Source organism: Schistocerca americana, chromosome 5 (genome assembly GCF_021461395.2).
Source record: "Schistocerca americana isolate TAMUIC-IGC-003095 chromosome 5, iqSchAmer2.1, whole genome shotgun sequence".
Lineage (NCBI taxonomy): Eukaryota > Metazoa > Arthropoda > Insecta > Orthoptera > Acrididae > Schistocerca > Schistocerca americana.
In genome coordinates this window covers 171,134,921-171,423,278 of record NC_060123.1, presented here as the reverse complement: position 1 = coordinate 171,423,278, position 288,358 = coordinate 171,134,921, and the positions used below count along the sequence as shown (strand labels likewise).

General features: G+C 41.7%; 1 protein-coding gene across 1 annotated transcript; it reads right to left on the bottom strand.

Annotated features, from left to right (window-relative positions):
• Window positions 1-162,468: 162,468 nt before the first annotated feature.
• LOC124615479 (protein bicaudal D) lies at window positions 162,469-283,584 on the bottom strand. The gene is made up of 13 exons (XM_047143403.1): window positions 283,153-283,584; window positions 282,253-282,393; window positions 273,348-273,572; window positions 273,127-273,264; window positions 272,919-273,018; window positions 269,640-269,824; window positions 256,898-257,074; window positions 247,311-247,484; window positions 235,918-236,137; window positions 228,030-228,272; window positions 227,542-227,799; window positions 196,432-196,598; window positions 162,469-163,502 (listed from the first exon to the last, which is right to left on the bottom strand). Exons 1-13 carry the CDS (start codon window positions 283,372-283,374, stop codon window positions 163,353-163,355), a joined length of 2,400 nt encoding a protein of 799 aa, XP_046999359.1. The 5' UTR covers window positions 283,375-283,584; the 3' UTR covers window positions 162,469-163,352.
• Between the last annotated feature and the right edge of the window lie 4,774 nt (window positions 283,585-288,358).

Here is a 288,358-nt window from a genome sequence, read left to right as displayed (position 1 = left end):
CTAATTTATCGTGATTGCTTTGTTGCCTGATTATTCACCGTAACTAAAGCTTGAATCACTTGCACATAGATATACCAAGTTATTAAACAATCAGATATAAAGGCAGATACTTGATTTATCATAAACGAAATACTTATTGCTCATCGACACACTGAAGCCAGGTCAGCGCCCAAACCTTCCAGCTTCGCTAACGGAGGGCGGTAATGTTCGACGCGAAGAAATGGTACTCAGAAATTTCAGTTTCCCATATTTAGCCGATAGAGGGAGAAGAGCTACTGGCGTGAAATCCCAGATTTGCTACGGTGTCATGGGTTAAGTCCCACACATCTCTGCACCGTGTTATGGAATGAGTGCTTGTGTCTGTGCAGATGTTGATCAGTCCCTCGGAAGGAGACGCCAAGCTCACTGCATTCTTTCGTGCCTCCGATAGGCTATAGGTAAAGTAGTGGAACAGTAAAAGTAACTAGAAAAATCTTTAAGCGACAGCGCTGTATTAATTATGCACATAGTCACTATTTTTGAAATCGTTTAATGTGTTGACAAATTCCTGCCGCTTAAAATTCTGCCGGCTAAAGTTGCCGCCAACCAGTGACAGCGTCTGCATGTTCATCGTCAGACTCTAGCCACGTACATGTGCATTAGGAGGAGGAAGACTGTAGGGTGAACGTTCAGAACGTCCCACTTGAATTGATGCAACACTTCTCATGCGTGGTACAGCATTATCGGGTAAAGGCATAGCAGTAGTCAAGAGCAGACGTCGCTCGTTTTGAATGGCCCTTCTGTATTTCCTTAATGCCTTCATATTTGATTGTCCACCATGTTCAATAAATTCACAAAGAAGATTCATTTAGTATCCCTAAAACCAGTAGCGATAACCTTTCTGGTTGACAGAGTTCGGAAATTGGAAATTTATGGAAAGTTCCTATGGGACCAAATTGCTGAGTTCATCGGTCCCTAGGCTTACACACTACTTAATCTAACTTAAACTAACTTGCGCTAAGGACAAAACACACACACACGCGCGCGCGCACGCACGCGCCCTCACCTTCCACATCCTTACGACAAAGATACTGTCGACAAGCTTCTCACACGAAATTTTGGAAGCGAACGCCCACAAAATTTGGGCTACCCTTATTCTTTACTGACGATCTCATAGAAAGCACGCCGATTGATCAGTGGAAAATTGCACTTAGTGTTGAATTATCGTGAAACTCGAATTTCTACGATTTTTTTCAATAATTGTCTGTATCAGTACCAGATCAGTGCTAACTGCATATACCGGGTGATCAAAAGGTCAGTATAAATTCGAAAACTGAATAAATCACGGAATAATGTAGATAGATAGGTACAAATTGACACACATGCTTGGAATGACATGGGGTTTTATTGGAACCAAAAAAATTCAAAAGTTCAAAAAATGTCCGACAGGTGGCGCTTCATCTGATCAGAAAAGCAATAATTAGCATAACAAAGTAAGACAAAGCAAAGATGATGTTCTTTACAGGAAATGCTCAATATGGCCACAATCATTCTACAACAATAGCTGTACTCGAGGAATAATGTTTTGAACAGCACTGTAAAGCATGTACGGAGTTATGGTGAGGCATTGGCGTCGGATGTTGTCTTTCAGCATCTCTAGAGATGTCGGTCGATCACGATACACTTGCGACTTCAGGTAACCCCAAAGTCAATAATCGCACGGACTGAGGTCTGGGGACCTGGGAGGCCAAGCACGACGAAAGTGGCAGCTGAGCACACACGATCATCACCAAACGACGCGCGCAAGAGATCTTTCACCCATCTAGCAATATGGTTTTTTTTTTTGTTCTAATAAAACCCCATGTCATTCCAAGCATGTGTGTCAATTTTTACCTCTCTATCTACATTATTCCGTGGTTTTCAAATTTATACTGACTTTTTGATCACCCGGTACATAAATACTTCTATCATGAACATTCATTCTCCCACTCTAAACCAAACGGCATCACTGAGCTCAGCACCTTCACTCACCACATACGCTTCGAACAGGGCAAAAACCTCGCGATGAGTATCAACAGCTTTTTTCCCACTAAAATCCGTATTACAGAACAGATTTCACATTTGGCACGGTTTCAAGTTCAATGGCTATTTTTAACGACCGCTGTACGCAGAAGAGTAGCAATGCGGCTTTCTCTCTACTACATCTCTAAGCAATTACTACGTTCCTGGGTGTAGGAACTGGCCCACGACCCACTCCCCCACCCCTGCGCCTCCCTCTACTACTTCCGGTGCTACTTGAAAACTGAAGTAGCTTTGCAGATAAGCCCACTATTTGGAATGATAATGAGGCACTATTTCCCACAAACTCTGCATAGTAGCAAAGAGGGGAAATGGGAATGCTACGTCACGAGACGGATGAGATGCAACAAGCAGGGTGCAGTGCACGGGCACCGGCGTACCTGCAGCGGCCAAATCCAGCCACGTCACTCGTCAGCCGGCAGGCTGGCAACGCCGCCATAGGCTATAATTATTTCACTCTAGAGGCGTCGGTGCGCACTAGGCTGCAGGCCTGATCAATCGGCTGCCCGCACACACGGCCGCGTTGCGCGCTGCCTAGGCACAGGCGCGGCGCAGCGCGGCGCACACAAGATGCTATTACCGCCCCCGCGATACACCTTTGTTGTCCCGGCGGTCGAAGCTCTGGCCAGCGCCCTCCCACCGGACCACAATAACGTGCGCTGCACAAGCGTATTGTTTCCACCCGCGCGGCAGAACCCCCCGAATCGCAACGAGAACGCCGCTACAGTGCGTGCAGATTAATCGCTACAATAGCGCCCCATAAACTGTCAACGAGATTATACTAATTCTCACTGAAATACACTGTTGACTAGGATATATTGTTACAGACACATGGAGTATTAGTTATTAAATGTTTTTGATAGCATTAGGAAAGTAGGAAAACGATATTACAATGAAATTTCTCCACTATCAAAAATTGCTCTGCAAAGCTTACATCTGCAATTTGTTCCAAAGGAAGCAGGTGCTGACAGTTCTGTAACTGAAGCAACTGTTTAATGAGTTACGGTTGCAAAATATTGGCACGAATTATTAACAGAATAATGTGAAAACCCATAAATGCCATCCTCGGGAATGATCAAGTGGGTTCCACAGAAATGTAGTGATGCGTCAGCCAGTACTACCTCTACGAGATACCTCAGAAGACTGACAGAAAAACAGTCTAGACTGCAATTTTTATTATATTTTCGGTAACCCGTTTTAGCCATCATACACTATCGTCAGATCCAAAAATTCGCCGCACGACATGTTGATCATTATGGTGTGTCCAAGACAGCAGAGTGCTCTCTTTTAGTAGAATGGAGGAAGGGCAAATCTATGTTTATAGTATTGGTAAGTGTAGACACTGATCAAGCTTTGAAGGAAATCAAGTAGAAATTTTGAAAGGAATTACAGTTCTGGGAGAACAAATGTAGTCCTTGGTATTCGCTTATCACAAGGCAAAGTCTGTATATGAGTTCAAAATGGCTCTGAGCACCATGGGACTTAACATCTGAGGCCATCAGTCTCCTAGAACTTAGAACTACTTAAACCTGACTAACCTAAGGACATCACACACATCCATGCCCGAGGTAGTATTCGAAGGTGCGGCCGTAGCGGTCGCGCGGTGCCAGACTGCAGTGCCTAGAACCGCTCGGTCACACCGGCCGGGTGTATATGAGTCCCCGATAATTTTATTTTTAGCACATTTATTTTTACAAGTCCGTCTTGATCACTTAGGTTTCTTTACACTTTATGACCGGTTTCGGCTTATCGCCATCTTCAGATCTGAAGATGACGATAAGCCAAAACCGGTCACAAAGTGTAAAGAAAACAATGTGATAAAGACGGACTTGTGAAAATAAAAGAGCTAAAAACACACTGTAATTCTCTCTGAGACGGCAAAGAAATTGGAAGACCAGTTTAAAGAAATGGGTAATGTCTTGAAAAAGAGGTTGCAAGATAAATGTCAACAGTAAAGGGGTGGTAATGCAGTGTACTAAAATTAAATGCTGGTGAGACAATTAGATCAAGAAATGAGACTAAAATTATTGGACGTTATTCTATTTGGCAGCTAAGAGAGAATGGCCGAAGTAGGAATGATATAAAATGTCTGTAGCAACAAATGCATTTCTGGAAAAGAGAAACGCGTCAGACTGGATATAAATTTAAATGATGGCGTCTCGTTTCTGGAGTTATTCGTGTGGAGCGAGTCTTGTACGAAAGTGAAAGTAGTCGCTATACAGTTCATACAGAAGAGAATGAAAATGCAGTGCTGAAGAAGAACGCTGAAAATTAGATGGGCAGATTGAGTAACTAATGACAAAGTTTTTAAGCGCACCGGGAAGCAAAAACATTTATGGCACTACTAGCCTAAACGAAGGGATGAGGCATCACGATACTTCCTGAAGCATCAAGAATAGATGTAGTTATGCAGGGATGAAGAGGCTTGCACAGGATACAACAGTGAAGAGAGCTGATCAAATCACTCTTTGAAGGGCAGACCGCGAGAACAAGGCAATACATTGCAGTACACAGTCTCAGCTTCAATACCTACGAAATACTAATAACTGTTTCAGTATTGATGACAAACAGATACTCGTCGGACTAAAACTCGTACGACGTCCTTGTCGGTTACCTAGCTCCTTGGCCCAAGTACAAGATGTTATGTTGAGGGAGGTCGCAATCGGCTCATACCCGAAGGACGTTCTCAGGGGACGGGCAGTCAACCAGTGGCCCAAACTCGCTGTCCAGCACTCAAGCCTCCTCGCCCCTCTTCCTCCCACCCACGACCCCCCCCCCACCCCCTCCCCTCCTCATACTTCGCTGTGACGCTGTCGGTCTGGCAGCGATACTGTCGCGGGAGAGGATTGTGCATCTGAAATGTTGCTCTCTCAAGTCAGGGAGTACACAACGGCTGGCTAAAGGACAGTTATGTTCCTCTTTTCAAATACAGTGCTGGTCTTTATACTGCAACGCAATGAATGAGGGATGCAGCAACAAATTGGCATGGAGTACACAACACATCTAAAGTTACAAGTATCGCCATTTACATTCTGTATACTTAGATCAACAAAATTCTTGCATCACCCCCCCCCCCCCAAATTTATAAATTCGTCGTACAGAAAACAAAAACTGGCACAGAGGCACGTGTGTATAATCATTTGCAATGTGACATCACCAAATTAAAAAAAAAAGTGTAACGACCAAATCGTCTGTTTCACATGGGGAATTTTTCACAGCACACTCGAGCAATGTCAATACGTATTGCTCGTATACAGGCTTGAATCAGTCGTGGCATACCATCGATGTCATTAAGTTGTCCCGTTCTCTAACGGCGAGTATGTGTTAAGTTGCGCTGAGTACGTAGTCGTTCCCGTTATCCAAAAAGATCTCGTTTCGGTCGATCCGACAAATGCTCCATTGGATGTATGGACTGGGAACAAGCAAGCCACTCCATTCTGGTCATCTAGCACACCGAAGGAAAGTGCCCACGAGAACAGCACGATGAGCAATCGAGTTGTCATCCGCCAAAATTAAATTGTCACCAAAATGTTGGTTCAAAACCTCGTCCCTGTACCATAAAGCAAATGACATTACCCTCAACAACCATGACAGATGCAGTGTGGATCATGTAATGCCACCCCAGAACATCTCTTCACCACCGCCTTCGTGCAAATGTGTGGGACACTGTTGAAGGTATTCAGTGTTATCAGTGTGTCTCCAAACACGTTGTCTATGATTTTTTTTAGTCATCAGCCTCCTAAATAGTTTGAGTTGGCCCACCACGAATTTCTATTCGTTACAAATCTCTAGATCAGAGTAGCAGCTGCAACCTATGTCTCAATCCTCTGCTGGATGTATTCCAATCTCTGTCTTCTTCTACAGTTTTTGCCCTCTACACCTCCCTCTAGGATATGGAAGTTATTCTCTGACGTCTTAACAGATGTCCCACGAACCTCTCCCTTCTTCTTGTCAATGTTTTCCATATGTTCTTTTCCTCGTAGATTCTCCCGAGAACCTCCTCATGCCACTTTTCAAAGGCTTCGCTTCTCTTTTGTTCCGGCTTCCGCACAATCCATGTTTCATTACCATACAATGCTATGCTCCAATCGTACATTCCCGGAAATTTCTTCCTCAAATTAAGACCTGTCTTTGATACTAGTACACTTCTCTTGGCCAAGAATGCCGTTTTGCCAATCCCAGTATGCTCTTTATGTCCTCCTTGCTCCATTCGTCATGGTATATTTTGGTACCGACTTAGCAGAATTTCTTAACTTCATCTACTTCGTAATCACACATCCTGATGTCGCTGTTCTCACTTCTGCTACTTCTGATTACTTTCGTCTCTCTTCGATTTACTCTCAGTCCGCATTGTGTATTCATCAGACTTCATTCCATTCAACAGACTCTGTAATTTTTCCTCACTTCCACTTCAGATGGCAATGTCATCAGGGAATCTTATCATTTACATCCTTTCACCTCATAGATTGAACAGTAACGGCGAAAGACTACTTCCCTGCCTTACACCCTTTCTAATTCGCGCAATTCGTTTTTGGTCTTATTGTTCCTTAGAGTTTCTCTTATATATTGTATATTACCCGTCTTCTCTTATAGCTTGCCCTGATTCTTCTCAGGATTTCCATTATCTTGCACCATTTTACATTGTCGAACGTTTTCTCCAGGTCGACAAATTCTATGATCGTGTCTTGATTTTTCTTCAGTATTGCTTCCATTATCAACTTTAATGTCAGAACTGCCCCTCAGATGCCTTTAACTTTCACAAAGCCAACTGACTAAAGCAGATACTTAATTGTCTTCGATTATCACGACGCAAACAAATCGGTATTTCGTTCGTAAGTAACACTCGACACCAATACTGCGGCGTCCATTCGCCGTGATTTCTCGCCCATTTGTAATAGAGAACGTGGTGGTGTGTATGACGTAGTGCTCGCCATGGTGGTCGTGAATGGAAACTCGTATCACGCAACTGGCTCCTCACAGTTTTATGAGTTATAGCCACGTCGAAAGCCGAATTCTATTTTAGAGCACTCAGCTCACCGTTCCCTTGACACAAAAATCGTCGACATCGATCATGCTGTGAGCCTGTCGAACGTGTGCGGCCTGTGCAGTGTGAAGTCCTCAGCAGAGCCTATCAGCTGGAACGGATCTGCGCCCACATCATGTCAGCTTGAGTCCGATGTACACGGGCGACAACTTCCCTGAGTGACAAGCCTTCTGCACGCACATAACGATGCGGACCTGATCACTGATCCCAACTGTCCGTATCATGATGGTGCTTTACTTTAAACTGAAATTCCGAAGTCCATTCGAGTGCGGCGCTCTACCCGAGAGTAGTGTTCTGGCTACAGCATTTATCTTTACAATCAAGGGTGACATTCCATTGCTACAGGAAAAGTCACTATAGCAACATGCCTGCATGACATATTGTGGCGACGCAAACCTGCTGTTGATGTGTGAACAAAGAATGAATATGTGGCGAATTTCTCATTAAGAATTCATACTGCGATGCTGGATGTTTGTGAGGAGGAGGAACGCCAAGTAGCACTTGCCGGCATTCGACAATGGCAGGAATGTAGCCATTCACGACTGTGGTACGTCGTCCCACGACATCGCTTCTAGCGTTGGTCGGGATCCCACGACTGTGTTGCGAGCATCTAGGGCCTGCTTAACGACGTGCAGGGTCTTAACGGATCCAAGCGACTAGCGCCCGAGAGGACAAAAAATTTGATCGCTCAGCGGTGTAGGGTAATACAGCCACGTCAAGTAGCTTGAGTCCGTCTGCAACAAGTCAGGTAGGCACACTGACAATGCCACAACGTCTGGAGCATCGCGACGTAATGGGATAGGGTGCCACTTGGGTCTCAACACAATCACTTCTGCTTCGCACAGCCGGTAATCCAGACAGCAAGCACTTCATTTCTAACGTCGTAAGGCCGGTGGCTGTACCCTATACTATATGATCAAAAGTATCCGGATAACTGGCTGAAAATGACTTACAATTTCGTGGAGTCCTCCATCGTTAATGCTGGAATTCAGTATGGTGTTGGCCCACCCTTAGCCTTGATGACAGCTTCCGCTCTCGCAGGCATACATTCTATCAGGTGCTGGAAGGTTTCATGGGGAATGGCAGCCCATCCTTCACGGAGTGCTGCACTGAGGAAATATATTGGTGTCTATCGGTGACGCCTGGCACGAAGTTAGCGTTTCAAAACATCCCGAAGGTGTTCTATAGGATTCAAGTTAGGACTCTGTGCAGGCCAGTCCATTACAGGGATGTTACTGTCGTGTAACCACTCCGCCACAGGCCGTGCATTATGAACAGGTGCTCGATCGTGTTGAAAGATGCAATTGCCTCCTCGAACTGCTCTCAAACAGTGGGAAGCAGGAAAACATTAGTGTTGGCCAGTGCTGTGATAGTGCCACGCAAAACAAGGGGTGCAAGCCCCCTCCATGAAAAACATGACCACACCACAATACCAGTGCCTCCGAATTTTACTGTTGGCACTACACACGCTGGAAATGACGTTCACCGGGCATTCGCCATATCCGCACCCTGCAATCGGATCGCCACATTGTATACCGTTATTCATCACTCCACACAATATTTTTCCACGGTTCTATCGTCCAATGTTTACGCTCCTTACAGCACGCGAGGCGTCGTTTGGCATTTACAGGCGTGATGTGTGGCGTATGAGCAGCCGCTCGACCATGAAATCCAAGTTTTCTCACCTCCCCCCTGTCATAGTACTTGCAGTTGATCCTGATACAGTTTGGAATAGGTGTGATGGTCTGATAGATGTCTGCCTATTACACATTACGACCCTCTTCAACTGTCGGCGGTCTCTGTCAGTCAACAGTCGAGATCGGCCTGTACGGTTTTGTACTGTGTCTCTTCATGTTTCCACCTCACTGTCACATCGGAAACAGTTGACCTATGGATGTTTAGGAGTCTGGAAATCTCGCGTGCAGACGTATGACACAAGTGACACCCAATCACCTGACCACGTTCGAAGTCCGTGAGTTCCGCAGAGCGCCCCATTCTGCTCTCTCACGATGTCTAGTAACTACTGAGGTGTCTGAAATGGAGTACCTGGCAGTAGGTGGCAGCACAATGCACCTAATATGATAAAACGTATGTTTTTGGGGGTGACCGGATACGTCTTCGAGGTCTGTGGCATTTTTCAACAAAATAACGCCTCACATTTTGGTTGTGCTGCCCAGACCCACCTAGAAAGAAGACGATGCTCGACTATTAACATGGCCTCCAAGTTCTTCAGATATCTCAACGACTGAAAAAAATCAGTTTGTGCATTGCAGACACACTGACACCACCAATCTGTATCCAATACAGTTGATGAACTCTGTCACAGATTTGAAGCAGCATGTAATGACGTACCCGTGTATGTTAATCAAGCTCAGTTCCACGCCACACCCATCCAGGCTGTTGCTGTCAGTGGCGGCAACTCTGTGCCCTGGATTTCACATCGTGCACACCCCTAGATCACCTAAAAATTTCATCATGTATTCCTCTCACCATACTATATGTATATTTTAAATTTCTTTGTCATCGTTCCTGATGTTACGATGATAATGGTCAGCAGCGTTTGAAAACACAGCTTAAAAAGGAGGGTGTAACGGGTATTAGTGCATATATTTCTGTCAATGACTGAGGACAGTGTACTTAACAACATTAAGATCAGTATTTACATCATCTACAGACTAATAATTATAAACATTACAAGTCATATGTTTTTGGATTGGTTAGTACATCCAACTACGTTTGGCAAGAGCAAACCATTAATGCTCATTTTCCTATGAGCGGCACGTCAGGTGTTGACGCATGGACGCAAAACGGTTACTCTATATCGACAGGAGTAGTCCAATCAGTGGTGCACTTAAAACTGTGCAGAAAACATCAGGCAGTAAAGTATGTGACGTGTTTATGGCAAGATTGTTCGGCACAGAAAAAAAAACATACACTGAAGTGGGTACATATTAAGGTACCACCCTGTTAAACACTCGCGGCTAATTTACCGCATCAACAAATTCGGGTAAGAAAGCAGGTGCTGACAAATGTGAATAGTATCAGTCTATCAATTTATCTAGTCACGGTAGCCACTTTGTGAAACAATTTTTTGCAGAAGAATGGAGAAACAGGTAAATGCCGACGTCAGGAAAGTTCAGTTTGTGTTAAGGAGAAGCGTAGGGTCATGGTGGACGTTACTGATCGTACGATTTGTGTCAGTAGATAGGTTGAAGGAAAGCAACTCTACATTTACAGCATTGTAGGTTTAGCAAAAGCTTTTGACGGTGTTGACTGGAATACACTCTTTGAAATTTTGAAGGTAGCAGGGATAGAATATAGAGAGCGAAAGATTATTTACAACTTGTACAGAAAGCAGGAAATGAGACATTAAAAGCAGTATACTTATTTGCTATTTGCTCGAAATAGATGGGATATAAAGCGCAGACTGGCAACAGCAAGAAAAGCTTTTCTGAAAAAAGGAATTCATTAACCTTGTCTAGAAATTTTAATGATAGTGAGTCTTTTCTGTGTGCCACTGTCTGGAATGTAACCTTGTACAGAACTTAAATATGAGTGATAAATAGTTCAGACATGAAGAGAATAGAAGTTTATGGAATGCGGTGCTAGAGAAGAATGCTGCAGATTACAAGGGCAGTCAGTTCATAAGACACATCCTGAGGCAACAAGGAATCATCAGATTGGTTAACTGAGAGAACTGGGGGGAAGGGGGGGGGCTAAGTTATGGAGGGACATCCACACTTGACTGCAGTAAGTTCAAATGGATGTAGATTGCAGTAGTTACCCAGAAATGAAGAGCCTTTCGCAGAATGGACCACTGTGCAGATAAATATCAAACCAGTCTTCAGGTTGAAGACCACAACGCAAAAACAACAACTACTACTACAACAAAGAAAATAGAAATACTACTGAATACAAGGAGACACAGGACAGTATACATACAGACCTCATATTCAAAATTGACACCAACTACCTCAGCATTTGAAAATAAGAATAAATGTTTGGTTTTCATTGTGCTACACATGGAAACATGTAGCTGGTGCACTAAATTTATTATTTAAAACATAGTTGTCAAGGTTGCAGACTTTCCTTAAAAAATAGTTTGTTATGGATGAAATTAAGGCAATTCTGCTGCTTGCATCACGTATATCGTGTTGGGATTGTAATAATATAAGTGAGACTGGTGCGCGTACTGAGATATACAGGTAGTCCTCTTTCCAACGCCCCTTACTCTGATGCAGTAGTTCGGAACATCGGTAATACTGTTATGAAGATCACCTCTACATGCACTATACAGTGGGGTTTGCGCAGTACCCATGGAGTTTAATGTGTCTAGGATAACAGTCAGAAAGTTAAATGGCGGTGGTGGTGCGAGGAACGACTAACGCCACCATCTAAATGGTGCGCCCTGGGAAGTTGACTGATAAGGGCCACAGAGCTCTGTGCGACGTCTTTCTCAACTACACGACGGATCTTATGCTGAGACTCAGCTGTAGTTCTTTGCGGAAGAGCAGTTCATATGAACCACTTCTCACGATGATGCCCAGAAGACACTGATAGCCTGAATGAATACGTGAGGGCACTTTGAGTTACTTGATCTCTGGGCCAGTGAAACGCGATTTTACAGAGCTGTATGTCGCGATACATTACGTGTCATTCAAAAGGGCGTCTTGTGAATCGGGCGGGTGCCTGGTTGGTTAGTTTGTTTAAAAGACGGGGGAAGGGACCAAACTGCTAGGTCATCGGTCCCTTGTTCTGAATAAAACAGTACCATAACGGCGAGAATAAAACAAGCGAGACTGACAACACAAAACGCTGAGAAAGGTAAAACCACAAGAACAACGGAAGGGAAACAAACACTTAAATGGACAAAACTGGAAAACAAAACACAGAAACGCAAGAAACAGGTAGAAGAGATTAAAACGACAAAACAGATTAGCATGGCTGGCTGACCATGAGAATAAAAAGGAGAAGCCAGCCACTGTGCAACGTATTGAAACCTCCACCCTAAAAGCACTAGGGTGGAGGACACAGAGAGACAAAGGACATGCGCTAAAACTTAGATCAAATGATAAAACCCACCCTCTCGAATAAAACGTAAAACTAAATCAGCCGATGAGGCGTTGTCAGATAAAATTAGCGGCAACGAGTCCGGTAACCGAAGATTTCGTCACAGGGCATTCAAAGTGGGACAGTGCACCATATGGGCCAATGTCAACCGGGCGCCGCATCGACGCTGAGGAGTGCGTTCACGGCGCAGGAGGTAGCTGTGGGTCGTCCAAGCGTGACCAATGAGGAGCCGGCAGAGAACCACAGAGTCCCTGCGAGAGGCCCGCATGGAGGACTGCACATATTCGTAGTCTCCTTAATGGCCTCGGACATGAATGTGTGTGATGTCCTTAGGTTAGTTAGCTTTGAGTATTTCTAAGTACTAGGGGACTGATGACCTCAGATATTAAGTATCATAGTGTTCAGAGCCATTTGAACCATTTGAAACACCACTGAACGACCGGACCGTTCCAGGGCATAGATGGACTGATGGCTGGTCGCTGCCAAAGGATGACGAGGGTAGCACTGGTCGATAGCTTGTAGGTTGCTCAAGGAGTCAGTACACCGAAGAAACGACTGCCCATGACATGAACGGATGTGCTCAAGAGCATGAGATATAGCCACCAGCTCTGCAGTGGAAACATTGCAGCCATCGGGCAAGGAGTGCTGTTCAATATGTCCTCCATGGCCATACGCGAAGCCGACGTGACCGTCAGCCATCAAACCGTCCGTGTAAACCACTTCCTGGCCTCGGTACATGTTAAAAATCGAGAGGAAGTGGCAGTGCAGAGTCACGGAGTTAACATTTGGACCATGGTCCTTTGGACCATGTGAAAGGTCCAGGTGAAGCCGCGTCCAGGTTTTCACCATGGAGGTATATGCGAATGGAGCTGGAGTGTAGGTGGTAAAGACAAGGACTCCAGATAGAAGATATCGGGCGTGAACTGCAATTGTAAGACCAGACCTGGGCCGCCGATGCGGGAGATGAACCGCCGTTGGTGGGAAAAGGAGACGGTAATGTGGATGCGCAGGAGAACTACGAACGTGTGCAACGTAACTGGCCCGCAGTTGTGCACGCCTAACCTTCAATGGAGGGAGTCCGGCCTCCACCAGGACACTGGTCACCGGACTCGTCCTGAAGGCTCCCGTCACTAGTCGAACGCCTCAGTGGTGCACTGTGTCGAGTAAATGCAACGCTGAGGGCGGCGGAGAAACATAAACCAGACTCCCATAGTCAAGGCGAGATTGAACAAGGGCTCTGTAGAGCTGCAGCAGCTTAGAGCGATCTTCACCTCAGTTGGTGCTGCTCAGGCAATGGAGGGCATTGAAGTGCTGCCAGCACTTCCGCTTAAGCTGATGAAGGTGAGGTAGCCAAGTCAATCGGGCGTCGAAATCCAGTCCTAAAAATCGATTTGTCTCCACTACAGTGAGCGTATCGTCATTCAGGGAAAGTTCTGGTTCTGGATTAACGGTGCGACTCCGACAGTCATGCATGACACACGACTTCGCGGCTGAAAACTGGAAGCTATGGGCTACAGTCAATGACTGCGACTTGTGGATGGCTCCCTGTAGGCACCGCTTAACAACAACAGTACTGGTGGAGTAGTACGAAATGCGGAAGTCGTCTGCAGACAGAGAGAGAGTGAGATGGACGGCCCTACAGCTGCTGCTAGAAAGTTAATAGCCACTAAAAATAGATATACACTCAATACAGAGCCCTGCGGGACACCATTCTGCTGGACATGGGGGAACTATGGGAGGCACCAACTTGGACACAGGAAGTACGAAGCGACAGGAAATTCTGGATAAAAATCGGGTGCGGGCCTCGGAGACCCCACTCGTATAATGTGGCAAGGACATGATGTCGTCGCCAGGTGGTGTCATACGCTTTTCGTAAATCAAAAAAGGACGGTAACAAGGTGTTGCCACCTGGAAAAGGCTGTTCGGATGGCAGAATCGAGGGACACAAGATTATCAGTGGTAGAGCGACCCAGGTGGAAACTACCTGGCACAGAGCCAGTAGGTCATGTGAGTCCAGGACCCAAGCCAACTGCCGATACACCGTATGTTAGAGCAGCTTACAAAGAAAGTTAGTGAGGCTAATGGGCCGGTAGTTATCTGCATCAAGTGGGTTTTGACTGGGTTTGAGCACCGGAATGATGGTGCTCTCCCGCCATTGCGATGAAAGACGCCATCGCATCAGATCCGGTTAAAGACTGCGCCGTTTCTCATTCTTGACAGTGCTATCATTTCTCCGAACTTATCCTCAAGGTGTTCAACGAAAAACTGAAGATTCGTAGGTAGAATGGAGTCCCTATCAGTTCAGCTACAGACTAAAAACCTTGGCGAATATGGCTCTCTTCGTTCTGTAGCTCTACGTTCTTCCCATGGTGTAGCGAGGGAGCGAAACGATTTAGGGTCATACCTGTCTGCATTGTATTCTGTCTTGCCCTTCTTAAAGACTGCTGGTGCCACACGGTCACCAGCAAGAGATGACTTACTCCGCTTCATTGCGGGTCATCCGCCCTGATGCCACTCACTCCGATCAGGGACTCTCCCAACGGGCGCCACTCAGCCACAGCAAAGGCCAACTGGCATGATGGCCGTTGCCAGAAGTCCTGATGCCCCAGGAAGACAGGCATCTACTCCTTGGCATACGTGGGGAGTTTACAGTTCAGGCATCAGCAGTGCGATCCCTGTGTTGTCACAGGGCTACCACCAAATGGATACATGACTGGTTACCGTGCTCGATATTGGGCGCAGAGAAATTCAGTATTGTCATGGGGGCGAAAGAGGACAGGAGACAACGGAAGAAGATGACATAACCTGAAAAGTGCCATCACCCAAACAGTTGAATTGCAGATGGAGATTCGAAACCATGGCAAGAGGTTCATATCGAATCTAAGAGCACTATGGATATCTCATGCGTCCTTCTCCATACATCCCGCACTTCTGTAGAATTTTGAAAGTATCAAGTCAAACCATAGAATGGGACTGAACTCATAGGGCCGAAAAGTGTGAGACTCCTTTTAGTCGCCTCTTACAACAGTTAGGTATACCTCGGGCCTATTCTAACCTGCGGACCTGCAGGGGGAGGCGGGTGCCTGGTAAACGGTATTTGCCGAAATGTCTTGTGACAAGCACGTAATTCGGTTAAGGTGGTATGGTAGACTGGGTACAGACCAGCACTTTTGGTGCATTGCAAACTGAATGAAGGCAGTCCTGCAAACCCAAGGCTTGCTTCCGACATTGCGGAAACAGATTGAATGAGACGTTCTCTGCATCAGAATGATAATGCTCCAGTACAATAACTAGGGCCAGCTGCAACGTACTCCCAATAAAATGACATGGGCAGGTCAAAGCAGTAATGTGGCACACCCTAGGGATGAAATACAGAATCGGCTGTCTACCAGGTCAGTACGAGCAAGAGACAAACCAGTAACGACTATACATCATTCCAGACGGAATTAAGCTCGGCTACGTCAAAATTTAGACAGAAGCCTCTGCCGAGGATTCAACGCAGAGATATTTTTTAAAAAAAGGAGGCTACACGCACTGTTACTTACATGTTGGATATCTTTGAAAAAAATCGTTTCTGGATGTTTTCGATTACACAGTTTAAGTTGAAAACAATCTTGTCAATTTTCTTAAGAGACGTATTCGACTTTCGATCGAAATGAACTAGTCGCAAGCCCAAAATCTTAACCGGAGTTGTTCGTCATTACCTTTCTGTCGTACAGGGGTTTCCTGCTGGAAGCAGCGTCACTTTGTTCACTTGTATTTCGATGAGTTACTGACTGCATATGCAAAGAGAAAAGTCTATTAAGAAAACCAGTTTTCTTCTATGGGGTTATAATGGGTGCAATGAACGAAAAATCCATAAGAGAAAAATAATTTTCTCTTACTGTGTTGTAGTGCCATAGTAATTAAGATTTTGTGTGTCTTAGATCATTCCTGAGCTAAGGTTCTCCTTGAAAGGTGAATCGATGGATGTAGGAAAGTATTTCAATCGTCATGGGATTAGTTATAACGTAAAATAAAAGACATGTCTGATCTCAATATCTCTTCCATTTGGAGCGATGCTGACTATGAGAGACTGCATTCCGAAAGTACTACCGGAAGATGCAGCGAAAACAATGCAGAGCCTGGAAAGAAAAAGAAAGGTCTAAAAATGATGGAATGATTCTAGTCACGATAGAAACAGGGAGACAAGGAGTGAGAGCGAAATTTATACTGTATCGCACAGGATGTCTGCGTACAATGGCGACAGCAAATAGTGGAAAGAACGGCCTCAGAGATTTAATTCGGAAGAAATGGAGCATGGAAGATTAATAGGCCCAATAGCCTTTTACCAGTAGTATACAAGATTTTTCACCAACATCCTTATAAACAGGCTGGAAAAAAACTTTATGCTTCAACCAGGGAAAAGCACAAACTGACTTTAGGAGTGGATACAGAATCTTGGACCATCTACAGGTTGTCAACGAAACTACAGAAACGAGCAACAAAAATTAAATACCACTTTATGTGGGATTTATAGAACACGATAAAGCGTTTCGCTCTGAAAATAAAATTTGTGTAGGCAGCACCTGAGTACCATGGGAGAGAATCTGTCTACATTAGATCGTTAAATAATACGTACAGCTACCATATGGTTGCATCACGAAAAGGAAAAATTCAAAACTGAGAAAGCAGTCAAACAAGGGCACTCCATTTTTATCAAAAATAATTTCTGCAGCCTTGGAAGAAATGTTCAATACATTGCACCACTACCAAAACTGAATTCGATTAAATGGATCGTATTGTTGCGCGGCAGCTTATTCCTAAACTGTCACAAAACATGTTTCATAATGACATACGCACATACCCATGTAGTCTGTCCATTGATGCTGCATCACAACTCCACACAATATTCAATACTACTAGCGACTGCTCAGCTAATTACTTCTCCTCTGCTCTTCTTTTTATTACGGTGAGGAACCTTATTTTCTGCAGCTTTGCAAGCCTCCTAGCTGGTTCGAATGACGCCCAAGTTTACTTAAGAGGACTACGAGAGTCTAGAAACATGTTCAGAAGAGAGAGGGGTCCTCCAGAGTAAGCAGACAACGCAGAATGCGCTTCGGCCCATCTGTGCACACCGGGCAGCCCAAGGGGCAACCTGTCTGACATAAATTTCCATTGCCTGTCGCCTAACGAAATCCTTCAGGATACAAAATGTGTGTGGCCAGGTGCACACGCCAGAATGGGACTAGCGTGGGATCCGCTGTCACTCTGCGGTCTCGCCACGAAAGACTGTTGGTGTAAAATCCTTGCCACAAGCTCTTTGATTGGCTCACAATAATAATTTCTGTAGACCATCTGCTTTTCCAAGTGTGCCTATGTGTACGCCGTTCCATAGGCCAGGATTACAAACCTTTCATGCAGTGGGAGAGAATTTCTGCCTTCTCCCTCCCCCCCCCCCCCCACTCCCACCTAACAGACCACCATTGGTTGATCATGACAAAATCCGCGAGAAAAGGAGTATTTTAGTTTACAAAATTAGTACTGGGCGGAAGTCACAAGGTCTGCTGCAATTACCGGCGAGCTTTCTACACTGGCAGAAACAGCTGCGTAGTACAAGTTCATATGCCAACTAGCTCCGCAGACGACGAAGAGATTTATGAAATGTATGATGAGATAAAAGAAATTATTCACGCAGTGAAGGGAGACGAAAATCTAAAAGTCATGGAGGACTGTAATTCGACAGTAGGAAAAGGAAGAGAATGAAACGCAGTAGGTGGATATGGACTACGGAAAAGGATTGGTAGAATTTTGCACATAGCTTAATTTAATCATAGCTGGCACTTGGTTTATGAATCGTGAAAGAATGTTGTGTAAGTGTAAGAGACCTGGAGACACCGGAAGGTTCAAGAGTCATTACTTAATGGTTACACAGAGATTTAGTAACTATATTTTAAACTGTAAGACATTTTCAAGGGCAGATGTGTATTCTGACCACAATTTACTGTTCATGACCTGCAGATTAAAACTGAAGGATATGCAAAATGTAGGATTTTACGGAAATGGGATCTCGATAAACTGAAAAGACCAGAGGTTGTAGAGAGTTTCAGAGGAAGCATTAGGGAACGATTGATAAGAACAGGGCTAAGGAATACAGTAGAAGAAGAATGGGTAGCTTTGAGAGATGGAACAGTGAAGTAGATAAAAAGACGAGGGCTACTAGAAATCCTTGGGTAACAGAGGAGATTTAATCTATGAAAAGAGAAAATATAAAAATTCAATAAATGAAGGAGGCAAAAGGGGGTACAAACGTCTCAAAAATGAGATCTATATTTAGGTAGCACAGAACGGTTAGAGGAATCGCTAGAGGCAAAATTTAAGAATGTAGAGGCATATACCACTATGGGTAAGATAGATACTGCCTACAGGAAAATTAAAGAGACCTTTTGTAGAAATGAGAACCACTTGTATGAATATCAAGAGCTCAGATGGAAACCCAGTTCTAAGCAAAGAAGGGAAAGCAGAAAGGTGGAAGGAGTATATAGATGGTCTATACAAGGGAGATGTAGCCTACTTGAGGGCGATATTATGGAAATGGAAAAGGACATAGAAGATGACGAAATGGGGGATATGATACTGCTTGAAGAATTTGACGGAGCATTGTTAGACAAAAGTCGAAACAAGGCCACAAGAGTAGACAACATTCCACTAGAACTACTGATAGCCTTGGGAGAGCCAGCCATGACAAAACTCTACCATCTGGTGAGCAAGATGTATGAGACAGGCGAAATATCCTCAGGCTTAAAGAAGAATATAATATTTCCAACCCCAAAGAAAGCAGGTGTTGACAGATGTGAAAATCTCCGAACTGTCAGTTTAATAAGTAACGCCTGCTAAATACTAACACGAATTCTTTACAGACGAATGGAAAAACTGGTAGATGCCGACCTCGGGGAAGATAAGTTTAGATTCCGTAAAAATGTTGGAACACGTGAGACAATACTGACCCTACGACTTATCTTAGAAGAGAGATTAAGGAAAAGTAAACCTGCAATTCTAGCATTTCTAGACTTAGAGAAAGCATTTGAAAATTTTGACTACAATGCTATCTTTCAAATTCTAGAGGTGGCAGGGATAAAATACAGGGATCAAAAGGCTATGTGTAGTTTGTACAAAAACCAGATGGCAGTTACAAGAGTCAAGGGGCACGAATACGAAGCAGTGGTTGAGAAGAGACTGAGACAGACAGAGTTGTAGCCTATCTCCGATGTTATTCAATCTGTATATTGAGCAAGCAGTAAAGGAAACAAAAGAAAAACTGGAGCAGGAATCAAAGTCCAGGGAGAAGAAATAAAAACTTCAAGGTCTGCCGTCGACATTGTAATTCCGTCAGAGGCAGCAAAGGACCTGGAAGAGCTGTTAAACGGAATGGACAGTGTCTTGAAAGGAGGATATAAGATGAACACCTACAAAAATAAAACGAGGATAATGGAATGTAGTCGAATTAAACCGGGTGATGCTGAGGAATTAGATTAGGATTGGTTGGTTGGTTTGGGGAAGGAGACCAGACAGCGTGGTCATCGGTCTCATCGGATTAGGGAAGGATGGGGAAGGAAGTCGGCCGTGCCCTTTCAGAGGATTAGATTAGGAAATGACACAAAGTAGATGAGTTTTGCCATTTGGGGAGCAAAACAACTGATGATGGTCGAAGTAGAGAGGATATAAAATGTAGGCTAGCAGGATATCCATTCTGAAAGTATTTGTATGGAGAGTAGCCATGTATGGAAGTGAAACATGGACAATAAACAGTTTATACAAGAAGAGAATAGATAGTTTTGAAATGTGGTGCTGCAGAAAAACGCTCAAGTTTAGATGGGTAGACCAAGTAAATTATGAGGAGGTACTGAATAGAATTGAGGAGAAGAGAAATCTGTTACACAGTCTGACTAGAAGGAGGTATCGGTTAGTGGGACACATTCAGAGGCATCAAGGGCTCGCCAATTTAGTACTGGAGGAAAGAGTGGGAGATAAAAACATTAGAGGGAGGCCAAGAGATGAATGTAGTTAGCAGATTCAGAAGGATGTAGGTTGGAGCAGTTATTCGGAGATGAAGAGTCTTGCACAGGATAGAGTAGCGTGGACAGCTGCGTCAAACCAGCCTCTGGACTGAAGACCAACAACAACAACAACAACAACAACAACAGGTGTTCATACTTATTTTTCCAGGTTCGTTCTTTAAACCACTAACCATACTTGCAGTCACTGGCTGTATCCGCTATTTAGTTCGTGATTATGTTTATACTGTGTTCATCCACCTGTGCCAATGTTAGGTTGCACAATTACAATCCCTTACCCATTTAACAAATGTTCGCGTAATTATTTCAGTAGGCAGTTCATATATTGATGCTTTACGCTAATAAACCAAATTTTTACTCTGGTAGTTTGTTTCTGTTGAAAACAGATGACCTCCTTTGTTAATATGCCGATGTGCGATTTGGTACCCGTATTTTAATGTTTGATTGGGCTATCTCTAGTAATTATTCAGGAAAATGTTTCTGTTCCACAACATTGCATTTTTCTTCAATTTGCATCATCCCTGCCCTTCTCTGAAGATCACCAGGGTTTGAAGTCTTGGTGGCATGCTGAACAGCTCAAGCGGCGCCTTCATTATCTTCAGCAGCTTAGATTTATAGGGGGTATTGTTTTCCTTGATTCTTACCCAGAAGAATTTCAGCAATAGTTTTAAGAACGCAACAGACCATGTAAGAAAGTAGGCCTTATTATCAATTACAGTGAGATGAGAAGACTGTACAGTCATTACGCTGACAGGACAATAGCAAAGTTTAATGATGAAGTTGTGCAAACAATTGACGAATTTGTGAACTGAAAACAACAATCGAATAGACACTTAATAAATAGGAGGGTAAAAATGGCTTAAGATTGATTTGTAAAACTGAATGTTGCATTCAGAAGTAAATTCCCAATATGTCTTGGACGAAAAATTTAGAACTAGCTTACACTGTAAGTATTAACTTGTGGAATCGAAACATTGACATTTAATGCCACAATACTTGAAAAATTGACGTTAGTCCCACGATAAACAGAAATATACATGTTGAGCATAACTAGAAGGGACAGGAAAACAAATCATTTGGTGAAAGACGACAGTTGAAAGCTCTGATAAGGATTATCAGGAAACTGAAAATGCGATCGATCGGGCTTGCAGTGAAAAGAAATGCAGACGGACGAAGGAGATTCCGCGTTGGACTCTTCGAGATAAGAGAATATCTAGAAGACAATCTAATGGAGGGTAGTTTGTCGACGTAAAGCAACGAAGAGGGAAAACTTGGACACAGAAAGCTGAAGATTGTTATGTATGGAGAAGACTGGTAGCAGCTTGTATCCGGCAGTGATTTATCAATGATGACTGTTCTTCATGAAGATAAAAGGGAACGTGTGTGCTGTAATCGTAAAATAATTTGTCAATTTATAAAGAATTAACTAAGTAATATCTCTTTCTTCAAGTCAGATTTCAAGTATACAATCTTACACCTCATAACTCGAGACGATGTTAAGTAATTACGACGATTTGCTTCACACGTCCTTCCTCACGAAATTTAATAAAACCAGTCTTAGAAACACTGTTACAGTTTACTCCCACGTGCGATCAACCTGATAAGGAATTTTGCTGACATTCACGGCAAGGTTCATTAGTTTGAAAAGGAGTGTTAGTTGCATCTACGCGAGCTGTTCGAACTGACATAAAAAGGTAACCACATACAGGTCGCTATCTTCCTTCACGCCGTGACAGTTTTTTGGGAACCAAATAGTTGAATAATATTCGTGAATAAGTCGAAGCATATGGTTTCATTACGTTTCAACGACCTAAGAACGATGATATCGAAATCTAGTTTTTGACAATACGAGTCACAGCCTCCATTCAAAGTAATCACTTTTAAGATGTTAGCAATTTAAACACAGACTGTATTTTAAAAAGTAGTAAGCTAGCAAACGTACACTCCGTGGTAGGCGGATGTTATGAGGTGCTTTGTTGTAGCTGCCATGAATACTGTAATAGAACTGTAACCAAAGAGGAAAATATGAACTTTCACTGCCGGAAATGTCACGCTTCCAGGCTGCTATACCGTTATCGGAAGAATTTCTTGTTGAAACTCAGCACTTCGAACCCATGTGTGGAGGATATCTTCAGTACATGAAATACAAAACACTTGCGAATGTGGACAACCATCAGCTGTGTAATGGAATGACGGCAGTAAAAATTTGTGAGAGTTCTTGCTTTTCCGAAGATCCGATACACACGCCGGTTCGCTACTGATTGATGTGGAATTTCTTTTCCTGCGTGATCCCGCGCAGAGGCGCGACGTCACGTTTTGAACACTCGAGCGCAATTGGCTGTCGTCGGTTAGTGTCGTTCGCTATTGTCATCACTCCACCGTTAAAGACTACTACGCATCTCCTTCAGCATCAGAACTGACGGCGTGTTTAGTGATCTATATCGCTTCTCTGTATAGCCTTTCTTAGTTTCCGCTTGTAACTGCCAGTACCCGAGTCTTCTCAAATCGAATCTGGTGGGCTCCTGGCTCCAAAGTATGTTTCGCACAAGCTGATCTGTTTATCCCCTTCTACAGCTGCCCTTGTGGTCTTTTAGTTTTTCGAACACTCTCTTCGTAGTGACCACGTACACCATAACTACACGGTATCCTGTAAGTTGCTTTTCCATTGTTTTGCGAGCTCCTTGCCGGAAATCAGGTGTTCCTTCATCTTTTGAGTGGGTTTGTAGATTACAACGACATTCCGTTTCACTAAGTTCTTTCCTAAGCAGTCAGTAACGTCTTTAATGAATCTCTGAAAAACCTAGGATTTCGCAGACTCCTTTATATGAGCATGACCTTTTCGTGGCTGTCTTAGCGCTCTGGTTATCTCAGGGGACGAATACCTATTCTTCGTCAATACAATTGTGAGATATTCCAATTTCGCGTCCACGAGCTACAGTTCCCGCATGTTCCTCGCACTGTGCGCTAAAGTTCTTATAACACTTTTGTCCCGGTCTGGTAAAATAAATGACATAGTGGTCCATCAATTTGAAATCATTCACGAGTTTTTTTTTTAATGTGTCATTCATAGTAACTAGAGCAGTTAAAATTAAGGAAGAAAGGAGTGTGCCTGTTTAAAGAAACACTCGAGAGGTTGTATATTGAAAACCGTGCCACCAATGTGAACAATAATAATGCCGATAGATATAATTGTAGATAACTGTTACGGGCTGATAATTATGAGCGCACTCGTGAAAGACATTATTTCCATTATCATTATTTGTGACAGTAGCAGTTATAGAAGTACTGATAGTATATTAACTTTATTAGTTCAAGAATTATTTCCTCACATTGTCTCTATACACACACAAATCATTTTAATACTATTTGTCAGATAAAAATTGTTATTTGTTAGGTACGTATGATGTAGGAGAGGTACCGTACGCGTGAAACTGTGGTCCAATGTAAGAGGACTGATGGCCGTAAACAGATCACATTAAAGAGAGAGAGAGAGAGAGAGAGAGAGAGAGAGAGAGAGAGAGAGAGAACCACTATTTCACACTACAGTACCTTTCCTGCATCATAGATACCTTACAAATAGCATTTTTAAAATGACAAACCATATTAAAATGATTTGTATGTGTGTGTATAGAGATAATCTGGGTGAATAATACTATGAACTAATGAAGTTAATATACCATCAGTTTACACGCTAGTCTGGATAAGAATGAAGGCGGCTTTTTTTTTTTTAACAGAATGTCCCCAATTTTTATTGGGTCTAATTATAGCATGTTGACGATATTAATTTAGCCGAAAATTTAGTCAGAACGACCACGGAACAGCTCTAATCCGCTCCTTTCTCTTGCGAGTCCAGTTGTCCAGTGCCCAAACTTACAATAATGACTGTTGTTTGGACTAATCTAAAATGTTACTCATGACGTAACCAGCCTTGACGTCTTCTTACAGAAAGTTTTTTCTTCCTAGAATTAAACTCCAACTAGAATAAAAGACAAGAGCCTTATGGACAGAGATCGAATATTCTCTTTGTAATAAACCGTGAAAGACGCTACTCCTCAGGCCAATTGCCTACCACTTGCTTGTCGCAGGCAAAAAATAAAAAAAAAACTAACGCGCTGTTTCATGTCTTTACATCTCTGTCGACACGCCGAATACCACATACGGCACTGCTAATATCAACTGAATTTCGATGTTGACATTCTGTTTATTTTATCCGATCTTCTGTAACAGTAGAATGTAGTCAAATTGGAGGGACATTCCAGCAGTTAGCGAAGGAAAAACAGAAAAGCCAGCAGAAATATCCAGAAATATTCATCTTTTCTATGCCAGTCTGCCCTGCCATGCTCAACTTTCTGTCCAACCTGTGCCACAGTTTCCTGCCTTCAAACGCTGAAAGTTTTCACCTCTAGTCTCTCTAATTTGCAGCAGTGTATAGTCCAGGAAGTCTACGCACTTGTTCAATTAACTGTTTCCACATTTTAGCAAGTTCCCCCATACATCTCTATCCTCGCTTACTCCAATCCTTAACACACACCTTTCTTTATCAGCCTACTGAATTTTTTGCATCCCGTTGTGCCTGTGCGTTTTAGACGGCTCCAGTATCTTGTCTGGGTTTTGTGATTGAACACCTTTCAGTTCTAATCTCAGCAGAAGTCGTCCAGACGTAGCATCAGAAGCTTCTTTCTCGATTTGACCTACTTTATGCTGCTGGAAATCTTCACGCCCTGAATCCATCTGCTTCTACGACTGTGTTCCGACCAGCTTGTGAAATCTCTACGCTCAGATTTTCTCCACTACCCGTATTTTGTGAAACCGTCCACATTTTGATTCTTACAGATTTTATTCTCATATTATGTTCCGTTATTTTTACGTTTAACTATTTTTAAACCGATTTCTATCTTACCCAAATCATGTAATATTCTTCCTCGATCTCACTCCACCCTTTTAAATCCTTTTGATCTTTTCCCATTGCATCTTCGGCTTGAAAACCTGTCCCTCAACTTTCGCATCACTTGTACGACGTCGTGGTTTCCCTTTGTTATCCATACAAACTGTAAATAACTGTTCTAGATTATATTTAATCCCTATTATCCTCACCATTCAAAATCAGTTTACACACCTGATATATTGAAACCTTCCTCAGAATCCATAAACGCAATGAGCGTATAACAGTTCAAGATCCCCACTAACTCGATATAAATGAGAACTACTTGTTGGAGTAACTGATTTGTACGAAACATAAATGTCCATTGTTCAGTACCACGAAAAAAATAAGGGGACGGCAGCAGTAAAAGTCACTGCCGAACCGAAAGTCGCACTCGCGAACTCTATCAGCAGCAAAACAACACGAATGGAGCTCCACAAGTAGGGAACTGCAGGGCGAACTGGAATTACAAAACCACCCATCACCAATGCAAATGCCCGTAGCAGGAAAAGATGGTACCGAAACCAAGAGACCTGGTCTATGGAGACATGGAAGAAAATCGTTTGGTCGTATGATTGGAAGGTCTCATTACTACGAAGGATTATGCGACCATTTTGGCTCACCAGCTGCGTCCCACCCCAACGGTGATGCTGTGTTCCAAGTCGTCTTCGTTCACACAGTTTGCATCTTCTAGGATTGTTTCTGTGAGTAAGAAGATGAAGTGTCCCATCTCCCCGAGCCACCAGATCTCACTATCAATGAGCCTTTGCGGTATAGTTTGGAGAGAAGAGTGTGTGGTTGCTATCCGTGTCAATCATAATTATCCGAACTTGCAATTATTTTGCACAAAGTAAGGAGTAAGAATAGCTTCCGAGACGACTGGAAGCTGTTTTGGATGCCAACGCGTTTCCTACAGCGTATTGGCTATGGTAATGTGTTGTATTTCTGATGTCCCCAAAATTTTATCCATATCCTGCATGCCGTAATTTGAGGAAGGAATTTTTGAAACTGTACGTTTGTATCACAAATTTATGTGGAAATAAATTATGGACTGGGGAAACCGGTACACGTCTAAAATAGGATGTTGAAAATTAAGTGTACTGATGCGTTTTTCCACAGAATTGGCAAGGAAAGGAATATCTGGAGAACACTGATTAGAGGATGGGTGAGGATGGGACATGAGATACGGGGGAAAGACTTGCATGGTACTAGAGGGAGAAATGGAGGTCCAGAATTGTTGGGGAAGCCATTTAACTTAGAACGTTGGGTGTAACCGCTGAAGAGGAATTCGTGGCAGGCTGCATCAAAACAAAAGACTGATGACAAATATGGGAAACAGCCAACTATGTACAAAATCAGTGCTGCTCTAGTATTCTCTCTCTTTCGCTAGGTATGAAGGTGTGTTCACGCGAAACAAGTTGCGGCTCTGGTTTTAATCATTTTCATATCATAACCGTTTCAGTACCGCTAAGTTCGTATACTTCGCTTATTTCCTTCATGCTGTAGGAATTACACACGCTAGTGTACGTATGGTGTCACTTTATATCTAAACATCACGGTAGAAACCATTCCCCATCTTCAAGGCAGTATTCTACCACAGCAGAGAGATAGGTCTTCACATTACAGAAGTGTCTGTTAAGGCCCGCGTTATTGAGCCTATGTTTTAAATTCATGGTGGGCGAATTTCAAAATTGAAATAGATGTAACGCAAGGAAATGCCACTTAAAAATTATTCTCAGCTGTGCTATTGTGTATTTTCATATCTATTAACGCTTTCAAATCGCGTAACGGGAAAGAAAGAATAAGAGTTAATGGAACACTTGCGGACGATCATGGTTTTGCTGCGGCACCATACCCTTCGCCTTTGGTGCACATACGTCAGGACCTTAACACGAAGTTTGAAAGTAATTGTATGGGCAATTAAAATAAAGTAAAATATTGTACATTGAACACACTGAAGAAAAAATTGTACGAAATGAAGAAGACATAAAACCAGTAGATGAGTTTGCCCATAAAGCAGTTTAAGACAATGACTGAAGGAACAGATAAAGAAACAGAGGAGTAAATAGCGCCTGAGTGCTTTTGGTGGACTACATACGTAAGGTTTTGTAAACGAAAGTTTACAATTAATGTGCCTTAGAAATTTAGAATTAGGGCAATGAAACACGAATTTTTACTTTGAAAACCGTTATAAAGCCAAGACTTACTCAGCTATAAGAGCAAGATGGGATTTGCTGAGACACGGAAACAAAAAAGTGGGCCAGGGTAAAAATTAACAAAAGACGTAATAATGATTATGATAATCTGAGAGCTGGTTGGTAGATGTGTCAAAGAAATTATTTACTGGGTTTCAGGACGTAACAAAAGACCCGGCCGAGGACCTAACAGAGGAAGAAAACAATGTATCGTACGTTTTATATCCATACAACGTAGCATCAGATATTACTTAAAAAATACCCAACATTCAGTATTTTCAAGCTAATGAGCTCTAGTGTTTTAAAGTTCCCTATGCAACAGCCAGCTCCGAAATTTTCACAATTTACAGCAAATTTCAGTATTCAGTATTGTTTTATCTACTTCTTGAAAGAGAGAACACCAGATGGAACGTGATTCCCACCTACACAAATGAGAAATAATGTGGATTTAATAACGTACACTTAAATAGCTGCAAGAGCACAACAGTTTTTGAAGAGTTTGCAGCAAAATTTATATTGAAGGTATTTCCGGTGCGTCTATTAATGGTATCTGTTCGCTAAATGCAATGCCCAGCGGATTACGGCTGTGTTAGCCTTATGACCTGAGAATTTTATATCACTTCGTGCGGATCGAAAACAGACATTTCATCCTGTATTAGTCCTACTTTGAATTAATTATTTGCACCATTTTCGTGTTAATGTGCGTCCGTGTGATTTCTTGCGGGTACTTCATCAGCCTTCCCACAGTAATATAAATATCGCGCACCATTTCACCGTTGCTAAGATGAAAATGCGACAATCTCCGAGCAAAATTAAAAAGTTGACTTTGTATCAAGTTCCACTGAAACGGGAACATTATAGCAAATGACCTAAATGTTTCGTAAGCGTTGAAAGATGAGTGGCTGTTTTAAAATTCTCATGAAGACGTTAAAAATAATTAGTCAGGATGGCTGATATCGTGTAAAAGTGGGATGTGAGGTGATATTCACATCGTCATTGTAACATAAGTGACAGATATATTATGGAGAATGCATAACAGACGGAGAAATTGACTGCCAAACAAATAGCTTATTTGTCTTTCTATTACCCCCGGAGAGTGACGTGACAGCAGGTAATTAACAATGTGCCACGCCGGAAGAAAGGAGCGGGAGGTACCGTAGACGGTGTTCAGGGCGTATCCGTTTTGCACAGATGTAGCAGGTAGCTGACTGGGTATGATGTCAATATTTCCTGGGGGCTACTTGTACGGCTCAATGCAACATCGGCAACGTGCGCCACAGTCAAATGACCCGCACAGTTATTCCGAAAGCAAACAGAAATCTCTCTCTGTGGAAAGATTACAAGTATTAAGCTGCGAGCTGAAAGAGAAGCGACTAATTACCAGCCAGACAACATATACTGCAAACTGCACAGACCAATTTGTATATTGTCAGGGAATTCACTAGAAAAACGCACTCTATGTTTGGTGCACAGATCGAAGCCTCTTGGTGAATGTGGTCAATGGCAAGACGACTATTTAAGTGAGCTTTTGAGAAGGTAAAAAGTGAATGAAAGATGTATTTATCATTAGATACCTCGCCACTTGCGATGTGACATGTGCACTTCAAACACTGTACAATTTGCAATTATCGACAGGCCATCCAGCAAAAAACTTGTATTTATCCGTTAATTCTTGCCGTTCCCCCGTATGCTACACACTATTGTAAACTATTTGTTTTGTCGTAGGTTGTTTTCTCTCGGAACTGAACGTCAGTATTAAACACAAACGGAAACACATATTGGCCGGCCAAAAGCGTAGGTGACACTTGGAGACTCACTCACCTAGAGACATGAGCCCGCTGTTGAGCATGGAGAGCTTGATGGTGTTGGGTATGGAGACGAGCGAGTTTGTGGCTGCGGAGGTGTTGTGCTTCTTCTTGCGCGGCTTGTCGGGGGCGGCGGACCGCGAGCGGTGGCGGCGGTGCGCCGACCCCGCCCCCGAGACGGCCACGCTGGAGGCGGCGCCGCCCCCCGCCGTTGTGCTCGTGCGCGCCGACAGCTTGCTGGCTGGCCTCGCGTCTCGTCTCAGGTTGCGACCGCCGGCCGACGGTCCTCGTCTGTCCGCTCTTCGAGTTCGCAAAGGGCAGGCGCGCGCGGCTTCGCCACCTGGAGCACCCTTCGCCCGAACTGGACTGACCAAACGCACCGACCGGAGGCTGGCTCGCTACTGCCGGAGCGCCGAGTTCGCCTGGGCCCGCCTGGCCAGACCGTACCGAGCCGGCCCGAGCGGCAGCGGAAGCGGCCGAACGCGGCCGAGGACCGGCCGTACCGAGCGCTGCTCAAAGGGGCGCGGCAGCGCGGAAAAGCGGCCAGAGGCGGCCGCTGAGGGCGCAAACGCAGCGCGCGGCGAACGCGGACTCGCGCGACAGATCGCCGCGGAAAACGCGTGGAAATCTAGTCAGAACTACCGTACTCTCGAATTTCCAGTTCTCATCATCTCCAAATAATGTCCGGAACCTTTCTAAGTCATCAATTAGGAAACAAATTCTCCTAATGCATGCGGTTCTACAGATAAATGACGAAAAAGTGCCGCCGCGTAATTATGTCCCAGAAAATCGGTTACTTTTACAGACAGTCTTGACGCTGATAACGCCTTCCTGTTAGCAGTACCGTAACGGCGGTATCGGTTGTACCGAAGCCTGACTGCCTGCTTCGCCTGATTTTGTGAGCTGAAGAATGGACATGATGTCACAGCCGGGACCGTCTTAGAGCAGCAGTTGTCAGGCGGCCCGATAAAGTATTCGCATGGTCAGTTGTTCGCAGCCGTATTTTACGATAATATTCGCCTGACCACTATCAACCGAATCCAGAAACGCCAAATAACGTTAAGAGCCCCCTAAGAGTGTAGTTTTCATGCTCAGTAACAAACAATACTTATAGAGACAGTAATCGATTTGTATATACAATGATCAGCTAGATAATAATGACCATCTACCTAATACCCGGTATTTCCACCTTTAGCATGGGTAAAAGCAGCGACGCGTCGTGTCATGGAAGCACTGAGACCTTGGTAGGTCGCTGGAGGGAGTTGACACCACATCTACACACGTAAGTCACCTCATTCCTGTAAATTCCGGGGAGGGAAGCCATCAGCTCTGACGCCACGTTCAATCATATCCCAGATGTGTTCGAACGGGTTCAGATCTGGCGTACTGGGGACGGGGAGAGGGGGTGGGGGGGTGGGGGTTGTAAAGACATTACTTTCCCCCAAAAGTCGATAATACACTCCTGGAAATGGAAAAAAGAACACATTGACACCGGTGTGTCAGACCCACCATACTTGCTCCGGACACTGCGAGAGGGCTGTACAAGCAATGATCACACGCACGGCACAGCGGACACACCAGGAACCGCGGTGTTGGCCGTCGAATGGCGCTAGCTGCGCAGCATTTGTGCACCGCCGCCGTCAGTGTCAGCCAGTTTGCCGTGGCATACGGAGCTCCATCGCAGTCTTTAACACTGGTAGCATGCCGCGACAGCGTGGACGTGAACCGTATGTGCAGTTGACGGACTTTGAGCGAGGGCGTATAGTGGGCATGCGGGAGGCCGGGTGGACGTACCGCCGAATTGCTCAACACGTGGGGCGTGAGGTCTCCACAGTACATCGATGTTGTCGCCAGTGGTCGGCGGAAGGTGCACGTGCCCGTCGACCTGGGACCGGACCGCAGCGACGCACGGATGCACGCCAAGACCGTAGGATCCTACGCAGTGCCGTAGGGGACCGCACCGCCACTTCCCAGCAAATTAGGGACACTGTTGCTCCTGGGGTATCGGCGAGGACCATTCGCAACCGTCTCCATGAAGCTGGGCTACGGTCCCGCACACCGTTAGGCCGTCTTCCGCTCACGCCACAACATCGTGCAGCCCGCCTCCAGTGGTGTCGCGACAGGCGTGAATGGAGGGACAAATGGAGACGTGTCGTCTTCAGCGATGAGAGTCGCTTCTGCCTTGGTGCCAATGATGGTCGTATGCGTGTTTGGCGCCGTGCAGGTGAGCGCCACAATCAGGACTGCATACGACCGAGGCACACAGGGCCAACACCCGGCATCATGGTGTGGGGAGCGATCTCCTACACTGGCCGTACACCACTGGTGATCGTCGAGGGGACACTGAATAGTGCACGGTACATCCAAACCGTCATCGAACCCATCGTTCTACCATTCCTAGACCGGCAAGGGAACTTGCTGTTCCAACAGGACAATGCACGTCCGCATGTATCCCGTGCCACCCAACGTGCTCTAGAAGGTGTGAGTCAACTACCCTGGCCAGCAAGATCTCCGGATCTGTCCCCCATTGAGCATGTTTGGGACTGGATGAAGCGTCGTCTCACGCGGTCTGCACGTCCAGCACGAACGCTGGTCCAACTGAGGCGCCAGGTGGAAATGGCATGGCAAGCCGTTCCACAGGACTACATCCAGCATCTCTACGATCGTCTCCATGGGAGAATAGCAGCCTGCATTGCTGCGAAAGGTGGATATACACTGTACTAGTGCCGACATTGTGCATGCTCTGTTGCCTGTGTCTATGTGCCTGTGGTTCTGTCAGTGTGATCATGTGATGTATCTGACCCCAGGAATGTGTCAATAAAGTTTCCCCTTCCTGGGACAATGAATTCACGGTGTTCTTATTTCAATTTCCAGGAGTGTATTTTTTTTCTTTTGTGCATTACCTTGTCATAGTACGTATGAATCATTTATTTCAATTATTCTTTATTTGTTAATACGTCACATTGTTTCTTCATTCATTTTGCTGCTGTTTTATATTTTATATTGTACGAATATGAAGGTTCTGGTTTTATATGCTTTGTAAATCTTTGGTTAGGCTAGGAGAAGTACTGTGTCAGAGAGAGAGAGAGCGAACGACTATCGATAGAGAGCGAGCGAGTTGTTGCGGTGTCGTGGTCGGTTCGCGGGTGGAGAACCGTAGTAAAGTTCGGCGTGAAAGACGGTGATACGCGGAGGAACAATTAATTACAGTGCGTCCGCTGTGTTAATAGGAGATCGTTCATTATTAAGTGAACAGTAAAACCTGAAATTCATATCGAGTGTTTGCGGTGACGATTTTACATACTGTGTGAACTTGTGACAATTAGCCGTGAAACAGACACCATTGTCGTGTGGAGACGCTAACTGTTAGAATTGCGTGAAAGTGGAACAAACCAAAATGTTAAGTAAAAGAACAGTACTGTGATTTGATCAAGAAACATTTATTATATCATCCAAACTGTCTTAAAGACGACGACGTAAATTGAACTGATGTTTAACGGACTGTTACAGTGATAAACACATGTGACTGTTTTCCTGTGGCAACACGGTGAAAGAACTGCGCTAAGTATTGGCATTAACCGGCTACATATCGTAAATGCTAAAGACAATGCATAATTCCGACCTACCCGCGCTGCGTAATTAATAAATTTTTAATAATAAAACGTTGCGCGCGTAACGACAACGCACACACTGGAACTATTGTTATCGAGCCAGTGCTGCCAGCTGATTCAACTACAACGGAGACGTGGACCAACGCCGTAACTGGAATATTAATGAAACAGGAGGATCCATCATTATCTTCACGCCACGAACCAGGATTAACTTCACACATCGTCCATGCGGACCACCGCTGACGTCATCGCACTGCCTGCAGCAACAGTTAAGACATTAAAAGAAAATTATTACGCTCTCTCTCATTTCGAAATTAAAGACAATTGCAGTTAAATTATCTGTTCTAAAAATACTGTCACAATATCAAGGTTCAATTTTGTTTAGTTCCAATAAATATTCTTTCCATTATTTCATCTTGTTGACAGTGTTGAAAACACGCCAGATTAAAGTTCAATTAATAATTTGCTTTAAAAATTCTTCTCAGAAAATTTTGCTGCTCATCATAATTTTATTTTAATGTTTGTGGGTAGCTTCTTTTGGAGGGAGTACATATTTTATTTTTCGTGCAGTAAAATTTGCTACCATAAAATTACGTATATTACCAGCTGATGCTGTCCGCCATTACTGCTTGAAAACTGACCAATAGTATTTTTTCACCTATTTTCTCATTGGCTGTCAGCTTCAAAACAAAAATACGTATTTCGTGGGCATCTAGCAGATGTGAAATGTCTACGTAAGCCCTACAATATTTTTTTTTTTTTTTTTTTTTTTTTTTTTTTTTTTTGCTTTTGCAGGTTCACTGGAATTATATTGACTTTAATTATTCATTTGGTCCCCGTTAAAGTGATTTATCGCATCTATGTAATAATTTACCGAATTACCTAATTTATTTTTTTATTATGTAAACATTGGCATACCATATTTAGATTAAAATTGACGTCTTATTGGCCTCACATAAGATTCTGCACATTCTGACAAAGAGTATGCCAATTTTTGGTTCGTCCATGACCGACACGGTTACTCAGATTCCTTGTATAGGTCATGTTTTATTATTTAAAAGGTTTTTTTTTCGGAAGTAGAGAACCAGTTTCTTTACAGGGGGAGGCAGCGCCTCAACTTTAATTCGCCCCTGTATTCCTCGAGCCACTCCATCACACTTTTGGCCTTGTGAAATGGCGAATTATCTTGCTGAAAAATGCCACTGCCGTCGGGAAACATGACCGTCGTGAAGGGATGTACGTGGTCTGCATTCAGTGTATGATTCTCTTCGGCCATCATGATGCCTTGCGCGAGCTCTACTGGACCCATGGATGCTGACGTGAATGTGGCCATGTGAATGGAGCAGCCGCCAGGTTGTCTTCGTCCCGCAGTACATGTATCAAGGAGCTGTTCCCTCCCATCGACATGATGAAGGTATCACCATCCATCCGACATCCAACGCTCAGGCGACGGTTTCACGCCATCCCATCGGCATGATGAAGGTATCTGGGCGCATCAGACATGCAACGCTCTGCAACTGCGCCAGGGTCCATCGCCGATGGTCTCAATATTGATGAGCTAACATTGGAACATGCACAGGTCGTTGACTGCGGAGGCCCATCGTTGGGAGCGTTAAGTATTGTGTGTTAAGACACACTTGTACTCTGCCCAGCACCAAAGTCCGATGTTAGTTCCACAACAGTTCGCCGCCTGTCCTGTTTTACCAATATGCCCAGGCTACGACATCCGACATCTGTAATGAGGGGTGATCGCCCAATCCCACGACGTCTGGACGTTTCGTTACGTGTTGAATACACTCACCACAGCGCTCCTCGAATACTCGACAAGTCGCACGGTTTCCGCAGTGCTAGTGCCGAGTCTCCGGGGCTTCTGCCCTCGGTCAGACTCCGACCGCACGCCTTCCCTATTCTGACCACGGACAGCACGCTCACTGATACCACACGCACCGCACGTGTGTCTGACTAGCCGTCATTCCCCGCCAGGTGAAGCTGCTATTGCCTGGACGGGTTTATGTCGATAGTAGGTCTGGCTTATCAGTGTATGAAGAAGAGTGTCCTTCTCTTTGTTTGTGCGTTTATCAACAATGTGGGAAAAATTGCTACTTTCCGTAAATTGTATTCCTGTCTGGAGTTCCATTGTTTGATTTATTTGTGTGTGTGTGTGTGTGTGTGTGTAATTCATATAAATCGATAGTTCACCGAGCGAGGTGACGCAGTGGTTAGCACACTGGACTCTCATTCGGGAGGACGACGGTTCAAAATCCTCATTTAGGTTTTCCGTGATTTCCCTAGTTGAGTCAGATCTTGACGGAATTTTGCACACTTTACCTCCAAGACAAGAGGATGATCACTGTCTACATAAGATTTCGCAGTCTGACTTGAAACACATACGTATGTAATACATAAAGGCGAAAGGTTGCTGTTAGAAACCTCTAAAAGTTTTTGCTTGATTTACTTCAAATTCCTACACGCTCCCCTAATGAATATTTGGGCGGGCATAAGCTATATTTTTTAAATACACGCAATATATGAATAAGGATATATATAAAATATGTAAAGGAGGAACGTTGTTACCAAACATCTCAAAAAACACTTGACCGATTTACATCAAAGTTATTGGCCGATTTTCTTCAAATTTCTGCATCCAGATGAAACAATGAAGAAAATTATTCAAAAATTAAATGAGTAACAAACGAAATATATCGTGGTAACTTGACTTTAATTCCTATCGCAAGAATAAATTAGAGCGGCTATCCCCATCTTTGAGATAGTACCGTCAGACGCCGCTAGATCGCGGGACGAGCTCGAGAATTTGTCAGAAACGTGATTACAAACTCTTGTTTATTTTACTGGTTGCCATTGTTATACATGACATACATCCCAGGAGGTACCTCGTGTTTCACACTTATTTTAATACTAAAATACATAGTGCCATATAGGGTCAATCGTTTCATGCGGCACGTATTAAACATCCCGCGCAGTGTAGCGTAGCCACGGCGGGGTTAGACGTGACAGGAGGAATGTTTAAAAGCACGGGCGTGCGCGACTAGTAGCGATTGGCTGCTGTGGTATTAATTTTGACGAAGATGTAACGTAGATCCGCGAATGCTCATTATAGGGGCGGTCATCTTCAAATGCTGTGCATATCTGTAGCAAAGAAAATGAAATGAATTTAAGGCTATTTTGTACATATTATTTTGAATTGCAAGCAACCGCAGCCAAATGTCCACATCTTTATAAGTAGACAAAAAAACACCGCTCTGCCTGTAAAATAGTTTATTATTGAAACAACGACTGGTTTCACGCCAATTTAGTCGCTTCTCCAGGCGATATAAATAGTGTTTACAACATTATTTTTAGCTGTCGTGAAGCTTCTCCCCGTCTTTCAATGGCGTTTGTAACACCCCCAAATATGGAATCCCTAATGAAAGCCTTTTGGTAGTAAAAGAAATAGCAAAATTAGTTATCCTGACATTGACGGGAGCTACTGACAACAAAATTAACACTATTGCAGGTTTGACTAACAGGAATACTATGTAACTAATAACATTTATTATAAAGAAAGGACTAAATGAAGGACTATCCGATGATACGAAGCCTGAAATTTTAAATAAATAATTCAAGATATATTCTTTACGAACGTTAAAGCCCAGCCATAAACAGATCAGAGATAACATTTATCCAAGAAGAGAGATGTAGCCGCAGTGAGGTGTAAGTTCTCTGTGACTACAATGTAACACTGCAATGGAGATGTTAATTCAGTCTCCCTTGTAGACGTCGCAATAGTAGTAAGCCTATTGAACGCTACTAGATTGTTTCAAACTGATCTGAAGTTTTAAAAGTTTTCCGGTATAGACTTGACGTACTGGTCAGAATTTCGAACTGAAGTAAAATAACATTTACGGTTTAGCCAGACAACAGAGCAGTTATTATATGTGAAAGAAAAGTATATCGTGTGATCCTGATTGACGCTGGGTCTTAGCCTTCGTGATCTGTGGTTGTCTCGAACATCAAAAGACACAGCAATATACCAACCGCCGACATAAACTGTATTATTGAGTAGGAAACAGCTACAGGCGATCACGAAGAGCTTACAGTTACGCTGTGTTGTCGGAAGCTGTAGTCAGTGCCAGAATCGCTGATGCAAATAGATTCAAGACCCTGAATGACAAATCGGTGTGTTTTCAGTGCAGGTTTAAATAATTACGAAGTTCAATAAACTCCAATATAACCTTAATGCTTCGTATCGGCTACGCCATTTGATGGAAATTTACTGTGTAGTTGCGAAATTAACTATTTCTTGAGAGAACAGAAGTTAAAGGTGATTTAGTGATTTTATTAACAGTGAACAGCAAGATTACACCGAAATACGACGCTTTTTGTACGTTGTCAGAAGAATATCTTATCTCTGGAATTACATCGTATTAGTTGTTGAATCAACACCGTAGCGACGCCTTGACGACGTTATATTAATTAATAAATCAACATCCTCGCAAAACTATGATGTGGCATCGGCTTGAGTGATGGACTTTATAATTCAAGATATCCTATTATCTGCGTTTGGACACTCATCCGCAAACCGGGCATAAGAACTACAGTTATAAAGTTCGCGAAAGCTTTTCAGCCTGTCGTGAACACGCGAAGCATATTTGGTTGTTTCAGATGAAGGGAGTTGTTGCGGTACCGAGTGGTATAGTCCCTGTGGGTTAGAAGTAAAGAAGGCCGACAGACTTCGAACACCAGTATTTCAATTTTAAACAAGGGCTTCTTACACATTCCGGCGTGCTGCTACATCGATACGCTGATATCAGTGTAAGGGAGATAGTGTCTGAAACTAATCGCCCAAGCTAGGAGTGTGTTTTTAACAGTTACAGATCGGAGTTGTGGCGATCGACGGACGCTGTTCCATGTCAACCAGACTGGGACAACCATCACCATCGACACGACACAAATAAAACGCCACACGTTTCACGCTCATTTCGGCGCATCATCAAGTGATATAAATTGTGTCTACAACATTATTTTGCGTTGTCTCCATGTTCGGAGAACTGGCCCCACCACATAGCCACGAACCTGAACGCCAGGTGCCCGGCTGAAAGTAGAGCAACTGCTTGCATTGCCACCCCCATTCAAGCTTCCTATAGGGACCTTTTTCTGTCCCAGATAACTAAACTACGGAGAGCTGCCCTTCCAGTCGCATTTCGCTGCTGTTCCTGGTCCGCTTCACTTCGCTATTAGTAGTAGTGCGACAGTCGTCGCCATTTTTTTGAATAAGGCGCCCATCACTTTAAAAGTCACAATTTGTAGAGTCAGTCAACTGTAATCAAAATGTTTCGCGGTAGAACGCTCGTGACACCGTCGGACGCGATTGAGATGCAAATGCGCTATTTGCACTGCGAGCAACTGACATTACGATTTCACAGATGCTAGGGCGGTAAACGTTATCGAGTTGCCCGTGTCCTCATGGCTAACTACCTTGTTTCGTGTTTCTCAGTTCTCAAAATTTGTCTCCGTTTTGTTTCTGTTATCAGTCTCTAAGGGGACTTGATGAGCTATCGTTATTTCTCATTTCGTTCTCAATGTTTTTCACGCGTGTGTATGTCCTATAAGCCGGCAGTTCGCATCATAGTGCAGAATTTTGGGTTGGTTGAATTCCATTCTTTGTGACAAGGCAACCTCGCATGTATATGTTTTTATCGTGGACATATCTGATTTAATTTGAATTCATTGTCTGGTTTCCCCATGTCCCCTTCAACAATTAAGTCATTTATCCAGACAGTTGAATCGCGTGCTGTAGGTAATGAAGGCCGATGTGTCTCCGATCCAGGGGACAAGGATTAGTACATGAGATTGTATTTATTTGCTTATCGGAAACAGCGCACGTGATCTAGGGCGCCGGCCCGGTAGCTCAGCGGCTAGTTGCCCTCTGGAATAAAAAGAGCTGGATGAAGTATTCAACGGCCAACTTAAAGGGATGTCATTTGAGAGGCCTTCTACACCCGACAGCGATCCCCTTCCAAAAGGTTCCCTCACTGGACGCATTGGGAGTGCATTTCTCCAGCACAGTTCGCCGAACTGCGAGAGCCACATATCGCCGGCTACTATAATGGACATGTGGTAGCTGATTCCGCAATACGGCTATGATTCTCTGATCGCATTACGTCAGTACTTACCTAGCGTCCAAACGTAATTATTTTGACCGAGCGAGTTGGCGCAGTGGTTAGCACACTGGACTCGCATTCGGGAGGACGACGGTTCAATCCCGTCTCCAGCCATCCTGATTTAGGTTTTCCGTGATTTCCCTAAATCGCTTCAGGCAAATGCCGGGATGGTTCCTTTGAAAGGGCACGGCCGATTTCCTTCCCAATCCTTCCCTAACCCGAGCATGAGCTCCGTCTCTAATGACCTCGTTGTCGACGGGACGTTAAACTCTAACCACCACCACCCAATTATTTTGCACACGTGATTCTCCTAACGGTCACCAATGTTCCATTGCTTCCAGGCAGTTTTGTGAGTGCAGGTCACATATTTAAAGCCCACTGTACTACTTTAACGAAGCCTCCACTGCAGGACGCCTGGAGTTGATTCACGTCCACAACCGCGCGTGAGCCTTATATCTACGGACGATGCGACTCTCATGTACAGTGGTCAACAACAGCTTGACGGGGACGCTGCTTGAGTTCATCGCGCCCCAAGATCTTCGACCGCCGGTCGCCGTCACCCACATAGCCCCGTCGCACACCGACATCCGTGATTTCCTGGTCGAACTGAGCTACGTGATCGAGGATCTGCCGCAGACGAGGGCGCCGAGCCCGAGAGACTATTACCGCAACTATCAAGCACGACAACCCCACAACAACGTCGAACAGAAAAAGCCGACTATCCGATTGAGAAGGCTGTGGCGAGTGTCCACACCTCATACTTGCCCACGTACGCTCGTTCCATGTGGAACGGGGTGGTGAGCGGCAAATCAACCACACGCCAGTGCCTCCATTCCATCCATCTTACGGACGAACCTTCCTGCCCGCACTGCAGCTGATTCGGACGCCCAGATACTACACTACTGGCCATTAAAATTGCTGCACCAAGAAGAAATGCAGATGATAAACGGGTATCCATTGGTCAAATATGTTATACTAGAACTGACATGTGATTACATTTTCATGCAATTTGGGTGCATAGATCCTGAGAAATCAGTACCCAGAACAACCACCTCTGGCCGTAATAAGGCCTTGATAACCCTGGGCATTGTGTCAAATAGACTTTGGATGGAGTGTACAGTTACAGTTGCCCATGCAGCTTCAACACGATACCACAGTTTGTCAAGAGTAGTGACTGGTGTATTGTGATGAGCCAGTTGCTCGGCCACCATTGACCAGACGTTTTCAATTGGTGAGAGATCCGGAGAATGTGCTGACCAGGGCAGCAGGCGCATGCAGGACCTGCAACATGTGGTCGTGCATTATCCTGCTGAAATGTAGGGTTTCGCAGAGATCGAATGAAAGGTAGAGCCACGGGTCGTAACACATCTGAAATGTAATGTCCACCGTTCAAAGTGCCGTCAATGCGAACAAGAGGTGACCGAGACGTGTAACCAATGGCACCCCATACCATCACGCCGGGTGAAACGCCAGTATGGCGATGACAAATACACGCTTCCAACGTGCGTTCACCACGATGTCACCAAACACGGATGCGACCATCATGATGCTGTAAACAGAACCTGGATTCATCCGAAAAAATTACGTTTTGCCATTCGTGCACCCAGGTTCGTCGTTGAGTACATCGCAGGACCTCCAGTCTGTGATGCAGTGTCAAGGGTAACTGCAGCCATGGTCTCCGAGCTAATAGTCCATGCTGCTGCAAACGTTGTCGAACTGTTCGTGCAGATGGTTGTTGTCTTGCAAACGTCCCCATCTGTTGATTCACGGATCGAGACGTGGCTGCACGATCCGTTACAGCCATGCGGATAAGATGCCTGTCGTCTCGACTGCTAGTGATACGACGCCGTTGGGATCCAGCACGGCGTTCCGTATTACCCTCCTGAACCCACCGATTCCACATTCTGCTAACAGTCATTGGATTTCGACCAACGCGAGCAACAATGTCGCGATACGATAAACTGCAATCGCGATAGGCTACAATCCGACCTTGATCAAAGTCGGAAACGTGATGGTACGCATTTCTCCTCCTTACACGAGGCTTCGCAACAACGTTTCACCAGCAACGCCGGTCAACTGCTGTTTGTGTATGAGAAATCGGTTGGAAACTTTCCTCACGTCAGCACGTTGTAGGTGTCGCCACCGGCGCCTACCTTGTGTGAATGCTCTTAAAAGCTAATCATTTGCATATCACAGCATCTTCTTCCTGTCGGTTAAATTTTGCTTCTGTAGCACGTCATCTTCGTGGTGTAGCAATTTTAGTGGCCAGTAGTGCATTTACTTTCCCACTGCCAGAACGAACACCATCAACTGGCTGAAGGGCATGGTGCTGCATTTCGTTTTGCAAGTCGTGCCCGAAAGCGCTCTCGATTTGTGGTTCCGCCTGACGACGACTCATGAGGCGTTCTGCCGCCATGCGTTGTACTGCACTCTACTATCGAATTATTTAGACGCATTATTCGAGGATTCTCCTTCCCATTGAGCGTTCGGAGTATTAAAAGGAGCAATTGAAGATTATTCACGGCACAGGATTAATCCTCCGAGGAAACGGTTTAGAGGGAGTCCCCCGTAAGTTAATTTATGCGAAGCCGACTCGTATGCTTCTGGTAGCCGTACTAGGATCCGTTTATAAATAATGAAATAAATAAATAAATGAAAAAAATGTTTATACTTATAAACAAATAAATGAATTTGTTAAAATAAAACTCACTTGAACCTCTAAGACCCATCTCCTCCCTTGGCTTTGTGAAAGCAGGAATGGAACATTGAGGCCAGACCTCGGAAGACGACGCCTGCCCTCTTTGTCCCCGACCCTCCTCTCGGGTTTCTTTAAAAAAAATTAAAATGGGGGTAGCGTCTTCAGTTACCAATCAAAACATCATCGGTCTCAAATTCGAGACCGTCCACCGTTTAAATTTTGATTAACGATCATCACTGGCGTCCGAAGATTTCCGACATAAGAAGTCACCCTCACTCTACCAACGGCCTTGTGAAAGATGGTGGAGGAGCGGACAGATGTTCAGGGCACTCTCTTGTCTTTATGGTGGGAAACTGCCCCTAAGGGCGGAAGAATCAGCAGTGATCAACGGTATGAGGATGCAGAAGGCAATGGAAATCACTGCGTTAAAGACACGTAACATGTATCCACAGCACATGTGGCCTGTACTTGAAAAAGTGTCATGATGGTCTGTTCATTCACAAGAGATTCCGAAATAGTCTCCCATTCAGACTCCGAAAGGGGACTGCCAGGGGAGAGGTTACCATGAGAAAAGATTGAATACCGAAACGAAGGATAACGTTCCACGAGTCGGTGCATGGAATGTTAGAAGCTTGAACGTGATTGGGAACCCAGAAAATTTGAAAAGGGAAATGCAAAGGCTCAGTCTAGAAATAGTAAGGGCCAATCAGGTGAAATGGAAATAAGACAAATATTTCTGTGCAGACGAATATAGGGTAATATCATCAACAGCAGAAAACGGTATAACGGGAGTAGGATTCATTATGAATAGGAAGATAGGGCAGAGAGTGTGTTACTGTGAACAGTTCACTGATACGGTTGCTCTTATCAGAATCGACAGGAAACCAACATTGACAACGACAGTTGAAGTATACATGCCGACGTCGCAAGCTGAAGATGAAGAGATGACAAAGTATATGGGGATACTGAAGGGGTAGTACAGTACATAAAGGGAGATGAAAATCTAACAGTCGTGGGAGAGTGGAATTGAGTTGTAGAGGAAGGAGTATAAGAAAAGGTTACAGGAAGATATGGGCTTCGGACAAGGAATGAGAGAGGAGAAAGATTAATTGAGTTCTGTAATAAATTTCGGCTAGTAACAGCGAATACTCTTCAAGAATCATAAGAGAAGGAGGTATATCTGGAAAAGACCGGGTGATACTGGAAGATTTCAGTTAGATTACATCATGGTCAGACAGAGATTTCTAAATCAGATACTTGATTGTAAGGCGTACCCAGAAGCATACATAGAATCAGATCACAATGTGGTAGTGATGAACAGTAGGCTGAAGTTCAAGAGATTAGTCAGAAAGAACCAATACGCAAATAAGTGAGGTAAGGAAGTACTAAGGGATGACGAGACACGCTCTTAAGTTCTCTGGGGCTGTAGACACAGCAATGAGGAATAGCTCAGTAGGCAGTACAGCTGAAGAGGAATGGGCATCTCTAAAAAGAGCAATCACAGAAATTGGAGAGAAGAATATAGTTATAAAAAAGGTAATTGCAAACAAACCATGTTTAATAGACGTGTGAAAAGAAGGAAGTACAAAAATGTTCAGGGAAATTCAAAAATACAAGCCTCTGGGGAATACAATAAAGAGTAAGTGCAGGGTATCTAAGAGGAAATGACTGAATGATAAATGTGAGTAAACACAAGAAGAAATGAGTGTCGTAAGGACTGACCCAGAATACAGGAAAGTCAAAACAACCGTCGGTGAAATTAAAAGCAAGGGTGGTAACATGAAGAATGCAACGGGAATTCCACTGTTTAATGCAAAGGAGAGAGCGGATAGGTGGAAAGCGTTGAATCCTGCCTAGTCGTCGTCAAATTGTGGGGTGTCTAGGAAACAAATGGTCCAATGGCTCTGAGCACTATGGGACTTAACATCTGAGGTCATCAGTCCCTAGAACCTAGAACTACTCAAACCTAACCAACCTAAGGACATCACACACATCCATGCCCGAGGCAGGATTCGAACCTGCGACCGTAGCGGTTTCGCGGTTCCAGACTGAAGCGCCTAGAAGCGCTCGGCCACACCGGCCGGCGTCTAGGAAACCTGCTTTCTCATATCGCTAGACAACAATTCAAGCAAATCCTAATAATGAGTTTATTACAATAATAAAAATTACAATACTTAACCTAGTGTTAAACAGATGTGTCGCAAGCAAAGGGCGAAAGACAAAATAAGAAATCTCTTCAGTATAATAATTCCAAGTTTGAGCCACATGGACTATACAAGCAAAGTAACGAGTGTGGCCGTTTCTGTCCTAGTTGCTAGTGTTGACGCTGCCAACTGGGCCGCGGCCATTCGGGCCCGGCGCTTCTGTTCTCTTCGCATAGAGACCGCTGCTGTCGTGTTGTCGTCCTGGAGAGGGGTCGGTCAGTGTGCCATGGGCTGACGTCAACTCACAGCCCTCTATGCTCTCTCGTTCCCGACTGGCGTGCCGGCGCTTGAATTTACGCCGTAACAGAAAGAGTACAACGAAGGACTCTATCAGCCGGAAGAAGAAGCAGGGGTCGATTTAGAGGAGATAAGAGATCCAGTATTAGACACAGAATTTAAGAGAGCTTTGGAGGACATAAGAGCAAATGAGGCAGAAGGTACAGGTAACATTCCACCAGAATTTTTAGATTCATTGGGGGAAGTGGCTTCAAAACGACTATTCACGTTGGTGTGTAGACTTTATGAGTCTGGCGACATACCATCTGAATTTCGTAAAAATATCAACCACACAGTTCGGAAGACTGCAAGAGCTGACAATCAGCTTAACAGATCATGCATCCAAGTTGCTGACAAGGATAAAATAGAGAAGAACGAAAAAGAAAATTGAGGATGAGTTAGGTGACGACCAATTTGGCTTTAGGAACTGTAAAGCTACCAGAGAGGCAATTCTGACGTTGTGGTTGGTAATGGAAGTAAGACTGAAGAAAAATCAAGACAGGTTCATAAGAAATGTCGACCTAGAAAAAGCGTCCGGCAGTGTAAAATGGTGTAAGGTTTTCGAAATTCTGAGAAAAATAGGGGTAAGCTATAGGAAGAGACGGGTAATATACAAGATGTACAGCAGCCAAGAGGGAATAATCAGAGTGGACGACCAAGAACGAAGTGCTTGGATTAAAAAGGGTCTAAGACAGGGATGTAGTGTTACGCCACTACTGGGTACATCGAAGAAGCAGTGATGGATATAAAAGAAAGGTTCAGTAGTGGAATTAAAATTCAAGGTGAAAGGATATCAATGATTCGATTCGCTGATGACATTGCAATGTTGAGAGAAATTGAATAAGAATTACATGGTGTGTTGCACGGAATGGATAGTGTATTGAGTACAGAATACGGACTGAGAGTAAATCGAAGAAAGACGAAAGTAATGAGAAGTAGCAGAAATGAGAACAGAGAGAAACTTGACATCACGATTGATGGTCACCAAGTAAATGAAGTTAAGGAATTCTGCTAACCAAGCACCAAAATAACCAGTGACGGACGGAGCAAGGAAGACATTAAAAGCAGACTAACGCTGGTAAAAAGGGCATTCCTGGCCAAGATAAGTGAACTAGTATCAAACATAGGCCTTAATTTGGGAAGAAATTTCTGAGAAAGTACGTTTGGAGTACAGCATTGTATGGTAGTGAAACATGGACTGTGGGAAAACAGGAACAGAAGAGAATCGAAGAATTTGAGATGTGGTGCTACAGACGAATGTTGGAAATTAGGTGGACTGATACGGTAAGGAATGAGGAGGTTCTACGCAGAATTGGAGAGGAAAGGAAGAATTGGAAAACACTGATAAGGAGAAGGGACAGGATGATAGGACATCTGCTAAGACAAGAGGGAATGACTTCCATGGTAATAGATGGAGACCAGATGGGCTGCAGAAATGTTGTGTTCAGGTGATCCCTTGATTCGACTACAGACCCGAGAAGAATATTGTCAATTACTATTGTACATTCACGCTTTCATGTTGTAGTTACTTACATCTTGCAGTAGTGATCTAGTAGGCTATAAAGATATGACCAATAAAATATAAATAATGTCATGCGACCAGGGTAAGATACTGTTTTCTGCAAAGTCCAAAGAACGTGAGTTCGTTATTCATCAGAAACACTATGTTCCGTACAGCGGACGACGACCTCTGGCAGGTAGCGGAGTCGTTGACAGCTTTCAAGTGCGAAATGTAATAGGGCTACCCTCAAGCGCCGCCTGACAGCTATGACCGCCTAGAACAGCTATGACACTGAGACTGCGCCAGAGAAATCCTAAGAAAATCGCGTTTCCTAATTGGTCTTGGAAGGTACGTACAGCAGCCCTCGCTAAAACTGTTTAACTATCAAGAACCTTATTTGGCAATAAGGACTATAGAATCGTCGACAGCATCGCGTTCAGGCGTTCAGCTGGAGATAAAAGAAAGTCGAACGGCATTGTGGACTGGGAAACCCCGAAGGACTGGTTCAGCCGCCCGATTGAAAAGTCTTTTCTGTCCTTCGTCTAAACGGCACCTTTCCTTAGCGAAGTGTGATAGTTGTGTGTAAGTGTGTCTCATAAGTGTAGGATGCTGTAAAGGGTGTGTGTAGTGTGGTGTCGTGTCCGTGTTGGATGACGAGAAGAGAAGGGAGAGGGTGAAACACGGTGCCAGTACATCGCCTACTTCACTCGAATAGTACCATGGGGCCTCCGAGCTTCACCTCCCCATCAGATCAGCGGATGACCATCAACTGCGTGACATGCCCTTTACAGCATCCTACACTTATGAGACACACTTACACACCCGAAGATTGGCTAAAATTTACAGACGCGCGAAATTTCGCACAGACTTCAATGCGAGATGCCTTTAATAGGTTCCACAACGAAACATTGTCTCGAAATTTCGTAAAAAACCAGAAGAAATTCTGGTCGTATGTAAAGTACACACGCGGCAAGACGCAGACCAGGCAAGACCTTCGCTGCGCAGTGCCGATGGTACTGTTACCGACGACTGTGCCGCTAAAGCGGAGTTATTGAACGCAGTTTTCCGAAATTCCTTCACCAGGGAAGACGAATGGAATATTCCAGAATTTGAAACACGAACAGCTGCTAGCATGAGTTTTTTAGAAGTAGATACCTTAGGGGTTGCGAAGCAACTCAAATCGCGTGATACGGCAAGTCTTCAGGTCCAGATTGTATACCGATTAGGTCCCTTTCAGATTACGCTGATACAATAGCTCCCTGCTTAGCAATTATATACAACCGCTCGCTCACAGATAGATCTGTACCTACAGATTGGAAAATTGCGCAGGTCGCGCCAGTGTTTAAGAAGGGTAGTAGGAGTAAGCCATCTAACTACAGACCTATATCATTGACGTCGGTTTGCAGTAGGGTTTTGGAGCATATACTGTATTCAAACATTATGAATCACCTCGAAGGGAACGATCTGTTGATACGTAATCAGCATGGTTTCAGAAAACATCGTTCTTGTGCAACGCAGCTAGCTCTTTATTCGCACGAAGTAACGGCCGCTATCGACAGGGGATCTCAGGTTGATTCCGTATCTCTGGATTTCCGGAAAGCTTTTGACACCGTTCCTCACAAGCGACTTCTAATCAAGCTGCGGGCCTATGGGGTATCGTCTCAGTTGTGCGACTGGATTCGTGATTTCCTGTCAAGAAGGTCGCAGTTCGTAGTAATAGACAGCAAATCATCGAGTAAAACAGAAGTGATATCAGGTGTTCCCCAGGGAAGCGTCCTGGGACCTCTGCTGTTCCTGATCTATATAAATGACCTGGGTGACAATCTGAGCAGTTCTCTTAGGTTGTTCGCAGATGATGCTGTAATTTACCGTCTAATAAGGTCAACCGAAGACCAGTATCTGTTGCAAAGCGATTTAGAAAAGACTGCTGTATGGTGTGGCAGGTGGCAGTTGACGCTAAATAACGAAAAGTGTGAGGTGATCCACATGAGTTCCAAAAGAAATCCGTTGGAATTCGATTACTCGATAAATAGTACAATTCTCAAGGCTGTCAATTCAACTAAGTACCTGGGTGTTAAAATTACGAACAACTTCAGTTAGAAAGACCACATAGATAATATTGTGGGGAAGGCGAGTCAAAGGTTGCGTTTCATTGGCAGGACGCTTAGAAGATGCAACAAGTCCACTAAAGAGACAGCTTACACTACACTCGTTCGTCCTCTGTTAGAATATTGCTGCGCGGTGTGGGATCCTTACCAGGTGGGATTGACGGAGGACATCGAAAGGGTGCAAAAAAGGGCAACTCGTTTTGTATTATCACGTAATAGGAGAGAGAGTGTGGCAGATATGATACACGAGTTGGGATGGAAGTCATTAAAGCAAAGACGTTTTTCGTCGCGGCGAGATCTATTTACGAAATTTCAGTCACCAACTTTCTCTTCCGAATGCGAAAATATTTTGTTGAGCCCAACCTACATAGGTAGGAATGATCATCAAAATAAAATAAGAGAAATCAGAGCTCGAACAAAAGGTTTAGGTGTTCGTTTTTCCCGCGCGCTGTTCGGGAGCGGAATGGTAGAGAAATAGTATGATTGTGGTTCGATGAACCCTCTGCCAAGCACTTAAATGTGAATTGCAGAGTAGTCATGTAGATGTAGATGTAGATGTAGATGTAGATAGATGCTGGAGGCAACACAGGGCTTTCCAGTCACCCCTTCCACCACCACTAGAGAGTTATTTCGAGGACGTGTTTCTGGTTTGGAGCACGAATTACAAATATCGGTAAATAAGTTGGCAAGGGAAATTACATTTTACTGTCGTTCACATAACACGTTACACATCGCTAGAGGAGATAGGAGACATGATACTGCGAGAAATTGGTTTTTCTCATTTTGGAAGTACTGAAGGGCCATCTGTTTGATTGTTAAAAACCATTCAACAGCCAAGACAGCATAAAATATTTCTTTATTTAAGACAACCGGTTTCAACAGACTATGCTGCCATCTTCAGGTCTTAAAACCTTTTTGTTGTTAAAGTTTATTTTACGATGACCTCACGCTCAAGATGTCAAGTGGATAAAAGTAACGCATGATAAAAGGTTTGTCATCGCTAAAATATTTAAAAAACATAGAGCACCTTGTGCAAAAGGCCATGTCCTTTTATAATAAAGGCCTTTTTATAATGTGCTGTTTTAATCCACTTTACACCTTGTGCGTGAGGTCAGCGTAAAATGAATATGTTTTGCAAAAAATATTTTAAGACCTGAAAATGGTAGCATAGTCCGTTGACGGCGGTTGCCTTAAATAAAGAAATATTTTATGCGGCCTTGGCTGTTGAATGATTTTTAATTGCGACAAGAATTTGACGTAGCACTGAAAGACCTAAGCCGAAACAAGGCCCCGGGAGTAGACGACATTCCTTCAGACCTACTTATAGCCTAGGGAGAGCCAGCCATGACAAAATTCTACCATCTGGTGTGCAGGATATATGACACAGGAGAAACTGGTAATCCGGTGCAAGTTCGTAACCTGTACTCTGTGAATCTGCAGATGGTAGCTTACTGTCGAAAGTGGACATAGACGGGATCTAGGCAATACAAAGTTTCATGTCAAAAGCTTTCTATATATTTTTGAAAGTATTTGTATGGATGTAGCCATGTACGGAAATGAAAGACGGACGAGACACAATTCAGACACGAAGAGAATAGAAGCCTTTGAAACGTCGTGCTACAGAAGAATGCTGGGGATTAAATGGGTAGGTTCTGAATAGGAGGAGGTTCTGAATAGGATTGGGGAGAAAAGAAATTAGTGGCATAAACTGACTATAAGAAAGGATCTGTTGGTAGGACACATTCTGAGACATCAACGGATCACCTGCCGGCCTTGTGGCCGCGCGGTTCTAGGCGCATCAGTCCAGAACCGCGCTGGCGCTACGGTCGCAGGTACGAATCCTGCCTCGGGCATGGATGTGTGTGATGTCCTTAGGTTAGTTAGGTTTAAGTAGCTCTGAGCCTAGGGGACTGATGACCTCAGATGCTAAGTCCCATAGTGCTCAGAGCCATTTTTGAAACGACGGATAACCAATTTAATATTGGAGAGAAGTGCGTGGCAGGAAGCGGAGGAAGGGATTAAAATCGTAAAGGGAGAACAAGAGATGAACACAGTAAGCAGATTGAGAAGGATGTATGTGGCATTAGTTACAGTACTGGCCATTAAAATTGCTACACGAAGAAGAAATGCAGATGATAAACGGGTATTCATTGGACAAATATATTGTAATAGAACTGACATGTGATTACATTTTCACGCAATTTGGGTGCATAGATCCTGAAAAATCAGTATCCAGAACAACCACCTCTGGCCGTAATAACGGCCTTGATACGCCTGGGCATTGAGTCGAACAGAGCTGGATGGCGTGTACAGGTACAGCTGTCCATGCAGCTTCAACACGATACCACAGTTCATCAAGAGTAGTGACTGGCGTATTGTGACGAGCCAGTTGCTAGGCCACCATTGACCAGACGTTTTGAGTTGGTGAGAGATCTGGAGAATCTGCTGGCCAGGGCAGCAGTCGAACATTTTCTGTATCTAGAAAAGCCCGTACAGGACCAGCAACATGCGGTCGTGCATTATCCTGCTGAAATGTAGGGTTTCGCATGGATCGAATGAAGGGTAGAGCCACGGGTCGTAACACATCTTAAAGGTAACGTCCACTGTTCAAAGTGCCGTCAATGCGAACAAGAGGTGACTGAGACGTGTAACAAATGGCACCCCATACAATCCCGCCGGGTGAAACGCCAGTATGGCGATGACGAATACACGCTTCCAACGTGCGTTCACCGTGACGTCGCCAAACACGGATGCGACCATGATGATACTGTAAACAGAACCTGAATTCATCCGAAAAAATGACATTTTGCCATTCGTGCACCCAGGTTCGTCGTCGAGTACACCATCGCAGGCACCCCTGTCTGTGATGCAGCGTCAAGGGTAACCGCAGCTATGGTCTGCGAGCTGATAGTCCATGCTGCTGCAAACGACGTCAAACTGTTCATGCAGATGGTTGTTGTCTTGCAAACTTCCCCATCTGTTGACTCACGGATCGAGACGTGGCTGCACGATCCGTTACAGCCATACGGATAAGATGCCTGTCATCTCGACTGCTAGTGATACGAGGCCGTTGGGATCGAGCACGGCGTTCCGCATTACCCTCCTGAACCCACCGATTCCATATTCTGCTAACAGTCATTGGATCTCGACCAACGCGAGCAGCAATGTCGCGATACGATAAACCGCAACCGCGATAGGCAACAATCCGACCTTTATCAAAGTCGGAAACGTGATGGTACGCATTTCTCCTCCTTACACAAGGCATCACAACAACGTTTCACCAGGCAACGCCTGTTTGTGTATGAGAAATCGTTTGGAAACTTTCCTCATGTCAGCACGTTGCAGGTGTCGCCACCGGCGCCAACCTTGTGTGAATGCTCTGAAAAGCTAGACAGTTGCATATCACAGCATGTTCTTCCTATCGGTTAAATTTCGCGTCTGTAGCACGTCATCTTCGTGGTGTAGCAATTTTAATGGCCAGTAGTGTATTCAGAGAAGGGTGCAGAGGGATGGAGAGCTGCATCAAACCAGTCTTCGGACTGAAGACCAAACAACAACACACGGCAACAGTTTAGTTAGACGGCATACTGAAAGTGGCCGTACTCAGCAGTACGCGATCCTAGCGGTGTTAGGTTGCGATCCCCTTTTTTCCGCGCTGTCGCACAACTGAAATGTGGCCGTTGCCGTGTTGCACACCGCGGTGACAGAGAGCGTCATTTCCAGTGTCGGGACGTGTAAGCGCAGACCGCAGCGCTAGCGCCTGCCCGCAGCACGCCGCGGCCCGGCGGACAGCCGCAACTGGCGGGGCGAGGAGGAGCGGCGGAGGGCCAGCCACGCTGCACGGCTGACAGCTCACCAGCCACATCCGCGCCGTGCATGAGTAACAGCTGTGCCACCCCCCTCCGCGAAATTACTGTACTATCGACGAAAGACGAAAGCAATGAGAAGAAGCAGAAATGAGACCAGGATTGGCAACCACAAAATAGATGATGTTGAGGAATTCTGCTACCTAGGCCGTACCCGAAGACTGGAAAGTTGGTCAGGTCACACCAGTATTCGAGAAAGGTAGTAGGAGTAATCCGCTGAATTTCAGGCCCATATCTTTAACGTCGATATGCAGCAGGATTTTAGAACATACAGGGTGTAAACGGTATAAGGCGCCAAAATTATACAGATGGTACATCTCGGTGTGCTTGACAAAAAAGTCTAATGACATTTTCTTGCATCATGTACTTTATTTTTGTATTATTAAAACCTAATGTTCGTAGGATAGATGGTATAGGCATTTCTGTTTACGTAGTCAACCGACAGTACACGGCGTACCGAGCTTATTGCCTACAATGACGGGGCGGCCAGAGAAAGGCAACGAGCCGACCAGAGGGTTGAAATCATTAGACGTGTACAACGACGTGGTGTGATAATCAGGTGGTACCGAAAAAAGGAATGTAAACGGTTTTTGGGTTGTCAAGATTGTGTAATTCGATATACGTGAATTGAATACAACCAGTCTGTTTCTCAACAAGTTGATAACAAAGGTCGTAGTAGTAATGACAAGCTAATATCAAACACAATGTATTTCCATTAGTACAAATTCAATCAATCACCAAGTACATAGTTGTGCATTAATTACAATCAACTGTTTCACGTTTTTACGGCAATGCCATAACGAATACTAAATTCACATTATTTTCCTTCTATACAACAACATCGTAACGAAAATAAAACCCATTACTTCGTTTCCTCTTACACCAATACTACAATAAATGTTCGAAATGTCCACCATTCGCTTCTACACATGCTTCATTACGGCGAACCCAGTTTCGTCGCACTCGTTCACACACATGCACATTGGCCTTCATGGTATTGGCCGCATCTAAAATCTTCTGCGTCAATTCGTCCACATTATTTACTGGCTCAGCATAAACAAGTTCCTTCACATGGCCCCAAAAGTAAAAATCCAGTGGATGTAAATCAGGGCTGCGTGCTGGCCATCGACGTGGACCCGAACGCCCGATCCATCGTCCTGGAAATCGACTATCCAAAAATCTGCGTACTCTATGACCAATGTGGGGTGGAGCACCATCGTAGAGGAACCACATGTTATGACGTATGCCTAACGGAATGTCTTTTAACAACGTTGGTAACAATGTTTCCTCTAGAAACGTTCGGTAATAGTTACCAGTCCAACGTGCAGTTAAAACATAGGGGCCAATAATGTAATTATCGAACATACCTGCCCACACATTTACGGAAAATCGTCGCTGAAAATGTGTTGCCACTACGTGGCGAGGATTGTGTGCACTCCACGTGTGCATGTTATGGAAATTAGTTATTCCGTCGCGAGGGAAACACGCTTCATCTGTGACGAGTATTTTGTTGACAAAATCATGCTGCGCACTGTGTAACAAATCCACTCTGAGAATTCACGTCGTGTAGGGAAATCTTGTTCTTCCAATGCTTGTACGCGCTGAATGTGGTAAGGCCGCAGACGTTCCTTTTGCAAAGTGCGATGAACGACAGTGTGCGATATACCCACGTGGCGGGCGATGCTTCTAGTACTCTGAGAAGGATCCTCCTGGATGCGGTCCAGAGTTCTTTCGTCAGCTTCCAACGTACGATCGGCTCGTTGTGGGCCTCTGCCTTCTGCGTGGGGCAGTAAAGAGTCAGTATATCTCAATCTAAGGAAATTAAATACGTAATCGTCAGTTGTATTCTGTCATGATGTAACAAAAACGGAAAGCATATCAGAACAGAAGATACGTTTCGCATACGGACGAAAATTTAGAAAGGTGCAGATAACTACTGTATTTTATTAAGATGTAAATGCATAATAATCGCATACAAGTAGAGAATTACAATGAGAAAAACCTTTGGTGCACAGCAGCAAATGTCTTTCGTGCAGGAAGTCGTCGTTGTGGGTTCAAATGGCTCTGAGCACTGTGGGACTTAGCGGCTGCGCGGTTCCAAACTGAAGCGCCTAGAACAGCACGGCCACACCGCCCGGCGTCGTTGTGGGAAGCGTTCTCGATAAATTCGTACAGCTGCCCTTGCAACACCTTTTGCCTCGCCATAAATTAAATGCACATCGCATAGTTCAGCTATAGTAAGTCTCCTTTCCATTCTAACAGTTAACAGAGTTGCAATAACATCTGCAAAGGTTACTCGCCTATTGTCGTCGTTCGGTGTATTACAATGACGCAGCCACTCAGGCCGCAGTTGCCTATGTGTTTACGATTTACGCTCGCGATGTCAATGCGCGCAGCGGGCAATAACAGGAACCGATTGCTTACGTACGTGCACTGCCAAGTGTCTACTTTTCCAAAACCATTATCCTGAGGCGAACTGTTTTTTTCTGGGACAACCTTAGGAAATACGCAAACATGTTACTGGACTTTTTTGTCAAGCATTGCGAGATATGCCATCTGTATAATTTTGACGCCTTATACCGTTTACACCCTTTATATTGTGTTCTAACATTATGAATTACCTCGAAGGAAACGGTCTATTGACACACAGTCAACATGGGTTTAGAAAACATCGTTCCTGAGCAACACAACTAGCTCTTTATTCACTTGAAGTGCTGAGTGCTATTGACAAGGGATTTCAGATCGATTCCTTATTCCTGGATTTCCGGAAGGCTTTTGACACTATACCACACAAGCGGCTCGTAATAAAATTGCGTGCTTATGGAATATCGTCTCAGTTATGTGACTGGATTTGCGATTTCCTGTCAGAGAGGTCACAGTTCGTAGAAATTGGCGGAAAGTCATCTAGTAAAACAGAAGTTATTTCAGGCGTTCCCCAAGGTAGTGTTATAGGCCCTTTCCTGTTCCTTATCTATATAAACGATTTAGGAGACCATCTCAGCAGCCGACTAATAAAGTCATCTGAAGATTAAAACTAACTGAAAAACGATCTACAAAAGATATCTGAATGGTGCGAAAAGTGGCAGTTGACCCTAAATAACGAAAAGTGTGAGGTCATCCACACGAGTGCTAAAAGGAACTCGTTAAACTTCGGTTACACGATAAATCAGTCTAATCTGAAAGCCGTAAATTCAACTAAATACCTAGGTATTACAACTGCGAATAACGTAAATTGAAAAGAACACACAGAAAATGTTGTGGCGAAGATTAACCAAAGGCTGCGTTTCATTGGCAGTACACTTAGAAAATGTAACAGACCTACCAAGGAGAGTGCCGGCCGAGGTGGCGGTTCTAGGCGCTTCAGTCCGGAACCGCGCGACTGCTACGGTCGCAGGTTCGAATCCTGCCTCGGGCATGGATGTGTGTGATGTCCTTAGGTTAGTTAGGTTTACGTAGTTCTAAGTTCTAGGGGACTGATCGCCTTAGATGTTAAGTCCCATAGTGCTCAGAGCCATTTGACCCATTTTACTAAGGAGTCTGCCTACACTACGCTTGTCCGTCCTCTTTTAGAATACTGCTGCGCGGTGTGGGATCCTTACCAGGTAGGACTGACGGAGTACATCGAAAAAATACAAAGAAAGGCAGCACGTTTTGTATTATCGCGAAATATGGGAAAGTGTGTCACAGAAATGATACAGGATGTGGGCTGGAAATCATTAAAAGAAAGGCGTTTTTCGTTGCGGCGGAATCTTCTCACGAAATTCCAATCACCAACTTTCTCCTCCGAATGCGAAAATATTTTGTTGACACTGACCTACATAGGGCGGAACGATCACCACGATAAAGTAAGGGAATTCAGAGCTCGTACGGAAAGATATAGGTGTTCATTCTTTCCGCGAGCTATACGAGATTGGAATAATAGAGAATTGTGAAGGTGGTTTGATGAACCCTCTGCCAGGCACTTAAATGTGATTTGCAGAGTATCCATGTAGATGTAGAAAATAACGCATGATTGGCGGAGCAAGAACGAGAAAAAAGCTGGTGAAAAAGGCATTCCTGGCCAATAGAAATCTACTGGTATCAAACATAGGTCTTAATTTGAGGAAGAAATTATGAGAATGTACGTTTGGAGCACAGCATTGTTAGGCAGTGAACCATGGACAACATGGACTGTGGGAAAACCGGAACAGAAGAAGATCGAAGTATTTGAGATGTGGTGCTACAGAAAAAGTTCGGAAATTAGGTGGATTGATGAGATAAGGAATGAGGAGGCTCTCCACAGAGTCGTAGAGGGAAGAAATGTATGGAAAACACTGACAAGAAGATAAGACAGCATGGTACGACATCTTTTAAGACATCAGGAAATAATTTCTACGCTCAGAATCGAAACGAAAATGCCTTGGGGGTGGCATATATGGCATCAACGAAACCACCCCTTTCCTTGGGACATTGATTCTCACATATTTCAAGGTCGACAACGACAATTCGCTGTGCGATGAGCAACAGAAGACATTCTTGAGAACCTTTGGCACTGTTGTCACCTCCAAGGCGAATCATACCTCCTCGGCGGATGTTACGTAGCTGCACTCATAACTTAGGAGTGCAGTGCGACCGCAGTTTTTGCTCTGGTGTACAGGGCAGAACCACTAGTGACGTTCAAAATCATTCGACGAAATTTGAAAGAGATCCGAAGCTTCTTACACTTTTTCAGTGTTCCTGTCTCAGGCCTTCCTGCGTTCTGATCACAGAGGAGTACGACACTGACATATGTGTGAATAAAACGCAAAAGGGCCCTCTAAGAACCCACAGTTCGGCAAAACCCTCAGTAGCATTCACTCACTTTTGTTGAGTATTTTAAAAACGTGCCTTTACGGCGAAAACCTGCTAAACACACTGGGCGCATGCAGGCAAGCAACTGGTCCAGTAGGTGCATCATATGTCTGTCTACCCGCAGGACCTCGGGATATGTAGCGGGAAGGGTCCTATGGCACCTGCAGCATCCTGCGCCCCTGACCCCAGCCTCCAAATGATCTATTCTCCGCGTCTTCAACGATCAACTTTGTATTGTTCGTACTCCTTTCTATACCTTGAATCCATTTAAGTCGCGGTATTTCTGTTTGTCGCTCTACATTCATATATATTCTTGGCTATTCCTTCTTGTCTCGTTATCATTAATCGTCCAAACAAGGAACGTTGTCTGTGTTCCATTTCATCCATTATGGTATCTTTGTTGTGTGTTCTTTCTCATACATCCTCCTTTGGTCTATGTTCCAAACGGGAGATCCTTGATTGTCATCCTGGAAAGGTTGTTTCTACAGATTCGGCCTTCTTGCTACTCTTCTTGGTAATCGTACAGATATCCGAACCACAAATGGTAATTGACTCAATAACGGCTTTGCATGTATTACGTTTTGTTTTATTGCGGTTTCTGTAGACCATAAAATGCAGTTCAGTTTTGATATTTCTCTGCTTCCTGAGATCAGTCCATTTCTCAAGCCATCTTTACATGTTCCACCTTTATTAATTACGCTCCCTAGGTATTTCAGAATCATCGGTGGCTTCGTTATCTGATATTTCAAGATCTACCTATTACGTTCCCGTGGTTAAACATTCTGACTTCTTGATGTTCAGTTTCAGTCCCCATTTTCTGTATTTTTGTAGTAATTTTCTCATTATATAGTAGATATCTTCTTCATCAGTCGTATCTACCACCTGGTTATCCGCGAATAAAAGGGTATACGCACAGTGGTCTTCTAACTGAATTCTCATTTTACTGCATTTATTTTTCTGGTTCTGTGAGGCGACTTGTAGACATATTCTGAACAGTGCTGAAAATAAACAATAGTTTCCTTCATTTATTTATTTTAAACGATTTAGAGATGACAGAACCTACCCTTATACTTGCGTGCACATGTTTATATACTTTATACATATATAGCGATATGCACATATACAGATAGCTGTAGTACCGCGTTTACAAAGAATAAAAGCGGAATGAATTGTCGGAGCTGTCATTTGTACTCAGGTGATTCTTGTGAAAAGTTTTCCGACGTGATTCTGGCCGCTCGACAGTAATTGACGGACCTTGAACGCGGAATATTAGATGGAGCTAGACGCATGGAACATTACATTTCGGAAATCGTTAAGGAATTCAATATTCCAAGATTAATAATGGCGAGAGTGTGCCGAGTGTACCAGATTTCAGGCATTACCTCTCACCGTGGACAATACACTGCCGGCCGCTGTGGCCGAGCGGTTCTAGGCGCTTCAGTCTAGAACCGCGCTACTGCTACGGTCGCAGGTTCGAATCCTGCCTCGAGCATGGATGTGTGTGATGCCCTTAGGTTAGTTGAGTTTAAGTAGTTCTAAGTCTAGGGCACTGATATCATAAGATGTTAAGTCCCATAGTGCTTGGAGCCATATGAATATGACAACACACTGGCCGACGGCCATCTCTTAACGACAGAAAGCAGCGGCGTCTGCGTAAAGTTGTCAGTGCTGAAAGACAAGTAACACAACAGGAAATAATCGCAGATGTCAATGTGGGACGTGCTAAGAATGTATCCGTTAGGACAGTGCGGCGAAATTTGGGTTAATGAGCTTTGGCAGCAGACGACCGACGCGAGTGCCTTTGCTAACTGCACGACATCGCCTGCAGCGCCTCTCCTGGGCTCGTGACCATGTCGGTTGGACCCTAGACGATTTGAAAACCGTGGCCTGGTCAGATGAGCCCCGATTTCAGTTGGTAAGAGCTGATGGTAGAGTTAGAGTGTGGCGCAGACCCCACGAAGCCATGCGCCCGAGTTGTCAACAAGCCATTGTGAAAACTGTTAGTGGCTCCATAATGGAATGGACTGGGTCCTCTGGTCCCACTGAACTGATCATTGACTGGAAATCGTTGTGTAAGGCTACTTGGAAGCCATTTGCAGCCATTCATGGGCTTCAAGTTCCCAAACAACGATGGAATTTTTACGGATGACAATGCGTCATGTCACCGCGCCACAATTGTTTGCGACTGGTTTGAAGAACATTCTGAACAATTCGAGCGAATGATTTCGCCTATCGAATGTTTATGGTACATAATCTAGAGGTCAACTGGTGCATGAAATCTTGCACCGGTAACACTTTCGCAATTATAGACGGCTATAGAGCCAGCATGGCCCAATATTTCTGCTGGGGAGTTCCAACGACTTGTTGAGTCCATGCCACGCCCAAATGCTGCAGTACGCCGGGCAAAACGGGGTCATCCACTATATTAGGAGGTATCACATGACTTCTGCCGCCTCAGTGTATACTTCTTATGTATAACGGGTCAGTGCTATATACTCGTTGTTCCTGTGCATCAAATAGCTTGGACAGTTTGGCTACTGGCATGTTGTCATAAGATTTTTCGAGGTCGGTGAACACCTAATTTGTTTATAAATTTCTTTCAGATCTTTTTTCCGTCAATTGGTGAAAGTAATACATTTATCCTCATACTGTTTGTAATTTCCTCCTGTTGGATTGTAATTCCCTCCTATTGTAGCGCCTGATTTTGTAGCCTTTGAAACCCTCTATTCTAAAGGTGTATATTATTTGTTTTTCTGTTTGTTTTGGCTCTGTGTAGTGTTACGTATATCTGTGTTACAGTACATTGAGTGCACCGTTCCCTTAAAAGTGTCGTCTTCTACTCTTGCTACAGAATATATCCCTTGCTAACCACAACAGGTTACGTGTTGAAATTTGAACGCTTCAGGTTGCGGGAATTAGAGTACTCTTTCAGTGGACTATTTTTCGTTTACTAAGGATATTCGTGAAACGGCAATGTTCTTGAAATGCGGCTGGCACGACGTATCAGCAGTATGATGGCATTAGTCGTACAAACATTCGAAACTTGTCAAGTGAAAATCAGTGGGAAACTTGGAAATGGCAGGAACAGTTTTTAAAGGAACGCTGTCTTTATTCGACTGCAGATGGTATACTTCAATGTCCATCATTAGTGGAAGGAGAAGAACCGCTGGCAACGAGACAATGCACTGGCAGCCCATATCATTGCAGCTGCACTTGAGAAAGGAGCCGAGCCGAGCCATCATGTATTTTACACCCTGTTCTTAACGTATTTCCACCTCACTACGTTAATTTAAATTACTATTGTCACTGAGTTGCTGCTTTGCCCGACCGTGATCGGCGCTAGCAGCGCATATCGATATATCCCCTGGAAATTCGGGTCGGGAGTTTGGGCTGTCAGTCAGTTGGAACGTGTCTGCAGGGTAGTCCGGACCTGCCAGACGGGGAGTTTCAATGCAGCACTAGTGCAGTCGGGTTGGAGCAGTAAAGTCTGCATCGACATGGCTCGCCCTACCATTGCCGCCACGCATCACTTGAGCCGGGCCACCGCCTTGGTGGTTCGTCGGTCGGTCGTCCTACGGGACGACGCGTTTTGGCTCGCCGATCATTCATGAGTCGGCTGTGTGTGTGTGTGTGTGTGTGTGTGTGTGTGTGTGTGTGTGTGTTTCGACTCCCGATTTTTCTTCGTGCGTTCTTAGTTACTGTTGAGTATCGTTCAGGTCTTCGTGCAAATGTTTGTCAGGTTGTGTGTGTAGTTGGCGTTATTTCCACTGAGGACTACTTTAGATATTGTCGGCATTCCGCGTCTAGTCGGTAGGTTGCTGCGGACCAGGGAAGTTATCTCCGAGCGGTGCACTCGGCTGGGTCCGCTGGCGGTCTCTGCACAGTGTCGGAGCGTGTGTGGAGCTGTCCGATCGCTACGAGCTTGGTGGTTCATCGACCCAGGACGTCAAAGTTGAGAAGTGGTTTCAACTACCCAAGCCACGTCCTTTCATGTTGTGGTGGTTCGTTTCGGTGGTTTGCTGTTGGGGAGGTTTCCCTGTGAGCAACACCGAGTGTTTCTATTGCTGAAATTTAGCCGCCATGCGGTGCAATGCGGTATTGGTTGAGTGTAATTAAAGTGTGCGAGCGGAATTTTCTGCCTTGTGGCCTTTAGTGTTTTGGTTACCTGCCCTGGTCACTGACGTAAATTCAGGCAGTGTTCCTTTTGAGTGATGTTAGCTATATTACTGTATTTGAAATTCAAGTGTACCAGCGGAATTTTCTGCCTTGTGGCCGTTAGTGTTCCGGTTACCTGCCCTGGCCACTTACGTAATTTCAGGTAGCGTCCTTTCCTCACCTGTTGTCGCTGTCCAACATGGTGTGTAGTTTTGACAGCTAATACGTATTTCATTGTGGATAAACACGTTCGTAACTTTTGGTGTTTGGGTTCTCATGTACCGATTGGTGGCAAGCAAGTAGTTTTGTCGGTCGGTCCATGGCTGTCCCCTGGTTGGGTTGTAACGCCGGAAATGCATATCCTTCTAGTTCCATCTATTGTACTATAGATTTTTCCTTATTTTGTTACCCAAAGATATGATATTTCTGTGTCTTTATATATTGTAATTGTTTTACTATTTGTATATATTTATTTATGCATTTATGTCGATGTGTAATTGGTTTGTTTTGTAAATATTATTTGTATTTATACGCTGGGTCTGGCCTAGGGAAAACTATGCTATCGAACGAATACATCGATAGGTCGTGTGGAGAACAAAAGTGTTTAGGATCTTTGGTAGTGTTAACTCTGCTGCGTGGAGCGCGGGCTGAGCAGAGAGAGTCTGGCTGGAGTAGTGCAGTGGAGCAGGTGTGTTGTGTAACGCTCCCGCGAGTTGCCGCGCGTTCGGGGTTGGAAAGCATGTAATAGCGCTCGACTGGCTATAACAGTTTCTAGCACGGTGTCGCGGACGGGAAGCATTAGCTGGCACACATCAAGAGCCCGTTTCGCCTGGTGACCGTGTCGAGAAGAAGGCGCGCCAGCATCCAGCTTCTGCAACAGCGACGGCCGACAATGAGTGACTGTCGCCACCTCCTCGATCGACGACTTCAAACCTTCAATCAACCAACAAGGAAGACTGCAAGCAGGTAAAGTTTTAGAACTGTATGGCAGACCTCAGCTTTTCAAACTGTTGCATCACAAAGTTACAGCAACTTAGCATGAACCTTTGTTGCTCATTGTCCCAATTGCATTACCAAGCAGGGTCCCTTCCTTTTCCGAAATGAACCCGAGTATCGTTGAAATTCAAACGCCAGCATTAAAATAATATAGTTCGATTTCACTGCTTTAATTTCAAAGTTCAGTTAAAGTATTCATAGCTGGCTACAATATTTAGATTGCACGAGCACAAATTAAGAGTGCAAGTTTTGTTAGCATATTTTAGCTTACCTGTGACTGCAGCTCAGCTTGGTATGTACTAAATTTTACTATTGTTAATTGTTCAGAATCATTTAATTCAAGTTCGAAGTTAAATCTCTTATTTATAAATTGCGTAGATTCAAGTAGATTTTGAAATGATTGTTGAGGTAGCCCAAGACCAACTGTATTTTACTGAATTTCGATATGCTTCAGAAACAAAGTTCACTATTAATCTCAGTCACTAAATTAACTTTCAATTTTCCGGTTTTATTAATTCTTTTGCTAAATTAAGTCAGAGTATAGCGAAATTTATTACTTCTGACAAACTTTCAGTTTCACACTACACGTGTCAACCTTCAGCTGCCACGCTTCTAGTGCTAATTATGTGTAATAACCTTTCTTTTTCAGTTACTATAGTAATTGTCCTTAGGACTGGCGACCGTAATTTCCCCCAAATCTCGAATATCTTATTACCGCTAGTTAATTGTTGACGTAACGGCCGCACATTTACTTTCTTTATTAACTTTACCCTTTTCAAAATTAATTTCCACCAGTTTCATTTGCATTTTTCCTTTCATTTAGATGTAACCCTTTCCTCCCTCTTTACCGACAAATTAACTTCGGTGACAATTGCTTTTCCCAAATTTCCATTAGGTACACGCGGTTTAAATTTTCACTGTCATTAAGGTCGATAAGTGAGGGGGAGGTTACAGGGTTCCGGTGGATCAAGTGTAGTTGGGCTCACCATTCGTCTCACCTAAGTGAACGAGGGCAGACCGACCTCCCTGGAGGCTTCTAAGTGCCGTTTTCTTTATTGTCCTTCTCATCGGTGTTTAATTGTCTGTTTATAATCTATCATAGCCAATTATTTTAAAAAATCTTGCTTTTACTCGATTTATGTATTTTTGAATTTTGGAAAACAATTGTGGCCCTTCAGCCACTTAAATAGTTATTCTAAAAAAAAAAAAGATGCAGCCTTCTGATTTTGAAATATTATGGTAATTTATTTTAAAATCTTGAAAATTTTATAACTGCATGTTTTTTTCCACTTGAGATTTATCTTGCTGCTTTAAGATTTCTTGTTTGGAGGCCTTCAGCCGTGAAATAATTGCCTTTTTGAAACTTATAGTTCTAAACATTCGGCTATGTGCCGTTTTGGTTTAAAGGCGTTATTAGATTACAATTTTAAGACGAAACTTACCCCATCCTTATTTGGCCCTTTCCACAATCCTAATCACCTGTTTTGTCCAGCGGATTTAGCGGGTGTTTCAAGAAAGAACCTGCTGTTTGTGTAGTAAAGAAGAATGATGCAAAAGAAATCTGGGACGCCATTGTATCAGTATACGACAATCATCATTCCAACTATTATACACACCGTTCGACTGTTTCTTTGAAACAGCAAAAGATAACGTCACTTCTGTAACAAAACACACGTCGCTATCTGTAAAAACTTTCGATGACTTGTGCAATGAACTGTATGGCAGATAGGTTGAACGTGTCGATGAACAGAAGTATTAAACAAGTAATTACGTGATTAAGTCAATTATTACCCGAAAAGTAGTTATAAAATTTTATTGTAATCAAATAGGAAACTTGCAAGAACATCATTTTTCGACATAGTCTCCTTTCGTTTCAACGCAATTGGTACATCGTTGTACAAGCTGCCTGATGCCCTCATAAAAGAAAGCTCTCGGTTGAGCTGCGAGCCAGGAATGCACCGCTTCTTTCACTGCTTCGTCAGAGGCAAATCGACGGCCCCTTAATGCCTGTTTGAGTGGGCGAAGCAAGTGATAGTCAGAAGGGGCAAGATCGGGACTATATGGAGGATGATCCAGTACTTCAAATTACAGTTTCTGGAGCGTTTCAGCAGAGTGGGCAGCGGTATGCGACGAGCATTGTTGTGCAACAACACAACACCTTTTGACAGCAATCCTCGACGTTTGCCTCAAATTGCAGGCTTTAGCTTGGCAGTAAGCATCTCACTGTAACGCACACTATTTATTGTTGTGCCCCTTTTCCCATAATATTTTACTGGATCTTGCGCGTCCCAAAAGAACGGAAGCATCAGTTTTCCTGCGGACGGTTGGGTCTTGAACTTTTTCATGCAAGGCGAATGTGAATGTTTCCACTCCATACTCTGCCGTTTACTCTCCGGCTCGTAATGATGGACCCATGTTTCGTCACCAGTAATGATCGCGTCTAAGAAGTTGTCCCCTTCGTTACCATAGCGACCCAAATCTTTTTGCAGGTGCACAAGCGCGTTTGTTTATGCAACTGTGTGCGTTGTTTTGGGACCCGTCTTGGAGAAACTTTATGAAACCCAAGTCTGTAGTGGATGATTTCGTTGGCAGAACCGTGACTAATTTCCAAACGATGCGCCACTTTGTCAATAGTTAATCGTCTGTCTAAGAGAATCATTTCACTTGAACGGTCAATGGTTTCTTCATTTGTGGCGGTAAACGGTCGTCCGGCTCCTTCATCGTGCCTAACACTTGTGCGACCATTTCGGAATTTTTCAATCCATTCGTAGACACTCCGTTGTGGAAAAACACTGTTCCCGTACTGTTCCGAAAGCCTTCGATGATTTTCGGCCCCTGATACGCCTTCCAACCACAAAAAAAAAAAAAACGATCGCTGAACGTTACTCTTCTTTGGTGCAAATAGACAGCGGAGCAGCCATGTGATTAACAGCGCGGCAGCGATAACGAAACTAACCTAGCACCTTGAAAATTACAAAGATATAACAAAAAATAAACAAAGCATGCGTCATCAACTTAAAACGACAGTACTACCAAAATAAACAAAAATATAACTAAACTGAGGATAATAATTCACTTACCCTCGTAAAAGCTACAGACTATTTGTAGTAATTTGGAGGAGTAAGTAGAGCAGGAATTTAAAGTAATGAGTGAAAAGCAAGTAAAACTGAGTACACCGCGCTTAATCAGTCTGTAAATGTTACAGGGACAGATTTCGTCGAGATAAGTTAACAACAAACTGTCCAAACAAATAATTGCGATTAACATGGGAGTGCAGCGTAAAAATCGGAGACTGGAGATCAAACGGTAGAGGGTTTAAGAAACAAGGAAGTGGGAAGCTTAACAACAGAAAAAAATAAAATTAATGAGCGTATTGAAGGTCTGGAAGGTATCGTAAAACTAGCTACCACCTTCAGATCTTATCTTTAGGAGAACGTACCATAACCAATTAGGTACACAGTTAGAAGACTTTGATTCGAAAGGAAATATCCATCAGTTGACTTTTATGAGCGAGTGTAGGAGTGTCAATTGCGAGGATAAAATTAAGCAGTAGGTTGGTTGGTTGGTTGATTTGAGATAGGGGACCAAACATTGGTCCCATCAGATTAGGGAAGCATGGGGAAGGAAGTCGGGGTATCGTTTCAAAGGAACCATTCCGATATTTGCCTCAAGAGACTTAGGGAAATCACGAAAATCCTAAATCAGGATGGCCGGAAGCAGGCTTGAACCGCCGACCTTCCGAATGCGAGTCCCGTGTGCTAACCACTGCGCCACCTCTCTTTCGGTAATTAAGCAGTGACGTGCCTAACTGGGCAGCTCGCTCAACAGAAGGATGTAAAGCGCTAGACGAAATTTTGAAAGATTTGAAGTCGAATTCCAGTCACGCGATAAACAGAAAGAAGCATGCCAGGAATTTCAGAACGCTTTCCCATATCGGCCAAGCGGAGGGAATATTGTTAAGAAATACACAAAACGGTCGAACACCTAAAGAGCTGTGCACCGGAAGATCATTTATTAAAGGCGTTACACCAAAAATTACCTTGGAGGGTACAATGTCGTATTAGCCTTGGGCAGGACAGTACAGAATAGATCGTGTGTTTGACCTTGTGATAGACTGTTTAAGTGTGTTTAACACCAACACGCAGTATTTACAACATGCTCCACTATACCCTGCGCCAATGACCTCCACACAGCACAGGTTGATGAATAACTTACCGGAAAGCTCCTTTGCGGTGTTAATTATGTTCCGCAGTTTGTCTACTGGGCTAATAAGAATACACGAAAACTGAATGGTGTACAGCTAAACCTTCTAGACATTCTAAACTGAGGAAAGGTTATAAGCTATGCTCTGTCTGCATACAATTTTCTTTATCTACCGGTAAACTATATGGAGATTCGTAACACAGATTCCATCAAAGACAGTATAAGTATTATTCAGAAGCGCAGTATAAAAGCAGGAAAAACGTATTTTTCTCAATCCAGGACATAGTTCTACACAAAGCCCTCAGACATAGAGATTTCTGTATTAGGATTGTTTTCCATGAATGGCATAGCATAGGAGCATAGCTTACAAGCTTTCCTCAGTTTCCAATGTCTAGAAGGTTTAGGTGTACACCATTCAGTTTTCGGGTATTCTTATTCCACAGATGTTAAGAACAAGAACCGATGTGTCGAACAGACTTAACCCTTCCCTACTGAAGTCGTTACTCCTTTAAGTATGGTTTCTGTGCTATGTGTACGTAAAAGAAAACTGAAAACGGAGGACATCAAAGTCAACAAACGGAAACTGAAGTGTAAGATGAAGACATCTGACATAAAGGAAAAATATAAACTGAAATTGTTAAAATAAGATGCTATTGCAGATGTGCAAGTAAGGTTTATGTATTGCTTTAAACATAGGGTATGGAGAAACTTGGCTATTACTATGAAATATAAGATGTTAGCATTTACTGTTTTTGTGAAGCGGCGGCCTGTTCCAGGACTTTCTCCTCACATTTTACCTTCTTAGCATGTTGAATTTCCGTAAGAGATTCTCTTACTTCATTTACTTTCAAATTCGGTTTTTATTTGTTGACTTCTCTCCCTCATTGCTCACTAATTACGTAAGTGGTTACGGGGAAGCTTGTAGCAATGTAGCTAACCCAACTCTCTCTCTGTACCTGATCTAACATTTCGTTCCTGTAGTAGTTTCTCCCTTAAATGCATCCGGTCTTTACCAGGGAAATTATTTTGACTGGGACGAAAACAGGCGGATCTTTCGCACGTTCTGGAAGAGCTGCTGGTCACTAAGAGCGCAGGGACAGTTGGGCGAGTCTTTCATGGATTACCCCCCTAGCTCAGCTTTCGCGGACAGTGAGTGACGGAACAGAAGACGTGTCCTCAGTAGCAGAGAGGAAACCACTGGTGAAAGGGGTGAGAACTCTGCTTTTTAGTAAACACTGGGTAGCGTCCTCAGCTATCCACTTGTCTTTTTCTGCTTTGTATGGTCTCCGGACACGTTTCCTTGAACAAAATGTGCAGCCACTCGTGTGTCTGCAATTTCCAAATTTTTCCCTTCCTGTGGGAACGCGGTGCCAACAAACTTTCCAGAATTTCTAACAAACAAATCTGGATGTGGGACCGAGACGACCATCGTCTCTCGTTTCTGTATACACAGGTTTCATTGGCGGACATCGATAGCTGAGTGGTCAGCGCGACGGAAAGACATGCAAAGGGGCCCGGGTTCTATTTCTGGCTGGGTCGGAGATTTTCTCCGCTCAGGGGCTGAGTGCTGTCTTATCGTCATATCATCCCCAATGACGCGCAAGTAGCCGAAGTGGTGTCACCTAAAAAGACTTGCACCAGGCAATCCGTCTACCCGACGGGAGGCCCTAGTCACAAGACATTTCATTTCATTGGCGCATACATCTTTAACTTTATGGTGGGAACCGGTGAACGGACTTCGAGATCTCTCATTGGAAGAGACTTAGGCCCTTCCAGGGACTGGCTAGAAAAGACTTTGGCGGGTGCCGTTCCAAGGTCTATCAAAACTGAGAGGGGTTTTCTGACTCGACCGTCTACTTGGCGATTCTACTCTGGACGACACACTCGTACGTGTTTTTTCTTGACTTCGGTCTCCTGCCAAGTCTTTAAAGTTTCACTTTAGGACTTACTCGCATCCACGACCAGCAAACAGAGGGCTGACGGGGTCAGCGATTCGCAGGCGCGTCACATCGGATCAGCACGGCAACAGCTGGCAGAGGCCGCACTCCTCAGCGGCATTCACGGTAAGATCGGATTTGCAGCGCGCGTTCCCAACCTCGCCAATCGCGTTATATTGTGAGCAGAGTAGTTCATTTTTTGTTTCTGCTTTTAGTCTTCCAAACTTGATCTACGCGCTTGACGCCCTGGTATGCAAATTTTCCTCCAATCTAAAACTTGTTTCAAAGGGGATCTTTTATGTAATCACTCATGTTTTGTTTCGTTATCAAATTAATTTTTTGCAGCTCACACGCTTGGTGATGTTTCTTTCTGATTACTCCTTTATTCATTCATCTGTTGCGTGCTGTGTTCAGGTTCATACTCCTTTTTGTGTAATTATATAGTTTTGCAATCACGGTAAAAACATAATTACTCTTGTTTACGTGTCTGGGCACCATCTAAGTCGTAATTGTCCAGCATCATGCTAGTGACGACCCTAAAAAACATTCATTTCTTTATCACTGGTCTATTTCAATTATGTAAATTTAGTCTCAATTTATGTTATAACCTCGACGTTTATGTGTTACGAGTAATTTTTACACACTGTTTGAGTAAATATTATTTTACCAGATCAAACTCTATCATTCAGCAACCATTAAAGTAAATTTTTCAACTAGAATGTCTGGCTCCTCTAACCACTATCAGTAGACGAGGTCGCTGACGAGTTCAGGAACTGATCAGATAACATTTTCTGATGTTCGCAGCTGCAGATTTTTCAAGTAGCCTCTTAGTTTCATGGAGGTAATCTATCAGTTTATACGATCTGAGGCGGTAGTTTCAGCGTTAGTCTAATCTGCATATTATGAGCAAGAGGCGGTTTTTGCAGCACACCCGGTTTCTGGCATAAATTTGCCAATTCTTAAAATTTTGAGGATTTGGTGGAGTGCTAATCTGATGACACTTTGCCATTTCTTGAGTTTCCGTTTCGGTGACGCACAGGGAATCTTACTGTAACGTGTCACATAAACAACCGTATGAATCGAATGGTCCATTGAGTTATGAGCAACTCACGCATCTGTTAATGAATATATTAAAATTTGGGGGGGGGGGGGCGGGGAAGTTATATTTTCTGTTTGCTAATAGTGCAGTGTTTTTCAAAATTGTCCAATTTCTTTCTAGCAGCTTGTGGGTACTAACTACAATTTTTGTTGTATCTTTTCTGCAGCGTCAGTCATCAAGGACATGAGTGTTTCTGCGCACTGCGGGCTATGTACGGATGAGCAGATACATCGGATGTTCTGGCGAGAAAGGACAAGAGGCCAGACGAGACAATTAGGTAATATGGAAACCGTGGCAGTACTGTTTCATGCGGAAGCAAGAAATACTCTAGGTACGATAATAATGGGGGGGGGGGGGGGGGACACCACTTTCGAAGGGAGGATAGTAGCAATGTGGAAGTTACCCTATGCGGTACAAATCAGGATCAGGAAGGCACAATGAGTGATGATAGGTACGAGATAGGCAATATCGTAGAAAACAAGCAGGGCACGGAAATGCAATGGAATCAGTCAGCAGTGACGATTTCACAAGCTGAAGGGGCAGCACGTGGATGCGTCGACATAGTGACCAAGCTCCAGCAACTCTTGGCTGATAGCGAGAAGAATAAGAAAATTGAGCAACACCAGAAAACTAACGACGTTTTCCAGTCGAAAGAGACGGAAATTAATGAGGAAGTCTCAGATGCACTAGAGATCCACGGGTAAACAATTTCTAAAGTGTCGGAACACATTAAAGAAGTCCAGCAATTAAAGCGGACAGTTTCGGAGATAGAACGGCGTCAGAGTGAAGAAGAAGATAGAACTGCCAACGCGGTATAGAGAACTGGAGGGCTGCAAGCGGCACTTCATTCCATTCCGCGCGAAATAGAACGCACTATCCAGGAGACAATAAAAAAACGTAGAGGTAGGATCCAACAGGACAGCAGAAATGCTGGAACTGTTGAAGTTTAAGGAAGCGCAGGAACACATTAACAGGGTTCGCAAGCAGCAGGAACTAATAGCAACAGAAGAAGTTGGTAATCTGCGAATGAAAATCTGTCTCAAGCGTTACGCGCGGTGAGTGGCGGCGGCAACCGAGTACAGCATCCCGTCTGTACGTGAAATGACGATAGGCTGTGACCAAGACCGATCACTCACATGTAACAGGAGTGTGCCGTCACGAACACCGAGTGCTGAATGCTAACAGCCGCATCCAGCGTTCAACGAAGCCCCGAGGTCGACGGAAGGGGAAGCGTTCAACTTTAACTCCTTCCTGAAACTTCACAAATTTCTTTGGAGCGTGCTGTTTGACGCTCAGTTTCTAAGTCTAGGGGACTCATGACCTCAGATGTTAAGTCCCATAGGGCTTAGAGTCATTTATTTAAAAAACTTTGTGGTGGGGTTTGGGTGGGGGGGGGGGGGAGGGGCGGGGACGTTAGAGAGACGATGGCCGCAGGGGTGATGAACGGTACAGATGGAATAATTTTTACCATCTTATTCAGTGCTGACAACAACACATATGGTTTTTGCGTCCTTACGATCAGCTACTACGCATGTTAGAAATGCAACAAGGTTTAGAGGAAGCACATTTTACAGCTTTGTTGATAGCAAACAATATGAAATTAAATTAAGGCGGTTGTGATACAAATGTTCAATGAGTTAGACACGAATGACATTTAAAACAGTTACTTGTATGTGTACCACCTGAAATGTTGTGTCCGTAATCAGTGTTCTTAGTAGGAAGCGGTATGAAGTCATCGCTGTCCGCCGATCAGAGGCCCACCATACTCATGTCGTAGTACTGATGCCATTGCATTCTTCTTCTCGTCTAGTAATGATATGTCTGCCGGCCGCGGTGGCCGAGCGGTTCTAGGCACTTCAGTCCCGAACCACGCGGCTGCTACGGTCGCAGGTTCGAATCCTGCCTCGGGCATGGACGTGTGAGATGTCCTTAGGTCAGTTAGGTTTAAGTAGTTCTAAGTTTAGGGGACTGATGACCTCAGCTGTTAAGTCCCATAGCGCTTAGAGCCATTTGAACCAATGATATGTCGGATATGATGAGCCCAATTTAGTTTATCGTCGCAACTGGAAAATTATTTTGTCTCAGTTGCATTGTATGGGGAAGTGGAATCCTGTGGCGGGTAAAGATCATTAGAGTAGACCTGTCCACTTACTGTACACCACCAATACAAACGCGTGAGAGCGTGAGACGACTGGAGAGTATAGTCTTCGGAAGAGATGGGTACGTCGTCCTCGTATTGTAATATACGGGTGTCATTGGCAAAGAGGTCATGAAGGTCTGAAGTGCGGACACTGACTAATAAGGCAGCCAAGACTGATCCTGGCAGGAGTCGTCTGCTAGTTACTCTGGGCCCCATTGTAGTTCTGGGTTGCAAAATTATTGTCTTCATATGACTCAGGAAGCTTACAGTGCTACTAACGAGTGGTTTCTCCAGTTTTTTTCATCCTCAGTTTGATTAGATGACGTTGTCGCGTGCTTTAGTCTATTCTATGAACGCAACTATCATATAATTATTCCGAGAAACATTTAGCTATATGTCAGTAACTAAACGTAGAAGGATTTCAGTTGTCCCTTTTCCTTGCGAAATCTAAGTTTTTTTTTGCAGTGATATTTTGTTGCCTTCATCACCATCATTCTAAGCGCCGCTTAAGGGGAGGTTTACTATCTTTTGATTCAAAAAATCGATTTTTTAAAATTGCATTTTTGGATCCATAAAAGTGTTTAGAATCCACCATTGAAACGGTTTTTCCGAATGCGGAACGGAAATGTTTGTTATTCGCGGTTGAACAAAAAAAAAAAAAATGCACCTGCCTGACATCGGCCTTTTCCACACACCAATTATTTTTTTTCGGAGGACGAGTTATTGTAGCGGTGCTTAGGAGGAAACACACAAAATTCAAATGAAAGTTTGAACGCGTGGCCGGCCGAAGTGGCCGTGCGGTTAAAGGCGCTGCAGTCTGGAACCGCAAGACCGCTACGGTCGCAGGTTCGAATCCTGCCTCGGGCATGGATGTTTGTGATGTCCTTAGGTTAGTTAGGTTTAACTAGTTCTAAGTTCTAGGGGACTAATGACCTCAGCAGTTGAGTCCCATAGTGCTCAGAGCCATTTGAACCATTTTGAACGCGTGTGTTTGGAAGTTAGCCCCCATGCATTTGCATTCTGGTGAGAGGCCTCTTTCGTGGCAGTGAGCAGCTTCAACGAAGGGTATTCAGCAATTCTGAAGACCATGACAACGATGGACGTCACCCTGGGACTCTATTCGACGAGATTTGCCAAGCATTCGGACGATCACTGGAGTCAAGCGGCCGAAAACTGCTTGTCACCGGCCGTACGAGCGGCTCTGGAGAGCAGAGGATGGTCCAAATCGAGCAGAACGCCCTCTATGAGGAAGAGGGAGGACTAATTTATGGACCCGGAATAGCAGATTGAACGGAAGTTGCATAATATTGCATTTATATGTGGTCAAAACTTCAAACAAATTTTTCTCAAAATAACTTTTTTATTTTTAATTTTTTTTAAACCGCGCCGTATGGTAACTTCAAATCTACTGAACCGATTGGCATGATTCTTTGTTTCCGACGAAGCTAACTAAATTATCTAGGAGTTGTACCACTTTTATTCCGATCCATCAACTATAAATATTTTTACTTGGCCGCCGAAGTCGAAAAATCGATGAAAACACCCGCCATTTTGTTTCCTATGGCCCAAATAACTTAAGAGAGGTACAACTCCTAAAGAATCTTCTATACTTCTCTAACGTCAACTCAATTTTGATTTCAGACGAGCCGGATGACCTGTGACATAACGCGCGTGGAGGTCTACATCGAAATTTTGTTTCGTTCCGACGGCTCTTCCGCCTTTGCTCTTCGACATTTCCTGTCGAAAAAATTCCAGTTTGTAGAGGAAATATCAATAAACATTTTGAACAAATTTGACTTTGATATCTATAACATATCCCGAGAAAAAAATTCTCAAAGAACATGCTTGTTTCGGGCCAAAGATAGTAAACCTCCCCTTAATAACCTTCACCATCACCTTCGCCCAACCCGGTAGTACAAACGTAGGCTGATACGATACGGGTTTATCACATATTTTTCCCGATTTGTAGATTGGAACACCACGACAGGCTCTTAGAGTGTTGATTTTCATCTTTTTAGTCCATAAGCTATTGTAAACTTTGAGCAGCAGCAGGTTAACTTTGCTTAGGACAACGCAATCTGGAGTTCTTCCAGCGAAAAGGTTTGTGTAATTACACTGTTGTTCTCTTCATATTCCTCCTCGTCTTCATTATCTATTACGTCAGGTGGGGCTACCATAAACAAGAACGATTCTAAAAGTTAGTCGGATAGTGGAGGTGTGTGTATGTTCCTTGTCAGACAGTTTCTTTTTGTGTTCTGTAGAACAAGGGTCCTCCCCCATGAACGATCGACCTTGCCGCTGATGGGGAGGCCTGCGTACCTCAGCGATACAGATAGCCGAACCGTAGGTGCAACCACAACGGAAGGGTATCTGTTGAGAGGCCAGACAAACGTGTGGTTCCTGAAGAGGGGCAGCAGCCTTTTCAGTAGTTGCAAGGGCAACAGTCTGGATGATTGACTCATCTGGCCTTGTAACACTAACCAAAACGGCCTTGCTGTGCTGGTACTGCGAACGGCTGAAAGCAAGGGGAAACAACAGCCGTAATTTTTCCCGAGGGCATGCAGCTTTACTGTGTGGTTAAATACTGATGGTGTCCTCTTGGGTAAAATATTCCGGAGGTAAAATAGTCCTCCATTCGGATCTCCGGGCGGGGACTACTCAGGAGAACGTCGTTATCAGAAGAGAGAAACCTGTCGTTCTACGGATCGGAACGTGGAATGTCAGATCCCTTAACCGGGTATGTAGGTTAGAAAATGTAAAATGGGAAATGGAGGGTTTAAATTTAGATATAGTGGGAATTAGTGAAGTTCGGCGGCAGGAGGAACAAGACTTTTGGTCAGATGAATACAGGATTATAAATACAAAATCAAATAGGGGTAATGTCAGAATAGGTTTAGTAATGAACAAAAACTAGGAGCGCGTGTAAACTACTTCGAACAGTATAGTGAAAGCATTATTGTCGCCAAGATAGGCACGAAGCCCACACCTACCACAGTAGTACAAGTTTATATGCCAACTCGTTCCGCAGACGACGAAGAGATTGAAGAAATGTATGGCGAGATAAAAGAAATTATTCAGATAGTGAAGGGAGAAGAAAATTTAATAGTCATGGGGGACTGGAATTCGATAATAGGTAAAGGAAGACAGGAAAAAGTTATAGGTGAATATGGAATGGGGGTAAGGAATGAAAGAGGAAGCCGATTCGTAGAATTTTGCACAGAGCATAACTTAATCATACCTAACACTTGGTTCAAGAATCATGAAAGAATGTTGTAAGCGTGGAAGAGGCCTGGAGACACTGAAAGTTTTCAGATAGATTATATAATGGTAAGACAGAGATTTAAAAACCAGGCTTTACATTGTAAGACATTTCCAGGGGCAGATGTGGACTCTGACCACAATCTATATGTTATAAACTGTAGATTAAAACTGAAGAAACTGCAAAAAGGTGGGAATTTAAGGAGATGGGACCAGGATAAACTAACTAAACCAGAGGTTGTACAGAGTTTCAGGGAGAGCATAAGGGAACAATTGACAGGAATGGGGGAAAGAAATGCAGTAGAGGAAGAATGGGTAGCTCTGAGAGATGAAGTAGTGAAGGTAGCAGAGGATCAAGTAGGTAGAAAGACGAGGGCTAGTAGAAATCCTTGGGTAACAGAAGAACTATTGAATTTAATTGATGAAAGGAGAAAATATAAAAATGCAGTAAAAGAAGCAGGCAAAACGGAATACAAACGTCTCAAAAATGAGATCAACAGGAAGTGCAAAATGGCTAAGCAGGGATGGCTAGCGGACAGATGTAAGGATGTAGAAGCTTATTTCACTAGGGGTAAGATAGATACTGCCTACAGGAAAATTAAAGAAACCTTTGGAGAAAAGAGAGCTACTTGTATGAATATCAAGAGCTCAGACTGAAACGCAGTTCTAAGCAAAGAAGGGAAAGCAGAAAGGTGGAAGGAGTATATAGAGGGTCTATACAATGGCGATGTACTTGAGGATAATATTATGGAAATGGAAGAGGAGGTAGATGAAGATGAAATGGGAGATACGATACTGTGTGAAGAGTTTAACAGAGCACTGAAAGACCTGAGTCGAAACAAGGCCCCAGGAGTAGACAACATACCATTAGAACTACTGACGGCCTTGGGAGAGCCAGTCCTGACAAAACTCTACCAAATGGTGAGCAAGATGTATGAGACAGGCGAAATACCCTCAGACTTCAAGAAGAACATAGTAATTCCAATCCCAAAGAAAGCAGGTGTTGAAAGATGTGAAAATTACCGAACTATCAGTTTAATAAGTCACAGCTGCAAAATACTAACACGAATTCTTTACAGACGAATGGAAAAACTGGTAGAATCCGTCCTCGGGGAAGATCAGTTTGGATTACGTAGAAATGTTGGAACACGTGAGGCAATACTGACCCTACGACTTATCTTAGAAGATAGATTAATGAAAGGCAGACCCACGTTTCTAGCATATGTAGACTTAGAGAAGGCTTTTGACAATGTTGACTGGAATATTCTTTCAAATTCTGAAGGTGGTAGGGGTCGAATACAAGGATCAAAACGCTATGTGTAGTTTGCACAGAAACCAGATGGCAGTTACAAGAGTCAAGGGGCACGAATAGGAAGCAGTGGTTGAAACGGGACTGAGACAGGGGTGTAGCCTCTCTCCGTTGTTACTCAATCTGTATATTGAGCAAACAGTAAAAGAGACAAAAGGAAAATCTAGAGCAGGAATCAAAACCCAGGGAGAAGAAATAAAAACTTTGAGGTCTGCCGACGACATTGTAATTCTGTCAGACAGCAAAGGACCTGGAAGAGCAGTTGAACGGAATGGACAGGGTCATGAAAGGAGGATATAAGATGAACGTCTACAAATGTAAAACTAGGATAATGGAATGTAGATGAATTAAATCTAGTGACGCTGAGGGAATTAGATTAGGAAATGACACACTTAAAGTAGTAAATGAGATTAGCTATTTGGGGAACAAAATAACTGATGATGGTCGAAGTAGAGAGGATATACAATGTAGACTGGCAATGGCAAGGAAAGTGTTTCTGAAGAAGAGAAATTTGTTAACATCGAGTATAGATTTAAGTGTGAGCATGTCGTTTCTGAAAGTATTTGAATGAAGTGTAGCGATGTATGGAACTGAAACATGGACAATAACTAGTTTAGGTAAGAAGAGAATAGAAGCTTTCGAAATGTGGTCCTACAGAAGAATACTGAAGACTATATGGGTAGATCACGTAACTAATGAGGAGGCACTGAAAAGAATTGGAAAGAAGAGGAGTTTGTGGCACAACTTGACTAGAAAAAGGGATCGGCTGGTAGGACGTATTCTGAGGCATCAAGGGATCACCAGTTTAGTATTGGAGCGCAGCGTTGATGGTAAAAATCGTAGAGGGAGACCAAGAGATGAATACACGAAGCAGATTCTGAAGGATGTAGGTTGGAGTAGTTACTTGGAGATGAAGAAGCTTGCGCAGGATAGAGTAGCATGGAGAGCTGCAACAAATCAATCTCTGGACTGAAGACTACAACAGCAACAACAACAACACAGAGATTGTCTATAAAATAAGGTTAACAGTTATTTTTCACAATAAAAAACGTGTTTATTGGCATTGAATAATACATGTGTGGACGGCTTAGACTTTTACCTGTTTTTCGACATAATAGCCGTGACATGAACGAATTTTTGCATGTGGTGTACCATCTTGTATCGTAGAATTTCCCACCACACCACGATGGTAGCTAAAAATCTCTTCTTTCAGCTCCTCTGCGTCCCATCCAGGTGTTTCTTCAGTTCAGGGAAGAGATGGAAGTCACTTGAGGCTATGTCTGATCTGTAGGACGGATGTCTGACAGTATCCCATCCAACTTTGTTGATGAGATTGGTTGTGACACGGGCGATGTGCATACGAGCGTTGTTCTGATGGAAACGCGCTCCCTCCATGAGCACCCCTTCCCCCCCCCCCCCCCCCCTCCTGTTGTTTTGGACTGCGCTGCAAAGGTTCGTCAACGTTTCACAGCAGCGGACTACGTTGATTGTCGCACCGGCACGAACGAATTCACACAGCAATACCCCCTTCCTGTCCCAAAACACGCTCACCATCACTTTACCGGTAGGCAGTGTTCAAACTTCAGCCGTTTCGGCGATACTGGATGTTTCCACTGACGGGATTGTTGTTTCACACCCGGTGTTGAGTAGTTGGCCCAGGTCTCGTCCTTAGTGACAATAAAGTCCAAGAATTCCTCGCCATCAGTTGCATAGGCCTGAAGAAATTTGCGGGCCACTTCCACACGTTTCCGTTTGTGGTCTTCCGTAAGTATTTGCGGGTCCCTTCTTCCACAATCATTGACATACCCTAAATGGGCTGTTAAAATTCAGGGACCATCTCGCAGAGCTCCCTAACCGTCACCCTTCGCTCTTCCAGCATTGCATCTTCCACTTTCGCAATCGTTTCATGCGAAATCGATGGTCGCTTTTCGTCATGGACGCCTGCACATCAGTCTTTGAATTCTTTGCACCATCTGCGCACACGTTGTATGCTCAGACACGTTTCTCTGTAGACTTGACACAGTTGGGAGTGACTGCCCACCGTTGCAGTATTTGTTTCATAAAGAAACGAACCACAGAGGGTAATTCGCACCTTGGGTGAGACGCCAGTGGGAGCTCCGTCCCTAACGGATGCCAAGTCACGACTGAATGTCGCAGACAGCTCGCCGGGGTGGGAAATGGGAGAGGGAGAACCAGGATACACGTCAGTGTTTCCGGATCCCGCGTTACAGTGAAACTTGGAAACATGTGGTAGGGTCTTATGGAACCAAACTGCTGAGGTCATCGGTCCCTAAACTTACACACTACTTAATCTAACTTAAACTAACTTACGCTAATGGCAACACAGACACCCAAGCCCGAGGGAGGACTCGAACTTCCGACGGGGGGAGCCGCACGAACCATGACAAAGCGCCGAAGACCACACGGCTACCCCGCGCGGCTGCGTAACAGCGTTCCTCGCAACTGCAGGTCCTTGGGAACCTTATTTCACGGACAACCCTCGTATATTCCAAATCCTGTTTAAGTGTTCTTTTTTTTTCAGACGACGGTGCAGAGACTTTACCACAATTTTCTTGTTTTGTACTTGAGTATTTTCTTGGTTGCAGCTTGTGATTTCTTAAGAGCAATAAAGTTTGTATAGTTTGAGAGAGATTTGTATTTCCTTTATGCTTCCTTTCGCTCATTGAGGACAGTGTCACATTTTTAATCACACCAACAAACTGATGGTCTGTGAGTAGTCCGCTTATGTCCTTTTTGAGGGTTTGAGAATTCCGCTGTTTTGTTGATAAGCAACATCAAGACCCCATGGTCTCTTTCAGGATCCTCAGTTTCGATTATCGATTCCAGTTTCCCTTCCAGTAGGGTTTCGTCTGCGTCCCAGTTGCCTTTGTTTGTGTTCCACTTCCAGTTGATTGCTTGTTTGCCAGTCTCCCTAGGTTTCATGTTTACTATGATTTGAATTGCCAAGTGATGCGAACCTGAAGTATCCGGTGTCATTTCCCATGTCGTTCCGGTAGATAGTGCAGGAAATGCTGTGCTCAATTCTACTGCCGTCGGGACTTCATTTGGTCGGACTCTTCGATTTGGTGAGCTATCATTTATTACTATAAGCTTTTCTGAATCCCGTACAGCTACTAGTATTTTTCTCATTGCATTAACATTTCTGCAGACTCACATTGTCTGGTGGGCGTTAAAGTCACCTAGTAGCAGAAGGGGCTTCCCGACTGTTGCTAAGAAACTATGTCGCTAGGTGATTTGTTTGTTGAGACGAAATTCAGATGGAGCACCTTTATCTGTAGGTGGATACCCACTATTTGCAGTGCATCATGCTGATTGCCAGTACTGACGACGAAAAGGTCAATATCTTGTTTTACCAATGATGCTGCACAGCTATAGCCATCTTCTCTATCTTCTCCAATGACAGAGTATCCCGGGAGGGTGAACGGTTCGTCCAGTTTTAACCGTTTTTTAGTGGTGGCACAAATGTCTACGTTAGTTTTAAGCAGAAAATGTCGAAGGTTGTCTTTCCATTGGATGATTTTATAGGCCATTTTGGTGTGCAGGGAGTGAGGTCAACGTATTTTGGATTGACATCCGGATCGAATCTCTTTGTATTTCTGGGCGGACCCATTAATAGCTTGCTACTATGATAATCATCCATCACAGCCATAAGTATACATAAAATGTTATTACCGAGGTAGCTCCCAAAATCATCCTGTTGTTTTAGTCTGTGATATTGTGTTGAGTAGGGATTGAGACCCATTGGAGCAACTGGAATGCAGAGTTCTGGTTTTACAATTGGTTCCGGCGGACCGCGCTTTGGTGGGATCCTTTATAGCCCACATAAACTTACAAGTTGCTGATGGTGCAATTGAGCACGCTGTATTAAAGGAGGGGGAGGTGGTATCAGCGGTGAATCCACTGGATGTCTGCCCCATTACCGTCACGGAAAGGCGTTTACTTACGTGCTGCCTGTCGAAGTGCACGCGCGCTATTTCCTTGTTCACTTCTCATCGCGGTTTCGTGTGCTGCATCCCTTTTACGAGCGAGACATTGCACAGACTTACTGCTGAGCAACGATCAAGATCGCTTTATAATCAGAATATGCACGACCGCGACCTTTTGAAATTAAAAACTTCATATGGGATGATCTCCACCTGGATCTTCCGTATGTAAGTGACATTTATTTTTTTCATCACTAGAAACGTTTTACATGTCACCAAAGAACTGTGTACCGAAGTTGTGAGCCACTACTTGTGAGACGTCTAGTTTAAGCATCTCAACAGACACATAGAGTCCGTCGTGACTGACCGCGCTGACTTCGACCTGCATACGATCGGGGTCTTTGAGCCCCCATTCGAGGTCCCGCCAGACTTGGTCATCTCGGCTTTGAAGCCTTATGTCAATGTACTCAGTCACTAGTCCGAAAAACGGAAATTCCTTTTACACCTGCCCTATTTTCAGTGGTGTCCGCCGACAGAAAATTGAATTCGTGGAGCATGTGCCGTCATACCTGGTTGTAGAAGGATACAGGGCCACCATCATCATGTTTGATGGACAGCTCTGTACCTGCGCTGGCTGCAGCCAGAAATGACGTGTCCGCCAAAACAGTCTCCGATGCTGGCTTGGACAGACACCGCTCAATGACGCCATCACAGCACCAAACTGACGATCTTCTGCAAGACCCACGCGGCCTGTCACAGATGATGACTGCCATCACAGAAGCTGATATGGCACTTATCAAATCACTGCAACCAGAAGCATTGTCGGGATGAGCCAGTCGCATGCCCAGAACCGATGGCTGCGACACAGAGATGGGAATGACGCCTGGCGTTGTACACTCAGATGTTGGGCGGTAAAGTTCCACCACGTCATACCACGACCGCTTAACATCGTAGTGGCGCGGCGGCACCAATTACTTCCGCGTGTATCTCGGGTGGCGTCCCCCCTAATGTGCCGACTCCACCTTCGTGCACAGCGTATGACCCACATATGTACTGATGAGCCTCTGTGTGGGTGAGGCAGAGGATGACACCGTGTTACCGCCTGATGCTGCTGAATGGAGAGTCCTGATGGAGGTGTGAGACACACCAACGCCATGGTGACAATGGGGCGTATGCTGCAGCTGGTCCGTCCCAGATGACCGCCGCTGGAGCGGACGTCAGTTTCCCAGCTGACGTCGATGTAAATAACATTCATGAGCGCCATAAACTGAAGATGTTACAAGAGAAGCTGAACACGGGGGATGTAGACATAGCCCTCCTCGAGGTGGTCTAAATCGCGGATTTCGTCAGCCCTTCCGGATATACTGCTCACGTCTCCGAATCGTTTGCCACTGGCATTGACATAGCAGTCCTTCTCCGTGATGGCTTACTTACCGAAGACGTCGCTTTTCTCCCTGAGGCGAAGATGTCAGAATCGTAAACATCTATTACGCGCCCTCCTGATCGGGCCTTCGACGTGAACGGTCCACTTTCTTCGCGGGTGCGGTCCCGCCCCTCTTTATAGAACGCCCAGGCGCCTTAATTTTCGTTGGGAACCAACTGACTCACTACGCTCCATGTGCGGTGTGCTTCACCATCATCACCAACCTTCGACTCGCGGACACGTGGGAGTATGTACATGGCGATAGAGAGGGTTTCACCCACTATACCAGCCACGCCTCCAGTTGCACAGACCGCGTATATCTCTCGCGCTCCGTTGTTCGGGGCACAGGGGCCGCTGAAATATGGCCCATTAGCTTTTCCAACCATGCGGTGTATGTATGCAATGACACCTTGGCGACGCCTGATGGTACGACATGGGCGAGGTGCCTGGAAATTAAACGTGTCACTCCTACATTCGTCTGAATGCCGACAGCTCGTGGAGGCAACGTGGACATCCTGCGCCCTTCGCCGAGGGGCTTACCCGACCGCACTCTGTCGGTGGCTGCTATGCGCCAAACCAGCTCTTAGGAAAATGCTGACTGGTTGTGGCTGGGAGGACACCGCCAGGAGCCGGCACTAACTATATTTTTAATTACCGCACCCTGCGTGATTGTTCCACAATGCTGCACTCGCGTGCCAGTCACCAAAGCAATTAAGCATAGGAAAGTTCGGATTACGGTACTCACGAGACGACACCTCCAAGGGACGATTGTTCGTGTGCACACCATGGATAGAATGGACCACGAAGGGCCGTCGACGTATCACATCATCGCTGAACACCGGCGTCAGCGACGAGCGCTGATCCACGCTCTAACTTTGGCCGACGGTTGCTAGGTCACTATGCAATATAAGATTGGATGTGCTCTCCACAATCACTACAGTCTACTTTTCGCGTACCACCATCATTCCACAGGACGCGCGGGTTGCACAAAATTGAATTTATTTGAGGACATGACGGACATGGCTTATGATGGGGGTCAGCCAGGCCTTCGGTATGGTTGATCACTCCAACCTGGCAGCGGTGATGGGGAATATGGGATTCCCAGACAGCTTCGTGGGGGTAATAATGGGTTTGCTCCGCGACGCGATATCAAATATCCTGTACCATGGTCCCCTTACGCCACTCATCCTGGTACAAAAATTGGGACAGCAAGGATGCCATCTTTCCGCGATCCTGTGCCCTCTACCAATGGAATCGTTACTTTGCCACCTCCGCCAACGACTAAACGGGATATTTTTTGTTGTACGGCCTATGCTGGCGACCTGATCTTCCTCCCCTACACTGGAGTGGGTGGAGTCCTACGGTGCTGCTTCAGGCAGCATCATTAACATTCACAAATCACGCGCGTTGCCTGTAGGATGTGGGCTGCCCATTGAATGTGTCAGTCTCCTGTGGGTCTACAACGTGATAAGATGTCTGGGCCCCTAACAGTAGGCACTTATTACGCCGGATCCGGGCGGAATTCCTTGACCATCGACTCTGAACCCTGGACGTGCTGCAACAGACATGGCATGCTAAAGTTCAAGTCTCGTCGCGGATCCTGCGCGTAGTCCAGACTTGCCCCATTCCGCCATCAGTGGCCAGATGCATGGGGCGTCACAGGATTCCTTTGTGCGTCAAGGCATGTTATTTTAAGTCAGCTACGAGCCTTCACCCTCCCGGAGGGCAAAGGTGGCCTCAGTCTTTGCCATGTCCAACGTTGAGCAATAGCCCTCTTTGTAAGCAAATATGTGAAGATGTGGCGACGTACCTCGACTTGCCTCACCAGCCTATTAATGAGGGTCCTTACCCTGAGCTCGCACTTTGCCCCAGTGCCACTGACAGACATCCCAGCCTGGCTGCAATCACGGCTTCCGCCGGATGTGATTGAAAAAAAAAACACCACCTCCTCTTCACCTTGTCTAGTAGAACGCCATGTGACGGGCAGTACACGCCCCTACTCTTGAGTCAGATGTTCAGTCCATCTGGTGCGTGACGGTTAATGGGAAGCAGGTATGCCACTCGCGTCCCCACCGGATACATCTGGCAGCATCGCCACTACCTACCACGTGCAGCGTGCAAGACGACGGTGGCCATTGACTTGTCTGCGACGCGGAGATCATTGTTTGACGTTTGTTTTGCCAGATGTTGGTGTTCATCACACACACGACTCCTGACAGCATCACCGCACAAAAGCTTCTCTTCCGAGACACGGACTGTTTTCGTTGGGTGAATATCCACTCCGTGACATGGATTAGCGGGCACACTGTCCACCGTTTGTTGGCGGTGACAAATCAGCCCTCGATTTCTGGCAATACCTTAACGATCGACATTTAACAGTTGTTAAGTAGGATAGATATCAACAATATTTCTCGAACATTCTCCAGATTGCTTTCTGTAGTCCCCTGGCAGCTGGATCGTCTATGCCAGCTGATGTACGCCCCTTCTTCCATTTTACAGGTTCGAACTCCTCAATGGTTATTCATACACACTTGCGAGAAGACGTGCATCGATGATCTACTGATGCATCGCCACCACTCCCGTTGATGTTGAAGGCGATCGCCAGTCCCTGGGAGAAAGGAACTTCTGAGAATGTACATTTGGAACACAGCATTCTGTGGTAGTGCGACGTGGGCTGTGGGAAAATGCAACAGAAGAGAATCGAAGCCTTTGAGATGTGGTGCTACAGAAGAACATTGAAAATTATGTGGACTCATAAGGTGAGGAATGACAAAGTTCTCCACAGAATCGACGAGGAAAGGAACATATAGAAAACACTGACAAGAAGAAGGGACAATGCAATAGGACGCCTGTTAAGACATCAAGGAGTAACTTCTATGGTACTAGATGGAGCTGTAGTAGGTAAGAACTGTAGAGGAAGACAGAGATTGGAATCCATCCAGCAAACAATTGAGGACGTAGGTTGCAATTGCATTCTACTCTGAGATGAAGGGTTTGGCACAGGAGAAGAATTTGTGGCTATCCGCGTAAAACGATTGAGAAGACTGACTAAAACCTAAAAAAGAAGAAGAAGAAGAAGCTGAGGGTACATACACGTCTACTGGACAGCGAACTCCATGAATATAAAAACACGGTGGGAGCCGTTGCAACACAACACAAAGCCGTTGCAACACAACACAAACTGAAACTTCCTGGCAGATTAAAATTGTGTGCCCGACCGAGACTCGAACTCGGGTTCGAGTCTCGGTCGGGCACAGAGTTTTAATCTTCCAGGAAGTTTCATATCAGCGCACACTCCGCTGCAGAGTGAAAATCTCATTCTGACAACACAAACTGGTGACGGCTTTATTACCTTTTTCCCGTTCACGTTTACAACCTTACTAAATCACTTGATGGCAATAACATCGCAGCAGCTCGTTATTTCCGTTAGCAATTCGTCATCCGTAAGGGACGTTTCAGCATTATTGATGACGCCTAGTGTGGTGGTGAAGAACTTCAGAATATAGACCTCCAAAATGTGTTTTGTCTAAGAAAGAATGTTGAACCAAGGCATTTGCATTTAATCTTAATACAGTCTCAATTTGCACGCGGGTTTTCCCTACCGACGTAATAGTGATTATGCGCTTGAACAATGACTCACATTCCCGTCTAATAAGTTTGCCTAGCGCCATAGGGTGGAGCCTACCTACATTTCTGTCTCTAATTTCAACAAATAAGATGAAAGGCCCATTTGTCGGTAGCTGCGTATAAGTTATCAGTGCAACTTACATGTTGGTAGGTGATTTTGTCTGATTGATCGTCGAGTCCTTCCTCCTCAGCACGGTCCCGTTACGTTTCTGCGAGAGCTTAGATCCTTTGCTGTATGTAGGTGCATCGACGTATGGGAAATGTTGGTGTGTGTCTGGGTTTTGCGGTGCGGGTGCTTTTGCTTATCTGATGTAGCAGGGGGCTGCAATTGTCACCATCCTTGGTGGTGATCGCAGCGTAGTAAAAATTTTAACAAATTGACCGAATGTTGAGAAGTATATCAAAAACTGGCACGAATTGTCATAATTTATACTGTCTGAGCACTCACCGAGTAGGAAGTGCTTATACCGTTGTAGCGTGCCAATGTTCTCCCTTTCGGATCTCAGAGCGAACTATTGTGTCAAAGCCGCGCGTGGTTAGCCGAGCGGTCCAGGGCGCTGCAGTCATGGACTGTGCGGCTGGTCCCGGCGGAGGTTCGAGTCCTCCCTTGGGCATGGGTGTGTGTGTTTGTCCTTAGGATAATTTAGGCTACGTAGTGTGTAAGCTTAGGGACTGATGACCTTAGCAGTTACGTCCCATAAGATTTCACACACATATGAACATATGCACTCCTGGAAATGGAAAAAAGAACACATTGACACCGGTGTGTCAGACCCACCATACTTGCTCCGGACACTGCGAGAGGGCTGTACAAGCAATGATCACACGCACGGCACAGCGGGCACACCAGGAACCGCGGTGTTGGCCGTCGAATGGCGCTAGCTGCGCAGCATTTGTGCACCGCCGCCGTCAGTGTCAGCCAGTTTGCCGTGGCATACGGAGCTCCATCGCAGTCTTTATCACTGGTAGCATGCCGCGACAGCGTTGACGTGAACCGTATGTGCAGTTGACGAACTTTGAGCGAGGGCGTATAGTGGGCATGCGGGAGGCCGGGTGGACGTACCACCGAATTGCTCAACACGTGGGGCGTGAGGTCTCCACAGTACATCGATGTTGTCGCCAGTGGTCGGCGGAAGGTGCACGTGCCCGTCGACCTGGGACCGGACCGCAGCGACGCACGGATGCACGCCAAGACCATAGGATCCTACGCAGTGCCGTAGGGGACCGCACCGCCACTTCCCAGCAAATTAGGGACACTGTTGCTCCTGGGGTATCGGCGAGGACCATTCGCAACCGTCTCCATGAAGCTGGGCTACGGTCCCGCACACCGTTAGGCCGTCTTCCGCTCACGCCCCAACATCGTGCAGCCCGCCTTCAGTGGTGTCGCGACAGGCGTGAATGGAGGGACGAATGGAGACGTGTCGTCTTCAGCGATGAGAGTCGCTTCTGCCTTGGTGCCAATGATGGTCGTATGCGTGTTTGGCGCCGTGCAGGTGAGCGCCACAATCAGGACTGCATACGACCGAGGCACACAGGGCCAACACCCGGCATCATGGTGTGGGGAGCGATCTCCTACACTGGCCGTACACCACTGGTGATCGTCGAGGGGACACTGAATAGTGCACGGTACATCCAAACCGTCATCGAACCCATCGTTCTACCATTCCTAGACCGGCAAGGGGACTTGCTGTTCCAACAGGACAATGCACGTCCGCATGTATCCCGTGCCACCCAACGTGCTCTAGAAGGTGTTAAGTCAACTACCCTGGCCAGCAAGATCTCCGGATCTGTCCCCCATTGAGCATGTTTGGGACTGGATGAAGCGTCGTCTCACGCGGTCTGCACGTCCAGCACGAACGCTGGTCCAACTGAGGCGCCAGGTGGAAATGGCATGGCAAGCCGTTCCACAGGACTACATCCAGCATCTCTACGATCGTCTCCATGGGAGAATAGCAGCCTGCATTGCTGCGAAAGGTGGATATACACTGTACTAGTGCCGAGATTGTGCATGCTCTGTTGCCTGTGTCTATGTGCCTGTGGTTCTGTCAGTGTGATCATGTGATGTATCTGACCCCAGGAATGTGTCAATAAAGTTTCCCCTTCCTGGGACAATGAATTCACGGTGTTCTTATTTCAATTTCCAGGAGTGTATATATTGTGTCAAAGTCTGTAGTAAGTTTGGCTGAACTGTTATTTTACAGACGAGATCTTGCAGACAACTCTGAAAGAATTGTGAGATTAATCGGAGCAAGTGGACTTTCAGGGCAGTATAGCTGATTAATAAATTTCTAATAGCAAGATTAGCTTGCGTGAGCAACCATTCCAAAGTGCTTTCACCGTGGCACCACTATTTGAGAGCTCTTGCCACGTAACTAGTAGACCTTGTGTCAACACGTGACCCTCTGAACGGCTAATTTTAAGCTTCCAAATGCCTTTCTCATGATGAACATTTGTTTTCGGGAATGTAACGTGGCAGACCTAGCTACAATGATCCGAGAATATCACCACTTTTGTTCAAGTTTTAACTATTTAACCTTGGGCTGAAGAAGACACATATATCCTATCAAGTTTGCTACGTCCATTAGTATAAAAAAAAGTGCACTCGTTTCTGTCAGTGTTCAGTATTTGCCAAATGTCTTCAGAATGGTAATTGTCAACTGGTGCTTTAAGTTTATTACACTTTTTTGGATGCGCTTTCTAATCGTCATCACTAATTGCACAGTTCAAATCGCCACCGAAGACAAGTTTATTATTATTTCGATGAAGTACCTGGCCATGTCCTTGACCAAAGAAACAAGTTCATTTATCTATGTTTTCACTACCGGATGGAGCATAAACATTCACAAAGATTGCGTCATGAAACAAGTGACTGCTCGTTTACTCAGAAAAAATTCTACTTTTTTAATTTCAATGTTGTCATGTATTATAATGGCTGTGACAGTTTTAGTCCATCGATCGATGTTAGTAATTACTGTGAAGTCGATAATTGGATTAATTGCTTTACTTATGACTTCTTGTGCAAAAGCTATATCACTTTTTATCCCCTTTAAGAAGCTGTTAAGCGCAACGATCTCAGTAACATTAAATATCTTATATATATTAAGAACGAGAACATTCCATAGACTATGACTGTGTACACTACCCTCATCACCGGAACTCTATGACTTAATCATGTCGAGAGCAGGTGCTTGTAGAGGTTTCTTAGCACATCGGCCTTCAGATTTTGTTTTCCCTTTTACTTGAAGAGGATCTTCATTCTTTCGTTCGGCTGATAGAATCTGACTTGTGTCTTCAGTCTGCTGTTCATGGGTGTCATCTTTAATTTCAGAGGAACAAAGAGATTTTGACTGCGCGCTTTTGCCTTTTTCTGCGCGGCTTGTCTGCTGAATTTTCGATTGACTTATATGCCTGGGACACCTCAATTTCGGAGGTAACTCTGTCTTGCGTCTGTGTTACTGTTTCATCACACGTCTTAGTTCGCTCATTTTTTCCGTTCTTATTTTCATTTTGAATTTGGTTTTGTCTGATTGGATGTATCATTTTCGGCTTTGGAGTGAGCTTTCGTAACTTTTACAGCCGCAGATGGCCTCTCTCTTGATGGTCCTGTGGTTTGTACACATTCTGATTCTGATTTCTGAATTTCCTTTGCCATTTCGTGTGCAGCTTCAGATATCTAATTCACTTCGGCTACTCTCGTGGTATGTGGTGGCATTGAAGTGTGCGTTACTGAAGTGTTTGCCACTTCTGCTTGACTACAGACGACATCTACATCCAAATCTACATGATCATTCAGCAGTTCACAATTAAGTGATTGGTAGGGGGTTCATAGAACCGCCAAAGCTACGTCTCTGCCGTCCCTCCCTCTAACACCACGCGAAAGAAACCAACACTCACATCTTTCCATGCGAGCTCTGATTTCTCTTCTTTTATTATGATGGTCATTCCTCCCTATGTAAGTGAGCGCCAACGAAATATTTTCACACTCTGAGGAGAAAGTTGGTGATCGAAATTTCATGAGAAGGTCCTGCCGCAGCGAAAAATGTCTTTGTTTTAATGACTACCACCCCAATTTGTATATCATAAGCGTGGCACTCTCCCCCCTATTTCGCAATAATACAAAACGAACTACCTTTATTTGAACTTTTTCGATGTCCTCCGTCAATCCTATCTGGTGGCGATCCCACGGAGCATGACAATATTCCAGAAGAGGGCGGACAAGCGCAGTGTAAGTACTCTCATAAACCTGTTACATTTTCTAAGTGCTCTGCCAATAGATCCCAGTCTTTGCTTTGCTTTCCCCACAACATTATCTATGCGATCATTCCAGTTTAAGTTATTCGTAACTGTAATCCCTAAGTATTTTGTTTAAAATGAAACAAAGGAAAATCCAAGATGGGCACTACCTTTCCCAACGCCCGACAGATACCAAACCAACAACCTCCTTCGCAGTCGCCATGACCAACTATATCCTCACCCACAATTACTTCTCCTTTGAAGGCATTACCTACAAACAAATCCAGGGTACAGCTATGGGCACCCACATGGCACCATCTTATGCCAATCTTTTCATGGGCCCTCTAGAGGAATACTTCCTAAACACCCAGAATCCTAAACCCATCACCTGGTTCAGATTCATTGACGACACCTTTGCGATCTTGATCGAGGGTGAGGACAACCTAACCACATTCCTCCGGAGCCTCAGCAGCTTCTCCCCCATTTGCTTCACCTGGTCCTATTGCACCCAACAAAGTCCCTTCCTAGATGTTGTCCTCCACCTCAAAGATAGCTACATCAGTACCTTTGTCCATACCAAACCTACTAACCACATGTAATCCCTCCACTTCGACAGCTACCACCTGTTCCATACCAAGAAGTCCCTTCCATGTAGCCTAGCCGTCTGTGGTCGACACATCTGCAGTGACGAGCAGTCCCTCTCAAACTATACCAGGTGTCTCACTGAGACCTTCACAGACTGTAATTATCCTCCCACCCTTGTACAAAAACAAATCTCCGATCCCTTATCTTTCCAGTCTCCTACAACATCCCAAAGTCTCACCATCCAGCCGCAGAGGAGCATTCCCCTGTAACTCAGTGCCACCTAGGACTGGAGCAACTGTGTTACATTCTCCACCAGGGTTTCGACTACCTCTCATCATCCCATGAAATGAGAAATGTCCTGGGCACTACCCTTCCCACCCTCTCACAGTCGTATTGCACCGTCCACCACATCTACACAATACACTCATCCATTCCTACACAACCACTGCTCCGAACCCCTTACCTCATGGCTCATATCCCTATAACAGACCTAGATGCAAGACCTTCCCATACATCCTTCTACCACCACCTACTCCAGTCTGGTCACAAACTTCACCTATCCTGTAAAAGGCAGGGCTACATGTGAAACCAGTCAAGTAATCTACAAGCTAAGCTGCAAGCACTTTGCCACATTTTGTGTGGGCATGACAACCAATAAGCTGTCTGTCCACCTGAATGGCCACCGACAAACTGTGGCCAAGAAACAATTGGGCCACCGTGTTGCTGAGCATGCTGCCAACAGGACAGCCTTCATTTCAATGACTGCTTCACATCCTGTGCCACCGAGCGAGGTGGCGCAGTGGTTAACACACTGGACTCGCATTCGGGAGGACGACGGTTCAATCCCGTCTCCGGCCATCCAGATTTAGGTTTTCCGTGATTTCCCTAAATCGTTTCAGGCAAATGCCGGGATGGTTCCTTTGAAAGGGCACGGCCGATTTCCTTCCCAATCCTTCCCTAACCCGAGCTTGCGCTCCGTCTCTAATGACCTCGTTGTCGACGGGACGTTAAACGCTAACCACCAGCACCACCATCCTGTGCCATGTGGATCCTTGCCACCAACACCAGCTTTTCTGAATTGCACAGGTGGGAACTCTCCTTGCAATATATCCTAGGTTCCGGTAACCCTCCTTGTCTCAGTATTTTTTGTCATCCATCCAGCCCCTTCCCTGTTCCCATTCCAGCACTAGACAGTCGTCATTCCACCAAAGCACCCATTTTTTTCTACTTCTCTCCTTTTCCACTACCCCCCTCCCCCCCCCCCCCCCCCCCCCGACCCACCTCTCCCTGGCCCTCTGCCTGCCTGCCGATTCCACGTAGCTGCCCTAGCCTCTCTCCACCTCGTCTTTGCGAGTTTCCCAGCAACACTTCACTGTCCCCCACCCTTACCTTGCTATCCCTCCTCCTTCTTGCCCCAGCCTCCTCCTTACCCCCACCCAGTTGCCTCTCTCGTCATGCACTGCCACTGTTGTTCGCAGTGTGGCTTCAGTTGCCAGAGGCTGCAGTCAGGTGTGTGTACATTGCGTTTGTGTGTGTGTGTGTGTGTGTGTGTGTGTCGTCAATTTTCGACAAAGGCTTTGTTGGCCCGAAAGCTTATGTTGTGACAATCTGTTTGTTGTGCCTATCTACGATCAGTATTTTCACTATATGGTGAGTAGCAACTTTCCTTTTCGTAAGTACTTAATGGAGTTTACAGCCTTTAGGTTTGTGCGATTTGTCATGTAAGCGAAATTTAGCGGATTTTTTTTTGTGCTTCTGTGGACGACTTCACACTTTTCATGATTTTGAGTCAACTGCCAAATTTTTGCACCATACAGATATCTTCCCTAAGTCATTTTGCAATTCGTTTTGATCATCTGATGATTTTACATGACGGTATCAACTGCAAACGGTCTCAGATGACAGCTCAGACTATCTCGTACATGGTTGATGTGGACCAGGAACAACAGAGGACCTATAAAACTTCCTTTGGGAACCCCAGATATTATTTCTGTTGTACTCGATGATTTCCGTCAATTATTACGAACTGTGACCATTTTGACACGAAATCACTTTCGTAATTATGGACCGTTACAGAGGCAGCATGGCTCAGTATACCAACAGGGTACATCCAACGACTTATTGAGGGCACGTCGAGTTCCTGCACTACACCGGGAAAACAGAAGTCCGACACGATGTTAGAAGGTATTCCATGACTTCTGTCACCTCAGCGTACTTGCTGTGGTATACACGTCGGTAACAGTGATAAAGTGTGTCAGGGCGAAGCAAAAAATGGTTCAAATGGCTCTGAGCACTATGGGACTCAACTTCTGAGGTCATCAGTCCCCTAGAAATTAGAACTACTTAAACCTAACTAACCTAAGGACATCACACACATCCATGCCCGAGGCAGGATTCGAACCTGCGACCGTAGCAGTCTCGCGCTTCCAGACTGTAGCGCCTAGAACCGCACTGCCACTCCGGCCGGCTAGGGTGAAGCAGTAGTTGCTTCAGGATCGACTGCAAATGCATTAAAAAAGTAAACACAGCTGAGTGGAAAAAAAGTACTAAGATAATAGCATTTGCGCTCCTTCGGCAGGACTATTAGGCTTCCAGCAATCCCAGAATACGACCATTCTAAAAATCAGTTAAGTGCAGTAACTGTGCTCTTCGTTGCCGTCCTAGCGAGTCTGTAATTGTTTACTTGGCCAATACAATATTCGAAGCAAGAGTTCAGTGTTTCAGCTAGTCCAATTCAATATTGACAGCTCGTGTTTTCATTGTTCACGACACGGATTTTTGAATCACTACACATACTGCCATATGTCAGTGTCCCACGTAAATGTCATATTTCTACGTTATGTCTGTTACGGTGTCAAGTTTTTGGCTCTGCTAACATAGGTACGATTTTTTAATACGAAATTTTATCCTCGTAATTGAGGGAATTGTATGGTGTATTTCGATTAATCTGTACTCACACAAGTTCAGAATTCACAGCAATTCACTTTGAGGTCGTGCTTTATTTCGTAGACTAAAAATTGCGTAGTCTCTGGGATTCGACGTAAACCTGGCACGCTCAGCTGACAATTGGAACACAGAAACGCTGAGCTAAGTAAATATCTTTCGGGAAATATGTTTCAAAATAACTTGCGGAATTCTCTCTGCACAGCGCTTGTGAGACAGGGCAGTTCAGACAGTAAGAGCATTTTCCAGCGAATGGTAAAGGTTCCGGTTTCGACGCCCGATCTGGCACACGTCTTTAATCTGGCAGGAACTTTACACAACAGAAAGCTTTAATTGATCGCTACTGTAGGGTCACTGTTAGCAGGTAGGTAGTCGCACTGGAGAATTTGGGAGTGTGATGGCTGCAGCTGTCAGTGAGAACTGTGCAGAGGCAATTATCCCGTGACACCGGAGCGTGAGAAACGAGCTCGCTTGCCTACATTCCGCTGGCGGCACGCGCTTTCATGTCCGCTAGCTTTGGACTCGCGGAGAGGAAGGTAAACATATTGGAGCCATCTAGCAGGCTCTGTGCTTACAAAGTCAACGTCCTGTATGCTGAGCAGTAATTACCGTTCTTGGTGCCCTGATGGGCTATTACTTCTCACTAGCTATGGTCTACATAAGCGAGTCTCCTGCACGGTTGTCAGAAATTACATCGGACGTTGGCGCAATGGGTAAGACAGCGGATCGAGCATCAGATCCCCGTCCAGCTGTGGTGCCACGTTTCCTGTGGATTTCACAACTGTCGAGTTGCCACCTTCAGTAAAACACGGGTGGCGCAGTGATTGAAGTACTGAACTCCCTTTCAGCAACAGCGGGATTAAAGTCCCCGTCCAATAATCTATGTTTCCCTAAATTACTTTCGTTCGACTGAGCTAGAGCTACGTTTACAATGACCTCTTAGTCAATGCAAGGTTAAATTTTATTCTTGCGCCAGAATTTTCGTCCAGCCCCTACTCCCCGATAAGAGAAAACGTGCTGACGTTTCTACATTTATTTTATGTTTCATGAATCGTAGCCAGTTTCTGGCACTAAATTGGTTACTTGCTCAAGGCTGTAACCTCCTCATCAGCTGTTTTCAAACACAACCACAGACATATTTATTACTAGCTGTTCCCAGCCACGCATTGCTGTTAATCAGTCTTGTTAAATATAAAATATAGAACAGAGAATGCGCATGGTTTTAATATGTGTGTGAACTGGATATACGTCCTAATCTCCTTCTGCCCCGGTCTCTGTCCATCTCCTCTTTCCCCTCTCTTTGCCCATTTCTTCCTCTTGCCCTCTCTTTGTCCATCTCCTGCTCCCTCTCACTTCTCTGTCCATCACCTCCTCCCCTCTCTCTGTCTATCTTCTCCTCACCTCTCACTCTCCATCTCATCCCGTCCCCTCTGTTCCTCCCTCTCTCTGTCCATCACCACCTATACATGCCCATCTCCTCCTCCTCCTCCCTCTCTCTCCATCTCTTCCTCCTACCCCTCTGCCCGTCTCCTCTTCGACCCTCTCTCTGTCCATGAGCCTTGTTTATTGTTATTTGAAACGTAGATTTTCTACTAATATTCCAATAATAAGCCAATAAGCCATAAATGCAACTTTCCTGTCTGCTAACAACGTTTCACCGCTACATATATCATGTAGCCTATATGCGTCCAAGCCTTCAAAAGTAATGCGCAAAAATTTGAACTAAATTAGTCGTGTACTTTAAGATATTTGGTTAAAATGTTTCCTCTTTATATAATACCTACATATATTTAATTACATAAATATTAGAAATATATAGCCTTTGTCCGCCAGAATGTTCATGCCAGCAGTTTGACTAAGGCCGCAAGGACGTGAGAGGGGCCGATCGGAAGGTTCACATCTCGCACTATCCGGTTTGCAGCTGTTCGGTAAGCTGAAGCAACAAGTGGGGGAAAGAGAACTTCGACTATGAGGATGTTCAGACACCTTGTGACCAAGGAACGGATTCCTACCTTCCAGGAACAATGATAGGTAGAACGTTCTGACAGTTGTTTACAGAAATTTGGTGACTATTGAAAAATAGTGTCATACATCTGTGTCATCTTGAAGTGTAGTGAAGCATCCATTAAAAGTTATCTGGTCTGCCATAATAATCTAAAACATACTTTCAGATATCCTTTCTTTTTTACGTGCACGAGCAGACTTACTTTATGTCCAAGTAAAATCAGGCGCGTCAGATAAATTCACCTTGAAACTTGGCAGCGTGGACTTTACGACCGTGGCGTTTCCGACCCTTTTATTGGTGGCACAGGTACTGTGGCACTTGCGACCAGCCAATGTTGCACAGTGGCATCTCCTACCATAGCCTTCCTTTGATGTGACAACACCGAGGTGCAACATCATTGCTTCTCGTCTCACTCGCAGCAATTTAAGCTGTAGAGGAGAATGGGGAAACACCGGTCACTTAAGAAAACTGATCACTCAGATGGAATGCATCCATCTGAAAATTCAAAATTTTGCATCAAACGACAGATAAGTATATCCTAGTGCCTGTGGTCAAGAATTAAAAGGAGCACAAGTTCTGTTCTTTAGTACAAAAACAAAAAAGCAGCTTTCATCATCATTCCCCACTCATGGTCTAATACTGGTCATATACACTCATCAAAAAGCGTTTTGCATCACCTCGGTTCCGATAGTTCCGGAAACTGTACAGAAAATTGGAATAGAGATCAACATAAACATCATTTCCGCCCTTTTCATTGCTCATGAAAAGCACACCTTGCATGTTGTACCACCATACAGCGAGACCTTCATATGAGGTAGTCCAGATTGCTGTTCACACCGGTACCTCTAATACCCAGTAGCACGTCCTCTTGCATTGATTCATGCCTATATTCGTCGTGACATTTTACCCATAAGTTCATCATGGCACTGATGGTCCAGATTGTCCCACTCCTCAACGGAAATTCGGTGTAGATCCCTCAGAGTGGCTGGCGGGTGGTATCGTCCATAAACATCCCTTTTCAATATATCCCAGGCATGTTCGATAGGTTCATGTCTGGAGAACATGCTGACCACTCTAGTCGAGCGATGTCGTTATCCTGAAGGAAGTCTTTCACAAGATGTGCACGATGGGGGGCGCGAATTGTCGTCCATGAAGGCGAATGCCCGAGGCAGGATTCGAATCTGCAACCGTTGCGGTTGCGCGGTTCCGCACTGAAGTGCCTACAACCGCTCGGTCACAACGCCCGGCCAAAAACGTTATTGATTTGTGTATTTGTTCCATGTATTTTATGTGGAAATAATGAAATTTAATTATTACATACATATATTTTATCCATTCTATTAAAAAGTCTTACAAATAATACAAATTGCAATACAGTGAAAAGACTTGAATAAGTCACAAACCTGTCAAACTTAGGGTAATGAAAAGCACCAGTGCTTTTCATTTCTGACTGCTAAAATATTCGTGGTCAGAAACACCTCGTTGGTGTCACGGGTAGTAAAATCCACGGTCGGATAGTTCACGAACCGAAAAATTACGGCCAAAAATTTAAACTATAATTTAACGTCTTTCAGTGTTGAAACTTGTGCGTTGTCGTAATATAGTGCGTATCTCCGCACGTCGTGTGCCGTGAAAATAGTATTTTGTCGCTGTAGCATAAGTTGTAATCAACATCTGTACTTTACACAATTTTAACAGTAGTAACCTCGTTCAGAGAATCGTTCAAGGTGAAGAAACGTACAATCAAGAATCTTCGGAAGTTAAGACTGTTATGACTGCTATGCATAATCTATTTCGTAGTAAATCGGAGTTCCTGATTTAGTTGCTGTAGCACTTATTATAACTTCATTTAGTTTCCCTTTCAGAGGGATTGTATACTGTCACGCTGTTTTAGAGCACGTTAGCTTTCTATAATCTCAAAAAAAGTTTCAGGAAAATATTAACTTTTGTGCCACGTATGTCTGTTACCGAAATAGAAATCTCGTTTTGTGCACTAATTGCTAGTTACTAAAGCGAAGTAGTAATACGTTTAACTTAACAGCTACAGAAATTAAAAGAAAACCAGCAGGCATATTTTCAAGTTATTTGTTTATTGTTTTGTAAAACATTTCACCAACCACAATGTAGCCCCACTGTCAGCGCTGTACCCGAACATGGGATGAGTTAGTTGACGCCCGTAAGCAGCTTGAAATCGGCGTTGACCATTGTCAAACGTTTAAAGGGTACTGAGAATGGGCGAATTGGGAGATTTCCTGAGAGTCGTGTATCAGAATCTCAAAGGTAGCTCGGGCAATATCCTCTCTCCTTTAAAGGAAGTACGAGATCTGTAATTATTCATCCACTTCACTGTGAGCGGTGTGTCAGACGTAGTTGGTTGGTTGGTTTTGGGGAAGGAGACCAGACAGCGTGGTCATCGGTCTCATCGGATTAGGGAAGGATGGGGAAGGAAGTCGGCCGTGCCCTTTCAGAGGAACCATCCCGGCATTTGCCTGGAGTGATTTAGGGAAATCACGGAAAACCTAAATCAGGATGGCCGGACGCGGGATTGAACCGTCGTCCTTCCGAATGCGAGTCCAGTGTGCTACCACTGCGCCACCTCGCTCGGTGTCAGACGTAGTGCTAGGCGCCCTGTACAGGGAAGACAAGGACCAGGGAGAACTCAGGGTTCTATACCGATCCCCCTAACCAACACGTTCGAGGTGCTGTCTTAAACTAAAACCAAAACGTAGCCACTAGGACTCACTTCACCCGTTGAACAACTTGTATCAAGAAGAGGCAAGCACGAATGGTAGGATCTATTAATCGTCGGTAGTTCAAACGTATGGTGAATAATGTTACTCCCTAGACAGGGAAATGGCAGCAATGGATGGGAAGAATCACCAGGTGCTCTCAATGTGTATTCTCGGAAGCCTCATTCAACATGATAAAGAGGCTATTTCGGCAGTCACTGAGAGAACAGGGTTCAAGCAGCTGCAGATTGTGGCGCATGTCGAAACAAACGATGCCTGTCGTCTGGACTCCGAGGTCATGCTTGGATCACTCCAGGGACTGGCAGAGAAAGTGGAGAAGACCAACCTTGCTCACAGAGTTTCAGCGAAGCTCACAATTTACAGCATTGTTCCCATACATGACCGCGGCCACCTGAATTTGAATACAGTGGAAGTACTGAGCCAGAAACGTCGGAGATTCTGTGACAGGCCGGGCTGTGACTTCGTGGACTTGCGCCATGGGGTGAGAACTGTGTGGTCCCCTTAAGGCAGGCTGTTCCAACCGAGCTCCATGGAGCCGGAGCACTCCGGAGCGCTCACTGCCGCAGCTCGGAGCCGGCGTGGAGGTGGAAAGCGTACTCACTGCCCCCTGGCTGCATGCAGTCGCAACTGACGCAATAATCCGTGTTCAATGACAGCTATGACTAGCCGCGGGAGCCCTGCACCTCTATTGGGGAATACCTTTCTATTCACTGTGAGGGATGGTCGTCTGCAGTGTATTGTATGTCATAAAGTATTTAATTCTGCGAAGAGGTACAATATACAACGACATTATACTCGTCTTCACGCAGCGCACTACGATCAGTTAGAAGGCGTTGCACGCAGAGAACTGGTAGCCAGGCTTAAGAATGACATACCAGGAGACGTAAGTTTAAAAACGGTTTCGTAATACGGAGGGTATCAAAACAAGCAACATAATTCGTTTTCTGTAATGCGTTTATAATTTTCAGGTGAACGAGAGCGGAGAAAACACTACTGAAACTGCAATTCAAGCAAGCTACAGGGTCGCTCACATCATTGCGACAAGTGGCAAGCCGTTTTCGGTGGGACCACTCGTAAAATGTTTGTTTCCAAGGGAGGTGCAGGCAATTGAAGGGGTTTGCTTGTCAAAGCAAACAATGTCTCGTCGAATCCTGGACATGACAGTGGATTTAGAGACACAGCTCACGAAAAAGGCGCAGAGCTTTGTTGCATTTTCCCTAGCGCTTGACGAAAGCACCGCACATGCTGGGCTTGCAGTCTTTATTTATTTCCTGAACATCGTATTTCCTGGTGTAGCATGTCACCACGTCTTCGCAGCTAAAGTATGAGGTTGTCGATCTTGTAAGACGCAGCTGGCACATCAGAACGCTTGCCTTGCCGCCTGCCTCAGCCAGCCGCGCCACGTGCCAGCCCATTTGAATGGTCACAGCGAGCAACACGGCTCCCTGGAGCAGGGAGCGCTCCGCGGCTCACAACGGAGCCGACGACCTGGAACAGCCTGCCTTAAGGTGTGCACTACACATCAGAGACAGTTACCCAGCTGACTGCGCGTGGGTTTCACACAAAGCTTTGGGTGACTCTCCATCCAGTCCAGATAATGATAGTTACAGATATCACTGCTGTGTCATTATAAGATCCAAAGAAATGCCACCTACAGACGAGAGTATTAAAATCCTAGTGATTAACTGCCGAAGCGTTCGCGACGAAGTTCCGGAGTTTAAAGCCCTCGTACAAAGCCGTGTGACGCAAATTGTCCTACGTACAGAAAGCTGGTTAAAACCCGAAATCGATAGCGGTGTGAGATATGTAGAGAAAATTTATGTCTATATTGAATACATGGGCTAATGGCAAATGGAGATGTTGAATTTGTTCCGGTAGGCAACAACTGAACTGCATGTTACATTTTCTGGGCAAGACTCAGTATCGAGTGTGGGCATAAACGTACAAATGGATCCTTCTGTCGACCACCAGACTCCCCTCCAGAAGTAACCAAAAACTTTCGAGAAAACCTAAGGTCACCAGCACGTAAATTTCACAATCTAGCTGTCATCATGGGAGAACACTTTAGTTATCCAACAATAAAATGAGAAAAGTACAGTTCTGTAAGTGGTGGGCGTGAGAAAAATTCCTGCAAAATATTGCTAAACGCATTCTCTGATAACTATTTAGAAAATATTGTTCGGAAACTCACTCATTATGTAAATACAGTGTGTCTGCAAAAGAACTCCCTAGTTTTAATGTGTACTAGAATTTGTACAAAGTGAGATACACTATTCTAGTTTGTGGTGTATGATTCATCAACTCTCTAAGTTCGGCTCCCCTGCAGTTGGCAGGTCTACTTGACCTTGAGACGGCACCAGTGGTGCCTTTTTTCCTCTGTTACCTCAGTTCAGTCCAGGCGTGCGTGCATTGCAGTGCAGAGCAACTCAGCAACAATGTGCACTCCGCAACAGAAAGCGCAATGTGTTATTTTGCTTGTGAAAACTGAGTCAGTTGTAATAGAGCAACACAATTTTAGACGTCAATATGGTGCTGAACCACCTACAGCAAAAACTATCTGTCATTGGCTAAAGTCTTTCAAGGAAACCGGTAACGTTTTAAAAGCAAAATCAGCTGGTAGACCGAGAACTTCTGAAGATGTTGTTGAATTGATCCATGTACCGTGTGTTCGGAGCCCGAAGAAGTCATTGGTCAGGCGTAGTCTACAATAAGAAGTGCCTAAAGATACTGTGTATGATGTTGTGCGTAAAAGATTTAAGATGTACGCCTACAAATTCCAACTCTTACATGTCGGGGACGACCAGCTCGTCCCACGCATCCACCGATCGGACTACGACTGTGGCTGCCCGGGATACTGCCCACATTGAGGCTGATCGCTCACCTGTGGTAGAGTGGGAGGTCGTCTCAAGGTGTGGCAGGGGGCGAAAGACATTCCGGAGGGCTGAACGGAAGGCCTCTCCAGTTTGTCTGACGAACCGGTTTCAGGCTCTGTCTCAGGCTGATACTGATCTTCGGCCGGACATGGCTGTTTGTCCCGTTCCAGGGGTTGCCCCTCAGTGTGCAAGATCCGGGCGGTCGCAGAGGGTGGGCTTACTGGGAGTTGGGAGCTCCAACGTCAGGCGCGTAATGGGGCCCGTTAGGGATATGACAGCAAGAGAAGGGAAGAAAACCAATGTGCACTCCGTGTGCATACCCGGGGGAGTCATTCCAGATGTGGAAAGGGTCCTTCCAGATGCCATGAAGGGTACAGGGTGCACCCATCTGCAGGTGGTCGCTCATGTCGGTACCAATGATGTGTGTCGCTAAGGATCGGAGGAAATCCTCTCTGGCTTCCGGCGGCTATCTGATTTGGTGAAGACTGCCAGTCTCGCTAGCGGGATGAAAGCAGAGCTCACCATCTGCAGCATCGTCGACAGGACTGACTGCGGACCTTTGGTACAGAGCCGAGTGGAGGGTCTGAATCAGAGGCTGAGACGGTTCTGCGACCGTGTGGGCTGCAGATTCCTCGACTTGCGCCATAGGGTGGTGGGGTTTCGGGTTCCGCTGGATAGGTCAGGAGTCCACTACACGCAGCAAGCGGCTACACGGGTAGCAGGGGTTGTGTGGCGTGGACTGGCCGGTTTTTTAGGTTAGATGGCCTCGGGCAAGTACAGAAAGGGCAACAGCCTCAAAGGGTGCGGGGCAAAGTCAGGACATGCGGGGACCAAGCAGCAATCGGTATTGTAATTGTAAACTGTCGAAGCTGCATTGGTAAAGTACCGGAACTTCAAGCGCTGATAGAAAGCATCGAAGCTGAAATCGTTATATGTACAGAAAGCTGGCTGAAGCCAAAGATAAAATCTGCCGAAATTTTTGCAAAGGCACAGACGGTGTTTAGAAAGAATAGATTGCATGCAACAGGTGGTGGCGTGTTTGTCGTTGTTAGTAGTAGTTTATCCTGTAGTGAAGTAGAAGTGGACAGTTCCTGTGAATTATTATGGGTGGGGGTTACACTCAAGAACCGAGCTAGGTTAATAATTCGCTCCTTTTACCGACCTCCCGACTCAGCAGCATTAGTGACAGAACAACTGAGAGAAAATTAGGAATACATTTCTCATAAATTTTCTCAGCATGTTATAGTCTCAGGTGGAGATTTCAATTTACCACATATAGACTGGGACACTCAGATGTTTAGGACGGGTGGTAGGGACAGAGCATCGAGTGACATTATACTGAGGGCACTATCCGAAAATTATCTCGAGCAATTAAACAGAGAACCGATTTGTGGAGATAACATCTTGGACCTACTGATAACAAAGTGACCCGAACTTTTCGACTCTGTAAGTGCAGAACAGGGAATTAGTGATCATAAGGCCGTTGCAGCTTCCTTGAATATGGAAGTTAATAGGAATATAAAAAAAAGGAGGAAGGTTTATCTGATTAGCAAGAGTAATAGAAGGCAGATTTCAGACTACCTAACAGATCAAAACGAAAATTTCTGCTCCGACACTGACAATGTTGAGTGTTTATGGAAAAAGTTCAAGGCAATCGCAAAATGCGTTTTAGACAGGTACGTGCCGAGTAAAACTGTGAGGGACGGGAAAAACACACCGTGGTTCAACAACAAAGTTAGGAAACTACTGCGAAAGCAAAGAGAGCTTCACTCCAAGTTTAAACGCAGCCAAAACCTCTCAGACAAACAGAAGCTAAACGATGTCAAAGTTAGCGTAAGGAGGGCTATGCGTGAAGCGTTCAGTGAATTCGAAAGTAAAATTCTATGTACCGACTTGACAGAAAATCCTAGGGAGTTCTGGTCTTACGTTAAATCAGTAAGTGGCTCGAAACAGCATATCCAGACACCCCGGGATGATGACGGCATTGAAACAGAGGATGACACGCGTAAAGCTGAAATACTAAACACCTTTTTCCAAAGCTGTTTCACAGAGGAAGACCGCACTGCAGTTCCTTCTCTAAATCCTCGCACAAATGAAAAAATGGCTGACATCGAAATAAGTGTCCAAGGAATAGAAAAGCAACTGAAATCACTCAACAAAGGAAAGTCCACTGGACCTGACGGGATACCAATTCGATTCTACACAGAGTACGGGAAAAAACTTGCCCCCCTTCTAACAGCCGTGTACCGCAAGTCTCTAGAGGAACGGAAGGTTCCAAATGATTGGAAAAGAGCACAGGTAGTCCCAGTCTTCAAGAAGGGTCGTCGAGCAGATGCGCAAAACTATAGACCTATATCTCTGACGACGATCTGTTGTAGAATTTTAGAACATGTTTTTTGCTCGAGTATCACGTCGTTTTTGGAAACCCAGAATCTACTCTGTAGGAATCAACATGGATTCCGGAAACAGCGATCGTGTGAGACCCAACTCGCTTTATTTGTTCATGAGACCCAGAAAATATTAGATACAGGCTCCCAGGTAGATGCTATTTTCCTTGACTTCAGGAAGGCGTTCGATACAGTTCCGCACTGTCGCCTGATAAACAAAGTAAGAGCCTACGGAATATCAGACCAGCTGTGTGGCTGGATTGAATATTTTTTAGTAAACAGAACACAGCATGTTGTTATCAATGGGGGGACATCTACAGGCGTTAAAGTAACCTCTGGCGTGCCACAGGGGAGTGTTATGGGACCATTGCTTTTCACAATATATATAAATGACCTAGTAGATAGTGTCGGAAGTTCCGTGCGGCTTTTCGCGGATGATGCTGTAGTATACAGAGAAGTTGCAGTATTAGAAAATTGTAGCGAAATGCAGGAAGATCTGCAGCGGATAGGCACTTGGTACAGGGAGTGGCAACTGACCCTTAACATAGGCAAATGTAATGTATTGCGAATATATAGAAAGAAGCATCCTTTATTGTATGATTATATGATAGCGGAATAAACACTGGTAGTAGTTACTTCTGTAAAATATCTGGGAGTATGCGTGCGGAACGATTTGAAGTGGAATGATCATATAAAATTAATTGTTGGTAAGGCGGGTGCCAGGTTGAGATTCATTGGGAGAGTCCTTAGAAAATGTAGTCCATCAACAAAGGAGGTGGCTTACAAAACATTCGTTCGACCTATACTTGAGTATTGCTCATCAGTGTGGGATACTTACCAGATCGGGTTGACGGAGGAGATAGAGAAGATCCAAAGAAGAGCGGCGCGTTTCGTCACAGGGTTATTTGGTAACCGTGATAGCGTTACCGAGATGTTTAGCAAACTCAAGGGGCAGACTCTGCAAGAAAGGCGCTCTGCAACGCGGTGTAGCTTGCTCGCCAGGTTTCGAGAGGGTGCGTTTCTGGATGAGGTATCGAATATATTGCTTCCCCCTACTTATACCTCCCGAGGAGATCACGAATGTAAAATTAGAGAGATTCGAGCGCGCACGGAGGCTTTCCGGCAGTCGTTCTTCCCGCGAACCATACGCGACTGGAACAGGAAAGGGAGGTAATGACAGTGGCACGTAAAGTGCCCTCCGCCACAGACCGTTGGGTGGCTTGCGGAGTAGAAATAAAAGCTACTGATAAAATCGAAAGGTATGAGTTTGCTGTTGACTTTCTACTCAGAACTGATGATGATGTCAATTTTTTAAAAAAGATTCTCTTTTCTGTTGAGGCTACACTTCATGTCAGTGGAGCAGTTAATCGTCATAACTGCAGAATATTGGGGCAGAGCATCCACATGAAGTTATTCAGCATCAACGTGACTCTCCCAAGTGCCGTTTGATGGAAGATCGTATGTTCGGTCCTTTAATTTTTGTACAAAAAACAATAATAAACAGGGACATTTACTGTGACGTTGACAGGGTACGTCTTTCCCCAAATGGACGATACTGAGGCGGAAAAGGGGCTGCAGATGCAAATGTAAAACAGGTAAGATATTGTAAATATATGGATTGATTCAGCGGCCCCTAACCATGCGTTTTATGCAATCCCCAACGCCTTCAAATACCACACGCAAGATTTTCCTATTCTCTCGCTCGCTACATACAAACTACTAGTACTACAGAAAAACGAGCAGGATATACTTGTAGGAAATTTAATGCAGTTAAATTTTGTACTTCGCTCATTACAGGACCTATGTGCGTGCAGCTCTTGACACTCGCTTTCCAAGAAGGTAGATAGGCAGTGCTGGTCCAATACCTTGGCTACCACGAAGCCCAGACTTAACCTCACTGGACTTTTGGGGCCACATAAAAAATGTTGTGTATAGTGTAAAGATCAGAGACATCAATCATTTATGGGAAAGAATCGTCGCGGCGGTTGGGACAGTTGCACCTGAAATGTTGGTGAATACGTGGGGAGAAGTGGATTATCGTCTCCCTGGGTGTAGGGCAACAAATGGGTCCCACGTTTGAGTCTACTAACATTAAACAAAACTTTAAGGAATTTTCTTTCATGACATGTACTCATTGAGGTAATTTTTCATTAATTTTTCCGTTAAATTTATACTTAAAACTAGGGAGTTCTTTTTCAAATATCCTGTATATTGGATCTAATAGCAATATGTGGAATTGAACTTAATGACGTTGTCCAAGTAGAAATGGGTATAAGTGACCATGAGGCAGTTATAGCAACAGCAATTAACGAAGCAAGAACAACTACTAGAACAAGTAGTAGGCGTTATATTTACTGCAAACTAGATACAGAGGCAGTAGTGTCGTATCGTAATGAGGAACAGGATATATGTAGCCCTGGACAGATACTGTGGCTCAGTTTTACAAGAATGGTTGACCATACATTTCAGAGACACTTACCTAGTACAACAGTTCGTGATAGGAGGCACCCTCCGTGGTATACAGACACTTTAAAGTAACTTATAAAGAAATAGAGACTACTGCATAATAGATATAAAATAAGATATGCGGCTATAGATACGGAGATACAGAATGAAATGCGTTTGGCTGTCTAGAGGACCATGCATAAAGCCTTCAATGACTACCGTTGCGGTATAATATCGAAGCATCTCTCACAAAACCTGAAGAATTTCTGTCAAATGTAAAGGCTGTTAGTGGTACCAAAGTTAATGTCCAGATGTTCATGGATGAGACAGGGACTGAAATTGAGGATACCAAAGAAAAAGCAGAGTTCCGTTTTCAAATGTTCCTTTTCAAATGAAAATCCTGGGGACATTGCCTCAGTTTAGTGGTCGCACCAGTGCAAGGATGCACGATACGGAAATAAGTGTCAATTGTTTTGAAGCACAGACGAAATCACTAAAATAGAATATAGCTCTGGGACACAATGATATCGCCGGTTTTTTTTCTGGTGAGCTAGCCGCTCTTTTAACTATAATGTAACGTGAATTCCTCGAACAAAAATCCGTGCCCAGTATTCGGAAGAAGGCGTAAATCACATCCGTCTATAGGAAAGATAGCAGCAATGATTCACAAAATTGTCGTCCAATATTCCTGATATCCTTTTGTTGTAGTATTTTAGAGTCTAAATATGGATCAAGGCAATCACTATTTCTCGATTTCTGAAAATCATTTGACTCAATACCATACCTATTCTTATTATAAAAAATACTATCGTACAGGGTATCAAGCAAAATTTGGACTGGACTGAAGATTTTTTGGCAGGCAGAGCACAGCGTGTTATCTTGGAAGGAGATACCAAATAGGACCAATAGAGGATATTTAACCTATACAGAGAAGGACTGCAGAAACGTAACAGGTTTCTTCCCACGTTCTGTACGTTAACGACTTGGGAATAAGCCCTAATAATTGGTACATTGGGAGGTATCCTCTGCCATGCACTTCACACTGGTATGCAGAAATTCGCTGCCGATGCAGATGTAAAACAAGTAAGATATTGTAAATATACAGGATGATTCAGCGGCCATAGCTATGGGTTTTATACAATCCCCAACGCCTTCAAATACCACACGCAACATTTTCATATTCTCTCGCTCGCTACACACAAACTAACATGATATATTTATAGGAAATTTAATGAAGTTAAATTTTATACTTCGCTGGAGGCCGCAGTTTTCGAATTCTTCGAGAAGTGACCTTCAAACGCATTTTTCTTTAACAACTCTAAAACCATGGCCTCTAACGAAAACGTATCCGGAGCAAAATTGAACTACAGTAACCTGCATATGAAAGGGTCTTGCCCATTTTTTTTTCACTTTGCACATAGCAGCGAGACGATATGGATACCTTGCATGTGGTTATAAAAGGCGTTGCAGGTTGCATAAAACCCAGCAGTAGGGGCAGCTCAGTCAGCCCGTATAGAGATACGGCTTTCCCCAAGCCACGTCGACTTCGTCCGTCACAGTTCTTCCTTTGTCAACAGTCGTAAGACCTCACCTGTGTAACTGTGTCCAAGTCACTGCTGCACACTTCTCCATGCATCGTTACCAAACAACTACGAACATACTACGGGTCGAAAGAAGTTGATATTAAATGTTTCGCACAGACATTTTCGGAGAGAGGTATAAAATCTTTTTCCTGTGCTAACGACTGGTATTAGGCACGTACGCATGAAGCGGACAGATTTGTACAAAGCTCAAGATGTAAGTTAGATACAAATTAATAGTGTGATGTTACTTACACAATGCAGACGTCTTGTGTCACGCTTTCTAATTTATTACATTCTACTCTTCTGCAGCGCTGTGTCATTAGCGATAAACATTAATTATTTTTCATTGATGTAGCAAATATCTTGATGCTTATCAGTTAAGCCAGTGACAAAGAAAGTAAAATAATTGATTTTAGATCCTACTTTACACTGAAAAGAGACTAGGAGATGGATTTATAAAAATCATTGTAAATACAGCAAATAGCATTTTATGTGTAAAAAAGCTTTTTATCAAAATAATCTCCATTGTTATCAATAAACTTGGTCTAACAAATTAGTTTTTTTTTCATTTACTCAGAAAACGAATTTGTTTCCCACTCTACACAACACTTTTTTAGTATATGTAACCACCTTGTTCCCATTAGCAATTTTTTGTTGTTAGTGTGACAGAGTTTTTCGTCCTAGGCATTGCTGTGTATTAATTGTACGTTAGTGTCAGTTATGTTAATTGTCTATACCTTCAATGAAAAATTAGTAAGTTTTCTAGTTTCCTGATTTTGTTGATACAGATATAAAACATAAATGCATATATTGAGATGCATGGAACTTTATTTATAATCCGTTCCCTTTGTCAGATTTGAGCATTATCATTGTAAATTTTGTCGTCTATGAATGAAATGCTATGCTCATTGGTCATAGCTATTATTTGTGTTCTGTAAGACAGTAGATAGTTGAAAGATGGAATGAGGTGATGGCAGTATGTTAATGTAGGAACAGTTCATGTAATAGGAAAGGGAGAAGTATATTGAATGGTTGTTTAGTCTTTAATATGCAGAAAGAAGTACTGTAATGGGAGGAAGTTAAAGGGAAGCGATTTTGAGAAATTGCAGATGTAATGAAAAGCGTTGTCTTGGACAGTAATGACATTGTGTTAGTATGGAAAGCAGTACACATTAACGACAGCATTATATCACTTACGTGTAGGGCAAGAGCTTGTTACGCTGTACTGATACTATCTTTGCCTCAGAGTGGCAGATGCTATATTCATTCTGACATATTTTGCTGTGTTGTATTATATGCCGTTTCAAGACAATGGTGCAATGATGATTTATTACAACATTTCACCCTTATCAATAAATGTCTCTTAATGGTGTATCAATGACATAAGCATTCAAGAGATACCATCAAAGCTGAGAAATAGACGAAAATCACATAAATTCGGCGTAGCGTAACAGACAATTAGTGGATTACAGAATCGAAGGAAGTAATTCCATGTCACACTGTATGCTAATTAGCTTCTCATCTTAGCGTTTTTAATAAATTCTGGGGGTTTCTTATGAATGTAATACAAGTAGGTTCTGCAATATTCAATGTCATTTACATTACCCTCTCATTCGAAAACGGAGGACGAAATAAATATTTGGCTGTTTATTTCCGAATATTTGGCAATTTTCAAGTGTATGGTAGTAGTGGAACAGAGTATGTTCTACCCCACACCCATTGTTGCCAAATTTATTCAAGATGGCGTATTCAAGATGGTGGCGATAGATACGGCAATGTCGCAGTGACATCATGGCAGGAAGTTCAAATTTTAGCGGGAAGATAGGTTAATTGGGCTACCTCAACTAACCTAACTGCCACCCCTCACCCCTCCTCTCGCCACCCTCCGCCAGAAAATGGCGAGAAGTTCAAATTCCTCCAGGACAATGCAACACACCACAGCTACCTCCACTAACCTAAGAAAATGGTGGGAAAATAGGTCACTTGCGGTACCTCCACTAACCTAGGTGTCATGGTTAGGAAGTTGTTGTCTAAGTTCATCTGCAGCGTCGTCGGACAGTGGACCCTCATACACCACATGGTCTGGAGTGCCTTGCACGGCACCACAGTCACATGTTGGTGTAGCCCGCTTCCCGAACTGACATAGGTATTTTGGGGAGGATCCGTGTCCAGTAAGAAAGTCCAGCAGTCCTCTGGTTGGTTTAAAGTATGTAAGCTGTAATCGCTCCTCAATGTGAGGCAGCAACACATATATTCTTCGCCCCGTTTCGTCATTATGCCACTGCTCTTGCCACAATTCTTCCCTCCTTCTTTTTATTCCAGGCTTATCCCCAACATACACCTCCATTATTTCCACTACCTTTTCCCTCCTTTCCTTCTTCACCCCAGTACCATGTGGCCTGTTCTTTGGTTTTTATATCAAGGGTACAGAGCCCCATTAGTAAGAGCAGTGCCCCCCCCCCCCCAGGAGTTTTTCTGTATGCCCCTACCAAGAGCAGGAGCATGTTTAGCTGCATCCTTCTTACGGCCATGGCAGGCATAACCCTCGTGAGCCTGTGTGCCCAGACCCCTGACCCGTATCCCACGATTGAGGTTAGGATGCTGTTATGGTATAATTTAATTACATCGGGTGGTCAATTCCAATTAGATTGTTTAGCGTTTCTAACGATCTTTGTTTTACGGTATCAATATGTGGTGCATAGTTCCATCTCTCGTAGGCGACTACACCTAGGTATCGGGCCTTACGGCGCCGAAGAACTGGTTAATTCTAACAGTTGGATTTTTGATAAGTTGTCCTTTTAGTAGCAAGTATATGGACTTGCTTGGCGCAATTGTCATTTTGGCTTTGTGGCACCATGGTGTCCAAATAGATATAGCTCTTTCAACCTTAGGTTCTAAGTCCTCGCGGCTACGGCCGCCAACCAACAGGATGAGGTCGTCTGCGTAGGCTATGACCTCTACCACATCGTTACTGCTCATTAACTTATCCATGTTGACGTCCCAAAAGAGTGCGTTATTGCAAAAGTCAAGGTTAAGAGTGGGCCACGTGAGCTCAGCGCCCGTATATAGCGCTAGACGGCGGGCACACGTGTCCCGCGGCGAGCGGTGACGCGGGCCAGCTAGCGGGGAGGCAGCGGGCTCCGGCAGCGCGGCTATTTCTGCGGCGGCCGCGGCGTAAATGCCGGCCTGGCGGGCCTGCGCTGCCGATAGCCGGCGCTGACGTCACGCGTTCCGAGCGCACAGCCGGGACTCGGGCAAGTGTCGCCATCGAAGCCGGAACTAGGGATAGCGGTCATTGCTGAAACAGCCCGTTTTCCGTTATAGCGGTTTTGTCCACGGCAGATTATTCTACACTACTGCCCATTAAAATTGCTACACCAAGAAGAAATGCAGATGATAAGTGGGAACTCATTCGACAAATATATTATACTAGAACTGACATGTGATTACGTTTCCACGCAATTTGGGTGCATAGACCCTGAACAATCAGTACCCAGAACAACCACCTCTGGCCGTAATAACTGCCTTGATACGCCTGGGCATTGAGTCAAACAGAGCTTGGATGGCGTGTACAGGTACAGCTGCCCATGCAGCTTCAACACGATACCACAGTCCATCAAGAGTAGTGACTGGCGTATTGTGACGAGCCAGTTGCTCGGCCACCATTGACCAGACGTTTTTAATTGGTGAAAGATCTGGAGAATGTGCTGGCCAGGGCAGCAATCGAACATTTTCTGTATCCAGAAAGGCCCGTACAGGACCTGCAACATGCGGTCGTGCATTACCCTGCTGAAATGTAGGGTTCCGCAGGGATCGAATGAAGGGTGCAGCCACGGGTCCTAACACATCTGAAGTGTAACATCCACTGTTCAAAGTGCCGTCAATGCAAACAAGAGGTGACCGAGACGTGTAACCAATGGCACCCCATACCATCACGACGAGTGATACGCCAGTATGGCGATGACGAATACACGCTTCCAATGTGCGTTCACCGTGATGCCGCCAAACGCGGATGCGACCATCATGATGCTGTAAACAGAACCTGGATTCGTCCGAAAAAATGACGTTTTGCCATTCGTGCACCCAGGTCCGTCGTTGAGTACACCATCGCAGGCGCTCCTGTCTGCGATGCAGCGTCAAGGGTAACGGCAGCCATGGTCTCCAAGCTGATAGTTCATGCTGCTGCAAACGTCGTCGAACTGTTCGTGCAGATGGTTGTTGTCTTGCAAATGTCCCCATCTGTTGATTCAGGGATCGAGACGTGGCTGCACGATCCGTTAGAGCCATACGGATAAGATGCCTGTCATCTCGACTGCTAGCGTTGGGATCCAGCACGGCGTTCCGTATTACCCTCCTGAACCCACCGATTCCATACTCTGCTAACAGTCATTGGATCTCGACCAATGCGAGCACCAATGTCGCGATACGAAAAACCGCAATTGCGATAGGCTACAACACGACCTTTATCAAAGTCGGAAACGTGATGGTACGCATTCCTCCTCCTTACACGAGGCATCACAACAACGTTTCACCAGGCAACTCCGGTCATCTGCTGTTTGTGTATGAGAAATCGGTTGGAAACTTTCCTCATGTCAGCACGTTGTAGGTGTCGACACCGGCGCCTACCTTGTGTGAATGCTCTGAAAAGCTAATCATTTGCATATCACAGCATCTTCTTCCTGTCGGTTAAATGTGGCGCCTGTAGCACGTCATCTTCGTGGTGTAGCAATTTTAGTGGCCAGTAGTGTAATTGTGAAAACCGCCCGAAATAACCGGTTTCTGAAATAACCGATTTTCTGTTTCTTATTCCTATTATTTTCTGTAATAAGCGTAGAAATAATGACTCTCTCAGATTCAAGGTACATAGAATCAAAGTATGAAATTAAATAGGCAAACGAAAGAAAACTTAGTCCATCCAGCATTCGCTGGTTTTCTAGGTAAGTGATAAATGGTTGAATACTACAAAAAATTACCATTATTCTCCTACTGATTCCAAGTCTTGAAACCGCTCAAAAATCGTGTTGTAATCGGAGACCATGCCGCAGTTACGAATAATCAATGCTAAAGTTTGAACACTGAAATCTAAAAACACTGTTTTTCGTGTTATTTGTTCCGTTTTCGATGTCTGCAAGCAGAAAAAGGAGTATTACGAGGATGGTTTGAAAAGTTCTCGAAACGGAATAGAAAAAAAGTAAGTACATCACTGAAACTTTTTTTTATTTTTCAATGTAGTCTCCTTGTAGATTAATGCACTTGGACCAACGATGTTCCAGGGCTTTGATCCCATCTCGAAAATGAGTTTCCTCCAGGCCTGCAAAATAGTTGTCAACTCCGGCTATCAATTCTTCGTTTTTTAAGTGAATCTGCGTCCACCAAGAAAAATTTTCATTTTTTGGAATAGATGTAAGTCTGACAGAGCCTTATCAGGTGAATAAGGCGGGTGTGGCAACAATTCATAGCTTAGTTTGTGTAATTTTGCCATGGCGACGACATATGTGTCTGGCGCGCATTGTCTTGATCGAAGATGACTTTCTTCCTTGCTTAACCTGGCCTTTTTTCGCTTATCTTTTCTTGCAGTTTGTCCAGGAGGTTAGCATAGTATTCTCCAGTAATTGTTTGCCCAGTGGGGATATAATCTACAAACAGGATCCCCTTCGCATCCCAGAACATTGATGCCATGACCTTTCCCGCCGAAGGAATTGTCTTTGCTTTCTTTGGTGGTGGGGAATCAGCATGTTTCCACTGCTTTGACTACTGTTTTGTCTGTGGGGTACAGTAATGCACCCAAGCTTCATGTGTGGTCACAAACCGGCGCAAAAAAAACTTGTTCGTTTCTCCTAAAATGGGCCAAACATTGTTCCGATATGGCAATTCTCGTGCATTTTTGATCCACCATATTGAGTCGCGGCATTCATCTTCCTGATAATTTTTTCATTTCTAATTCTTCAATTAAAATGTGATATGCCCTTTCAGATGACATCTGGCAAGTGTGAGCAATTTCACACACTTTCATTCGGCGATCATCCATGAACATTTTGTGCACTTTTCAATGATTTATGGAGCAGTGACACATCTTGGCCGACCACTGTGCGGATCATCATCTAAGCTCCCCCGACCAAATTTAAATTCATTTGTCCCCTTGGAAACAGCTGAATATGAAGGAGCAGAGCCCCCAGTGTATTATGGAAATCGGCATGAATGTCCTTTGCTTTCATACGTTTCTTTACGAAGTACTTAATCACTGCTCGAATCTCGATTTTTTTCCATCTTCGCAAATCACTACGCGCGAACAACAGAACCACGTCACCGCCACAGCTCTCTTCCAAGAGCACTGACGTGGCAGACGTTTACAGGCAACAGTCCAATGAATATCACGTGAACAACTCGTGGTGATTCCGAGTCCGAGAACTTTTCAAACCACCTTCGTATGAAGACACAGACAGCGTATCAACTACTTTCCATTTTTGTTGTATACTATGAATGATTTGTTGTTAAATACTTTTTGATGTTGCTCAACAGCAGTCATACAATGATTTTTAAATAAACACACCGACATTTCACTGTATTCTTGTTAATTTAAATGCGACACAGATTTCGGCCTTTTATGCCATTTTCAAGAGTTTATGTCGCTAACATACGTTGCAGGACATCAAGCTTATGGCCAATTTTAAGCTTGATGTCCTGCAATATACAGGGTGGTCCATTGATAATGACCGGGCCAAATATCTCACTACATAAGCATCAAACGAAGAAACTACAAAGAACGGAACTCGTCTAGCTTGAAGGGAGAAACCAGATGGCGCTATGGTTGGCCCGCTAGATGGCGCTGCCATAGTTCAAACGGGTATCAAAAGCGTTTTTTTAAATAGTAACCCCTATTTTTATTACATATTCGTGTAGTACGTAAAGAAATATGAATGTTTTAGTTGGACCACTTTTTTCGCTTTGTGATAGATGGCCCTGTAATAGTCACAAACGTGTAAGTACGTGGTATCACGTAACATTCCGCCAGTGCGGACGGTATTTGCTTCGTGATACATTACCCGTGTTAAAATGGACCGTTTACTAATTGCGGAAAAAGTCGATATCGTGTTGATGTACGGCTATTGCGATCAAAATGCCCAACGGGCGTGTGCTATGTATGCTGCTCGATATCCTGGACGACATCATCCAAGTGTCCGGACCGTTCGCCGGATAGTTACGTTATTTAACGAAACAGGAAGTGTTGAGCCACATGTGAAATGTCAAACACGATCTGCAACAAGCGATGACTCCCCCGTAGGTGTTTTAGCTGCTGTCTCGGCTAATCCGCACATCAGTAGCAGACAAATTGCGCGAGAATCGGTAATCTCAGAAACGTCGGTGTTGAGAATGCTACTTCAACATCGATTGCACCCATACCATATTTCCATGCACCAGGAATTGCATGGCGACGACTTTGAACGTAGTGTACAGTTCTGCCACTGGGCACAAGAGAAATTACGGGACGATGACAGATATTTTGCACGCGTTCTATTTAGCGACGAAGCGTCATTCAGTAACAGTGGTAACGTAAAACGGCATAATATGCACTATTGGGCAACGGAAAATCCACGATGGCTGCGACAAGTGGAACATCAGCGACCTTGGCGGGTTAATGTATGGTGCGGCAGTATGGTAGGAAGGAAAACTTCCCCCCATTTTATCGATGGCAATCTAAATGGTGCAATGTATGCTGATTTCCTACGTAATGTTCTATCGATGTTACTACAAGATGTTTCACTGCATGACAGAATGGCGATGTACTTCCAACATGATGGATGTGCGGCACATAGCTCGCGTGCGGTTGAAGCGGTACTGAATAGCATATTTCATCACAGGTGGATTGGTCGTCGAAGCACCATACCATGGCCTGCACGTTCACCGGATTTGACATCCCCGGATTTCTTTCTGTGAGGAAAGTTGAAGGATATTTGCCATCGTGATCCACCGACAACGCCTGACAACATGCGTCAGCGCATTGTCAATGCATGTGCAACCATTACGGAAAGCGAACGTTTCGCTGTTGAGAGGAATGTCGTTACACGTATTGCCAAATGCATTGAGGTTGATGGACATCATTTTGAGCATTTATTGCATTAATGTGGTATTTACATGTTATCACGCTGTAACAGCTAGCGTTCTCAGAAATAACAAGTTCACAAAGGTATATGTATCACTTTGGAACAACCGAAATAAAATGTTCAAACGTACCTACGTTCTGTATTTTAATTTAAAAAAACCTACCTGTTACCAACTGTTTATCTAAAATTGTGAGCCATATGTTTGTGACTATTACAGCACCATCTGTCACAAAGCGAAAAAAGTGGTCCAACTAAAACATTCATATTTCTTTACGTATTACACGAATATGTAATAAAAAATGGGGGTTCCTACTAAAAAAAAAAACGCAGTTGATATCCGTTTGACCTACGGCAGCGCCCTCTCGCGGGCCACCCATAGCCCCCCCCCCCCCCCCTGGTTTCCCCCTTCAAACTAGACAAGTTTCATTCTTCGTAGTTTTTTCGTTTGACGCTTATATCGTGAGATATTTGATCCGGTCACGATCAATGGATCACCCTGTATGTCAATGACATACAATCACTTGAAAATGACATAAAAGGCCGAGACCTGGTCGTAATTAAATAAACAACAGCACAGTCAAATAGCAGTGTGTTCATTAAAAAACTGTTGTTAAGTTTTTAATTTATTTATTTATTATTGTTACCAAAACTTCCTTTTTTTATTATTTCATGGAAATAGCAGACAAATCTTTAATTTGTTAAAGCAAATGAAGCATTGTACTCCATTGCAATATCGCTTCTTAAAAATATTTCCAGATTAGGGTTGTTGCCATTCTGCAATACAACGGATGTCCGGCGACTACAGAGAGAAATTACCGTACAGAGCGGCTCGGGTCAAGTCTCATACAGTGTACGTACACGCGTAACTTAAGCCACGACGCCCGGCAACTGGGACATTGTTGTCTCAGCAACACTGCACCAATTCTTATACCAGTATCTGTTGCTCGTTTCTATTGGCATTGTTATTAAAATAGCACTGATCGCTTTTCCTACTTTCTGTAATAACGCAGTATTTCAAACCAATGAAAATTTAAGAATAAAAATTACTCTTGTTTAAAAGAAAATTCGTTTTAAAATGAAAAATTGTAGCACTACTGCTATGGCTGATATTTCCTTTTTTTTTACTTGGCTATGAATTAAAAATAAAAAACACCTGTTGTAACCGAGACCAACAAATACCGAAAAATATCGGTTATTCAGATATAAAATACCGGTATTGGTTTTAACTGGTCGGCTTTGCCCATCCCTAGCCAGAAATTAGGTCGAGACGCAGGGCACGACACGATCGGCTGGCTGCTGGACCAACTCGCCGCTTTGGAGCTGACAGCTCAGAGCGACCACCGAGTCGCAACATACTGCTAGTTTTGTCGTGAAAACGTCTGTTCGCTCCTCAGTCCAACTTTATTCTGTGACAAAATACGGTCAGATTTTAATCGAAAATAACTAAAAAACTAATAACGCGTACACAATGATTGAGTCCTTGCCTATAGCGCAGTTTTTGTTTGGCCTGTGACGCCATCTTACCAGTGTAGATGCACGCGCGTCATTTTTAACGAATTGCTTTTGTGTGAATTTATTATAAATTACTGTGGCCTGGAAACGCGTTTGTTAGGACGTTGAATCGCGTGTTATTGAGAAGAGCTTGCGTAGGACCCAAAGAGACACAATGAAAGTATTCGCCGCAATGTAAGTGAAAATCGGCTTTCAGCTGAAAATTACAAAATAAGGAAAGATGTCGTCTCATTCGTAAAGGTGATCGGAATAATAGAAAACGTAAGTGACAAGAAAGCTCATTTTCAAAGGAATCAAAAAGCCTAAAACGCCCAGTGTCGAGCAAATGTGAGATGTGCTAGTATTCCTGAGGGAATATAGTATATCCGTGGCTAACACTACCTGCCTTCAGTGACGCAGTTCGATGCATGGTTTGTGGCAAGATCTCTGGATATATGAAGTATGTAATATTCGAATTAAATGGATGGAAGCATAGTATTATATTAGAAATAGTGTGTATTATGCATTGTTGTTTCCTACTGTTACACGTTTTCGAGGACGCTGGAGCAACGACGGAGGACTTGTTGCAACGGGGTATGGTGCCGTTGAAAGCTCGTCACTATACGCGTGAGGCTGAAGGCCGTGCCAAGCTGAAAGACGTCATCGCTGGGACAGCAGGCTTCGATTATTATTAAAAAAATATATTTTATTGTATTGGAGAAAGAAAAAAGGATGAAAAGCTTCGTATAATCTTAATTCGTGTATCAGTCGTTGCCTAGTTGTCTTAGCAATGGACGACAACAACCAAACGTTGAGCTGTGAAATATACAGTATTGCTTGAGACCCAGAGCAACTAATGCTCGCTAGTGCTATTAAACAAGAACCTCGTAAGATAAAGTATGTCTTCGGAAGAGACGACAGTGATATCGATCCAGTTAGCATCGGTGGAACATTCTCGTAACGTTAAGGCTTTGGCAGGACAATCTTATTAGCCAGTGTGAAGACTAGTTCGTTGCTAAGAACACTGAAGGATCGAACCGGTCAACATACGGCATCAGAGCTGCTAATTTGGTTGGAAACGTATTGTTGTTTACTAATGACAATAAGTCACGAAACTCCCACTGCTTTTCTGCATCTTCGCTATTGCAGCGACGCCAAGTGGCTGGCATGTACAAGTTAGGGTTGCCTTCTGTCCCGTGCTGTGCGGGACATCCCCTGTCTGAGGTGAACATTTTGGGTCCTTTTATTTTGTATTATGAACTGAAGAGCTGTTTTGTAAAAACGAGCGTTTTCTTTATTTGTCATTAAATACTTTAAAATCCGTATTTGACTTGAACATCGTTGCAGTTTTAAGCATCTCAATTATTTTTTTCTTTCTTTTCTCTTTGGAGCATCGAAAGAAAGAAATCTCGTGATGTCTCGCCATTTGCTGATAAAGCTGAGCTTGCTGGGAATTCACCTCATCTTCCGCGGCATACTTCAGTTGGTCTTCCCTTCCAATTTCCAACGTAACTGTTCATTGTCTGAGACTAAATACGCGTAAATTGAGAAATTATCAAAGCTCATCGAAGACATCAGTGTTAAGATATCATATTCTGATGAAAATACAGTCATTACAACTACTACGAAGGAAGTTACACGAGAATGTCATATCAAAGTAGCTGGGAATCGCCATATACGTGGGTGAAACCTGTTGACGGACAAGGTCCAAAGAATTGCCTGCAGCAGAACTCACTATTGCGTTCCGCGTCGTAAAACAAAACCACAGTTTCGCCAGCGTGGATTCTTTAAATAAACTGATATCTCACATTTTGGGGATTCCAGCGTTTCTAACAATGTTTAGTGTGGAAGAATGAAGGAGTAAGTTTGGTGCAAGATATATACGCTCCAAAATCTCTAAAAGATGTTGTGGCCGAAGTTGTTTCTGAAACTGTTTCTTTTCAGTTGCTACAGATGCCAGCAATAAAGTTAATCGTAAAATATTTCTTCCATTTGTAAGAGACTTCAGAGCTACAAGTGGTGTACAGACCAAGTTGCTGGACCTTTATTAAAGTGCCAGTGAAACCGCAAGTTCAGTTCATGAGGATATCATTAAAGTAGTTAATTAAAATAGCTTGCATATAGACAAAGTTACTGCCTGTACTGCAGACAACGCTAACGTCAATTACAGTAAGCACAATTGAAGTTTAAAACTGCTCCATGATGCACATTGCAAAATTTTGGAGTCAAATTGCTCAGCTCATTTTGTCCGTAATACAATGAGCCATATAATTGATTGCCTTGATACAGACACAGACAATGCCCACGTCTGAAAAGTGCCGCAAAGATCAGAAGAAATATTTTGAGTTTGTACATGTTGAATGAATGGAGATACTGAGACACGTTATAACTCGGCTTTCTTTGGAACGTGCAGTAGAAAGATTAATCACAACTGGCCTGGCATCAAAAGGTACTTCAGATCTTTGGGAGAGGACTGTTCCAAAGTTCTGAGGAAGTTTTTCATCCAGAAGGTGAAGTTAAGGATGTTCTCCTAGAAATCCATTTACTACTCTTCAGCAATGTAGCTAATATTTTTCTTCAGTGCTTCAAGATCTTAGAAAAAGACACTTTTTCTATGGTTGAAGCTTATGACAAAATTTGCTTACTGAAGAGAAACCCACAACAAAAGAAAGGAGATCAGCTCTTCGGAACTGCAGCTAAGAATGCCATGGAAGCTCAGTCTTCTTCAAAAAGAACCAAACTGGAGAGACGTTTTATGCAGTTCTGTCAAGAAGCCTTAAACTACCTTCAAAAATCGCACGACTTCTACGAGAAGAACGTTGCAGCGAGACTACAGTTTCTTGGTTTCAACAGAAGCATAGGTTTCCCTTCCCAGAAATCTTCTGTGAAATCACTCCAGTTAAGTGAAATAATTGATATGGAATAACTGCAACAAGAGTTTTGTCTTATCGGGAACATTCGCACCAGTAATTTGGAGAGCACAGATGCCTCAAGCAAGTGGTTGTTAGTGTTTACTAGTCAAAAAATGGTTCAAATGGCTCTGAGCACTATGGGACTTAACATCTATGGTCATTAGTCCCCTAGAACTTAGAACTACTTAAACCTAACTAACCTAAGGACACCACACAACACCCAGTCATCACGAAGCAGAGAAAATCCCTGACCCCGCCGGGAATCGAACCCGGGAACCCGGGCGTGGAAAGCGAGAACGCTACCGCACGATCACGAGCTGCGGACAAATTTACTAGTCATAAAGGACAACAGAAATTAACAGAATTAGAAAAAAAACTTGCGTCTTTTGTAATACGCGTTCGTGGGTCAAATGCATTTGTTGGACGCATTTTCTTCTTAATGTCTGAGAAGTGGTCAAACGGCAGAAGGAGCTGTTCAGTAGATCCCATTAAAAGTGAACTGCTAATTACTGTAAACATGAACGTGTCTTGCAGAAAGTTCCATTGCATGATGAAGTTAGACAGCGCAATTTTAAAGTCACCTAGGACAAATGTGAAGTACAGATGGAGAGTATAAGGTAGCTCTATGATTGTTTTCTCCTGCGTGTTTTGTCACACCTAATGCATGTACTGTGAAGAGAAGTAAGTTTATTTTACTAATTTCAATAATTATCTGAAACTAATTATAAGGCAATTGAAATTGGTACTGTCGTTCGATTTCCAAGGATTTATGATATGTCCCTTATTTTTGTAAAAAATCACGTATTTTTAGGTAAATGTTACTTATTTCTTACATCAAAAAATGGCAACCCTAGTATAACCACACTGCGAAATGATTGTGTGTTGTCTTTGATGGATTAGAGAAGCACATTCAAAATGCAGATGAGGTCGTATTTTGAAGTTTATTCTGGCTCTATAAGTTGTAGCAGCTTCACTTGGATTTGGCGTATGAGAAGGACCGTTATGTTTGTCAAGGACAGAAACCTGAGATGACTTCCGTCAGTGCTGAATAGGTCTTTAGAAATGAAATGGTCAAGTATTCAAAAAATTTTCATTTTGTTGAGGAGTTTCAGGAGTAGCTCGTCTTCAGAATGTATGCCAAAATAAAAGTACGAAGTCATAAGTGCAAGCATAATTCACCAAAGTCTACGAGGGTAAAGATACGGTAGGTCCTACAAAAAGTAATCATACTAAATAGAATAGCCTTCATACAGAAAATGAGGTCACGTGAATCCATTTTTACCACCAGTACTCAACTTCTGGAGAGTCGTCGTTCCCATATATAACTACCAGAAATTGCCACCAGGTGACGACGCTGTTGGCACAATGACGTTAATTGGGCCCGCAGGAATATATGAGCAACGTCATGATAAAATTGAAAGTAGTGCAGAAGTAGGAACAAAAACATAAATAAAAGCTCAGTACAAAAAGTAAAAAATGTATCCAACTGTGCATAAAACATACACATGGTTCAATTATGAGCGGTAGGGAAGGGGAAGAATGAATTACAGAGGAGGCAACGGGGGGGTGGGGTTATCCTAAAGGTACGTCTACACAATGACATGGGAATAAGAGGGCATGCACAAAAATTTGTTGAAAGAATGCATGTACACATGGGCATTCTCGTGTCCAGAACATCTCATTGTGCAGTCTGCTATGAATTCCCTTCTTTGCCTGGGAACTTTTGTTGCTTTTATTGTGATGAAATGTGACAGAAAAAGAAAACACGAAAGCAACTGCAAGTAAAGAACCATCCAAATAACAGGGTTACAAGAAATATGAAATGATGACAATGTTTAATGATGAAAGATGATATGTAGATTAACATTCTTGTACTCAATAAATTTGGGAATTTCGTAAACTATCAGCTAGAATGGAGGTTGTATTTTTCCATTTTGTATTTTTTACATCATCAGTGTACTTCATTTCAATTTTTAAGAATTTCTTGAGGAGCTAAACATACCCCACCACATCTTTTGTCCAAATGTCAGGCTCCCCAGTTGTTTTGCTTTTAAGTCGCCATAGCATGAATATTCGTCCACAGTTTTCATATAGGCCCACATTTTTCATAACTTTTTGGCTTATTCTCCACTCTTTTTCTACTTTTGCACTTTACAAATATACGATTGGAGACCTTTTATATAATACTTGATGCTCGGGGCAGCAGACCTCGAGTTTTTATTCAAATAATCTACAGAAGACGCACTCCATATGACTTTCTTCTTTGCCTGTAATCGTCTGTAAACTTAAACATACTTGCTTTGGAGCTAACAGACATTATTGCACATAATTCGCTTCACGGCATAACCTCAGTACATTACACAGTCAAATACACACGGGCCTCAGCTACCTGTCGCATGCGAAAAAGCGCAAAAGATTCCCACCAAAGACGACTAGTCCAGCAATCAGAAGAACAGAGCCAAGACCAATGCAACAGACTGCCACACAGACATCAGCCACAGCAGTAGCCAAATCAGCATCATCAGAGCAGCAATTATCAGCTTCAACTGCAGCACAAACATCGTTTGAAATTCCAGTAGCATCTACAGTTCAAGCTTTCAATGATACTGCAGCTTCAGCAGAAGTTCCAGCATCCACCAAAACATTAGCTGCAAAAACAGATTCAACATCAAAACTGGCGACATCCCCAGGATTCATTGAACATCAGATTCAGAAACAATTTCATAATCCATGGAAACATTAGCTACAACATCAGATGCAACATCAAGAATGGCAACATATTGAGGGGTAAGAAATACAAGGAGCAGGAAATGTGTATTTCTCAAGGATTTTTGGTACCCAGCTATGTTTAATAATTTAAAAATAATGAGCATCAATATACAATGTATTAAAAATAAAATATTTGAACTTGAGATTGCAGCCAGTGAAGCTAGTATAGACTGTGTTTGTGTTCAAGAACATTGGTGCAAGAGTTATGAACTAGTAAACATTAGTATGTGGCGTTGATAGGTCATATTGACCATGAACAACATAATTTTTTACTTTAGATCGCTCATCCGAGCCGCCATGTTAATTCATTCAGTCTGCATTTGTATCTCGTGTCGTGTATATGTGTCCGATCACTGTAAATATATACAGGATAGTCCATTGATAGTGACCGGGCCAAATATCTCACAAAATAAGCATCAAACGAAGAAACTACAAAGAACGAAACTCGTCTAGCTTGAAGGGGGAAACCAGATGGCGCTATGGTTGGCCCGCTAGATGGCGCTGCCATAGGTCAAACGGATATCAACTGCGTTTTTTTTTTTTTTAATAGGAACCCCCATTTTTATTACATATTCGTGTAGTACGTAAAGAAATATGAACGTTTTAGTTGGACCACTTTTTTCGCTTTGTGATAGATGGCCCTGTAATAGTCACAAACGTGTAAGTACGTGGTATCACGTAACATTCCGCCACTGCGTACGATATTTGCGTCGTGATACATTACCCGTGTTAAAATGGACCGTTTACCAATTGGGGGAAAGGTCGATATCGTGTTGATGTACGGCTATTGTGATCAAAATGCCCAACGGGCGTGCGCTATGTATACTGCTCGGTATCCTGGACGACATCATCCAAGTGTCCGGATCGTTTGCCGGATAGTTACGTTATTTAACGAAACAGGAAGTGTTCAACCACATGTGAAACGTCAACCACGATCTGCAACAAATTATGATGCCCAAGTAGGTGTTTTAGCTGCTGTCGCGGCTAATTCGCACATCAGTAGCAGACAATTTGCGCGAGAATCGGGAATCTCAAAAAACGTCGGTGTTGAGAATGCTACATCAACATCGATTGCACCCATACCATATTTCTATGCACCAGGAATTTCACGGCGACGACTTTGAACGTCGTGTACAGTTCTGCCACTGGGCACAAGAGAAATTGCGGGACGATGACAGAGTTTTTGCACGCTTTCTACTTAGCGACGAAGCGTCATTCAGTAACAGTGGTAACGTAAAACGGCATAATATGCACTATTGGGCAACGAAAATCCACGATGGCTGCGACAAGTGGAACACCAGCGACCTTGGCGGGTTAATGTATGGTGCGGCAGTATGGTAGGAAGGAAAATTTCCCCCCCATTTTATCGATGGCAATCTAAATGGTGCAATGTATGCTGATTTCCTACGTAATGTTCTACCGATGTTACTACAAGATGGCCGGATGGAGTCGCCGTGCGTTTCTAGACGCTACAGTCTGGAACCGAGCGACCGCTACGGTCGGAGGTTCGAATCCTGCCTCGGGCATGAATGTGTGTGATGTCCTTAGCTTAGTTGGGTTTAATTAGTTCTAAGTTCTAGGCGACTGATGACCTTGGAAGTTAAGTCGCATAGTGCTCAGATCAATTTGAATCATTTTGAACTACAAGATGTTTCACTGCATGACAGAATGGCTATGTACTTCCAACATGATGGATGTCCGGCACATAGGTCACGTGCTGTTGAAGCGGTATTGAATAGCATATTTCATGGCAGGTGGATTGGTCGTCGAAGCACCATACCAAGGCCCGCACGTTCACCGGATCTGAGGTATCCGGATTTCTTTCTATGGGGAAAGTTGAAGGATAGTTGCTATCGTGATCCACCGACAACGCTGACGACATGCGTCAGCGCATTGTCAATGCATGTGCGAACATTACGGAAGGCGAACTACTCGCTGTTGAGAGGAATGTCGTTACACGTATTACCAAATGCATTGAGGTTGACGGACATCGTTTTGAGCATTTATTGCATTAATGTGGTATTTACATGTTATCACGCTGTAACAGCATGCGTTCTCAGAAATGACAAGTTCACAAAGGTACATGTATCACTTTGGAACAACCGTAATAAAATGTTCAAACATACATACGTTCTGTATTTTAATTTTAAAAAACCTACCTGTTGCCAACTGTGCGTCTAAAATTGTGAGTCATATGTTTGTGGCTATTACAGTGCCATCTATCACAAAGCGAAAAAAGTGGTGCAACTAAAACATTCGTATTTCCTTACGTACTGCCCGAATATGTAATACAAAATGGGGGTTCCTATTTAAAAAATGCAGTTGATGTCCGTCTGACCTATAGCAGCGCCATCTAGCGGGCCAACCATAAGGCCAATGGTTTCCCCCTTCAAGCTAGACAAGTTTCGTTCTTTGTAGTTTTTTCTTTTGACGCTTATTTCGTGAGATATTTGGCCCGGTCACGATCAATGGACCACCCTGTATACTTACGTGCAGATATTTGTGGGACAGTTTGTTCAGTATAACTCTATACGCATCCCGATCCCACACTCGGGCCCCGAAGTTTGCACGTCTTCCGCGACTTCCACGCTGGGTGTTGTAGCATCAACAGGTTGGGTGCACGCCGCCATGGCCGCCTCTCCCAACACGTAGAAGATGTGAAAACCAAACAACGATCGCCGGACCTCTTCATTCCTTCGCCAACGACCAGTTCTACATTAATTCACAGTGATTCGCGATCTCCAGCCACGTTAACCTCAAACTTTGTCGCTCTTCACCAGTCGAGTGCTACACCGCTTACACAAACAATGGACTCGGGTTTCGTGTCGCCCGACCTTGCTCGCCAACATGTGAAGTGTGAAGTGTGAAGTGAATAATATTCAGAATTGTGTACCTACCAATCGATCGTGTAATGCTCAAAGCGATCTACGTTCACATACGTACTTTGACTCTCAATGGGCTGCAACAACAGTTACTGTCATGTCATGTGCAGCGCCGCCATTATCGCAAAATGCACCCGGCCACTATCAATAGCGACCTGTTCTGGTTTTGCCTCGTTGACAAACTAATTAAGAACATTTTAGTGTGTACAAAAGTTTTTGACCACGTTGGTTTGAGTGCATCATTTGGTGTTTCGCCTTCCAATGGCGTCTTACCACACCTATGTGACTTCCCACAAGTTCCACCAGTCAGTTATAGTCCGACATCACGGGGCGTGTTTTCAACGTTGGTGAAGAACTTAAACTTTGGTCAAACGAGTTACCAACCCCCCCCCCCCCCCCCTCCTCCCGCACTCGCAGGGGGCCCCGGTTCTGGCCGCTCAGCCGCTCAGCCGCTCACCTCTCCCACAGCACTGCCTTTGTCTGCTGCCCCAGCCTTCCGTGTTATTTCCAGGGTGGGTCAATTCAAATCAGTGGCCGTAGCCTACGGCCCAGTTTACGGGACCCCAACGCCTACTGCACAATCACTCGTTCCCATGGTACCGACCGTGTCAGCCAGAAACACATCCGCACCTACCGCACCGGCCTGCTGTATAGCCTCTCCTGCCTTTCCAAGAGACACCGAAGCCGCCTTCGTCCCTACCCCCAGGTTGTCTGCCGAAACTGCCCCTTTTATATGAGGACAACCCAGTGTCATGGATTGCACTTGTCGAGCATCTGTTCGAGTTGAATCACGTGTCTGACGACAACTCTAAATTCCTGTGCCTCATCATGCACCTCCATGATCATTCGGACTTAATTTGCGATCTACTTCTCTCGCCACTAGAGTCCTGCATGACCGAGTAAGCGAGCACAAAGTACGAGATGGGGCGAGCACACCCTAACTGGATAGGCTGCCCGCACTAGTTCTAGTGACCGGGCATAGAAGCCGTGACCGAATACGTAGCACGTAACTTCAAACACATTACACGTGTCATTATCCGCGTGAGACTGCAGCCAGTACGAGCTTCTCATTTGTGGTGTTTCCCGCTCTGTAATCATGCAGCATGAGGAAGCCAGTGCAGTAATACGTAAGATCGAAACCAATGTTTACACGTCGAAGAAACGGGGAGGTCTAAAAAGCCAAGTATGGAGTACATTCCTGTTGGTAGTAGACGAAAATAGTGCGTCTACTGGGTACTTATCGTGCATAAACTGCTCCACATTATTGTGTTTCCAGTCGGGAACCACTCGTTTAAAGAAACACAGTTGCAAGAAATCTCACAAACATACAGCTCCTTCAGGGATACCGGCAGTAATAAAAAATAGTATTAGTGCAAAGTGTGTTGCAATGTGTGCTTAAGATATGAGACCTTTTAATGCTGTTTCCGGTGAAGGTTCCAGAGAACTTGGCTAAGAATTAGTACATCTAGGTGCGCATTATGGAGACGTTAACGTGGCAAATGTCATGCCACATCCCTCCCTCTACAATAAGCAAACATGTCAAAGAACAAGCTGATGCAATACGAAACAGCATAATGCCTTCTGTTATTGCGGAAGTTATTAATAAAACGTGTGCTGCGACAGTTGATATGTGGACTGATTCGCACAATCAGGTGCACTATTTGACACTTACAACACATTACATTAACACAGATTGGTCTCTTGTGAACAAAGTTTTATTTACAACAAAATTCCCAGACGTCAAGAAGACGGGAGTAAATATTATGAAAGAAATTGAAGAGAGGATGGCTGATTGGGGCATTTCGCCGGACATGTTGAACAGTTTTGTTTTTGTCTCCGAACAGGTTGCCAATGTAATAAAGACTTTGGAAAATCACGAAAGGATTCCGTGTGCTGCTCATTGTATAAACTCAGCACTTAGCCATACTTTCGATGAAGATAACTTCTTATTAAATCTTGTCCCGAACATCGCATCAACAATAAATACTGCAAAATGCATTGTAAGGTACATTAAGAAAAGGGGCCTCTGCTCGTCTTTGAAATCATCGTTGAAACAAGAGGTCTGCACACGCTGGAACAGCTTGTACACTATGCTGGAATCTTACACACTCAGTATAACGAAGTTGCTGCTTTGCTGACGGAAAAGGACTCCGCTTACAGATTGCAAGGATATGATAATCAGCTTGCAGGAAAAATTGCGCATTTTCTGAGACCATTTTAAGGGGCCACAGATGAATTAGAAGGCGCAAAAGAACCGATAATCCAGTTAGTTCTTCTCTGGTTTCACAAACTGCAACAAATTTGCAGTGTCAATGACACTGACCATCAGGTGAGTAATTACTGCAGTTATAAGCACTTTTTCATTATGATACGCGATAGATTTATAGTTAACTAGAGTAATTGATGTGTACTAACAGATATGTATTATTTAACAGGAGGTACAAAGGATTAAAAATCGAGATCTTGACTTTCGTTTGTGAGAAGATTGTGATCATATTAGAACAAATAAGCCCTCGATCACAAATATTAAGTCAAAATTGACCAGGTTTCGGCGCTACTATGAGCGTCGTCTTCAGAATTAAACTAACTTTTCTAAAACATATTAGGTATATAATACATTAATAAAATTAAAGTTTGTACTGACTGGAAAGAGATGCAGTACTTACAAGTCACATTTAAAAAAAAAATCTAAGCCGGAAAGGTGACGTCATGAATAGTTGTAAATAAGATGGCGAGCCGCTAAGGGCTGCTCGTACTTGAGTGAACAAGGGTTGCAACAAGACTTGCAAGATGATGACATCCTAAAGTGGTGGAGCAGACATGAAACAGACCTGCCAGGCCTGGCTGCAGTTGCAAGACGTATTTTAGGTATCCCAGCAACAAGCGCACCATGTGAAAGATGCTTTAGTAAAGCCGGCATGTTACTAACAAATCGCAGCAGCCAATTAAATCCGGAACGCGTTAGTGATTCACTGCTGATCAACAATAACTATAATTTTGTTTCTGTTGCAAGCAAGTGAAAAGTATGACAAGTTACGTCTATAAATGTGTAATGTTCTTTGTACGCTTTCTTTATGAAGATTGTTGTCTTCCAGATTACAGGGACAGTACTTATTTAATGTTTTCTATTAATGAAAGGAAAAATATGTCTTCTGTTTGGAAATGAGACTCGTCTTCTATCCGCGATTGTATTGAAATATCATTTTACTTTCCAAATGCTTTATGAATTTAGCTGTGTCACGTACCCGTTCTTGGAAACGTTACTTTTGTATTAAAAGAGAGACGGAGATAAATACATTGTGTGTTTGTGTGTGTGTGTGTGTGTGTGTGTGAGAGAGAGAGAGAGAGAGAGAGAGAGAGAGAGAGAGAGAGAGAGCGAGAGAGACAGAGACAGAGAGGCGTTGGATCTGTGCAGTACAGTGCAGCGAGCCGTGCGAGGCGAGGTGAGGTGAGACGTCGGAGGTGACCGGTCATGCTCGGTTATCCGCGTGTCCGGAATCCGGACAACAGACATGGTGTGAGTACGTGACCGACCCGGGTCGTGTGGGGCCTGTCACGAGCGGCTCGGTCCCCCCGTCAACAGGCGAGCCGCGACCGGCCAAACATTGAGCGTTGCAGCACTCTACTCGCCACCACCTCCAGCAAAATAAGATTTCGTGAAGAAGACGATCATAGAACGCTTTGCCTGCTCACCACAAGAATTAATAATCAAGATCTTGTACGAGGAACACCTGGGGGACCAAACCCCATCACAACTCCGACACTGCCTTCGGTTACTTGTGAACCAGCATACCATGCCGGACGTCATGCTGTGGGCGGTGTGGTCTGCCAAGCTGCCTACTGACCTACAGATCCACCTGCTACCACACGCCTTCGAGTCAATCAGCTCTCGTCTACGCATGGCAGACCAACTATATTCACTGCTACGACAATGCCAGTCAGCTCACCACTCACCGCTAGTTGACACAACTTCTCCCACTTACCGGCCGTCCGCTGGCAGAGGCAGGGCTCTCTCCAACGCCACACCTTCTACATTGCCTGGCAGCATCCACTGGCTCTCTTTACCGTCCGAGCACTCCAGGATCGCACGCGCACCATATGTGCCGGTATATATGCCGGAACAAATCGATGAGGACAAGCCTCCTCCGCTGCCACAGTCACCACCACCACCACATCCGGCTCATCCGTACTGCTGGTATCACAAGGTTTTCGGTGATCATGCCAAGAAGTGCCAGTTACCTTGCCAGCACCCAAAAGCTGACCGCAGGACCTAAATTACGCCGAGTCCTGCGAGGAACCTCATAGGCCTCCTCATGCATTGCACTCCGTCGACTCGTCCACCCGGCCGAGCGGTTGTTTGTACGTGACTGACATTTCATCATGGCTCGTTTTCATAGTCAACACTGATGCTGACGTGTCTATTATACCTACATCGATGGCTCCCTCTGTCTTTTCACCGATGACGTCACTTCTACAAGCTGTCAACGCATCAACATTAAAACCACAGACTCTGTCAAAGTTACGGTGCACCTATCTCATTCTCTGTTTTCCGTGGACTTTCTACATTGCCGACATCGATGAACCAATTCTCGGTATGGATTTTTTGTCCCATTACAAACTCTCTCCGAACGTAGTTCAGGGCTCAGTGCTACACCATCCCACTGACACTCAGACACTGTGCTCCCGCACTTATGTGCCACGCTTTGTTTCTTTCACAACATGTGGTTTAGTACGATAGTGCTCCGCCCTCGCGGGCGACATTGTGACCTGTGTCACTAATCAACTGTCAGAATACGACTCGGCGGCACAACTCCGCCGGGAAAACAATGAGCTGAAACAACGCATAGCACACACAACAAGCTCGTTGCAGCTCGTACCTCGCTGCTGAAACTGCAGTCCACAGTTCAGCCACCTAATCGAGCTTCTCCGGCCGATACCAGCTCGGACACTCATCAGGTTAGTCCAAGAACATTAACTGCGTGTGATGATTCGCGTCCGGTAGATTCAGCACCCCCGACGCGCTCGTTAAGTGCCACGTGTTTCAAACACCGCTCAGACAGCCACTCGGCATGTTGATAAACATTCCCCCTCTCTTGTGCGCCAGCCACGTGACTCAGCGGCCATCGCTGTACCACGCGCCATGCCAACGCCGCTCTCGCCTGCGCCAGTCATCAAGTGAAAGGTTGACAGCAGACAGTCGCCTGAGTTCCGACCCGCTCTGTGCTGCGCGCGGTGCCGCCCTCTCCAAACAAGTGCAGGCCGTGCTCACGTACTAAGCATGTGACTTTCAGGCTGCCCTTTCCCACTTGCACTAACGGCTATGCCTCGTCGCACCCTACTCGTCCAAAAACTTCGCGTCAGGACACTGGTCAGTCTGGTGTGCAGTTCTTGGTTCCTTCCGTCACTGGCGGAATGACACACAAGATATTTACCACTGCCGGCCCTCCTATTAGGCACAACGTTAGACGCCTCAATCCTATTAGGTTGCACTCGGCGCGGCAGCAAATTAACGAACCTTTGGAGGCAGGTATCCTGCAACCATCAGACAGCAACTGGTCCTCACCAATTCACCTCGTCCTCAAACATGACGATTCTTTCCGAATGTGCGGTGATTACAGACGTTTAAACGCTCGTACCGTCATGGACAATTACACCGTGCCTAACGTAAATGATTTCACTCTTATGTTCTTGGGCGCTACAATATTAAGTGTTATTGACTGTAAACGTGCCTACCACCAGATTCCTGTAGTGCCGGAAGACTTCCCTAAAACAGCTATTATCATGCCGCTTGGTTTGTTCCAATACAGCTTCATGCCATTCGGCCTGAAAAACGCGGTGCAAACGTGGCAGCGTTTCATTGACTCCATCTTACGACAGTTCGAGTTTTGCTTCGCATATCTAGACGACATACTCATTTTTAGTAAGTCAACTGAGGAACATGAAAATCATTTATCCATGATCCTCCAGTTGAACTCCAACGGTGTCGAGGTCAACAAAGACAAATTCCAACTGCATCAGCCTTCCATCACTTTTTTGGGATAAAATGTCCCCACCGACGGAATACAACCTGCCAAATCTCGTGTGCAGGCCATCACATCACTGCCTCCCCCAGCTACTTAAAAAGTACTGACATTTCCCGGGTACCATAGATTACTACCGTTGTCACCTGCCCTCTTCCGTCGCCATGCAGGTCCCGCTGACAGACTCACTGTCAGGTAAACAGCGTTCAGGACTCAAACCCATTCACTGCTCAGCACCTATGTTGGAGACCTTCAGTGTACTAAAAACTTCTTTAGCTCACGCCATGACGCTCGCCCACCCCAACCCCTCGGCCGAGTCGTTCATCCCTGCGGATGCCAGTGACATTGCAGTGGGAGTGGTACTACAGCAACACAGGGCAGACACCGTTTCCCCTCTTCATTTCTTCTCTAAAAAACTATCAACAGCCCAGAAGAAATACTCCGCTTTCGGTATAGAACTCCTTGCAATCTACGAGGCCGTCATACACTTCCGCCCCTATGTGGAAGGTCGCTCGTTCTTGATCCTCACAGATCACAAACCACTCACATAAGCTTTCTGCAATCTCCCCTCTCCCCGAAGACCAACCCCCTCGGCGTTTCCGCCACTTTGATCTAGTCTCCCTACTCACAACCGACATTCCCTACATCAAAGGCATGGACAACATCGCCGCATATTTTTTCTTGCGGATCAATACTATTTTGCACAACATTGTTTTATCCAACCTGGCTCCCTACAAGCCTCTGACGAGGAATCCCAAGCTCTCCTCACAGACCCTCAAACATCTCTTGTGTTTACGAAAGCTAAATTCCCCGGCATTGTGGACAAGGTGTGGTGCGACTCTTCTACTGGTACCTTACACCCATTGCCCCCCCCCCCCCCTCCCCGGCAGGCCTCCGACGTGCTGCATAACCTCGCTCACCCTGGTGTCCACGCCACTACATGGCTCATCTCCGAGTGTTTTGTTTGGAAAAATATAAAATGGGACTCTCAGACCTGGGCATGCAGCTGTGTTCCCTGTCAAACAACAAAATCGGCCGCCACTCAACCCCACCACTGGGCAAGTTCGACATCCCCCCAGGAAGATTTCGTCATGTACATATCGATCTTATCGGTCCTCTTCCACCGTCGGAGGGCCACAGATATATTCTATCCACAATCAATCGCATATGCTGTTGGTTAGAGGCACTTCCATTACCTAACATCACAGCCGAGACCGTGACCAAGTGTTTCATCTAATCATGTATTGCTAGGTTCGGTTGTCCAACCACCATCACCACTGACCATGGTCGGCTGTTCAAGTCTTACCTGTTCACCATTTTATATAACATCTGTGGCATAAAGAAAATTCATACCACAGCCTACCACCCACAAAGCAATGGGTTAGTAGAACGGTGGCACCGCACTCTGAAAACGGCCCTCAGTTGCCACGACAGCCTCTGGTCCAAACCACTTCCATGGGGGTGTGCTGTGTCAAAACACCCGGGTTACATTCGCTCTTACTAGTGCTGAGCATCCTACCTGATAATTTAATAATGACACCTGGTGGTTACTGTAAATATGTATGTGTACGGCGTATTAAGAAAAAAAATGTAGATGATCCGACAGCGTCGACGAAAAAACAGGTAGTGAACGCGTGCGACTTTAGCGATGCAACAACTCGCCATTGTTGGGTCCAGAGATCCTTCCTGAGCAACGCGCAGCGGCCAGCCGCTGTCGTAGAGAGCCGACAGCAGCATCGAATAATTAATTAATTGCCAAAAGTTGGCGTGGCGCTGCATGTCGGTTCGTTTTAAGTCGTTCCCATGGTATGAAATAAAGAGTTAGCTAGTTCCCAAGCAGACGTCTCACCGGTGTGCGGCTGTCTGATAGTAGAGCGACCCACTGTGTGGTGTAGCGAGGCACTGCAGCTGGCGGTTAAGGCTTGGGAGAGGGAAAGGAGTTTTGATTGATAGCACCAGTATTTTAATTTGAGTACAGTTCGTGGAGGCAGTGTGACTATTTAGTCTGCTAGGCCCCTGCTCGTATACGTGGCTGTGATGGTTGTTTCCTCCCAACGCTGAGCAATGGAATATAGGGAGATTCTGTGGCATTTACTGAATAATCGTTGGTGATACACTGATTTTGGCGAATTTAGGTGCACCAGCTATCAATTGATTGTCGTCTTGTCGACAGGTTCAGTCGTAAAGTCTGCTGTGGTAAATTCAGTGTGAGCCTGGTTAGAAAGAGAATTAGATTTGTAGTTGCTGAGTATTTAGGAATCGGTGGTACCGATATCCTGTCCGCTTTGTATGATTAGTGGTCGCAGCTCGCCCAGAGGTTGGGTTGCTAGCCGTTTTGTTTAAGTGGTTTGGTAGTGGTTGGTGTGTGTGTTGAGAAGGGAAAGCCCAGAACACATGTTTGTAGTTGTATAAATACCACTACCTTACAGGAGACCGAGCATTGGCTCAAATAAATATGAACTGTTTCACTATATTGTGATAGAGTGCACCAGTAGTTGAGTGGATAAGCGACGAGAAAATAAATGAACCATTTTACAAGCAGCACGCAGCTAAAGAAAAACTTGATTATCCAAAGTGACGAGTGGCCAAATTCAAGTAGGGAACTTAGCGGGTCGCGTCTGAAGAAGTCCAGAATTGTTTTAAATTGTCACTGAAGGTTAGAGTTAAAGTGGCAGTGGCACTTAGGGTTTTTGTTTAATTTTTTTTATTACTGAATTTCCGTGTTGTGGAGGTAGTATTTGATGGCCCTCGCACACTTACATGAATGAAAGAGTATTGAAATACCTAGAGGCAATAAATTCAACTTTTCTTGGTTTAACAAAAGCCTTACGTTTACTCAATTAGTGTTTGGTGTGTGGATGTATATTTTACGAGAAAAGCAAAGGGTGAAATTCAGAGATCTTAATACCGTTCTGCTTTGCAGGACACAAATATATGCTGGTATTTGTAGGGTTACCTGATCAAAAGTTCACAGATTGAGTGGAGCCACGATAAATATATAGAAGGTAGATATTCTAAACAGTTAAAACGATTTCATATATGGAAAGGGTATCCTCAGTAAATGCAAGTAAAACTGAAGTTGTCGCAATTTATTACGGAACAGTCAACGATTATACCTATAACAAAGATTGGTAAATCGGTGGAATACATGACATTGTGTTATTTACATAGCAACACTGGGCTAAGCGGAAAGAGATTTAGTGGTAGCATAAACTATTTCAATCCATATAGATATCGGTAAAAGCGTCTTAATACCATCTGGTCATATCACAGCGATATATGGCATAGGAATTTTATAAGTAAGCCTTTTCCAGAGATAATGTACTGCGTTGTGAGAATTTCGTTGTGTAAGAGAACAATTGCAAGCTAGATGTGACATTTATCTCGACATAATATAAATAGGTACCGGTACTGTATTTAAAAAGTGTTGTTGCTTTGATTTGACCAGTAGTTTAGATAATGAGAATTGTAATCTAAAATGCCCTATCTGGTAATTACTGCTTGATATTGGTAATGGAAATGAAATGAGCATTTGGCGCAGCTTGATATTGGTGATCATTATCATTAGAATGTTTGGATGTGTCTGTTCGTAGTGTAATGTGTCATCGTTTGATCACGACGTTGTGTAAAGTAAGGGTGCTGTCTTTCATTATTCGGTATTCAAGCCGGCTGCACAGTCAGTGGTTGAGGTTGCCGCAGTAGTAATTATACGAACGTTGATCTGTCTTCAATTCGTTCCTTGAGAGTGCGATTACAGTACGAGCTAGACTTCGAGTAGTCGCCAGGCGCTCCACTATGACTGGAATCTTCTAAAATCAGATAGCGATCCGCAGTCATAACATCGACTGTGAAATTAAAAACTGTACCTAATTAAAGCTATAGTGGTCGACTGGTTCGCCCAGGTATTTTGCACGGCAGGAAGCCATACATTAATGGCATAGTGACGTTAGTACAGTACGATCCATTGTCGTAATTTCGATCTTGGGTACCGCCAGTCTGTGCATTACAGTTGCTCCTCGACCTCTGCTCAATTTCCAAACCCGACTTCCAGGGAACTATCTCAGAACCCAATCCTACCAGGGGAACTCATTCAGCCTCAGCTACCCAAAGATCCCCCCCCCCCCCCCCCCCCTGGATTTTCATAAGTCGCATGCGCACTCGCTTCAAACATGCACGCCTGCACCCACGTATCAGCCACTCCCTGCCGGACACTTCCGTGCCTACTGCTCTCAACACTTGCTCCCACGTGATGCTGAGAGACGATTCAGTCCGACAACCTCTGCAACCACCTTATCTCGGCCCCTTTAAAGTCCTTTGACAGGGCATTGCAACTTTCGACATCATTGTCAAAGACTGTCTGCAAATTGTTTCGCTACACCAATTCAAACCAGCGTTTGTGGACCCCGACACCCCTCTACTGGCTCAGTCAGATGCTTCTAATGACTCTCCTGCCAGTCTCCCTCCTGCTGTGGAGTCTGACAACATTCTCCTCGTGCGACCACACTGGTTTTTTTCACCCGACGCTCCCCGGTCGCCATTCGCGGATTTGTCAGATACATCAACCCCCACCTCGTGAGCAGGTTTTGCTACTACCTCACTGACTACGGAGACACCCTCTCCTATAGTCACCCTGCTCTGGAACGTACCCCCACACCAAGTGGACGATATTTCAACTGTAACTCTCGATGACCGAGTTCACATTCTACTCACAGACACTGCAGCCTCACCACCCAACGACCAGTTAAACTTCAATGTTGAGCATATCCTCACCCTCCCTCATGAGTGTGACCCGATAACAATTTGCACCTTCATCTTGCCAGACGGCTCGGTTAACATCCGGGCTTGCTACACCTACACCCCGCCATCCACCGTTCCACCCACCTGCTCACAGGCTGGCCGCCGCATCGTCCACCCTCACTGGCTCAACGACTTTGAGGTGGACCTGCCTTCCATCGCTCCGCCTCCGCACCATGCCCCAGTCAAGGTGGAGGCCTCTGTCGTGCATGTACCATCTCGTATGACCACCAACAGCATCATTGCCCACACTGTCTCCCCCAAGACTCACCTGTTGTACTCCGTACTGCAGGGGGGGGGGGGGGGGGGGGGGGATGTGTGGCATCGATAGGTCATATCGACCATGAACAACATAATCTTTGACTTTAGATTACTTATCTGAGCCGCCATGTTAATTCATTCAGCCTGCATTTGTATCTCATGTCATGTATGTGTGTCTGATTATTGAAAATATATACACTTATGTGCAGATATTTGTGGGACAATTTGTTCAGTGTACCTCTATACACATCCTGTTCCCGTAAGTATTTCTCCATATAATTTAGTCAGTCATTATTGCAGGAAGGAAACAAGACATGGTGGCGTTTGCATTTATGTAAAACATGGAGTAAAAGTTAAAAACTTGTCTGTAGTTGAATCTATGAGTGAAGAAAAATATTCAAATTATAACATACAGTTCTCCAAGAACTCACTGTAAGTCTCTCTTCAAACAATTACAAATACTCACAATACCATCACTATATAAGCATTCTATGTACAAGAGCTCACCTGAATAATTTACGTACCAAGGAGGACTGCTACAATTATAATACTTTGCAATTGTAAAAATTTATATGTAGAAAGAGTAAGGATAACACAAACCCAAAAGCATATAAGTTATTTTCGAATAAAACTTTACAGTGCTCTGCCAGTGTACATAAAGGAAACAACAGATGAAGTAAAATTTAAGAACAAGTTGAGAAATTACCTTTTAAGTAAAACTTTCTATGATATAGATGAGTACTTTGAATGTATGCAAAATTATTGTCTTAACATTTATGTACATGTTCATAAAAAATGGTGTACTCTCAGAAATGCATTGAAAATAGCTTTTTAAGTGATATTCTGTTATTATGTTTGTATTACATGTATTTTGCATGTCATTTATACTTGCGACAATTCCTACATCATGTAAATGATTTACAGGAAGATAATAAAATGAATCGATATGAACATTACCCACTGCCTCCATATCAAGGAAATCATGTATGCACAAATGCACATCTGTAGTTGCATTATTGTAAATTTATGCACGTGTGTAAAGTTGAACACAAAAAGGGCATTGTGTGGACGCATGTGAAGTGCTAGATGACAATAACCAAAGCGGGCTTTTAGATGAAGAAAGAGAGCAGTGATGAGGAGAGGCCTCTTTATTACATAAATGGTGCCATTGCACCAACTGAACATTTAATACATCACTGAAATTCCTAGTATACTAGACATCTCCAAGCAATGCATGCATTTGCAGTAAACACTACATACTATTATATAACAACGCAAAAATACAAAATAAAACTTTAATTATAAGTTGGTAACAAAGGCCAAACAATATTAAAAAACACTATTATGCTCAGTGCTATAAGAACAGTATATATCAGGAAGGGCGCTGTAAGTGACCCTTCACATTCCCCCCTACTAAAATGAAGATGGTTCTTACTACTAATTTGTCCTGGACAACCTTCCAGATGACTAATGGTCATTCATTCGTAGCCTGTCTCTAATCTTTGCTTCTTTTACTCTTTGTTTACATGGTTTTGTTCTCGGTAAGTTTTAATTCTGTATATTACTCAAGTAGATATACTGATTTATTTAGCCTATGTTACTTACTACTGCACTGCAACATTTTTTAATAATACAGGAACATTACATCCTATTCATTACTGGATGTGAAAATATCCACAAAAATCAACACTACAAGTTTTTTCGTCTAAGCATCTACATAAATGCATTTAATGGTAACGTTAATATTTGGTGCCATTTTAAGATGAAGTTAATTACTGTAACAGTGCTGCCAAAAATACATTGAGAATATTTATATATCAATTTTTATGAATTATTATTACTTTAGACTTTTGAACATGGCGTCCACATGTGTGATACTAGTAGTGGGTCACTGCTGGTGATTGATAGCCTTCAGATGACCATTGGGAAAATATTGCAGCCAAAGTTTCAACTACCACAGAATGCCCTCAATCCCATCATACTCAGGCAATTGTGTGTGTTATATTCTGCTCACATTGTCATCAGCACTTTATTCCCAAGGCCATTCCAGGAATCATGATATCAGCAAAGGGAGATGGGAGGGCTCATCCCCCTATACACCCCCAATCTAACGCATAGCCAACGGCATGTGTGTTGTCAGCAGAAGCACCACTGGTCCCAAATGCCCCACTCCAACAGCCAATGGTACATAAGTTCAGCCAATCGAAGTGGTTGTGTAATAATATGATTGTGTGTGTGCTGTTTTATATGCTGTTCAACATGAAGCTCTGCCAGCAGTAGTGCTCAGTTGGGATGAAAAAGAAGGAAACTATTGGTAAATATTTTTTGTCAATCCATCTCTAATTATTATTATTATTAATATAATACAGGGAAACATTCCATGTGGGAAAAATGTATTTAAAAACAAAGATGCTGTAAAAAGGACAGGTATACACTCGCACACACACACATATCCATCCGCACATATACAGACACAGGCAGACATATGTAAATGCAAAGAGGTTGGGCAGAGATGGGGATGAAACAAGAGGTTACGAAGGTTAGGTGGACGGTGGCCCCATGAAATCCCCAAACCACCTTCCCTACCCTCTGGCTCCTACCCTTGTAACCGCCCCCATTGTAAGACCTGTCCCATGCACCCTCCCACCACCACCTACTCCAGTCCTATAACCAGGAAGGTGTACACAATTAAAAGGCGGACACAGGCAGACAGTGTTCGTTGGTAATGAGGATCACCCTGTGGCTAAACATGCCTTGGTGCACGGCCAGCACATCTTGGCACAGTGTTACACCATCCGGGTTCTCTGGATACTTCCCACTGACACCAACCTATCAGATCTCTGGAGATGGGAACTTGCCCTTCAATATATTCTGTCTTCCCCTTACCCACCAGGCCTCAACCTCCGCTAATTTCAAGTTGCCGCCGCTCTTACCTCACCTGTCATTCAACAACATCTTTGCCTCTGTACTTCCGCTCCAACTGACATCTCTGCCCAACCTCTTTGCATTTACATATGTCTGCCTGTGTCTGTATATGTGCGGATGGATATGTGTGTGTGTGCGAGTGTATACCTGTCCTTTTTTCCCCCTAAGGTAAGTCTTTCCACTCCCGGGATTGGGATGACTCCTTACCCTCTCCCTTAAAACCCACATCCTTTTGTCTTTCCTTCTCCTTCCCTCTTTCCTGATGAAGCAACCTTGGCTTGCAAAAGCTTGAAATTTGTGTGTGTGTTTGTGTGTTTTTTATTGTCTCTATCAATGTACCAATGCTTTCGTTTGGTAAGTTACAGCATCTTTGTTTTTAGATATATTATTATTATTAATTTTGTATGTGTCATTACAGTTTTTTGCTATTATCATTAGAAGCTATGATTCAATGCTGGATGATGGCGCACAGCCATTTTGTGCAGCACCACAGTAGCCACAACCCACAGGATGTCTTCCCAACCTTATGGACCTGGTGTCATCTGACTGTGCTGTAATGCAGACACAGCAGCAGCCTGAACCTGAGTCTCTCAGAATGCTGATGTTCATCGATACATGCAGTTTAACTGTGATTGGCTCTAAATGTGTGAATGTAGGTCTATCACCTCATAGTGGGTCTGATGTGATGATTGAGATTGAGAGGTGCAGTATTCATGGCATTCATGTGCAGTATGGTAAAGTTCATATAGAGAAAGGTGACGAGTGAATACAATCCACCATGTATCCCTATTAAAGTTAGCATGTCAAAGGGTGTAGCATCAGTTATTGATGTGTACAAGGAGCCAGTTCTCGAGTTAAAATCTGAGTGTGTGAGTATATATGTTAAACATCATAGTGTGCTAAATTTAAGTGATCTGCACAATCCTTTATTGATTGCTGCTGACAGACTGAGCCACTAGCGTGCATTGCAAGAGGAGCAAACTATGAATTAGTTGACTATTTGTGTAACAATGGTGTAAATATAGATCAAGTGGAGCAATGCTTCAGTGCCTATATTCCCCCTGTACCAAAGTGTATTGAGTCCATAACTAAAAAATCAGTCTAGGCTGAATTTACTGAAGGAGTGCCCATGTATGTAGCTGCTCTTAGAGGCTTGAATACAATTCAGGTCGAATTCAAGACATATAAAAAAAACAATTATTTGGGTAGTATTGTAAAACTAAATGTTCGTGTGTAAATTTAAAAAAAAAGAATGTAAAATGAAACTGTTCTTATTTGCTCCCACCCTACAATAACTTGCATAATGGGAGAGGACCAAATAATAATAATTATAGTAATAACACAGATGTAGCAAATTAACACACAGTTTAGTATCAAAAACATTAGATTTTATTTACAAAACAGAGATTACCTTGTTCTGAGGTGCTATACTGTTTTTATTATTGGCCACATATCAAGACCTATCGAATTCCTTGGGATTGTACTTAAGACTTTACATTAGTCACACCCTTTCACCAAGTGGGTGAAATTGCCTGTATCCATATAAATTAACTTGACATCAGTGAAGTTAGGTTTGCATACCTGTATTGGAATAGGTATGTGTGGAGTTGGAGAGGTCCAGAACACGCATCAGTACTGACAGGCTTCATAAATTCCACTGAAACCTTAGCCATCTCCACAGCAATTAGTCCTTCATTGAAGATTGTGGCCCACTTGCAGCATTCGGGAGGATGACTGTTCAATCCTGTCTCCAGCCATCCTGATTTAGGTTTTCCGTGATTTCCCTAAATCGTTCCAGGCAAATGCCGAGATGGTCCCTTTGAAAGGGCACGGCTGATTTCCTTCCCCATCCTTCCCTAACCCAAGCTTGCGCTCCGTCTCTAATGACCTCGTTGTCAATGGGACGTTAAACAACACTAACCTAACCCACTTGCAATTTGGCCAGGTAACATAACCCCAACAGTAAACCAAATGAATTTTATGACAGTTTCCAATATTCTCCATGGTTTTGCTGTAAACTGAATTATTCAATAATTTATAAAAATCTTTTTCAGAAACCACATTGCAAGAGCCTTTTTTCAGTGTCTAAATCAATGTACTCCAACCAGGTACACTGTTCGAACAAGATGCTGAGGTTATTTAAGAAGTCACATCCCCAAGCTGAGACACTGCTGGAGTATTCTGTGGTGTAGAATGTATCTCTACTTATTCCCCAGCCTTGTCATCAGCTTGGGGACAGAACCATTTTGTGGGACTACACACTTTGGACACAGCAGCAAGTCACTGTGCTCGTAATGCATTTCAGGGGGATATTCCAGGTCTGCCTCCAGTACATATTCTTTACCAGCATTAACTGCCACATCGTTGATCTTATCCTTCAGTCCAGTGATTTCATCTATGGACAGCCATTGGAAACCTCCAAATGGCAGAGTTTTTTACCTCCAAATGGCAGAGTTTTTTGCATTGCTTATCCATAGAGGTTGTTTACATCCAAGTAAAGGATGTACCTTAGCTCCTCTGATGACCTGTATTCCTCCATTCTCAATTGAGGATTATTTGCCTTAGCTTTCCTATGGATGCAGTGGCAAGTCACAAGTAAATCCTGTGTTTGAGAAAAAGAAACATATCAACATCAGTCAACAGTTCAATATTGATATGTGTCTTTTTCAACATTGTCCCCCATGAAAGCCCTAGCTCAGAGTAACAGAAGGCAGGATCTAGAGTGTATGTGCCCATGCATACACTCCAGAATTTCTCAAAAATATCTGTGAGCAAGTGTACATCTGTCTCCATGTACAATTCAGCGTATCCTTCTAAATCAGAGATTCCTGCCAACATTCACCATGTCCAAGAATGTGGTTATATTAGGTGATGTTTTTTTTTTTTTTTTTTTTTTTTTTTTTTTTTTTTTTTTTTTTTTTTTTTTTTTTTTGCAGAGTCTCTCCATCTAATCCAGATATTCGTATGGGAAGACTCCCTTCTTCATTAAAAGCTGAAACTTTGCATAATCAGAAAATGCAGCTTGAATGATATGTATATCCTTCTGATGCATCATCTCAGCAAATTTCTGGAAAGATGCCTGCATAAGTCATAGCAAACCTAGGAAATGGAGCAATATTGTTGGTGTGATTCACATGGAAAATGAAATGTATTTTCCACTTTGTCAGGTATGATACTGACCTTATCATTTTCCAATTCAAAATCCCCCAAGTTCTCAGCAAGAAAGTGAGCCTTATACGCACTCAGATTATAGAAGAAGACACGTATGTGTCATGGCACTTTGTACTTCAAATTGCATGCATTGTGAAGTGCAATTCAGAGCTTCCCTGTTAGATGAGAGTGGTCTCTATGAGAAGTTTCTGATTTTCTGTCCAAATGCAGGCCACAAATATGATATTTAACTGTCTGCTTGTATAAGTGATCATTCTCTGTGAGTTGGTCATTGGAATGTTTTTGCTATAAAGCCCATTAAGATGCTGTGCAAGTTTCTCAAGCTCAGAGAGCAGCCCTCTTGCAGGATTATCCCCGACACACGAATTAAATTTGTTGTCTCTGGAATCATATGATCATAAAAAAAATTGATATGCTGCCAAATATAGTATGCATCATTCTGTGAAAGTTGTGTGAGAGGCATTGGGATCACCTTCACAAAGTACCACACATATTAGTAAGCTCTCAAAGTTAGCATATACAACAAAGAGACATCTTTCCAGGTGATAGGTGTTCTTAAACTTTAAGAACTTGTTATCCCCCGTGGGCATTTCCACGTGTACTAGTTCCAGGCTTGATCATCAATCAGAAGTCTTTCTAAATACTCACTCATAGTAAACGAATTGAGACATCTGTGGTAAAAGTGCTATTTATGCTCATTTTTACTATTTTATCAGAAAGAAGACGGGACATGTTTTTGACCCAGATCGAGTGATTCTTCTCTCCTTTACAGATTAGCAATAAATCTATGTGTTTAGGGTGCTGACTGGCTGTTTTGGAAAAGTAGAGGTGTCCTACAACTTTATGCTTCACATCTCCTAGCTTACTTTTTTTCTCCTCTATACGCAGACCATAAACATGAGCCGAATAATTAGGGTTCTGCTTTTCAAAGTTTGGTTGGTCTGTGATTGCAATGCCTTCAGAGTTATGATGCCTGCAGACCTTGGATGTCTTGTGTGTACTTGTAGCTGTTGCATTTTTTGAGTAATGTGGGATCACCTCCACAAAGAGCCACACGTATTAGTAAGCTCTCAAAGTTAGCATATACAACAAAGAGACATCGTTTCAGGTGATGGGTGTTCTTAAACTTTAAGAACTTGTTATCCTCAGTGGGCATTTCCAGACCTTGGATGTCTTGTATGTACTTGTAGCTGTTGCATTTTTTGAGTAATTTCTATCTCGAAAAAGAAGTAACCATTCAAAGTAATATTTATCACCTTACTTGGTATTCTGGATGTTAATGGATGCCTTTTTAGTGGAGGAAGATCACAATGTGCAAGTACACATCAAGGTGTAGCACATGGATGAGTGCTGTACCAGACACTCTTCGTTTCATATAAGAAAACCACGTCAGTATCATTACTGCCTTCTTTAGGAGGTGTGACCGCTCACAGTAGAGAACTGCATTGCACCAAGTGGCGAGATACCACTGAGTGTTGATGAGTCCAGGGACCTCCCTGATCAGCACTGCTTGACATGCACAAAGGTAGGTAGCTGGATTTCAAAATCCAGTATTGGTGTTATCAATGTGAGATTGCAAGATCCTAACCAGAAAGCACCAGCAGTGAAAGAGTAGTCTAATGTGAATGCATGATTTAGCTGGTGTTGGTGAACAAAATAGGCTGTGAAGCTGCAACTGCTTGACCAAAGTAGAAGTACATTGACATACACTGACAGTACGATGCTGCTACTGCTAGGCTGGGGGCAGTTGTCAGGCAGCACTGGGCAATGTGATGCAGACATCAATAGTAGCACCCCGCTAACAGTAGGCAGGGGGCAATAGCCAGATAGCCCTGGACAAAGCGACACAGACATTGCCGGTCCTTGCTGTTACCTATAGGCTGGGTACAATAGCCTGATGGCTCTAGACAAGATGATGCACGCATCGATAGTTGTGATGGTGTGAGCCCGCCACCGGACACACCTCACAAAGGCAGCAATCACAAGTTATTTAGTATTTAGTAATTCTGAAACACATATCACAGCAGACTATAAGTATCATGTCATATTACCACCTCTCCCCCCCCCCCCCCCCCCCACCTTCCACACACACACACACACACACACACACACACACACAGATATATAGACAAAAAATGGAGAATCCAGGATGGAATGTTACAATATTATTAGAAGGAAAGTTGCTACTCATCACAGAGTGGAGATACTGAGTCACAGATAGGCACAACAAAAAGACACTAACAGTTAAAGCTTTTGGCCATTGGCCTTTGTCAACAATAGACACACACACACACACACACACACACACACACAAACGCAACTCACACACACGACTGCAGTCTCAGGCAACTGAAACCACACTGCAATGATCTTATCAACAGACTACAGCTGAGCTATTGAATCCCAAAATGCTGTTATAGTGCCACTACCCAATGCTGTGCTTGTAAACACAGGCAGTCAGGAACTGAGAGCCGACCCAAGTTCATAGCACCATTTGCAGCCACTGCAGACACTGGTAGATGCAACACAACACAATGCACACACACAGGATGTGAGATACTCCATGGAATACAGAAGAGCTACACAAGGTGGTGCAAAGGTGCAAATTCCAAATTGCTGGGGAAGGATACCAACTGGCACAATGGCTAACATGTAAATATATGGACACACCATCCTTCTGACTCCATGAATGATGATGATGGGTTGAGAGTAATGGGTTCAGGCATCAGATTTGGGGCCATTCCTTTTCCTTACTTTTATAAATGACATGCCTTCTAGTCAGGTGAGTCTAAAATAGTTCTGTTTGCTGATGATACTGGCTTGGGAGTAAAGGATGTGTACAACGTTGGCATTGTTTCAAATAGAGCAATTCAAGACTTAAGTTTATGGTCAGTAGAAAATAAACTAATGTTTTATCACAATAAGACTCAGTTTTTACAGTTTCTAACACACAATTCAACAAAATTGACATTTCAGTTACACAGAATGGGCATATGATTAGTGAGATTGAACAGCACGAATTTCGGGGTGTTCAGATTTATAGTAAACTGTTGCGGTAAGACCATGTTCAGGATCTTTTTCAAAGACTTAATGCTTCCATTTTTCCTATTAGAACACCATCTGAAGTAAGTGATAATTCAACACAGAAAGTAGTTTAATTTGTTTATTTTCATTCGCTTATGATGTATGGTATAATATTTTGGGGTAACAATTCCCATTCTCAAAGAGTATTTTTGGCTCAGAAATGGGCAGTTCGGGCAATAAATGGTGAAAGTTCGTGAACCCCTGTTTATTAATCCAGCTATTCTGAAACTGGTCTCACAATATATATATTGTTACGTAGAACAAGGTGTAATCAGATGAATGATGAACACTAACTTCACTTAACGAAGGTTTATTCAGCACTTGCACATACAAGAGCGCAGAGAGAATTGCCTCCAACCAGAACACATACAGTATATATAGAGCTACAGACCATTCCAGTACAATGATTCTTGACATTTGTGGATACTTCTAGAATGTACTCGAACCGAATACAGAAATTAAAATTGTACAGTCCAGGTGAGTTTTGAACTCATGACCCTCCATGCAACAGTTTAGTATCATAACCACTACACCACGGTGCTACTCACAAGGGAACCTCCCCATCGCACCCCCCCTCAGATTTAGTTATAAGTTGGCACAGTGTATAGGCCTTGAAAAACTGAACGCAGATCAATCGAGAAAACAGGAAGAAGTTGTGTGGAACTATGAAAAAAGTAAGCAAAATATACAAACTGAGTAGTCCATGCGCAAGATAGGCAACATCAAGGATAGTGTGAACTCAGGAGCACACCATGGTCCCGTGGTTAGCGTGAGCAGCTGCAGAATGAGAGTTCATTGGTTCAAGTCATCCCTTGAGTGAAAAGTTTAATTTTTTATTTTCAGACAATTATTATCTCCTTGACAGCTATACAGGACAGAAGGATCAGGCATTGTGCAATTTTAGTGTGGGAGTAGATGTGATTACCATTCCTCCAGGTTGTACACCTCTTGTGCGATCGTTAGATGTGTTTGGTTTTCGGCAAATGATATACTTTGTGAAAAGATTCTATGATTTTGCGAAGCTGCACAGGCACACAGAGCAGTATTGTTTATGTGCGCATGGACTACTCAGTTTGTATATTTTGCTTATTTTTTTCATAGTTCCACACAACTTCTTCCTGTTTTCTCGATTGATCTGTGTTCAGTTTTTCTAGGCCTATCCACTGTGCCAACTTATAACTAAATCAGAGGGGGGTCGATGGGGAGGTTCCCTTGCCAGCTTCTTCTGCTACACTGCTCCCTCCTTAAGAGAACAACATCTCGATGTTAAGTACTCCTAGTCTGGGAACGAGTCATCGGTCCTGCATACTCCAACTCCTGATGACTGATTCTCGCCCTGGCGGTGAACTTCTTACAACTTCTTTCGCCACTACGCTCTTCATCACCTTTCCGTTTGTTGCCTGTCACTGGAGCTTCGAATTTATCCTTGGTTGCAGGATCCTTATAAGGCTTCATTTGAAAGATGTGGACCGTATCTCTGATCTTTCATCGTCTTGTGTCGGGCTCAAAATCTTTAACTTCATAAGTAACATCAGACAACTGTCGTACAACCTTATAAGGCCCAAAGTAGTGCCTGAGGAGCTTCTCAGAGAGACCAACCTTCCTAACAGGAGTGAAGATCCAGACGAGGTCAGCAGGCTGGTAGGCAACAGGGCGATGGCTTGTGTCATACCTTTGGCAATCGTTTTCTTGAGCCTGCAGTGTGCAGAGTCTAGCTAACTGCTGAGCTTCCTCAGCTCTGGTAACACCTGGCCGATGTAGTTGTCACCCACGACATCAGGATGTAACAGAAACACAGTGTCCATTGTCGTAGTCGCCTCACGCCCACGCACCAGGAAATATGGTATAAATCCTGTGGTGTCTTGTTTGGCGGTGTTGTAGGCAAACATCATGAAATGTAGCACCTCATACCAGTTGCTCTGCTGAACATTGACGAACACTGATACCATGTCTGTTAAGGTCATACTAAGACGTTCAGTAACCCCGTTAGTTTGCAGATGGTAGGCAGTCGTCATGTGATGAGTAATGTTGCACTGATGGTTTATCTCTGTCACAAGATTCAATTAAAAACTTTCTCTTGATCTGTAAGGAACGACCTCGGGGCACCGTGTTTTAACACAATGTCTTCCATGATGAATTTCAGCTGTTTTCATGACTTTTGTAATGGCATAGCGTGTCAAATAATCAGTGCAAACCATAATCCATCTACTGCCACTAGCAGACGTTTGAAATCGTCCAAGGAGGTCAATCCCAACATGCTGGAAAGGCGTTTCGGCTGGTGGAATTGGTATGAGTCACAGCCAGGTGGTTTCTGAGGAACTGCCTTTCTCCTCTGGCACTCGTGACAGTGTGACACATAGTGATGGACACTCCTAAATAAACCTGGCCAGAAAAATCTCTTGCAGATTCTATTGTATGTCTTAATAAATCCTAAATGTCCAGCCTCAGGTGTGTCATGGAATTTCTGTAGAACATCTAAGTGCATGTGTTTAGAAATAACTGGTAGCCTCCTCTTTCCAAATGGATCAAAGTTTTTCTTGCAAAGTAATCCATTAACTACCTTAAATTGTCCTTCCACATCCTCCGACCAATTTAAGGCAAGCATAATCTGAGATATCCTGGCATCCTTCTTCTGCTCAGCAGAGAGATCCTGGAGTGCAGTGAGACAGTCACTATCTTCATCAAAGTCTTGATGGTCTTGCACAGGGTTTCTTGAGAAACAGTTGGCATATTGGCATTTTCTTCCACTTTTGTACACTATGGTATTGTCATACTCTTGAAGATGTAGTGCCCACCTAGCGAGTCATCCTGTTGGATCCTTAATACCTGTCAACCAACAAAATAAATGATGGTCTGTAACAACTGTGAATGGCCTTCCATAGAGATACTGTTGAAATTTGCACGTGCCCCAGATCACAGCAAGACATTCTCTTTCTGTAATTGAGTAGTTTCTCTCAGATTTTGTAAGTGTCCTAGAAGCATAGGCTATAACCTTCTCTTTTCCATCCAAAATTTGCATCAGAACAGCACTGATCCGATACCCGCTAGCATCTGTGTGTTGTTCTGTAGGTGCTCTCTCATCATACAGATCAAGTACATGGTCAGTCGTTAGAGCTTTTCACAGCACATCGAAAGAATCTTGTTGAGCACCACCCCAGATAAATTTAGCATCAGCTTTTAACATCTCTTGGAGTGGCATGGCTTTGATACAAAAGTCTTTGATAAAGTGACGGTAATAAGAACATAATCCGAGGAAGCTTCTCACATCTCTAATACTTTTAGGAATAGGAAATTCCGTTATAGATCTCACCTTTTCTGGGTCTGGCTGCACACCTTCGTTTGACATAAGGTGTCAAAATATTTTGATTTCTTTTGCTCCAAAGAGATAAATGACGGTAATAAGAACATAATCCGAAGAAGCTTCTCATGTTTCTAATACTTTTAGGAATAGGAAATTCCATTATAGATCTCACCTTTTCTGGGTCTGGCCGCACACCTTCATTTGACACAAGGTGCCATAATATTTTGATTTCTTTTGCTCCAAAGAGCCACTTTCTTGGATTAAGTTTCAGTCCGCCTTGTTGGAGACACTTAAGAATGGCTCTCAGTGTTTTCATATGTTCATCAAATGTCTCTGAGAACACTATAATGTCATCTAAATAACAAAGACACATCGTCCACTTCAGGTGCCTTAGAATATTATCCATCATCCGTTCAAAAGTTGCTGGTGCATTGTTGTTGTTGTTGTTGTTGTTGTTGTTGTTGTTGTGGTTTTCAGTCCTGAGACTGGTTTGATGCAGCTCTCCATGCTACTCTATCCTGTGCAAGCTTCATCATCTCCCAGTACCTACTGAAACCTACATCCTTCTGAATCTGCTTATTTTATTCATCTCTTGGTCTCCCTCTACAATTTTCACCCTCCATGCTGCCCTCCAATGCTAAATTTGTGATCCCTTGATGCCTCAGAACATGTCCTACCAACCGGTCCCTTCTTCTTATCAAGTTGTGCCACAAACTCCTCTTCTCCCCAATTCTATTCAGTACCTCCTCGTTAGTTATGTGATCTACCCATCTAATCTTCAGCATTCTTCTGTAGCACCACACTTCGAAAGCTTCTATTCTCTTCTCGTCGAAACTATTTATCGTCCATGTTTCACTTCCATACATGGCTACACTCCATACAAATACTTTCAGAAACGACTTCCTGACACTTAAAGCTATACTCGATGTTAACAAATTTCTCTTCTTCAGAAATGCATTCCTTGCCATTGCCAGTCTACATTTTATATCCTCTCTACTTTGACATCATCAGTTATTTTGCTCCCCAAATAGCAAAACTCATTTACTACTTTAAGTGTCTCATTTCCTAATCTAATTCCCTCAGCATCACCCGATTTAATTTGACTACATTCCATTATCCTCGGTTTGCTTTTGTTGATGTTCATCTTATATCCTCCTTTCAAGACACTGTCCATTCTACTCAACTGCTCTTCCAAGTCCTTTGCTGTCTCTGACAGAATTACAATGTCATCGGCGAACCTCAAAGTTTTTATTTCTTCTCCATGGATTTTAATACCTACCCCGAAATTTTTCTTTTGTTTCCTTTACTGCTTGCTCAATATACATATTGAATAAAATCGGGGAGAGGCTACACCCCTGTCTCACTCCCTTCCCAACCACTGCTTCCCTTTCATGTCCCTCAACTCTCATAACTGCCATCTGATTTCTGTACAAATACTAAATAGCCTTCCGCTCCCTGTATTTTACCCCTGCCACCTTTAGAATTTGAAAGAGAATATTCCAGTCAACATTATCAAAAGCTTTCTCTAAGTCTACAAATGCTAGAAACATAGGTTTGCCTTTCCTTAATCTTTCTTCTAAGATAAGTGCATTACACAAACCAAAAAGCATTACCTTATACTCATACAGGCCCTCAGAGGTGATGAATGGTTTTCTCATGATCAGCCTCATCTACTTCGATTTGCCAGTATCCCGAGTACATGTCCATGGTTGAGAAAAACTTAGCCCCCATCAGACAATCTAGTATGCCGTCAATTCCTTTTTAGTTATCTTATTAAGCTTCCTGTAATCAACGCAAAAGTGCCAACTGCCATCCTTCTTCCTGACGAGGACCACTGGTGATGACCATGGGCTCTGTGAAGGCTGAATGACATCATTCTTCATCATTTCCTCTATCTTGTCGTGAATTATTCGACATTCTGTTGCTGACAATGATATGCTCTCTGGTTTATTGGTTGGTGGTCTCCAGTGCTAATCCAGTGCTTCATCATAGATTTGTCTAATTTGCTCTTCACCTGTGGATTGAAGCATTCAGAGAACTCTTGAAGAATGGCAAGTAGCGTCTTCTGTTGTACCTTAGTGAGATCTGATGATAGTCAAGCTAGAAGATCTTGTCTCATAGTGGTAGTGCTAATTTCGCCCACAGACTTGGCATGGGAGGTTTCTGTGACACTCAGCTGTTCCTCAGTTAACGGCTCAGTGTTTGCTACACACATGCATCTTGGAAGGATCTCTGGTTCTTGGCGACAGTTAACTATCCACAATTCACCGAATCTGTTTTTAAACGAGACGACAGAGGATGGGATGACCAAGTTAATCTTCAGTGGTATAGTTCTCTTACAAGATCCATGGGTTGATGCATGGCATGACAAGTGACAGTTTACCTTTCTAGCACTGACTGCAGGAATGATCACTTCATCCAGCTTACACAGTCTCCACACACTCGGATGCGTATCTTCCTGTCCACAGTATGTCATCTCAGCTAGCATATCTTCAAGCGACCAATCTACAATTGCCTGACAAGCTTTAAAAAAGTCCCATCCAAGAATGGCATCATGACTACACTCTTGTAAGATGATGAACTCTAAGGGCTGTGTATGACCACTTATACCCACATGAACGATACATCTTCCTGTAGGTTTTACGTATTTCCTATTAGCCACCTTCAGCACAGATGTTTTGCTGTCGACAAACATCGTTTTCTGCAACTAGCAACCATACTTCTCCAAAATGACTGAATATGATGCTCCAGAGTCCACAAGAGCTTGGGCTGGTTGGCCATCCACGAGGATATTGATGTAGTTTCCTATAATGGTGGAGGACTTTTCTCTTCGGCGGGCTCACCTCCAAGGAACGTCGCACCCTTTAGTTTTCCAGGTTGCGGCGACTAGGTGATCGGTTGGAGCATCTAAACGGCGATGTAGACCTCGATCAGTGTGTTGGGGAGCGTCCTCTTCAGCGGCTAGCTTGCAGTGATGACGACCTGCGTCGTCCTGCACCCTCATCTTCTTGTTCATCTTCGTCGTCCTGGAGTTGGCGTCAGCTAAGATCGGTCTGCTGTCTTCTGGCGCAGGCGTCATCAGATATCCACCGCTTTTATCGATGTAGCGCACCACATGTCCTGCTCGTCTTCAGTGGGAACATACTGGTTGGTTATCCTAGGTCCTCCAGATGTCAGTCTTCCTTGGTGCCCAAACAGGTTCCTCATGTGGCATTGTAGGAATGCAACTCTGCTTGGGTCTCGACTTTTTCACCATTTTAAAGGGAAATGAAGGACAAGAGAGTGGGTTCAATACCTGTTCCACTTCCTCCCTTATCACCTTTAGAAGCATCTTGGGTTTTTGCTTGCCGTGCAATCCAAGTGCCTTCTGAACTTCCTCTCTCACTATCTGACAAAGAATACTTGTGAAATCAGTTTCTTCCTCCATCACAGACATCGATATGACATTTGGAAGCTGTTTAAACTTCTTGCATGTAATTCTTTTTTGATGCATTGTCTCGATATACTGGCACCATTTTATGAAGTCGTTTGCTGTCAAAACCTCCTTCAGTAATAGGGCTTGATACATGTCCTCAGCAACACCCTTCATGAGATGTGCAACCTTATCTTCCTCCTTCATTCTAGGATCCACTATTTTACACAGCTCCAAGACATCTTGAATGTAGGATACTGTAGTTCCTCCTGGACGCTGTGCCCTGCACTTTAGTTTATCTTCAGCCTTGCACTTCTGTCATCGTGTGTCGACGAAATACTTGTGCACTTCCGCCTGGAATACTTCCCAGCTTGTGAACTTCTCCTCGTTGTTCTCATACCATTGCTTGGCAGTGCCCTCCGAGTAGAAAAATACGTTAGCCAAACACACGGTGTCATCCCATTTGTTAAATTTGGCTATACGCTCATATACCTTCAGCCACTTGTTTGGATCTTGGCCATCATCACCAGAGAACCCAGAAGGATGTCTCATGTGGTGGCACAGAGTTGCTGTCATCACAATAGCCTCTTCTTCTTCTGTCTCTGATAGATTATGATCTGTTGAATATGGCTTGATCTCGGGTTTCTCACCATGTAAACGGCAGCTCTGTCTTGGCCTGATGGGAGCCACTGTATCGTCGATAGTGCTATCACCAGTTCCAATATCCAGCACCTCCACCAGAATAATGTCACATAGAAGAAGAATGACAAACACCAACTTCATTTAATGAAGGTTTATTCAGCTCTTGCACATACAAGAGTGTGGAGCGGACTGCCTGTGGCCATAACACATACAGTATATATTCAGCTACAGAACATTCCAATACAATGATTCTTGACATTTGTGGATACTTCTAGAAAGTACTCAAACCAAATATAGAAATTAAAATTGTTCAGTTCAGGTAATTGTTGAACTCACGACCCTCCATGCAACAGTTTAGTATCATAACCACTACACCACAGGCTACCCAGCTTCTTCTGCGATAAAATTCTTTAATGCCATTTCTTGTTAACAATATGAGCTTATTCCCAAGAATTAGCAGCTTTCACTCAGTTAATACTAGGCAGAACTCCTATTTGCATTTGGATAGCACCTCCTTGACTCTTGTGCAGAAAGGCGTACATTATTATGTTGCATCCATTTTCAATAAGCCACCACAAGGATACAAAAATCTTAGCAGTAATCTATCTGCTTTCATATCTAAACTTAAGTGTTCCCTCAAGGAGCACTCCTATTCCGTTGAAGAGCTCCTTGAAAAAATTAAGCTGATTCCTGTGTTATACTGTGATTGGTTTATATAAATTTATAGCTTGTCATATTTTAGGATTTACAAACATTTTATTTCACTTATTAGTACTTTTTATGTTGCTCCTCAATTTGGTCTTACAGAACGAGACATAAAAAAAAACAGGTGATGGCTGCAGGGTGCAATACCTGCATCCTTTACCTACTTTGTCGTATAGACGGTTTCAAATAGTCCATCCCACTGCTGGGGACCTCTCCTTGTTGGCAGAAATTGGGGAAATGATTGCATATAGAGTTTTCAATGTTGATTTCATCACAGGTAGTGCCAATTGAGAGCACCTAACATACTTTCACAAAGTAATTACCACAAATACATATTTGATTAGATTAGTGGTAGTCCTAATTTGCTGCTAGTTATTTACAGAATTATCCAGCAGTGTTTGTTTCTATTTATGTATAATTTGATTTGGCAATGTCCCTGAAGTTTCTCCTTTGTGATGGGAGTTACAGAACAGGATGTGTGAATGAATGAAAGAATGCACAGAAATATTATGGTTTACTGAAACAAAATTAGAGCACTCAATTCAGTGAAACTTCTGAACTCAATGTGAGAGATCTCCGTCAAATTGTGTGTGTCATAAGAAATTTATGGAGGCAACATTCAATAAAGCAAGTAGTAGTGGTAGTAGTAGTAGTAGTGTCTGAGGAAAACATCAATTGCATTATACAAGCCTTCAATAGTTCTCCCAGAAAGTCTACCTCTACTGTTGAGAGGCACTTAAAAAGCTACCACATTCAACAGTGCATAAAGCCTACATCAAAATTTGTGACTGAACTCATAAAGAGGAGTTATTGCAGACACTGAAGCCAAATCATAAACCACAAAGAAAGAGAGTCTGTAGTTAAATGCTGTAACAAGTATTTGCAAATGAAACAATCCTCAACTGAATGTGTCTCAGAGATGAGGTAACCTCTGAACTTTCAGGGAAACTAAACACAAATGAGAAAATCTGGTTATTAAAAAACTCACATGTTGACTAGTGAACTTCAGGGGAAAAAGAAGATGAATGTAAAGTGTAATGATATGTGTAACAAAGATCTTTGGTCGGACTTCAATAACTGCAAATGAGAATGAAGTCTTTCATGATGGCACTGTTGTATAGAACATTCTTGGACTTCTTGTCATATCATTTCAGGGTAAAACCTCAAGTTTTTGATGATTACCTCTATTATCGCCTTCAGGAGCAACTGACTGACAAGGGAAATGCCATGGTTATTCTTAATACTGCTGAATATCACAGCAAAAAGGCATTGTTATGGGAAGACAGCATGTACAAATGCCTAAAATGGAACTCAACTCTGTCACACAGCAGAAAAATGGTGGAGCTCTGAAGAATTATGGTCAACCAGAAGATGCCTTCAAAAATCTTAGAGCAAGAGCTTCTAGACCTCCCATGCTGTATGGATTACATAAAATCCACAAGGAAGGTATTCCACAGTAGCAAGTTGTTAGCACTATTGGTTCTCCTACCTACAGACTGGCCATATATTTAAGTAAGTTGATGGCCGCTGTGAATGTCACATCAAAAACACTCAGATGTTCATTGAGAAAATTAACAGATTAGAGATGGCCCAAACAATGTTTTAGTCAGTGTGGATGTGGTGGTCTCACTATGTACAAAAGTTTCTGTGCAGAACACACAAACTGTTGGCAGAGCATTATCCTCCTGAAACGATGAAGTTGTTCTGACATGTTATGATGACCACCTATTTACTGTATGGCGATAAATTTTATGAAATGATGGATGGAATAGCTACAGGTTCTCTAGTGCCTCCAGCAGTTGCCAACGTTTTCATGGAACATTTTGAGGAACATACACTAAATTTGGCTCCCCTTCATCCATCTTCACTTTATCATTATGCTCACAACACATTTATAGTCTGGCCACAGGGTGTAAAAGCTCTTGAGCATATCCTCAAAAATATGAACAGTATGCACTCAAACATCCAGTTCATTGTCCAGACCGAGAAAGAAGGAAGGTGCTACTTTTAGATGTGTCGGTACAATGAAAGTCTGATGGATGCCTCAGCCACTCAGCGTACCGCAATCTGATGCACAATGATTTATATCTTAGTGCCCAGAGTTTTCATCATCCAGTCCAGGAGAGAGCAGTTTTTAAATGGTACACATAGCAAAACCCCTTTTTGACTAGAACCACTTAGATTCTGAAATTAAACATCTGAAGTACATGTTCCGAAAGAACAGCTTTGGATCAGTGTTCTGCAATAAAGGAAACTTGAAAACACTGAGCATTCACATGATGAGCTACTGAATATGTTCCTTCCTTTCTGCAGCCCTACATCCAGAAAAATAGGAAGAGTCCTGGGAAGACAAGGTGTAAGACATATTTTCTGACCTCTTTAAGCAGAAAAAGGAGATGCTAAGACCTACTGAGGATAGTCTCAGTCTCAGGATCCCTGGGATTTATAACATTCCTTGCGAGTGCAGTAGGAATTACATCAGTTAGTTCTGCACCATTTTCAGTCATTGTGCAGAATATTAGTGGCATATTAAAAATCAAGAACTGGAGAAATCTGCAGTTGCTGAGTACAACCACACAAAAAATGCGAAATACTATTCGACAAAACAAAAATTTTGTGTCAGGCTCCTACATACTGAGATTCTATAATTAAAGTGGCTGTAGGAATAAGAATTATGACAGTGGTTAAAGTTTTAAGGTTCTGTGCCCTGTCAAATGTTTTTACAAAGATTTTAGGGAGAGGATTTTAATTTGCTCACTGTGTGACAAGCTCGCCCATATTTTATGTAAGTGGCCAGCCAATAACAATTTCCTGTGACATTCTTGTTGCTATGTTTCCCCTTTCCTTAGGTTTTACTTTCTTATGTAGCATTTTCCTTCTTTTCCTGCTTTGTTTGAGTGTGTGCTTTAGTTTTCTTAGGTCTGTCCACATTCGTTCCTTTTAATGTGCGTCAGGGCGCTGATGACCTCGATGTTGAGCGCCCATAAGCCCCAACACACCACACCACCACCACCACCACCAGAACTTCAACCATGACAGCAGATATTGTGACAGGAACTTCAACTGTGACAGCAGATATGATCTTAGAGGGTATGGAAGAGAGCTCTCAATGCAGAGAAAAGGCTGAGATATTCGTTGCAATTTTTATGTTACTACAGGTGTGGTGGTGCCACCAGCACAGACACTAATACCACCCGTGGCAGCATTATGTAATTACTGACCAATCAGACGCTGATATATAAGCCCACCACATAAGCAGTTTTGACTGTCAGTTGCTCCCGACAAAGGTGTTGGAGGTACATCAAAAGCTTAAGGTTTTACTCTGACTGATGCAGCAGGAAGTCCGAGAATGTTTTATACAATAACTACAAATGTTGTACACCCTAACTACATGACTTTCAACCAACCACCGTTTTCCAGCAAAATGGTGCACCACCACACTGGGGACTACGTATTCAAGAGTTCCAAACTGAAACATTTGCATACCGGTTGGTTTGAAAAGGGTGGCTCAATTCCCTAGCCACCTCAATCAGCAGATATCATTTCCCTCAACTTCTTTCTATGGGGGCAATGTCAAAAATATTACGCTTCAAACAGAAATACAGGACGTCACTGACCTCTCTTTATGCCCTTTGAACAGCTAATTGAGACATGGCAGTGATAGGTTCATTCACTGATCGCATACGTTGCTGATGTACTTGTTTCCTGAATCATAAGAACTGAGTACCAAAAGAAAGAGGTTGGAAACAAAAGGTGTATGGATGTGGTCATTTATTTTAAGTGTTTGTACCAAACACTTAGGTAAAAACTGCACAGTGATGAAGAGTTATGGATCGCGAGATATTTCAGTTTTAATTAAGTACAGAAATCATAATCCGTGGTAGCGCACAGAGGCCGGTGGCATCCATCGATGTGAGATGGCGCAACAAAGTGCCCAAGTATACCAAGTCATCATGATGGGGTTTATAGTGCATCATCTGAGAGTTTTCTGGATGCCATCACAAAAATTTGAATACTGAAAACTAAAAGTCAGATGAAATTTACAAGGGCAGGCACCCCTTGGTAATAAGAAAAGCTAGTGGAAGATTCCAAGGCAGGAGCAATCAGGGAAAGAAAAATAGTCCATCCAGAAACCACATTTTATGAGAGTAAGAATGAAGGGAGAATCATTTCAGTGTGTTCCAGAAGAGGAATTTGTTAGGGCAGAATTGTCTTGTCAATTGTAACCAGTTTCAGTTGTGCAACCTCCTTTAATTCTGATGAGAGCTATCATGAACTTTGCATAAATGTTGTAACATGTGTACACCAACTTAATTGGAGGACATAAAGCCTCAATAACCTGTTTGATTTTGCCAAAGTCTTTTCTTTCTTTCGTGATGTACTGACTCCTTGCGTAATGTTGTATTCAAGCAAAGTTCCATCAGGTTTCACATATGGGAACACAGCATAACAATAATGGCATCACAAGCAAGGGCAGGTAGGTTAACAGGTGGAGTAAGTGTGGCTAGAATTCAGGTAGGTACACAGCATCCGAAGGTATGTCTGTGTTGCAACTAAGTCACAAATTCCTTTTATCCTCCATTTACTGTGCCAGGCAGGTTGTTCTGTATTAAGTTGTGGACCTGAGTTTTGGCCTACTCTCTCTCTTGGTCTAAACCGATGTATGCTGGAATAATTTATCTGCGAAGTTACGTATGACAGGTTTTTATTCTAATTAGTATCCAGTTGCTAAATCATTTCATAACTGAGGGGAAGTAAACCATGTTCCCTAATCATGCCTATATAGAACTGTCTTAATCTGAGCAAAAAAGTTGTGTGTGTTATTTTGTAATAATTTTCATTAATCTGTCTTTTTTTTGCCTCTGCATTTTGAATTTGCAAAGAGGATTTATGTACACCCTGCATTTTACAATTCAGTAAGATTATATTAGCACACATGTGATTCTTTCTGCCAAGTCACTGAAATGTAAATTCAGAACTTCCATATGTCTAGGACAGTTTTCTGTTTATAGTAAGGTGGTCAATTGTATCTTTGTGCCAGGAAAGTTTCAAGAAATGGCAGCACTTTTGGTGCTCCTCTTTCTTTGCAGAGTCTTTAAAGGTATGATGCCTCTCAACATATTATCGAATACTAAAACATTGTATTCCATGGTCTGTAAAAATTTTATTACTTGACTGAACCTGGAATGACATAAAAAGCAAATAATTTGTGAGAAAAAATGCTGCCAAAGCTGTAACTAATCCTTCTGAAATTTCATTCTGGACAAAACAGAAGCTGGAGAAAAAAATGTACTTTTCTCAGAAGCCACACACTGCTCCAGCAACGAGTATCTAAATGAAATAAATAAATTTATTGCCATAAACCTACTTCTTAGCATCTATTCAGGAAATCTGAGAGGAAAAACTCAATGCATATATGAACTGTAATGTGATAATGAAAAGGTGGACACAACAGGTGGAAAAATGTTTTATAGTACATTCTCGTTTACAGATATCTGTGGGTCTGGTTATTTGTGGAAAGATGTCAATGACATAAATTTCACAAAACTAACATTAGTGCTCTCCAAAGATGCCACATTGTCGAGTATTATAGCCAGTGACTTGGATTTATGAGATAAAATTATGTAGTACATAACAATAAAATTCCGCAAGATGACAAATGTCTCTTGAATCACAACAATGTTTCATTTTTATGAGCACCATATAATTATGGGAAGAGAGTATGGAAGCATCAAAGTATCTAGTAGAAACATACTGCTTCCTATAAACATTTTATTGCAATTCAGGTGTAATGAAGAAGTGCAGGTAAAAATGAACACAAAAACTTTTTGTTTAATGAAAAGTTTATATCTATTTTTGATTTCATAATACAATTTCAATAAACTGGCAGGTTTAACCTGATATTGGTCATTTTTTACAACAGATCAATGGACTGTGTGATCTGCTCTAGAGACATTATATAAAAATTAATAAACTGCACAGCAGTTTAACAAAAAGAGAAGACATCAGAACTGTCAAAAGTCTAATGAATTCTGTAGATCTTCTATTGGGCATCTTTCTTACACTGCATGTCACAAAAATGAGATAACCAATTGGTGTATAGAGAAAAATACAAGTCCAATGCCCATGTCCACCTCCTCCCAACAAGAAAATATAATGGAAGTTTTTCACTGAGTTTGAACAATTCTTTTATCTTTTGGTTGGCTTTCAGAAGAAAAATACCATATACATTCTCCCTCTGAGCTACACGTATACTATATATGCATATACTCACATTTTTGAGAAATTTGCTTCCAAAAAGAAGAAAATGATTATTAATATATATATATTTATGGTTAAAACATCAACAATAAAATAACAAAACATTTCTTTTGTACCAAGTACACAGTATTAAAAACATTACAAATAATATGCACTCATACCACAGTCAATTAATAACAATAAATAATAAGATACAATTTGCTGCCACCATTAATTTTGTGTAAGCTATCTGTTAAATAAACTCCAAAGAAAACAACATTTTTGGAATGGTTTAACAATTCCTGTAACACTATTCTGAAGAATCATTTCCAAAATCAGCTAAAAACTGTGTAGTAATTAATACAGGGTTACTGCACACAACTATGAATCAGTCTTTAAGCACTGCACTTAGCAAGATACGAAATGCTCTTTAAATCCTGCACTTAAACAGTAAAAATTCGATTTAAGTTACAATTATTAGATTCTAAGGTACATTGACTGAATCAAATCACATACGGGTTTGTAATATGGGAAACTACACAATAACCAATACCATCTCTTCTTGTATACATTAGCTTTTCGCCTCAGAGTACAGCAGAAAATTTTAAGTTGTTTATAAATTAATAACAAAGTGTACGATATGGATAATTTACACAGAAAATTATAATACAAAAGACAAATACAAACATCGGAATCTTTAAAATATTTAATCATTATTCAATAGCTACCAAGTCATCAAAATGATTACAGAAACGTTCTGCAACTAAATGCTGCACCGAAAGTACTAACTTTGTCTCTCATAGCCCCACATGCACCAACACCCTTCCTTATGTGCACACTGCACTAACAGGTTCACACATACATATGTGGAAATGTATGTGTGCGCACACACACACACACACACACACACACACACACATACACACACACACACACACACACACACACAGAGAGAGAGAGAGAGAGAGAGAGAGAGAGAGAGATGGACAATTTTTTGTAGAGTGTCTATCCTATAAGGGGACGGACTGTACTGTTCCGCATGGCTCGGACATATACAGCACATATTGACTGGCTCTTTGAAAGATGGACTATCGGAACAGAACAGATGGGTAGATAAAGGTCAAAACTCCAAAGACCTTCACAACAATTGTCAAATTTGGCTGCCTCTGCACTATCCTTGTCCTTTTATCATTGTACAACAGCAATTGGATACACATATGTGCACCATATGCATAAAATACATAAAACACAACCATTCAAGTATATTAAAATGGGAGCCCCAGAGTCAAAATAACTGACATCATAAAATACAATTTCTTCACAACAGTAATTGGTACAAATTTCTTGATAAACACTATACAATATCCGAGCAAAACAGCTGCTTCAAGTACGATTCAGGACTAGTTTTTAATCAGCTTTAAGTCAATTCATTAATTTAATCACAAATGTTATGATAAAACTTACAAATTAACCACATAATGTCTAATAATGATAATAAAAACGATAAAAATACACCCTCAAGGTTCCAACGAACCAAGTTTTGCTAAAATATTATGCAAGTGAGAAGTATACAGAAACACTCTACCACATCCCACTACAATGAAACTACATTAAAATGCTCCAACATATCTGCTCATCTTACAGTAAACATTGGACATTGTTACATTTTCTAAAGTACCATTTGACAAAAAATACTGCAACAAAGTAAGTAAAAGCAGTCAGTTTCACTGACCAATATTTTGCCCCCACCCCCTTCTTTTAATGGCATTAGATAGCAATGACTGCATTAGCCATCTCATACTTTATATTGTACAATTAAGTATCTGCACTATTTCCATGGCAACAAATTAACATTTTCTGCCTAAGTATATTTTGTTTTAAAAAGCATTTTTATGATAGCTTTTCTTTACAATTCTGGCACTGCTTTCTAAGTAGTGACAAACTTTTATCTGGATTAAGACAGTAGACATACAAGCATCATATTAAAATCTGTTCAATTTGCAGGAAAAAATATTAATGTAGATCATACCAGCATCATATTTCTGTTGCCCCTATGTATGGCATCCAAATTTTAACCATTTGTTTCACTTGTTACATATATATTAAATAGCTGATACTGAATTTCTATACTAATCAGTCATTACGGAAACAAATATTATTTCTTGTACAGAACATGTTACATTCAGTCCCCCACAAATAGTTAAAGGCTACATTACAAATCCATTGTGAACAGGGAGGGCTGAAGGGGTGAGGGTGTTAATGATATCCCTAAAAAGTCAAAGCATTTGCCCCTGGCACTATAGTTTCACCATAATTTAAAATACAAATGGAATATGGCAACAGACAGAACCTCGCAAATGAGTAGTCCCAAAAAAGGCAATATTTGGATGAAGGAAAAAAATCAGTTAAAAATGGATCAGCACTGTGTCGTTATTTATAGCCTCTTATTTGGTCTTGTGCATATTTAATGTATGGCATAGAAACAAACAAAATCAGCATAAAATCTGGAGGCTTACTAACACTATTAGTTCTAGAATTTAACATGCCATTGATATTGGTATCATTAGAGACGGTAATACACTTCCACGATCTTTTTAAATTCCTATTTGTTTTAGGATAGCTGACTGGATAAAACTCACAAAATGGTTTTTAACAAGATAAATGAAAAGTCTTGAAAAAGAACAACAAAACTGATAAATTTAGTCATAACTGTAGTAACCATACGTCATCCACGTTGGCCCGTTGTTTTAGTTTGTAATTGCAGTAATACAAATACTCCAACGTCTTATAATAATCTGTTATTGATTTTCTCCCGTGTAAAGAGCAACAAGAATGTTATTAATGGCTGCACAAAATATAGTCATCAGTAAGTAACATCATATTACTACCACCAAGAAAGGAATGAATGAGACACACAAAAAAATTGAAAAATAATAGTCACAGGAACACAGTAATCCATTTTTGAACCATGGGTTTTCTTTATAGGCAATGTACAATTAAAAAATGGATATACTAGCTATTCAGACATTCTTCCCTATTTTGCTATGTTCTTCCATTTCTAGCACATGCAGAAAAAAATTCTGCAATATATCTTACTATTTTTACGGTTCTGGGGAACTAGCACATTTTACATTGTTACCACAAGTACTGACACAATAAAACAAATAAAAAGGTAAGACAGCACACAGTATGAGTATTTACAAGGAATGCTCATGTACAATACACTAACAGATTCTATACAAGGATTTCATGATCAACAAATTTATGTATACAACAGCTTCAATATTTACAGCAATTGAATGGAAGGGTACGTTTATTTTGGCATGTTTTAGAAACCACCATTGAAAAGAGAGTCCATAACATATTTTCAAAGAAATAAATAATATGGATGAATCAAACAATGGATGAACAGACAAAATGCAAAGCCACTAGAACATGTGCCAAAGTCAGGTTTGGGGAGGGGGGGGGGGGGGGGGGGGGGGGGGATATGAGATAGACAGGTAAAGATTCACTGCAACAGCTAGAAAGAATTTGCCTCATATAAAATTACATTATCTTCAAGTTGCTGCAGTTCAATATTATGCTTTAAGGAAACATTCGGTGTCAAAGTGGTTTGTGCAATAAGTTGAGCTGCTTAGCGGAAGCCATGATTAAGACAACCAGCAAGTAAATACATAAATAACTTCATCCATAAAAACAGGAAATTAAGAGGAAAATCCTTATAGTCACGTTTCTTTGAACTATGTACTACCCAAAATCATATCTGCAAGATCCATCCAATGGTGGTTTGCATATATGGGCATTTTAAAACTGCCCAGGGTAATTCAACGCAAATTGGTATTCTCAATATGAACTTGATGTCAGTTACACCAACTACCTAGGTTTTGCAGACTCATGGTCATGAAATTAGATTGCACTGATGCCTCATCAAATGTTGTACTCCACACAGAAATTTCACTGATGAGTTTAATTCTTCCTATTTATAATGGAAAACCATTACGCCTGGATTCAGAAGATGGTAAGAAGCGTACATGTTGGCTGTCAACTAATTACGAAAACAATTGTTAAATACTTATCAGCTAACTAATATTTAGTACCACAAGAATTCTTGCTGATAACACGTACCGCTCTAAAACTGCAATGTTAGCATATGACATGCCTAGTTCACACTATACAGGAAATATGAGGACACTGCCACAGCCAACATAAAAGCCACATCCATAGCGATGTTTGTAATCTGTACTGAAATGTGTGTAGAGTTCACCACATGGAAGAGCTCCCAGCAAGTGCAAGGACACAGGTAAAAAGGCGTAGACGACCGCCAAAGCCATGTCGGAGGCGGGGCTAGAAATGGTCTCGACCACCACTACTTGAGTGTGATCTGCTCCCTGGCTGAGGAAACCTAGGTTTGCTGCCACCTCGGCCCCCACCACCTATGCCTGGAGTTGTATGTGTATGAAGGTGTCTTCGAGCATTTCGCATCTCACGGTCAACCTGAAACATAAATATGTTATACCTTATTGTAGCGTCAGAATAATACATCAATGTTTAGAGGAAATAAAACACAAAAATTTATTGTTTTCTCTTATTGACTAAGTATATTGCTTTCCCGGACCACAGTCTAAATTTTTTGAGAAAATATACTTCCGAGTTTTATTTCAGTTATTACCACCTCAATAGTATTGTGTATCAAAAATTTTGTTAGTATGTGGACTACTGCTGTAAGAAGTAATGATTCTGGTAACTACCAATTCACACATCTTACAAGTTGAGAATACATCTACAGTTGTGTTTTTCAAAATGTGTTACTGAAACCAAAGCAGAGGTTAACGAGCTAGGATCAGTCAGATAGCAGTCCATGCAAGCAACTGCAATAGGACTGAAAACTTCCAAAATACACAACTTGCTGAATGAGTCTCAATGCAAAAACATCATTGGGGTAAAAGTAGCATCAGGTGTACCACAAGAAAATATGACATGCCCCTTACTATTGATGATTTACATGAATGAGTGGCCATAACAATGTCAGCAATTGTTCTCACAGACTGTTTTCACATTATACAACTGTATAGTGGGAGGTCACCTAATTAGAAATTATTGTAAACTGCAAGAAGCCAAGTAAATACTCAATGCTTGGTGCAAAAACTGACATGTGAATGTGATGAAATATGCGTAAATGTGTTAAAAGATCTGGCGTAGTTTGCCTGTACAATTGAAAAACAACTACTGAATTTGATAAATACTATGAAATATACATAAGTACATACCTAGAGCAATTTAACAAGGATGACATCACAAATATTCTAGTGGGAAAACAGTAGCCAGACAGATTCACTATAAAAACCCGAATGAAATTTGAATCCTCCATGAACGAAATAAACTAGGAAACTCTTCTACCATTTATTATGAATTACTGCAAATCACTCAGATACACTTACCATGGCCTTAAAAGAACACAGAGGACATGTTGAAAGAAAATCCATGTGGTTTCACATATTTTGTCTAGTAAGCAGCAAAGAGAATCACAGAATACTTTCAAAAAATTCACTGGAATTAGCTCCTAGAATGATGATGTATTTCACATTATGTTTATTCTTTCTTTTCACATGTGAATGTTCCAAGACATATCAGCAAATACATTCTTTCCCACGGCACACATTCATTTATGATGCTCACTATGATAAAATTAAGGGAAATTCAGGTATATAGAAATGTGTATCACCAGTCATTCTTTCCCTCTACCATCTGCAAATGGAATATGTATTGAGGGAGGAGGGAGTGGTGCAAGTTCACTGTTACACTCTATGTTGCAGACAGTATTTTAAGCACACGAAGAGCAAATAAAGGTAGCAGCAAATCATAAAACTAGAATCAAACTAGTAAGGAGATTCTCTGAGTAGCATGGGCAATACTATGTATTAACGCAATTTCTTCTTTTGTAGGCAACAATGAACAGTGACATATATTGATGATTTTTATATATTCATGAAATGGTCAGCTTCAGGGGTGATCTACAATGAGTGGTAACTGATGAAATCTTCACAAGTCAAGATCATTAAAAAAGCATTTTATTGGATGACTAGTTTCGACAGTGCTATGCTGTCATCATTGAATCTTATGCTTTTGTATTTTTACAACATATTATCCATACTGAAGTAATTTCTTGTTAAAGAAGATTAGAAAGAAACAAAGTCACATTCAATATTTACTCCCAAATGAAACAATGAAATTATTCCATTGCAACTTGTTCTAGTTTCTGAAAGCAGTAGTGTTGAAAAATAAAATGCTAAACAGAAAAAGTGTATTAGTGCTGTTGTTATCTAAAGTGTCTTTGGTTCGGAAATCAGTGAACTATACAGTCATAAAAACTTTCATACCTCATTCAGAAAAAACTACAGAAAACATAAATAAAATTTGGATACAGCATCGTACTTTTCAATAGTTATTTGCTTCCACTTGATAAAAGTTGATGTACAGGGTGTCCATAAAGGAATGTTCCACTTTTGATGGTATAATATAACAGTTTAATTTAGATTACTTACAATGGATCAGACATCAAATTGCAGAAAACTAACTTAGGTTTTCTTACAAGCATGCACCTTTAGTTACACAGCACACATCCAAACTAAAATCCAAATATTCCCAAAAGCCACAAAGGAAAAAATTGCATGGTGTGAGGTAAAAAATTGCATGGTGTGAGGTAAAAAACTGCATGGCGTGAGGTCAGGTGAATGTGGAAGCCATTGTCGTATTGACTATTATGAGAAACTCAGTGGTCAGGAACTTCAACATTGAACAACATCCATATAAAAAGATGACACTGGGGACACTGTTGACAAATAAAGTTCTGAGGTTCACATTCTAACTGGGGAAAGAGCCACTCTTGCAACACCCCAGATAAGCCTCATCTATAAGGGAACTTAAAAAAAATGTTTAATTTTGGGCAGTCTCTTCAATAATGTACAAGTTCATGAGGAGGTTCGAACATTATGGGTAATTTGCCTTCCCGTTTAAATGAAAAGTTGCTTCATCACTGAACACCAATGATCAAGGAAGAAGTCATCTCCCTCCTGCAACACTTCACTTGCAAAGTTATGACATACACCACAGCTGTCTGGTTTTAAAGCGTGTACCAACTGTAACTGGTATGGATACATGTGTAAACATGTTCCTAAAACCTTCCTTGCTGTCAACTTTGGCAACTGAAGTTCTTGACTTGCTTTCTGAACAGACTTTCTTAGGATTACAAAGGCAAGCTGCTCTGACAGGTTAAACTTCCTCTTCAGACACTATTGGTCTCCTCATGCTTTTTCCTTTACACACACATCAAAAATGGTTAAAATGGCTCTAAGCAATATGGGACTTAACATCTGAGGTCATCAGTCCCACAGACTTAGAACTACATAAACCTAACTAACCTAAGGACATCACACACTTCCATGCCTGAGGCAGGATTCGAACCTGCAACCATAGCAGCCCAGCCACGTGGTTTTGGACTGCAGTGCCTAGAACCGCTCGGCCACAGCGGCCGTCTACACACACATCCAGTCGTTTCATACTGACTACACCAACAGCGGATGTTGTTGCCACAAAGGGGATCACAAATAAATTTAATGAAATGCATAATGAACTATAATTACAGAATCACTCTAAGCAAACTGCAGAACAAAAAGCTCCTTGTACTCAGGAGTCACCATTTTGCGTACCTACTGCTGCATGAGGAGAAAAAAAAGCAGTACTTGTGAATGCGCTTATCTAAAACGGTTTGAATTACTCTTGAATAGTGACCTTGAACCAACCCACTACAATGCCTATAGCTGACGACACTATTAAAATTTATAACTGGGAGACTTTTTTATGGTCACCCTATATTTACATATCAAAATACTGATGATTTATCCAAATATGGCATTGCAAATGAACCAAGAATATTTTATCCAAGGGCATTGGTTACCCCAATTAAATTTCTTAATCAATGGCAGAACCGCGTTTATTGTCAAAAACTAATTTTATATCAGAGCTGTGCTCTTGAATACCAAACACACAGCATTAAGGTAGAGAACTGCACTGCTGCCATATTACACATTTCCCTCAAGCCATGTTTGTTTACATAAAAACCAAAATACTTAAAGCAATACAGTATTTACACAATTACTTCCATTATGGTATATTAATTCAGTTTCCTGCTAAAATTTGCTCTCTTAGGTACACAGTATACACTGCAATGTTAAATGCAGTATATTAATGATTTTCAGAGAAAGAAATGTTTTACTGTTTTTGCAGTGTCATTGTCAGCATCACATTTTCGACAGAACTGTTCAGTACCATCCACTGTTTTATTCAGTTGAATGAGCATCTAAATAGCTGCACACATTTTTCATAATGTTCCACATTCTGATATAATGTGGACAGGAACTGCAATGCTGATGTCACTGTCAAATTTGTCGTCTACGTTGATGAGAACTTTGGAGCTTTGAATGATCTCATAAACAGGATTCTACAGTCACCACAGCTACCATCACCACTCCTGCCGCCGCCGCCGCCACCACCACCGACTGCATATAGTGACACTGTAGGGCAGTCTAACAAGGCAGAAACTGCTCTGTTTCAATATCTGCTGATTTTTGAGATGCCAATGAATCTGGTACTTCAGCAAATCTTGCAGGGTGAAATCAATTTTCAGTCATCTGTGGGGTCACCAAATTATATGCAAAGGGCAAAATATGTAATCCATATAATAAACTGATAGAGAAATAATCTTTTGATTTGTTTCTGAATAAATATCTTCAAGATCAATTGCTTCAAACAGTGAAAATTCAAGTTTGTGTGTAATGACGTGATCACATCACTGTAGAATGCTTGTATTTAGAAGATGAATATAAACTTCATAGCTTTTAATTTAGTATTTAGGTGTTCCAGGTGTAGCAGCCACCATTCATGCTATTTTATGCACTGTCTCTGCAAATGGTATTTTATTACATTTTTGAACCATTATGGTTTTTAAATTATTCCAAGGACAAATAATGATAACTGCCTGATCCCTCTGAATTACATACTATCAGTAATGCAATTCTTTCCTTAGAGAATTTCTCTCCTGAACATGATTGTCACTTAAACCATAGTTTCATGAGTAAAATAAGCAATTTCATTGGTGCCGGAGAAATCTTTTGTCTTAGATTTTCAAGTACTAAAGGCAGTGTGGACTAGTTAACAGAATGTATGTGAGTTTAAACAGTATTAATAATTTTAAGCTAGCTAGCAGCTTCTGTAGGAGTAAGAAATCTCGTGGAAGCTCCTGCATTCTTGTTGACTCTTCAGTAATTTGTAAAGCGGGAGAAAATTTTAATTATTTAAATGACGAGAGTGTGTTTGAGAAGTGCTCTATAGAGTTAAGTGTTCTGAATACAGCGATTACAGTAATTTATAGAATTACTGGTTGTGCTGTAACAAGAGTGTTCTTAGCTGTGAAAAAAGTTGTCATTACAGCAAACTTCAACTTAAATGTGTTAATTGAAAGCAGTGACTCAAAAATCAGAAATCTGACAACATTTTAAACTTTTCTGAAGGTATTAGAGAATACAGCAGGTCAGTGATCTGCATTGATAATATTATTATGAATTACCAGTTTGAAAATGAAAATAAGTACTACTTAGGTCTAGGTACTTTGGATCATGCAGCTATGTTAACTGTATTGCCAAAAGAAGATCAATTAAACCTTCCAGAAAAGCACATAAAAATGAATTTCAGTAAAAATAATATGGATTTATTCTGCAGTAAACTAAGTATTGTAAGCTGTTCTGTAGATCGTTACAGTTCAAGTGCCATAAACTATGACAAATTCTTAAATTAAAATATATATATATATATATATAAAAACAAAGATGATGTGACTTACCAAATGAAAGTGCTGGCAGGTCGACAGACACACAAACAAACACAAACATACACACAAAATTCAAGCTTTCGCAACAAACTGTTGCCTCATCAGGAAAGAGGGAAGGAGAGGGAAAGACGAAAGGATGTCGGTTTTAAGGGAGAGGGTAAGGAGTCATTCCAATCCCGGGAGCGGAAAGACTTACCTTAGGGGGAAAAAAGGACGGGTATACACTCGCGCACACACACACATATCCATCCACACATATACAGACACAAGCAGACATATTTAAAGACAAAGAGTTTGGGCAGAGATGTCAGTCGAGGCAGAATTGCAGAGGCAAAGATGTTGTTGAATGACAGGTGAGGTATGAGTGGCGGCAACTTGAAATTAGCGGAGATTGAGGCCTGGTGGATAACGGGAAGAGAGGATATATCGAAGAGCAAGTTCCCGTCTCCGGAGTTCGGATAGGTTGGTGTTAGTGGGAAGTATCCAGATAACCCGGACGATGTAACACTGTGCCAAGATGTGCTGGCCGTGCACCAAGGCATGTTTAGCCACAGGGTGATCCTCATTACCAACAAACACTGTCTGCCTGTGTCCATTCATGCGAATGGACAGTTTGTTGCTGGTCATTCCCACATAGAATGCATCACAGTGTAGGCAGGTCAGTTGGTAAATCACGTGGGTGCTTTCACACGTGGCTCTGCCTCTGATCGTGTACACCTTCCGGGTTACAGGACTGGAGTAGGTGGTGGTGGGAGGGTGCATGGGACAGGTCTTAAGCCGGGGGCAGTTACAAGGGTAGGAGCTAGAGGGTAGGGAAGGTGGTTTGGGGATTTCATAGGGATGAACTAAGAGGTTACGAAGGTTAGGTGGACGGCGGAAAGACACTCTTGGTGGAGTGGGGAGGGTTTCATGAAAGATGGATCTCATTTCAGGGCAGGATTTGAGGAAGTCGTATCCCTGCTGGAGAGCCACATTCAGAATCTGATCAAGTCCCGGAAAGTATCCTGTCACAAGTGGGGCACTTTTGTGGTTCTTCTGTGGGAGGTTCTGGGTTTGAGAGGATGAGGAAGTGGCTCTGGTTATTTGCTTCTGTACCAGGTCGGGAGGGTAGTTGCGGGATGCGAAAGCTGTTGTCAGGTTGTTGGTGTAATGCTTCAGGGATTCCGGACTGGAGCAGATTCGTTTGCCACGAAGACCTAGGCTGTAGGGAAGGGACCGTTTGATGTGGAATGGGTGGCAGCTGTCGTAATGGAGGTACTGTTGCTTGTTGGTGGGTTTGATGTGGACGGACGTGTGAAGCTGGCCATTGGACAGGTGGAGGTCAACATCAAGGAAGGTGGCATGGGATTTGGAGTAGGACCAGGTGAATCTGATGGAACCAAAGGAGTTGAGGTTGGAGAGGAAATTCTGGAGTTCTTCTTCACTGTGAGTCCAGATCACGAAGATGTCATCAATAAATCTGTACCAAACTTTGGGTTGGCAGGCCTGGGTAACCAAGAAGGCTTCCTCTAAGCGACCCATGAATAGGTTGGCATACGAAGGGGCCATCCTGGTACCCATGGCTGTTCCCTTTAATTGTTGGTATGTCTGGCCTTCAAAAGTGAAGAAGTTGTGGGTCAGGATGAAGCTGGCTAAGGTAATGAGGAAAGAGGTTTCAGGTAGGGTGGCAGGTGATCGGCGTGAAAGGAAGTTCTCCATCGCAGCGAGGCCCTGGACGTGCGGGATATTTGTGTATAAGGAAGTCCAACCCCTCGTCCAAGTCATGGGAGATGGGCAATGGCACAAAGTAGGGGACTGCCTATAGGGGCGATGTACAGCGGGGACTTCGTGTGCCCCAGGACCGCTACGGTAGCTGGGAAGGCCCTATGGGAACCCTGAAACGTGACGGCTAACGGGGCTCTGGTGAAGCTGCGATAGGCCTAGCAAGCCAGTAGTGGATAAATCAACTGCTTTTAAAAAGGGAACATGCCTCGGATCACGGAACGGATTTAAAGGAAACCGACCAAGCAATGGAAAAGGATTACGAGATGGTTTACGACTGGGCACCTTAAACGTAAGGACTCTAACTGGGAAGTTAGAAGAAATTGTAGAAATGATGGAAAGGAGGAAATTGGACATCTTGGGACTTGCTGAGACTAGGTGGAGAGGAGTTGGTGAAAAACCACTAAGTAAAGGATGTAAACTGTACTGGATAGGGAATGAGAGGGGAAGAAATGGAGTGGCAATAGTGGTCAGAGGGGGGTCTGCAGGAGGAGGTGGAAGGTATCAATGATCGAATGATAAAAGCCAGAGTACGAGTGAAAGGAAAAAGCATTGAAATCATCGAAGCATATGCCCCAAAGGTGGGGTGTACAAAAAAGGAGAAGGAGGAATTTGAAGATGACATGCAAAAGCAGCTAAATGGAGGTAATCAGATTATAATAGGGGACCTCAATGCACATGTTGGCACAGACAGGAAAGGATTCGAGGAGATAATGGGACCAGAGGGCTGGGGGAACCGAAATAGAGAAGGAAAATTGTTGCTGGAATTCTGCAAGAGGAATGGGCTGGCGATCGCAAATTCCTGGTACAAGAAGAGAAGTAGCCACAAAATAACTTGGTACAGTGGAGACTGGTCCCAAACTTCAGTAGTAGACTATGTACTAGTGGATAGGCAGATGATGAGCAGCCTCACAGATGTTAAGGTCATTCCATCTGAGGCCTTAGACAGTGACCATCGGCTGTTGGTAGCCACCCTGAGAGAGAAAAAAGATAGGAGGGCAACAGATATACAGGAGAAAAGGTTGAAGACATGGATGCTGAAAGAGGATGAACGGAGGACCCAGTACCAGACACTGATCAGGAAGAAGCTGCCAAAGGAAGATCAGAGAACAGTGGAAGAAGAATGGGGAGATTTTAAGAGGGCTCTAGTTGAGGCAGCTGAGTGTATGCGGAAGAACTAGCACAAAGAGGAGAAGTAAGGAAACCCCATGGTGGAACAACATATGTAAAGAGGCAGTACTTCGAAAGAACAAAGCCTTCAGAGAATGGTTCCAGACCCGAACAGAGGAAGCTGGGGTAAAATATAAGGAAAACAAGAAAGCGGCACAGACCATAGTAAGGGCGGAGAAGAAGAAGTGGATGGAAAAATGGACAAGAATGTTAGAAGAGGACAGTGAAGGGAACAAAAAAGTACTTTACACCATGGTAAGAAATAAGAGGAACGACAGAAGCGAGTGCCTGAGGATCATGGATAATAATGGAAGAGTTGTGGAGGAAATGCATGAGCTCAAAAAGATTTGGAAGGGGTACTTTGAAGATCTGTTGAATGCCGCCAAGCGGGTAAATAACAGCGATGGAGAGCCTAAGGCAGCAGACGATTATAATAGTGGGGAAATTGATGATCTAACTTGGAATGAAGTGGAAGAAGCCATAAAGAGGATGAAAGGGGGCAAGGCACCAGGTTGGGACGAAGTAACAGTGGATATGATACGAGCAGCAGGAGAAGTAGGAACCCAGTGGCTATACAGAGTGCTGAGGGTGGTGTGGAAGGAGAACAGAATTCCTGAGGATTGGAAGAAAGGAATTATAGTCCCGATCTTCAAGAAAGGGGATAAAAGGAGATGTGAGAACTACAGAGGAATCACCCTGCTATGCCACTGTGGAAAAATCTATGAAAAGATCCTGGAGAAGAGAATAAGAAGCAGTATTGAAAGTAGACTGCAAGAGGAGCAGTATGGTTTCAGACCGGGAAGATCAACAACGGATCTCATATTTGCGGTAAGGCAACTGCAGGAAAGGCACTATGAGTACGGGAAGGACTTAATCATGGCCTTTTTAGATATTGAGAAGGCGTATGACAGTATCTGTAGGGACAAGCTCTGGGATGTGCTGAACGCAAAAGGGATAGATGAAGAGATAACACAAAAAGTCAGAAAAATGTATGAGGGAAGTGAGAGTTGTGTGAAAGTGGGGAGGGAAGGTACTGCATGGTTCAAGCTGGAAAATGGGCTGCGACAGGGAAGTGCACTTTCGCCTTTATTGTTTATTATTGTTATGGATGAAATCCTACAGCAAGTATCAGATGCAATTGGAGATCATAAAATGAAAGCAGTGCTTTTTGCCGATGACCTGATGTTATGGGGAAATTGCGAGAAGGAGGTGCAAGAGCAGTTAGATGTATGGGAGGCAACGGCAGCACAATATGGAATGCATTTCTCTGCAAAGAAAAGTGAAATAATTGTCATAACAAGGAAGAAGAATAGGCCAAATGTGGATATAACTTGTGGAGGGGAAAAACTACAAGTGGTAGAGAACTTCAAGTACCTGGGAAGCATGATTGAAAGTAAGGGGGGAAACGCAATGGAAATTAATGAAAGGTGCAGAAAAGCAGGGCAGTTCTACAAATGCATTAGGGGGCTTATTTGGAGCAAGGAGGTGCCACAGAAATCAAAGGGAATTATATACCGAACCTACTTTGTCCCCATATTGGCATACGGAAGTCAGACATGGGTAATGCACAAAAGCGACAAAAGTAGAATACAGGCTAGTGAAATGAAGTTCCAGAGGAGCAGGTTGAGTGTAACAAGACGAGACAGATTGCGAAATGTGTATGTGAGGGAAAGACTAAAGGAGGAACCAGTACAGGACAGGATAGAAAAATCAAGACTGCAGTGGTATGGACACATGAAGAGAATGGATGTTTGATCTGCAACTGGAGGGGAAGAGGCCCAGAGGAAGACCAAGAGATAGATGGGTGAAGGGAGTGAAGGAATGTGTGATGAGAAGAGGAGAGAACTGGACGAAGGTGGAAGAGGGGGAATGGTGGAAAGACAGAACACGATGGAGAGGCTTGTGTTCCCGACAGACCCAGCCAGTGGCTGGAAACTGTCCAAGATGATGATGATGAAGTGGCATCAATGGTTACAAGGATGGTTTCCGGGGGTAACGGATTGGGTAAGGATTCCAGGCGTTCGAGAAAGTGGTTGGTGTCTTTGATGAAGGATGGGAGACTGCACGTAATGGGTTGAAGGTGTTGATCTACAGAGGCAGAGATACGTTCTGTGGGGGCTTGGTAACCAGCTACAATGGGGCGGCCGGGATGATTGGGTTTGTGAATTTTAGGAAGAAGGTAGAAGGTAGGTGTGCGGGGTGTCGGTGGGGTCAGGAGGTTGATGGAGTCAGCTGAAAGGTTTTGTAGGGGGCCTAAGGTTCTGAGGATTTCTTGAAGCTCCGCCTGGACATCAGGAATGGGATTACCTTGGCAAACTTTGTATGTGGTGTTGTCTGAAAGCTGACGCAGTCCCTCAGCCACATACTCCCGACGATCAAGTACCACGGTTGTGGAACCCTTGTCCGCCGGAAGAATGACGATGGACCGGTCAGCCTTCAGATCACGGATAGCCTGGGCTTCAGCAGTGGTGATGTTGGGAGTAGGATTACGGTTTTTTAAGAAGGATTGAGAGGCAGGGCTGGAAGTCAGAAATTCCTGGAAGGTTTGGAGAGGGTGATTTCGAGGAAGAGGAGGTGGGTCCCGCTGTGACGGAGGACGGAACTGTTCCAGGCAGGGTTCAATTTGGATAGTGTCTTGGGGAGTTGGATCATTAGGGGTACGATTAGGATCATTTTTCTTCGTGGCAAAGTGATACTTCCAGCAGAGAGTACGAGTGTAGGACAGTAAATCTTTGACGAGGGCTGTTTGGTTGAATCTGGGAGTGGGGCTGAAGGTGAGGCCTTTGGATAGGACAGAGGTTTCGGATTGGGAGAGAGGTTTGGAGGAAAGGTTAACTACTGAATTAGGGTGTTGTGGTGCCAGATTGTGTTGATTGGAATTTTGAGGTTTTGGAGGGAGTGGAGCTGGAAGTGGGAGACTGAGTAGATGGGAGAGACTGGGTTTGTGTGCAATGAGAGGTGGCTGAGGTTTGCTGGAAAGGTTGTGAAGGGTGAGTGAGTTGCCTTTCCGGAGGTGGGAAACCAGGAGATTGGATAGTTTTTTGAGGTGAAGGGTGGCATGCTGTTCTAATTTGCGGTTGGCCTGTAGGAGGATGCTCTGAATAGCCGGTGTGGATGTGGGAGAGGAAAGATTGAGGACTTTTATTAAGGATAGGAGTTGACGGGTGTGTTCATTGGCTGAGTTGATGTGTAGGTGAAGGATTAGGTGGGTGAGGGCAATGGATTGTTCAGTTTGGAACTGGTGTAGGGACTGATGGAAAGAAGGGTTGCAGCCAGAGATGGGAACTTTAAGTGTGAGGCCTTTGAGGGTTATGCCAAATGTCAGACAAGCCTGTCCCATGCACCCTCCCACCACCACCTACTCCAGTCCTGTAACCCGGAAGGTGTACACGATCAAAGGCAGAGCCACGTGTGAAAGCACCCACGTGATCTACCAACTGACCTGCCTACACTGTGACGCATTCTATGTGGGAATGACCAGCAACAAACTGTCCATTCGCATGAATGGACACAGGCAGACAGTGTTTGTTGGTAATGAGGATCACCCTGTGGCTAAACATGCCTTGGTGCACGGCCAGCACATCTTGGCACAGTGTTACACCGTCCGGGTTATCTGGATACTTCCCACTAACACCAACCTATCCGAACTCCGGAGATGGGAACTTGCTCTTCAATATATCCTCTCTTCCCGTTATCCACCAGGCCTCAATCTCCGCTAATTTCAAGTTGCCGCCACTCATACCTCACCTGTCATTCAACAACATCTTTGCCTCCCCAAACTCTTTGTCTTTAAATATGTCTGCTTGTGTCTGTATATGTGTGGATGGATACGTGTGTGTGTGCGCGAGTGTATACCCGTCCTTTTTTCCCCCTAAGGTAAGTCTTTCCGCTCCTGGGATTGGAATGACTCCTTACCCTCTCCCTTAAAACCCACATCCTTTCGTCTTTCCCTCTCCTTCCCTCTTTCCTGATGAGGCAACAGTTTGTTGCGAAAGCTTGAATTTTGTGTGTGTGTTTGTGTTTGTTTGTGTGTCTGTCAACCTGCCAGCACTTTCATTTGGTAAGTCACATCATCTTTGTTTTTAGATATATTTTTCCTACGTGGAATGTTTCCCTCTATTATAACCATATATATATATATTTAATAATAAATATTTTCCTTCTAGATCTTTGCAAAAGAAAGTAACAAGTAAACTAAACCAGATTATACAAGGAATAAAAATGTGTAGTGGCAGAAAGGGAGAACTGCACAATGAGTTAAAATCAAACGGAAATTCTGATCTTCACAATGTTATGAAAAGGTTAGATTGCTACTCACCAAACACAGATGTTGAGTCACAGACAGGCACAACAAACAGACTGCTATACATGTGAGCTTTTGACCAAGAGGTCTTATTCTAAAATAGAAACATACACAAACAACTCACACACATGACAACTGTCTCTGGCCACTGATGTTGGACTGCAAACAACTGCACCTGATGGGAGAAGCAATCTGGGTGGTGCAGTTAAGGAGGAGGCTGGGGCAGGAAAGGGGAGGGGAGCAGAGGGGAGGGATAATAGGGTAGGAGTGGGGGATGCTGTAATCTTTGTATGTTAGAGGACGTCAGGGACATGGTGGGGTAGGATAGGGCTGCTACTAGGTGCAGTCAGGTGGTTTGAGAAAGAGTGGAGGGTGAAAGGGGAGTGGAAAGAAGGGCAAAAAAAAGTGTTGGAATAAAAGACTGTGTAGTGCTGGAGTGGGAGCATGGAAGGGGATAGGTGGATGAAGGAAAAGAATGAAAGAAGGTTGAGACCAGGGGGGATTACACGAACATAGGATATATGGCAGCGAGAGTTCCTAACTGTGCAAACAAGAAAAGCTGCCTTTGGTAGGAAGGATCCAGAGGGCAAACACTGCGAACCAGTCACAGAAGTGAGGCTCATCGTGTTCGGCAGCATGTTCAGCAACGGGTGGTCCAGCTGTCTCTGGGCCACAGATTGTCAGTGGCCATTCACATCTACAGACAGCTTGTTGGTTGCCACACCCTCAAATAGACTGCAGCACAGCAGCTGCAGCTTAGTTTGTACATCACATGACTGCTTTCACAGTTAGTACTGCCTCTGATGGGATAGGTGATGCTTGTGACTGGACTGGAGTAACTGATGGTGGGAGAATGTATGGGACTGGTCTTGCATCTAGGTCTATTACAAGTACATGAACCGTGAGACAAGATGCTGGGAGAAGGGCTAGAATAGGGATATCCTGTACATTCAGTGAGCAGCAAAATGCCACTGTCTGAAGAGTGGGTAGTATATTCCTCCCTTCAGAGCATGACAGGATGTATTCCAAACCCTGGCGGGGAATGAGTTTCAGTTTCTCCAGTCCTGGGTGATACTGAATCATGTGGGAAGTGTGAGAGTGGACAGTGGGAATGTAGGACTTGGTAGGTGACTGGAGCGACAAGGCATTGGAGATCTGTTTCTATATACGGTTGGGAGGGCTACTTTAGGTCTGTGAAGGTCTCAGTGAGACTCTTGGTATATTTGGAGTGCGTCTGCTCATCGCTACAGATGTGGCAGCAACAGATGGCTTGGCTGTACAAAAAAACTTCTTAATATGGAATGAAAGGCAGCTGTTAAAATGGAGGAACTGCTGGCAGTTGGTAGATTTGACATATATGGATGTACTGAGGCCATCTTTGAGGTAGAGGTCAACATAGAGGAAGGTAGCTTGTTGGGTTGAGGAGGGCCAGATGAAACAAATGGGGGAGAGGATATTCAGGTTCTGGAGAATGTAGGTAGGGTGTTGGCCCACATCATAAAAATATCAATCAATCTGAACCAGATGAGGGGTTTGAGATTCTGGGTGTTTGGGAAAGATTCCTCTTGATAGACTATGAATAGGATGACAAAGGATGGTGCTATGTGGGTGCCTATTTCGTACCATGGAATTGTATGTAGGTAATTCCTTCAAAGATGAAGTAATTGTGGGTGATGGTGGCCATGGTGACTAGGAAGGAGATTGTTGGTTTGCAATCAGTCAGGCACTGGGAAAGTTAGTGTTCAATAGTGACAAGGCCATGGGTATTAGGGATGTTAGTGCAGAAGGAGGTGGTCTCATCCTTTCCGAAGGCCTTAATTTTCACCCCACTCCCAAAGTTAATCATGTTCGACTTGTCAAAGATCTTCTCTCCTTCTACATTTTCCCACAGTGGGAACACTTTTTTGCCAATAACCCTAACAATCAGACTCAACCCTGCTATCCTCCCCCCCCCTCCCCAACCCAGACTTGTCCCTACTCCCACCACCAAGATCACTTCTCCCATCAGGTGAGGTTGCTTGCTGTCCGGCCTCAATGCCCAGAGACAGTGGGCATGTGTGTGTGTGTGTGTGTGTGTGTGTGTGTGTGTGTGTGTGTGTGCGCACACTTATGTTTTGTATTTTGGAAGAAGGCACCTCTTCACCGAAAGCTCAGATGTACAGCACTCTTTCTGTTGCACCTGTCTGCTGTTCACCGCATGGAGGAGACCCTGAGTTGCAATCTATCATTTTCACAATACTGTCGTTATTCCATCCTGGTTTTTCTGTTGTTAGAAATGCTGATTTTGTTATACTAATACTATAAAATACTATAAAGCTGTATTCAGAAAAGTTCAAGTGGCATGTGTAAAAAAAAAAAAAAAAAAAAAAAAAAAAAAAAAAAAAAAAAAAAAAAAAAAAAAAAGCAAATAGTGTATTCAACCTGAAACACAGAAATAAGACAAAAGTAGTGTGATCTGTTCAGTCAAGATTAGGAGCTGCAGTCAAAAGTCAAGAGATTTTGAGAACTAGATTTGAAAATGATACTGCAGTAAATCCACCTCAGATGTCAAATTGTGTCAATGAATTCTTCTTAAAATTAATGAGGCCAATATAAAAATGGCAGCCTATTAAGATCAGGCAAATTTCTTAAGCTTTGCAAACATCCAGAACATATCTTTTAAACTACTGGAAAAAAATCACCCAACAGAATGTGGAAAATAAAATATAATTTTTAAAAAACTTTGCCTCATCTGGATGGGTTCAAATACCCACATCTGTAATCAAGAGTGTCTATAATACCACTTCACAACCAGAGTCGATTATTGTAAATCAGTCTTTTGAGACAGGTTGTTTTCCAAATGTACTGAACTATGCCGAGATAAAACCTTTTTTCAAAAAGGTTTCAACAGAGGATATGAGGAATTATTTTTTAACCACAAAATTGCATTTCAACAGGGATGCAAATGCTATCAATGAGTTTATTAAAAAATATGCTTCACTTTAGATAAGGATAAAAAAGTCAAAGGAATATTCTATGATCTAATTAAAGCTTGAACTACTCCTTAATTCTCTACTAATTACAGATATGTGGAATTAGGGGCACTGCTTTAAATGGTTCAAGTCTTACATAACACATAGGAAATAAAGAAAAATTGTAACTTCAGTTTCAAACAGTTACACCCCAAATTGGAAAACAATTTTCCAAGGAGTTCCACAAGGGTTGAAAGTGGGTCCCTATTTGTTCCTTTTCTGTCTAAATAACATACCAATGCTATTGATGTCCATTCAAGTTTATTTGCTGATGACACATCAGTTCTAACTAAAAATGTGATTCCTGAAGAAGTGTCAAAAATACTTTAAAAAAAGGACTTGAATCTTGGTTCCATCAAAATGGACTGAAACTAAATGTTACTACTATCAAAATTATGCTAAATGATTAGCTTGGAATGAAATAAAGGTAACTTTCAATAATCAGGATTCACAAGAAGAAAACCATGTAGAGTTCTACCATTGCCACTTTGAGGCATTTATTCATCAAATCTTTTGGGGAAATTCAGCAAATTTCACAAGACTCCTAGCATTACAAAAGAAAATCATTACAAACGTGTGTTGCCAAAAATTGGATATACTGTCGATGCTATTAAAAAAATAAAATACTATCTATTCCTTTCCTTCGCACAAAGAAGGTAGTGTTGTTCTTATATAAAAATCAGTATACACATCACTCTTTCCATTTTGACTGCAACTACAGCACTCACAGCAGACAGAATTCTAAACTCTCGACACACTCTATGCCCAAACACATGAATATATAGTGCTAGAAAATTACAATGAAGTGACAAGCAGTAATATAATATGACTTTGTAGGCTTTCTGGACATTATAAGTCTTTGAAGTCTCTTTGGGTTTACTGCCGGATCCTAAAATCAATATTTTGGCGATCAAACTGTTTGCCATCTTCAGGAGAATGCTGTTTCTGCTGCTAAGTCCTGCTGAGAACTGATCAGTTCTCAGTGGAACTCAGCAGCAGAAACAGAATTCTCCTGAAGATGGCAAACAGTTGGATCACCGAAATACTGAATCTAGTTGATTTTAGGATTCGGCAGCAAACCCAAAGATACTTTCAAGGCAGTAATATATTTGACACTGAGCTTGGTTCACTGAAAGTATTACTCTTTACTCTTCTGATGGAAAATTGTTATTATTCTAGTGAAGAATTCACTGAAGACAGTTTATCAGTTTTAGCAAGATAATTATACATTTTATTTTTTAGTATACTGGAAACCGTAGTATGTATCTCAGCAGCATTATTTCACAAATGCATATAAAATACATCAAATTAAGTGATCTGAAAATCGTATGTTATGAGACGAATAAATCACATCTCACACTGGAACCAACCAGTAGTCACAATTGTTAATATTTTGTTGTCTTTACAGCAAATATTTCATAATACTGTACTGTTTCTTTTCCTACAAAGTTCCAACTAATCTGGATTTTCAGAAAATTTTGTATCCATTTGTTTTGCTGTTTCATTTACAACTTCCAAGCAATAAAGATCCTGAGCATTCTGAGACATACTAGTGCATTTCTAAACAAAACAAGTAAAGCAGCCTCTACATCTTTGCATTTACCTATTCCCTCTGACTCGAACACACTACACTCAAACACTGCCATAATCTGATCACTATTTTTCCATCAACTGCCTTAAGCAGCTCCATTTACATTTTAAGAGAAACAGCAGTTTATTCTCATCTCGGTTTCTCTGCCATCACTTGTGAAAAATGAATTTATTGTACATGTACTTAAAACAAAAACATAAAAGAATTGTGACTCACAATTCACTGATTTCGACACACAATATGCAACTTCTGAAACACCTAAGAACAAGAGGCAACACAGCAACAATAACAACCATCATTTACATTGTTTGTTATAGTGAGAAGGGGGCAAAGAAAAAACATAACTGGGTGATGACATGACTGCAGAAAGTAGATATTTGTTCATACAAGAATCAAAGTCTCTGTGTTTCAAAGAATTATGTGTATCATAGTAAAAGAAAAAAGTATGAAATGACATGACTTCGTTTCAACTGGAGTATTATTTTGTGTCAACCAGTTTTTCATATTAAACATTTTTCACTATTTACATGAAAAACATAGCAACAATGTGCTCTGAAATCATTACAAAACTGGTGCAGGAAAGAGGACCTAAAAGTTTGTCCCATGAAAACTGTTGTTCATGAGGAAGTGTATCTAGGACACAAACTGGAATCTTAAGCTTTTCAACAAAATTCCACCAGTGAAGTAGCTAGGGATAACCCTGGATGCAAAACTACCATGGGCCCCTCATATAAAGAATATAAGTTCCAAGGCAAAAGGTATCCTTATGTGCAGTAGAAAGACGTGTGATAAAAACTGAGTTATATGCGGGGCTGTACCAAGGGTGTGGTGAGATTGGCCACTGCCAAGGGTGCAAGCACAGAAGGGACACACAAACTGACCAGAAAGAAAACAAAAAAGAAAGATGGTTTAAGAACTAACTGGGAGTACAATGAGCATTCTTCTACACCTTGTGTTCCTGTCTTTCTACCCCTGAGAAGGAAGCATTTCTCTGCAAGTGGAAACGCGAACTGTTCTCACAGTGTCATTTTGTCCGAGAAGCATCACAAAAAAAATTACTGTTATCAAATACATGACTATCAATAATGTAGTTTATGTGACAACAGCTGCTGCTTACACAGCTCGATCACGTTCAACAACGGAATTCTTGCTACAACTTAGCTAGAATATTGTAGGATCTCAAAGGTCAGTGAGCATCTGCTGAAGCAAACACACTATTTGACTGAAAGCTTCCACTTTTTGCTGATTTTTGTCAAATGATAGCAGTGATGTTGTTACAGCCGGATTGCTTCAAAGCACTTGATACACAAATAACTGAAATGGAAAGCAGATTTCACATATTATAAAATTCTCACGAGCTTCCAGCTGTGTCGAGGTTTAAAATCCACGAGCTTTTGACCTTGTCCTCAGCTGATGTCTAGTGGTGACCAGTATTGACGTATCGATTTTTTGCCCCCCCCCCCCCTCCCCCCTCTGCTGCTACTGTCCTTATATAGTGGTGCTGCCTTCTGTGGCATCACTGTTGCTTGCTCCTGCTCCAATACCACATAAGGTAATGTTTCCCTGTGCACCCACTGCACCTGCTTCAGCTCTCCGATGGTTGGATCCCATGCCATGTGTAACTGTAGGTCACTATCTTTATTGATGAAGTCATCACGAACTTTTATCTCAGTCGCTTCTTTAATTATGCTATCCCATAAACTACTAGTCTGTGTAATAACTGATGTCACTGCAAATGCAATACAATATCACTGGTTTCTCAGGGTACTGAAAGCAAAAGCATCTCTCATGTACTGCTGTTCAGGAGTACGCATGAAACTGTCCACATCCACATGATATTTTATACACTCCTGGCCTTCTGAGGCCTACATCATCTTTCACATGCCTCATGAGTTGTCAATTATTTTTTTTAGAGCCCTGAAGAAAAAACAGATTTTCTCTCTTTTTAGGAGTTGGCAAAACTTTCCTGTTACTGAGCCACAAAATGCTAAGAAGCTTCTTCAAGTCCTCCTTGGGGTCCTTCTGCTTCTGTGTTTTTGGAAAGATGGCTTGCGACATCTGGTGGTTGATGTAGCTGTTTTCCTTAAATACTTTCTGTAAGTGGCCCAGTTCCTCCAGCAGGTCTTCAGCACGTAAGATGGCTTCCGCTCGATGCACCAAGGTCCTCAGAACAGACTGTTTCTGTGACAAATGGTGGTAACTGTTAGTGTGCCGATATTAGTGGGTGGGTTTCCAGAAGAAACTGTAGCTGAAACATCAATTTGCTTTATGCCAGATGAGGACACCAAGAAAAGCAAGGCAGCACCAGTCTCTACCTCCATCATGAACTTGATGTTTTGGGTATTGTTGATGTGGTCCAAGAATTCTCCCAGCTATTCATGACCATGAGACCAGACAGCAAATGTGCCATTGACATAATGATAAATCAACGAGGCTTTGGAGGAGTCGTGTCCAAGGTAATGTCCTCAAAGTGCTCCATCAATGGGTTGACTATAACTGGAGCTAATGAGCTCCCCATCACAATGCCATCTGTATGATTAAAATATTCTCTATCATACAAAAAATATGACGACGTCCGAATGTGCCTGAATAAATCGACAAAAGTGCCATCAAAAAAGTTGGAAAGCAGATCTATGGAATCATAGATGGGTATGTGCTTGAATAAATAGCATCACATCAAAGTTGACCATAGTATCTCCTTCTCGAAGATGCAGGAATTAATGCAGCTGATGAAGTCAGTCATATTCTTGACATGATGCACACAACGATCAATGTGGAGATCAAGGAGGCTGGCCAGATATTTTGTGAGTCTGTTAAGTCAGCGATCCAATGCTGCTCACAATAAGACATAGAGCTTTGTTCTTCTCGTGAACCATTGGAAGGCCACAGAATGCAGGTGGTTGACATATTCAAGAGAGATTTTTAATAACATTCTCTTCCAGTTAAGAACACTTGAGAAGCTCCAACATCTTCCTCATTATTCTAGATGTTGCATCCCATGAAAAGTTTTGATACATAATCCAGCATCAACCAAATCTTTGTGTCAGTCAAATTAAATGCCTGTGTCTTGGAGGAGGATGCATCATGGTCAGCTTTGGCCTGGTGTCATTATTCATGTGCGTTCCCAACCTCTATTGCAGATATATGCTCTCCCAGTTATTATGTGGCACTGTTGAGGATTTATTTAACCACACTCTGCCAAAATTGCATTTTTTTGTATGATGGAAATTATTTTAATCAAATGGATGGCATAGAATTGGGGAGCCCAAAAGCTCCAGTTACAATCAAACTGTTTATGGAGCACTCTGAGGACATTGCCCTGGACGTGGCTCCTGCAAAGCCCAGTTGCTTTTATCATTTTGTCGATGACACGTTCAGTGTCTGGTCTCATGGACATGAAAAGCTGAGAGAATTCTTGGACCACATCTACAATATCCCTAACATTGTCAAGTTCACAATGGAAGTAGAGACTAATGGTGCCTTGTCTTTCCATTCCTTGACGCCTGCGTCCACCTTAAAGCAAATGGGTGTCTCAACCACATTGTTTACCAGAAACCCATCCACATGGACCGATATCTACACACTAACTTATCAGCATTCATTGCAGAGACATTCAGTTCCGAAGACCTTGGTGCGTTGAGTGCAAGCCATCTCAGACACTGAAAACCTGCTGAAGCAACTGAACCACTGATAGAAAGTAAGTAAGTAAGTAAGTAAAGCGGCTATAACAAATGCCGGATTTCACATGCCATCTTTCCAAAAACAAGGAAGCAGAAGGACACTGAAGAGTACTTGAAGCTTGCATTTTCAGCATTCTGTGGCTCAGTAACAGCAAACGTTAGCCATCTCCAAATGAGGCATAAAATCAGTTCTGTCTTCACGGCTCCAACAAAAATTCAACAACTCATGAGGCCTGTGAAAGACGATGTATGCCTCAGAACACAAAAAGTATATAAAATACCATGTGAGACTGGATAGTTTCATATCAGACAAACTGTGCATACTACTGAACAGCACTGAATTGACCACGACAGATGCTTTTGCCTTCAATACCAGAGCATGCTCTAAAAAACAGGCATTTTACTGTATTTGAAGAGACCTCAATTATCACATTGACTAGCACTTTCTGCAAGAGCATAATTAAACAAGCAACCGACATAAAAATTTTTGACAACACCCTCAATAAAGACAATGGTCTACAGTTAAGCACAGCATGGGACCTGGCCATTGGAAGGTTGAAGCAGGTGCAGCGGTCGCGCAACGGGAACATTAATATATAGGTCATTGGAGCAGGCAGCAGTGATTCACAGATGGCAGTGTGGCTATATAAGGATCGTAGATGTAAACAAAAAAGGCAATCACCACTTGACAGTGGGTGAAAAGTACTCTGCAAAAAGCTCATGGATTTTAAACCACTTGTTGCGGTTTAATTTCACTTTTATTTCCAATCAAGATATGCTTGAAGTGATAGCTCAGTATCTTACCTTGATAATGTGCAGTGGGTTTTGAGGCTAAATATAGCAGAGATATTGGTACGGCAGAGCTAGTCAATAATGATGATGATGATGATGATGATGGTTTGGTTTGTGGGGCACTCAACTGCATGGTCATCAGTGCCCATACCAAGTCCCAATTTTTAAACAGTCCAATTTTTTCACAACCCAATCTGGCAACTGTCATGGATGAGACGATGATGATGACATGATGAGGACAGCACTAACAACCAGTCCCTGAGCAGAGAAAATCTCCAACCCAGCCGAGAATCGAACCCAGGACCAGAGCTAGTCGATGAAATACACTATGTGATCAAAAGTATACGGACATCTGGCTGAAAATGCCTTACAAGTTTGTGGTGCACTCAATCAGTAACGCTGGAATACAGTATTGTGTCGGCCCATCCTTAGCGTTGACGACAGCTTCTACTCTCGCAAGCATACATTCAGTCAGGTGCTGGAAGGCTTCTTGGGGAATGGAAACCCATTCTTCATAGAGTGCTGCACTGAGGATAGGTATTGATGTCTGTTGGTGAGGCCTGGCATGAAGTTGGTATTCCAAAACATCCCAAAGGTGTTCTATAGGATTCAAGTTAGGACTCTGTGCAGGCCAGTCCATTACAGGGATGTTACTGTCACATAACCACTCAGCTACAGGCCGTGCATTCTGAACAAGCGCTCGATCATGTTGAAAGATGCAGTCGCCATCCCTGAATTGCTCTTCAACAGTGGGAAGCAAGAAAGTGCTTAAAATATCAATGTAGGGCTGTGCTGTAATAGTGAGGCGCAAAACAAAAAAGAGGTGAAAGCCCCCTACATGAAAAACATGACCACATCATTACACCACCACCTCCGAATTTTACTGTTGGCACTACACACGGTAGCAGATGATGTTCACCGGGCATTCGGCATACCCACACCTTGCCATCGGATCGCCACATTGTGTAGCATGATTTGTCACTCCACACAATGTTTTTCCACTGTTCAATAGTGTTTACGCTCCTTACACCAAGTGGAGTGTCATTTGGCATTTACGGGCATGATGTGTGGCTTATGAGCAGCCACTAGACCATGAAATCCAAGTTTTCTCACCTCCCGCCTAACTGTCATAGTACTTGCAGTGGATCCTGATGCAGTTTGGAATTACTGTGTGATGGTCTGGATAGATGTCTGCCTATTACACATTACTACCCTCTTCAACTGTCGGCGGTCTATGTCAGTTAACAGACAAGGTCGGCCTGTACGCTTTTGTGCTGTACATGTCCCTTCATGTTTCCACTTCACTATCACACCGGAAACAGTGGACCTGGGGATGTTTAGGAGTGTGGAAATCTCGCGTACAGACATATGACATGAGTGACAACTAATCACCTGACCACATTAGAAGTCTGTGAGTTCCGCTTAGCACCCCATTCTGCTCTCTCATGATATCTAATGACTACTGAGGTCACTGATATGGAGTACCTGGAAGTAGATGGCACCACAGTGCACCTAATATGAAAAACATGTTTGTGGGGGTGTCCGGATACTTTAGATCCCATAGTGTAGCTGCTGTCAAGTTCCAGTTGCAACAGCTGATGAAAAGCACTGACACGGCTTTTTGGATGCAGCTTTTATTATATTTATGACAATGTCAGTGATTGTGGCATCTTGTGAACACAGTTTCAACAAATGAAAGTCAACTATGGCCGTAACTAGATGTCAAATTTTGCTATCTTGTCTATAGAATACAACACAGCTTCTCAATTGGTCTTCAGTGGCATAATCAATCAGTTTGCTTTGCTCAAATCAAGGAAACGCAAAGTAAAATTATAATATTAACAAAGTATCTGGAAAGAGACATTTTTTTCAACTCTTAGTTGGAGCCCTTTTTTCTTTTATTTCTAGTTAGTAATTTATGCACTATTAATAATTTATGAGGAACAAATACATCTGTTCTTTATTAAATGTCACACTAAAACAAATGTACCATAGTTGCGACGAACATCTATACGGCATAGATTTCATTTTACGTTCAGTTATTGTAGACAGTTTATATAACTTGTAATTTATTTACTACAATGATAGATTTAATTTGTTATGGGTAATATTTTATCTCAATACAGTTCACTTGAATGTTCAGCTGTCCAGTCATGCTTTATTGTTATTAATCCTAAATATAGCACAAAATCATAAAATTTGCTACACCTGTGTATAACAAAAATGCAAGAAGGTAGCTTCAGAGGGAGTAAGGGGGGAAGGGAGAGGATGGCATCTAGGGAAAATGATGGGTTACATTCTCAGTCCTTCTAACCCATCAAAGATGATTGTGAGATTTAATGAATGATTTTATTAGTAGTTAAGTTTCTGATAGCATTTTTTTTTTTTTTTTTTTTTTTTTTTTTTTTTTTTTTTTTTTTTTTTTTGCGGGATACAGTGTTGCAGCATATCTGCAAGACACAACGACGAGTTTAGCATGTCCAACTGCTGGGGCTGCTTGTTCCTAGACCTCAGGGCCTGGAGGTGTGTTGCAGCTACAAAAGAACGGCACTCACAATAACAATAGTGATGCAACAGAAGCAAGGAAAAAAGAAGTTTGAAGAATTGTCATTCTAACTTCCATTCTTGGTCATTTTGATCACCAGAAAGTATTCTCATTGTACAAGATATTTGTATCCAAAGATTTGTGATTCAACTTTAATATACATATCTGATGATAATTATCTCAATGCATAATAAGTTTGAATAGATTGGTGTTGAAAGAAGAAATATTGTCACTCAATACAGAAAATCAAGGATACCAGTTTTCTTTCAGCCTCTAGCATTGATGATACTGTGAACGAGAAGACCAGAAGCACAGTTATGTGGCTTTTATTAGCCAGTTCAGATAGCAATTAATTTTATGAAACAGGTAACCACAGAGAGTATATTACACAACGAGATAGAGAAGACCCAAAATAAACAAATTAAACATTTCAGTGCAGCTCTGTGTCCAAGTTCCAGGAACATGTATTGGATATAAACCTCTGTAATAAAACTGTGATAATTTATAGGACTACAGTATGGTGGAATAAAGTAGAACAGACAGTGGCTGCTAAGTAGTTTGGGAAGTAGTGGAGACTGACCTGCTTAGCCACAACAGGCAGAATTAGCAACATGTCCATTGTTGGGATGGAGACCATGCTAAACACGTCTCCATTACATCTTTGGGTTACACTAGGGGCAGCAATAGCATACAGTCTAAAACTACGAAACTTTTATGATATCTAGAATCTCTCACTAATCTAATGATTGTGGTAGACATGGGAATGGTAGGGGAAATGCCAGGTGACTAGGCAATAGCATCTAGCTGCTTCAATGCATCTTGAAAAATGAAAAAAAAATTAAAGTAGAAAGCACTGGAAGACTGAATCAGGATATTATTTAAGAACACACAAACTGATATCGATAAAGTGATGGTAAAATCAAAAATATGTACCTGGGTCAGGAAGCAGCATGCACAATACTGGGATAAGAACCAAAAAGCAATGACATAACCAGCTAATGATGTCAAAACAATGTTTTAAGAGAACTTCTACAACCCTGGGCTTGAAAAGAAGGAAGATTAAACTCGTGGTAGGATTAATGATTGGTCATAGGAACTTCAGAAAATACTTCCATACAGTGGGTATAGGGAAAGAAGTCCATCTACATCTACATAGTTACTCTGCAATTCATACTTAAGTGCCTGGCAGAGGGTTCATCGAACCATTTTCATACTACTACTCTACCATTCCACTCTCGAATGGTGCATGGGAAAAAGGAACACCTAAATCTTTCCATTCGAGCTCAGATTTCTCTTATTTTATTATGATGATCATTTCTCCCCACGTAGATGGGTGTCAACAAAATATTTTCACATTCAGAAGAGAAAGTTGGTGATTGAAATTTCATAAATAGATATTGCTGCAAAGAAAACCACCTTTGTTTCAGTGATTGCCACCTCAACTCGCCCCTATTGCGCGATAACATGAAACGAGCTGCCCTTCTTTCCACTTTAATGATGTCTTCTGTCAATCCTACCTCGTACGGATCCCACACCGCACAGCACTATTCCAGCAGAGGACAGACAAGTGCAATGTAGGCTGTCTCTTTAGTGGGTTTGTCGCATGTTGTAAGTGTTCTGCCAACAAAGCACAGTCTCTGTTTTGCCTTTCTCACAATATTATCTTTGTGGTCGTTCCAATTTAAGTTGCTCATTATTGTAATTCCTAGGTATTTAGTCGAATTGACAGCCCTTAGATTTGTGCGATTTATCGTATACCCAAAATTTATCGGATTTCGTTTAATACCCATGTGGATGACCTCGCACTTTTCTTTGTTTAGTGCCAATTGCCACTTTTTGCACCATACAGAAATTCTCTCTAGATCATTTTGTAATTGGAATTGATCGTCTGGTGATTTTACTAGACGGTAAATTACAGTGTCATCTGCAAACAATCTAAGGGGGCTGCTCAGATCATGTAAATCAGGAACAGCAGAGGGCCTATGACACTACTTTGTGGAACGCCAGATATCACTTCTGTTCTACTCGATGATTTACCATCCATCACTACAAACTGTGACCTCTCTGAGAGGAAATCATGGATCCAGTCACACAACTGAGATGATACTCTATACATATGCAATTTGATTAATAGTCGCTTGTGAGGAACGGCATTAAAAGCCTTCTGGAAATCTAGGAATATAGAATTGATCTGAGATCCCTTGTCGACAGCACTCATTTCTTCATGGGAATAAAGAGCCAGCTGTGTTGCACAAGAATGATATTTTCTGAATCCGTGTTGATTATGTATCAGTAAGTCATTTTCTTCAAGGTGATTCAAAATGTTAGAGTACAGTATATGCTCCAAAATTCTACTGCAAATTGAGGTCAATGGGTTACTCCTATTTCCTTTCTTGAATATTGATGTGACCTGTACTACTTTCCAGTCTTTAAGAACAGGCCTTTCGTCGAGTGAGAGGCTGTATATGATTGCTAAGAAAGGTGCTATTGTGTCTGAATACTCTGAAAGGAACCTGACTGGTATACCATCTGGACCGGAAGACTTCCTTTCTTAAGTGATTTGAGTTGTTTCACAACACCTGTACTTTACATACGACCAGAATCTCTTTGGGTTTTCTACCATATTTTGAGACAATGTTTCACTGTGGAAACTATTAAAAGCATCTCGCATTGACATCCACACTAAATTTTGAGCTTCCGTGAAACTTAGCCAGTCTTGGGGATTTTGCATTCTCCTGAATTTGGCATGCTTTTTTCGTTGCTTCTCTAACAGTGTTCTGACGTGTTTTGTGTACCATGGTGTATCAGTCCCGTCTCTTATTAACTTATGCAGTATGACGCTATCTATGGCTGTATCTTTGAATTTGAGCCATATCTGGCCTACACGTACATAATTAGCTTGGAAGGAATGATTACACTCTTTTAGGAAGGCATCAAGCGAATTTTTATCTGCTGTTTAAATAGATATATTTTACATTTATTTTTAGTGGTTTTGATTGATATGGTTTTGAGCCTCGTTACAATGACCTTGTGTTCACTAATCCCTGTATCCGTCATGACGTTCTCTATTAGATCAGGATTATTTGTGGCTAAGAGATCAAATGTGTTTTCGCAACCATTTACATTTCATGTGCGCTCATGAACTACTTGTTCAAAGTAATTCTCAGAGAAAGCATTTAGTACAATTTCTGAGGATGTTTTCTGACTACCACCGGCTTTGAACATGTATTTTCGCCAACAAATCAAGGGTAGACTGAAGTCTCCACCAATTATATCTGTATGAGTGGGGTACTTATTTGTAATAAGATTCAAGTTTTCTTTGAACTGTTCAGCTATTATAACATCTGAGTTGGGGGGTCAGTAGAAGGAGCCAATTATTATTTTGCTACAGCTGTGGAGTATAACCGCCACCCACAGTCATTCGCAGGAACTATCTATTTCAGCTTCACTACATGATAAACTACTACCAACAGACACAAACACACCACCACCTACTTTATTTAATCTATCCTTTCTGAACACGGTTTGCGCCTCTGGACAAATTTCGGCAGAATTTATCTCCAGCTTTAGCCAGCTTTCTGTTCCTATAACGATTTCAGCTTCAGTGCTTTCTATCAGCACTTGAAGCTCTGGTACTTTTCCAACACAGCTACGACAATTTACAACTACAATACTGACTGGTGCTTGGTTGATTCTCGTCATTTCTTTGCCCTGTACCCTTTGAGACTGGAGCCCTTTTTGATCTTTCCCAAGACTGTCTAACCTAAAAAACTGCGCAGTTCACACCACACAGCCCCTGCTACCCATGTAGCCACCTCCTGTGTGTAGTGGACACCTGACCTATTTAGCGGAAATCGAAACCCCACCACCATATGGCGCAAGTCAAGGAATCTGCAGCCTACAAGGTCACAGAACCGTCTGAGCCTCTGATTCAGACCCTCCACTTGGTTCTGTACCAAAGGTCCGCAATTGGTGCTGTCGATGATGCTGCAGATGGTGAGCTCTGCCTTCATCTCGCTAGCAAGACTGACAGTCTTCACCAACTCAGATAGCTGCTGGAAACCAGACAGAATCTCAGATGGCTGCCGGAAACAAGAGAGACTCTCTTCTGATCCATAGCGAAACACGTAATTAGTGCCGACATGAGCCACCACCTGCAGTTGGCTGCACCCTGTGCCCTACATGGCACCCGGAAGGACCCTTTCCACAACTTGGATGACTCCCCCCGGTATGCACACGGAGTGCACAATGGCTTTCTTCCTGTCCTTAGCTTCCATATCCCTAACAGGCTCCACCACCCACCTAACAATGGAGCTCCCAATGACAAGTTCCTAAGTGCAGACTGTGTAGGAAGAAACTGCACCACACTTAATCTTCCAACGCAAGCACATCACATAAAATCAATGTATATGAAGAAAATCCCACTAAAAATTTTACTTATACACAACAGTTCAAAAGAAAGTGAAGTTCAACATATGTAAATAAACAAGATTAAGAAAGTCTACAAGGGCAAGCACTGTTTGAACTCCTGTAAATAATGATTATGCATCTCCCTCAAATTAATCTTCACTCCATTTTGTTTTCATTCCTTCTCCTCAATCATTTTATTTCCAGCTTCAGCTAAACTGCAGATTTAGATTCATTTCTTGGAGGATATACACATGTAACAGAAGTTCTGTAACTGCACAAGATTTACAACATAATTCAAACAGTTTGTCAGTCCACCAGCTAATGTTTTCACATAAAAAAAAAACTGCTCTATCCATAAAAATATAATATTTATTGCAGACAATTGCAGTAGGTATTCTAGAAGCAGTTTTTTTAAGTCTGCTTTATGAAACTTCTATTTCCAACACATCAAATTTGCTTTTCAATAGTTTCATATTTAGTTTTCTGGGAATGCTCCTGCAACATCCCCGCATGTATAGAAATATATTAAAAAAATATATAGAATCCAAAGAAACAGCACGCCTAATGGACATAAATTTAAAAATTTTGTTATGCTGGAGCTATGGGAATTCGAATGCGGGCAAACTGTTGGCACTCATAGTATGGGTACCTCTGTGCCCAAGGTAACTGAAGTGTTTGGTGTTTCAAGACACACCATATTGAAGAACCATAATGCATGCAGGAAAAGCAGAAAAAAAACATCCGCGAAGTCACAATGTGCATAAAAGTGTGTGTTGAGTGATCATGATACATAGTCATTGAAGAGGATTGTGATGAAAAATAAAGAGGACGGCAGTTGCAAAAATCCCTGCAGAACTGAATATTGCACTTACAAACCCTGTCAGCACCAAAATAGTACAAATGGAGCTCCATAAGATGGAAATCGCATGGTGGGCTGGAATTCCAAAACCACATGTCAGTGATGTAAATACCTAGACTAAGAAAACATAAAACCTGGACTATAGAGCAATGGAAGAGAGTCATTCAGTTGGATGAGTCTTGTTTCATACCGTTTCCAACTTCTGGCCAAGTTTACATCTGATGTATGCCATCACAGGCCTATGATGCAGACTGCTTGCTGCCCAGAGTGAAACACTGCAGGAGTTTGGTGATTATTTGGGCAGTCATGGTGGTAATCAACGAGCCTCATGAGTATTTTGCAAGATTGCATTACTGCCAAGAATTATAAGACCATTTTTGCTGACTGGATCCATACCACAGTACAACATTTGTTCCCCAATGGTGACGCTTTGTTCCAAGACATCAGAGTGCCTGTTCACACAGGTCGCATCATCCAGGACTGGTTTGGTGAGCACGCCGATGGACCGTCGCTTCTCCCCTGGCCACCACAGTCACTATTATTGAGGCTTTGTGATCCATTTTGGAGAGGTGGGTGTGTGATCGCTGTCCACCTCCATCATTGTTACCTGAACTTGCCACTATTTTGCAGGAAGAACGGTGTAAGACCCACTGAAAACCATACAGGACCAGTACCTGTACTTATTCATTCTGATGTGATTGGAAGCAGTTTTGACTTACTAATTGATCAGTTGATCGAGGGGAGCTATGGGACCAAACGGCGAGAAAATCAGTCCCTCAATCCAAAAGTTACTTGGGTAAGTTACGGAGTTCACTAAAAGTGGGTGGATCCAGTCAAAGGGGTCCAACTACTAAGCGAGGAAGCAAAAAACACACACAGTAGAAGGCACAGAAAGGTAGGTCAAATCTAAAAGCTGGGAAAACAGAGGGATCAAAGATCAGTTGTTGCCCAGGAGAGTGGTCATGGGTCCCACACCTAGAAAACACAGAGAGGGGTCCCAGCCACAACAACTCTGCCCCAACTACATGAGTACAGCAAACGTTTATAACTGAAAATTTAGAAAACTTTCATGTGGGAAACTGACAGACAGTTCAACCACCTGTGAATCGTCTGCTAACATTAAAGACAAGGAATCTGGAAGAAGGGAACAATCCACCAATACATGGCACACAGTCAGTCTCACCCACAGACACATTTTGGAAGTGGCTCATCACACAAGAGAAGACAATGGGTGAGTCTAGAACGACCTATGCATAGACGGCGTAAGACAGTGGACTTCTTTCCAGAGGAGTTTATTACTGAGAGCACTAGCACAACAGATATCATTCCATTTTTGGGCAGGTTGGCTTTTTTCAAAAACAAGGCCCAAGAAATGGGATTGTGCTAGATCACTAGGTGCTGTTCACCTAAATAAAGTTCTGGATTGGGGTGTATGTGGGTCGATGGCAAAAATGTGTAACCCGCTATTTGGAGGGAAAAAACTGGAAGCCATGAGAGAGGGCCAATGCAGAGGCCCATAGGATAGCATCTTGGGGCTAGTGTTCAGTGTGGGAGCTGCAACAGATGCAAAAATTGTCAACATACAATGCCGGGGTAACCAGAAGTCCAACAGAGTTTACAAGATGATTGATGGCAATGAGGAAGAGTGTGACACTTAACACACAACCCTGGGGGATATCGTTCTGATGGATCCAAAGGCGTTCTGAGTGAAGTGTCACCTCAAACCTGGAAGAGCCAATGCGATAAAAACTTGCAGATAAAAATTGGAAGAGGACCGCGGAAGTCCCAGCGATAGAGGGTAACTAAAATGTGACAGTGCCAAGCTGTGTCATATGCCTTATGAAGATCAAAGAAGACTGTGACAAGATGCTGGCGGTTAGTAAAAGGCTGTCAGACTGTTGTTTCCAATCTGAGTAAATGTTTAGTTGTAGATCATCCTCCCTGCAAGTCACACTGATATGGTGACAAAAGGCCCAGAGATTTGAGTACCCAACATAATCGGAAGATACCAATCCTCTCAAGCAGTTTACTGCTTGTACTCTTGTATCTTCTTCTCTTTCTTATAAACTGGAAAATCTGGCAAGTGTGGAGAGTGGCAGACATGATAGGTGACACACACAGGTGGCAGAACACAGGGGCTGCCCTCATGGAGTAGGTGGCCACGATCACCACACAGAGGGTCTGCTGTCCTGTGGGAAGACGTATGCACAAGACCCAAGCAACAAAAGCACCTCATGGGTGATGGGACGTACAGCTTCATTTCACATTGGTAATAACCTTCACCTTCTCTGGGAAGATACCCCTCGAAAGCCAGGATAAAGGCACTGTTATCAGTGTGGTTGTCTTTATGACCATTCTGCAAACGTCGAACAAAATTAATGCAACATTGCTCCAGATTTGCTGGATGAAGTCCCCATGAAAAATCACTTCCTGGACCACATTCAGAGACTGATGGGGGGTAATAGGGGGGTAATAGACACCATAACATCACCAAGGTGATAACAAATGCGAAGGGCTGCAAACTAGGCAGCAGAAGAAGCTGTGTTCAACAGGGAGCCAAACCACATTTTACCGAGAATCAAATGGATTACTGTATGATAAAATTCATAACTTAACATACTGTAACTTACTCACAAACTCACAAAATAGGTTTACTGTCAGTACAACTTTAACATATATATTGGTGTTCGATCTAATTTTACTACATTATATAGTGAGTGAATTAGCATATCTGAGGAGTGTGCTCTCATTTAGCAGGATCTATGTTGGGCCAGGGAGCATAGAGTTGCGCATGCACAAAAGTTCCTTAAAACGCGTGCAACTGGAGGTGTGTTCACAAATCTGTTGCCAAGTTTCATGGAGTCTAGAGGAGCAGTAGCACAGCAGATTTAAGTGCCTCATCTTTCAGATAGCAGCATCTACGTTACATTTAACAGTATTCAAAGAAAAATAACCAATAAATCCGCAATGTGTCAAAAGTTAGGATGTTCACGCTTGTGTTCTTACACAGCAACCACACACACACACAGTGCAGTTACATAGCACCATTTGACTACATTGCCATGGCGCTTTAGCTTGACTCGAGCATTGTAGAAAAGCTTAGCAGTGTTTTCAGTTTTGTTTGTGTGTTCACCAACTGAACTGGTAACTTATGATTTCCTTTATTCACATTCTGTCCACAACTTTCCGTTATAAAAGATTCTGATAAAGCAGAGGAAACAAAAGAAAGGTGAAGAAGGTGAAAAAGATAAGGAAGAAAAAAAAAGATGAAGAAGGAGAAAAGGGTGGGGATGTTAAAAATGACTCACTGTAGTTAATTACAAAATACAGAAAATAATATCAACAAACAAAACCTTAAAGCAACCACACTACAATATTGCACTAAACACAAGGCATACCAATTCAACTTAAAACAAACCTCTAGTTCCTCAAGGCGTTGCGTAAGTGCAAGTTTCTGCTGCACAGCTAACCGTAAAAGCTGATTTAGAGTTTTCTTTTCTTCCTCTGCAGCCGCTAACTGAGAATGTAAGTCATCCACTTGGGTTACATACTCTTCGCAGCGAGCAGCAAACATTGCACGTAAACCTAGAAAACAGAAGTATACAAATTTCATTTTTTGAAAGTAGTAAAAGACCGTGAAATGATGAACGCAGATTGAGTTTCTTTTTGTGACAAATATTTTGGTGATAATACAGCACAATAGTTATATGTTATGAGACACACAATGTGATGTTACTGAAGGTAATAGTGATCGTCCCAGAAGAAAAGACAAATGAGCAGCATCTATGAAAAACAAGGTTGTGTGACATTTCAGAAAGTATTTTAATTTCTACTATTTCTATGACTGTTCTATTAAAATAACATTTAGCTGTAAGTAAATTTAACTAGTAATATTTGCTCTCATATTTCCCAAACTATTCTGTAATACTGTAGTCACTTATTATTTTGATTTATTCCCTACACAACACAGCCAATTATATGAAGTATGATGCTAAGCCAATGCACAAGATTATCACTATATTCAGTGAACTGCTGATACTATAGCAAATGATGATAGTACGATACTTTTCTTAGAGTTGGTACTTCATCTACATACATTTCAATTGCAGATAATCTACACTCCATTGATAAATTTATATGTTATACTTTAGTATTTGCACCTTAAAAATTTTGCTACATTATTTGGATATATTTAATTTAAGAAAATTTGTATTTTAATTAACAGAATTCCTTAGGTTTTTTTAGCTAAAACTAAATAATTCTTCAAACCCAAACCACCATTAATAAACTGAACACTGATTCTCAATTTTATTCACTTTGGGATTCAGATTCTGTTGACAGCACAACAGTTTAAAACATAGCGCTGATACAGTCCAGGGCACAGAAACTTGTCACAGTAAACATCTAACAACACTGAATGATTTATCAAAACCTGAGAAATGACGATATCTATGTCTATTGAGGTTGAAATTGAGTCAGACTGTGAAGTTATCTGGGCATGAGTAATCAGTCTACATGAACTCATATTCATCATCAGATGTTTCTACTGGCCAATTGATTCTGCTCTGATAGTTGTACAACCATTCAAAGAATGTCTCCGCTCAGCAGTGCTGAAGTACCCCGATCATGCAACATATGTTTGACATGATTAAACCTACGAAGTCTCAACTGAGATGCACATGTATTTGTTGACTGTGGTACAGACAGACTTATCTTGAAAAGTAGTTCTGAATGCTTTCTCCAAAAACTGGCTTGAGCCTTTACTTCGGCAAGCCACACACAATGGTAACATTTTACACCTCATAATTACAAGCAGGCCTGATCTTATCAACAGTTCAATACAGAGATGGGGATTAGTGACCAAAATGTGATCATAGTAACAACGGTTACTAAACTTAAGAAATCCATCACTTAGTTCCAGTATGATAGTTATGCAGTAGTTATGGGCGAAGTTTAAGCTTATTGTTAATTGTATTCTAGATAAGTATGCACTGAGTAAATGGATTAAGGACAGAAAAGACCCAAGATGGTTTAATAACACTATTCAGAAAATGCTGAGAAAATGCAGAGGCTAGTAGAAACTTGTGCATTTATAAGAAGATCAGTGCATGAAATGTACAACTACTTCCACTATCATTAAGGTAGCAAACGATCTTGTTGAGTATCCTAGACAATTCTGGTCCTACGTAAAACCACTACATGGTCAAAGGTGTTTTGACCATGAGTTGCAACTTCTTCACAGTAGACTTTCTTCAAATAACACAAGATACAAAGGATGGGCAACTTGCCAGGCAAAGGAAGTCTGTCAGCAAATTATCGGGGCCTGCTACAGAGATCACTAGCAGAGCAGAGCTGTGTTTCACATCACGCATCATGTGGGAACACGTAGTGCAGATCTTAGTATCACAGCACAACATGTTATAAGTCAGAGTGTGCTAGAGAGTGCATTCCTGCAAGCATTCTGCCAAGGCCCCATTGGTTTAAAAGTTCCAGTTGTCATCACCACAACCATTTCAATATATCACAGCTGACCTGTTCAAAGAAGGTTCTATAGCTCTTCGACTATGCACAACATCAGCACAGTAGTGCCTACACTGTACACAAGGCTGTATTGTGCACCAATTTTGATGTCACATCAGAACAGGACTGTCACAGGCCAGGAATATTGTATAACGATCTCTTGAAGTTGAATGTTTGTGTGTCATTTAACAGATGTGTGTTTTAGAAATATAACTGCAGTCATTTCAGTAGCTGTGATTACAGGTATCTGTGCCTTATGTTTATTTGGGAGTAGCACCCCTGTTTACATTATCAGCGGCACCTTGTGGTGTTGTCAACATACATGTTGACAATTAAGGGTAACTACAAGAGTTACATTTTTGCTATGAAATCATACAGGCAAGTGCACTATCTTAAGTATTGGCAATGAGGCCGTACGGACTACAAAACAGACTTAAAGCAGTTCGGTCAGTTTCTGAAAAGCATCAATGACTCAAGATGATTAGGATGTCATACTATCAAGACAATTTATCACAGCTCAACATTTTATGCTTAACCTTTTAGAAAAGTGCACTGTTTAACCTATTTTTTCTAGGGAGAAAAGTAAAATAGCAATAATCTGTGCTTAGTATATTTCAGATGGAACAAGAAATTGACATTACGACGCAAACACTGCCACTGCTGTAGACTATTAGCACCAGGTAGGAAAGAATGCTCATCAAGCTAGGTGAAGAAAAACATGGACAGAAATCAGAGCCCCTCTGGCGACCCACCTGTTTTTCCAGAAGAAGGAAAAATGGATAAATTACATTCCCTGCATGGAACAACATTTTACAAAGCAGAGGACAACATGCAAGGCAATGCAAAATACCTTTTCCTATCTAGCACTAGAAATGAAATTTATAATGTACAAGGTGTACAACTTTGCTTCTGCAGTTTTTCCCCAACATTTGAGGCTTTAATGAAACAAATTGGTCACACATGTATCATTCAAAGTATTTTCCATCGCTTGCCACTACTTTCCCCCAACTTTTGGGCAGTGTGCGAACCCCACGTCAAAAAAATTGTTCGTCTTTTGAAGCGATCCAATTTGTGACTTCTTCATGAGATCGTAAGTGTTGGTCAGCCAAGCCATGCACCATTGATCTAAAAAGGTGATAGTCAGAGTGAGCAATCTCTGGAGAATACGGTGGGTGAGGCAGAACTTGCCATTTTAATACTTCGAAGTACGTTTTGACCTCTTTTGCAATGTGGGGTCAAGCATAGTCATGCTGCAAAATCACTTTATCGTGCCTCTTGCTGTATTGCGGCTGTTTGTCTTTTAATGCTCTGCTCAAACGCATTAATTGAATTTGATAACGAGCACCTGTGATTGCTTCACTTGGTTTTTAACACCTCATAGTACATGGCGTCGAGCTGGTCCCACTAAATGCAGAGCAAGATCCTGGAGCCGTGAATATTCGGTTTGGCCGTCGATGTGGAAGCATGGCCGGGATAGCCCCATGATTTTTTGCATTTAGGGTGATCGTAATGAACCCATTTTTCGTCCCTGGTCGCAATGCGTTGCAGAAATCACTTCCATTTTTGCCTCTGAAGCCACTGTTCACAAACACACACACGCCGTTCAACGTCTCTTGGTTTCAGCTCACGTGGGAACTAAGTTCCTTCTTTCTGAATCATGCCCATAGCCTTGAGACATTTTGAAATGGCTTGCTATATCACTCTCACTAATCGTGCCAATTCTTATCGAGTTTGACGCGAGTCTTCACTCAGCAGTGTCTCCAATTCTGCATCTTCAAAAACATTCTCTCTTCCACCATTATGCCGGTCTACACGTTAAAATCACCATTCTTGAAGCATTGACACCACTCATGACACATTCTTTCACTAATAGTGTCCTTACCACACGTACCTGAGAGCAATTAATGAGACTCAGTTGCTGTTTTCTTCATACTGAAACAAAACAGTAACACCTCCCACAAATGATGAGAATTAGTTTTGTAAACTGACATTTTCAATCAAGAACAACTTTATGATGCAGACACAAATTGACTAATGTTTGAATGAGGTTATGTTGACCGAGGTCCAAGCTAACTGCCTGATGTCTGCGATCTGTTTCTTTTGACCGCTGCTTACCGTTGTTGCTACCTATAGGCAAATGGCAGAAGCAAAGTTGTACACCTTGTAATTCAACAGTTGTTTCTGGACAAGGACCCAAGCATAGTAGGCTGCACAGAGTGTAAGGAAAAATATTTCAAAAGTAAAATACTCGTAGCGGCAGCACGTCATAGAGTTTACAAAGTGTACAAGGAACCCAGTCAGAATCTTAAGGAAAGGGTTGCTATGCTCCAGGGTCCAACCAGAGACTAAATTAAACATGAAAATCCTGTACGTAATATTTTATATGGGCATGTGGCAGTAAGAGAGATGCTAATAGTACATGCTCCAGATGCTAGTTTGAAAAATGAGTTAATCAGGTTAAGTAACCCAACGTTAGAAGAGCGTTTAAGCACTGTTCAGGTTTTTGAGCAGATAAAACAAATACCGAGTGGTTATAATTAAACTTTCCCCTTTTTAATTCATTACAGCATGAAAACTAATTATCGTACGAGTACCAAACTTTGTAGCATTACTGTCCAGACTATGGGGTGCACGATTTTCATGCATCACAGTGCCACTGTACAGTTCCAACTATGGTCACCAGGTGCCATGATCAGTCATCATGATTCATAGTCTCACACACCTGACCAGTTGCAGCGCACTTGTTGACATGTCAACATGAGCATGGACAAAAGGAGCAGGGCATTATTGGTGAAGCTCTACAACCAAAATAACAGTAATGATGCAGCTGCACTTCGAGAATATTGCCAGCTGAAAGGATTATAGAAGGGTCCTCTTTCACTGCCTGCTGTGTGGAGCATGATGAGGTAGTTCAAATCAACTGGATAACAGGGAGTTGCTCCAGGAAGAGGCCAAAAATTGGTTGCACCACACGAGGTCAATAATATCACTGTTGCTATGTGTGTAATTCCTAATGGTCAGGCAGTGCGCATGCTGTGTCACGACAATTGAACATCCCTTGGTCCAGTGTACGGAAGGTGCTTCAAATCATTCTCAAATGGTATCATTACAAGACTCATATAATACAGTAGCTTGCACCATAGAACGCACAACGACATGTTGACTTTGCTCTTTACTTTCTCACAAGGATTGAAGTTGATGAGGGCTGGCCCTGGACCGTCCTATGGACAGACAAATCTCAATTTTCTCTGATGGGTGAGGTGAACACACAGAATGGCAGAGTGTGGAGATCTTCAACTCCAGTCACTGTGCATGAATTCCTCTGTACAGTGTACGTGTCACTGTATGGTGTGGCTCCACGGTTACATTCATCATTGGCCCATTCTTTTTTGAACAGGTTGGCACTCAAGGACCAAAGACATGCAGTGTGACTGGCCAGTGTTACTGCAATGTGCTTCACCAGCATGTACACTTGCCCTACAGAAGAAAGATGCATTGAACTCAACAGTTTTTATGCGAGACAGGGCCCCACCACACATCACTCGCAAAGTTCACCTGGTTCTCCAAAAGAAATTTGGAAATGATTGATCACCTGATCTCACTCCCTGTGATTTCTGGTTGTGGGGCTACCTGAAGGACACGATTTTCCAGGGGAACATTCACACGTATGCTGAACTGAAGCGCAGCATATCAAGAAAGTTATGCCTGCACACCTACAGACATGCTTTGGTGTGCTGTGAAGAATGCAATCCTGCACTTTCAGACTCTTCTAGAGACTGATGGGTGCCATATTGATTCCCTTTTGTAGCAATAACGGTACTGGTATGCAATGGTATGATGTACAATAGCAGCACATTAAAAGTGTTTCAATTAAATTGATTCTGCATTGTTTCTCTTCCTCAAGTCTTTGACATTAATGCTACCAAGTTTGGTCCTAATACAGTAATTAGTTTCTGTATTATAACATGTTTAACTATAACCACCTGGTATAAAGGACTCAAAATAATGGGAAAAATGAAATTTTCAAAACAGAATTTCAAGGCCCCAGAAATTTTTAAGGTGAGACAATTAGGCAGACATACAAAAACATCCCTATAAATGAAGCAATATAAAATTAATTAGAAATAAATATCATAATAGGCAAAACAAAGTACGGGTACAAAAAATAGGAACATTAAATATAATACCGTTAAGGAAGACGCTGAAAGTGCTGATGAAAGACTCAGTAATAGGATATACAAAATAGTTTTGAGTGGCGCTAAAGCAGTACTTGTAAATGCTGGAGTAAATGGTGTACAATTCCAAGTAGATACGAGTTCTTCCAAACCTATAAATTAGTTGTGCAACTCATAAATTTACTGTAGCACCTCAGCTGAGCAAATTCTAGGGTATGCTGACAAGTTATAGTGATCAACTGATTAAAATAAAATGACACTGTACAATAAATGCTCATAGTAAAAATACAAGCAACACTATTCATGACTTTGTCTCCAAAGGCTGCCAACCATCACGGAACTCAAGCTCTTTGAGAAACTCGGGTTTACATACTAGAAATCAGCAAATCAAATAAAGGTAATAGATGAGAAAGAGGAGTGTGTAACACACTGTAGAAAGAATGAATACAGTTCTGTGAAACCCCAGGAAGTACAGAAGATTAGCAGATGCGTATCACCTTCAAGCCTACATCTGTACTCAAGTTTTTCATGGCTAGACCCATTCCTTATACAATGTGTGAGAAGGTCAAACAAGAATTCGATAGGTTAGAAGGAAATGGCATAACTGGACCCTTTATGAAGACATGATGGAAAAACCAAATGGGAAACTATGGCTGTGTGATAAATTAAAATGCATATTCTGTAACTGATATGAACCCAATCCTGAGAGCTCAAGATATAATGGAAAAATTAGGTACAGGCATGTACTATTCAAAGATGGGTTTGATTGATACATACCTCTAATTGCGACTCGACAAAGAAAGCTAGTCAGTGACGGTCATTAACACACCATTTGGCCACAAGTGGTGGCACACCATTTGGCCTCTAAAAATGTAACAGATTATTCCTCAGTATAAATTCTGCCCCAGCATAATATCAAAGATACCTATAGCATTTAATCATGAGGATTCCATAACCAACAAATTTAATAGATGATACAGGAGTCTCAGGGAGTTCTTACCGAAGAACATTTAGAAAACTTGGAGATGGTGATTAAAACACTAATAAACAAGGGACTTGGTGTTAATAAGAAAAAATGACCCTTCCTTCAAGAATGGATGAAGTATCTGTCACATACTATCAGGAGAAGGTATTTGTACTACCACAAAACATGTGCATGCCATTGCAAAGCTTCCAGTAGCCACAAATGTGAAAGAGATGCAATCAAACTTCTCAAATTGATATTATCAAAAATTCATTCTAGCAAGAGCCACAACAGCTGAGCTGCTACATAAATTGTTCTGTAAAAGTGAAACATGGAATTGGATGAAGATTAGATTAGATTAGATTAATACTAGTTCCATGAATCATGAATACGATATTTCGTAATGATGTGGAATGAGTCAGATTTTCCAATACATGACATAATTAAGTTAATTTAACAACATACTTAAGTTAATATAACAACTTTTTATTTTTTTATTTTTTATTTTTTAATATTTTTTTCTTTTTTTTTTCTTAATTTATATCTAAAAATTCCTCTATGGAGTAGAAGGAGTTGTCATTCAGAAATTCTTTTAATTTCTTCTTAAATACTTGTTGGTTATCTGTCAGACTTTTGATACTATTTGGTAAGTGACCAAAGACTTTAGTGCCAGTATAATTCACCCCTTTCTGTGCCAAAGTTAGATTTAATCTTGAATAGTGAAGATCATCATTTCTCCTAGTATTGTAGTTATGCACACTGCTATTACTTTTGAATTGGGTTTGGTTGTTAATAACAAATTTCATAAGGGAGTATATATACTGAGAAGCTACTGTGAATATCCCTAGATCCTTAAATAAATGTCTGCAGGATGATCTTGGGTGGACTCCAGCTATTATTCTGATTACACGCTTTTGTGCAATAAATACTTTATTCCTCAGTGATGAATTACCCCAAAATATGATGCCATATGAAAGCAATGAGTGAAAATAGGCGTAGTAAGCTAATTTACTAAGATGTTTATCACCAAAATTTGCAATGACCCTTATTGCATAAGTAGCTGAACTCAAACGTTTCAGCAGATCATCAATGTGTTTCTTACAATTTAATCTCTCATCAATGGACATACCTAAAAATTTGGAATATTCTACCTTAGCTATATGCTTCTGATTAAGGTCTATATTTATTAATGGCGTCATACCATTCACTGTACGGAACTGTATGTACTGTGTCTTATCAAAATTCAGTGAGAGTCCGTTTACAAGGAACCACTTAGTAATTTTCTGAAAGACAGTATTGACAATTTCATCAGTTAATTCTTGTTTGTCAGGTGTGATTACTATACTTGTATCATCAGCAAAGAGAACTAACTTTGCCTCTTCATGAATATAGAATGGCAAGTCATTAATATATATTAAGAACAACAAAGGACCCAAGACTGACCCTTGTGGAACCCCATTCTTGATAGTTCCCCAGTTTGAGGAATGTGCTGATCTTTGCATATTATGAGAACTGCTTATTTCAACTTTCTGCACTCTTCCAGTTAGGTACGAATTAAACCATTTGTGCACTGTCCCACTCATGCCACAATGCTTGAGCTTGTCTGGCAGAATTTCATGATTTACACAATCAAAAGCCTAGGACTGTCAGGTGGCTTTTGATAAGCAGAAAGGTGCTTCATTTGATTTGAAATACTTAGTCACGAAATCAGTTAATAGTTGCAGCAGAAAACCTATAAAGAAATTGGGACAGTGTTATCACACACAGAGGGAAGCATGATTGCTTTCAACTTCAAGACTTTGAACTCAACACAATGGGTTTACTCTCAGTTGAAGTCCTCATATTTGCTACTAAGAAATTATATAATTACTTGTAAGGGCACAAGTTTTTTCTACAAACTGACAATAGGCCTTTAGTGATAATGTTCAAACCTGGAGCAAAGATTGCAAAGGTGGTTGCTGTTACTGTCAGCATAAAATTATGAAATAAAATATCATGTTTCTTCAAACCACAGCAACGTCAACATAATCTCGTGTACTTTTAATAGCTTACATCTAGACCACTTATTTTTCATCAATCTTACGCATTTCGACTTTCCATCATTTTCAAAGGCAGTGCTATGGCACTTATAAAAAACATTGGATACATTGTATCATGTCAACATTCTCGAGCACTTGCCTTATGACCAAAAATATTGACATTATACAATGTATCTAATGTTTTTATATGACTGACATAGCAGTGCCTTTGAAAGTAAGAGAAAGTCAAAATGCATAAGGCTGATAAAAAAATAAACATGTGGTCAAGATGTAAGTAAAGTTATTAAATGTGCATCCAGATGGCCGCATCTTTTCACAGCATTTTCATGCAAATTGCAGCTGACACTCCCATGTTCGCCGACTGGCAGTGACGGGCATTTCACAGGAAGTTGGTTTTCAGGTCAAAGCTCTACCCAACAGGGCTTCCAATAGACCCGATAGCCATAGCAAAAGCAGTCAGAAAAGATGAAGCTCTCTCAAAAATGAAGTATTTCATGGAAACTCAATGGCCCTCACCTAAGAAGTGACTAATGCACCCTGAATTGGTGCACTTCTTGAACCTTCGACATGCATTATCTCTGTTTAAAAGAAATCATCATCCTACACCTAGTGGAAGGGAAGCTGCGAGTAGTCATTTCGGGATTACTTCATCCAGAAGTGTCAAAACTCTTGCACAGATGCCCTTGGGGAATTTTTCACCACAAAGAAAATGGCAAGACAACCTGTCTGCTTGCAAGGTCTAGTGAAAGCCACAGAAACTATGTTGCACAAATGTATGCTCTGCAGGAAATATTGAACTGCCCCACTGGGATCACATTTTCCATGGGCCAAAATGTTGGAATTTGAGAGTAGAATCCACTTGCACTACACTGAACCACCAGTAGGAGAAAACTGCCTCATTCTAAAGGATACGTGCAATAGTTTCCCGTATGTTATAAGGATGAGAAGCACAGGTGCACCATAAACAGTTAAAGTACCCAAGCAGATATCTGCAGTACAACAACAGCCATTGTAACTGAAAATGCCACATTGTTTACCACCAGAGAATAGGGAAGAGTTTAGTATGGCTAAAGGGATCCAGCATCTTTGTAGCACACTGTTCCATCCTGAACACAATGGTGTCATGGAATGCTCTATCAGGCCTTCTAAAACAGAAATGAGGAAACTCAGCCATGAATATAAAATGAAGAATATCATTTCATATTCCTCATAAGCCCACACTCCATTCAAGATGCTTCACAGAAGGAAGATGGGAACTCTACTTTCTGTAACAGCACCTCATAAAAGCATGTAGTAACCCTCGCCAGATAGTCTGAAAGTAGGAAGAAGTATTTCGACAGTGATGATAAAACAATACATTCAGAGGTGCATCACAATTAGAAAATGTGGCACCCAGGCACTGTGGTATGCAAACTGGGGAATGTGAAGATGGTGGTACTGAAAGTAAGCACATGGACCACCTCATCCTGTAATATGATAACCCCATTCCAGAAGCTACATATCTTTTTCAGTTTCGAGGGATGGCGGCAACAAGTTGACCTTTTGACACTGGAGGGAGGAGGAGGAGTTACAGAATCACAACTGTCAACCAGTGCCTACGGGGCAAGGAGGTGGATGATCTCATTCACCTACAACAATAACAGCAGAAGAAGACGTTCTGCATTTTTTTCTTGGAGGAAGTGGATGCTATGACCCTGAGTTGCAACTCCTGCAAGCTAGACTTCCCTCAAACAACACAAGGTAGACAGGATGTCTGAATCACCAGTTGAACCAAAACTGCCAGCAAATATTAAGGGCCTGGTATAGATAACACAAACAGAGTAGACTTATGTTCCTTATCACACATCACATGCAACAAACAGTGTTGAGTTTTGTTAAATCACTGCACACCACAATGTAAGTCGTGCTCTGTGGCTCTATTAGCAGAATGTTCTCCAGAATGTGTTTGAGAGTGTGTTCCTGTGAGAGTTCCAGTGAGATCTCGTCGAAGTTCCAGTTCCTGTTGCCATCACTGTTATAGTTCCAATTCAGCACACCTCACCTGTCTGAAGAATGATCCACCACTCTCTGACAATGCACTATAACTGCAACAGCAGTGCCTACACTGGACAGAATATTGCATTGTGGACCAATTGGTCTTTGCCTCAGAGCAAGGCTGTCACAGGCTAGGAATAATGTACAACAATCTCTCAAAATTGAGAATTTGTGTGGCATGCAATACACATGCATTTGGAAATAGAACAGTAGTCATTTCAGTAGTTGTTATTATAGGCATGTGAGCCTGATGTTTGGTTGGGAGTAGTACCCCTGTTTACAATGATATCAACAGCACCTTGTGTTTGATGTCAATATACACGTTTGCAATTAAGTATAGCTAGAGAAAAAGACTTCTATTCACTCGCTAATCGAACACGGCAATTAAAGACAGCAAAAGGACAGATTGCTACTCAACATATAGAACAGACTATGAACGGCAGACAGGCACAACAAAAAGACTACTCAAATGTGAGCTTTCAGCAAAAAGGCTTTCTTCTAAGGAAGATAACACAGACACATTCACAAAAGCACAACTCGCACACACATGACCACTGTCTCTGGCCACCGACACCAGACTCAGTGGCCAGAGACTCTGGTGTCGGTGGCCAGAGACAGTGGTCATGTGTGTGTAAGTTGTGCTTGGTAAATGTCTCCACTTTAGAAGAAGGCCTTTTGACCAAAAGCTCACGTTTAGGAGTATTTTAGTTGTGCCTGTCTGTGAATCAACATCTGCTCTATATGGTGATTAGCAATGCATCCTTTTCATAATATTGTCATTATTTCATCCTGGATTTCACTATTTGAAGTTATAAACTTCACATTTAAAAAATCATTCATACAGGAACAGTGTACAGAGATACCAGGGCTGTTTGACCACTGCATGGATTTACAAAATATTGCTGGAGTGAAACTCAAACTTGCCCTTTTCTGGCATGATATCCTGTGAACCATGGATTTAAGGAAACCAGCATATTACACATTTTTAGCTTTCCAGAAAGCATTTGGCACTGTGTCATGCTGCAGACACTTAATCAAGGTCTGAGCATACTGAATAGGTTCTCAGTTATGTGAATGACTAAGACTTTTTAATTGATATAACTCATTATGTTGTCCCGGCAAGTACAAAAAATAATTCCTTAATGTTTGAATTCAGTATTAATAATGTGCTGTTTGACACAGTCCTGTCAATTAAGTATTAGGGCTTAACGGTGCAAAGCAACATGAAATGGAACACACACACACACACACACACACACACACACACACACACACAGTCGACTGTAGGGAAGGCAAGTGGTCAACTTTGGTTTATTGGAAGAATTTTAGGGAATTGTACCATATCTATAAAGGAGATTGTGTACAGAACCTTGTGTGTGCAATTCTAGAGAACTGCTCAAGTGTGTGGGATTCCCACCAGGTTAGATTAAAGAAGATATCACAGTAATTCAAAAATATGCTGCTAGCTTTGTCATCAGCAGATCCAATCAACATGGAATTATTATGGAAATGCTCCATGAAGTTGCCTAGAGGCAACAAGGCAGTATTTTCATAAAGCACAAATGAGTATGTTTAGAGAACCAGCATTTATGGCAGACTGCATAATAATCCTCCTGCCACCAATTTGTATCTCGCATAAAGACCATGAAGACATGATAAAAGAAATCATGGTTCATATTGAAGCATATAGACAGTCATGTTTCCATTATGCCATCTGCTAGTGGAACAGGAAAGGGAATGACTAGCAGCAGTAAAAGGTACCCTCTGCTGGGAGAGTATGGATGTAGATGTATATGTAGATCTTGATTTACAAGAAGCCAGTCTTTAGAAACAGAAATACAATGTTTTGTTACACCATGGCTTTGCATGCTTCCATGTAAAATATGCTGATGGTACTGTATAAGATATGGCTATCAAAACTGTAACATGATAGCAAGGACATTATGATAAAGGTGGTACTCTACAACACTAATTCCATGTAATTTTTCTAACAGTATTTTCAGTTCCTTGAGTGAACATACTCTGCCACTAACAGTTAGCTAACCTATGTTACACAATTTACTTTGGACTTCACATTCCACATAAACTCATATCTTTCTATTATGTGTCAACACATTGTTATGTATTTCACACTTCTCTGGCTCTAGCACATAAGTATCACCTACATACAGAGTGGTCCTTCTTACAAATCTTATTGCTATTATAATGTGCTCACTGAAGCACCTGAAGCAGCTGCAACATCTGCTCAGCCTGCAGTCAGAGCAAGACTGCAACCTCTCTCCCAGCACAAACTAGAGACAAGCTACTAATGAACTACCATCTCCATGATGAGCTGGGTGAAACCATCACCAGGAATGATTACAGGAAATGTGGTACAGATATAGAGGCTGGAACTGTGACACTTGTGACTGCAGTAATGTCGAGGCCCATCCAACAGCTATCTGCTGCATTTCTTTAGGCAATGAAGGTCAAACTTAAAAAATGAGGCAAAACAGTTGGCAACACGAGCAGTTCTGACCAGGACTTAAGATTGTGGGGACTTAGTACCACTGGCTCTACCCCCCCCCCCCCCCCCCCAATAATATCGCTGCCCTACTGCTGTACCTTTGCCAGATCAGTACTCTGTAGTATACATTTTATGCTAAAGGCATTTTATATACATTGCAAGAATAAAATTATTCATAGTATGTGACAGGAATGTACGTGATTATTTATCGTAGTAATTACCATGCCTGCCCTCCACTACTTACAAGATGATTTTATCTGATTATGAGAATAATCAATGAAGGGGTATCTGTTGAGATGCCAGACAAATGTGTGGTTCATGAAGAGAGGCAGCAGCCTTTTCTGTAGTTGCAGCGGCAACAGTCCGGATCATTGATCTGGCCTTCTAACATTAACCAAAACGGCCTTGCTGTGCTGGTACTGCGAACGGTTGATAGCAAGGGGAAACTCCAGCCATAATTTATCCCCAAGGGCATGCAGCTTGACTGTATGGTTAAATATTGATGGCGTCCTCTTGGGTAAAATATTCCAGAGGTAAAACAGTCCCCCATTCGGATATCTCCGGGCAGGGACTGCTCGGGAGCACGTTGTCATTAGGAGAAAGAAAACTGGCATTCTACGGATCAGAACGTGGAATGTCAGATCTCTTAAATGGGCAGGCAGGTCAGAAAATTTAAAAATGGAAATGGACAGGTTAAAGCTAGATATAGCAGGAATTCATGAAGTTCGAAGGCAGGAGGAACAAGACTTCTGGTCAGGTAAATACAGGGGTATAAATACAAAATCAAATAGGGGTAATGGAGGGGTAGCTTTAATAATTAATAAAAAAAAAAAAAGAGTGTGGGTAACCTACCATGAACAGCATAGTGAACACATTACTGTAGCAAAGACAGACACCAATTCCACACCTACCACAGTAGTACAAGTTTATATGCCAACTAGCTCTGCAGACGACAAAGAGATTGAAGAAATGTATGATGAGGTAAAAGAAATTATTCACGTAGTGAAGGGAGAAGAAAATTTAATAGTCATGGGGAACTGGAATTCGATAGTAGGAAAAGGAAGAGAAGGAAAAGTTGCACGTGAATATGGAATGGGGTTAAGGAATGAAATAGGAAGCTGACTGGTAGAAATTTGCACAGAGCATAACTTAATCATAGCTAACACTTGGTTTAAAATATCACGATAGAAGGTCGTGTATATGGAAGAGGCCTGGAGACTCTGGAAGGTTTCAGATAGATTATATAATGGTAAGACAGAGATTTAGGAACCAGGTATTAAATTGTAAGACATTTCCAGGGGCAGATGTGGACTCTGACCACAATCTATTTGTTATGAACTGTAGATTAAAACTAAAGGAACTGCAAAAAGGTGGGAATTTGAGTAGATGGGATCTGAATAAACTTGAAGAACCAGAGGTTGTAGAGAGTTTCAGGGAGAGCACTAGGGAACGATTGACAAGAATGGGGGAAAGAAATACAGTAGAAGAAGAATGGGTAACTTTGAGGGATGAAATAGTAAAGGCAGCAGAGGATCAAGTAGTTAAAAACATGAGCGCTGGTAGAAACACTTGGGTAACAGAAGAGATATTGAATTAAATTGATGAAAGGAGAAAATATAAAAATGCAGTAAATGAAGCAGGCAAAAAGGAATACAAACAACTCAAAAACGAGATTGACAGGAAATGCAAAATAGCTAAGCAGGGATGGCTAGAGGACAAATGTAAGGATGCAGAGGCACATATCACTAGGGTTAAGATAGATACTGCCTACAGGAAAATTAGAGAGACCTTTGGAGGAAAGAGAACCACTTACAGGAATATCAAGAGCTCAGATGGAAACCCAGTTCTAAGCAAAGAAGGGAAAGCAGAAAGGTGGAAGGAGTATATAGAGGGTCTGTACAAGAGCGATGTTCTTGAGGACAAATTATGGAAATGGAGGAGGATGTAGGTGAAGATGAAATGAGAGATATGGTACTTTGTGAAGAGTTTGACAGAGCATTGAAAGACCTACTTCGAAAGAAGGCCCTGGGAGTAGACAACATCCCACTAGAACTACTGATAGTCTTGGGAGAGCCAGACCTGACAAAACTCTACCATCTGCTGAGCAAGATGTATGGGACAGGTGAATTACCTCAGCCTTCAAGAAGAATATAACAATTCCAATGCCAAATGAAGCAAATGTCAAGAGGTGTAAAAATTACTGAACCATCAGTTTAATAAGTCACAGCTGCAAAATATTAACACGAATTCTTTCCAGGCAAATGGAAAAACCGACCTTGGGGAAGATCAGTTTGGATTCCACAGAAATATACGTTTCTAGCATTTGTAGACTTAGAGAAAGCTATTGACAGTGCTGAGTGGAATACTCTCTTTCAAATTCTGAAGGTGGCAGGGGTCAAATACAGGGAGTGGAAGGCTATTTACAATTGTACAGAAAGCAGATGGCAGTAATAAGGGTCGAGGGACATGAAAGCGAAGCAGTGGTTGGGAAGGGAGTGCAACAGGGCTGTAGCCTATTCCCAATGTTATTCTATCTGTACATTGAGCAAGCAGTAAAGGAAATAGGAGTTAAAATTCATGGAGAAGAAATAAAAACTTTTAAGTTTGCCAATGACATTGTAATTCTGTCATAGACAGCAAAGGACCTGGAAGAGTAGTTGAATGGAATGGACAGTGTCTTGAAAGGAGGATATAAGATGAACTCTTCACGCAGTATCGTATCTCCCATTTCATCTACATCCTCTTCCATTTCTATAATATTGTCCTCAAGTACGTCGCCCTTGTATAGACCCTCTATATACTCCTTCCACCTTTCTGCTTTCCCTTCTTTGCTTAGAACTGGGTTTCCATCTGAGCTCTTGATATTCGTACAAGTGGTTCTCTTTTCTCCAAACGTCTCTTTATTTTTCCTGTAGGCAGTATCTATCTTACCCCTCATGAGCTAAGCCTATACATCCTTACATTTTTCCTCTAGCCATCCCTGCTTAGCCATTTTGCTCTTCCTGTCGATCTCATTTTTGAGACGTTGGTCCCATTACTGTCCATTGCCATCCGGTCATAGGCAGATTGTATTTGGCTGGCAAATCACAGAGGCAAATTCAATGCCTTCATCTTCACTGCTGCCCATGGCGCTGTGGAACTTGCGCAAGTGGTGAGTCTCTATGGCACTGGCACCAGCTCACATCTTTGCGCCTGTGGTTCTTTTCCCCCAGCTGTGTCTTGTTCAGACAACACAGCAGTTAGCATTAGCTTTTGAGCCCTTTAACCTTTTTTTGTAGCAGTGCGCACATGCGCACACCCACGCCCACACCCACGCGCACGCTGTAATGTATCTGGAAGATGTTATTTTTTTACCATATTTGTCGATACCGAATTGTAAATGTTTTCTTATATTTTTGTCAGAATTTATTACAATTTGTCTTATTATATGTTAATTTACTTCTGTTTTTGAGAGTAAAAGCATATTGATTACTATTAGAAAATGTATCGAAGAATAGCAAAGAGACTGATTACAAATGGAAACTTGTGAATTGTGTAAAATATCTTTGACGTTGGAGTCGTCTTTGACTATAGTCAGTCGGCAGCTAACTCTCGGTGTGTGTTGACGGAAGAACAATGTGAAGGTCGCAGTCATAAATAATTTTGAATTATGTTACTATTATTTTTGTATTAACTAAAAAGAAGAAACTACATTTGAAGAAACTGTATTTGAAACACCAAAATGAGAGAAACACGTTGAACCACGTCTTTTCTGCAGCCGACAACGATGCATTGTGGAATCATACTTAGACAACTGAAGCCAAGACTAATATCGCCTTGCAAACGTCTAACGGAAAAGGTACTGTCACGAAATATGGCAAATTTAAGTAAATAAAAAATAGTGACCATATTTTCAACTTGTGTCTTAGCCGGGAAGCCATATTTCAACTGGGGGCTCAGCCGGGATATTGTGTTCACGAGATTTTCAACAGTGCTACGAGGAAGAAAATTTTTGTGTGTTAATACCAGTTTCTTCAGAATGTGTGTTACAGTGTTTGTGTTCATCGGGAAGTAAAAGTTTTGGAGAAGAAATGTTTTGGCAAAAAATATAATTTTCGACAGAAGAAAATACTTCAAGAATTTTGATCAACAATCACATGGATGGAAAACGTGGTTTTGCAACAGTAGAAGAGTGTTCCAGATAAGTCACGAAACCCTCGTATTTTGTTAAAACAATATTTTTATCTTGTTTTGTATTGTTGTGTATAAATTTTTGTTCTTCACAATGACTTATGAGATTTTCGAGAGTATTGTGCCTAAAGTAGAAAGTAGTAATTTAATAGACTTCGAACATCAGGACAGGTCAAATGAAACAGAAAGAACCGATCAATTTGATTTAAAAAGTTTTCTTGTAAATTTCACGAAAGAAATTAAACAATCAGTTGACGACAATAAGACTTACTGGGATGAAAAAATTGATAACATTTTGTTGCAAGTCCAAGCAGTCAATACCCAAGTGGGTGAGCTTTCGAACAGAGTTGGCAGTGTTGAGGAAAAAATTGAATCTACCTCACTCACCAGATGACATAAAAATTAAATTTGTGAACAAATTCTTGGAAGGGGAAGCTTTGACTTGGGCAAACCAGATTGTAACTTTGGGGATGACCTTTTCAGAATTTGAATCAAAATTTCTGGAAAAATTTTGGGATGATCTTAAACAAACTAGAATCAAAAGTGAATTTTTGAATGGGCGAAACTATAGAGAATCAGATGGGAACATGAAACAATTTTGCAAAAAGTGAACTTCAAAAACTTATTCATTTAACAAAACCTTTGGATGACTTGATCAAAATTGATCCCTTAAAGAGAATATTGCCACCAGCAATGCAGTTGAGTTTAGTTCATTGTCCTGATAGTAATGTAGAGCAGTTTCTCAATTATATTGAAAAGTTGGATAGGGTAACAACAAGAACACATAGTGGGTTTACTCAGAAAGGTAATGGTCAAAATTGGGGAAATGATAACTTTCAAAAAAGGGAACAAAACAATTATCATGGTGTCAGTCAAAATTCAGGGGGATATAACAATTTTGAAAAGAAGGACCATAATTTTTATCCAAAGCAAGAACAACATTTTCGCGTTAATAATCAACAAAATAGAGAACACTTTAGGGATCAAAATCACAGAAATTTTGATAGAGGTCAGTACAATAGAAACTACCAACAATCAGGTAATGTGTGGCACAGGAATGGGATCAGAAATGTTGATCAGAGACATTGGCAGAACCACAATCAGCAGTTCAAACAGGAACCGGAAATATAAAACGAGCAGACGCCCCCTTGAAGGTCCGCAAGGTTGAGGCAGAAGGTGAGCATGATGAAAGGACCAATGGATGTGACTATCATAAACCCAAACAGGACAGTTCCAAACCTAAGCTATCACATGAGGTCATTAGTTGTTACTTATTGAAGAAATTTCAAGAGGAAAATAATGATGATAAAGATAACATTTTCAGTACACAAGAACATACAGTAGATAAAAGTAATTGTGGTTCATTTAATTTAACAGAGTTTTACACTTGGGCAGAAAAGAACAACACTTCGTCAGATGATGTAATTTGTAGTAGTTCAAAGATGTGTGTGAATGAAAGAGAGAATGCATGCTGTGAGAATGAAAATGTTGGTGAAAGGGATCTGGTAACTTTAGAAAGGGGAAATAATATTTTGGGGGATAATTTGAATGTGTATGACCTGAATATGTGTAATGATAATGATGTTGTTGATAAAGATGATAATGATGGTAATGGTATTGATGATGATGTTGAGGAAAGGTATTTCATTAGTTTAAATAGTGAGTTGGGTATACACATGGTTGAAAATGGATTAAATAGTGAGAATATTATAGAAATTCCCAGGGATGTTACCAGGATGAATAAAGCTCACAAGCTGGATGTATGTGAAAGTGTGAATTTTGATGTTGTTGGTAAAGAATCTGACTACACAAATAACGATGACACATGTATAACTTCTAACCTAAGTGAAACTTTTACAGATACTAATAATACACACACATTTCTTATGAATATATGGCTGAACCGTGAAAATATTTCTTTTGACAAGAACTTTAGAAAGATGCTTATTAATGTATGTGAAACTGTATGTCCTGAGTGGTGGAAAAAGATGAGATATTTTATTTTTGAAAAGCTGAAGGATAAGTACTTCAATAGTATACAATGTGATTTGAATGAAAATTCTTGGCTATTTGAGATAATAGAGAGTACTCATGACAATTTTGTGTCTTGTGCAAATTTTGTAACTGTGACAAATAATACATGTAATGATATGCCATATGATTCTGATAAGTATAGGTTTGGGGAAATTGAAAGTGATTTATAACATGAGGATACAGGTTCTGAGAAAAGTGATCAATTTTGCAGTCCATATATAAAAGTTCAAATTGGGTCATGGATTGGTAAATGTTTAATCGATACAGGAAGTGAGATCTCGGGAATATCTGAAAGGTTAAGCAAGAAATTGAAAGTGGGGAAAGATTATGTTGAAATGCCAGTTGTTGGGGTAAAGATAAAAGGTGCTACTGGGAAGAGCAGTAAATTGGTAAAAAGCCAGGCTTTAGTGACATTTTTAATTGAAGGCAATTTCTTTTGGGTATGAATTGGATAGTAAAAGTAAATACAGCATTTGATTGGGTTGGAAGAAAACTTTTGATAGAAACTAGTGAAAGGGAATACATTCAGACAAATTTTGTGAACACACTTGCTGATCAGATTAATGGAAATTTTGACAGTATCAATTTACTAAAAGAAAATAGATTGGAGAATATTGAAACTCATAGATTTGATACTGATGAAGTTGAATTTGGGAATTTAGTAAATTTGAAAATTTCAGAAACGCTAAATTTATCTGGGGAGCAAAAACAACAGTTAGAAAATCTGCTGTGGGAATATAGTGATGTTTTCAGTGACATACCTGGAAGGGTAAAGGGTTATCAGTGTGAGCTTCAGGTAAAACCTCATGAACCATTTTTCATAAAACCATACAGTATTGCAATATCAAAAAGACCTGCTGTTGAGAAAGAGCTGAAAAAGATGGAAGGATGTAATATAATAGAAAGGAGTATCAGTGCATATAATAATCCTCTAGTAGTAGTTTCGAAAAAAGATGGTGGAGTAAGATTGGTTTTGGACTCTAGAAACTTAAACAAAATTTTGTTCAGACAGACAGACCATCCTGAAAATAATGATGAGTTACTCTATAAATTTACAGATATAAAATATATGTCAAGTTTGGATCTAACTTCGGGTTTTCATCAGGTACCACTTTCGGTTAATTCTAGAAAATATACTGCTTTCTTGTACAATGGTAAGAGTTACCAATATTGTGTTGTGCCATTTGGGTTAAATTCTTCTGTTTCTGAATTTATAAGAGCTTTGGATCATGTACTGGGGCAAGAACTTGCGTCTAAACTGATAATTTATGTAGATGACATTTTGGTTACAGGGAAAAATTGGGAGGAACATTTTTTGATTTTGAAGTCAGTTTGTGAAAAACTTAGAAAAGGGGGGATGACATTGAAATTAGAGAAATGTAAATTTGCAGTTTCTGAATTAAAATTTTTGGGTCATGTTGTCACAGACAAGGGAATTTTGGCAGATCCAGAAAAAATTAAAGCAATTTCAGAAATTCCTATTTCTAAGACTAAAAAACAATTAAAGTCGTTCTTTGGGTTATGCGGTTATTACCGAAAACATGTAAGTGATCAGAGTCTGAATGCACCATGTTTAAGTCAGTTACTTAAGAAAAACACTGTTTGGGTTTGGGATAAAAGTTGTCAGGAAGAGTTTGATAAAATTAAGCAAGAGTTAGGAAGCAACACTTATTACACAGACCTGATTTTAATTTACCATTTTGTTTGAACACTGATAGCAGTAATTATGGGCTTGGAGCAGAGTTATTTCAAGAAAAAGTAGAGAATGGAGTTAAGATACATTGTACCATAGCATTTGCAAGCAGAATGTTGCTCAAGCATGAGAAAAATTATACAGTCACAGAGAAGGAACTTTTGGCAATTCATTGGGCTTTTACAAAATTTAGAATTTACCTTATTGGACATAAAACCATAGTATTTTCGGATCACAAAGCTTTGAGTTACTTACAAGGGTGCAAATTATACCACAGTAGATTGACCAGATGGGCAATTTTTCTGCAACAGTTTGACTTTGAAATCAAACACATAAAAGGTTCTGAGAATGTAGTAGCTGATTCACTTTCAAGGTTGCCAATTGGGGGAGAAAAGGAGATTTTTGAACAAGAGGAGGAAAATCAATTTAAAATTAGATACTTGAAAGGGGTGGAAAATGAAAAAACAATTAGAGCTATGTGTAACAAAATTAGAAAAAATCAAAATTTAGATCAGAATTGGAATTAATCAAAGAATGTTTAGGCAAGAAGGGGTATGAGAAACTTGATAAATTTTACAAATTGCATAAGGGGATTTTATTTCGGAGAACAGATGTAGACTCTGAGAATTGGAAACTGTGTTGGCCAGAGGCAGATGCTGATAAGCTGATCATTTACATACATGAAAGTTTTGGTCATTGTGGGATACAGAAGTGCATTCAAAAGATACAAGAAAATGTTTATTTTTACAATATTGGAAAGAAGGTAAGAAAAGAATTGGCAACCTGTGACAAATGTCAGAGTGTTTAAGTGAGCAATCAAAGATGTGGTGGAGAGATGCAAAACATTATTCCGGAAAAACCTTTAGATCTTATCGCAGTGGACTTATATGGAATGTTACCAAAGAGTGAAGGTGGTCACTGTTACATATTTGTTATGGTAGATGTATTTCCAAAATTAATTAAACTATATCCAGTGAAAAAAGCTACTAGCCATGAAATTATAATAAAAATTGAAAGAGATTATTTCGCACAGGTGGGTAAACCAAAAGCTATATTATCAGATAATGGTTCACAGTTCACCTCTAAAATTTGGAAAAAGTTTATTGAAAGATCAAAATTGAAGCATATACTTATATCTGTTTATTCTCCGTCCACCAATCCTGCAGAAAGATATATGAGGGATATTGGGAGACTTTGTAGAACTTATTGTAGCCATAAACATCCAACCTGGTTTGAGCACATTCGAAATTTTGAAGATATTATGAATAGCCTACAACATAGTTCCACAGGATTTTCACCGTATGAGATTATGTTTAATATTAGACCTCCAAATCTTATATCAGAACTTATTGAATTTCCTAAATGTACACCTTTAACTATGCAAGAGAGAGAAGATATTGTCAGGGAAACTATGAGGAAACAAGGGGAAAAGAGGAATAAAAGACATAACAATAGGGTAAGATTAACCACTTTTAAAATTAGGGATCTTGTTCTGGTCAATCTCATGAAAGATCAAAAATGTTAACTTCAGAAATTAAAAAATTCTTTGATATCTATATTGGGCCTTTTGAAGTCATAGAAAATCCACACCCTAATGCTTATCGTTTGGTGTATCCTAAGTAAAAAAAAAAAAATTATTTGGTCTCAGGAATGTTGTCTCTTTAAAACTGTATAAACAGAAATCATAATTTTAAAATTTAAATAACCTATTATCATCTAAAACGAAAGTCCTCCACTGGAATACGCTTGTTAGAACAAAACTGCCTGTACAACCAAGTGTGTATATTTGCATGCATAAATTAATAATTTGAAGTCACATGTTAATTGAAACTGATGAAAAAACACTGTTGTAACAAAGAATGAGAGAAAGATTTATTTTTACTTTTTTACAAAAAGAAAGTCTCCATAGTGAGCATTTCTGAATTTTTCTAATTTTTGGAAGCTAAGTCTTCCCTGTGAGTGAAGGCATGCATGTGAGGACATGCATGCAAAGGTATAAGTTTCAAAAGCAATTTTAGATAAAGCCTCATGATATATGAGCAGTTTATTGTTGTTTATACTGATGTTGTGGGGAGCAAAAGTACTCTTCACAAGAATGTGACTTGTAGTAATATTGTAGTAGAGAGGAAAGTGTACATAAATAATTGCAAAAAATTTAGATAATACTGATGTATCTTTAGCTGTACTAAAAGAAGAAAATCATAAGAAAAAAAATACTAAATAAAAAAAACCATGAGTAAAAAAAAAATTTAAAAAGAAAATCATAAGCAAAAAAAAAAATATACAAAAGAAAAAAAAACACTACACTATATATGTCCAGTATCATTTTACTGTTACAATATGTAAGCATAATGAAATTAACATTAATATAAAAAAAATAATTAAATCTTATTCTAGGAAATGAGTTTTACCTTCCTATTATTTTCAATCTGTATGTTAGAATATTTCTCATGTATGTTTTATACCATGTATATTTGTCATGTCAAATAATTTTTTTACTTGAATTTTTTTTGTGTATGAGATTGATGGGGAAGTATCATTGCAACAACAGCCAGTAACAAGTCCACAGATTCAAAGAGTCCAAATTTGGAAGAGGTTATCAGACTGCATCATTAGTGTACTAATTGTGTAATACAGATCCATCACTGAGTGTGGTCGGGATTTTGTTGTATATGTCCATAACAACAAAAGCCCTGGGGAGCAGTTGTAATGGATCTGGGAGATGTTATTTTTTTACCGTATTTGTCGATACCGAATTGTAAATGTTTTCTTATATTTTTGTCAGAATTTATTACAATTTGTCTTATTATATGTTAATTTACTTCTGTTTTTGAGAGTAAAAGCATATTGATTACTATTAGAAAATGTATCGAAGAATAGCAAAGAGACTGATTACAAATGGAAACTTGTGAATTGTGTAAAATATCTTTGACGTTGGAGTCGTCTTTGACTATAGTCAGTCGGCAGCTAACTCTTGGTGTGTGTTGACGGAAGAACAATGTGAAGGTCGCAGTCATAAATAATTTTGAATTATGTTACTATTATTTTTGTATTAACTAAAAAGAAGAAACTACATTTGAAGAAACTGTATTTGAAACACCAAAATGAGAGAAACACGTTGAACCACGTCTTTTCTGCAGCCGACAACGATGCATTGTGGAATCATACTTAGACAACTGAAGCCAAGACTAATATCGCCTTGCAAACGTCTAACGGAAAAGGTACTGTCACGAAATATGGCAAATTTAAGTAAATAAAAAATAGTGACCATATTTTCTGTGGTGTCACCGCCAGACACCACACTTGCTAGGTGGTAGCTTAAATCGGCCGCGGTCCATTTAGTACATGTCGGACCCACGTGTCGCCACTGTGTGATCGCAGACCTAGCGCCACCACAAGGCAGGTCTCGAGATACGATAGAGCACTCGCCCCAGTTGTACGACGACATTGCTAGCGACAATAAGGACACAGCCTTCCTCTCATTTGCCGAGAGTCAGTTAGAATAGCCTTCTGCTAAGTCCATGGCTACGACTTAGCAAGGCGCCATTAGCCTTACGTAGTTTGAAAGTTATCATATGAAATGTCTCATCGAGACTGCTGTATTCATCAAAGAATAAAAGATAAGTATTTGAGGAGCTGCATACTTTTCTTATGAGAATTCACTACTTATCCTGTTCCAGACTTGACGCCAGTCGGCGTGTGTGTACGCGTGCCTTTCTTTCGGCTACTTCAGTGTGGCGTAACAGTCTTGTTACGTCACAACATTTTCAACTTGTGTCTTAGCCGGGAAGCCATATTTCAACGCACACACGGACACAGAACCCTAATCTCCACACTTGCAGTAGCAGTGACTCCCACTGGTTCCGTGAGCATGGACGTTTAGGCGTCTGTATGGTTAAGCATGTGTGTATTCCTACTAGGAAAAAAGCAAGCGGTTGGAAGCTAGTGCTTCAGTAAACCATGCATCAGTCCTCTATAGGTAAGTGGTTGCCTTTCCCTTCTGTTACACAGCTGATGAATTTTTCATTTTTAGCAGTTGAAGACAGTGACTGCAGGGACAAAAATTAAATAAAAAGAAAAGTAAAACTGGAAAGAATGCTTTTGGTAAACCAAAAAGGGTTTCCAGAATAAAGCTCCCTATGTGCTGGAATGAAAATTTATGGTCAGTGTGCATTACCAATTTTGACTTATGGCAGTGAGAAGTTTTAATATGAAAACAATTTAAAAACTGAGGATTGCTCAGTGAGCAACAGATATGAATGTTGGAAATTACTAGGTCATGTAAGTCATGGAACAGAACTGGATTGGAACCTGTAATTATGACTATAAAGAAAATGAAATGGAGGCTGATGGGACATGCAGCTGGATGAACTGATGATAAATGGCCCAAGAAAGTACTCTGCAGAAGCAACATGGATGTGCATCACTGAAGACCATAATACATGTCAGGAAGTCTTAAGATGAGTTTGGCACAGTCACCTACCAACACCCCAAATCATCATCATCATCATCATCATCATCATCATCATCATCCACCTCTGTCTCCGCCCCCCTATCATATCTCCAATAATAGTTGCAATTTACTATCAACATCTTACACAGACCTTACATAGATACTCACTTCTCAAGTAAACATATATGTTAATGACAGCACTTGCTAATAACAGAAATGTGTTCCAGGTCAAATGTTGTTCATATAATCACAGTACGACACAAAAATAACATCCATATAGACTTTTCTGCTTTCCTAAAGTTCTTATTGGCGTTCTGTATTCTGATGCACAGATCTTCCAATGATCTCCCAACAGAAATAACACACATACATAAAAACCTTCATACTTTAAAAAGAAAACCAGAAACACATGTGAATAGCTATCCAAACACTTATCTTATTATTTAGATTCAAGAATAGGAGAGCACTGTTACTTGTGTAATAATTAGCAGTATTCACTGTAAACACACTTCAGTAGTTACAGCATGTATATAACTGTTATTCTTTGATAAATACCAGTGTGGTCATTTAAATACACTACTGGCCATTAAAATTGCTACATCACGAAGATGACATGCTACAGATACGAAATTTAACTGACAGGAAGAAGATGCTGTGATACGCAAATGATTGGCTTTTCAGAGCATTCACACAACGTTGGCACCGGTGGAGACACCTACAATGTGCTGACATGAGGAAAGTTTCCAACCGATTTCTCATACACAAACAGCAGTTGACCGGCACTGCCTGGTGAAACGTTTTTGTGATGTCTCATGTAAGGAGGAGAAATGCGTACCATCAAGTTTCCCACTTTGATAAAGGTCGGATTGTAGCCTATCACGATTGCGGTTTATCGTATCGCGACACTGTTGCTCGCGTTAGTCGAGATCCAATGACTGTTAGCAGAATACGGAATCGGTGGGTTCAGGAGAGTAATACGGAACGCCGTGGTGGATCCCAACGGCCCCGTATCCCTAGCAGTCGAGATGACAGGCATCTTATCCGCATGGCTGTAACAGATCGTACAGCCACGTCTCGATCCCTGAGTCAACAGATGGGGATGTTTGCAAGACGACAACCATCTGCACGAACAGTTCGACGACATTTGCAGCAGCATGGACTATCAGCTCCGAGGCCATGGCTGCGGTTACCCTTGACGCTGCATCACAGACAGAAGCGCCTGCGATGGTGTACTCGACGACGAATCTGGGTGCAAGAATGGCAAAACGTCATTTTTTCAGATGAATCCAGGTTCTGTTTACAGCATCATAATGGTCGCATCTGTGTTTGGCGACATCGCGGTGAACGCACATTGTAAGCGTGTATTCATCATCGCCATACTGGAATATCACCCAGCATGATGGTATGGGGTGCCACTAGTTACACGTCTCGGTCACCTCTTGTTTACACTGACGGCACTTTGAACAGTGGACGTTACATTTCAGATGTGTTACGACCCGTGGCTCTAACCTTCATTCAATCCCTGCGAAACCCTAGATTTCAGCAGGATAATGCACGACCACATGTTGCAGGTCCTGTATGGGCCTTTCTGGATACAGAAAATGTTCGACTGCTGCCCTGGCCAGCACATTCTCCAGATCTCTCACCAACTGAAAATGTCTGGTCAACGGTGGCCGAGCAACTGGCTCGTCACAATATGCCAGTCACTACTCTTGATGAACTGTGGTATAGTGTTGAAGCTGTATGGGCAGCTGTATGGGCAGCTGTACCTGGACATGCCATCCAAGCTCTGTTTGACTCAATGGCCAGGTGTATCAAGGCCGTTCTTACAGCCAGAGGTGGTTGTTCTGAGTACTGACGTCTCAGGATCTATGCATCCAAATTGCGTGAAAATGTTATCACATGTCAGTTCTAGTATAATGTATTTGTCCAATGAATACCCGTTTATCATCTGCATTTCTTCTTGGTGTAGCAATTTTAATGGCCAGTAGTGTAGTAAGACAGCAGCCGGATGTAATAAGCAGTGGTCTAATGTTATTAAGCAGCAGCATTTCTCCAATTTTTAGCTTTTCTACTGATTTTATGATCTTGAATTAAGCATGAATAACAATAAAATCCATAGTACTTTAATGATAATTCACTATCTGTGTTGTCTGCAACAGTTTCTTCCTCTTTGGTTATAGACATGTCAACTAATTACCTAACGATCATTATGATCTTTATGAAATGTAATGAATGGTTGAATCAACCATGACCTCAACTTCAGTAAAATTATTTGATGCTTGATATCAGTTTCAATCAGTACCTAATATTTGTAATGCATGATGATATAAAGTTATAGTAATACACTTGTTGTTGTTGTTGTGGTCTTCAGTCCAGAGACTGGTTTGATGCAGCTCTCCATGCTACTCTATCCTGTGCAAGCTTCATCATTTCCCAGTACCTACTGCAATCTACATCCTTCTGAATCTGCCTAGTGTATTCATCTCCTGGTCTCCCTCTACGATTTTTACCCTCCACGCTGCCCTCCAATGCTAAATTTGTGATCCCCTGATGCCTCAGAACATGTCCTACCAACCGGTCCCTTCTTCTTGCCAAGTTGGGCCACAAACTCCTCTTCTCCCCAATTCTATTCAATACCTCCTCATTAGTTATGTGATCTACCCATCTAATCTTCAGCATTTTCTGTAGCACCACATTTCGAAAGCTTCTATTCTCTTCTTGTCCGGACTACTTATCATCCATGTTTCACTTCCATACATGGCTACACTCCATACAAATACTTTCAGAAACGACTTCCTGACAATTAAATCTATACTCGATGTCAATAAATTCCTCTTCCTCAGAAACGCTATCCTTGCCATTGTCAGTCTACATTTTATATCCTCCATACTTCGACTCCCCAAATAGCAAAACTCCTTTACTTCTTTAAGTGTCTCATTTCCTAATCTAATTCCCTCAGCATCACCCGACTTAATTCGATTACATTCCATTATTCTCGTTTTGCTTTTGTTTATGTTCATCTTATATCCTCCTTTCAAGACACTGTCCATTCCATTCAACTGCCCTTCCAAGTCCTTTGCCATCTCTTACAGAATTACAATGTCATCGCCGAACCTCAAAGTTTTTATTTCTTCTCCATGGATTTTAATACCTATTCCGAATTTTTCTTTTGTTTCCTTTACTGCTTGCTCAATATACAGATTGAATAACATCGGGGACAGGCTACAACCCTATATCAGTCCCTTAACAACCACTGCTTCCCTTTCATACCCCTCGACTCTTATAACTGCCATCTGGTTTCTGTACAAATTTTAAATAGCCTTTCGCTCCATGTATCTTACCCCCACCACCTTTAGAACTTGAAAGAGAATATTCCAGTCAACATTGTCAAAAGCTTTCTCTAAGTCTACAAATGCTAGAAATGTAGGTTTTCCTTTCCATAATCTTTCTTGTAAGATAAGTCGTAGGGTCAGTATTGTCTCACGTGTTGCAACATTTCTACGGAATCCAAACTGATCTTCCCCGAGGACGGATTCTACCAGTTTTTCCATTCGTCTGTAAAGAATTCGTGTTAGTATTTTGCAGCTGTGGCTTATTAAACTGCTAGTTCGGTAATTTTCACATCTTTCAACACCCGCTTTCTTTGGGATTGGAATTACTATGTTCTTCTTGAAATCTGAGGGTATTTCGCCTGTCTCATACATCTTGTTCACCATTTGGTAGAGTTTTGTCAGGACTGGCTCTCCCAAGGCCGTCAGTAGTTCTAATGACAACCCACTTCCTTTCGTCTTTCCCTCTCCTTCCCTCTTTCCTGATGAGGCAACAGTTTGTTGCGAAAGCTTGAATTTTGTGTGTATGTATGTGTCTGTCTGTGTTTCTATCGACCTGCCAGCGCTTTCGTATGGTAAGTCACATCATCTTTGTTTTTAAATATATTTCTTTTATTTCTTCATACATTTCATCAATTTCTTCATCATCCGCAGAGTTAGTTGGCATATAGACTTGTACTACTGTAGTAGGCTTGGGCTTCGTGTCTATCTTGGCGACAATAATGCGTTCACTATGCTGTTTGTAGTAGCTTACCCGCACTCCTATTTTTTTATTCATTATTAAACCTTCTCCTGCATTACCCCTATTTGATTTTGTATTTCTAACCCTGTATTCACCTGACCGAAAGTCTTGTTCCTCCTGCCTCCGAACTTCACTAATTCCCACTATATCTAACTTTAACCTGTCCATTTCCCTTTTTAAATTTTCTAACCTACCTGCCCGATTAAGAGATCTGACATTCCACGCTTCGATCCATAGAATGCCAGTTTTCTTTCTCCTGATAACGACGTCCTCTTGAGTAGTCCCCGTCCGGAGATCCGAATGGGGGGACTATTTTACCTCCGGAATATTTTACCCAAGAGGACGCCATCATCATTTAACCATACAGTATAGCTGCATGCCCTCGGGAAAAATGACGGCTGTAGTTTGCCCTTGCTTTCAGCCGTAGTAATACACTTATGAAACACTAAGTGTAAAATACAATTTTGCACAAAAAAAGATCCACAGAAGAACAACACTGGCAGTGTTGCAAATGCTGAAAAATTTAATATTTCACAATGGAATGAAGTTGCCTATGCTTTTAGAAAGGGCTGTTCAATGACTGTGTTTGCGAAACCCTGTTAGTGCAAATCACTCCCGAAATATTTGCCCGTGGACAACAGGTTGCCTGGGTAGATGTAAGAGAGGGTGTAAGGGACCTAGTTTTACCACAATAAATAAATAAAAAAATTAATAAACATGAAACTTATTCTTTTTCCGTATTTCTTCTGTAAAATTTCGCAACAGCTTCTCTGCTACCATTACAGATGTCTCTCAACATCACCATTAAAGAACTATATAAAGTTGCCACTGATAAGATAAAAAAATAAAAAATAGATTACACTCACTTGAGAAAGTAGCTGCATCTTCCTTCAATAAGCGCAGTTCATTCCTTAACTTCATCATTGTTTCACTAACAATCGCCTTTTCTGTTTCATATTTAGACTTGAGATTTGTGAGAGCAACTTCTGCAGTGTTCTTGTTAGATTTGAGTACACTTCTCAGAGTTGCTATCTGCTCACGTTTTGTTGAGAGTAGAGATTTCAGTTTAATAACCTGCTCCTGAAGGTCTGCAAGCTCAGCTTCCTTTGAATCATTTGTTGATGCTAAAGAAACAGATTAATGTTAACAAATGAGGGCCTGGAAATGGAAGCTTTTATCATACAATATTTGCTATGATATTTACTGTAACTGTTGGAGCAAAAGCTAAAAGAGAAACCTGACAATAAAAAGTACTTCACATCACCAAAATTTAGTAATATTGTGATCATATGTTGTTATAAAATAAAACAAAGGACATTACACAACATGGCTCTTGCATAGAACATTTACGTACCTTCTGAAAGGCCTCCATGCATTCCTTTCATTTTTGAAAGCTCTATAGTATTTTCAACTGCTGAACGCAAATGCTTAATCTGATCTGAAATGGTTGCAATATGTTTTACCAATCCTGTTGCTTCATTTAAGCTCTCTAGGTCTTTGAGAGGGACATCAGTTTTCAAACGGCTACGCAGAACCTCTATCTTTGACATAGCATAGTCTTCTTTGCTTGCGTCACCTTCACTATTTGTAACCCCACCTATAAGAAGTTAAAAAAAGTTAATACTAATTAAGATAAACCAGCCTACAAAATATTACATCACAACTACAAGAAAGGCTATAAGGCCATTTCTAACACAAACTGCAAATTAATGACTGAATACTGATCAAAGAGATGCACTTAGGATCAACATTTGAAGACAGTATAGAAAGAATGCCCAAATCTCACTGGCAACATATGTTTCAGGATCTCACAGAAGTAAACAGAACTAAATCAATATATACATGAAAGGAAAATCTAGCATGAAACATAATCCATGAGCACACAACACTGCTCACAAAGGAGAGTGCTGAAATCGTGTACTGACTTCATGGCACTCCACTTAAGTTACCTCTGTAATCAGTCAGTAAGTCAAGATGTATTTCTTAAAATATTGAAATAAGCAACACTAATACCCACTTATAAGCTAAAGATAATTGTAGATCTATCACCCATTTTTCCTTTGTTCTCAAATTATTATTATTATTATTATGAATTTTAAAAATTATTTCTGTTGTTGTTGTTGTTGTTGTTGTGAGAATGTAGTTGGTAAAAGAATATTGAATCATTTTTCTGAAAATAACCTGCTCAGTTTGCCTTCCACAAGCAGTTCGCTAAGCAGACAGCAATATTTAACCTAACAACGCAAGTTAAGGTAGAACTAAAAAGGAAAATTACTTTGTTGGCATTTTTGGTGACCTTGGCACAATCACAAAAATCTCAACAATAGAAAACATAATGCATATTGACAAATGATACCACAGGAATGGATCTAATTTCAGGGCGAGGAACGATTAAATATGTACACTGTAAGGTTTGGTACTTGGTCCACTTTTATTCTTGACCTACATGACTGATGTTCCAAAGATATTGGAGGGCTCTTCAGAAACTGTCATGACACAAGAATATTAATAAAGGGCCCAAACAAATCAATACCAGAAACTTTCTAGAGAATAATGGAACAGGCTCACAACTGATTCACAGCCAACACTTAACTCCTGATTTTACAAAAACTTGTATTACGCAATTCCAAACAAATAGAAATACTTTGCAGGTCCTGTAAGTAGAGATCGAAGGGCACACATAGGACGAGATGTGTGAAGCTTCAAGGCACACAGCAGATTATTAAACTTAGGTGGCATGAAACATATGGACAAGTCAACCAAGAAGCTCAGTTCTGCCTGCTTTGTACTGAGAAATCTTTCGCATTGCACTGACTTGCAGATGAGACTGATAGCATACTTTGCATACTTTAACTCAATATTGTCCTACAGTATAACTTCTGCAGCCGTGTAGCTACAGTGAAAACAGTATTTATTCTACAGAACATGCAGTATGAATATTATGTAAAGTTTACAACCAAATATCTTGTAGAATATTCTTCAGGGACTTCACTATTATTACACTCATTTGCCAACACATTTACTTCCTAAGAGTGTTTGTGGTTTATAGTAAAAGTGAATTGTCAACTGTGCAAGTCATGACGACAATGCTAGAAGTAAAAATGACTTCTACATATACTGTGTCCCCGTTCAGTTAATGATTTATTGAAATTATTCCCTCTCTATCAGGATAAACAATATCGATCAGACTTGACGATTTTAAAACTGAAATTTATAAATGGTTATGGAATCACCATTTATCATTATAAATAAAGTATTTAAAATGATGTTCCTACATGCTTTACACTTTTCAATCAAAAACACTTGAATATAAAAAGAACATCTCAGAAAGAATGGAAGCTATGAAATATAATATGAAACAAAGGGTGAAGTGACAAAAGTATGTTAAGGGAGCATGGTTTTTTCTTGTTTTGGAGTCTCATCATTTCATTTGGGTTGATTCTCATGCATTGAAATGGCCAGCAAAATTTATTTTCAGAAGGATGCATGGATTTTAATGTTCTGTCAACAACAAATTCACTGCATGGAGCACAAGCTTAGATTCAGTAAGGACCTATTCCGGCATGCATGTTAGGCAGTTTAAGAAAACCTCAGAAAACTTACATCTTGATGGCTGGGTTGAGGGGGGGGGGGGGGGGGAGGGGGGGGGGGTTATGAACTGCTATCCTCCTGAATGCAAATATAATTTTAACAAGGTCATCAGGGCAATCTAGGATACAACATAGACTATCCAGATGAGCTTATTCAACATTCTACATAGGCATGACTGCAGAATATCCATTCACTCATTGGCATACTCAGAATTAAACAATGTCCATTACAAAATTATTTTATCATTTCACTTGAGCCATGGCGAGCTGGCGCCAGTGTTATTTTATTCATGTACCATTGTACAAGTGAAGTCGACAATAGCTTTGACAGTTAGATCCAGGCAAATTGTCTACAAGATACCCTTGGTGTTAAGACCGTATCTAAAATCAATGTAGGGATCCATACCTACTCTCAATATGTGGGAGATCAGACTGGTACTGAATATCTTTCCTACCCCCATGAACCATGGACCTTGCCGTTGGTGGGGAGGCTTGCGCGCCTCAGCAATACAGATGGCCGTACCGTAGGTGCAACCGCAACGGAGGGGTATCTGTTGAGAGGCCAGACAAACATGTGGTTCCTGAAGAGGGGCAGCAGTCTTTTCAGTAGTTGCAGGGGCAACAGTCTGGATGATTGGCTGATCTGGCCTTGCAATACTAACCAAAACGGCCTTGCTGTGCTGGTACTGCGAACAGCTGAAAGCAAGGGGAAACTACAGCCGTCATTCTTCCCCGAGGGCATGCAGCTTTACTGTATGGTTAAATGATGATGGCGTCCTCTTGGGTAAAATATTCCGGAGGTAAAATAGTCCCCCATTCGGATCTCCGGGCGGGGACTACTCAAGAGGACGTCGTTATCAGTAGAAAGAAAACTGGCGTTCTATGGATCAGAGCGTGGAATGTCAGATCCCTTAATCGGGCAGGTAGGTTAGAAAATTTAAAAAGGGAAATGGACAGGTTGAAGTTAGATATAGTGGGAATTAGTGAAGTTCGGTGGCAGGAGGAACAAGACTTTTGGTCAGGTGAATACAGGGTTATAAACACAAAATCAAATAGGGGTAATGCAGGAGTAGGTTTAATAATGAATAAAAAAATAGGAGTGCGGGTAAGCTACTACCAGCAGCATAATGAACGCATTATTGTGGCCAAGATAGACACGAAGCCCATGCCTACTACAGTAGTACAAGTTTATATGCCAACTAGCTCTCCAGGTGATGAAGAAATTGATGAAATGTATGATGAGATAAAAGAAATTATTCAGATAGTGAAGGGAGACGAAAATTTAATAGTCATGGGTGACTGGAATTCGAGTGTAGGAAAAGGGAGAGAAGGAAACATAGTAGGTGAATATGGATTGGGGCTAAGAAGTGAAAGAGGAAGCCATCTGGTAGAATTTTGCACAGAGCATAACTTAATCATAGCTAACACTTGGTTCAAGAATCATGAAAGAAAGTTGTATATATGCAAGACTCCTGGAGATACTAGAAGGTATCAGATAGATTATATAATGGCAAGACAGAGATTTAGGAACCAGGTTTTAAATTGTAAGACATTTCCAGGGGCAGATGTGGACTCTGACCACAATCTATTGGATATGAACTGTAGATTAAAACTGAAGAAACTGCAAAAAGGTGGGAATTTTAGGAGATGGGACCAGGATAAACTAACTAAACCAGAGGCTGTACAGAGTTTCAGGGAGAGCATAAGGGAACAATTGACGGGAATGGGGGAAAGAAACGCAGTAGAGGAAGAATGGGTAGCTCTGAGAGATGAAGTAGTGAAGATAGAAGAGGATCAAGTAGGTAAAAAGACGAGGGCTAGTAGAAATCCTTGGGTAACAGAAGAACTATTGAATTTAATTGATGAAAGGAGAAAATATAAAAACACAGTAAATGAAGCAGGAAAAAGGGAACACAAAAATCTCAAAAATGAGATTGACAGGAGGTGCAAAATGGCTAAGCAGGGATGGCTAGAGGACAAATGTAAGGATGTAGAGGCTTACCTCACTAGGGGTAAGATAGATACTGCCTACAGGAAAATTAAAGAAACAATTGGAGAAAAGAGAGCCTCTTGTATGAATATCAAGAGCTCAGATGGAAACCCAGTTCTAAGCAAAGAAGGGAAAGCAGAAAGGTGGAAGGAGTATACAGAGGGTCTATACAAGGGCGACGTACTTGAGGACAATATTATAGAAATGGAAGAGGATGTAGATGAAATGGGAGATACGATACTGCGTGAAGAGTTTGACAGAGCACTGAAAGACCTGAGTCGAAACAAGGCCCCCGGAGTAGACAATATTCCATTGGAACTACTGACAGCCTTGGGAGAGCCAGTCCTGACAAAACTCTACCATCTGGTGAGCAAGATGTATGAGACAGGCGAAATACCCTCAGACTTCAAGAAGAATAAAATTATACCAATCCCAAAGAAAGCGGGTGTTGAAAGATGTGAAAATCATTGAACTATCAGTCACAGCTGCAAAATTTAACGTGAATTCTTTACAGACGAATGGAAAAACTGATAGAAGTCGACCTTGGCGAAGGTCAGTTTGGATTCCGTAGAAATGTTGTAACATGTGAGGCAATACTGACCCTACGACTTATCTTAGAAAATAGATTAAGGAAAGGCAAACCTACATTTCTAGCATTTGTAGACTTAGAGAAAGCTTTTGACAATGTTGACTGGAATGCCCTCTTTCAAATTCTAAAGGTGGCAGGGGTAAAATACAGGGAGCGAAAGGCTATTTACAATTCGTATAGAAACCAGATGGCAGTTATAAGAGTCGAGGGGCATGAAAGGGAAGCACCGGTTGGGAAGGGAGTGAGACAGGGTTGTAGCCTGTCCCCGATGTTATTCAATATGTATATTGAGCAAGCAGTAAAGGAAACAAAAGAAAAATTCGGAATAGGTATTACAACCCATGGAGAAGAAATAAAAACGTTGAGGTTCGCCGATGACATTGTAATTCTGTCAGAGACAGCAAAGGACTTGGAAGAGCAGTTGAATGGAATGGACAGTGTCTTGGAAGGAGAATATAAGATGAACATCAACAAAAGCAAAATGAGGATAACGGAATGTAGTCGAATTATGTCGGGTTATGCTGAGGGAATTAGATTAGGAAATGACACACTTAAAGTAGTAAAGGAGTTTTGCTATTTAGGGAGCAAAATAACTGATGATGGCCGAAGTAGAGAGGATATAAAATGTAGACTGGCAATGGCAAGGAAAGCGTTTCTGAAGAAGAGAAATTTGTTAACATCGAGTATAGATTTAAGTGTCAGGAAGTCGTTTCTGAAAGTATTTGTATGGAGTGTAGCCATGTATGGAAGTGAAACATGGACGATAAATAGTTTGGACGAGAAAGAATAGAAGCTTTCGAAATGTGGTGCTACAGAAGAATGCTGAAGATTAGATGGTAGATCACATAACTAATGATGAGGTATTGCATAGAATTGGGGAGAAGAGGAGTTTGTCGGACAACTTGACAAAAAGGAGAACATGTTCTGAGGCATCAAGGGATCACAAATTTAGCATTGGAGGGCAGCGTGGATGGTAAAAATCGTAGAGGGAGACCAAGAGATGAATACACTAAACAGATTCAGAAGGATGTAGGTTGCAGTAAGTACTGGGAGATGATGAATCTTGCACAGGATAGAGTAGCATGGAGAGCTGCATCAAACCAGTCTCAGGACTGAAGACAACAACAACAACAACAACAACAACAACCATTGAGATTGATTGTGGTTGAGCTCAGCTATCTTTGCTTTTTGCGTGTCTTATCTTCCTGGTTGGTGGGCGAAGGTTGTTAGCCTTCGACAGGTAACCCTCGAGATCTCGTGACACTCGCTGGGAGATGAACATCAACGCCTGCCGAACGAGCGTGATGACCATTATATGTTGTGCTGTGAAACTGGCCGGGCATTTTGGTGACATGGGCAGCTTGGAGATACAAGTTCTGTGACTTCACTGGGGACAAAATTTGAAGTGAAGCGGTGAAGCTGTGGAACCCACTCCTTTGTATTGTGTACGTGATATGAAGTAAGTGATCGTAATTGTGTTTTGTTGACTGATGTGCTCAGAGGCATTTAAATTTTATTATTATGGTGAGACTTTCATAGTCATAGTCGAACTTTAAGAGGGTGTGGAAGAGTTCAGTTGGCCTAGTTAAATGGTGGCCGTTATTTAAAAGTTTTCTCAGAAGTTTTACTAGTGCTCTGTGTTTCTAGTAATCAAATGATCTTATTTTGGCATTTTCAAAGCTTGCACTCTGTTAATACAGTTGTCCGTGTGTAAAATGCTTAAGGTCAAAGTTACGAATTTGTCAGTAGCGTAATGTGTTCCTTTATACGTTTACCCATATATCGAGTCAAAGGTTCTGTCGAGTGTTTCTATGTTTCTATGCTTCAGAGTTATTGGAATGTCTTTGCGATTTGCACAAGAACCTTTGATTGTGCCAGTGCCTTGGCTGGGAGTGAAATGTCATCCCAGGTCTAGGCCTGGCAGTGTTTAAGAACCTGGCCACTACCGGGAGTTGTTCACATACCGGCTTCCACAGTTTAGTATTTATCTTACTTCTACCAAGGTGGGTGGGTTAAGCTGGTAGATATAAAAAAAAATTGTTCTTATATGAACCTGTTTCCTTAAATATTAGTGACTGACAACTGGCTAAACTTTAAATTGCATAGCATCTGCCGAGTTCCTTGCGTAGTTCTTTGTAGTAGTGTTTTATTAACAGGTCTGAGCATGTGAACATTCATTTGTTAAGATCAGTGTTTCTGCTGTAGTTTTTGTTATGTAATGATTCTATCATGTTATGTAATTGGATCTTAGCTTGGCACTAGTGTTGAAGTGTCATTAAGTCCTCCTTTATTGGTAACTGTTTTCATTATATGTATTTTGAGGGAAATCCTATATGGTAGTTTGAATTTCTGAAGTTTGTCAGTAATTCTGTTTTCTTATAAGGGAAAAGAAAGTGATGGGTATTAATGCCCGGCAACGTTAAGTTTGTAATTGACCTTTTAACACGTGCTGCTTTAACGGACTGAAATAGTAAGTCTATATGGGTATTTTAGTGAAGAATGTTAAGTGTGGCCATCTTAATGTAATAACTGGTTTTGAGGAGTTTGATGAAGTGGCTATGTGAAGTAATTAATAAATTGCTATGCTAAAGGTTTCTATAAATGCCTGGCACAGTAAGTTTTTTATAACTTTCTCTTAAGGGACTGTTTATTTGAGTACTGAGTACGCTGGGTTTCTAACTGTATTTGCAAAGTTTTATCTAGTGGCTCATCCACAATTTGTAATTGTCAAATTCCTTAAAAGGCATAATGTCAATAAACTGTCTTAATTATAAATTGTGACTACCAACCATGATCCCATCCCGCTTCCTCTTTGATGGTATCCAAGATATGATGGTAAGTACGAAAAGGGATCCACGTACCACCACTCTCAACCAATCATCTCCCTTGACCTCTTGCATATACTATCAAGTACATATGCCTGGCGTACATGTTGAGTGAAATGAAATATTCCAATTTCTTAATTAAATACCCCTAATTCACCTTCTTACACAAGTTTAGCATTTGTCATTTGAATATAAGTCTTGAAACAATGTGCAAGATAGAAGAAACTTTTTGAGTGAATTCTACTTACTGGCTGAAGCACCCCCTTTCTTCTCATGGTCCAGCAACACTCTGCTTGGTGTCTCTCCATTGACAGTGCAAACATGATGATAAAGTTGTGCAAGCTCATCTGATACTGCTTGGAGATCATTCTGGGCTGAGTCTAATGAGGAACCAGCTTCAGATGCCAACTCACCAAGAAGCCGTACATCAGTCTGAAGTTCCTGGGTTCGCTGCTCAGCATCTAACAACTTGAACAAAAGTGAAAATCAATCTGTGAATAAGAATTAAATAACACATCTAATACAACCTATGCAAACAGGTTTTAATTCATTATTATAGGTATTTTTAGTGGAATAACAACTGTCCCAACACTAACACTAAAATCATTCTGCACCCACAATATTAATTTTAAAAAGTTTCAAGTTGCAACTATGCTCTTGTTCTTTTTCTAACAAAAGGCTCCGCTCCAAATTTAACCAAAAGAGAGAGAGTAATTAAATGACATTGCATTATAGCAATTATGATTTCCCTTTATCCAAATTGAAGTAAAACACATTCACAATACTAAAAAAAAGAAATTAAACAATATCTTACATTATTTTGAAGAAGAGAATCATGTACTATAATTTCTGGATATGGCCAGCAGTTTGTTCTGCCTATGTGTACATTACAATATATTTTACCTCAGGCAAAGAAACAAAGGAATAAGGTTCAAATCCCTATCCAGCTATTCAGATTTAGGTTTTCCACAAGTCACTTCACACAAATGCCAGGATGATAGTTTTGACACGCCACAACTGACTCATTCTGTAACATTGTCTAGCTGAAGCTTATAACACATGCAGCTTATAACACATTCGGTCTAAACCTAGTTTCCTAAGTTGATTCCAAGTTTTGGTGCTGTTGCTGAGAAAAGAGGTCCATATTTGTGTTCATTTAACATCTCAAAGCCTCTTACTCCTCCAGTCATTTCTACAGTCTATTTTTCTTCTTCTGTTTCCAGTCCCACTATCCCAGTTGGTATTTACATGTCCATTGACTGCTACCTACGATCACATTATTTCTGTTACCGGAATTACTACTACTGGGATCTTTTCTTTATAGAGCAGACTGTCACATTCATTCCACTTCTAAAGCTCTCTCAAAAGACAGAATTCCTGGTTCTCCCCCAACCTTTGCAACTGTTCACAAACATCACAACAAAATGCTAATAGCCTTGTGTTACAAGAGAAAATTATATTACTAACATCTACAGTCAAGATGCAAATCACTACTTCGAAACTGATTACATCTTTTGTGCAACAAGAAGTTAAAGGATCCTGAAATACTTAGAAAATGAGAATTTCACAAAATTCAATGGCTGATGCCCTGAAATGACTTTTCAAAGGTTTATGTAGCACATTAAACAGTAAAGTCGTAAAAAATATTGCATGCGTTTCAAACAAACAGAAGAAATTTCATAAGATTACTCACAACAAATCATGCTTAGAGAACAATAATATAATCCTTATGAAACAAATAATTGAGCTCAAAAAGTGACTGAATATGAAAATACTGCAATAGCCTGAACTCAGGAATCCAACCTACCAAAATTCTCCTTCCTACAATCAATTAAACAGGCAAAATTACTTCTATACTTGGTGTTCTGAACAGGGGGTAGGCAGGGGAGGGACAGGAACAGAAAGAAACTTCATCAAACCAAACAGAGTACACCGGAACTCTTGTAGTTTCTAAAAGGCTCATACTAGAAAGAAAGAGAAGACTGAAGGGAGTTAAATTGGATATTTGCTGTAAAAATACCTAGTAACATAGTTCGGAAGACTTTTACATCTACTCACCATAAAAAAGCTGTAATATTAATTAGATAATAGGTAAAGACAAGACAGAAATATTTAATACTCATCATAGAATAGTTGGACCCTTTTCCTAATTTTATTACAGCAACAATCAAATAGAAAACTACTTCTGGAATACTGGTCCAGCTAAGCTACAACTTCAAGATAGCAGGCAGTGAATAAGACGAAGAGCTACAGAAAATGTCTCTCTAATGCCTAGTAACCAAGACTTCAAAAGAAAATACTTAAAATGTACAATAAAATACACAGCTGTTTGAAAAAAGTGTCCCATATTCCTACAGGGGGTAATACTGGTTAAAACTAGAAAAAAATTCATATATTTATAAATAAAAGTTTTTTAAGTAAAAGCAGTCTAAGATGGAAAGTAAGTTTTTAATATTTATTAATCAGTTGACCAGTTTTGATCATGGTATGATGATCTTCAGAGATGCACTCCATGATGATGGCTGGAGAAGTGTGGCAAGGAGCAGCCCACTATGTAGTGTTGGTAGACACTAAAGTGAAACATCACCTGATAAATAAATTTTAACAATGTGCATTTGATCTTTAAAAACTTTTATTTTAATTTCAAATGCTGTTTCCCCATGACCAATGTTCCTACAAGTACATGTCCAGAATTCAATAATTATTGAAATACAAGCCATTCTTCTTGTGACAAGCAACGTGAAACAATCGATGGTAAGACCACGTTACTGTTGCAGACCACTGTGCGAGGAATTATCAGCACTACTGGAGAACGTTATCCTTGTAGAAAGACTATAAGCAAAATTTATGCATGATGGGACACCTTCCTGTTCTCTATGGATCATGCACAGTTCCTCATTGCAATGTTTCATGGATGATTGATTCGTCAAAGTGGTCTGATAGCATGGCCTTCCAGTTCACTGAACCTGAATACAATGAACTTCTGGCTACGTGGCCATTTAAAGGCACTGATGTATGTCCAATCCATCAAGAATATGCAGATATTACAAGAGCACATGACCAATACATGTCGTGCAATCTGAATGGAGGCATGTGCATGATCCACTGAGGAGAAGGGCTGAAGGCTGTACTGTAACCACACCCGACACTGCTTATAGTGTCTACATCTGTGTAACATACAGAGTTAGTTAGTTAGTTAGTTGGATGTTCCGTTGATCAATAACATGGTACAGTAGCCATTATGATGTGGAATGTGTCAAGTGCACAAGAAATGCAAATATGAAACAAGATTTTTTAATATACAGTGTTAAAGATTAATATTTTTATTATTTACTCCATTCCCTTAAATGGCACAACATGCATATACGATATTTACAGATTTATTTATTCCTGTTCAAGAATTCATCTATGGAACAGAAGGAGTTGTCAAGGAGATATGATTTCAATTTATTTTTGAAGCTATTACTGCTGTCTGTCAGACATTTTATTTCATCTGGTAATTTGTCGAAAATTTTTGTAGCCGCATATTTTACCCCTTTCTGTGCCGAAGATAGGATGAGTAAAGGATAGTGTAAGTCTTTCTTTTTTCTGGTATTATAATCGTTAATGTCACTGTTGTTTTTAAACTGGTCCATGTTGTTGAGAACAAATTTCATTAGTGAGTAAAAGTACTGTGAGGCTGTTGTAAGAATTCCCAATCGTTTATAGAGATGCCTACAAGATGTGCGACTATGAACCCCACACATTATTCTAACCACTTTCTTTCGAGCAGTGAATACTTTTTTGTCTAAGTGTTGAGTTACCCCAAAATATTATTCTGTATGACATCAGAGAGTAAAAGTATGCAAAGTATGTTAGCTTACTAATTTCTATATCCTCAAAATTGGCAATTATTCTGATTGCAATGAGAGGACAGACTGGCCCATATCTCAACAGTCATTGATTTCTGGACATGACATTATGGGAGTTTTTCTTCTAGTTTTAAACAATACTACCTCCACCAGATTTTTTGTAAACACACTGTACAGGTCTGATCAATTTCTGGATATATCGACAATGTCAGCATTTATATATCTGTTAAAATGGAATGAAGATACGACAAAATGAAGTTGGCTTCAATCTGAAGGTTAATTTGAGTATCATTATCTTCATGTAGCATGATCCCACTGGAGGTGATATGCCTGTGCCTTCCTTTGGCCTTTGAACTGACTTCCTGAGCTAGTTAAATTGTGGACTCCAAACAGAAAAAAAGTCTTAAGACTGACCATGGATCAAGCCCATGAGCTTTGGATCTGTAGTCTGGCACGTTATCACTGAGATGCACATAAGCGCATGATATAGTCCTCAAACTCCAATACATTACTCCACAAAGTTCATAGAATTACTAGATAGGGAGCTTGATGACTTAAGTCTTGCCGAAAAGGGACAAATTCAGTTTCTACCACCCACAGTCCCATAAAGATACACAGTCCCATAAAGATATGCATTATTGAAGAAGTAAGCAACGACTGCTAAACAATCAGCCGAGGCTGAAATGATGGCTTCTGAGGTGATATTTAATAGAATTCATAATTAAAAAATCTTATTGCAATGTATGAAGCGAGAATCTGATAGCTAGATACTTCAGAAATTTAAAATTTTTTTAGAAAAATTCCTTCTTATGGTCTGTGTTATTGGCCACAAGTTTCTGGGTGGAAAGGTAAAGAAAATTCTGAAAGACTCAATAATGAGATAAATGTTATTCATATGACCTGGTGTGGCTAACTGTAGTATACACCGAGCATAATTTTATGCGGTAAACTCAGTGATATGAAGAAAGGAAGTGAAGTAGATCAGGATGTAATGTCCTATTAAAAATGAGGTCACTAGAAAGTGAGTACAAGCCAGGAATGGACAAGGACAGGAAAAAAATAACTATGTCTTTTACAAAAGAACCATCCTGAATTCACAGTAAATAATGTAATGAAGCACAGAGACCTAAACCCATACGACCACAAAGATTTCCGCTTTGGTCCTCCAAACTGTAAGTACACTTCTTCATCATCGTGTGACTCTGCTCTGTAAATTGGTGATTTTCAAGTCATAATCCTTTTGGATGGTTTGATGCTATCCTCCATCTTTTTCTACCTTAAGTTACTATGTGCACCTCTAGACAGTTATTACAAAACCCAACATTCTTTATTATCTGTTTTGCATACTCTGGTCTTGGTCTGCCTCTATGATTCTCCTACCCCCAGCACCAGCACCACCACCACCACCACCACCACCACCACCACCACCACGTTAAATGTTTCTCGAAAGCATTGGTGAACTAACCTGATAATACATGTTTACATAAATTCGAGAAAAAAAACAAAACACTGTCAACAAACCGGAAAAAAATTTTAATTGATTGTGTCTTTCCCCAACCTTTATTTGGGCCACTAACACACTGTAGTAGCTATTGTATAACTTAACAAAGATTTACTATAATATTTATTGAATTTTTTAAAACTGGACTTTTTTCTCTCTTGTGCTAAACATATTTGTTTTATGAATGTGATGCCACATGAATAAACAAATTACTAACGAAACAACAATCATTAGCAGCACTTTACAGGTTACTGAATGTTATGAGGCATCTGAGAACTATAATAAATGCTTATCCTAATAATGGTCATAGCTGTGGAAGGTTAATGAGGTAATTTTGCTTTCTTTTTAAACTAATTCAGTGCTGCAATCACAAGGTACAAAGCTGTGACAGAAAATGCATGAATTATTGTCTTGAAAGGTCCTTTGAACACCTTTGTGTACACATACTGCACCATACTATAATTTTTGTTTTGGACCTGCAGTTTTCAGTATATATATATATATATATATATATATATATATATATATATATATATATATATATATACACACACACACACACATAAATGTTCTACTTATTGTCGAATGTTATTAAGGAAATTGTACAGACAATTTATCATTTCACTGGGCCCCTTTCTCTCACAAGTCTCATCATACAGGTAGAAGTAACTGTTAGAGCTGGAAACTGTTTGTAAGTTGCTATATTACATAAATTCAATAAAAGAATATAAAATAAGTAAAAGTTTTAATCTGCCAGGAAGTTTCATATCAGCACACCGCTGCAGAGTGAAAATCTCATTCTGGAAATCTCCCCCAGGCTGTGGCTAAGCCATGTCTCTGCAGTATCCTTTCTTTGTGGAGTGCTAGTTCTGCAAGTTTCGCAGGAGAGCTTCTGTAAAGTTTGGAAGGTAGGAGACGAGATACTGGCAGAAGTAAAGCTGTGAGTACCGGGCGTGAGTCGTGCTTCGGTAGCTCAGATCGTAGAGCACTTGCCCGCGAGAGGCAAAGGTCCCGAGTTCGAGTCTCGGTCGGGCACACAGTTTTAATCTGCCAGGAAGTTTCATATCAGCACACACTCCGCTGCAGAGTGAAAATCTCATTCTGGATACCTGCATGTTATTCCAAATTGATTTCATGCACAAGTCTGATTCTTGCATCGTACAATGGGGCAATTTTCAAATGACACAATGGTAGTAAAATCTCATTTTTGAACAAAATTGAGACATACCTGGTTATTGCACCAATGCCTTCAAATATCCCACAAACTTATCCCTTCTTCTTGTAAGTGTCTTCCATAGGCTTCTATCGTTGTTAGAACTTTAAAAAATGGAAAATCAAAGATGGAATGTAACAATTAAGAAAAGGATAGTTGTTACTCACCAAATAGCGGAGATGCTGAGTCGCAGATAGGCACAACAAAAAGACCGTCAGAAAGTGAGCTTTAGGCCAACAAGGCTTTCATCGAAAATAAGACCTTCGTCAAAAATAAACACAAATGCAACTCACACACACTTGACCTTAGTCTCTGGCTGCTGAAGCCAGACTCAGATACTGTGATCGTTAGTGTGTCTATGTGTGCATGCATGTTTGTGCGCTGTCTATTTTTGACGAAGGCCTTGTTGGCTGAAAGCTCACTTTCTGACAGTCTTTTTGTTGTGCCTACCTGCGACTCAGTAACCTGTTAGAACTTTTTCATTTTGTATGCCATCTGTCTACTTAATTTTTAACATTCTTGAATAGCTCCACATATCAAATGCTTCCAACTTCTTCTTTTCCAGATTTCCGACAATCCATATTTTGACTCTAGATTTACACTTTAAGGAACTTCGTTCTCAGTGCCATACCAACATTTGATATCATACCAGTTTATGAGGAGTGAAAAGTATTTTGGGTAAGATGTTTCTCATTTCTGAGCACAATGATAAATAGTCGAAGCCCTGTTATAGAATGTGGTTCATTTGTTCCAGTCCATGATGATATTGAGTGATGAGAGTGGGCCGTTCCTTTGCAGTTAACCGTTGGGAGTGGTCGGAGGATTAGGGCTGTGTGAGGACTTGGTCTGGGAGGTAATGCCTGCCTATGAAGCCCTTCAATTTAACCATATCCCTCAATTATTCATCACTGTACCCTGAAATAAGGACCATCCTACACACAATCACTCTGCCCCCTCCTAAAGTGATGTTCCATTGGCCAGCCAGTCTACACAATATACTGGCCCCTCCTTAAGTTATGCCCACTCCCAACCACTTGGTACATGAGTCATGCCCCTGTGGAAGATCCAGCCGCAAGACATATCCAACAAACCCACAAGCTCATCTTCTCCTGGTCCCATGATACATTTATCCTTTCACACTAAAGGCAATATCACTTGCTAGCAGTAATATCAATATCATTTCTGTTGCAATTTCTGAACACCATTTTATGTGGGCATGACTTCAAACCAGCTGTCCAACTGAATTCACAGTCACTGCCAAACTGTGGCCAAGAACGAAACTGGCTTCTCAGTGGCAGAATACACTACTGAGCACAACACGTTCAACTTCAATGGCTGCTTCCTAACATGTGCCATATGAGCACATCTCTTAACCCTAGCTTCACTAGACTAAACAGATGGGAGTCGTCCTTGCAACGTGTCCTCTGCTCCCATAATCATCCTCTTGGCCCAATATCTGCTAGCCTCCTGTTCCATACCCAACTCCACCAAGGCCCAAAACACTAGCTTCACTCAACCTGCACCCACATCCTTTTCTCCATCTCCTTGCCAATTCCATCCGACACAATTTCTCACTTGTAGTCAAGCTGCAGAACTGTAGTCCTAGTCAAGTGCATTTAGCCAGCACAAAGTACCCATAAAGGTAAAGGTAGAAGGTGTGTGTGTGTGTGTGTGTGTGTGTGTGTGTGTGTGTGTGTGTGTGTGTGTCGGGGGGTGAGTTGTAGTGTGAAAAATGATTCGCTCAAAACAAAAACAGCTGCATGAATATTAAAAGTTCAAATGGCAAGCCAGTACTAAGCAAAGACGGAAAGGCTGAAGCATGGAAGAAATTTATAAAAGGGCTATGGTAAGGATAGAAACTTGAAGATAATATTATGGAAAATGCAGTACAATTGAATAAAGATGGGATGCAGGATACAACACTGCAAGAACAATTTGATAGGACACTGAAGGTACTATGTCAAAACAAGGCACAAGCTGTAAATGACATTTCCCAGAATTATTAAGCTCCTTGATAAAATCAACAACTGTTCCATCTGGTATGTAGGATACATAAGACAAGTGAAACAGCTTCAAAATTCAAGGAGAATTTTATGACCACAGTACCAAAGATGGCTGATGCTGACAGATGTGCATATTACCAAATTATCAGTCTCATAGATCATGGTTGCAATATTAACACAAATTATTTACAGAAGAACGGAACTACTACTGTAAGCTAAACTTGGTGGTCGGATCAGTTTGAGTTCCAGAAAAATAACAGAACATGTGAAGCAATACTGACACCATGACAATGTTGGTTGGAGTGCACTCTTTGAAATTCTGAAGTTACCACGGAGCAAGTGTCTGCAAAAACTGTAAGAGTTAATGGAGACACTTGCTCTCATGTTGTGTTCACATTTATTGTCAGCAACTACTTGTATCAGTATCTGGATTGTTTCTACATTTGTGTCCATGTTTACAACTGTTATTCGCTTGTATGTGGAAGAATAATAAACTTTGGTTCATTGTGACCATGCTGTTGTTTACATCTCACAGTAAGATACAACTGATGACAGATGGGATTCCTAGTATGGGCTCCCGGATTGCAGCTGCCTATCCAGTCTTGTGTGAAGTTGTTCACCCCGTTCAGCAAGTTTGGCTGGACAGGCCTCCATGCAGGGCTTCTGATGCCAGTTGCAACTATTTGTCCCTCTGTCACTTCCTTTCAGTATTCAATGGTGCTGTTTTCTCAGCTATGTACAGGCTGTCGCACAGGGTTGTGATCCTGCTGCCCCACAGTGGGATGTGCTACAGCTCTCACATGAAGGACGTTGGGGGCGGGGAGTCTTGCATGTCAAGTTATTGGCCCATTGGCACGTGTCTTGATTAGTCATTGAGACTGATATTATGCATCTTGTCACAGACTGTCCCCAGTGTGCTATCCAATAGACAGCACCGCATGTGATGCTCTCCTCCATGGTTTGCACCCCAACATCTGTGAGAACCTTCCTAAATTCTTCCTGGTTGTTGGTTGTCAATGCTTTCTCTAAATTTTCAGACTTTATCTACTGTCTGTTGCTGTCAGCCATGGCTATGATTCAAGTCCTCTCTGAAATTTTTTCTATTGAAGAATTGCCTTATATGCTTGTGCTGGATAATGGTCCACAGTTTGTGCCTCAAGCGTTCCACAAATTTTTCACTCATCAATGCATTCACCATGTGATTGCTCCTCCGTTTCACCCTCAATCTAATGGTAAGCCAGAAAATCTCTTCCACAGATTCAACATTAAAAATCAAGAAGTATGTTGCAGACTTCTCCACAGACAAAGTACTGACATGCTTCTCACATTCCCACGGGTTTATGCTGGTAGGGGATCAGAGACTGGCGAAAATGCTCCACGGTCACCAGCCACGCACCCTCTTGCATCTGCTCATGCAGCCCCACCACTGTCCGTTGCTGTGGCCCTCGTCGCAGTTCGCTCCTGGCTCCACGGTCTGGGCCTGACATGTTCAGCTGCCGACCACAGTGGATTCTGGTCACAGTTTACAGCTGCTGATGCTGTCACCTCTGTATGGTGTGCACCAGTAATGGGCTGCTGGTATGCCATCACGACCACTTGGATCTTTGCACTACAGTTAGGGCCGTGCGTCAGCCACTGCTGTCTTCGCCTCCTCCCTCATCATCTGTCTCAGCCTCATGGGGCATACTTGCTACGGGGGTACACCTGCCCTCCTTGTAGATGTCACCGCACTGTGTCCTGCCTCTGTTCAAGGATCCAGCAGCCACCCCCCCCCACCCCCTCCCCCCTCCTCCGGCACCTGCTGCTGTGCCTCCCTGCGATGATTCGCTGCCACTGGCAATTCCACTGGCAGCTGGGTTGGTGCCTTCCAGCCCTTCAACACCAACCGAGTTGCCAGCGCCTCCACTGCCGGCACAGTTCCACCATGCAGAGGAACCAGACGTTGAGATGCAACCAGCACCCTTGTCACCAGTCCTCTCTTATGGTACTTCACGGGGGAGCGGCTACTGCGCATGCTCACGGCCGCACCCCTTCCACCCCTGTACACTGGTTCTGGCCCGAAATCTCCTTCCGTCACTGATGTCATCACCTGCGGCATCCGCCGCAGAGGCCATGGGTGTTTCAACAACTGCCCCAATGCCCATATCAACTGAGCATCCTTCCTCCATGAGCAGAGGGGTGCTATAACCCTGTACGTAATACTTAGATATGCATCGCAGCACCAGGTCGCTGGCACGTTACTCTTCAAATATTCCGCCAATGGCATCTGCGTGGGCCGGCCACCAGAGGCTATCTACTGTGGGCCACATGACTTGTACATACAGCACAACATTTTTGTGCTATCTATCAGAGTCCCCATCTTTATATGCTCTCATACTTTGTTCATACTCATGGTCAGAAACTGCTTGTTTCAGTAACCAGATCTTTTTTTAAGTTTGTGCCTAAATTCTGAACTGTTGTTCACTTGTATGTGGAAGAAGAATAAAGTTTGGTTCATTGTGGCCATGCTGTTGTTTGTCCCTTACAGTACGATACATGTAGCTGATTGACAATACCAAGAAGAGTGCTCCAGCAATATAGACAATAAGAGACTTTTTGAAGTTACTGAAGTTTACACTGGTAGATTGGGTAACTGAAATGGGGTACTGAAATGGGGAGGAAACAATTTATGGTGTATCTTGACTAAAAGAAGGAATAGGTTGATAGAACAAATCCTGAGTTATCAAGGTACAATAAAAATGGCTCTGAGCACTATGGGACTTAACATCTGAGGTCATCAGTCCCCTAGAGCTTAGAACTACTTAAACCTAACTAACCTAAGAACATCCCACACATCCATGCCCAAGGCAGGATTCGAACCTGCGACCGTAGCGGTTTCGCGGTTCCAGACTGAAGCGCCTAAGCCACACCGACCGACCAAGGTACAATGCGTTGGTATTGGAGGGAAGAGGGGTGGGAGGGAGTTAAGAAGTTAGAAGGAGACCAAAGCTTGTATACAATAAGCAACTACAAATAGACATATGTTATGCAGAGATGAAGAAGCCATAGTCACAGAATATGACAGAACAATTACCTTATTTTTGAGATTCGTAACTTCTGTTCTAAGTTGCAGTGTAGCATCACTGCAATTTAGACCCTTCTCCAGCTCTTGCAAATCACTGCGCAACTGTTCAATTTCATGGGAAGCTAATAAAAACCACTGCTGATACTGATTAACAATCAGTACCAACTTGTCAATTGCCGAATCCTGAGAACATCAATACAACACTACAATGAGACACAAAATTTTCCAATGTTGATGAACTTAATATTAATCTTCAGCTACTGTAACCTAAAACAGTATTAAAAATACAATTTTACAGGGTAAGGAAGAATGGATTATGCTAACACACTGATGTGAAAAATGTTATGACCACCTGCTTCATAGTGTGTTTGTACATCTTTGGAATGAAATACATAATTGATTCTGTGTGTCAGGGATCCGGCAGTTTCTCCGCAGGTTCATGGAGGTATGTGGCATTAGATGTCTATGCACAGGTCATGTATTTCGCTTAAGTAATGGGCCGCTGATTTGCGTATGCAGTGATGGTGCCTGATAACAACCCAGATGGGTTCCATATTATTTACACCAGGCAAATTTGGTCATCAAGACATCAACATGGGTTCACTATCTTGCTCCTCAAACCACTATATCATGGTTCTGGCTCTGAGACATGGACATTTATACTGCTGAAAGATGACATCACTGTCAGGGAACACATCAAGCACGAAGGAATGCAGATGGTTCTCTGCTGTCAGACGGAGAATGCCTCCCATAGCATAATACTGCTTCCACCAGCTTGCGTAAGTTGTGCACTGCACATTTCACACTGCTGTTTGCCTCAATGACAGAGTTTGTGGAGATGACCATCAACCTAATGCTGCAAGAATGTGATTCACCCAAAGAGGTGACACATTTCCAATGCTCAATGATCCAATCCGGATGGTCCCGTATCCACTGCATTCTTAACTGACAATGTCATTGGGTCAACAAGTGAAAATGTAGGTGTGTTCTGCTGCAGAGCTACATGTTCAACAATGTATGATGACTGGTGTGCTCTGAAACACTTGTGCATGCACCAGCATTGTGCTCTTTCAGCAGAGATTCCATCATTTGTCACCATCTATCCTACTTTACAGAGCAGACAAACCTCTGATCCCCACATTCTCTGAAGAGTCGTGGACGTCGAACCATATGGCGGCTTGTGGTAGTTTCACTGTCCTTCCACCGCTTTCTGTAGAAGCTCACGACAGTAGCACAAGAACATTCGACCAGCTTCACCATTTTTGATATACTAATTCACAGGCTCTGCGTAATAATACTCTGTTCTTCTCAAATCCACTTATTTCAATGACCTTTGTCAAAGCCACTTATTTCAATGGATTTCCCCATTTACGGCACATATTTTCACTAGAGTGATCCCTGTCAGTGTCTGCTCCACTTACACACATTTGTTGCCGCATCAAATGCCCTAAATTCCATCAGATGGCATTCAATGTCACAGTGGGTAGTAATCATAAGACTTTGGCTAATCAGTGTATTTGTTTGTGCTGCAGAAACAGATTTTCATGGAAAATTAATAATAAAAGTTACAACATACAAGGCTCCTTATGGTAATTTGAATTATTTATGAAACAACTCGATGCACTAGTAAACTTCTTAATTTCCAATCATAAATAGGTAATGTTAAGTTCAAATTTTAATTTAATTTTTTTTTTTCAAGTACACCTATTCTAGAGTTATATTTGAGTGTCTCACATGTCTCCTAATCTAGCTCCTCTCACACAATTTGTAACAAGTGTTATGGGAACCAGCAACAATGCTACTGAGAACATCATAATAGTAATACGTGAACATGAAAATTTGAAGTACGAATTTTTCATATTAATTACTTAAAAGTACTTTGCCATAAATGTGCACAAAGAAAGAGTCACATGTGTACGTAGCCATTACAAGTGATGATAGGAAGTACAAGCTTTCAAATTCATAACTCTGATGTACCCTCTCTATCATGCATTGAAATCTCCAGTATGTGATCATCAAATCTGAAGTGCTATCTTAGTAATGAATTCTGTAAACAATGTTTTAAATTGGTATTGTTACTTTGCTGACTTTTCTGTAAGAGTAACTTTGTGGTCATTTGCTGCCATTACCAGAAAATATGAAGCAAGTTCCTAATTTTTAATTTTTTCATTTTGAACAACTACAACTTATTCCCTTAGATTAGATTAGATTAGATTTACTTTCATTCCAATTGATCCGTAGTGAGGAGGTCCTCCAGGATGTGGAACATGTCAGAAAAACAACAATACATGACAAATATTTAAACTAAAACAAATAAGCTAATGTACCATTCCACAGGTCCCAAGTGGAATGATCGTCATTTTTTAATGAACACTAAGAGTCATTTTACAAATACTATTGCACTGAATTTAAAATAAAAAAGTTTTATATTTATTTATAAGGTAAGAAACATGTAATACAACTACTGTAATACTTATTTACAATGAACACATTACTGCACTGAAATGGTGCAGAAGTTAGATTATACTTACACACACACACACACACACACACACACACACACACACACAAATTTTCAGTGAACACATTACTGCACTGAAATTGTGCAGAAGTTATGTTGTACTTATATACAAATCAGTTGGTTTTCCTCAGAAATTCATCAATGGAGTAGAAGGAGTTGGCCACCAATAAATCCTTTAGGCTTCTCTTAAACTGAATTTCATTGGTTGTTAAGCTTTTTATGGCTGCTGGCAAGTTATTGAAAATGTGTGTTCCTGAATAATGCACACCTTTTTGTACAAGACTAAGTGACTTTAAATCCTTGTGAAGATTATTCTTATTTCTAGTATTGATTCCATGAATTGAGCTGTTGGTTTGAAAAAGTGATATATTTTTAATGACAAATTTCATTAAGGAATAAATATATTGGGAAGCTGTAGTTAGTATCCCTAGTTCCCTAAACAGGCTTCTGCAGGATGTTCTTGAGTTCACACCACATATAATTCTTACTGCACGTTTTTGTGCCCGGAAAACTTTAGCTTGGCTTGATGAATTACCCCAGAAAATAATCCCATATGACATTATGGAATGAAAGTAAGCATAGTATGCCAGCTTTTTCATTTTTATATCCCCTATGTCTGACAAAATTCGCATTGCAAACAGAGATTTGTTAAGACGCTTCAGCAGTTCTGTGGTGTGCTCCTCCCAGTTGAATTTATTATCAAGCTGTAATCCCAAGAATTTAACACCGTCCACTTCTTCTATCTTCTTGTCATCTTATTGTACAGGAACAATATTTGTTTAGGCTACGTCTAGAAGGAGAATGCTAATGGGTTGGAATGAAAAATACCAAGCTAGGCAGACACCATTTTTGTGTAGAGAAAGTAATAGGAATGTGGATATTCATAAAGATAATGCAACTGTCTTGTTTTAAGGGAAAAGTAGATCTGCCGGCATTAACACTAAATTTATTTTTCAATGCACTTTATCAAGGACACACTTCAAATGATCCAAGAATTCAAGAGAAATCAAATAATGATTTCAATAACATTCACAGTTACAATGCAGCATTTGCTACGGTCAGTTCTGAGGCCAAAATTTCAGATACAGTGTTAGATGCAGTGCATCACTTTAAGATACTTGATATTTTTATCACAGGCTGGCTCCAAAGATTTCAACATATGGTCACTTGCCATGTCATCCACAGTTACATCTTAATAGTATTGACACTGCTTTTCACTATAGACTGAATGAACAATCAAATCAGTCAAGCAATACTGATAACAATGTAATGCATTAAACTGTTACTGAATAAGAACATGCCCATTCTTTTGTGTGTTCTTTCGCTGCAATGAAAGATTCCTGCACAAGAGTGGAAAATAAAAGTACATAAAGTTGTATGGTTATTACAGTTAATTAAAATTTAGACCTCTGGTGTTATGATGATGCAGTGCAAACTGATGTGGCTGCTATTTTTACAGCTGACGGTGACCCACCACTCTAAAGAAATATTGTGTGTTTTTTAAAAAACACTGGAACAGCTAAAAACATCTCTGGTTTGGATTTCCTAACAGACACACTGGGTGACATGCTACTTTGTTCCATAATACACTAAACACGTACATTGTGAGACAGCCTAAAAGTAAAGTTACTATGTTGCAATATACATACTATCGCCTTTCAACTTAAGTTGATTTCAGCCCTTTAAATCATTCACAAAAGCTATTTTTGCAGTGGATTGTTGGTCTTTATGTATGTATGTATGTATTGAAGGTACAACACTCCATTTCCTAAGACAGAATCAGACAGAAATTTATGAAGAAACTCAAATGATACAGTAAATATTCATCATTTAGTTTTTCTCCACAAAATATGAATCAAAATTACTTGGCTGCAATGTCCAATGTTAAACATTTTGGGAAATGTCCGAGCCATCTGGATACTGTCTGAGCCATCTGGATCCTTCCCTCCACCACCAGCTTTTCTGAACTGTGCAAGTGGGAATTATCCTCACAACACATTCTTGGCCCCATAATTATCCCGGCCTCAACCGATGGTAACATACTGTCCTGCACCCTCCACCCAACAGGTTCCACCCCCTGTCCTATTATCTCCTCCCATTTTCATCTCCCACCCTGCTTATTTGTAATCCTCTGCCAATGCATTCACCTGTCTTTCCCCACTCCTATTCTTTCTTGCTCCTTTCTTCCCTACCCTCGTGCCCCACAACCCCCTGATGCTGTGCCTCTTAGCAGTCTTCTTGCTGCACACTCCACCAGACAGTGTTCATTCCTCTTGCCACCAGTACACTACTCTCCCTCTCCCTTCCCCTTCCCAGCATCTCTCCAGACTGATGATTGCATCCCAAATGATAGTTGCATTCTGGCCCGAATGCTGGAGTTGACAATCATGTGTGCATGAGGGATTGGTGTGTGTGTGTGTGTGTGTGTGTGTGTGTGTGTGTGTGTGTGTGTGTTACTGATAGAGGCTGTGGCCGGGCTGCTTGTGAAGGCAGCCATGTCATCTACTAGCTCAGCTGTAATCTCATTGCACAGCTTTTTACACTCCTGGAAATGGAAAAAAGAACACATTGACACCGGTGTGTCAGACCCACCATACTTGCTCCGGACACTGCAAGAGGGCTGTACAAGCAATGATCACACGCACGGCACAGCGGACACACCAGGAACCGCGGTGTTGGCCGTCGAATGGCGCTAGCTGCGCAGCATTTGTGCACCGCCGCCGTCAGTGTCAGCCAGTTTGCCGTGGCATACGGAGCTCCATCGCAGTCTTTAACACTGGTAGCATGCCGCGACAGCGTGGACGTGAACCGTATGTGCAGTTGACGGACTTTGAGCGAGGGCGTATAGTGGGCATGCGGGAGGCCGGGTGGACGTACCGCCGAATTGCTCAACACGTGGGGCGTGAGGTCTCCACAGTACATCGATGTTGTCGCCAGTGGTCGGCGGAAGGTGCACGTGCCCGTCGACCTGGGACCGGATCGCTGCGACGCAAGGATGCACGCCAAGACCGCAGGATCCTACGCAGTGCCGTAGGGGACCGCACCGCCACTTCCCAGCAAATTAGGGACACTGTTGCTCCTGGGGTATCGGCGAGGACCATTCGCAACCGTCTCCATGAAGCTGGGCTACGGTCCCACACACCGTTAGGCCGTCTTCCGCTCACGCCCCAACATCGTGCAGCCCACCTCCAGTGGTGTCGCGACAGGCGTGAATGGAGGGACGAATGGAGACGTGTCGTCTTCAGCGATGAGAGTCGCTTCTGCCTTGGTGCCAATGATGGTTGTATGCGTGTTTGGCGCCGTGCAGGTGAGCGCCACAATCAGGACTGCATACGACCGAGGCACACAGGGCCAACACCCGGCATCATGGTGTGGGGAGCGATCTCCTACACTGGCCGTACACCACTGGTGATCGTCGAGGGGACACTGAATAGTGCACGGTACATCCAAACCGTCATCGAACCCATCGTTCTACCATTCCTAGACCGGCAAGGGAACTTGCTGTTCCAACAGGACAATGCACGTCCGCATGTATCCCGTGCCACCCAACGTGCTCTAGAAGGTGTAAGTCAACTACCCTGGCCAGCAAGATCTCCGGATCGGTCCCCCATTGAGCATGTTTGGGACTGGATGAAGCGTCGTCTCACGCGGTCTGCACGTCCAGCACGAACGCTGGTCCAACTGAGGCGCCAGGTGGAAATGGCATGGCAAGCCGTTCCACAGGACTACATCCAGCATCTCTACGATCGTCTCCATGGGAGAATAGCAGCCTGCACTGCTGCAAAAGGTGGATATACACTGTACTAGTGCCGACATTGTGCATGCTCTGTTGCCTGTGTCTATGTGCCTGTGGTTCTGTCAGTGTGATCAAGTGATGTATCTGACCCCAGGAATGTGTCAATAAAGTTTCCCCTTCCTGGGACAATGAATTCACGGTGTTCTTATTTCAATTTCCAGGAGTGTATATTGTTATGACTACCAACTAGTTGTCCATCAGGATGAACAGCCACTGCAAAACTGTGGTCAAGAGCAAAGTAAACCTCTTTGTGGCACAAGATGTGGCTGAAGGATTTCAAGGAATTCAGCTACTGAGATAGTGACAGTGCAATAATGAAAACCGCTTCAGACTAACTGTTACTCAGGAATGTAGCATGTACTGACAAACTTACGGAAACAAACAAAATCATGCCATTCATGAAAGTTACACGAACACTTAAATAGTGCATGCGTCATGTGACTGATAGTGATAATGGATTGACTTGCATACTAAGCATAAAAATACAATAACAGTTACAAACTAAAGAACTATCTCATACACTATAATGAAAGTTGCATCTGTTAACCGCAAGAAACATCACAAGGTAAATGTAAACCCCGTTTTCACATGAATATAAAGCAAACTCTGTTTACAGAACTGATAACTGCCATGTAATATGTGAGGAGAAATTTTTGTAAGTGGAAATTACAGAGCGTATACTCAGACAAGAAAAAAATTCCAGTATTTTTCACTGTTAAAAATACACTTTTTCCAGGTAAAAATACAGTTTTTCTGTGTCAAGAGACAAAATACTTTCTCTTGGAGCTGTAAACTTATCAATCCTTTGAATGGTGAAGGTTTTATATACTAGCATAGAACTTTCCAACACTTTAGGAAACAAAACACAGCAAAAAATTGTGTTTTAGAAAGATCTTTGATACACAGCAACATGTACACTGCATATTTTCTTATTATGAAAGTACAAATATGAATTTCACCAAATACAGCACATCAGTTTCTGAAGCACTGAGGTCAAGATTGCGAAGTGCTTTTCTCAACCACATCACAGCTCATGTCACACGCCAGTCAGTGACAGTAGATATTCAGAGCATAAACATATAGTGTAGCTACGAGGAAAGCTGAGTTTTCATATATAATATTAGTCCCTTTTTTTGTGCACGTGTTCCGGTAAAATTTTAAAAGACGACATACATGCCTGTCTTCTGGACCCAAAATTTTCCTAGTTGGCTGGTCCTCAAAATGTTAAGTTTTGAATGAGAGTTGAATGCTCTGTGATTTAAGAAAGTCATCCCACGTTCTAACACATACCATAAATCATCTTGCATAAAAGGAAATTTACTTTGAAAGTAACTCTCCTCAAATCACCATACACAATATTTTCTCACAGCCTGTTAGAAATAGGGTTGTTTGAGCAGTTGCCTCAGAGTGCAAGAAGGAAGGTATTATTGGGGATGCACAGCGAAGATGATATAGGAGGCCCATGCTTGGTGTTTGTTCTGCTCACACACCCTCCGTAGCATTACTGTTTAGAATTTCATGTGTAGTTGGGCATCACGTAACACTGTGCACCATGTTGTTTGGAAGGAACATACAGAATTATTATACTTAGGGCAACCGTTTTGTTATATCCTGTCCCAATAATGAATAAAAAATTAGAATACAGTCCTTGGCACAACATTCCCATTTCAAAACTAGGCTCTACAAATCAAAGTATCCTAATATTTTGTGATGTGGCGACTTTAACAAAGTGTAGTGTGTGTGTGTGTGTGTGTGTGTGTGTTTTTTTCTGTGCACTACTGTTAAGTAGCATTTCCAATCATGTTCACACCCACACAGCTCACTACAAAAAGCTAGTAAGAAGGAATACAAATTTCTTGCAAAAAACTGTTGTTCATATACATGTGAACTAAGGACAACAAGCTTTTCATAAAATTTTTGAACTGTATAAAAATTGACAAGTTACTTGTGAAACCAGGAAACTACATAATTGTAGTTTATATTCTACTCCAAGAGTAAATACAAAGCCTTCTGATGAGTTACAATGATAAAACATTGTGTGCTGCCAGTCCATAATTACCTGAAGAGTGGTGATATGTAAATTTAAGATATAAACAACACAAATTAAGAAATAACGTCAAGCCCAGAGGAGGAAGTAGACAAGTGTTGAAACATGTCTCATGATCCACAAACATTGTGCTTCATGGAAGGCAGATATGTAAAATTCTGCAAAAGCTTTTAAGTGAGGTTTTCAGAAAGCCAATTTTCTTGGAGGACCATTACTGTATTATCTCATGTTCAGTTCTTTATTACAGCATAATACCATATGTGCCAGAAGATGAAAATGTGTACATGAAATACTGCGAACAGTTGAAACCAGCTGACAGTATGGAATGAAACACTTCATTTCAAATAAATTGACTGCCTTTGGGGATAACATTAATAAAAGCTTAATTCATTTAGCAAACCAATGCAATTACTGCCAATAACATGGAAATGAAATAAAATCAGGAAACTGAAACTAATAACATATTTTAGTCTTTCACAAATTTGTGAATATTTTTAATTCATTTGATAGCTTGCAGCCACAGAAATCTGCCTTGTTTTCATTTGATGTGAGAGCTGTAAATGAAGAGAGAACAGCAAAATCACAAAACATAAAAACAGGTCACGTGAAGACTACTCCCCACTACAACTCTGACTGCTTTGCGCATACGTGAGTCTGGCAGCCTGAGCTGGGTACCATCTGGCTGCTTGCAGCTACTGCTTATAAATCCAACAGCCACATTTCAAGTAAGACGTGGGAGAAAGCGCTGCTCATATGCAACTTAAGCTCTGTGCATGTGCATGAGGCCACTGACAACTGCTCAAACAAATCTAAATTGAAACAGTTGTGATTCCACTCTCGTCAAAAACACTTTGTTGTTACGAAATATTGCACAGTCTTCATCCTAAACCCTTTCACACATTTTGCTGTCAGCAGACAATTGAGTACGGTATTTTTCTCTTGTTTATGTTTCATCGCTGCAGTATTATTCTGCAGTAGCGGGCTAAAGTAACTTCTTACCAGTAAAACAACAAAGATGTCAAAACTAAAACAATGGAAAATACCTGAAATTCTAAAAAAATTCTAGGTTTTTCCCGGTTGTCTCCCAGATAAAAAATTAAAGGGTTTTCCTGGATTTCCCGGTTTTAACAGGGTATATACTCCCTGCTACATTGTGTTCATTTCCAGAATAAAAATACAAAAGTAAATTTTAGCTGAAAGAAAGAGGTTGTGTGTTTCACTAGAAGCCTGACCTGAACATTGATGCCAAATTGATCTTCAGCCTTCTGTCTTAGATGCTGCAATGAATCCACGTGTGCTGCAAGTTGTACAAGTCTTGCTACAAAGGCTTTGAGCTCTCCATCTCTCTTCTCAACATGGGCTTGTGAGTCCTTTAGGTTTTGTGTCAGTTGTTGTTTCTCTGTCTCCGCCTAGAAACAGGACATATCTTACGATTAGTGAACAAGTATAGTAAGAACAAAACTAATTACATTCAAAGCAAAATGGATCAACACCCCTCCTCCCTCCCTCCCCCTCTCTCTCTCTCTCTCTCTCTCTCTCTCTCTCTCTCTCTCTCTAACACACACACACACACACACACCAATCTTGAAATCCAATGATCCCATCCAGAAATAGAACCTGCAGCAATCTTGGTGCACTGTAACACAACACTAAAAATCTGTAAACTGTGTTAACAATAAACTACCAATATACGGCTTAATCCTATTCCTGTATATGCCCACAAAATGTAATTAAACAGACCATAAGGAAACCTGTTCCTTTGAAGAATGCTGATACCTCACAAGCCATACCAAATTAATGCTATTTATCTCCTATTACTAGCTTAAATTTACTTAATTAGACTGGTGTTTTTTAAAGAAAACTTTTACTGACCTACAACCATAAATAGTGAGTCCTATTTACAGTTTTTCACTACTTGTCATGCCACTTTTTCTTCAGCAAACATTGTGGCTTGCCATGTAGCTAGCCGAACTTTTCAATCCTCAAGTTCAGATACTCAGATACTTTGTAGAAAGAGTAGCTAAGGGGGAAAGTTTTTAATTTTCTTTTGAACTGTTTGAGATTACCAATTTCTTGCATTATACTAAACGGAAGCCTTGTCAGTACTTTTCCATCAGAGTCCAACTCCACCCTTAATTCTGGACAATAAGGAAAAGTCTATACAAAAACTGTTTTTGAGTCTTGTTGGGACTGTATACACCACACTTCAGCTGAAACTGACATTTATTATGAGGAATAAAATCCATTACAAAGTAGATGTACTGGGATGTGAATGTAAGAATTCCAAGATACTTGAAAAGATGTATAGCTATCTACTTTAAACAATATTCCTACTGCTTACTTACACTCAATGAACACTATATGTGCTTTAGATGCACAGCTGCACTAGACAACAAGGAGTTTAGGGCAGCAGAATGAGAGTGCTTCTATGGACATAGTTCACATATGTATTGACTTAATTTTAACTTGTTATCCAACTGGACCCCAAAACTATTTACAGGTTTTGTGTCCAGTAATGTCTAATTGTGATGTTAGCATGTCATTTCTGTTGTAGCTATTGGGCGGTGTTGGTGATAATTTTGTGAGACTGAGAACTCAATGACCTGATGCAAGTCTTTCAATTGGTCGACACTTTGGAAACCTGCATATCCCTAACCTAGTCCAGTAATCAACTTCAGTTTAATGTAGGTAGAACAAAATGTTGTTCTTGGTGAATCTTCACATCACTGACAGATGAAAGTTAGGTTAAAGGCAAGCTGAAAAATCTCCGTGGTTCATCCAGTATTTGACTCAGCGATCTCTCAGTTTCCAGGCATGCACTTTTTCATTGGACCACCAGGCCTGATGGCCCTTGGATGACCACATACCGTATTAAAGGACATGGGCAAAGAAGGAAGAGGCAGACCATATCTCTGTGAAGAATCAGTAACTGAGAGAAAAATGGAGGCCTGCTACTCAGAGAATGGCATATTCCAATTGAGACAACAGTGAAAAAAGTGAAAATCAGCCACAGATCAGTAATCAACATTCTGCTTGACATTTTGAACATGGCAAAGGTCACTGCAAGCTGAGTTTCATGACTGCTCATACTCATTCAAAAAGAAGGCTGAACTAAGGCAGCAGTGGAAATGTTGCAGCTGTGTCAAAACAAACCAAATGACTTCTTTAGTTGCATTAACAGCAAACACAATGGCTGAATACATCACTATGACCCAAGAGAAAGACGTAACATTAGCATGTGGATTCACCAATACCAAAAAAAAGGTGAAAATCTGACCACAGTTAAGCAAAGTGATGCTGAGGTCGTAGTGCGGTTCCAACAAATTACAAAAAGGGGAGGTTGTCAAGTCCTGGGTCATTCTGCATAGGATACTCACACATGCTCAAGGTTCCCATTCATCCGAATTGATATGGGTCAGTGTTGATTTTTAACCAAATGTCCCTTTTTGGAGACAGTGAAATGCCCCAAATTTTTGTCTTGTAGTGTCACTTTGTTCTTCTTTCAAAACTAATCACCTATCCTGACAATGCTTTGTTTACCTGAAGATTTAGATTGATGGCCTTAAGCTTCATTCGCATGAAAAAAATAAATGGTATTGGTTATCAAATTCGATATAATGCAGCATTTCTTTCAGAAAAAAATGCAAGTGCAAACTAAATGGTAAGGTGCTGCAAATTAATGGATATGGTAAGAATGCTGCAGTGCAAAATTCAGCATTGGGCATGGAGGTGGCACCAACATAGTGACTCACATGAAGTCCAACAAACATACAGCTGTCTCTCAGGTTAACTCTTCTAGGTCAAAAATTGGTAATTACTAGGGACCAAAAAATGTAGCATCTATTTTTGGTAAAATTTGCATTTATTTTTGTCAAAATTCACATGTACCTTTTTGTTTGTCAATGATTAGATGCACAATTTTAAAGGGTTGTCACACTATGTGAGTGAAGACAAAGAACGCCCTAGTCCTTTGAACTGACTGTTAAAAACAGTGCTGATTTGGAGCTTTTTGACTGGAATGTTTGCCTTCAGAAAAACTTCAACATCTTTTTTTCCGAAATGGTCTTTGTTTTCTTTGTTTGGCTGTTTTTAAGTATTCAACAAATATAATATTGTTCTGTTCAAAATCAGCAGCATTTTCCCACTGGTGAACTGAACCCATCTGTGATTTAAGTTGTTTCTCAGCATTATTTGTCTTTTCCTGCCCATTTGATGATTAAAAAATCTGCAGAATATTAATTTCCACCTTTTGTGGGCACTCACTGCTCTGTGACCTATATCTGACTATGCTATAGACAGAACTGACAAGACATGAAGCACATAAGTAGAGCTGAAAGCAACACTGATTTGAACTTTGGGGGAAGAATTTTGGGGCAGTCGAGAAACATGACATATCTTGTTTCCCAATCACTACAGCGCATTGTGCAGACCCTATATAGTGGCTGCCGGTAGCGAGCATAAACGAACAGAATGTTGACCACCACTGGGGAGACAAATGGTGCAAGGAAAGATGCCCCCACCTCCTTCTCACAGGGCCTTAGCCTACACCCGTGTTCTGCAAAACTGTAACTGACACAATGTCACAGGGATCACCGATCTCTCATGGTGTTGCAAGGGTCATAATTGAAATCAGTGATGAGCCAGGAATAGTCACTTCACTCATTTCAGAGGCAGAAATGAAAACAATGAGCAACGCACAATACAAAGCATTGAGGTTGGCAGAATATTATTAACAATGTAGGTCAGGTGGTATTCAATGCAGAAACTGTTCAAAACATCTGCCACCTAACTTATGTTAAAAGTGTCGGCATCATACCAAAAACTGAACTTGAGCTACCAAACAAAACAAACTTGTCTTTGTGACAAAATGTTAGGTGCTAGGTCCCACAGCTGAGTACTACGCAGCATTACACAACTTGTATCTTACTATTAACAGATCATTCAGTCACCCATAATGGGCATGGCACCAGAGAATTGAGCTCATCGATACATCATGGCATTTTTGCACTTTTTATTTTTCCAATAGGTTCTGGTAACATTTTTGATGTTAATAAGCAAAAAATAAAGCTATTTCAAACTATCTCAGATAAAATAGTTCCTCTGAATAAAATCCCCTATGGAATATAATCTACTAATTAATTTTGCATTTTTGCATTGTAAGACAGAATTCGCAGCTATTTTGCATTTATCACAAAATGCAAATTTTTCTGCTCCCTAGAAATTACCTACCAGTGATGCTAGTTTCAGACAGGGAAAGTGACTTTCGGTGCAAGAAGCCACATTTGCATACCAAACAGTAACACACAATCAGAGTTTCAAGTCCATGAATCTCATCATTGACAATAATTACATCACTGTTCAACAAGAAGCTCTCATGCTCGTAGACAAAAACCAAATTAACTATCAAGAATACGACTGCTTTTTATTATGGAACAAATAATGAAGGAACAGAAAGAAGCAAGTTTATTTCAGTGATGATAGATTCTTCCACCCGCATGGACTTCAAGCCATTTCCTCTGGTGGATAGGTTTTACTGCACAGATAGAGGCATCAGAGAGTAAGTATTAGAGCTGGTAAAGTTTGATGATGAAAGTGCACAGCACCTGACTTGATATTTCTTGGAAAAGATCAATCTTAAGAAAAAGGTAGTAGCAATTATGGAAGACAACACAAATATCAATTATGGAGAATGAAAAAGAAACGTAAAAACAATGTTCATTTTAAACGGCACAAAAAGAGAAAACATAAGATAATATGAATATGATGCTTTGCTCATACTGTGTATAATGCTGTCCAAAATGGATATATTCATGAATGGTGTGAACCATTTCTTTAACCTCTTCAGCCAATAGAATGAATTGCCCTAAATAAACCCATCAGTTCTTAAAGAATTGTATAGTTTTATAAAATCTGATATCCTGTACATCACAATGAATGAGGAAAACTATCTGATGGGAACTGTTGTGTAAGTACATGGTGGTTATAATTACATTTTCTCTATTTAACACATAATAACATGGTACCAAGCACACGCCAACCACAGTAGTAAAAAGTTTATATGCCAACTAGCTCTGCAGATGATGAAGAAATTGATGAAATGTATGATGAGATAAAAGAAATTATTCAGATAATGAAGGGAGACGAAATTTAATAGTCATGGGTGACTGGAACTCAATAGTAGGAAAAGGAAGAGAAGGAAACATAGTAGGTGAATATGGAATGGGAGTAAGGCATGAAAGAGGAAGCCGTCTGGTAAAATTCTGCACAGAGCATAAATTAATCATAGCTCACACTTGGTTCTAGAATCATGAAAGAAGGTTGTATAAATGAAAGAAGCCTGGAGATACTGGAAGGTGTCAGATAGATTATATAATGGTAAGACAGAGATTTAGGAACCAGGTTTTAAATTATAAGAGATTTCCAAGGGCAGATGTGGACTCTGACCACAATCTGTTGGTTATGAACTGTAGATTAAAACTGAAGAAACTGCAAAAAGGTGGGAATTTGAGGAGATGGGACTTTGGGTGAACTGAAAAAACCAGAGGTTGTACAGAGTTTCAGGGAAACCATTACGGAACGATTGACAAGGGGAAAGAAATACAGTAGAAGAAGAATGGGTAGCTATGAGGGATGAAATAGTGAAGGAAGCAGAGGATCAAGTAGGTAAAAAGATGAGGGCAAACAGAAATCCTTGGGTAACAGAAAAGATACTGAATTTAATTGTGAAAGGAGAAAATATAAAAATGCAGCAAATGAAGCAGGCAAAAATGGATACAAACGTCTCAAAAATGAGATTGACAGGAAGTGCAAAATAGCTAAGCAGTGATGGCTAGAGGACAAATGTAAGGATGTAGAGGCGCATATCACTAGGGTTAAGATAGATACTGCCTACATGAAAGTTAGAGAGACCTTTGGAGAAAAGAGAACGACTTGGATGAATATCAAGAGTTTTGATGGAAACCCAGTTCTAAACAAAGAAGGGAAAGCAGAAAGGTGGAAGGAGTATATAGAGGGTCTGTACAAGGGCGATGTTTTTGGGGACAAATTACGGAAATGGAAGAGGATGTAGGTGAAGATGAAATGAGAGATATGGTACTGCGCGAAGAGTTTGACAGAGCACTGAAAGGCCTAAGTCGAAGCAAGGCCCCACGAGTAGACAACATTCCATTAAAACTACTGACAGCCTTGGGAGAGCCAGGCCTAACAAAAATCTACCATCTGGTGAGCAAGATGTATGAGACAGGCGAAATACCCTCAGACTTCAAGAAGAATATAATAACTCCAATCCCAAAGAAAGCAGGTGTTGACACACGTGAAAATTACGGAACTATCAGTTTGATAATCACAGCTGCAAAATACTAACACGAATTCTTTACAGAGGAATGGAAAAACTGGTAGAAGCCGACCTTGGGGAAGATCAGTTTGGATTCCGTAGAAATGTTCTAACACGTGAGGCAATACTGACCCTACGACATATCTTAGAAAATAGATTAAGGAAAAGCAAACCTACATTTCTAGCATTTGTAGACAGAGAAAGCTTTTGGCAACGATGACTGGAATACTCTCTTTCATATTCTGAAGGTGGCAGGGGTCAAATACAGGGAGCAAAAGGCTATTTACAATTTGTACAGAAACCAGATGGCAGTTATAAGAGTCAAGGGGCATGAAAGGGAACAGTGATTGGGAAGGGAGTGAGACAGGGTTGTAGCCTCTCCCCAATGTTATTCAATCTGTATATTGAGCAAGCAGTAAAGGAAACAAAAGAAAAATTCGAAGTAAGAATTAAAATCCATGGAGAAGAAATAAAAACTTTGAGGTTCACCAATGACACTGTAATTCTGTCAGAGACAGCAAAGGACTTGGAAGAGCAGTTGAACCGAATGGACAGTGTCTTGAAAGGAGGATATAAGATGAACATCAACAAAAGAAAAACGAGGATAATGAAATGTAGTCAGATTAATCGGGTGATGCTGCGGGAATTAGATTAGGAAATGAGACACTTAAAGTAGTAAGCGAGTTTTGCTATTTGGGGAACAAAATAACTGATGATGGTCGAAGTAGAGAGGATATAAAATGTAGACTGGCAATGGCAAGGAAAGAGTTTCTGAAGAAGACAAATTTGTTAACATCGAGTATAGATTTAAGTGTCGGGAAGTCATTTCTGAAAGTATTTGTATGGAAGTGAAATGTGGACGATAAATAGTTTGAACAAGAAGAGAATAGAAGCTTTTGAAATGTGGTGCTACAGACGAATGCTGAAGAATATGTGGGTAGATCACATAATGAGGAGGTATTGAATATAATTGAGGAGAAGAGAAATTTGTGGTACAACTTGACTAGAAGAACAAATCGGTTGGTAGGGCATATTCTGAGGCATCAAGGGATCACCAATTTAGTATTGGAGGGTAAAATTCATAGAGGGAGACCAAGAGATGAATACATTAAACAGATCAGAAGGATGTAGGTTGCAGTATGTACTGGGAGATGAAGAAGGTTGCACAGGATAGAGCAGCATGGAGAGCTGCATCAAACCGGTCTCTGGACTGAAGACCACAACAACAACAACAACAACAACAACAACAACAACATGGAAATTAATTACCATACGGGGACAAAACTTGGTAGCATATTGTCAAGGATGGGGAAAATAAATAATGCAGAATCAATTCAAATGAAACACTGTTAATGTGCTGCTATGGTACATCATACCATTACATACCAGTACCATTACTGAAACAAAATGGGCTCAATATGGCACCCATCAGTGTCTAGAAGAGTCTGAAAGCACAGGAATGCATTCTTCGTAGCAGACTGAAGCATGTCCGTAGGTATGCACGCTATCTCTCTTGATATGTTGCACTTCAGATCAGCATGTGTGTGAATGTTCCCCTAGCAAACCCTGTCCTTCAGGTAGCCCCACAACCAGAAATCACAGGAAGTGAGATCAGGTGATCGAGTCCGCCAAGCATTTGGAAATGATCGGCTGATAAAGGAATTGTTTCCAAATATGCGGTAGGGCCCCATCTTGCATGAAAACTGTCAAGTTCAATGCGTCTCTCTCCTGTAGGGTGGGTATGACATGCTGGCGAAGCATATTGCAGTAATGCTGGCCAGTCACACTGCCCGTCTTTGGTCCTTGAGTGCCAACCTGTTCAAAAAAGAATGGGCCAATGACCAATGAAGCCATGAAGTCACACCTTATGGTGACACACTCACCATACAGAGGAACTTCATGCACACTGACTGAAGGTGAAGATGCCCACACTCGGCAATTCTGTGTGTTCACCTCATCTGTCAGAGGAAAATGAGCATTGTCTGTCCATAGAATGGTCCAGGGCTAGCCCTTGTCAACTTCAATCCTTGTGAGAAAGTGGAGAGCAAAGTCAACATGTCATTGTGTGTACTGTGGTGCAAACTGCTGTACAATATGGATCTTATACAGATACCATTTGAGAATGGCTCAGAACACACATAGTGGACCGAGGGATGTTCACCTATTATGACACAGCACGCGCACTATCTGACGATCGGGTATTGCACACAGCGTTGTCTGCCATAGCAACAGCGATTTCATGAAACACTTGTGGTGCAACTGATCATCAGCCTCTTCCCGGAGTGACACCCAGCTGATTTGAATTACTTCATCATGATCCGCACGGCAGGTGGAGAAAAAGGACACTTCTGTAATCCTTCCAGCCTGCGATATTCTTGAAGTGCAGCTGCAGCATTACTGTTGTTTTGGTAATACCAATAATGCCATGCTCCTTTTGTCCAACAAGTGCACTGCAACTGCTCAGGTGTGTGAGACTACGAATCACGATGAATGATCACAGCACGTGGTGGCCATAGTTGGAACTGGTCAGTGGTGCTGTGATGCATGGAAATCATGCACCCCATACTCTGGACATTAATGCTACCAAGTTTGGTACTTGTCCTGTAATTAGTTTCTGCATTATAACACATTAAATAGGGAAAGTTTAATAATAACCACACAGTATATACTGAGAAGGTAAAGTGCTGGACTGGAATATGAAATGTTAACATCAATGAAAAATTGCAGGCAATTTTCACAATGAGCAGGTGTGCTAAAAACATATTAGAAGTTTGGTTGAATTTTCACTGGCTGCTATAGGTTCTAATACATCTTTTGAAACAGTGTTTTCAGTAATTAAAGCGTTTTGGACAGATGAATAAGCAGATTCAAGTTAGAAACAGCAATAGCTTTGACAATGATAAAAACCACATTTGTTTGCCTACATTATATGGGCTTCTACGGTCTGATCCTTAATGAAAATATACTTCTAGAGGAAACACATACCACTAACAAGCACTACTAAGGACCAGCGAGTCTGTACCATCATTTTCAATGCAGAATGTGAGACATCTGAATTTACATTTACAATCAAATTTTATATGAATAGTGCTATTAAACTGTATGGCAGACTGTGTGAAACTAAATTAATATTAAGCCTATACTGACAGTAATTCTACTGCTTCCAGTGTTTTGCTCCTTTGCACTGGACTTTTGTGCACTATTTTCGAAATGTCCTGTATCTGATCAAAAATAATACTGGAATTTGGTTTAGGAATAAGAAATGAGAGAGGTGAATGACTAATTAGTTTCTGTAAAGAAAATTCATTAGCAGTGGGTAACATCATTTGAACACCACAAAAGGAGATGTTGCACATGGATATCAAATTTGAAGAGGGAAAGATACAAGCTAGACTACATCCTGATGCAAAAAAGTTTTAGGAACTGTTTGAATACTGCCAAAGCTTATCCAGGAGCAGATACAAACTCAGACCACAACCTAGTAGTGGGAGAAATACAAGTGAAGTTGAAAAAAAGTCTGGAGAGGTAAAGCAAAACAAAGACTAAACATAGAAAGACTCAAAGAGGTAGGAAAGGCATGAGATTTGGAAAACAGATTTATGGAAAAAGGGGGAAGAGGTAGTGTTGCTGAAATTGTTAATGACAAATGGATAAAAATGAGGATAGGACCTATGGACTCTACCAAAGAAGTACTAGGAATTAGAGTATCCCAAAGTACCAGGAAAGAATGGATAACAGGAAACATGTTGAAAAAGATGGAAGAGCAAAGAAAGTGGAAAAAATGTGGAAAAATGTAGAAACTGAAGAAGGCAAAAAGAGGTACAGGAAACTGAATAATGAATTAAGAAGAGAAACTGAAGAAGCAAGGAAAAATGGATGAAACAGAAATGCGATGAAATAGAGAAAATGGAGAAAGAGGGGAAGTATGAAATGACGTATAGACTGGCTTAGTGAGATAGTTTTTGAATGTAAAAGAAAGAGGAGTAACATGGAAATAGAAAGAGCAAATGGTACTCTAGCAGAAGAACCACAGGAGGTTTTGAACAGATGGCAAGAATATATCGAATGAAATACAAAGCGAAATTAAAGTTGAAGAGGAGCAATATGTGCAGGAAGATGGAAAGGGATTCACCATCTTGGAAGCAGAAGTAGAAAAGGCACTGGAGGAGATGAAGAATAGGAAGGCATGAGGAATTGATGATTTGCCAGCAGAACTGTTGAAGAGTCTGGGAAACAAGGCAAGAAAAGAAATAGTCTACCTCTGTAATGAGATATATGGCAAAGGGGAATGGCCTGAGGGCTTTCTTGCAACAGTTATGATACCAATAGAGAAAAAGAGAAACACTAAGAAATGTGAAGAGCTTAGGACCATCAGTCTAATTTCTCATGCAGCTAAAGTGTTGCTGAGAGTGCTGAATAGAAGGCTATATGGCAAGCTGGATAGAGGGATTGAGATGAGCAGTTCAGATTTAGAAGAGAAAAAGGAACAAGAGATGCTATTGGCCTGTTAAGAACTATAAGGGAACTATAGGGGAAAGATATATGGAAAAAGGTAGAGAAATCTTTGCTGTTTTTATAAATTTAGAAAAGGCTTCTGACAGAGTTCAGTGGAACAAGCTGATGGATATTTTGAAGAGGAAAGGAGCAGACTGGAAAGAGAAATGCCTGATACAGGTAAATAAGGATAAGGATTAGAAATGAAATGTCAGAAGGAAGCAGCATTGGGTGAGGTGTTAGACAAGGTTGTTGCCTTTCCCCACTGTTGTTTAACACATACCTTGAAGAGACTATTGCGAAAGGCTTAGATGGGAAAAGAGGAATATGTATTGGTAGAAAGAGAATAGAATGTATAACATTTGCCGATGACATGGTATTAGTGGCAAAAAGTGAGTGGACAGTGAGTAACATGCTGAAAGATCTGAATGAAGCTTGTGTGGAATACGGGATGCAAATAAACACAGCAAAAACAAAGAGTATGGTCATCAGTTGAAGACACAGACTGTCCAGTATTAAAATAGGACAAGCTACCATTAGCCAAGTAAGTGCATTTAAATATCTTGGAAGCACAATAACTGGAGACTTGAGATGTCACCAGGAGGTGAAAACTCGAATTGCCACAGCAAAGGAGGCATTCAACAGAAAGGGAAGACTGTTGTGTGGCAAATTAGATAAAGGTCTAAGGAAAAGGCTTGGAAAATGTTTTGTCTGGAGTGTAGCACTATATGGTGCAGAAGCACGGATGCTGGGATGAGAGGATGAAAAAAGGTTAGAAGCATTTGCAATGTGGATGTGGAGGAGAATGGAGAGAATAAGTTGGATGGAAAGAGTGAGTAATGAAAGAGTACTGGAAAGGGCTAGTGAGAGCTGGATGGAAAGAATGAGTAATGAAAGAATATTGGAAAGGGTTAGTGAGAGAAGATGTCTGCTGAAGGTTATAAGAGAAAGGAAAAAGAACTGGTTATGACATTCATAAAGAAGGAAGTGCTTGCTAGCAGATGCTTTGGAAGGACTGGTTTGTGGGAGAAGACTGAGAGGAAGAAGGAGATACAAGGTTATATGTGACATAAAGGGAAGAGGAAATTATGCAGACCTGAAGAAGATGGCAGAAGACCAAACAGCCTGGAGAACTACCATGTGAAAACCTGCCTTTTGGCAGAACACTAATGATGATGGAATCCTAAATTTGCTGCTTCTTTCAGCTATCAAATTTCTCTCACCCTCCATTTTTCCCAATACGATACCCAGTGACACAGTCTTCTCTTGTTGAAGGTCTCTGCAAAGTCATCCATCATTGGGAAAATATGTCACTTTGAAGAGTGAATATATATAGAAGGACTAACACCATCACCTAGTTTTGTGGTCAAAACTATGGTTCCAACATGGTGATAATTAAAACTTTGTGACTATCGTTTGTATTGTGTAACCTAAAGCATCTAATCACCTTTACTGCGTCCAATATCTTCTACATTCGTTGTTCACTTAATTGTGGTTCTTAAACACTTTCACCATCTGAAAATACATTCATAAAATTCATTTCATTCGAATCTGTTTATCTCCAATTGTTGTTTAAGTTCTCCATCACCCAGTTTTCTTTCTCAAATTAATCATACATACAGTGACAAATGCTATTAAATGTCACACAGTGTGATTCAATCAGTTAATAATGGACATACAACAGACATAAACTGTATTCTCATACATTCTTTTAATTTCATAAGCAAGAGACAATTGTCGACTGCAAGTTATCCCCATTTTACTACTATAGAAGAACATTCCATCCCATACTGCCCACTAAATAAATCACATATCTTAAATAAATGAGAAGCCAATAAAATCATGCAATCCCCTTAACACAGATGCCTTCTGGGAGCCACATCCTCAATTTGATTGGACAGCCAACATGTCAAAAGAAAGTTCACTTTTTGATAACAAGAACACATATTTAATAAACAGCAGAAAGACACAAATAAATTGCAACTCAGACAATATTTTTCAACAAATGAGAGGAAACTGGACTATCCAAGGAACAGGAAGGAAATTCATCAAGAAAGATACAGCGGATCAATTCAAGGTGATTCAGCAATTAAATGAGGCTAAAATGACTGAAGTGTACTACAACTGCAATAAGAAAAACTGATTACTTGTTCCAGTTGCTTCTCAAGCTTTTTGAGTTCATTGAGATGAATCTCACTGAAGAGGTCCACTTGTCTGTCATCAGGAGAACTAATATCCGCAACAGAATCACTCTTCAGATCAGCCTCAATGCGCCTCAGTACGGGAAGATCATCCTCCCCATCACTGCCAACAGTGTGGTCATCGGTAATACCTGTGTCACATTTCAAATGATAAAGCACTCATGAGGTAAAAATATTTAAAAAATATCTTCATTACAATACTTTATACATTTGATATGTAGGGCCCAGATTTTCATGTAATATCAACATGCAAAAATGTACATATTTATGCAATGAAAACTGGTAAAATACATATCACCAAAATATTTTCAAAAATATTTAACATAAACAATTATTTCAAATGAAATCAGCTTCTAGATCACACCATAGATTACTATATTGCTTTAATATGCACTCTTAATATGGACTTAAATGTGACATAAACAGGAAAAGTACTTTAAGAAAGCACATTTTACATTACTTAATGTTTTATTTGGAAGTTATATTGCACTACCGGTAATAATATAAATTAATTTTATTCATGTCTGTTTACTAAAATGTCCATTTTCACTGAAGTTACTAAGGTATCCTAAACACACCTCTCATTTTGAAATGCAACGAACAACCACATAATTCTACAAAGTCTCAGAAGTCAAAGAACGCCACTGATCAGAAAGAATGTTTTTATAGGAGGAAAATATCTTCACGTCACAGGATGTTAACGGAACAAATTTTAGGAGATGAAACATTCCTGGAGAGATATCTGCCAAAGTGTCTTCTTCTCCCCAACTGAGCATATTACAGATAGTATGCAGAAGTCAAGTAGCCTGAATTTCTTGCCAAAATCGTGTCAAACTTATTCACTAGCTAGTGCCCAACATCACTTCTAATATCACTCAGTTACAGTTGGGCTGCTAAAAGAGTGTCTCTGACAGCAGGCAGCTATATTGTCAATGCAACATGCAGCTGTTTGTCATTATGCAGTGTCAGTCGCCCGACCAGGAATATCATACCCGAAAATTTAAAGAGCCATTTTAACGCCACACTACTGAAGCATGAAAAACCACCACTAACCCTGAAGGCAGAAACACACATACTTTATAATTAAAAAGGCTTGGAAAAATATGTCAAAATAAAGTAAAGATTAAACAATAGAAAGTCCAGGTAGGAATCTCAACAACGTACAAAAATACAGACTGCTACTTACCGTAAAGGAGACATGTCAAATCGCAGAATTAAAAGACAATCGCATAAAGCTTTCAGCCAAGCCTTCGTCAGTAAAACACACACACACACACACACACACACACACACACACACACACACACAAAAGCTAGCATACCTCATGCACACATGAATTATTTTCTTTACATTGTTAAAGTATAAAGATTATGATGTTTCAGCATTTTTACTGTGTCTTGTGGAAGATGTCAGACTCCACAGTCTTCAAAGGGACTGTGACAATATTTGTGAAAATGCATGACAATATTTTTCTGTTTTTTGGAAGTAATACTCCCACCTCACACACAAAATTTTGAAATCTTTTCATTTAAAAGTATTATTTCTGTCTGCAACATATGATTTCACCTAAGCCTACATGATTTATGTTGCACTGAAATAGCAATGATATAGCAGAAAGCACACCACTCCATGACCATTTTCTTCTGCAGAGCTTTATCAACATTGTAAACATTACATGATTCATGCTCCGTCACAGATTCCAGCAGTTCTGCCTTTTTTGTTTCCCTATTAAATGAGACTATGCTGGTCATCTCTATCTAGTCCACAGTGTCACTCTTCCTACTGCTGCATGCAGGGGTTCATTGAACAGGAGAGAGCCATATGGTGCATTACTGAATATTATAGTGTTATGTTTTATTTTTGGAAGCTAAGAGCCTACAAACCACTCTTTAAATTTCATTGTCATCATTTCCTCATGGTAGTCCCCAGATATCTTTGATGTAAACAGCAGCAAAGCATTTGGAAGAAACCAACCAACTGTTCCAGCACATAAAGGAATGAACCGCCTGTCTTTTTCCAGTTGGTTCATTTTCCTCATTCAGAGTCATCAGTCTATGCAGTTAGCTTGAATAATCAGCATTTACTTACGTTTTGTCCAACCAAAACATTTTTAACCATTTTTTGAGCTTCGCACTTAAGATACTCCTTCAAGAAACAGAATCTCCAGGTAACAATATCCTCTTGTTTGAACATAACTCTTATTTCAGAAAATGTTTTCCATCGAAACCCTGTCCTCTTTAGTACTTCTGAAAGACTGGTTTTTCCTATAATAATAATAATAATAATAATAAAACTGGTTAACTCGTACTGAGAGAAGCAGCTTCATCTGGGAGGGATATTTTTCCTTGTGTAATAGTCATATACATATCACCAAATTGCACTCTGCTGAAAATCAGCCCATTCCACTGTTTTAGCAGCACACATTCAGGTTTTTCTGGAGTCAAAAAGAGTAGCTGTTGGTACCTGTGGATCTTCAGCACACTTGTCCCTAATTATTTTCATCACAGAGGTCGTTCCAATTTCCAGAACTGCAGCTAATCATTTGACAACATTCAATAATGAGCTCCTTAGTGGTCATTCAATAGATATTCAAAGGGGGAAAAGCAGAAGTCAAGCCAGGATGGTCCCAACTTTAGTGAGAGGACAGGCAGAGACAAAAGGCTTATCTCATCCTTGCATCCCCTTTCGTCCTTAGCTGTGTCTCCTCAAACTGGGGTCAGAGTGAACTACAATCCTTTTTTCAACCTTTCCCCATTCAACACTCTTTCTTCCTCAATGAGGGAACTTACAGTTCTGAGAGCTGTGTAAAGTTTCTTTTTACTTTAATTGTATCTATTGGCAGTATTTTGAATTTTGTCTTCTGAAGATGGAAACTGGCTAGTCATTCTGACAATCTGTAATGTTAGCTTCCAAGTGAATACATAAGCTATAAGTAGAGACATTTTGAAATAATTAGTAAAAGGAAATTTGTTAACAGATTTGAACACTGTCTGATAAAAAGGAGTGAAGGGAGAACAACAAAATATTTATGAGAGCCAGCATCCAAAAATTAAAGCAAAGGACTGTTAGTAAAAACAGTAGAATTTACACAATTATTTCATAAAATTACACCACTAAAAGATCATTCGGTGTCTTTTGAAGAAAATTTTGTGATACTGTTTTCAAAGTCAGTTCACAATATTTAAAAATATTATAAAAGAAACATTTTTTTCTACAGTTACTTACCTCTAATGCTAAATGCTAAATTACTCAGGTTATACATGGATTCATTATTGATGTGTTTGTCCAATTCCTTCTTCAATGCATATTTCGCTTCACGTTCTGCCTAAAACAGAACAGTTGTGCAATGATATATGGCTCAAAACATAACAGCTATTTTTTTACCCATTAAAACACATCACAGTTGCTACTGCAGTAGATCATGAAAACAAACCTGTAGAGACTGCAAAGCCTCTTCCATTTGCTTCTCAGCAATTTCTTTCAGTTTTGTTAACTCATCAACTTGCTGGTGAAGCAATTCTAAGTCTTCCTGCAGTCTACGGAGTTCATGTTTGGCACCTTCAAATTCCACCTAAACAACAAAATTTTCATTAAGTATATGCTGTTTTTCTTATATCAAAAGATGGATTAAATAATGATTAGGTTTTTTCATACCTGTGATGATTTGAGCATTGAAACTTGCTTTTGCAAGCTAATGTTTTCCTCCTCGAGTTCTGAATAATCTGTCAGCAAACTGGTTTCCCGCGACTTCAGCTCCCTCACTTCAGCTCTCAATTTCCTTCTTTCTAGGTCTGCAAGTTCTTTATTTTTATCCAGGTTACTATTTTCCTGCATTATTCTGTCTCTTTCATTCACGACTCGCTCAAGTTCTTGACGGAGCTAACAACAAAGATCAAATGGTGATACATGGTTTGTCATTTGACTTCTGCAATTCATGTATCTTTTTTTATACTTCTGAATTCTGATATTCCTTTGTCTTCTCAACAGGAATATATAAAGGCAGGTACAAACGTAGGTCACTGCTCAGTTCTGAGATACAAAAGGCAAGCTATATCTTCTGCCATTCTACTGATACTGTTTTGACTTCTTTAAGTAACAAACCAACATTTATTCTTTCTTGTGAAAAAAAAAAATTGATTAATTAAAGCTCAAATGTATACAGTAAGTAAATGGAAATTGGGAGGAATGGAGAGAGGGAGTGGTAGTTCTATTAGATCTGTTCATCCTCAAAAGAAATGTCTGACAATTCCAACCATTAATTCACTTTATGGGATACATATCACAATCTGTTGCATTAAAATGTCAAAGAAGATGTAAAATTATTCTGCAACAGAACTTTAGGCAGCACCTCATGTTTGTAACTGCCTATTGTTTGAAGTGTCATCAGCACCATTCATCATTAAGTCAACAGGAGAGTCGTGGTTAATGTATTAAAATAATGTAGCAGCATATTTGCTAATTCTTTGTAAATCTCTTACTACTTTGCCGTAACACAGCTCTGCAAAACGAAAAAAAGTATGCAAATGTAACACACACATTAAGCTGTCAACATTCAACAGAAAGAAGCTGTGTATGTTTGCTCTGATATGAAGCTTCATTTCTCCTAACACACCAACTCTTCAGAAGTTGAGAGATGACTTTTCCTGTCAATGAAAATTTCATCTCACTCATCTTGACTTTACCTGTCAGACTCTTAAATTCTCCCAATCCTCTGTGACTCTATTAACTCTACATCAGAATAATAATTTAATATTTGTAGACTCAAAAAGAGCTTTTGACAATGTTGACTGGAACGACGTCTTTCAAATTTTACAGCTAGCACAGGTAAAATACAGGGAGTTAAAGGCAATTTACAATTTGTACAGAAACCAGATGGCAGTTATAAGAGTAGAGAGGCACAAAAGGGGAGTAGTGGTTGAGAAGGGAGCAAGAAAGAATTGTAGCCTATACCCGATGTTATTCAATCTGTATACTGAGCAGGCAGTAAGGGAAACAAAAGAAAAATTTGGAGTAGGAATTAAAGTCCAGGGAGAAGAAATAAAAACTATGAAGTTTGTTAATGACATAGTAATTCTGTCAGAGATAGCAAAGGACCTGGAAGATCAGATGAACAGAATGAACAGTGCCTTTTAAAGAGGAATGTTGTCAAATTAAGTCGGGTGATGGCGAGGAAATTAGATTAGAGAATGAAGCACTTAAAGTAGTAGATGATTTTTGCTATTTGGTAAGGAAAATAACAGATGACAGTCGAAGTAGGAAGGATATAAAATGTAGACTGACAATGGCAAGAAAAGTGTTTCTGAAGAAGAGAAATTAGTTAACATTGAGTATGAATTTCACTGTCAGGATGTCCTTTCTGAAAGTATTTGTATGAAGTGTAGACATGTATAAAAGTGAAACATAGACAATAAACAGTTTAGACAAGAAGAGAATAGAAGCTTTTGAAATGTGGCGCTACACAGGAATGCAGAAGATTAGATGGGTAGATTGTGTAACTAATGAGGTGGTACTGAACAGAATAGGGGAGAAGAGGAATTTGTGGCACAACTTGACCAGAAGAAGAGATCGGTTGGCAGGAAACGTTCTGAGGCATCAAGGGACCACCAATGCAGTATGGGAGGGAAGCGTGGGGATAAAAATTGTACAGGGAGATGAAGGGATGAGTACAGTAAGCAAATTCAGGGGGATGTAGGTTGCAGCAGTTACTTGGAGATGAAGAGGATTGCACAGGACAGAACAGGATGGGGTGCCGCATCAAACCGGTCTTTGGACTGAAGACCATAATACATTTCAGTCCACAAATAAATTTATTCTGGGCATTCAGTCAACTTCAGGTGTGTTGCTCTATTACGTTTCACTACAGTTTTCATACTCCGAGACCTGCCCTGCCCATCACTCCAAACTTTCCCCCTACTCACATTCACATTGCCCCAATGCTTTCACAGTAGTTTGTTGTTCTGTATGCAATTCATTCTGTAGTCAAATTTTGAAAATACTATGACATAAAATAAAAGAAGTATACAATCTCCCAAGTAAAGTTCCATGTGTATTTATAGAAATGCAAAATATTCAAAGTAAACAGCTCAACACAGAGTACCTCTGAAAATCAAAAATTATCCTGATACTTTCTACTTATTATGCAAGAGTTTTACTCAGTTTATGACTATCGTAGTTCACAAAGATGTAGTTTATAGAGGATATGCTTTTCCCAAACCCACAAAGATTGTCACCAGCTGTTATGCAAGGGCTTAATGCATAAGCTAACCGAAGTGGGCAACAAATAAACAGATCACATTCTGGTGTTCCTAAATTATAGCAGCCTGGTGTTCTAAGGCAGTTATTTCACACACACACACACACACACACACACACACACACACACACACACACACACACACACGAAATAAAAAGGAGGAAATCAGATCAGTTACTAAATTACTGAAAAGTAAAGACTCAGGGATGGGTAAGATGAAGTATCAAGTAGACTTATGAAGATCAGTGCACTTTCACAGCCAGTCAGTTTCTTGACATGTTAAAATAATCATTGGTAAAACTGCTTTATGTACAGAGACATTAGAGAGACAATCACAGACCATATATCTTACTGTTGGTGTTTTTAACATAATTTATAAAAACAATAACAGCATATATCAGTCCACACATTTAGTTACACTCTGAAGTTTAACATCAGAAAAGCAGCATCAACAGGAAATACACTTTATTCAGTTGTGTGTGAGGTACTTGCAGCACTGAAGAAGTTGAGTAGATTCCTTGTGTGCTGCAATAAAAGTGTCTGATTTTGTTAACTACCAACTACCCCTGTATAAATATGGTAAACTGGGGGGCTGGAAGACAACAAACAACAGAGTTTTCCACATAGACTCAACAGTAAGCTAAAGGTCTTCCTCAATTCTCAATAAACAGAATAAATTTGAACTGACTCAGATCTCTCTCTCTCTCTCTCTCTCACACACACACACACACACACACACACACACACACACACACACACACACACACACACACCTTATCCAGAAACAGATTTCCTATCCTTGTCTACCAAGTCAGTCACCTACTATCCCCCACATACCCACTCTCTGGCCAGAAAGGTGCACACCTTTCGTGACTCAGGACTGTAGCAACAATCACAATCTCCACCAGGGTTTCAACTATGTCTTGTCATGCTCTGAAATGAGAAATACTCTCCCCACCCCTTCCACATTATTATCTCATCATGTGCACACAACCTTCAAAATTTCCTTGTCACTCCCTATTCCACTCCTTCTCTCAACTCCTTGCCCAATATCCCTGCACTAGATGTAGATATAATATCTGTCCCACACATCCTCCCATTACTACATATTCCAGTCATGTCACAGGCATCTCCTACCCCAACAATGGCACGGCCAGCTGTAAAAGCACCCATGTGACCCATCGACTCAGCTGAAACCACTCTGCCACATTCTATGTGGGTATGACAATTAACAAGCTGTCTGTCTGCGTGAATGGTCATTACCAAACTGAGGTCAAGAGCCAGCTGATCCACTCAGTTGCTGAGAATGATGCCCATAACCATGTGCTTGACATCAATAGCTGCTTCACAGCATTCCCCCAACCATTCTTCCCACATACAAGTACTTTTCTGGATTGTAAAGGTGGGGAACTCCACCTCCCTGTTCTCATGTCACTTTCTTTGCTTTCACTCCAGCCCTACTCACAACTGCATGGTTCTCTCCCCGTCTCTTGTTTGAACACCCCCCCCCCCCCCTCCAACTCCCAGGACAGTTTCCTGATGCTGCATCTAGCAGCTCACTAGCCTGTACCCACCATGGCCCTGCACACTCCCATAGGCAGCACTAACCTCTTCCCCAACCCCTACCTTGTTACCCCTTCCCACTTCCCACCCCACACTTTCTCTGTACCCCTCCCATCCAGCAAAGAATAACTGCCCACCTCAGACACAGCCAGACCTTTGTGCCTAGAGATGACAGAGAACATGTGTGTGTGAAATGTGTGCAAGTTTGTTGTCTACATCTGATGACTTCGTCTGAAAGCTTAATCATATCCAGAAGTCTCTCTCATTGTGCCTGTCTGCCACTCAGGAACTCCACTATGTGCTGAGTAGCAATCCATCCTTTTCAAGGTGTGTGTGTGTGTGTGTGTGTGTGTGTGTGTGTGTGTGTGTGTGTTTGGAACTCACTGCAGGGTATTAGCATAGAAAATGAGCACTTGAAATGTTCGGTATAAGGTGTGGTACACTGGAAAACAAAGCAAATCATGAATGTGATAGACAATGGAATTAATAAAGGAAACTATTCAAGTAGCAAATCCTTCCTTCTTTTCTGGTGCCCTTAATCCATCCAAAGCTGACACAGGACTGCTACCAATTGTTCTCTTATTCCATGGAGGGCCAGCTATACCATTACAGGCTATTATCATGACGGGGTTGCCACAATGAAAGATATTATTTTAAAGCCAATAGCAGCTCACTCTCACTCTACCCTCCCCCCCCCCCCCCAGACTTTACATAGATGGATTTGGGAAAACTGCCTAAAGACCATAACCAGGCTGCCTGGCACACTGGCCCTTGTCATTAATCCATGAGGCATATTCGACCTGGGGCCAGCGCACCCACAGTGTCCTGGAAGAGGACGTTTTAACATGTTTGGGTGCATCAATTAGCAAATGATAAATGTAATAAAAACTGTAATGAGTAAGCTTAACCAATCACCAAATTTGAACTTAATCCTCCTTCAAAGCACACAGGCATACACACACTTAAACGGGTACATAGTACTGATGCTGCAACTCAGCTTGGTTTAGGGCTGGTTGCTTTGGTGTAACAGAGAAGATTCACAAGGAAGAAAAGCAGTGAAGAGAGGATTCCAGGGAATGGAGGTGCAAAGACTAGGAGAGGGCTGAATTACAAGAAGAAGGGGATAAGAATACAGTATCAGAGTGAGACCAGTCTGGTACATACATGGATAATGGTATGCAAAACACATAAAACAAACTGAATTAAAAGGGCCAGACTGAAGTAAAGAGAAGTAAGATGATGTTTTCTTAGAGTAGGATAAATGGAGAAAACAGGGGTAGATGAAAGAATGTACACAAAAAAAGATAGTGCAGGGTCATAATGCTGCTTTCACATGTGATCCTAAATGTAATGGAGTAGGACATACATGTCACGGGATATAATGGAATAGGTCTTGCACTTGTGTTGTTCACGCTGATATAACCTATGTGGCAAGGGTTTGGAAGAAATACCAGTACACAGACAGACTGAGAATCTCTTATACGATGGGTGGGGAGTTGCATAATGCTCTAGAGGACATTGGAATAATTTTTTAGAAGGTACCTCTAATTTTGAAGATCAACGTAAAGGAAGGCCAACTCCTGGCACGGGAGGTGGTTCAGCTGGTGTTTTTCTCTATGGATGTCTTTCGCAGTGCTAGGATGTGGAAGAGTATAGTATGGGATATCTGTCTGTGAAACACACAGCCAAGTGAGGGTGGGGATGAGGGGGGAGGGGCTATTATCTTGGAATGGGTTCAGCATACTATAATTTGGATTGCCCCATAAATCAGATGTGTCATTTGCTAATGGTAAGACAGTATTAGAGATACTCTTGAGTCTGAAAAAGATGGCAAATTTCAAAATGAGGATCTTATTGGAGGAGCTTCATTCTTGGATGGTGGGTTATTGATCTGAAGAGGACCAGATAATATGGATAGGAATAAGCTGTTAAAGTTGCAGGGTAGTGAGGAAACGGTTTCTCCAGAACATGATGGTATCATCAGCGAACTTGTGTCAGACAAGGGATGTACCAGATTTCCACACAAGGGTGTCACAAAAAAGATCATACATGTGTTGCAGATTAGTTAGCATATCTTCAGCTAGCATTGGTCAGCTGTGAAATAAATGAGATGTTTGGAGTTTACAGGATGGTGGAAGAGGCAATGTTTGAAGTAACAAGGCAATAAGCATGAGAGATGAAAGGTGGGGGTATTAACAACGGCAAGCAGGGGAAAATGTGGTCACATGTTGCAACTATGGAGAGGTCACTGAAGAAATGGTTATTGACCTTGATGTAAGAAGTTAGGGAGCAGGCAATGGGTTGCAGTTGTTGGTCAACTAGGGCAACAAGTAAGAATCCCAGCCTTGGGTTGTTACATTTGCAATTTTTAAAATTATATAAAAATATGGTCTGCATGGAGTGGTGGGAGTGAGGACAAATATGGATTTGTGCGAGAGGTTCTGAGACTGGCCTTGGGATGTAAACTGGCAATGGAGGTCACGCACGACTTATGGAACAGGATTTCTACAACATTTTTAGGTGGTTGTGTCCGACAACTAGCAGAGCCTTTCTGTCTGGTAATCACTGTGCATCATCTAAACAGTGATAGAATCTTTATTTATGTTTATTTTAGGGAATTAGATTTTATTAATTTGAAATTTGGAGGCTTGTGCTGTGTGCACAAAATGTAATTCAATCAGCTGACTAAAACCAATACATGTGCAGCCTGTCATGCAGAACTGTATGTGTGACCCACCCTCAGTCAACAGTAACCAGGAGATATGTCTACTATAGATTTTCTAACAGCCAATTTTTCAGTCTTCTACACCCATATGTCTATTTAATACTAATGTCACAACAGACATTATTGTGACTGATTAACTAAAAAATCAGTCAACAACTCTGTCCCCCTGCTCCCCGCAGATGATAGAAACTTTGCTGGGCAGCAGATTCCCAAGAGATCAATAGGAATTTGAGCCTTTTTGTCTTTAGTCATAATTTCATTTTAAAGTTGAGTTGCATCATTGCATATTTTAATTTAAGATTTCTATTATTGCAACTAATGTTACCAGCTCAATATGAAAGTTCCAAGATAAAGTAAAATAATCACTTGAAAAGATAGGGCACGCAAAGGCTTGAAAATAAAAATGCTTCAGATATGAAATAAACAATTCTAATAAGTAAATGTTATTTACTCAATAAACCATGTGAAAGTTCTTGAGTAACTGGCAATAAGGGACTTATGAAATATTACAAAAAAGGTCTACTCAAATAATGAGGCTAATGAAGGGAGGGGGAGGGAAAACTTCTCAGAATACAACTTCTTAAAAGTCATGAGTCTTTCTCAATATTTGTTCAGTATAAACAAACACTAAATGACATTAATGTCACACAGAGAATCACTGGTGGTCTCAAAATTTGTTCTAAAAACTACACCTTTTTCAAATAAAAAAAAAATGATTGACACTCAAATCTGGAAGGGAGCTATGTTGCTTCACAATGACTCACACGCACAACATGGCTGCAGCAGTTAACAGCCGTTCTTTCTGTTCTGAATATGTTAACACACATAATTGGGCTCAGCCACTGGAATGGTGATGGCTTTATGCCTGATCTTCACAACTAGTTCCAGACATTCTGAGAAATAATGCAAACTATGAAACAAAAATACAACTCTTATGTTATTGGCCAGAAGTTCTGCCTGCAGCTGGCTGCAATGATGAGCACTTGAGGTAGACAATGAGCAATATGACAATGATCACTAGAACAGAAATTGTGACCAAACTCATTCTCTGAATGGCTGTTGCTACAGTAGCTACACTGTAAACACAATTATTAATTAATGGCACTTGTTTGTATTTGTATTGTCTATTTTTGATTTACAATTTCATTCTTAGTAAAGGTGTGGGTTGGCTGCAATGCATGCATACATGTATTGCTGCTAAATAATGAGTAAATTTTAAAACTACTTTTCTGTAAGTTCTGCAGTTTTAAGTGGATACAGCTTCTTTATTGTGGTCCTTTCTTGTTTTGTTATTTGTATATGTATACTCCGACATATCCAGTATTATTGAAATTATAAATGATGAAAAATAAATAAATATCATAGATTTATTGGTGTATGCCAATGTGTGTGCAGGGGGCACAACAGTTTGTTCATAACGGTAATATTTTTTTCCTGTATAATATAGTAGCACATACTGTCTGTTTTTATTTCTCGCAACAGGTGGGTCTATGTTAACTTGGAGCCTGTGTGACCTGTCCCTCTTTCCCTGTGTTCATCAGCATGACGCTTTTTTCTCCCTGATGAAAACACACGATACAGTTTGGATGGGGAAAAAGTTCAATATATCCCTGTTTTGTATGAAGTGAGGAATTCAGTGAAGAGGACATACATGTAACTGTGGTAACACGGACTTGGAGTTAATCTGTATGGGTATCCTTGAAGAATATGTAACTTAATTCCTCTTATGGACTCTAAAATAAACATGATCCTACCATACGTGGCACAAGGGTCTAAGGAATGTCAACATGTGCCAAACCAACCCAAATAAAACTTAAAAGCTATACTAGTTTGGATTATTTGGAAATATATGATTATTATTTTTTTAAGTAACCTCTGACAGCTTTCTGCCTACACATACACTGAGGATGAAATCTGAATTTTCAAGATCATTGCAATCTGTCATTTTCATGTGTGTCATCTTAAAGTACTATTATCTGGCTTCTAATTCAATAACAATAGTTTATAATGTAACATACCTGCTTTGTCTCATTTTCCAGATCCAGTATTTGAGAATTTAGCGACGTTTCACGGGCGGCTGATTCATAAAGAAGTGATTCTTCCTGCTCTATGCCACTTTTTGTTGTTACTTTATGAGTTGTTTGAAATTTTGCAAGTGCCTTGGAGAACAAAAAGAATACTGGAGTATAAATATTGGCTAATATTATGAATACTTTAAAGAATATTAAACCCCAAATTGGGTTGTATCTTGGTTGATACTGACTAATTATTACTTATACTTGGGCACATACCTTGATATGCAATAAAAGAATCGACTGCTTAAAACACATAATGAATCCAGAAATATTAGTGTAAATGAAAATGCAGCCAGTTACACTGAAACATGTTGAAAATAGTGTAACATATGAAGACATTCTAAATACAATAAGCCTTTAGCTATATCGTTTACCATTATTTGAAATAATGACTCACAGCAGAATGCTTTTAGAAAGATCAAAGGAAAAAAGCTGATGTGACAGTAACCAAAGACTGATAGAAGAGATTTCATGGTGAGTGCATTTATTCTTGGCATTGGACTATAATCAGTGTGGTTATTAAAATTGTGAGATATACAGTAACTCTCTGCAAAACTCAGTAAAATATGGACTAATGTCTTCATGCTTGACCTTTATGTCATAGCCAACAGCTTACACATTAAAAAAAAATATTACTGACGTAAAACTAATAACTGGAAGCTTTCTGTGTCTGCTGTTAGGCAATATATAGATTGATACACTAATGGGTACTGATAAAACAAAGTGAGCATCTCCAATATAACTGCTGCAAATAAAGCACATTTGGAATAACCTCCACTGTATAAAGCATTTCTAGTATTAATGTCCTACATTAAATCTCGAATTTTATTTGGAGTAACCAACCTCTTGAGTGATTTCAAGTTCATGTTTCGCATTTTCATATAGTGTTTCAAGTTCGTCGCACTTTTGTTGAAGCGCACTTTTTTCCTCCAAAAGAACCAGTCCATACTGTGCAGACTGTATGTTCTCGCTACTCGCCTGATCCAGTTCACGGCTAAGTCGAGCAATTTCTTCTTTCAGTTCTTCCACAGTCGCTTCTTGAGAACTGGATTCTGATGATGCCATATTTGCAGTTTCCTATGGAACAATAACCAAAACTATCTAATAGAATTTCGTTTTAATTTACAGTGTCCTCTGCTTAACCATGCTCTCATATTCATCAACAATTAATGCCACGAGGGAGAAAAGGAACGGGTTTTGTGTACTAAGATTCAATCTTTAGCCACCGTCCCTTCACTTGCGACGGCGGTAGCCATCTGTCATTATCTGTTTCACTACGCGGTTCATATTCATAAATAGAACTAGAAGTTGATGATTCCATCCCGAAAGCATTTCTCACCCGTAAATTCGTAGCAAAAATAATTATTCTAATAATTTGGCAATTAAGGGAAACGATGCCAAATTTCCAACACTAAAGATCTGAAATGATGACGAAAATGACTAGTGAAAATCAATTCCTAATTTATAGACGTGTAGGTTGTGTACAGCCTTGCATACGGTATTCAAATTTCAAAGTATTCCCGAAAATTTATAGTTCTCAGCTATCGCATAAACCTGCCTGGCATGAAGTCGGATTTTTTAGTATCCACACTGTCACACAAACTCTGGTCGGACGGAATAGCTATCGCAGTAGGTCCTGTCTAGTGTCTACAATACATTCGTCCATAACCACACCTCGAAAGCAGACGATAGTAGCGTTATGTTCCTGTGAAGTACAGAAGTAGGCCCTGTTCTGAATTCAAGGTCACCAAATACTTAGAAGTGATTTACACCAAATTCTTTACATTAACGTTACGGTATGGGATGGATTAATTACATGAACCGAGACATTTGCTTCAGAAGAGTGGCCAGCTCTACATTACTTTAGTACATCTATTATCGGTAATCGACTATGCACTGAACGTCGGACGGTACATTAACCCCGTATGTGTTAATCAGTCCGTATTAACGGCTGGAGAATGGAAAAAAGAGGCGGTTGTCCGAGATTGTACCACATTTTTTGAGTTTTGAGCCTACTTATGCCGTTTAGGGCAAATATTCATTATGCAAGAAGTGAAAACAATCCCAGTTTTATGGCACACCTTCGTGAGGTTTACAGTAAGCTTGGTTCTAGTAAAGAATATGCTAATTCTTATCATGTTTTTTGTGTTTAGTTTATATCATTTGTAATGCGCTCAACCAGAACAAACATATGTACCATATAATGTTCAGCTTTTGTGTTAAGATCCAAAGCTTCTATCATTTCAACTTTGTGAAACACCAAATAAGATATATGAAATCAAGAATGAGGCACACTAGTAAATTGTAAATGGTTTCTCTGTGAATAAACTTAAACATCTCAGAATTCTCATCCCCAGAACTTATCTTTTTGCAAGAAGGTTCTGATTTTATGTTGGTCTTCAGTCCAAAGACAACTTTGCTGTAGCTGGCTCTCCCACTACTCTGTCCTGTGCTGCTTTATATCTGCACTACTGCTGCAACCCACAACCATTTGTATCTGTTTACTGTAGTCAAGCCCTGGTCTCCCTCTGCAGTTTTTAACCGCCAACAATTCCCTCCATTACAGTACTGGTAATTACATGATATCTAATCTCCTATCAAACAGTCCATTCTTTTAGTCAAGTTGTGCCATAAATTTCCTTTCACCCTAATTCGATTCAGTAACTTTTCATTAGTTATCCCACATGCCCACCTAAACTTAAGCATTTTTCCATAGATCAGATATTTACAGCTAGACAGACGGAAGAAAAGAAATGGGAACTTGGGAAAGGCATCATAATTGCATTTACAGAAATAAAAAATGGCTTATGACATTGTTAGATGGGCGGAGATATGACAGAGCCTGAGTAGACTGGAACAATCAAAAGGAATGTAACTCAGTATCAGAAACACGTACAACAAATGCCTGAACTATGTGATAATAGATGACAAAAAATAAGAATGCTTTAGAGATAGAGGGATTTGAGACTAAAGAGTGTGCTCATCAGTGCTTTTCAGTTGGTAATGGATGACACCATAAAGGAAGTTCATCAGGGGTCAACAGCATTGTTATGAAAACCATAGCTTATACCAAAAATGTGATGATATGCGAAGACAATCACCAGAAATTGGGAGAACAACCAAATACCTGACAGAGGGAAAAAGAAGGAGAAGGTATGGAAATAAGCTTAACGAAAAGTGAGGGAATGAGAATCAGCTTGGAAAATGAAGAATGTAAGCTGTAATGGAAAAATCATAAAAGAAGTAGTATCCATGAAGTAAGCTAGCCAGAAAAAGTAACAATATTATGAAAGGGAAAGTTGCTAATCACCATATAGCGAAGACGCTAAGTCAGTATCTCCGCTGTATGGTTAGTAGCAAACTTTCCCTTTCATAATATTGTTACATTCCATCCTGGATTTTCCATTGTTTGAATTTAACCAGAAAAAGGAAATATGAAGAAAGAAATTTTGGAGAGGATAGAAAACTGCTCAGTATTTTATAACTATGTATCTCATGATTAGACTTCTATTCAGGACTTTTTTTTATGGAGACCAGTTCCAATGGAAAAAATACTTAGAGGTACTATGTAACAGCTACAATTCAGAATTCTGATTTATTCAGTATTTTAGATTTGTTGCGATATGGCAACACTGTGCATGTGGCAACATACTTTCCAGGAAACTCACAATATTTTGATTTATATATTTGTACAAACAATTTATTAAATATACCAATGAAAAGTTTTATGTGAAGATTATTGTATATAAGCTCTCAATAGAATAATTTCTCGGTCTTCATTGTTTTCTTGCCTCGCTTTTCCCCTGGGACAGCAGAGCTGTACATATAGCCTTGAAATCAGCTGATGCAAGTGTGCTTTTCCTATGAATTTTGCTTGATAGTGCATCGTTTCCGTCAAGAAACCAAGCATTCGTTACTTTCAGATCAAATATATTTTAAAAATGTACAGTAAAATTTTTTGGAACATGTCTGGATTCTGTAAAGGACTATCTCTGAATCCACAGGATCTACACCTCCCCTGAACTGATTGTATTTTAAAACCACACTGGAGTGTGCCAACTTGACTGATTTCTTCAATTTCTTGTCAAATATTTCTACTTCACTCATTGGGTTTGTCATATAAATTGTTGAGCAATCTGTTGTCAGTGCTACTTTGCAGAGAATAATGTACAAGGTGAGCACAAAGTCTTGCCCTGATTATAACAATTTATTACAGAATAACCATTTGACATAATAATTTACATTTGATGCCATTAATAGGTTAGCGTTACTAGTTTTTTTTTTAAGACCAGTTACATTAGTAAACCTCAACGTGTGCTCCCTTGGTAGCTCGGAGAATGTCGAGGCAGTATCCCAGATGTTTCGTAACGTGTTCTGTCACAGTACCCACAGCAGCTTGTATCCTAGCCTTCAGTTCATCAGCGTCAGCAACTGGTGTGACAAAGATTCAGTTCTTCATATAGCCTCAGAGAAAAGGGGCATAATGTCTGGAGAGTGGGGTGGCCATGGTGTTGGACCATTCCTCCCAATCCACCAATCCGGAAATGTTTCATCCAGGAAATCACTCACTATCAAAGCCCGGTGAGGGGTGGTGGTGGTAGTGGGGGGGGGGGGGGGGGGGATGCTCCAACTTGCTGGAAAATTATCCATGGTTGATATTCTTCTAACTGTGGGGCAATGAACTGTTGCAAAACGTCTAAGTAAATGTTGGCTGACATGGATTTTTCTGCGAAGAAAAACAGTCCAAAAACCATGTTATGCATGAGGCCACACCAAACATTCACTTTTTCGCTGTCTCACTGTAACTGTACAGTAGCATGTGGAGACTCTGAACCCCATATATGGACATTATGCCTATTTACCATTCCACTGACATGGAAGGTGGATTCATCGGTAAAGCATATGCGATTTATGTAATCGTTAGTGCAACCATCAATCCTGTTGAGAATCTCAGTTGCAAATTCAGCATGTGTCAGCAAAACATTCAGTTCCAAGGCCTGCACGATTTGCACTTTGTAAGTATGCAACTTAAGCCTTTCATGAGGAACCTTCACCACACTTGCTTGCAGAATTTGAATTTCACGTGATGCTTGATGAGTTGATTTAGACGGACTCCATTGAAATGATAGCCTAACATGATCAACAGTTGCATCACTTACATGAGGCCTGCCAGTTGGAGGACAATCTTCAACACTGCCTGTTTCTTTAAACTTTGCACACCACTGCTTTGTTGATTTAACGTCAGGAGGGCTGCGTCCATGAGAAGCCCATAATTTACTCTAAACACTGATGGGTGATTTCATTTGTGAAACCAAAGCACACATTGCGCTTTCTCCTGCTTTGGCGCCATTTTGCCAGCAACTAACGTGATCTAACAGACCGCATCAGTGTTGTGGAGCACTAGCGCCATCTATTGGTCACAACAACTAGTAACACTAACCTATGTAACAGCATCAATGTAACTTATTGTGTCAAATGGTTATTCTGTTATAAATTTTTATGATCAGGGCAAGACTTTGTGCTCACACTGTATATTTCTCATGGAACAGTGTATTTCATCTTTTTGCAATCCTTAATGATATGGTAAACTCTTGACTACCTGGCTCCTGATTGTCCAAACTACTTTTTAAATATAATAATAATACTTCTCCACGATAATATTAGTTTCAATTTACTGTGTGTACTGCACTTTTTCCAGAGGTTTGGCAAGCGGGTGCCAGCCTAAAAAAATGCTTTATGCATCTTTTGTGCTTCTAGCACATTTTCAGTCACAATTTTAATATGTATCTGAATAAATTACTGGCACCACTCTTCAACAGATGATACTTAGAAGCCCTCTTCCAGCATTCACAAACAACAAGCACACATAGAAAGCAGCTCTGTTGGCAACATTATGTTCTTTGTTTCTTTAGTTGCATATCAGATGCCCAAAGTGCATGCACTGTTAAACTGTAGTTTCATGCAGTCCTTTGTATTGTAATTAAGGAGTCCAGAATGGGAGATAAATAAAAAAGTCTTGTAGTGACTATGGATCAGAAACTACATGCTT

Coding starts and splice junctions, on each gene's coding strand:
- LOC124615479 (XM_047143403.1), bottom strand. CDS start 283,374: ATGGCATCATCAGAATCCAGTTCTCAAGAAGCGACTGTGGAAGAACTG. Junction 247,485..256,897: donor AATTTGGCATCAATGTTCAG/GTCAGGCTTCTA, acceptor TGATGTTCTCAG/GATTCGGCAATTGACAAGTT. Junction 196,599..227,541: donor AGATGCAGCTACTTTCTCAA/GTGAGTGTAATC, acceptor TCTGTTTTCTAG/GTTTACGTGCAATGTTTGCT.